At 41.7% G+C, this 267,549-nt stretch overlaps 19 protein-coding genes across 28 annotated transcripts; 14 read left to right on the top strand and 5 right to left on the bottom strand.

Moving 5' to 3' along the window:
• Nucleotides 1–775: 775 nt before the first annotated feature.
• On the top strand, nucleotides 776–16,570 carry capn3a (calpain 3a, (p94)). Of its 3 annotated transcripts, XM_041953433.1 has the most exons (22): nucleotides 776–1,636; nucleotides 2,015–2,084; nucleotides 2,959–3,077; nucleotides 3,318–3,451; nucleotides 4,268–4,436; nucleotides 4,534–4,617; nucleotides 4,805–4,899; nucleotides 5,343–5,420; nucleotides 5,585–5,745; nucleotides 6,258–6,427; nucleotides 6,588–6,599; nucleotides 6,822–7,030; nucleotides 9,191–9,227; nucleotides 9,895–9,972; nucleotides 10,138–10,195; nucleotides 11,458–11,531; nucleotides 11,859–11,927; nucleotides 12,083–12,161; nucleotides 13,245–13,361; nucleotides 14,271–14,329; nucleotides 15,568–15,614; nucleotides 16,145–16,570. In XM_041953433.1, the coding sequence occupies exons 1-21, from the start codon at nucleotides 1,385–1,387 to the stop codon at nucleotides 15,592–15,594; spliced, it is 2,151 nt and encodes a 716-aa protein (XP_041809367.1). In that variant the 5' UTR covers nucleotides 776–1,384; the 3' UTR covers nucleotides 15,595–15,614; nucleotides 16,145–16,570. The 3 variants fall into 3 exon arrangements, with proteins under 3 accessions (XP_041809367.1, XP_041809366.1, XP_041809368.1); XM_041953432.1 differs by having other exon boundaries at nucleotides 778–1,636; nucleotides 15,568–16,570; XM_041953434.1 differs by having other exon boundaries at nucleotides 785–1,636; nucleotides 11,458–11,522; nucleotides 15,568–16,570.
• A 151-nt stretch (nucleotides 16,571–16,721) lies between these two features.
• On the bottom strand, nucleotides 16,722–34,381 carry znf106a (zinc finger protein 106a). The gene is made up of 22 exons (XM_041953921.1): nucleotides 34,298–34,381; nucleotides 31,747–31,829; nucleotides 31,439–31,500; nucleotides 29,640–29,834; nucleotides 26,703–28,634; nucleotides 26,137–26,605; nucleotides 25,815–25,884; nucleotides 25,447–25,601; nucleotides 24,585–24,645; nucleotides 24,083–24,391; nucleotides 22,496–23,321; nucleotides 22,104–22,153; nucleotides 21,312–21,457; nucleotides 21,072–21,206; nucleotides 20,727–20,843; nucleotides 20,003–20,194; nucleotides 19,726–19,788; nucleotides 19,456–19,575; nucleotides 19,204–19,275; nucleotides 18,939–19,010; nucleotides 18,415–18,561; nucleotides 16,722–18,326 (listed from the first exon to the last, which is right to left on the bottom strand). The coding sequence occupies exons 2-22, from the start codon at nucleotides 31,798–31,800 to the stop codon at nucleotides 18,270–18,272; spliced, it is 5,304 nt and encodes a 1,767-aa protein (XP_041809855.1). The 5' UTR covers nucleotides 31,801–31,829; nucleotides 34,298–34,381; the 3' UTR covers nucleotides 16,722–18,269.
• Nucleotides 34,382–34,706: 325 nt separating this feature from the next.
• On the bottom strand, nucleotides 34,707–41,604 carry pacc1 (proton activated chloride channel 1). 2 transcript variants are annotated; one of them, XM_041953268.1, is made up of 8 exons: nucleotides 41,389–41,604; nucleotides 38,511–38,616; nucleotides 38,013–38,222; nucleotides 36,996–37,150; nucleotides 36,616–36,758; nucleotides 35,943–36,084; nucleotides 35,748–35,855; nucleotides 34,707–35,673 (listed from the first exon to the last, which is right to left on the bottom strand). In XM_041953268.1, exons 1-8 carry the CDS (start codon nucleotides 41,413–41,415, stop codon nucleotides 35,506–35,508), a joined length of 1,059 nt encoding a protein of 352 aa, XP_041809202.1. In that variant the 5' UTR covers nucleotides 41,416–41,604; the 3' UTR covers nucleotides 34,707–35,505. The 2 variants fall into 2 exon arrangements, with proteins under 2 accessions (XP_041809202.1, XP_041809201.1); XM_041953267.1 differs by lacking the exon at nucleotides 41,389–41,604 and adding an exon at nucleotides 40,143–40,415.
• On the top strand, nucleotides 41,488–44,434 carry nenf (neudesin neurotrophic factor). Its single transcript, XM_041953269.1, has 4 exons — nucleotides 41,488–41,664; nucleotides 41,813–41,873; nucleotides 42,103–42,206; nucleotides 42,661–44,434. Exons 1-4 carry the CDS (start codon nucleotides 41,524–41,526, stop codon nucleotides 42,835–42,837), a joined length of 483 nt encoding a protein of 160 aa, XP_041809203.1. The 5' UTR covers nucleotides 41,488–41,523; the 3' UTR covers nucleotides 42,838–44,434.
• ezra (ezrin a) lies at nucleotides 44,335–56,946 on the top strand. The gene is made up of 13 exons (XM_041953266.1): nucleotides 44,335–44,471; nucleotides 46,245–46,328; nucleotides 47,378–47,473; nucleotides 48,404–48,678; nucleotides 50,460–50,543; nucleotides 51,445–51,591; nucleotides 51,974–52,070; nucleotides 52,527–52,690; nucleotides 52,802–52,932; nucleotides 54,001–54,161; nucleotides 54,714–54,806; nucleotides 55,526–55,798; nucleotides 56,193–56,946. Exons 1-13 carry the CDS (start codon nucleotides 44,460–44,462, stop codon nucleotides 56,355–56,357), a joined length of 1,782 nt encoding a protein of 593 aa, XP_041809200.1. The 5' UTR covers nucleotides 44,335–44,459; the 3' UTR covers nucleotides 56,358–56,946.
• Nucleotides 56,947–58,817: 1,871 nt separating this feature from the next.
• On the top strand, nucleotides 58,818–61,954 carry kcnk3b (potassium channel, subfamily K, member 3b). Its single transcript, XM_041954315.1, has 2 exons — nucleotides 58,818–59,100; nucleotides 60,904–61,954. The coding sequence occupies exons 1-2, from the start codon at nucleotides 58,818–58,820 to the stop codon at nucleotides 61,794–61,796; spliced, it is 1,176 nt and encodes a 391-aa protein (XP_041810249.1). The 3' UTR covers nucleotides 61,797–61,954.
• A 7,042-nt stretch (nucleotides 61,955–68,996) lies between these two features.
• marc1 (mitochondrial amidoxime reducing component 1) lies at nucleotides 68,997–75,239 on the top strand. Its single transcript, XM_041954142.1, has 7 exons — nucleotides 68,997–69,272; nucleotides 71,304–71,474; nucleotides 72,213–72,375; nucleotides 72,667–72,807; nucleotides 73,075–73,136; nucleotides 73,273–73,344; nucleotides 74,543–75,239. Exons 1-7 carry the CDS (start codon nucleotides 69,022–69,024, stop codon nucleotides 74,667–74,669), a joined length of 987 nt encoding a protein of 328 aa, XP_041810076.1. The 5' UTR covers nucleotides 68,997–69,021; the 3' UTR covers nucleotides 74,670–75,239.
• A 3,255-nt stretch (nucleotides 75,240–78,494) lies between these two features.
• Nucleotides 78,495–87,043, bottom strand: hhipl2 (HHIP-like 2). Its single transcript, XM_041954200.1, has 9 exons — nucleotides 86,370–87,043; nucleotides 84,971–85,623; nucleotides 83,518–83,661; nucleotides 82,649–82,980; nucleotides 82,382–82,508; nucleotides 81,056–81,201; nucleotides 80,899–80,980; nucleotides 80,203–80,285; nucleotides 78,495–79,585 (listed from the first exon to the last, which is right to left on the bottom strand). Exons 1-9 carry the CDS (start codon nucleotides 86,727–86,729, stop codon nucleotides 79,020–79,022), a joined length of 2,493 nt encoding a protein of 830 aa, XP_041810134.1. The 5' UTR covers nucleotides 86,730–87,043; the 3' UTR covers nucleotides 78,495–79,019.
• A 2,067-nt stretch (nucleotides 87,044–89,110) lies between these two features.
• wdr32 (WD repeat domain 32) lies at nucleotides 89,111–95,638 on the top strand. Its single transcript, XM_041954595.1, has 7 exons — nucleotides 89,111–89,780; nucleotides 90,900–91,013; nucleotides 91,224–91,421; nucleotides 92,180–92,382; nucleotides 93,142–93,222; nucleotides 93,330–93,475; nucleotides 94,111–95,638. Exons 1-7 carry the CDS (start codon nucleotides 89,314–89,316, stop codon nucleotides 94,480–94,482), a joined length of 1,581 nt encoding a protein of 526 aa, XP_041810529.1. The 5' UTR covers nucleotides 89,111–89,313; the 3' UTR covers nucleotides 94,483–95,638.
• A 3,126-nt stretch (nucleotides 95,639–98,764) lies between these two features.
• LOC121618122 (probable carboxypeptidase X1) lies at nucleotides 98,765–111,161 on the bottom strand. Its single transcript, XM_041953417.1, is given in 14 exon segments — nucleotides 98,765–99,974; nucleotides 101,451–101,553; nucleotides 101,662–101,801; nucleotides 102,994–103,288; nucleotides 104,415–104,594; nucleotides 104,876–105,072; nucleotides 105,898–106,021; nucleotides 106,176–106,264; nucleotides 106,422–106,572; nucleotides 107,564–107,648; nucleotides 107,794–107,933; nucleotides 109,192–109,301; nucleotides 110,770–111,118; nucleotides 111,120–111,161. Coding segments are annotated over 14 exon segments (2,352 nt in total). The 3' UTR covers nucleotides 98,765–99,627.
• Nucleotides 111,162–115,555: 4,394 nt separating this feature from the next.
• On the top strand, nucleotides 115,556–127,113 carry zmp:0000000662 (RING finger protein 145). The gene is given in 12 exon segments (XM_041954622.1): nucleotides 115,556–115,818; nucleotides 116,038–116,258; nucleotides 117,453–117,561; nucleotides 118,538–118,629; nucleotides 120,219–120,460; nucleotides 121,062–121,237; nucleotides 121,359–121,499; nucleotides 122,593–122,775; nucleotides 122,930–123,077; nucleotides 123,857–124,213; nucleotides 125,572–126,427; nucleotides 126,430–127,113. Coding segments are annotated over 11 exon segments (2,517 nt in total). The 5' UTR covers nucleotides 115,556–115,818; nucleotides 116,038–116,089; the 3' UTR covers nucleotides 126,474–127,113.
• Nucleotides 127,114–128,403: 1,290 nt separating this feature from the next.
• LOC121618967 (ubiquitin-conjugating enzyme E2 D2-like) lies at nucleotides 128,404–135,351 on the top strand. The gene is made up of 7 exons (XM_041954623.1): nucleotides 128,404–128,846; nucleotides 129,939–130,002; nucleotides 130,675–130,706; nucleotides 130,900–130,977; nucleotides 131,439–131,544; nucleotides 132,028–132,121; nucleotides 134,205–135,351. Exons 1-7 carry the CDS (start codon nucleotides 128,823–128,825, stop codon nucleotides 134,248–134,250), a joined length of 444 nt encoding a protein of 147 aa, XP_041810557.1. The 5' UTR covers nucleotides 128,404–128,822; the 3' UTR covers nucleotides 134,251–135,351.
• An 876-nt stretch (nucleotides 135,352–136,227) lies between these two features.
• Nucleotides 136,228–147,288, top strand: LOC121618211 (beta-mannosidase-like). The gene is made up of 17 exons (XM_041953571.1): nucleotides 136,228–136,496; nucleotides 137,216–137,310; nucleotides 137,393–137,498; nucleotides 137,596–137,769; nucleotides 138,110–138,233; nucleotides 138,412–138,581; nucleotides 138,759–138,869; nucleotides 139,635–139,786; nucleotides 140,030–140,147; nucleotides 140,523–140,609; nucleotides 140,709–140,876; nucleotides 140,970–141,188; nucleotides 141,550–141,714; nucleotides 143,142–143,286; nucleotides 143,452–143,594; nucleotides 144,140–144,397; nucleotides 145,512–147,288. Exons 1-17 carry the CDS (start codon nucleotides 136,311–136,313, stop codon nucleotides 145,734–145,736), a joined length of 2,646 nt encoding a protein of 881 aa, XP_041809505.1. The 5' UTR covers nucleotides 136,228–136,310; the 3' UTR covers nucleotides 145,737–147,288.
• A 1,036-nt stretch (nucleotides 147,289–148,324) lies between these two features.
• manba (mannosidase, beta A, lysosomal) lies at nucleotides 148,325–161,849 on the top strand. Of its 2 annotated transcripts, none has more exons than XM_041953543.1 (17): nucleotides 148,325–148,550; nucleotides 149,404–149,498; nucleotides 149,581–149,686; nucleotides 149,784–149,957; nucleotides 150,917–151,040; nucleotides 151,300–151,469; nucleotides 151,655–151,765; nucleotides 153,696–153,847; nucleotides 154,091–154,208; nucleotides 155,565–155,651; nucleotides 155,751–155,918; nucleotides 156,012–156,230; nucleotides 156,541–156,705; nucleotides 157,935–158,079; nucleotides 158,245–158,387; nucleotides 159,171–159,428; nucleotides 160,369–161,849. In XM_041953543.1, exons 1-17 carry the CDS (start codon nucleotides 148,350–148,352, stop codon nucleotides 160,591–160,593), a joined length of 2,661 nt encoding a protein of 886 aa, XP_041809477.1. In that variant the 5' UTR covers nucleotides 148,325–148,349; the 3' UTR covers nucleotides 160,594–161,849. The 2 variants fall into 2 exon arrangements, with proteins under 2 accessions (XP_041809477.1, XP_041809478.1); XM_041953544.1 differs by lacking the exon at nucleotides 160,369–161,849 and adding an exon at nucleotides 160,158–160,354.
• An 820-nt stretch (nucleotides 161,850–162,669) lies between these two features.
• slc39a8 (solute carrier family 39 member 8) lies at nucleotides 162,670–172,791 on the top strand. Its single transcript, XM_041954124.1, has 8 exons — nucleotides 162,670–163,219; nucleotides 163,824–163,986; nucleotides 166,863–167,032; nucleotides 167,129–167,251; nucleotides 168,452–168,619; nucleotides 170,399–170,606; nucleotides 171,364–171,548; nucleotides 172,380–172,791. The coding sequence occupies exons 1-8, from the start codon at nucleotides 162,995–162,997 to the stop codon at nucleotides 172,527–172,529; spliced, it is 1,392 nt and encodes a 463-aa protein (XP_041810058.1). The 5' UTR covers nucleotides 162,670–162,994; the 3' UTR covers nucleotides 172,530–172,791.
• A 1,262-nt stretch (nucleotides 172,792–174,053) lies between these two features.
• nat8 (N-acetyltransferase 8) lies at nucleotides 174,054–177,449 on the top strand. 2 transcript variants are annotated; one of them, XM_041954231.1, is made up of 2 exons: nucleotides 174,054–174,174; nucleotides 175,437–177,449. In XM_041954231.1, the coding sequence occupies exon 2, from the start codon at nucleotides 175,446–175,448 to the stop codon at nucleotides 176,118–176,120; it is 675 nt and encodes a 224-aa protein (XP_041810165.1). In that variant the 5' UTR covers nucleotides 174,054–174,174; nucleotides 175,437–175,445; the 3' UTR covers nucleotides 176,121–177,449. The 2 variants fall into 2 exon arrangements, with proteins under 2 accessions (XP_041810165.1, XP_041810164.1); XM_041954230.1 differs by having other exon boundaries at nucleotides 174,068–174,174; nucleotides 175,434–177,449.
• A 550-nt stretch (nucleotides 177,450–177,999) lies between these two features.
• dctn1b (dynactin 1b) lies at nucleotides 178,000–217,269 on the top strand. Of its 3 annotated transcripts, none has more exons than XM_041953126.1 (27): nucleotides 178,000–178,045; nucleotides 185,475–185,726; nucleotides 187,095–187,173; nucleotides 189,648–189,679; nucleotides 201,861–202,037; nucleotides 204,443–204,640; nucleotides 205,547–205,751; nucleotides 206,191–206,269; nucleotides 206,373–206,532; nucleotides 206,770–206,874; nucleotides 207,460–207,651; nucleotides 207,760–207,876; nucleotides 208,157–208,309; nucleotides 208,408–208,568; nucleotides 208,938–209,106; nucleotides 209,415–209,483; nucleotides 209,730–209,942; nucleotides 210,083–210,244; nucleotides 210,603–210,734; nucleotides 210,832–210,960; nucleotides 211,596–211,738; nucleotides 211,824–211,990; nucleotides 213,313–213,440; nucleotides 213,766–213,952; nucleotides 214,113–214,186; nucleotides 214,386–214,475; nucleotides 215,118–217,269. In XM_041953126.1, exons 2-27 carry the CDS (start codon nucleotides 185,499–185,501, stop codon nucleotides 215,253–215,255), a joined length of 3,687 nt encoding a protein of 1,228 aa, XP_041809060.1. In that variant the 5' UTR covers nucleotides 178,000–178,045; nucleotides 185,475–185,498; the 3' UTR covers nucleotides 215,256–217,269. The 3 variants fall into 3 exon arrangements, with proteins under 3 accessions (XP_041809060.1, XP_041809059.1, XP_041809061.1); XM_041953125.1 differs by lacking the exon at nucleotides 178,000–178,045 and adding an exon at nucleotides 181,719–182,094; XM_041953127.1 differs by lacking the exons at nucleotides 178,000–178,045; nucleotides 185,475–185,726; nucleotides 187,095–187,173; nucleotides 189,648–189,679 and adding an exon at nucleotides 200,521–200,787.
• Nucleotides 217,270–217,330: 61 nt separating this feature from the next.
• alms1 (ALMS1 centrosome and basal body associated protein) lies at nucleotides 217,331–233,757 on the bottom strand. Of its 2 annotated transcripts, none has more exons than XM_041953123.1 (18): nucleotides 233,666–233,757; nucleotides 231,934–232,114; nucleotides 231,431–231,551; nucleotides 229,459–231,328; nucleotides 229,055–229,214; nucleotides 227,649–228,830; nucleotides 227,233–227,348; nucleotides 225,771–226,881; nucleotides 225,262–225,384; nucleotides 222,996–223,151; nucleotides 221,615–222,543; nucleotides 221,133–221,250; nucleotides 219,879–220,088; nucleotides 219,485–219,747; nucleotides 218,713–218,878; nucleotides 218,447–218,504; nucleotides 217,785–217,884; nucleotides 217,331–217,663 (listed from the first exon to the last, which is right to left on the bottom strand). In XM_041953123.1, the coding sequence occupies exons 1-18, from the start codon at nucleotides 233,678–233,680 to the stop codon at nucleotides 217,619–217,621; spliced, it is 6,924 nt and encodes a 2,307-aa protein (XP_041809057.1). In that variant the 5' UTR covers nucleotides 233,681–233,757; the 3' UTR covers nucleotides 217,331–217,618. The 2 variants fall into 2 exon arrangements, with proteins under 2 accessions (XP_041809057.1, XP_041809058.1); XM_041953124.1 differs by having other exon boundaries at nucleotides 221,615–222,525.
• Nucleotides 233,758–235,083: 1,326 nt separating this feature from the next.
• si:dkey-33c12.4 (uncharacterized protein LOC560112 homolog) lies at nucleotides 235,084–249,371 on the top strand. Of its 2 annotated transcripts, none has more exons than XM_041954383.1 (18): nucleotides 235,084–235,210; nucleotides 235,502–235,554; nucleotides 236,449–236,524; nucleotides 237,614–237,762; nucleotides 238,034–238,114; nucleotides 238,329–238,385; nucleotides 238,522–238,722; nucleotides 239,190–239,390; nucleotides 239,566–239,620; nucleotides 239,723–239,813; nucleotides 239,908–240,049; nucleotides 240,207–240,311; nucleotides 240,608–240,707; nucleotides 240,813–241,008; nucleotides 241,956–242,030; nucleotides 242,508–242,610; nucleotides 243,936–244,042; nucleotides 244,136–249,371. In XM_041954383.1, exons 1-18 carry the CDS (start codon nucleotides 235,183–235,185, stop codon nucleotides 244,269–244,271), a joined length of 1,956 nt encoding a protein of 651 aa, XP_041810317.1. In that variant the 5' UTR covers nucleotides 235,084–235,182; the 3' UTR covers nucleotides 244,272–249,371. The 2 variants fall into 2 exon arrangements, with proteins under 2 accessions (XP_041810317.1, XP_041810316.1); XM_041954382.1 differs by having other exon boundaries at nucleotides 240,608–240,716.
• Nucleotides 249,372–267,549: the final 18,178 nt, after the last annotated feature.

The following is a 267,549-nucleotide window of genomic DNA, read 5'->3' as shown; positions in this document are numbered from 1 at the left end:
ATCAATCGATTAATGGAGTGAAAATCAGCAGATTAATCCATGATGAAAATATCACCTTACCTCCACAACAGTAACATCTTGCTTTTACATTATGTTATACTTACTTATTTTTGCAGTGTGGTATAAGTACCTCTGCTTCAGTAAATGATCTGAATACTTCCTCCATCGCTGGTAACAAAGCATGTATTCATTGTGCTGTGTTGGTGCGATGTGTCACCTGACCTCCTCCTAACCCAGATGTTTGCTTTATGACGCAGGGGCTCTTAGAAAAGAGAGCGTTAGATGTTTAGCTTTGTAGCCGTCTGTGGCTGAATGTTTGATTCAGAATCGGCTTTATTGGTCTAACATGTGCGGACATACAAGGAACTTGACTCCGGTTTAATCATCGCACTGAATGTACATGCATAGAAAAAAAGACACAGAGGACAAAAAGACAAAAAAATAAAAAATACTGAACTATAAATTGAGTTGTGCAAAAATAAAGATTAGTTATAGCTACAGACTGCTTTATAGGAGGAAGAAAGAGGAAGACAACAGACAAAGAAGAAGTTTATAACCCCCCAAGAAAAATCCAGAGAAAAAGTGGCTTTTATAGACAGATTTTTGCAGGAGGCTGTTCCAGAGGACTCGACATGAGTGATGAAAGTGATCAAACCTCTGTGCAAATATTCTGTATTTTTTATGGTTTTTCTCCCAGGATGTCATTCACACCTGAAAGGAAAACCCACCTCATGTCAGACTGAACGCTCTGATTCGTTTACCGCTCTTTAAGACACGTTGATCCGCCGTGGACTCGCACAGTTTACACTGGCGCTCCGCTGGTGATCACCTATGCTGCGATTGAATTTGTACTTTTCGGACCAGAGCTAAAAATGGATGATACTCCTCTCGATAGCATTAGCCTGCTCTCGTTATGCTGAGACTGCTCAATGCTGAGCTCCATTGAGAATAGGTTTAAAGGGGTTGAATGCCTTCTGCTGAGGCAGGGCATCTACCGACCACTCTTTACATGCCCTCTGGCGCGGCCCGCTGGCCTTTGTGTCACCCAACAATGATGGCAGTGGAGCACCACAGCCAGGGAGAGATCATTGTTCAGTTCAGCCAATGGGAGCGCAACAAATAGACGTTTATGTGATGTGTGAGTTTCTGTGCATATGTGTGTGTGTGTGTATGTGCATGGTAATGCAAAGGTGAATGCATGTGGAGTCTTTCACACCAAGCTTTTGCATCTGCTCTGTGACGAAGGGGAGGGGGACGTCACACAAAGAGAGAGCCAATCAGACATTAGCTGTTTGGATTTATGCCAGGGTTTTTAGGCTTGTAAGACTTTGGTACAAGTGGCAAAAGCCAGTTTTTAAAAAAAAAAAAAGCCAGCTGAGACGAGATGCCCTATACACCGTCTGGCTTTTTCTGTGACCGGTTGATCCGGGAACGAGAGAGGAGAGACGGGGAAGGGTCTCTGAACAAGCCCCTCCGCTTCAACGGCCAGGACTTCAACCTCCTGAGACAGGAGTGCCTTCAGAGGAAGAGCCTGTTTGAGGATGACTCTTTCCCGGCCACTGTGGAGTCTTTGGGCTTCAAGGAGCTCGGACACAAGTCCAACAAGGTCAAGAACATCGTCTGGAAGAGGCCCAAGGTAGGAGGGGGTTTAGGCCGGGTTGGCACACGGAGAGGCACGTTGATGGCAAAGTTAAATAAAGAGGGGATGGATGACACATGTGGGAGGTGGGACGTTATTTTTCATACGCAGCAACATCAAACCTGCTCGGAAAACTAGCTGCAGCTGTGGGATTTTACCTGGAGATGCTGATGGGATCAAAATACTCGGTCCACGGATGACTATTGGCTCTAATGGATTCTTTAACACTTAACTGTAATTTTAATTTCAAGTTTGTCCTAGAGAGCTTTATAGTCTGTGCAGCGGACGACACCCTCAATCCTCAGATCAAAAATCAGATGTGACTCCGATTATTGCTCCTTTTCACTCTAAACTCTTGTTTATTGTTGTCTGCAGGAAATCTGTGAGAACCCTCAGTTCATTGTTGGAGGAGCCAGTAGGACAGACATCTGCCAGGGAGATCTCGGTAAATTTCGCCTCTTTTATCACTTCCGGCACAGCTGACACTGACAATTTCTACGTTTTGTGACAAAAAAGCTTCATTGGGAGGGATTTAAGTTGGATTTTCTTGCACCAAACTACAATGAAACAGTTGAGAAGGAAAGCTTCAATGATGTTTGCCTCTACAATTAACTAAAACCAGTCCCAGCTTAACGCTAATGAGTTGAAATAATAAGAGAAATCCACCTTAAACACTCTAATTGTTTCTGGGTATTGTTGAAACTCACTGACTGAAGCATAAATGCACAAGGCATGTTGGGTAAAAAGTGGTTACACGCATGCAGTGTGCAGGGCTGTGTAAGGCTGTACATACTGTACTGTATGGAGCCGCTCTCAGTGTATTCATAATTCAGTCCCATACTGCATTTAGGCAGGTTGGGGGGTAACAGGGTAGCAAATATCCCATCGATCCCCCACACACGGCCTCTCTGCCTGCAGCGGCCTCCCCATATTGTGCTTATTCTTTTGGAAGGGAATCCAACCAGCAGCACTTCTCATTGTTGTTCAGTTCAGACTGCAAATAAAGGGGACCACAGGGACAAAGGTCCTGGCAGACACTGTTAACCATTCCCTGTTGAAAAACTTACATTGTTTCCGGCGCAGGCAGCTGTCGCACACACCTGGACAATCAGAAAACACACACGTCAGCACTCGGCGGCGGTCTTTTCCTCCAGCAAAACAAAAATATGTTCAGCAGAGAAGTTCCTGTCGGTCTTTGCTGTTGTTGAGAGTGAAAACACAATGGCAGATGATGTGTGACTGAACATCTGCTCTGCTGCAGTGAAAGACATTCAGACTGCGTTCAGGTGAATTAAATGAGCTGATTTTCTCTGTTTGAGGCGACTGCTGGTTGCTGGCCGCCATCGCCTGTCTCACCTTGAATGAGAAGCTTCTGTACCGGGTTGTTCCCCAGGAGCAAAGCTTCTCAGAGGGATACGGCGGCATCTTCCACTTCCAGGTCAGAAACATCTCATTTCTCCGTGTATTCACACAGAGCTTCCATCCTAATATTCAGTCCTTCCTTTAGCATTTTATCCTCTTTAAAATCAAGTTTACTGAAGCAAACAAACCATCAGTAGATGTGCAACATTAAGTTCACCAGAGAGATGATCCAAGTTCTTTGATTCACGTGTTTAAAGTTTGTAGGAGTTGATATACTCGATCCTCAGTACTGTTTCTGCCTCCTTCTGGCCTTCAGTTCTGGCGCTATGGCGACTGGGTCGATGTCGTCATTGACGACCGTATCCCGACCTTCAACAACCAGCTGGTCTTCACGAAGTCCGCTGAGAGGAACGAGTTCTGGAGCGCCCTGCTGGAGAAGGCCTATGCCAAGTGAGTAGTGGGCTGTTTTATCCTGCAGGGGAGGATGCAGCAGCTTTTGTGGTGGACTCGTCTCTGAGCGTTCAGCTTCAGCTGGAAAACTGGGCTCAGCTCCCTCACAGAGCACTTTTTTGTTTTATTGGATTGTTTTATTGTGATTTCCCAATGTTTGTGTATCTACATAAAGTATATTGGCAGTTTTTACACTTTCCAAATATTATTTGCACAGTTTGTGAGTTGCAGTTTTGTGTCATCAGTCTTTGTCATGTAATACGTCCTTCTTGAGATACAAACACACCGCTGCTCAGGTTAGTGCTAAATAAGAGAAAGAAGATTAAAGATAACTTTATTTAACTTAATCACTTTGATTAAAAAGCAAAGCTAAGATAATAACACTGACTTATAATTAATAATAATAATAATAATTTGGCAACACTGTGCATTCATATTTGCAACATATTCACCATTAACTAGCTGCTTATTAGCATGCATATTAGCATGTTGCACAATACAAAGCACTTATTAATGCCTTATTCTGCATGACCACTTTCTTCAACTACTAGGCCATTAACTAAGTCTAACCTCCTAATTGCTGCTTATTGATTGCAAGTAAGGAAGTTGTTGTGCATGAACTACAATCTCTAATCTTAAGCCTTGATAGCCCCCCAGAATAAAGCATTAATAAGTAATTTATAATGACTAATACAGAGCCAATATGCTACTGAGGTAATGCTAATTAGAAGCTAGTTAATGGTGAATATGTGTATCTTAATATAAAGTATTATCTTGAATGGATGTGTCTCAATTAATTACTTGAACTCTCTCCAGGCTGCACGGCTCCTACGAGGCCCTGAAGGGTGGAAACACCACCGAGGCCATGGAGGATTTCACCGGGGGAGTCACTGAGTTCTACGAGATGAAGGAAGCTCCCAAAGAGCTCTATAAGATCATGAAGAAGGCTCTGGAGAGAGGCTCCCTCATGGGCTGCTCCATCGACGTGAGTCTATAGACATGTTTCTACAGCTGTGGTGCAGAGGCTGAGGATGATGAGGTTGTTTGTAAATGGGTGCAACATGTGTCCCGTGTATCTGCAGTCGCTGGTTCCTGCTCGCTTTGAGACTCGCACCGTGACGGGACTCGTGAAGGGTCACGCCTACTCCGTGACGGCAGTGGAGGAGGTAAAGCTGCTCCCTGACAACACAACAGTATTGAGTGTGATGTACGCAGCAAACGGCAAAACACTGTGACGATGCCAGAGTTAGTTTGGGGCCACGAATGTTCAAAGTTCAATTGTCCAAAACAGCAGATTCAGTCAAAGTTAAATGAGAGAATCTCCACTGTTCTCGGCTTTCATGTTTTCTACAGTGCAGACCGTCTCAGCACAAGGAAGCTAAGGTCCGTCTGGTGCGTCTCAGGAACCCGTGGGGTCAAGTGGAATGGAACGGTCCCTGGAGTGACAAGTGAGGAGTTTTTAGTCATCTTTACTCGTAATAAAGTCTTTTGTTTTTCTTGCTTTTCTATAGGGCTGCACCAAATACTTCAAACCTCATTCATACCTTTTGAAAACCTTTTCTTTTTGCATGTGTTCATTCTGTTTAAATCCAGTTTTCTACACAGTTGCAGCTAATTATTAAGATGCACTTTTATTATTAATGTCAAAATATTTGGATTAGATTTTGAATTAGATTCCAGTGGTGGCTGTGTATGATTGTGTGTTATTTAATCTGATGAATCATCAATAGAAGCTTTGAATGTAAATGACGTTTGGTACAGCCCTGCCTTTCTGTCACAGATGAGGTAGAGTTTGATAAAGGTACGGTTGTGACGTCTCAATGTTTATTCTTTGTGTTTATTACAATATTAACCTCAGTTCTTTGGCTGTTTTTCACCTCCTGTCGAACAGCTCTAAGGAGTGGGCCACGCTCTCTAAGGCTGAAAAGGAGAAGTTGCAGCACCAGAGTGCCGAAGATGGAGAGTTCTGGTATTTTTACAGTTTTATTTGAGCAGTGGAAAGTGGTCTGAAGTGACAGGACCTCGTGTTTAAACACTGAGGAACTGAAAGAGCTGTAAGCTGACTGGAAGTGTGCTCTGATGCTACATGCAGTGATACGAGCCAGGTGTCCGATCTCTCCTGTGCCCATCTAGGATGTCGTTCGAGGACTTCAAGAAGAACTACACCAAGATTGAGATCTGTAACCTCACCCCGGACGCCCTGGAGGACGACAAGATTCACAAGTGGACGGTTTCTGTGAACGAGGGTCGCTGGGTGAGGGGCTGCTCTGCCGGGGGCTGCAGGAACTACCCAGGTACCTCCGTCTCCAGGAGAACACAGAGTTCACTCCTTTCTTCAAAGGTTTAAACAAACAGACGAGCTTCATCACTCAGGGTGGTCTCAGCTTCCTGCTTTTTCGTCTGATCTGATGTATTTTTAGAAGGAATTTGCCTTGATATTGTAGTGCATAACTATAAACATAGTAAAAGAAAAGAAAAGCTTGATACTGTAAAAGTCAGGAATCATAAATATATAACACAAATCTACGGTAAAGAATGAGAAAATCTATTAAAAACACATGAAATATATCTGTTTTTATCAGAGTTTATATACTCTTTCTTCAAAAGAAGTCTGAAAATTCCTTTTAGCAGTTGCAGAAATCCGCTCTTTTCTGTCCATGAAAAATGACCAGACTAACACTGAAAGAGCCTGAATGTCTCTTTTTTAAACAGGCATGTTGTTTTGGATCACTGCTCTTTATGTCATCATGCATTGAGGATGATTTTTTTTAAAAACGTGTGAAAATCCTTGCTTGCTGCCTTGCAGACACTTTCTGGACCAACCCTCAGTACCGCCTGCGTCTGCTGGAGGAGGACGACGATCCCGAGGACAACGAGGTGGGCTGCACCTTCGTCGTGGCTCTGATGCAGAAGAACAGGCGGAAAGAGCGCAAGATGGGAGCCAACCTCTTCACCATCGGATTCGCCATCTACGAGGTTTCTTCCTCTTACTACTTTGACCTGCAGCGCCAAATTATGATGAGATAAATCATCTGTTTTTTAAACTGACATCTGTTCTAGTTCTGATGCACATATATATAATCACATGTTTCTGTCACTGTAGTACTTCACTGATATTGCCTCTGTCTCTCTACAGGTGCCAAAGGAGGTAAGGATGGATGCAACTCTCACAGTGGAGCAGCAGTTTGCAAGTTAATTACACTTTGTTTGGTTTCTAATATTTATCATCAACCCAGATACACATTAGCTTCTTGGACTGGACTAACCTTGTGTTTTTTATGTATATGAGTAGAAACTGTTTCCATTCAACATTTCCCACCCTCACCACTGTGCTGCCCCCCCCCCCCCCCCCCCCCCCCCCCTCTTCCAGATGCACGGGAACAAGCAGCACATGCAGAAGGACTTCTTCCTGTTCAGCTCCTCCAAGGCTCGTTGCAAGTCCTACATCAACCTGCGCGAGGTGACCCAGCGCTTCCGCCTGAGCCCCGGGGAGTACGTCATCGTTCCCTCCACGTACGAGCCGCACCAGGAGGGAGAGTTCATCCTGCGAGTGTTCTCTGAGAAGAGGAACACCTCAGAGTGAGTGGGTGAGGGTGGTCAGGGTGGTCAGGGTGGCCAGCAGGGGGCGAGCTGGGTAAGAGGAGGGTACGGGCACGTAGGTTTCCCCCTGTTAGAATAACACAGACAGAGTTAGATGGGTTTGTTAGTAGATGCTTATTTCATTCTGTGTTCTATGTGTCTTAGTAGGGCTGGGTATTAAAACACAACATGTATCAGAACCATGTTGGTTCTTAATATTTAGGCATGAGAGGATATTGAGAGGTTTAAAAATGCTTAAAATTTTGGTTTCACATTAAGATCAAGAGTAGAGCTGCAACAATAAATCAAGCAGTTGACAACTATTAAATTAATTGGCACCAATTTGATAATTAATTCATCTGAGTCATTTTTAAAGAAAAAATAGTCAAAATTATCTGATTCCAGCCTCTTAAGTGGAAATATTTTCAGTTTTTTTCACTCCTCTGTGACAGTAAACTGAATATCTAAGACATCTGAGGACGTCATCTTGAGCTTTGGCAAACACTGATTGACGTTTTTCACCACTTTCTGACATTTTATGGGCCAAACAGCTAATTAATTAATTAAGAAAATAATCAACCAATTAATCAACAGTGAAAATAATGGTTAGTTGCAGCCTTAATCAAGACGTTTAATGCATTTTTCCTCAGGACATAAATTGAAGATGATTATGTTGCAACATGATTTTTGACATTATTGATTAATCTGTCAGTTATTTTCTCAGATAATCCATTAGCTGTTATTTTCAGACAATATCATGATTTCCCAGTCGAAGGTGACGTCTTCAGACGTCTCATTTTGTCCAACCAACTGTTCAGAACGTAAAGATATTTGTTTTTCTGTCATGTTAGACCAAAAAAAGCAGCAGATCCCCACATCTGACATGGTGGGACCTAGTTCGGCATTTTTGCACCAAAATATTTGCCAATTCAATTTCTGCAGATCAACAAATTGGTTAATTGACTTGTTGTTCCAGTTTGTTTTCTTACATGAGCAAAAATACTTTCAGATCCAAACTGGCTCTTAGAGGAATCAAACTGAAACTGGTTTGAGCCGCACTGTTTTGATTCCTGTTTGGATCAGAACTGATTTAATTCTGTTCCTGATGAGGAGACGTTAGATGAGATTTGAAAAGAAACGTTCACCAGAGTACGAAAAAAAAAGTTTTTTGGACTTTTGTTCTGGATAGAAAAAAAAAGAAGGAAAACACAAGTCTCAGATGTAATTATGTAAAATATGAAATGTATATTTTGTCTGGCACTTTAATTATGTTACTGGACCCTAAAACAAACTTCAGATAAGGCCACTGTAGTTCCAACAATACCCAGCCCTACCTGTCAATATCTCAGCAGCAGGATCTATTTAGCTTAGAAAAAAACTAGTTTACTGGTGATTAGTGGGGGGTTTGTGTGCTTGTTAATGAGGGTGGGGTTGGGTGCTTGGTGGGTGGGACACGAACCACCAAGAACAAACCATTTTAACGGCGATTTGATTTGTAGAACTGGAAGAAATCGGCCCCAGTTCGAAGCTGTTATGGAATCTTTTTTAGGACAAGCGACTTCAGATTTGGGCACGCACCGGTAAACTTTCAAAATATTCAGTACTGCACGCTCAAGCCTCGACAAACATCCACCCCGTCCTCCGCCTGCTGCCCTGGAGGACCAGACGGCGTGCAGAGCCCCGCCTGCACCCTGATGGACCGGCACCTGTGGGATGGATGTGCACAGCAAACAGCTCACTGTGATGGGCTTTCATTTACCAGCATGGCTTAAAATGCAGCATGGGTCATTTGACAACAATATAATATCATACCTTTTAGCTTTAGCCTAAAACAAGAAGGGAGTGGGCTGTCACATAGAACTGTCAAACGCCTTCTGCAACCAAGACTGCCCAAAAAATCAAGAAAACAAACAGACAGGTGGTACTAAACTAACACATTTTATTCACAGCTTCATTAAGAGTTTTCGGGCTCATTTTGACCTTTTAGTTCGACGTGAGTATGGGACCTTTAGAAATGGTGTCATGAATGAATCAGAGATTTCAGACTTATTGAACAGTCTCACATCTGACGAGAAAGAGACGATCGGATGTTGTAAGTGCTCAGGCTTGTGGTCCAGATGAGATGTTGTTGTCACCAACTGTTTGTTCGTCTTCACCCAGGGAGATAGAGAACAGGATCGAGGCCGATCACCCAGTGGTAAGTGCTCCCAGAGGGGCCGACGTCCTGCTCTGCTTTTCCTCTTTTCCTTGAAGTGATTGAAGAGTCGCAGCGTGACACAACTCTGCTCTTCAGCTGCTTTAGCTCTCTGTTTTGCAGCAAGCGTGCAGCGTTCTGAGTTCATTAAAACATACACGAAAGCTGTTCCTTCAGGATGTTCACCATGCATCAGTAATCCTAATAATGCTGCATGATGTGCACAACACTTTATATTAAGGTACACATGTTCACTGTTAAATAGCTGCTTATTAGCATGCGTATTGGCTCTTTATTGATCATTATAAAGCTGTTATTAATGCCTTATTGTGGTGTTTAGGGTCATTAAGGGTCGCAGTTAGATCATTAAGATCATGATTCATGTACAACAGCTACTATCAATAAACAGTAATTTGGAGGTTAGTAAAATAAACTTTTATTTTATGCACTAGAAGTTGCAGAATAAGTCATTAATAAGTGTTTTATAATGACTGTATGAGCCTGTATGCATGCTAATAAGCAGCTAGTTAATGGTGAACATGTGAACCTTCCTAATGCATGAAGGTGGAAAAATGGGAGTTTTTTTCACATGTTTGATCTTCACATGTTTTTCCTTTCACATCTTCTCCCACGTAATCTCTTTCTGCTCTGTGGCTCCATGACGCTGCAGCCGGCGCCGGCCTCAGCGGGGGAAGAGAGCGAGGAGGACCAGCAGTTCAGGACTATTTTTCAGGAGATAGCCGGCGATGTGAGTACAGGGAGGAGGCTGAGTCGCAGATAGGAACGTAACCGTTGTGGCCCTGCTGCACTCGTTTGCCTTTTGTTTTAAATGTGTCTGAGAGAAAGTCACATTTTAATGGCTGTCTCGTCTCTTCTTCTACTGTCTCCTTCTCCGCTCTGGTCGCTCTCACAGGACATGGAAATCACAGCCAACGAACTGAAGAACGTTCTCAACAGAGTGATCACCAAACGTGAGTCCGTTATTTTAACTGTGCTGCAGTTTGTGTGCATCAGAAACCAGAGCAGAGCAGTTCATTCCTGCATTTATATCACATCATAGACCATGAAACAAAATTTAAAGCTCGAGACTGAGCGGCAGCCTAAACGTCCCCAACAAAAAGAAAATGACACAAAAAGGCTTTTGAGCAAACTGCTATCATCAGTGCTCCATAACATTAACAACAAACTGGTTATAAAGTCTGTCAGGATTAGCAACACAAAGAACTAAATGCAGGCTTCAACTGTTGGAGATGGAGGTCAACTAAATGCACTGAACCAATCCAGAGGCAGCAATCCCTTGGCAACAGACCAATCACAGGGCACCACTTGTTTCTCCTCACCTTCACACACTCACACCTGCTGCATGTGTCCATACTGCCGTACTATAAAAGATTTAGTCCCAACACGTATCATGTCAAATTACGGTCAATATATGATACCACATGTTTAAAACGATAGTTTTGATTGTACCAAAGCTATTTAAAAAAAAAAAAAAGCGATAAAAAACTGATCTACAATCAGATTTTCAACCTGAGGCTTCACAGATGAAACAACAGGGAGGAAGATCAGCTGGTCCTCAACTGTTTCTGTTAACATGGTGACTTTTTTTTAGTGCTGGTACAGACAGTGGTATCGAAAGAGGTTCTCGAGTATAGTTTCTTTACACTAGTCTTGTATCTTTTGCAGCATTGTGTCAAAGGCAGCATGCTAAAAATACCAGACGTCCTGCATCCGCTCACATTTTGCAGTGTGCAAGCCAGCATGCCTTTCTGACAATCCACCTATTTTTTCTTTTTATTTAAAACTTGGTGCTGCAGACTGCGATGGACGTATGAGCAGGAGGGTCAGGGTTCAGGCCACTACATTAAGACATAGTAGTGTGTCCCAGTTGTGTGCATGCTGTATGCAACAGTCAGTGCTTTGTAAGGGCAGCTGCAGCATTTACCAAACATGAAAAGAAAAAGATTTGGAACGCGGCCACACACTCTCAGCAGAGGTGGAGGAGAGGCAGCTTTCATATCACAAACCTGGACAAATGTAAGAAAATAAAACAGAGCAGTGATTTTCAGAGTCGCCTCGCTGATATTAGAGGTGATATTAGCTGCTGAGTTTGAGGAGACAGAGATTTTATTCCCAAACATTTCACAGGCTGCAAAGTGACTTTTGAAAGAATCTGTCCAATCAGCTCTCTACAGATGTAATACAGTCTTTCTGCCGTGTGTCCCCCCTGCAGATAAGGACCTGAACACAGAGGGCTTCAGCCTGGAGAGCTGCAGGAGCATGATTGCTCTGATGGACGTATCCTTTGTATCGAGTGCATCGGGCTGGCTGTGTTGTCTGTAGGAGGCACAACCTGCCGAGACCCGTGGCAGGGTCTGTGACGGACGCTCACGGGGCCAAGGCCTTGTTCCACCACGCGAACACGCCCGATGGTTCGGGATCAGACGTCTCGATTCGAGCGCGATTGGAGAACGCACTAAATTATGACGCAAAAGCAAACCTGCAGTCACTCTGTGGGAAAGCCGATGTTGAAATGTGACGCTGGAGGGATGCTTTGAACTGAAATGTCAGTCGTTTTCTGACTGGATTAACATGTTACAGGATTCTGTTCTGGTCTTAACTGCTTGTGTTCAGATGGACGGGACAGGTAGACTCAACCTTCAGGAGTTCAGACATCTGTGGAATAAGATCAAACAGTGGCAGGTGGGAATGCAGCGCTCTCATTTTAAATAACAGCTGTTTTCTTTTACACTTTGCAGCGTTTCCCTCCTTCATTCACTCGCAGCTGAGCTTCGTCTGTAAAGATGAACTCAGCCAGCAGGGCGATGTGCATCAAACTCACACGTGCTCTCTTTCAGGGAATCTTTAAGCACTATAACGCCGACCAGTCCGGCAGCATCAACAGTTACGAGATGAGGAACGCTGTCAATGATGCAGGTAGGAACTTTATGTTCATCCACATCAGAAAAACACTAAACATTTGCAGATATTTGGGTTTTTTTTCTGTGCAGGTTTTGAGATCTCTGTCTCTTAGATTTCTTGTGTTCTAATACAACAGAGGTGAATGGAGTTAGGGCTGCAACTGATGGTTAGTTTTATTGTTTTCTCAATTAATTGATTAGTTATTTGGTCTATAAAATGTCCATCAGTGTGTCCCAAAGCTCAAGAAAACGTCCTCAAATGTCTTGTTTTATCCACAACCCAAAAATATTCAGTTCACTGCCACAGAGGAGTGAAGAAACTGGAAAATATTCACATTTAAGAAGCTGGAATCACAGAATTTTGACAGTTTTTTTCTTAAAAAAAAGACCCAAAGTGATGAATCGATTATCAAAATGCTAAAATACTAATCACTCATTCAGCTCTAAATAGAATTCAGCTTGTCCTCAAAGCTTTAATACATGTGAAATATGTAGTTCAAAGCATTTACTGAGCATGTTCAGCAGCTGTTAGTACATGTACACACATAGAAAGAAATGCATGTTTTACATGGTTTGTTGACATTTTTATTGTTGTTTATAATGCTTAAATGTTGTTTTGTAGAGTTTATACCGTTTTAATTCAGGTTGCTGGTCCAAATGAATAACAAGCAGCTTTGAGAGATTGAATTTAAAGTGTTTCAGAGGCAGAAATCTGAAATCCTGAGCAGATAAAAGCAGATAAAAGTCTGAAGAGCCAGATCTCTGCAGTGAACTGATGCTTTATGGACGTTGTTTACAATATTCATATACTGAACAGTTGAAAAGTAGACTGGTACAGATTTTACAGATGTGATTAAAGCTGCTAAAACATGAGTTTGTAATTTGGACCATTTACGTTTTAACGAGCCAACATGTTTTTGTTTTTTTTTCTGATGAACCTCTGAAGGCTCGTTTATTTATTAGCTGTTACACAAATGAACTCATGCCTGAACCAGATTTTCTGGGTCATGATGTGAACGTGCTGTTTGAACTTACAGCCTGAACTCACCCTCTAAATCTTCTTGTCACTGTACAGTCATGTGTCTTGTGTCCCGCTCAGGCTTCCGTCTCAACAACCAGCTGTACGACATCATCACCATGCGCTACGCCAACGAGAACATGAACATCGACTTCGACAGCTTCATCAGCTGCCTGGTTCGGCTCGAAGCCATGTTCAGTAAGTCAGTGCCTCGCCGCCGCCGCTGCTGCCACTGTGTTAAAATACAGATAACACACTCTTTCCAGCCCTGCATCAGAGTTTTACTGTCACAAACTTCAGATTTTTCTACTGTTTTATCCATGAAGTATGCATTAGAGTTCAGTTTAAAGTGGTTTGGCAAGATTTTATACAAAAACACTCTGATCAGCTTTATTCACAAAGGGGGGCTGACACATCCCAGCTAACCTTCTGCAGTCAGTCTGTTTGCTCACATGAGGAGATTCTGGTGTCACAAAGACAGGAAAAAACAACCCTAAAAGGCCAAAACCCGAATGGGTCAGCAGGAAGTTGAGAAAGGAGCCTGTATTTTCTATTTTTGAACAGTTTCTTCGACAGCAGCTGCCATCAGAGGAAAATAAGATCACCTGAGTCTAGTCTAAGTGTTGGGATGAGTCCCCCGACCATCCTGAAGTTAATTCTAAACCAGGTTGTTAATCATGACTGTGTTGCCCCTGAACAGTACAATCCTGATTCCAAAAAAGTTGGGCATGATACCATCAACCTGTTTACCTGTGGAATGTTCCAAACAGGTGTTGTTGGAGCGCTCCACATCTTTCCTTTTTCCTTTTCCAGTCTTTTGTTGCATCTGTCCCAACTTGTTTGAAACGTGTCGCTGCATCAGATTCAGAATAAGCAGATATTTACAAAAATCAATGAAGTTGATGAGGTCAAACATTAAATATATTGTGTTTGTGCTGTTTTCAGTTGAGTTCATGTCAAAAAGGATTCACAAATGATCACATTCTGTTTCATTTGTTTCACACAGCGACCCAGCCGTTTAGGAATCAGGCTTGTAGTATTGTATTGTATGTATTGTAAGTGTGTTGTGTTGAATCAGAGATGCAGTGTGATGGTTCTTCTCTCCAGGGGCGTTCCAGGCCTTTGATCAGGATGGAGACGGTACAATCAGACTCAGTGTCCTGGAGGTAAGAGCTACGACGGCATGCTCGCTGTGATGATGTTCTTCCACTTGACAGACAGACAGACAGACCTCATCCCTGTAGAGCATCTAAATGAAGCATCAGGCTGCAGCTAAAGAAAGTTATTCTAAATAGCATGTGACTCAGTAAGCAGGTGGCTTTAATGTGACGCCACCATATCAAGTAAAAGTCCTGCATTTAAAACCTTACTTAAGTAGAAGTATGCATTATAAACAAAATTTACTTACAGTATGAAAAGTAAAAGTACTCATTCTGCAGTGTTTTTCTATTATACCTGATGTTTGTGGGTTCATGTCACTGCTGCATTAATGTGTCCATTTTACTGCTGTAGATGTTTCAGGTTGAACTACTTTACATACTGTTGGCTGGTTTGATCTACAGCGATGCATCATATTCTATGAGATCATCGTATGTTTGCAGCGTGGCTGTCCTGTGAGAACCTCGTATCTCCAAAAAGCTTCAGGAGCTCAGAAAAACAGCCTGTTTTCAGCTTTGTGACGATGCATTTTCCAGTTTTTAAAGAGTTTATTAAGCTGAAGAAGGAGAATTTTCTCAACTTCTAAAGGAAAATTTACAGTTTATCAGAAAAATCTAAAAAAAAAAAAAAAAAAAATCACCAAATTCGGAGACACGTGGTTTTCACTGGACAGGAAGAGAATATAAAATTATAGTCTGAAAATGAACAAGTAAAGTTTACAGTTGCATAAAATGGAAATACTCAAAGTACAAGTACCTTGAATTTGTACTTAAGTACAGCACTTTGACTGCAGGACGTTTTGAATGTTATTTAGATCGACTGAACCAAAAAACAACTCAAATAGTTGAAGATGGCCTTCACACCTACAGCGTGTAATGTGATGACTGGGGCCGGAGAAAAATCAACTTTCAATAACACAGATTTCATTTTTCTGACTTTTCTCTCATGTTTCCTGTTTTGTTTGTAATGCCGGGAAGTTTTACTTCTTCAGACATCTCATGCAACTCACAACAGGCACAAATGTGCACATCTGTAAAAATGAGAGCGGCTGATCGTCTTTTACTGGAATGTATAAATGATGTCACACTGAGGAAGACGAGCATAACATAAATTATCTTTAATGCTGAGTTAAAAAATGAATTGAATTCTTACTCTAATTTGAATCTTGAACATGATCTCCATGCACATTCAGTAAAACTGGCCCCCATGAAAACTCACTGATTCTTGTCCTCGTCTCCCTCTGCAGTGGCTCCAGTTGACCATGTACGCCTAGAAAGGCCCATCTTCTCCCAGGTGAGCTCCACTCCACACGAGGACCAGACCTGCCAGCCTTTACCTCAATATTCAGTGTGCCCGATCGATCGTCGTTAGCTCTCATCCACCTCACCTCCAACAACTCTGCTCTTTCTCCACCGGCGTGTCCGACATGCTTCTTCACTTCCTCTTCCTAGTTCCCTCTATTTAGCTCTCAGGACTTCTGAATTCCTTCTCTGCTCTCGTCCTTCCATCATCATTGAAATATCAGTCTCCTTTCAGCCATTAGCCTCTTTTTTTTTTTTTTTTTTAAAGAAACCCTTACGTAAAACACCTGTACGGTACTTTTCTCAGGCATCAAACACACATAACCTCTTTTTTCTGTCACAATACCTCACAGAGCTCCTTCTACCACCCCTTATGTTATCTTCTGTTATCACACTGAGCAGCAAGGGCGTTCTTCCTGTGTTCATCCCAGTGAACTGGGCTCTCTGGTGGACAGCCAATAAACTTGTGAATCACTCCTGCACCTGTTATATTTCTGATAATACAACCAACACTTTCTACAGGACTCCCAGGCCTCCCGAGCAAATATCACTCTGCCTCCACCCTGTTTTTAATCACTTATTTCTGTGAATAAAACTCTCCCGCTGGAATTTTTGTGGGCCTCAAGAATCAGTCACGTCACCCCGCCAGCGACCGTGCTGCTCCAGTCTGATGGATAGCGCTCCCTGGTGGACAAACTCAGGCTTCTTTTGTTCATCTCAGCTCTGCCAGTCTTTCAGCCCTTCATGTGGATGGATGAGATTCAAGAACAAAACCGTGGAGCTGACGAGTTTTTACTTCAACATCGACGTTCAAGGTTCGAATATGGCTTTGAAGGAATATGGCTGATGGGTTGGACTGCAGCTTTTTTGTGGGTTTTTCCTATTAAGGCTTTGGTCAAATGAGTGTACTGCATTTTTAACCATTTTAACCAAATAAATAAATGTGTAGTTCTTGGTTTGACTGCGTTACCAGTAGATTTGATGTGAAATTGTGCTATTTTTTACCTTAAAATGTGCTTGGCTGCTCTGACACACAGTATTCATCTAAAATCAGCGTGTAAATGAAACAAGACCACATAGAAGACACAAAAAATAGTTAACATTGCAACTTTTTAATTATTATTAACAATGTTTAGATTGCACTTTCTTATAAAATATGTCTTCACAACTTTGATAACAACTGAAAAACTTGAAGAAACTCAGGAATGCCAGGTAAGAGGTGAACTGCACGCTTCCTTCAATCATAAGTAACAAACAGATGAGGCGAGTTTGGAAGACGGCGGCTGTGAGAACGTCAGATTAACTCTGCTGAGGACAAATCCTCGAAAGAGGACACAACCAAGAGAGCTGTAACCACACTAAAGTATGTAAAAGAGCACGGGCTGGGCTTCCGCACTGGTTAAAATTGGTTGAATACGCCTTTTAAAAAAGTGGCTCTGTGTTACCAACTTGCCTGTTTTCAGCGGTGAAGTATGGCATGGGAGATGAATCCTAATTCTTCCCTTCTAACGCTTCCATCGGACACCTCCTCAAACATCCTTCACCTCCACAGTTCATTAGAAAACTATCTTCACTGTGGGAAAATGCAGCTCCGGAGCCTTCAGCTCGGTGCTCCCAAATATAAAATAAACTACAAAAATCTCCAAGCAGGAGACGTTTGTGTTATAAAAACAGTACGTCACACTCACTCACGGAAAACAGGGTTCTTCAAACAGGGTTAAACCCCTCTGTTCACATTTAGGAAGAATGAACCCACACAGATAAACACCGCCACCATGTCTTGGTTCTGTTATCACTGCAAATGTAAATTCTCAAATGGCAACTTCAGGCCAAGTCACACAACACTGCACCAAAGTCCCTCAACGCCTTCATATCACTGAGCAACAAAAAAATAAAGGAATCCTAAACTGCAAACAAAACAAAAGGAGACTGTTGAGAAAAATAAAATAAAATCTGGAAATAAAAACCAAACCAAAAACAAAATAAACTGTCACTTCAATGAAAATCCTTCAAAACAAAACAAACACGACTGGGAGACTACACCATGAGTTTGTAAAGACTTAGAGTCACTCATTACTGTCATGAAGTTACTCTGAGTGAATAATAAACCACAGAAAAGAAAAGAAAAGGTTGCTCAACATGACACATCACAACTGCACAACAACAATAAAAACATCTCTTAGCCCATGCCATATCGTAGCCAACCAGTCCGGAAGATGATCATCGCTTTCTGATGCAGTTTGAACCGTAAAGCTGAACAAATCCCTCCGACACTGGCAACACTGAAGTTTCTTCAATAAACAAAAGTCAAACGATTCTTTGTCTTAGTTTGGTCAGTGAAAAGAGGAGCTGCAGTGGTCAGACAGACAGAGAGAGAGAGAGGAAGGCGTGTTCTGTAGGACGTAAAAAAACAACAGCACAACCAACCCTCCCTTTGTGATTGTATTATGGTTGGATTCCAACACTGAACGTAAAGGATGGAGTCGTCAGACGCCACTCATCAGGCTCGGCGGGAGCGCTGCTCAGTTAAGTGGGTCCTGTGATCATCCCCCCCAATATGGGAGGTTAACAGGGGGAGGGAGGGGGGGTAAAGATAGCAGGAAAGGGAAGAGGGCTCGGGGAGAAACATCGTTCCCACCGCCAGCCCTTAAAGCTCCAGTTCAATCTCCTCCTGAGCATGTTTCTGCATGTGGACCAGCATCCCCTGCAAGACAGATAACTTCAAATCAAGCTCTGCAACCTAAATGCATACTGAAAAGACACTAACATGGTGCTGAAAAAGATTTGTAGACCTGCTTGGAGCTGTTGCGGGCACAGAAAAACTCGTCACAGTCTTTCCAGCGGCACTTGAGCGTCTGGGAGTTGGCACTGTGGTGGTCGCTGATCAGGTGCTGCCGTAGATGCTCCGTCATCCCGAACACCAGCGAACAGCCGTGCCACTGTCAACACAACACGCCTTAAACCCCTGATAAAAAGGAAGCCGTGCGGGCTGCAGATGTACGTGCAGTCAAATTTTACTGTCACGTCACTGCTCACTGCAAGTCCAACAGCGTCTCTCCTGCTCTGACGCCTCTCTAATTTCACCACACAGTTAAAAAAAAAACGAGAGGGAACATATTTCCTGAGGAGGTCAGTCCCTCGGTCTCTCTCACAACGCCTGGACATCGGACACTTTTTGTTCTGAAGTCTCTCAGAATGCCAAAATCAATTCTAAAAGAGGCAGATGTCTCCTGAATTTTCTGAGCAGGCGACTCTTACATCGTTTGAATAAACTCTGCATTCACCTCCCAGCTCTGCTCCCCATCCCTCATCTTACCCAGCAGCGGTAGTTCTGCATCAGGTTCAGCTTGACGGCCTGCACGCTGCCATCGTAACAGCCTGTGTAGATCTGCAACAGAAAAAAAAACAGGTTATGATCTGATCTTATATCTGCAACGAAGGGTTAGGGTAACATTATAGGAAAACATGAGCTGGTTTTATCTAAACATGTTTTAATGTGCAAAAATGAGTGTCTTTAATATATTTCCTTGTTTAATCTCACAGTTTTCTTAGCATGCAGCCCTGGAATTAGCAGGACTCACCATGTTCTTGTGGACAGCCATACACATCACCATGTCCGTGTGTCCACCGTAGACCTGCACCTGGTCATGCGACTGTGGAGAGAATAACACGCTGAAATCCTTTCAGAGTTTCTTGTGTGAGGTCGTGAAAATATGCTTTTTTTCTTCATGTACAAGATTTCAACACAAAACTTCCGTCACACCCACATTTAAACAAGCAAACTGGCTGAAAGTCTAATATCATACAAAGACGGATGCTTTAAGGATGCAGACCTGCAGGTCGTAGACGCGGACCAGTTTGTCCAGACAAGCGGTCACCATCACCTTCCCCAGGACGGCCACTACAGTAACAGCATGGCTGTGGCCCTTATAGACCTGCACCAGCTCTCCTGTCTGAAGCGGCACAGTGTTGACAAAATAAAGTGTGACGTACATTCATGATTCATGATTCAACTGCACCGAGCAAATGGATTCTTTTAAGAACATGTCAAATAGGAACATTAAATGCTTATTGTGTATAAAGAGGTAAGCAGGAGGACTCACATGGATGTTGTGTGCGTAGACACATTGATCACTGGATCCGCTAAATACCAGATCATTGACCACCTGAGAGAGACAATGAGGAATTTAAATCTAAACAGTGCATACCCTCCATCACTACAAAGCACCAAAGCACTATGCAAAATATCAGCTTTCGTAAATTCCCCTGCTTGCTCCTTTGCATTTCTGTGCAATCCAACACTTCTTATACCTGAAGTGAAATTTCCCCCCACAGGCAGGAAGTCTCACTGTCAGAGCTCAGGTGTCAGACCCCACCTACCTTCATGCAGAGGACAGTTTTGGTGTGTCCCTCCAGTGTGCGCAGCAGCAGTCCGTTCTTGGCGTCTCTCACGCTGATGGTGCTGTCGTAGGAGCCGACCAGCAGGATCCTCCGGGCTCCCTCCTGTGACGAGGCCAGACAGCTCACGGCCCGCGGCCCGTGGCACTCCAACACAACCATCTGCTTGTTTGTCTGGACAAAGAATTGCAAAACAGAAATGAAATCCTCTGGATAGAGGCGACACTTTTTTCTCCCCAAAACTATCCAACACAGCTAAATGCACTTTATGACATGATGCATTTAGAATCACAAAAACAGCTTTTTACCCCACTTTTGCAAAACATGCATTAAATATTAACTTGGAGCTCATGACTTAACTTCAGTAACACGCTCTTAGCACATATTTCCCAAACTGTTTTCATTATCGATTAATCTGCAGATTCTTTTCCTAATAAATTGAACTCTTGGTCTTAAAAATGACAGGCCAAACGCAACGATATTCAGTATGCAATCACATAAGACAACGCAAAGCAGCTAACTGCAGATAAATATCTCATAAATAGTCCAAGTTCATATAAAAACCCAGGAAAGGTGTTGGCAGGTATACATTTCCAGATGAAAATCATCACAACCACCATGAAAGCCAAGAATAACTGCCTTAAATGGACAGTAATAACAGCATTACTGCAGAGGTTGTGACTTTGTGGTAAACTGCATCTCTCACCTTGAGGTTAAAGGTCACCACTGTGCCGTTTGCCAGACCAGCGTACAAAAACTTCCAGCGACTGTGGAGGCAGAGGACTCGGTCTGACAGGGAGAACTGCTGCTCCAGCTCTCGTGTCTGCGGACATGAAAAGAACGAGGCCTGACATTAATTTCATTTATACTTAATATATTAAGAACATTGGACTCAGGTGCTTCATAAATGTGGCTGCACAGTCCGTGGTCAATAAAAATCAATCAAGACAAACGTGAGAAACAACAGAGGACACGTTTTAAAAAACAATGACGAAATTATTCACTGAGTGTTGCTAATCTGATTGACCGGTTGAAGGACAGGTGTTTTTACCTTGAGACTGTAGCAGCGGATGGTTTGGTCACTGGATCCAGAGTAAAGGCGATGATGCAGGGAGGGAGCCGCAGACACCAACAGGCAGTTCACTTTAGAGCTGTGACCCTCAAACACACCAACACATTTGCGGCTCTGCAGCAACAACAAAGTAGCAGCAGGAGTTAAACGCAGTTTTGGGTTCAACAAAACCTCTGACGCCCTGACAAACAGCAGCAGAGATTCTTCATCGACACTCACCACCAGGTCGAAGGCTTTGACGGTCCGGTCTCCTGAGCACGTGTACAGCAGCCCGTTGTGGATCTGCATGGCGTTCACTGCCTCCTGGTGGCCCTCGAACACACCCTCGGTGGGCAAATCATCCTCACCGTGGTCCGATGACGCATCTGTGAAAAGACGAAATTCCTAAAAATGAGCACGCAGACAAAGGGCATTTTATGCTTAAAATGCCACAGTTGAGTTTAAAAAGCTTAAATGACTGTGACGGGTGCAGAAGTTTCTAATTCTCTAAACTCCCTCCAGGTTGTATCTGTTTTAAAGGAATGCATTTTGCCTCAACTTGCTTGTTAAAAAACTTGTGTGTGTCATTTTGGTGATACACCTTCACTTTACAAACATGTTGACTGATAGATGTTCCCCCTCCCGCCACCCACAATAACGTTTTTCTCCAGATGGTAGTCGGGGGGTAAACCCGCGATCAGTATGCCTCAGGTTAAATATACATTGTCCATGCATCACTGCACTCATCGTGCTGTACAGCGACAACAGATCTATGAATATCCTGCCCATACAAAGTAGTTTGGGTACTCCAGGGTCTATTTTAACCTGCTCAAGTACAACGTTTCTAATTCTGGCAGCTCAGATCGAGGTATGATTGGTTATGTATTCAATACTAGCACAGGGGTCCAATTTCTCTGGATTGATTTAGTGCAGTCATCAAACAACTTAAGATGGCATTTAAAATCTGCCATAATGAGCGTAACCCCTCCCCCTCGCCTTACTGCATGTGTATTCCCCCGGGGTTGAACGTACCTGATGAGGCCTTGGTTATCTTGGGCAATGTGATGGTAGTCTGAGCGTCACTGTGGGAAGAAAAGGTGGAAAGGTTGAGTGATTTGATTTTTGGCTGCTGAGGTTTCATGTTAGACTCCACGCAAAGATCATAACCACTCTTTAATCCTGGCACAAGACAAATAAAAGCACTGAGGTTCTGCAGAATGTTCTCCAACCTCTCTAAAATCCAGTTCTTGTATCTTAGAATTTTGTAAAAGTATTATACATCATATGTTTTCTTAGGTTTATTATCATATAATTAGGTTTATTATCATATGAGTGAGTTTGAGTTGTGATTGTTTTGTCTTTTCCGAAGGTCAAGAATAAGCGGTCATGGTCGGCGAAAAATGGACGTGTGGGTCAAGTCTCACCTCTCAGAGGATTTACACACATCCATGTCGCTGGTGGAGGTGACCTCGTTGCAGGCCAGGCTGTGTGGCTCAGGTCTGGAGGAGTCTGGGATGTGTGCTGGAGAGGAAGCTGGAACCAGGGCATCCATGTGGGGCTGCTGGCAGGCTGCGGTGACCTCCATGCTTTCTTCTGAATCTAAGTTCAATGTAAGTTCAGCGGGCGCCACCTGGGGAAGCTCCACCACGTGTTTTGGGGACTTGTGGTCTGCGTTCTCATGTTTGATGGTCGCAAACAGCTGCCCGGAGGCCTCCTCGCCCTCCTTCAGGTTCATGTCAGCGTCTCTATCCTCTGACGGCTGAGTGGAGGTACTGACCTGAGAGCTTCCGCTGGGTCTCCTGCGTGGTCGGAGCCACCTCGGCCTCATGGCCTCTCCATCAATCTCAGTGTCACTGCTCTCAGGCTGCTCTGTCCCCAGGGCCTTCTTCAGCACCTTCCTCTTCTTCAGCTTCCTTATACGCTTCCCGTTCCTCAGTTCAGATGGAGAGGCAGGCACATTAAGGACTGAGGGGACTGAGGGGGGCTCAAAGGACTGTATGGCTGAACAGTCAACAACAGTCCCCACCTCAGAGCCCCGTCTGCAGGCTGACAGAATGGAAGCTTTGGAGTCAGCTGAAGGAGTGAGAGCGTTCCTTGTTGCCTGTATGGCCTTTTCCGTCGTCTCAACCAGTCCTGACAGGCTCTCTTTGCAGTCTGCAGGCTTGCAAAAGTTCTCCCAGTTATGTTCTGTGTTGGTTTGGTACAGCTCAGGCTTTCTTTCAGGTGATGGCTGAAAATTTGAGGCAGGAGCTGCAAGAGTTTCAGATGCACATGGATCAGTACACTGCAAATTTTACTGACATGAACACTGACCAGAAATTGAGACATTAATGGAGCATTTCCTCCTCCATTTATCTGAATGTAAAAATCTCTTAACTAGTATATCTACAGAGATAGATTAAAAATGTCTGAACATTTCCTGTGATTGAGGACCAGGCGGTTTTGGCAAGTGTGTTATGATATGTATGTTTAAAGATTAAAGCTTCATGGGGTTATGGTTGTCTTGTCATATTTTCTTAACAAAGCACACCTTTGAGCTCTAATGTGCTGAATGCAATTCACTCCTAATAAAAAAAAATTGCAAAGCTGATTTTTTGTTTTGTTTTCGAGTCTGTATAGCAAACATTACATCCATTTTTGCTAGATACCAGTCTTCTGTAGTAGTTTTTTAAATGGTGCATCGCTACATTGCTTGGCATATAACTGCCACCAACTGTTCATTGGTGGTATTGAATGAAAACTTTGTATTTTGACTTTCTTTATCTTCTGCATATCTAATTCAGCTCATGTCATCATATCGACACGTAAAATGGCAAGAAACAGTGATAACACCAAGATCAGTGATCAATGAGGACACAATGTCAAATAAACTATTAAGATGAATGAACAAATACATAAACATGTAAAAAAAAAAAAAAAAAAAAAAACTTTGGTGGTACTGCTAACTATTTCACTGAACTTGTCTGCCACTGTGAACACTGATACTGCAGCTGTGCACTGAGTGATGTTACCTGGTGGAGAGGCGGGAGCGACAAGCAGCTCTGGAGTGGTGCTGTGAGCAAAGTGGGTTATATTGTCCACTGAGTCCAGCTCTGAGCTGACATGGACAGGAGACTGAGGCTCCTGCTTGATAACTACAGGCCTGAAGGGAAGGCTGGGAGAGGGAGGGGAGGCACGCTCGGCACGAGGACTCGGACTGGGGGCAGCTGCAGTATCCGTCACACAGGAAAAAGTAATGGAGGACAGTAGGTGATGCTCAGCTTCTACTGAATCCATCTTTTCTTCTTTTAGTTTGACCTGAGGTGCTTCCTCCCTGCTGCCTGGAGCAAAAAAAAAGTTGCACAACATAAATTACAACTACATTAATGCTCTGTCAATTACAATGACAGTAACTAGTGTTATGGTAAAATAGTTCTGTTTCACATTAAACTCAGATGTAGTCACTGGCAGTAAAACTTTAATGCATTTCATGAAACATAATTTCACATTTTTCATACTCAGACATGTTCATACCTTGCATCCCTTTTAGTAAATCGATGCGCTTGTTTCTCAGTGTGTTCATCTCTCCAGTCATCTGAGTAACACAAAAGCAGGAGTCATCAGAAAGTGCCTATTTCTGCTTGTAAGTGTGTAATATCAGGGTGATTACTGACTAAGGAACGTGACGTGAAACTTTGCTCTAAAAGCAAGTAAAACAGGCTGCCTAAAAGCTGTGACTAAATATGCATAAACACATTTATCACTAGCATACTTCCATCCAGCCTCACCCACACATACTAATAGAAGGCTACATATGGGACAGTCTTCACCACCTCAACAACAGAAATAATCAAGTGGCTGGCAAGGCAACAAATACTCAATACACTGCAAAAAGCAAAATTAGTAAGATGGACTATCTTTAAATCAAGCCAATATGTGCTTGTTTCTGTCTGATATTATAACTTCTTACTGAGATACTTGTTTCTGAGTAACTTGATGCTTTAAACCAGAGTTTCCAGATATATAAAGCTGTATATATACATTTTTTGTAGCCAGACAAATGTAGTTGTTTTGATTCTGGTTGCACAACTATAAAGATAACCGCGGGATCTTTGAGGCTTTTACTTGCTTATAAAAATCTTGGTAAGTGGCATTTTCCTCTTCTGTTGGGAGATAATTTTGCTTATTCTAAGTAATAATTGATTCATTTTCTGTTGTTTTTTCTTGTTTTTGCAGGATAAGCTCAGCAAACCCTGAGTATGTACTTCAAATGCACTGGCCCCAAGACTGCACAACTCTCCAGGAGAGAATCAGCCACACAGAAGGGGAACTCAAACACTCTCTCTTACGCTCAGAAACTGAGACATAAGTGTGTATAAACACAACCCTTTATTACCTGCTGCTTAACCACCATGAGACGCTGCACCTCCATGTAAGCGGCCTCCAGTGCAGCCCGGGCCTGGATCAGGCTGGTGTCCACAGTCTGCAGGGAGCGGCTCAGCTCTTCTTCCCGCAGAGAAACAGCCAGCAGCTGGTCGATTTGTAAGCGCTCTGCACAGAGCCCAAAAGATAATTATGAACCATCAGCGGCCTGGCTTCATGTCGTGTTTTCTAATCTTAAAATGAATTTAGCCTGACTGCACTAAGGCCTAAATGATGACTGAAGCTGTCAAATCATTTCATCACTATGATTAAATTGGATTAGCTGATACAAGACAAAATCATATACATTTCATTCATTCACGCAACAGAATAGATACTAACCTTTTTTGGATTTGACCTTCCTTCTTTTGCTATTGTGCTCCACGCAAGAAGTCTCTGCACTTGGAATATCCTACAACAGAGAAAGAAAAGAGTCACATTCTGCTCATCTGTATTAAAGTACACACAAATAAATGCGATTGGTCATACAATCAACACTGACTCATGTGATGTCACTTTTGTGATTTTCCAAAGCTCCCTCTTGTGGTACAAAAGGCTTTATAGAACTTTTTGCACATATGCAGTAGTATCCCTCAGGATCTGTAAACAGACTTTAGTGTGTAAAATCGGTGGCGATCGCCTTAACCCTGCTTCTGTTACTTACCCCAGCTGCTCTTCGCCTCTTTCCTGTTCCCAGGGCATCGTACTCCGTCCCTGAACTGCTGTCCCCGAGCACTGAATCAGACCTCTGGAGGGCCTTCACTGTCGCTGACGTTAGTTTCTCTGGCTGCTGCTGTGCTTTAGCCTCAAACTGACCAAGCAACTGTTCCACTTCTTGCTGCCGCTGATTGTCTTTGTTCCCTTGAGTGAAGATAGGACTGGGAGAAACAGAAGATCCCTGCTGCTCAGAGCTGAGGCCTTCTCTCTGTCCCGTCTCCTTGGACATCAGGGACGTGAACAGGGAGTGAGTGGAGGCGGGGGCGAGGCTGCTCTCCGATAAGGAGCGTTTTCGGGAGGCGCCCGAGGCAGAGACATCCATCAACGAGTCCCATTGGAAACCCTCTAGCAAGGGGATGTCATCCTCCTCCTGACTCTGGTCCTCCTGGTCTAATGGCACCATCTCTATCCCAAACCTGGAGGACAGTAGACAGACAAGACAAAACGTGAGCTTGAAGCATCTGAAATAAAAAATAACACACTAAAACTCTGAATGCAAGACCAAAATTTCACCTTGGCATGCCCTTTCCTTTGTCTTGCTTCTTCCTGACCTCTTGATACACCTGTTCCCAGTTCACATTGCGTCGAGACCCGGAGGAGCTGATGAGCTGCCGTACAGTTGGTTTGAGGCCTGAGTCCTTTTCGGTGTCACTCCTCCGTGACTCGCTCAGGTTTCTCACCCGTCTGGCAATGTTCAGGTTGGGCTCGTGGCTACCTGTTTTACTCTTAGAGCTGATGTGTTTGGTCAGGTCGCGTTTTAAGACAGGAGGCAGGTCGAGTTTGGACAGACTTGATGTGTTTGACCCTGAGACAGACTGTGCTTCACCACTTCTGGAGGTGTCACTCTCAGAGCTCTGTCCTGCTTCGACAGCCTGCATGGCTTCAGCTGGGGCCACTGGGCATGGTTCCTTCTCGTCTTTCTTTGGGGTCTCTTCCTCTTCCCTGCTTGAGGCTGCAGGCTCTGAGGTCTCCATGGTAGAGGTGCTAACTTGCAACGACTGGAGAGAGTGGCTACTGTCTGAACATTGAAATGCTGGCGTTTCTGACCCGACTGAGTCAGGTAAATCAGGTAAATTTGGTTTAGCCGCATTCTGCCTACAGCTATTTTCTTTGTTTACCCCAATCTGACTCTGTACATGATCCCTCTGCTGCTCCTCCACAATGTGCAGTGCCATTTCCATCCTGTTGTTTCTAGAGACATCCAAAGAGGCCCTCTTTTCTAACACAATCTGTCTGGCTTTCTTGAATGTTTCGGGGAGCTGCTGTTCTTTCCTTGATTGAAGGGGCCCTACAGGTTGAGCCTGGAGACTGAATCCACTCTGCTTAGTGGTTGATTTTGCTTGTGCTTGACTGGAGGCCTTGCTGAGTTGAGCTCTACTGTTGAGATCAAATTTTGAGGACATCTTCCAATCTTTATGTTGCAATGGCTTATTTGGCTTCTGATTAGAAGAACCAGATTCAGAGTTCAGGTGTTCATCTCTCTGAGCTCCGCTGCTTCTACTGCTGCTGCTACTTCGATCTCTAGGTTTGGTTTTGGGGTTCATTTTATGCCTCCCTTTTTCTTCCACACTTTGTCCACTGGACGTCAACGGCCCTGTTTTCTGTTCAGGTCGGGACTGCCTCTTAACGGCACTGGTTTCCGGTGCCTTATCTTGCTTCTGGGGTTTGGGGACTTTGGGGTACTTTTCTGATGAGTTTGTGTTGGTATCCTTGTTGGGTAAAGATTCAACACCCTTTGTGACAGGATATGGTGACCAACGACAGGCTTTGTCCAGCTTTGGATTGCTACCAAAGGTCTTAGAGCTCTTACTACCAATGTGTTCACGTTCTGCTGATTGTCCCTCCCCATTCTGATGCCCATCACCCTGCTGCCCTCCCTGATCATTGCCTGTATTTTGGAACTGGTTGAGAGCCTGGGCAAAAAAACTGGGTGAAGGCGGATACGTAAAAGGAGGGCCCACAAGGCTCAGGGGCCGGCCTCTTCGTGGGTTCTGTGAAAAATTGTTTCTGCCATAGAACCCACTACTACTGCCTCCATCGCTGAGCCAAGGCAGCCGACTTCGCTGATTGCCAGAAAAAGAACCCTGATCCCACTGCTTATTGCCCCAACCTTCCTGACTATGCAAGCTTTCACCAGTAAACTCTCTCCATTTCTCAAAGTTGGGAGGCTCCTGAGCATGCCAGGTGGCGCTCTTCCCCTGTTTACTGTGATGCCAGGGTCGTGGCTCCCCTGCTCTGGCATTATATCGGCTGCTATTATATCGGCTGCTCTTATACCAAGAACTTTGCTGACTGGATCCACTGAACCCCTGTGAAGGCTGCTGCCAGGCACAATCCAACCGGTAACGCTCCTTAGCTTCCTTTAACCTCTGCTGAAACGCCTCCTGTCTCCTTCGATCGTCTTCTTCTTTTGCCAGCTTTGCAGCAGCAGCCTCCTTCTCTTTTCTACAAACAAGATGTATATATATGTTAATGTGAAAAAAAACTGTTGATGCATGTTTCAGTTTCCTTGGCTGCAATGAGAAACTGCATAAAAATCATTATTTCAAATACACTGGGATATGTTCTGCAAGACTTAAAAAAGTCTTCCTGGCAATCTTATCTCTTGGTGCACTGTTCTCAGGTGTCAAGGACTGGTTTACAGTGTGACCTACAACAATGACCTGCAAAGGGAGAGGATCTGACATGTGACAAGCTGAATGCAAGCCTGACACTTTCACATCTTTACAATCCCAACCCCACACTGCATATCACAGGAAACTCTGCAAAATGTATTCCAGAATTGTGAGGGTGACAGCGCTGAAGTGAAGGTTTTTGGTTGTGTTTTACTATTTCTAGAGGGCACTTAACCTGAGGAAGCATGTAGCTGAACTTTGTGAGTGCAGTCATGCTTTTTTTTTAGGCTGCCGTCCTGACATACGACTCCAGCCACAGCTCAACTTGAAGCAGCAGCTAAAACAGGCCTGTGAGCACCACTGAGCAAAATGTGACTATACATGGCACATGTACACACAAACGAGTGTTTGTGAGCTATCACGTACCGTCACATTTGTGATTAAATTCTAACATTATAGACATAGACTAGTGTTGAATAGTTAATCAAAAAAAATACTGAAATATTGTCCATTAAGATGAGTTTTATAAACTGCAATATTTCTTATAAGCCCTGTTCAAGTGATTAAATGTCATGCTGTCAAACATAAAAAATCCATCAAAATCATCACGTCATTCCACATATATACACACAAACAATTTAATAAACAATTTATATATATTATATTATACGCCCTGGGAACCAGTAAATAACCATTAGACAACATTTTAGTATTTTTTTGTAAGTACTACTACAACTGTTTTTCATTTTAAAGCAACACTTCTCTGACAATTGTTCTCTCAGCTCAGAAGCTAACAACATAAAAAAAAATGTGTTCAATAGCATGACTGTCTTACCTGATCTGCTCTTTTCTCTTCTCAATCAGATCCACCAAAACCTGATCGAAGTAGTCCTCCTCATGGCCGTTCCCAGAATGCTTTTGTTCTGCAGCCTCCACATTCTGTTTGTGCGTGGGACTGGAGATGTGGCTGGCATAATCGGTCAGGCTCACCACCGTTACCTTGCAGACTCTGCACTCGTGTCCGCAGTCCCTGGGGAGGGAAGGCGAGAGCGGGCTTTCAATCGTTCCTTCAGGCATTGTTCTGATCTAGTCTGGTATGGTTTTCTTGCCTGCAGAGCCTGCGACAACGTACTCTGGCTCTACTTTCTGTTACTTTAAAGTCAAAAAGTCAGGAAAGGAGAATACTCAACAATCCTTAGAAAATAACCAAATTCTCTATCCGTCACAGATCAGGAGGTAGCTAACTTATAATTTTCTCTTGTTCAAAAAAAAAAGTTAAAATCTTTATCTTCCTGATCCTGGTTTTTCTTTCTTCAGCAGGCCATAGGTGACAGAGTGAGGGCAGGTGGAGCAGCCAGGCTGGACTCAGACAGCATGCTAATCTAGCTGTTTATGTCCAGCCACCACAACCAGCCATGCAGCACAGCGCTGGGATGCGTGGAGCGGAGAGAGGCACGACGCCCACAGCCTAGTGCGCTTTCATGATGGTGTCCGCTGTGCTCTGAGACTCTACAGAAGGCAATGTCTGTATTTGACCTCACACTTCTCTCTGAGAGCCAGGACCCAGCCCCCCTGCAGGCCAGCATGTGTTATTAGAACAGGCCCGAAAGTCCTGCTGACCAATCCCAAGCAAAGCCTTTGTAACAGGAGCCTTGTGCAGCTGCTCACAGCCTCCGCTTCAAAACCTCTCCCAAGTATGTCATCTTGTGATTCTGATAGCGGCAGTGACTTGGCTGGCTCCTTCTCAATTTCTTTTTCAACATCTATGTCATGGCATGCTGCCATTTTCTGACCTCTCGTGCAGCTGGCAGACGCTTTATCGATGAGATAGGGTTACTTTTTCTATTTGACACATTATTTCTCAGCTGCAGTGGGAAATGAATTGATAATGATGAATTTGTCTGCAATTTGTAAGTCAGTTTGGACCTCACATAGAACTGCATCAAGCTGTATGTAAACTTAAGATTTAGCCATCACATTTCTGGACCGGCAGTTCCAAATGACCATGAACCCTTATGACACACTTCAATTTTTTGTTTGGATCAGTTTTTACAGATTTACTGTACATTATGATTAATAAGATGCCATTTTTGCACATCAGTGTTTACATAAAATCCCATTATTTAGCAACCCAGGCCTTTATCAATATTTGCTCCACTCCAGATTCCTGCCTCTCAGCGACAGGCCGCATACTTCTAGTAATCTACATGGGAGTCACAAGATTGCCAGTTGTCTTCTATCGGTCATGCCTGTTGTTCCGGAGAGATTGTGGCTAAATATATATGGCACAGTTGAGACAGCTGCCCATATATCCACTTGCCCGATTACAGTGATGAGCACGTGCCTGTGTGCACACGTGCCTCATGACCCAAATAGATCTAGACAAAAATCTTGAATCAAAGTCAAAGTTTTTGTATTATCGTTACTAGTTGCTTTAAAAATTGTGCATTGAATAAAATGCAATTATAATCCAAACTATGATACTAAATAGTTTGTTACATGTTGTGACCATGATTACTAATCAGGAACATGTATGCATGATTGTTTTTGCAAAAATCAATGTAAAATTTAGAGGTATGATATATAATTACATGCTATCTGTTCATGTTGTTTATTTTTGGAGAGACAACTCACCGGCCTTTGAGCTTCTCCAACTCACGGTGGTGCAGCATACTTCTCATGTGCTCATCCATCTCCTGCAGATACACATTGAAAAGAAAGGTTTTCTTTTAGGCATCCAAAAGCCTCTCAATTTCCTGCATGTTATTTGTGTAGTTTAGGTTGTCAATAACACTTTACTGATCCTCATGAGTGGGAATTTACATGACCCAGCATTACAGAACACAGGTGATTGAAACAGATATGACACTATTACTACTACAGTAATAAATACTACAGTATTAACACATTCATTGCATAAATCATTTTTGAGGGTAAACTACCTGCTTGGAGATGTAGACTGTTTCACAGAGGATGCACTTTCTGTTTCTCGCCATCTTGAACACAAGTGGGAATCAGCCCATTACTGTCGAAAGAGAAAATTAAATAAAGAAAAAGGCCTCATCAACTACAAAGTATAAAGGACAATACAAAATTATGTAAAACCATCCAGAATTATAAATATATGTGGTGAGTGTGAAGTTCAACCTCACTTGGATATTGTGACTTTTACCAATATTTCTGTGCAGGGCCTGCATGCATGTTTGCAGCTGAGCTCTCAGAAACAACTCAGACTCATCAAACTAATACAGAAAAGGCAGTTCAAGGCTCATGTTCTCTAAACAAGGACAGTTAGCTATTCAACAACATGCCTTGGTACCACAGTCCAAATGCCAGCACAGAGTTCAACCTGGTCACTGGGCTAATTCCAGTCTGCTGATTGAGCAGCTCTGTAGCCAGGAGGTAGCAGAGCCATGGAAGCATCAGGGCTAAGTCTGGACTTGTTTAATATTCACAAACAGAGTGGGAAGCTAACGCTGTTCACTAGTCAAAGCTACGTCTGTGGCTATTTGGTTTTTCTACACTAACATCACCTTCTCCAGATGCAACGGACCACGTGGAGACCCCATTCTGTTGTAAAAATTTGCTGGTTTATACATTAATTAAAAGCTCAGAGAGGTATGAAAACACTGTCTTCTTCAGAATAGCTTTGGTGAAGTCTAAAACAAAAAGGAAACATCCCTCCTATCTCTACTGAAGTTTTTGGAACTGAACTGTAAAATCAAAAGTAAGAAAAAGGAGATCCCAATACGTAGATCCAGTAAAGTATTGATTCAGGTGCAGGATGAAGTAAAGATATCGGCATGCTGGAAGTAACTCCGGTATTTGATTTATCTATCTGTGCAACTTTTTGGTCTCATATCTGCAACAATCTAATTGGCAGTGAGACAACATAACAGAATTTCAGTGCTTTTTCTAACTCAAATCTAGCAAAAGACAAACGTGAACACAAAATAGAAAAACTGGCACTCAACATCCAAGAAGGCTGTCCTGGGGATATTGATTGGCAAAGAACAAGAAAGGAAGTGCAACACTTGGCTCCTTAGTGAAGAATTAACTCTCAAATGCTATTACAAGATTGACATTTTGGCTAGGTTGATAAGATAAGACTTTATTAATCGCCAGCCGGGGAAATTCAGGTATTACAGGCAGAAGGTAATAGCAGTTGGGAAAAAAGCAACAGAAATAGAGAAATTCAAAACAAAGACTATATATACATTTCATACAAAGGACAAGATAAAAGAAATTAGGCCTTTGTTAGTGGAAAAAACACAAGATGGAAGCTAACCTGCCCAAAACATTGCACCTCAGACTTAAACTTCAAAAGAAAAACTATATGTGTCACTTTATTCTTATCATTTAAACCAGAGCCTTGTTTCCATCTGTCTAAGGCACAACTTTCTTCTTTACCATACTAATCAATCAAACAACAAGTCTAATAATGATAAGGTCCTGAGATCCAATCCTCCTCAGTATATTCTGTTTACGACATTATAACATGCCTCCTCACAATCACCATTTCTCTTCACTCCCAAAGCACCAGAGGGCAGCTATTTATAATATTTGTATGATCCGTGGGTCATATTCCTTCTCAGTCACCGACTCTTTTAAGAGGAAGCATGCATGACAGTGCAAGATACCAAATTAATCTCTAAACACTGATATTAGTTTTTGATGGAATCACGATAAACAAAAAACTTAGTAAACAGCGGAGAGAGGAACATGTTTGAGGTTAGTATAGGGTTAATTTAGAAAGCGTACAGAGCTTTCCTCTGCAAGCATCATGCAGAAACTTAACAGGACAGTTGTCTTCCACGTTTAATGGATTTGAGAAATGACAAAATGTAATTTAAGGCTCTACGCTAACTGGCATTCAACGGTGCAGAATCAGCAAGAGACAATGCAACCACATCTGCACAAAGCTGTTAAACAACATTGGCTTGTACCGTTAGCTTGCTAATGTTCGCAGTTCAGTTGTTGCACGAGTTTATCAACACAAGTTGCATTACACATGAACAGTTTGGATGACAATTATATCTGACGTTATAACGCAAGCAACCGAAGTCAGCTGATACAACTCTTAGTTTACAGCTGAATTACACTTAAAAACTGCATTACGACTAACTTGATCAGCTAGCAAAGGGTTAGGTCCTTGTTTGTTGTTAGCCTAGCTGTAGCTAGCTGCTCAATTATATTTGTCATGTCTACACTCCTGTCTCCACCATAGTTTGATCGAAAGCAAACAAGAAGATCAGCAGACACACGAACTATGAGTCCGGATAGAATGAACTGAACTGTTAAGTGTTAAGTTAAGTAACGTACGTGGCTAGAAGGTTAGCAAGCTAGCAATAGCATGCTACATTAGCCAGAGAAACCGTTAACGTTGCACTACTTGTGTAGTTCAATGATTACCTAATTATAAAAGCATTAGGTAGTAGAGGTAAAACATCGTGATTTTTATGTTATAAATACTAAGACGTAAGTTTTGGCTACCTTTACAACATCCAAGTGTGTGTGGGACTTTCCATTTTCATATCCAGCGCTGTGGCTAACAACATCCTCCTCCGTGCCCCCAAGCTCAACTACAGCCAAGGATGCGTTCAAGAACACAGCTATTCAGGAAAACTGCACACTGAGTTCAGTGTGAGCTAAATGTTTGATCTAACTGTTCACTTTTAGTTATTCAGTTTTATCCGTTTTTACAAATAACGCAGGACAATAGACGATTTTACTTTTGTAGCAGTGTTATGAAGATAAATCCTACTTTTACACCCTTGAAAAGAAGAGGTCAACATTTTACAGTGCATTAGTCTAATAATAAAACTGATGGGTGTATTCACCTGCCTGTATGTTTAGTTAAAAAAAGGCTAAAAATTGCAAAAATTGCCCACAACCTGTAAAATTCAGGCATAAAAATATATTTTTATTTACCAAAATCATAGGATGTGGGTTACAATATTGACCAACAGCACGATAAGGACACAAATTCAAGTAAGTTTGAACAACATTGAAAACACTGATGCATTTTTACATTATGTTAAAATCAAATAAAAACAACAGTAGTAAAACAGCCAGGACAGATTTAGCCTAAACACTATTAAAATAAACAGCAGATCCCTCTGATAGAGGAAAGGTAGTTCTTGGTAATCCCTTAAGAGTTCATATAATTTCAATGCTTTGTGACATGAATATAAAATGTTCTTGAAAAAAGCAGGACAAAAATGTAAAATAGTATTTTCCCTTTAGAATAACATAATACACACAAGAACTCATCTGAAATCCAGCAAAATTTTGACCAAAGTTCACATTCTCTCAGTTTTACACATGAAACTGCCAGAAGTTTAAACATCCTTTAAAAAGCTCTCAAACCATACCAAATGTTAGAAGTGTCTCAGCAACATTTTCTTTTGTGTGTACAAAAACGGCCTTTCCAGGAATGTTTAAGAAAATATTTCTGAGATATTTCTTCTTTTTAAATGCAACGACTGCTAAAAATTCACTGAATCCTTATCAAACTGATCATTTTTAGGAAATGACTAATCTGGCAGTAATATTAGCAGTTAGAACATATGTCTGCAATGTTATGGATAAACATCCCTTACTATTGATTATCCATGCCAGTGATCACAAAAGTAGCTACCTTAAAAAACAAAAGCGTGTAAAAATAAATCAATCACTTATTGTCAGACTGTGCCATCACTTCAGTTCTCGGTTATTTGGTTCAGTTCTTTTGCTTTATTCCTCAGATGCCTCTTGCGCATCCTGATGATCCACTGAATGCTGAGTTTGGCAAAATTAGCGGCCTTGAAGAGAGCCATGAAGACGCCACAGAGAATGGCCACAGAGCTCCAGGGATTTGCAGTCACAATCTGTTTGGAAGGAGGCAAAGATGTGTTACAGACTGACAGATTCTAACGAGGATAAAATGCCTAGGGGAACTTACCAGTCTGATTTCTTGCAGAAAAGGATCCCGCCATTCAAAGACAGCAAAGAAGAGCTGATTGCTTCTCTCAGATTCAGGCCTTTTGTCATTGAATTTCACCACAGCGGACTACAAGATCCAACAGAAATGATGAAATTAATGCTTTTAAGATGAATCATGTATGCAAGTATGAGTACACTGGTTGGATATAAATACCTCTTGCCGAAACTCGACAGCTTCATTGCTTTTACCCGACGTCCTCACTAAAGACATCTTGACCCAGGTTCTGAATCCTCCAGAGAAGGTCCACATGGAGTAATTCCTCTCGCAGTCACTCATAAACTCAGACATATTTGCACTAGAGAGTCAGAAAACAGAAGTGATCACTGAGATTGAAAAGCAAATGCACATGTTACTATCAGACTGGGTTAAAGAAGCAGCACAGTAATAATGGCATTTCAGATAAGTTGCCAGTGACATGACAGGTTACTTAAGTGATATTTAAATGAAGTAAGGTACAAGCTTCAAGGTTCATTTATCATTCTACAACACAGAGTTGTAAATATAAAATAAACTTATTTATGGTGGAGCGAGGAGGATGAACTGAGGAGTCTGACAGCCTGAGGAAAGAAGCTGCTCTGTAGTCTGCTGGTACAGCAGCAGATACTTCTGTATCGCTCGTCAGACAGCAGCTGGGTGAACAGGCTGCGGCTGAGGTCGTTTGGGCTTTGATACTGTAGATGGCTACCAATGATGTTCTGGCCGGTTTTGACAACCTCTCAGCCTCTTACCAGAAACTCTAAACGCAAATCTGCAAACTCTCTATGAGCCACTTCAGCTATCACACCAGTGAGACATCACAGGACCAATACTTGCTGTTTGCAGTTACCTGTCAGTCAGGTCACTAAACCTGGCAAAAAGCATGTAGGTGATAGCGCTGAAGTCCTCTTCTGTTTCGTTATGGCTGAACTGCATGAAGATCAGCTCTTTGTTTCTAACATCAGATGGGCCGCGGACCACCAGAGCTCTTTTCTGTCGTGACGAAGTTGAGAGTTAGTACAGTCTTTTTTTGAAACAAAAAGTGGTCACTTTGACGAGAATGTGATCTCTATCAGGACAAACAACTAGTCAGATTTAGTTTTGTATCAGAGCAATTCATTATACAAAATCAAAAAATGCCCAGGTTTACCGTTACACACAGTACACGTTTTGCATATTTAAGAGCTGTAATTCATGTCTGTGAAATCTCTGAATGTTCTTGTGGCTGACCTCTGTTTCATTGGCAAATGGCCCAAAGTACGTCACTTCTTTAATCACACAGTCTCCTTTCTGAGGCTTGCCTGGGTCCACCAAAGGTGGGATGTAGTCATGGTAGTGATGTCTACAGCTCAACAGCCGAGCTTTGCCAGGGTACAGAGCGATACCTGCACAAAGAAAACAAAGAACTCAATTAATAATTAATCATTATGTACTGAAACTTAAATGGGGCTAGAATACACACATGCATATTACATAGCTCTGTTAGAGTTCATATCACTAAAAACTTTAATGAATCCTGTTGTGGGTAAAGGCAAAGAACAACTACAGACATATTAATACAAACTGCAAAACATGCACTGTTTGTCATAAGAGAGTTAAGGATTGTCAAATAAAAATAACTCAAAAATGCCCAAGTTTCTTACAGAAAGTCTGCAGTAACTTACAGAAGCTCACTCTCAATAACGATGCCCAGTTTATAAAGAGCATTCAGATGATAGACCACACCCTCTGGTGGCCGCACATGAAGTAAGGTTTCCACTTGTACTATTCAATCTTCACACTATTCAACAAACTGTGACGTGGTTTACAGTGATCGAATCAATTTATTACACTTCTGATTAATTTTACACATAGAAAGCTTTAGCCTGGTATCTAGCCAGCTGGCTTTCACTTGATTTAAGGCACATTTGATTTGCAGGCAGCATGACCAGCTGTAACTTTCAGCTCAAAGATGTACGCTAATACAATATAATAAGCATCACGCTGTTTCACTACAGTATTTTTCTCCACTGAAGAAGCAGCAAATTTACCAAAGCAGTCTAATGCTGATGTGCATGTGATGTGTGTGCTCTTGAGTGTTTCCATTTTCTGCTAGCTCATACACCAAATAATCCAAATGTTGTACTCTTTACGCCACAACGTGACATGTGTGATTACGACTGCATGATGAGGCTTTAAATGTAAAACATGTGATAAAATAACAGCGCCCTGGTCCGGTTACCAGATTTATGTGCTATTTATACAAACCGGGGGGTGAAAACGAGTCAACCTCTTTGTATGTGACAGACATCACAGGGTGGTTGAGCTTATCCAGAAACTCAGAGATGGTCTGGTAGGCCAGGAACACAGCCACCGCGGTCAGCAGCAGGTAGATGAAGATGAGCACCACCGTGAAGACATTCTTCAGGCAGGCTTTGCTGACTCTCATCGATGGACTGCTTGCCCTGATGTCATCCTCTGAATGAAAGGAGAGGGAAAACATGCAGGGAGGTCAGTCTCACTCTCAAAGCTCATATTATTGCTTGTACGGCTTATATGGCATCTTAATCAACATGTAATAATCATGTACAGGCAGTATGGTTATGTCATGTTCAGCAATTGGACCGTCATAGGACACTAAAACCGTGAGGTTAGCAGCTCATTAAAGCAGAGCGACCAAATTTAAAATGTATAAACTCATGAGACCCTGACATTAAGATAAGAGTGTCTGCCATGTTGGCACAGAGGCCTTCCACCGGTTACCACCTTGTGAGACGCTGTTGTTCGGCTCCTTGGGGTCCAGGTGTTCAGTGACATCGTCAAAATAGTCTGGAGAGTGTGCGTCACCTTCATCATCGTCATCATCATTGAACTGTGAGGTTAAGGAAAGGGCGTTAGAAACGGATAAAGAGTAGTGGAGAAAAGTATGCAATTAGGAAGAACTCTTAGAATGCTGACAAAGAAGTAATTCCTTAACGTTCTTGTGGGAAAAGTAATTTAGTGGAATAAAAGTAGAAAATGTCTTAAAAACACTACTCTGGATCACATGAAATACATTTATGACTATTATACGTATTTATTATGAGAGTGGTCAAATTAATTCATCATTTTTTGGCTGTGATGAAGTTTAGAATATTGTAAAATAACATTATGACAGGTATCATAGGGCTGCAACTCTCTATTATTTTAATTGACCAGTTGTTTGGTCTTAAAATGACAGAAAATGGTAAAAAAAAAAAAAAAAAAAAGGCAGATCAGTGTTCTCAAAGCCCAAGACGATGTCCTCAAATGTCTTGTTTTGTCCTCAATGCAAAGATATTCAGTTTACTGTCAAACAGGAGTGAAGAAACCAGAAAATATTCACATTTAGGAAGCTGCAATCAGAGAATTTGGACTTTTGTTGTAAATAATTACTCAAACTTAATAATTGATTAATTAAAAATAGTTGCCAATTAATTTGATATATGAGAACCAATCAATTAATCATTGCAGCTCTTGTTGACGTTACGATATAATGTATCTCCAGGCTAAATGATGGATAAATAAAAGTAAATACAGTAGAATTCACTTTTTTACTTCTGATTTTTTAAGTTGACTGACTTCTCAAATAAGATGACTAGTGATGACAGTAAGTAAAACAGTCAGTATTCAAAGAGACCTACACTGACTGTTAGTATTACCAGTTTGTTTTAACTGAACGATTGATTCTTCAAGCATTCAAAAATACTACCTACTTAATCTTCCATATCATTAGATTACTGTTTATATTACTTGCAGGTCAGATTTCTCTGAAATTGCATACACATAACTCTACAAATACAGTCAATATTTATGTTACATATTAAAAACAAACATTACTCAGAATTCAGTACAACAGAATTCACCACTTGTACCGTACATCATAACAGCAATAAAAAAAGAAAACTGGGGGTTATAGGGCATCAATTACAGTTTTAACATTCATGCATTGTATTATTTATATTTATAAGTTATAGTCCTCCAAAATGACAGCACAACTAAGTTTTGTAGACTTTCTGTATTTTCAGACTTAACATTATTTAGTTTAGTATAGTTTATTTATATACAGTCCATGGTTGTGACATTGTAATGATTATTTTAGATCAGACATCATGTTTCAAAAGAACAGGGTGCAACTTCAGTTTGATCCCAGGAAGCCTCAGAGACACACAAGTCAGCTAGTTTTCATGTCACCGGAAGCTGCTTCTAACAGCAGCCGTCAGCTGTACAGTCACATGACGGCAGGGAGCTGTTTACGGACCCCCCGTGTCGTCAGGAAGTTATAGTCACTGAAGTGTTACCTTCAGATTATTGAAACAAACACCAACGATAACACACACGGACTGAGCGCACGGAGGCATGAAGGAAGTTGTTGCCTACCTCTTGGTATGACCGGGAGTTTTCCTTCCTGAGCATTCCTCTCGCTTCTTCCAATAACTAAAACTACCTCTGCTCTTCAGTGGGGGGCCGTTGGGCTATTTGTTCCGAGTCTGAGAACTATTTTTAATAAGTAACAGGTGCATTTTTAATGAAGCACAATTCCCCCTGGCCCGCGCGTAGGATCCAGTTTTCCGCTGCAAGGAGACTCACCATACACTCACTGGGGGTTGGCTACGACGCTAAAAGCCCATCCCATGATAACGAGGCTCCTACAGCCCGTTCCAATACTAAATCTTGTGTCCTTAAATCTGTTTCCTTGTTTCCTTGTTTCCTTCCTAATTCCTTAGCCAGTGCTGCCTTAAGGTGCTGCTCGTAAAAGTCTACGCTCAAAACTCAAAGGTCACAAACAGAGCGAAACGGTGACTTGGACACTCTCGGGTTTCTCCATACGCATTTCAGTAACCACGGACGCTAGCTACATGCTACATAAAAGTTTTTACTTTAGTCTAGCCATTACATTGACACACATTTTCACAAATCTAGGTCTTTAAGGTAGGATAGCATAAAATAAGAAATCCACTTGTTACAGCCACAGAATAAAAAGGAGAGGCAGAGAACAAGTGGAATAAATAAAGACAATAAAAAATAAATAAAGACAATAAAAAACATACAAAATAAAGTAAACAATAGACAAAAAGATACAAAGTAAAATCAACTATAGAGGGCTCTGTACATTATATACAAAGCCTGTAAGAATTAATTTATTTTTTAGCATTGCACATATAATTTTTTCTTGATATTTCTTTAAACTTTTACATTCTTTCAAAGTTTTTACAGATCTTATTCGCGTTGCTCTATTGTCTGTTTATGTCTCTTGATTTATACACAACCTGTTTAGTTTTCTCTTCCTTCTTTCCTTTCTTTCCTGTGACATGTTACAGCTGACTTAAAGACCCAGAGGTAATTTTTGCAAGTTAGTTTTTACATTTAAAAACAGCAAATGGAGGTGCAAATAAGAACAATAAGAACAGCAAAGGTGCAAATAAGAACAATAAGAACAATAAAGGTGCAAATGAGAATAAGAACAATAAATTACAACTGTGCAAAATTACAACATCATTCCTCCACCACTGCGTAAATTAATTCACTTTCATGTATCTGTTTTGTTTTGTTTTTCCAGTTTTTTCTGCTTTAAGCGTGATTAATTGTCTGTTGATTGTCATTCATTTTTGCTGCGCATACATACAGTGGCTATCGGACGATCGGCCGGCATCTCTAAAATTTCCTACGACCTTAAACGCAGCTCGAACTCCATGCAGCAGCTTCAGGGAAGTGGGTGACACGGTTTCCGCATCAAACTCGTCCAAACAACACTCCTACCATGGCAACAGCGTGTTTTTGTGTCCTGTTTGTTGTCCTCTCTACGACTTTAGCGGAAGACGTTAAATTAAAGTTCAAACCATCCACCAAACCTGTTCGACTGTTTACTGAAGAGGAACTGAAGAGATACGACGGCAGCCAGGTAAGTAAACTTTATTTGTATCTCATAATCCAGCGTGTGTCTCTGTGTCTGTGTGCGCCTCCGTGCGTGTGCATTCATGCACGCCATATGTGACAATGATTTCACCTCTCTCTCTCTTTTACCCGTTGTTTTGCCCTCCCTGTCTTAGGAGGGACAGCCTATTTACATGGCAATAAAAGGAGTGGTGTTTGATGTCACCAAGGGAAAAGGTAAATAAAGCCTACCTCTCAAACCGTGGATAATGATTTACAAAATGATCAATTCTAACAAAATTGTGAAATTAAAGCTAAATTGACCCATTAATGCTCCCCTAGACAGCTTCCTGTACCTGTCCAGAGCAGTAGACTGAAAATCTAACCCTAGACCAGACGTTTATCCGCTCAGAATGAACTGATCCTGCACTGTTTTAAACTGATAACTTTATTTTACCCATTGCAGAGTTTTATGGAAAAGATGCACCATATAACGCCCTGGTTGGTAAGGACTCCACTCGGGCCGTGGCTAAGATGTCCCTGGACCCAGCAGACCTGATATCAGACACTGTAAGTTTAGACTGAGTTTAACACCCACAGCAAATGTGTTTCCCTGGTAACTCTTAAGCCACCCAATTCTCTGTGTTTCCCAATCGTTGAGAACGTATTTTGTCATGGATGGTTAACTCCCATGGGCGGGGAGCACTGGCATCTGGTTTCGGAGTGTCTCCTACAAAACATGTATTGCATTGTTAAGCTGAATAATTCTGCATGTGGGAATCACTGGGACTGGACATGTCAAAGCAAGTTCTTGGAACACTTTTATGACTGAGTGTCATAAACACTATTAGCATTATCAAGATAATTCCATTTTCTTCCACTTCCCTAACCTATTAACAGTAGATATTTCACACCCGATTCAGTGTGTAAGTGTGAGTTTACCACAAAGGTCTTTGTAATCTGTACAATTTATGACAGGTGCCAATAAAAAAATATACATCGTTTTCCATTTTTCAATGCACAGACGGGCCTCACTGAAGAGCAGCTGGACTCTCTGGACAGCGTATTTGAAGGCACGTACAAAGCGAAGTATCCCATCGTGGGCTACACAGCGTCACGCATCCTCACCGAGGATGGAAGTCCCAACGAAGACTTCAAACCAGAGGACCAGCCCCATTTTCAAATCAAAGATGAGTTTTAATCTCATTTGACCTTTTTGTAAAATGTGAAGAAGTCTCGTTATGTAGGAGTTATTTTTGTTAGCTAGCTGTTTGAATATTTTCTTTTTACTTATACATTTACGTATAGAAGAGTTGAACAAAATGATGGAGACACTTTATATTCATATTAACTTGAGCAAAAGGTTTACGTGATCCTTTATTGTCTGTGAGAGCTTTAAGAAACCATTTCTGTACTCGCTGTGGTTTTTTAAAATACAGAGTAAAATGATCATCCAGACACGCTAATGCTACACTAACTTTCATGTCTCCTACAGTTTTACTTTGGCAAAAAGGTCCTAAAATGACATCTACACCTTCTCCCTCATTGAAAAGTGAAATATTTTTCATTTCAGAAGTTTAACTACTGGCCACAAAATGTCAACTACCTCACTGAAAAGTCCATTGTTAGCGTATGTTTTAGTGTATGTGTGCTGTGTGTGTTTTGAGTGTCCCCATCACACTTGTGTAAGTTGCATAATGGGCCACAATTGGCTCCAGAATTAACGAACATAGAGACACATTCTTTGACTTGTTTCACAGAAAGACACATAAAAGTCAAATTAAACACGTCTACCAGTTCAGAAAGGGCCAGTGAGCTGACAGACATCGACCAAACAGCAGCATTCTCATTACCTTGAATTAGGATTTAGTAGGGATGCCACTAGCGATAATTAGATAATTGAAAGTGATGAATCGCTTCATCAATTAGTTTATAAAATGTCAGAAAAAAGTGAAAAATGGCACACACAGTTTCCCTAATGTCTTCAAATGTCTCACTTTGTCCAAAACCCCCAAATATAAAGTTTAAAGTGGAGAAATTTGAGAAGCTACAGCCGAAATGTTTGGATTTGTTGCTTGATTAATGACCTGTTGTCATCAAAAATTGTTCCAAATTAACTTTCTGACTATTCCATTAGCTGTTTCAACTCTAGACTTTGGTAAAAAAAAAAAAAAAAAAAAAAAACGTTGCCACTAAATGCACTGATCACTAAAATGTTTATTTAATTTAAAAAAATGTTGAATCTGCAGCTGTGAATGTTTACATGATCAGAATCAGTCTTTTTGTTTTCTGTTAGATTTTGTTTTTGTACAATTATCATTAAAGTCAGTAAATATGAAACTCGTCAGAGTGCGTTTCACTTGATTTTTAAGAGCAAAAACACCCGTGATGTTATCTTAATACAACCTCTTTATGACAGCCTGTGACTCGCTGGTGTCGCCTTCAAATAGGTAATAGAAATAGTACGTCTGGGCCTATATACCCTCGCAAGCTCTGATCAAAGGTCGCAGCAGTCCGGGTGCTGAGACAGGTGACCATCTTTGGGTGGAGTTGATCGTCTTGTCCTGCGCGTCCCTGCCGGGTGGTCGCAGTGGAGCTGAGTCTCGCAGCCTGTGTGGCAGCAACCAAGTCGAACCTCCCACGTCACTGCGAGTGATCTGCAGCCGAGTTCAAAGGACACAAGCCCTGCCCTTGAGTCTGCCAGCGAGAGCGGAGCTGCGTTCTTTATCAGGTGGAGGTTCTGCTGGGAGTCGGCCACTGCAGCCTCGGTCAGCCTGGGAAACACTTTCTTCTGCTGGAGCTCGCCCACCAACCTGAGCCAAGATGCCCAAAACGGTAAGGCTCACATTTCGTTGACAGCATGGTTAAATGTGTCACTGAAATGTCTCTTCCTGGTCTCAGTTTGAAAAGGGGGACTTTGGGTTTATATATTAATCAATAAGGGTCGTTGAAATATTTATTCCTGAATACTTACAGAGAAAGACCACTGAGAATAACACAAATTTAGGAGTAAATCGGGTGTATTTAGATTGCTTTCCACACTTCTTTTTTTCTGTGTTCAAGCTTGTGAGTTATTTCCTCTCCTTCTTGGCATTTACTCATTAACCAAATGTAGAGTTTGACCCATGCTGCTCACATTCCTGGCAGAAAAAAAGCTACTAAAATGATACTTCATGGCCAGAACTGGGCCATATGTCGTCTGTGTGGCCGTATACTTGATAATAATCATGGTAACTGCTTCTGGTGATACTGGGGTGATTTATAAATGGAAATGTGATACGAGTGACTTTCACTAACAGCTCGTGACTGTGTGGTTTAACAGCTTTATTCTTTGTTTGTGTAAGACAGGCAGCAATAATCAACTGTCCATCCAAAACAAAAGGAAGTCTTTTGCATTTAAAAGTCCTAAATGCCCTCAGTTAGAGTTACTTAAGTGTTCAGCATCAATCTGTAGGACAACTGATAAGAAAGGCCGGCGTGTGCATTACGTCTCCAGCTCTGTGCTCGTATTGACACTCCAAGGAGAAAGCTTCTCTGCAGAGGTCATGCTGACGTCTGTCTCCATTTGACTGACCTTAAACTAGCTTGAAATCAAACACATTTATGAGTCATGGCAGCAGGCTTAGCTCATTTTGTCTTGGAAAATGCAGATTTATGAATTCTGGCTTAAATTTGCACAGTTAAACAGGAGAGCAGAGTTTTGCGGATATCAAAAAAAAAACAAAAAACACACATATAAACAAATCACAAAACCCTCCAGTTCAATCCAGCAACCTGCTGATTGACTGTAACAGATTTCTGCTTCCATGATGGCGATCACCACAGTCAGAAGGTCAGGCCGTGGTAGCTAACAGTGAGGAATGCATCAGCAGGACATTAGGCAGATGTTATCTTGCACATGTGATCATGGAAGAGGCGAAACAGTTGAGAAACATGTTTCATAAAGAGATGTTCCAGTTTTGTTGCCCAGGTTTCAGTAGGTTTATCTTTATGACACCCTGGGTGTGCTCCAGTGTAACTTCATAAAACGATTGTGTAACTTCCCCAAGTGCAGCCTGGCCTGCAGGCTCGGGTCAAGCAGTTTCCGTATGTCTGTCGTGCTTTTTTGAAAATGTTGAAAATGGCCCTTTTTTCCCCGGGAAGTTAACTCTAGAAACACTTGGAAGTCGGATTTATTTAATTGCTCTTGTTAAAAACGAGGTCAGTCTTAGCAACGATGGTAAGGAAAAGCCAACTTGGCAAGCAGTGAGTATTTTGATATTTTAATCTGCGTTATGTGCAACCTTGTGGTACCTCGCAAGGGTAGTCCAAAGTCTAATGAGATAGTGAGCAATTATGGTTTATGAACAATCCGCTTCACAGCCCCGCTTCATTTTACCATGAAAAAAGTTGTTTCATAATGTAACCACAAGAGCAAATGTGCTCAAATGAAGAAGCATTATTTCTGCAGAATTAAAGATGCTTATTTAAAAATGCAGAAGTAAGAGAAATACTGAATTGATCAAGTCAGATTTATATCAGGGAAAACAACTAAGTGCACAGACTGACTGAGTTTTTATGTGTCCATTTAGAAAATCATGTGTCTACATGGCTTTTTTTTTGCTGCAGGTCAACGTTCGCATCACCACCATGGATGCAGAGCTGGAGTTTTCCTTCCAGCCCAACACCACAGGGAAGCAGCTCTTTGACCAGGTCTGTATGCTCCAGTGTGAAAAGCTACTGGTCTATGGGCTCAGAGGCGTCTGAGATGGGAGTTCAGCCTCATGAACACGCAGTGCAGCTGCACCTGATAAAGTTCTCTTCATGTCCAACTGTACTCTTTACTGTCAAAGTATCTGAGTGTAGTCAGTCAGTCAGGAGACCCGGCCTGATGCTGCGTTCAGTGGTTGAAGAAGTATTCAGGTCCTTCACTTCAGTAAACATAGCAATACAACAGTGTAAAAATAGTTCATTATAAGGAAACACCCTGCATTCAAAATATTAGATTTATTAGCAACATATACTTAAAATAAAAGTACTTCAAATGAGTTATGCAGACGAATGGCGCCTGTATTTGCTGGAGTATACTGTTATTTTATTGTTGCAATAATATGGAAGTAACATCTTTATGTTGGAAGCAATTTTAAACACATAATAAACCTTTGGGTCGTTTAATCTATAACACAGTGTCTTTTATAAGGCAACAATATGATTGAATGTAAAATCTTTATCAGCAAAGACAATAGATTTAATGTTTGAGGTAATATCTGCTTATTCTGAATCTGATGCAGCAACATGTTTCAAACCAGTTGGGACAGGAGCAACAAAAGACTGGGAAAGATGTGGAATGCTCCTAAAACACCTGTTTAGAACATTCCACAGGTAAACAGGTTGATTGGTAACAGGTGATAGTATCACGATTGGTTATGATTGGGTAGAAGAAGTCAATGAGGCGGCCTTCTCTGAGAAAGGTTTACATATTAATCCACTCAAAAGTACTGAAAGGTGACATCACCGCCCAGCAGTGTGACGTCCTGAGCTCACTGTATACAGTACAATTACCTAAACCTTTGTACTTGACAGGAAGGCAGCGCCGCGATAACGGGGTCCTGAGGCTTTAAATGAGATTGACCAGCTCAGCTACTGTTCTACTTGTTCAGAGTGATGGCCTCATAAGAATTTGCATCATCCTGCTTTCTGATTTGAAATGAGGTGGAGGTCCTCTGCTATCATGTCTCTGTTCCTCTCTCTCTGCCTCTCAGGTTGCCAGGACCATCGGACTGCGTGAGACGTGGTACTTTGGGCTGCAGTTTGTGGACGCCAAAGGATTCCTCACATGGTTGAACGCTGACAAGAAGGTAAATCTACTGAGAGTGATGTTACCTGGCAGGATGTTGTGTTCTGTTTCTCTACTCTGCTTTACACTAATTTATACTATGCTACTCACCTAATGTCACTGTATGGACTCTATTTACTCCACTCTGTTCTACTCTGCTGCTTTATGGTACTCTCCTGCAGTGGTTCCTAACCTATGTTGTCTGACCTCCACAGCTGCATGAACGTGGATACTGTTAAAAAAAACATTTTCATACAGACAGAGACTTGTTCATGTTCAGGCTCGGTTTCTTTTTTCAGTAGGTTTGGTCAAGTTAGCATTTAAATTAGTGCAGCTTGGAGCTGGAATTTCAGCCACGTTTTTTTATGACTTCCAGCTATCTGTTTCAAACGTCCCTCAAACGCAGCACGTGACGTTCAGGTGTTACAGCTGGCTCAGGCTGGTGGGATGTGCTTCCTTTGCGATCAGCTTGTTGTAGCCGGTAGTTTATTGTTTATTTTGAAAATAAACACACTAACAATCAGCCTTGCACCAATTTGTAATCCCATTTGTGTGTTTCTGTTCACGCTAACCACAAATATGTGAATATATGTACATATACTGTATATTTTAGTTACTCCACAGTCGTTCTCTGCACCTCCTGGCAACTCCTGCTTGTACTCATAGTGGGGAAGATCTTCTATCTTAATGTATACTGGCGGCTGACTCTATTCTATCAAATCTTCCCTATTTAACTTGACTCGTCTTTCCTGCTTGCCTCCACTAACTGTACCATGTTCTCTATTATACTCTTTTGTAATGCATTCTGCTCTAAGTTATCATACTTGCTTTTCTTCTATAATCCGTCGTACTGCAAGAGAATATAGTCACTTTTTTTCTTCTCTATTCATAGGAGTATTTACTCTGTCTTCCATATCTTGCCGTGCTCTTTCATCATATGTGCTCTGCTCAGGTGATGGTCCAGGATGTGAAGAAGGAGACTCCCCTGAAGTTCAAGCTGAGGGTCAAGTTCTACCCCGAGGACGTGGCCGAGGAGCTGGTCCAGGACGTCACCCGGAGGCTCTTCTTCCTGCAGGTGAAAGAGGACATTCTGGGAGAGGAGGTGTACTGCCCTCCAGAGTCCGCTGTGCTGCTGGCCTCTTACGCCATCCAGGCCAAGTATGGAGAGTACAACAAGTCAGTGAATCGTCCGGGTTACCTGTCCTCCGAGCGCCTGCTGCCCAAGAGGTGAGCGTGAAGTGGTTGGTTGAGCTCTGTTGTGGCTGGTGGTCCTTCTCTGTTGTTTTACTTTCTGCACTGGCTGGAGATCAGATATCAGAAAACATTTCACTCCACTTCAGTCCCTGCAGCAGCTATGTATGCAGCAGCATGCCGCTGCCGTCAACAAATATACACACTACGGCTGCAACTAACGGTTAGAATCACTGCTGATCATTTTCATGATTAATCCATTCATTTTTTAGTGTATACACAGAAAAATGCTCATCACAATTTCCCAGAGCCCAAAGTGATGTCTTTAAATTAATTATTTTGTTTTAACAGCAGACAAAAACCCAATAACTCTTCATTTGCTGACATAAATGACAAAGAAAAGCAGCAAATCCTCACATTTAAAATGCAAATGTTTGACATTTTATCTTGAAATTAACTGAAACTATTAACTGGTTATCAAAATCCTTGATTAATTTCAGTTGACTAATTGATGAATTGACTACTCCTTGCAGATATAATACGCAGAGAAGAAAAAACTCTGTTCATCACACACACAGCTGACACAACAATCAAAGGCTATATGCTTAAATACTATGTGTGATTGGTAGTAAATATATAAATAAATTAATATAAATATCCAAGAAACACACAAAGTAATAAAACCTTACAATAGGTGAGATATAACATGGATCATAGAGGAGGTAAAGAAAATGATTAAGAATAGCTTAACTGTTGTTCGGTCTTATGTTAGAAAAAGTGTTTGTATGTTTAAGGCAAACAGAACATGTTTGATATGTTTACTGCCTCTGTGGAGTGTTTGGACTAAAGATGATGAAGAGGAGGAATGAATGCTCCTCTGTGTAAACCCTGCAGAGTGTTAGTGAATGTATGAGCTCTCCACACAAAAAAATTAATGATTAAAATATTATTTGATTTAGCACCAGTGCATGAAAAGAATGTCTTAAGTGGTTAAACGTCCTTTGCTTTGATCTCTGTGTTTCTTTGTGGGGGCGTAAGGCAAAGAATAATTAATATAATGTAAAAAAAAAAAAAAAAAAAGAAGAAGAAGCATTGAACTGGACTTACAAACAGTGCTGCAGCTTCCTTTTCTTCTCAGCAACTTCTTAAAATTAACCAAAAACATGGATGAGCTGATTAGTGGCTTGAAAAGAGCTGTCATCTGGTAACTGCTGCAGTAGCTCCCAACCTTTCTGGGTTGTAACGCCTTAATAAATAAAGCAATGTCTGCAGGTGACCCATCACCACTCTCATGTTCCTGTGTTTTATCATCAGGTCAACCAAAGAATGACTTCTTACCATGTTTTATTTTAGAAAATCATTTTTAAAGGCCTACATTTATACAGTAATCTACATAAAACTAAATATAACCAAGTCAATATAACTTGGGGTGGTGTAAACGCTTTTTTTTCCAGCTTTCCATTGCTGTTAATCATCTTATGACTGACAGAGTCTGTGGAATCGCTGAACTAGAGAATATTCAGAATTGCAAGCACAATGCCAGAACTGCGAAAGTGGCATTTAGCCAGGCACAAAATCCTTTTACTGATCTCTCTCTGAGGCCTGCGTGTATCAAGAAAAGTTACTGGAAAATAAAGAAATCTGAATCCTGCTATACTGGAAACCATGTTTTATTTCTACTCATAACAGCCACCAAAAGATAGGACAGGACCGGAGAGACACGACGATGCAGCATGTGTTTGATTTAGCTCTGTAGGTATACACAGACTGTTTACATTTTCACCAGTGGGCTGCTGATAACTCGTCTCTCCTCGCAGAGTGCTGGAACAACACAAGCTGTCCAAGGATCAGTGGGAAGAGAGAATCCAGGTCTGGCACGAGGAGCACAGATCGATGATGAAGTAAGTGATAAATACTCTGATGTAAATCTCCTCCACCTCCATCATGTATTGGTCTTCATTTTAAAGCGACTTTTTAAAGAGGAAATAGCACAGCCTTCCAGTGAAAGGTCTGGTATGACCAGCAGCTGTGTTAGCTAACTTTAGACACGGTAAATATTGCTGTGTAACTAACATTACACTATGGTCTAGTTTAGTTACAACACACAAATCAATGTCATTATCCTGTAGTTACCACTTGTGGCCACGTGGGTCGCTGTTTCACAAAAGCTCAATCATCTCACATTAAAGCGCCTCCTCCTGCAGGTTTGTGCTTTGGGTCAAGGATGTATATCATTTTGCAGAAACCATAATTTATGTAATTAATTTTTTTCTTCTGTTGTTTATTGAAGAAGAACAATACGCAGTACATTTATTGCACCAGATCTAGCTAAGTGGAGGCAGTGCAGGTCGACGTAGTAATAGATTAGTGAATTAACACATTGCAAGTTGAACTTCAGTATCAAATCTACTTACTGAATGTGAATTTTTGTGAATCCTATGAGGAATCTATTAAGTTCAGACATTTGTAGATATCAAACGGTTAATATTTAACTATTTAACTATAATTCAATGCAGAGTCATACAGAGAACTGCACATCTAAATTTCCCAGACGCATTAAGGATTTACTGTTTAACTAAATGGCTACACACAATGCATGTGTTGTAAATTACACATTACAAGTTAAAAAAAAGATGGGAAGTCAACCCCGCTAATGGTCTGATAAAGTTTAAACCTCGTTCCTGTGGCCACACACAGCCTGGTATAGTTTGAATTCTCCTTTATGTCTCACCTATTACGTTCATTATCTGTGTATCTGTGGGAATTCCTCCACGTTTCCATCTGTCTGTTCGACCTGACCAGGGAAGAGGCCATGATTGAGTACCTGAAGATCGCTCAGGACCTGGAAATGTACGGCGTCAACTACTTTGAGATCAAGAACAAGAAGGGCACAGACCTGTGGCTGGGAGTCGACGCTCTGGGACTGAACATCTACGAGAAGCAGGACAGGCAAGTCAAAGAAGCAGTGGCTTCATTCACTGGTTATGCAGGACAACACATACTCAGTAATGTCTCTTCTTATGTCATACGTGTAGCGTGTGCTGATTTGACGACATTCTGCTATAGCGGTGAGGGCATCACAAGAGTCATCGACCTCGGCTGCCAGTCAGTTTTAAATAACGTGTTTGACCGCGTGGCTGTTGTTTTGAAGAGGCCATTGACCTAATTCTCGCTATTCTACCACAACATGAACATACTGGACAAGGTGTCACCGACCTGTTGCTCTGACGCCACATGTGTCAGCATTTTCAGTGAAAAAGTGGTTTTCCACATGTGAATATTCATTTAAAAAAAAAAACACTTTAAACATGCTGTGTTCTCCGTCCTCCAGGCTGACGCCAAAGATTGGATTCCCCTGGAGTGAAATTAGAAACATTTCTTTCAATGAGAAGAAATTCATCATCAAGCCCATAGATAAGAAAGCTAATGTAAGTGTCTTACAAACCTCAGTAGCATCTCAAGTGTATGTATGTGTGTAAAGATAACTACATGGGAATGCAGCATTAATGTGTTACAGGTTTCTAGAAGAAAAATGTGAGTAAAGTTGTGCAAATTTTATTGAAAATGTCGATATTCAAGCAACATTTTGAATTAAACTGTACTTTTTTAAGGGTGACGAGTATTTAACATCTGTGCAGAGACAACAGATAAAAACTGCATAATGTGGTGGTGCTAATAAAATAATAACTTTTGCAAATGCCTACAAAGTTATTTCAAATAGCCTTTTTCTTCCATAATCATATCATTCGGAAAAAAAGAAATTAAACCTTGAGAAAGCTGAAATGTGGAAGAAATTTTGGTGGTTCGAGGTTTAGAGACCAGCTCTGGATGTAGCCCAAGCAGCTCAAAGTGTCCCTGACATGTGTTTTTTTTTTCTTTCCAAGGATTTCATATTCTACGCCCCACGACTGCGAGTCAACAAACGCATCCTGCAGCTGTGCATGGGTAACCACGAGCTGTACATGCGCCGCCGCAAGCCCGACACCATCGAGGTTCAGCAGATGAAGGCTCAGGCCAAAGAGGAGAGGCTGCAGAAGAAGATCGAGAGGTGCGCGAAGGGTTGTCAAGTTGTGCGTCACGTGTGTTTCTGTAACGGCTTCAGGCGGACAAAGCTTTAGGATCTGAAAAATCGTCAGCCTTTTGTTTGTGTGTTCTGCAGGGACCAGCTGGAGAGTGAGAAGAGGAGGAGGGAGGCCATAGAGAAGGAGAAGGAGAACATGGAGAGAGAAAAACAGGAGCTGATGATGAAGCTCTACCAGTATGAGGAGACAACCAAGAAAGCAGAGAGAGGTGAGACGCTTCGCTCACTTCTCACTTCTTTATTTTAGATTTCAAACTTTAACAGGTAACGTGGCTTTACTGCCCCCTGCTGTTTATTTTCTTGACAGAAAAAGTGAAAATGATGAGAAGCTCCTGCTGCTCACTCAGGTTTTACATTAATCACATCATCACTTATGTACATATACAAATACATATGTTTGTATTTGCAAAGACTCAAGCTCAGCATCACAGCACTTTAACTTTGCAATGGTCAGAAATGAACTGTCAAGTCTTTTGAACGTTCCCTAAATACGCATCAAGAGGCCTTCGAACACTTTCTTGTTTTGGACTTGCTCTCATATGCTTTAAATGAATCACAGTGTGAGATTTCTGCCGCTCAATGAAAACAAAAGTGGTAGTTTGATGACTTAGTGCAGTAGTGAGGGATCATGGGAGTTGTTGTCCTCATTGTTAAACAACCATCATTACCGATGAAAATCTATCTGCTGTGATCCAAGCAGAAATGTTCATGGGTGAGGTTTTATTCACATTTGCTGACTTCGTTCTTGCCTCTCTCATCATCCTCTGGTGTTTCCTGTGTCGCCTTTGGAGGCGACCGAATGAAACGCACCATCACCTTGAGTAAAATTAGGGATTTCTCTTGGTTTGAACATTGTTGGAAACATTTAGAATAATGTTAAGGACACAACTCAACAAAAGATATAACATAGGTTTAGTCATTTTTAGACATTTTAATGCTGAAATGTTACATATTGCATGTTTAAGTCTGTGTTTTGCTTTTTTTTGCTTTTTTTTTGCTTTTTTCTTGTGAAATACTTTATATTTTAACTCTCTAGGACTTTAAAAATCTTTCAAATTAAAAAAAAAAAAAAACATCACAACACAACAACTCAGAACAAATTTTAAGGGTCCATAAGGCAAAAAGCTCAGGCACCACTGCTTTAAGTAATGCAAATGTATTGTTTTACAGGTTTATAATTGCCCAAACAAGCACCAGAATGCAGCTAAAAAATCAGAGTAGTTAATTTTTCATCCTGTGCAATACATGAAAGATTTCTCACTGACTTCGTCCTGCAGAGCTTCAGGAGCAGCTGGACAGGGCCATGAGGCTGGAGGAGGAGAGGAGGAGGGTGGAGCAGGAGGCGGCCCGGCTGGAGGCTGAGAGGATGGAGGCCATAATAGCCAAGGAGGAGTTGGCCAGGCAGGCTGAGGACCAGATAAAGAGCCAGGAGCAGCTGGTGAGTACACGGTGCAAGAAGCGCTCAAATCCTTCACGTGAGAAAGTCGTGACAGAGAAACATTCATTATGCATAAAGCTCCTACATTCACGATAAACACATATTAACTGTTTTAATTGCAGTTTGAGCTAACACATCCTTGTTTGGGGGATTTCCCTGCTTTCCTGGGATTACGTTTCACTTAAAGCTTGAGAAAATTCTCCAAGACTCTTTCTCACTTTAAAACTCTTAAGAAAATGAAAACTGTTCTTTGTTCTGTTGAGCTAAAACAAGGCTGTTTTTATGATGTTTTATGAGCTTATCAGAGGATGAATGTGAAGTCTGAATTTAAAGTAAGTCAGTAGTGATTTTCCAGTAAATGCCCTGGAATTTAAACGTACCACATTTATTCATTCACTTCACATTTACATTAAATAAATGTTGAGTGGTCCTACAGTGCTCCAGTCCATCCATTCATAAAACGACGCCGTGTCCTGATAATCGAGGTCACCGAGGTAAACAGGTGTCTATTCTTGGGCCTTCTGACGACACGCTTTGCGCCCCCTCCCGCAGGCTACGGAGTTGGCCGAGTACAGCACCAAGATCGCTCTGCTGGAGGAGGCCAAGCGAGTCAAGGAGGAAGAGGCTGAGTCATGGCACAACAAGGTGGGTTTCCAACTCACGATCAAAGGCTCCTTCAGGTCACATGGATCACCTGGAAAAGGTCACCAATCCCTGTGCCTCTCTCTGTGATCACGAGACATTTTTTTATATCACCTGTACAATCTGCAGTATATTTATTTTGTGTGTTTATGTCAGTGCAAAGAGACAGTTGCTTTATATTTTATTCACAGGCTTTCTGGGCTGTTTTAAAGACCAAAGCAAATTGGGCAACGCTTTATTTTAAGTCTCTTTATTTAGCATTTATAAGCAGTATGTACACACTTATCAAATGCTTTATTAGACACTATAATGTAGTTGGATTTAACTGTGGACATGTGTTTCCAAATGTACAAGTACTGAGCAAAGGTCAACAGATATCTCCAGGAGCTTTGTATTTATTGTGACATCTTATCATCTAACTAATTAATGCATGAATACTGACCAAGCCATGAATAAAGGGTTGAGACTCGTCACGTTCAAAGTTTCTGTCGGGGAAGTCCTTTAAATTGCCTGTACGGAAGAAAAATAAATATCCACATAAATCAACCACACCACATTGCATCAAATCAGCCCACCGAATGACCTTGAAATCCATCATAAGATATGTCTATCTATGTATTTCTTGGTCCCTTTTGGTTTGGCACAACAGATGAAAATTTGCTTGGATCAATGAGCGTCGACCCCGTCAGGAAACTAAACAAAACCTCTCCTCCCCGTCCCAGGTTAAAGAAGTGGAGGAGAATCTGATGAGGACACAGGAGGAGCTGCACATTATGACAAGCTCTACCAATTCAGCTCCTGCTGCCGCTCCCGCCTCCCCCCCAGCCTCCTCCTCCTCCTCCTCCTCCTCGGACAGCGAGAGTGACCACGAGCACAGCGAAGAGAACAGCACCTACAGCGCCGAGCTGCAGACGCAGGACATCAACGACCACCGCCAGGAGGAGGAGCGACTCACGGAGGCCGAGAAGAACGAGCGCCTGCAGAAACAGCTGATGGTGAGTTCAGGGTCCCTGGATACAGTCCAGTCGGTGTACGATTGTGCACCGGCTTTAAGTTTCCACATTACACTTGCATAAGCAGCGTCCCGGACCATGATTGGCTTCCAACTTTATCTTATGGGTGCACGTTAAATTGAGGTTTAAGGTGAGCACAGACAGACTTTCCCCCTTCAGAATGAGGAAACAGTCAAACTCTGCAGGGAATGCATTGTAGCCACCAGACAGGCTGTGTTCTGCTGAAGCGAGCCCTTTTTTCTTCTCGAGTTATAAGATCAAGCTTAATTTCTGGAAATACCAACGTAAGAATGTCTGTTTCTTCTTTTAAAGTGGACGCAGTGTAAACACCTGTGTGTCCTTGTGGTTCAGTAACTGGAGTTTCTTCCCTCCACAGGCCCTGAGCTCTGAGCTGGCAGAAGCCCGAGACGACAACAAGAAGACCCACAACGATCTGCTCCACGCCGAGAACGTCCGGGCCGGCCGCGACAAGTACAAGACCCTGCGTCAGATCCGTCAGGGCAACACCAAGCAAAGGGTCGATGAGTTCGAGGCCTTGTAGAAACCTCAGAGACCTGAAGATCGCTCCCAAATACCTCATGAAGGCCGTGTTGAGCCATGTTTTTCACTTAAGTGTGATGTAATCGCAGCCGCACCTGATTTTAAAGACCCAGGAAAGAAAGGAGCTGATCTGTGTAAGAGTACCTCCATGAGTTTTATTCTATTGGTTTAACTTTGGCTTTAAAGCACTATTTGGTTTGTTTTTTTTTTTCTTTGTAGCACTCAAACATCTCCAATGTGCTGTTCAGTCCCATTAAAACTCTGAAACGTAGCGGAAAGCTAGTGTGTTCCTGATGTACTGCATGAACAAAGCTGGTCTGTGTGGTGTACTGTAGAAATTTCATATAAACGATCAAAACAGTTCCTGCAATTTGGCTTTGCAGTGTTGTCATTATACCAGACCGAAGTGACTGAATTTAGATTTATTTAATGAATGTCTCATATTGGAATCACTGCCTTGTAGAACTGCAACTGACGATTATTTTTGTTTATTGATTAATGTATTCATCATTTTTTTCAACAAATTGTTTAATCGTCTATAAAATGTGTAAAAAATGCCCAGTGTTGTCCAACCTACAGTATAAAACCCAAACATATTAAATTTATAAAGAGACAAACAGCAAATCCTCACATTTTTTGGGGCGTTTTTGCTAGAAAGAAAATCCTAATTGTTACCGATTAATTGTCTGTTGATCAACTAATCGATTCATCCATGAAGTTTCAGCTGTACTGCTTTGCGCACCAGTTTTCACGCATGTCCAGATAACAATGCACTCAATTTATTAACTGCTTTTGTTTTTTTTTGCTTATGATCTCACATCATTTGAAAATGAACGGTTTTTGTGATTTTGCTTGACAAATCTTCACTTCAGAGACACAAGAAGAATGTTCTTAGGTATTTCTGATGGGAGTTGATTTTGATTTTACCACACAGGAACATTTTGGACCCTGGTGTGATTTAAATTACCTTCTGCTTTGAGTGTTGCCATCCTGACCGAAAAGGATATTACCATCCTGTTTATGTCATAATTTCAGATCAAATCTAGATAATCTGATTTACTCATAAAGGACCAGTGTGTTGGACTTAGTGGCATCTAGTGGTGAGGTTGCAGATTGCAACCAATTAAACCCCCCCTCCCCTCACCCTCCCACTCCAAGGACGGCCTTGAGACGACGCTGGCCTTCAGGTAACGTACAAACATGCAAGGTGCTCTCTAGAGTCAGTGTTTGGTCTGGGCTACTGTGGAAACATGGCGGTGCAACATGGAGGACTCAGTGGAAGAAGGACAGGTAACAGGTAAACAGATAACAAAAACAATTCTTATGAAAATATAATTATTAACATTATAGTATGTTCCATTTAGTGTTAAAAAAATGGCCAAAATTGAAGTTAAAGATCTTGAGATATCCCAAGTTGTAGTCTCAATAAAGCCTACATTTCCCATAATGCACATCAAAAGACCTGAAATGCCTTGTAAATGCCCTCCAGCTCTACTTAGTAACACATACTTTCTCAGGTTCTGGATTGGGTCTGAAACCCAAGATAACAGATAATAACAATAATAAGAATAACCCTGATGACATCATGGTGATGTCATTTTTTCGACCCCTGGACATTATAGTTAGAAGTTTTTTCACAGGCTGAGGATCAGCTTTTGTTATGCGTAAACTGTGGAGTGATCCTTTAAAGCAGCATGAACAGACCTGCAGCCTGCAGGCAGGTGAGCAAATAAAGACAGCGATAACTGTGTGATATGAAACTTTATCACTGTCCTCCTCGGCGCCATAAAAAAACAAACACCGCCATTGATTTTTCTTTTTTTTTTAATCACACTGAAATCATTTCTTTTTTTGTGTGTGTGGCTGAAGTTGAAGAATCCTGCAGCCTGCGCACCAGGAAAAGGATGTGACTTTTAAATATTTACTCACGGTAAAGGATGGTTATCGTCAGGTTGCTAGACAACTTGTGAAGTCAGTGGAGGCAGCCTGTTTAAATAGCCGCTGCGCAAATATTTTATCTGTGAATGAACACATGAATCATTCAGCGACTATTTGACAACGTTGCGGACTGCTCGTTGTTGGGCGAACCGCCTCTGCTGAGGAGTGAGTCGGAGAAAAGACAAACTGTTTATTTTGGCCTCCGGGAATGAAAGCTGCGTGCGTGCGCGTATGTGCGTAAAACCTGCGGATAGGTGAGCGCTCGATTTGAGCCACTACTGACAGAAGCCGCCTCTGCCGGTCTGTGGGATTGCCCTGTGTTTCTTTTCTGCAGAATCTAAATATAAGTCGGTGACAAATAGTCCAAATACAGTAGCAACCCAACTGTGATGTGGGGGTGGTGCTGAGAGAACAGCTCCGGCTCCAAAGTCCCCCTCTGTTGGATCCGGAGTCCGTCAGGAGAAGGTCGCAGAGAGTCTCAGCTCCCACCTGCACTTGATGCATTTTTTTCCACTTTATTACCATGAAGAGACAAAACGCCAGGACTCTCGCCCTCATCATAAGCATCCTCACCTACCTGGTGGTCGGAGCGGCCGTGTTCGAGACCCTGGAGTCGAAACAGGAGAAAAGTCACAAGAGGAAGCTCGACGCCAGAAAGTACGAACTCATGCGCAAATACAACTTGACCAAAGAGAACTTCGAGGAGCTGGAGCACGTCGTGCTGCAGCTCAAACCTCACAAATCCGGGGTCCAGTGGAAATTTGCTGGGTCCTTTTACTTCGCCATCACTGTGATTACGACAATAGGTGAGCAGCTGCTTCTTTAACGCCTTAAAAGACGTGGGCGCGTTGGAGATGTGTCATTAAGTGTGACAGCGCAGGGCCGTAGCCGGGATCTAAGAAATACTGAGTGATGAGCCCCCCTCGACCCAGTCTGTGCCTCCTCACCTTTGAGCCACAGCATCAGATTTTCTTAAAAATGAACACCTGGTGCGTCTTTAGGTTCTTTTCTGAAGGTGTTTCCATCATTGCGCCACTGCATCACTGCAGGATGATGATGTTTAACCCATCTCTCAAGCTGTGCCACAGTTTCCTAATTCAAACAGAGAGCCACCGTCGCCTTTTGGCTTCATTTGTGTAACCTGAAGCCAAACTGAAAGAATTTTACTGTAGTTCTCGCATGAACTCAGGATTTAAATGAGGAGTCTGATTAAAATCCTCCTTAGAAAATGCAGAATTCCTTCTTTGTTGGCACGTCTCCCACGCTTTCTGATTTCTTCCCTCTCTGTATATATTGTAGATATTGCAAAAAGGTTTTTACTTTTACAATCACCTACTGTATGTTTGTCCAAATTTATGTTACTCTTACATTTTTTGTATGTTTTCAAACAAAAGAACTGACTGATGTTTGAGGTTTTTCTTGTGCTGCCCCAGAAGTGCAAGGAAAGATTTCAGGCTTCCTGAACGGAGAACAGAGTCGCAACTTGAGAAAAAGGTTAAAAATCTTTTTCCTCTCGCAGTTAATTGAATCTTTTTTTAATCCAGAAGGTTAGAAGAGTCTGTGTGGAGTGTTTCAAAGATCAAGAGGAATTTATTTTTTGGAAAATCTGATGCTTAGCTCTGAGATTGGAGTGGTAAGAACAGGAGAGGCACAAACGTGGGCTACATTTGGGCTCTTTTATTCCACATTTGTGACATTTTTCCTGTAAATCCTGTTTCAAAGATCTGACAACAATGAGCTGCTCATCCAGGCTTTTTATTTTATTGTTTTGGACATATCTTAGTCATTTGTATGGTTTTAGACAGCTTGGGTTGTTTAAAGTGAAGATTTAGGCTGCTTCTTTGAAATCTTACACGATTGTCACAGAAATTTTATTCATGATCAGATCATATTTTCTCTGTTTAATTCAGATTTTGTGGCATATTTTGTGTTTTATGTCTTATGTTGATTTTATTTAATTTATTGTTTCTGCTGCCTTTCTTTGCTACGACAGCACCGAAAAAAGGTAAAAAAGGTTTGAAGATATTTGAAGAATAATAAAAGAATATAATAACAATATAGATAATTACTCCTAATTCCTTAATTTATTTTTCTTTCATTGGCTTTAAACGGTCAAAAATCAGAAAGCTGAGTCAGAAAATCTCAGAATTGTCCTTAAAAACAACACCAGGTGTAATTTGTGTGTTCTTGTAAAAGGAAACACCTTCAGTCCCTAAAACGAGCACATTTCTGAACCAACAAGGACATGTTTGCGGCTCTGGCTCTGTCATTACAATCAGGCCGCTGAATTTAGGTGAAGAAAGTGATGCCTGTCTCATTTATTTCCAGTGTTTACAACATCTCAGCTCACAACGGCGTGGGAGTTATAAATAAATAGGTGTTAATTCACAACATTGAAGGCAGGCTGAATAGTGTGATCGGATTTCCCATTAATGGGATTTAAAGGGAGTGTGTGTCCGTTTTCTCTGTATTCAAATCAAACAACAATTTTAAAGAAATATTTTAATTTGATTTATTGTGAAACTGCCTCACCAGACGACAGCTTAGGCAACACAAAATGTCACGTGCACAGTGTCTGGGGTGTAAAACTGTGACGTCTTCTCCTTCAGGTTACGGCCATGCGGCGCCCAGCACCGACTCAGGGAAAGTGTTCTGCATGTTCTACGCCCTCCTGGGGATCCCGCTCACCCTGGTCATGTTCCAGAGCCTGGGTGAGCGGATCAACACGTTCGTCAGGTACCTGCTGCACCAAGCCAAGAAGTGCCTGGGAATGCGTCAGACCGAGGTCTCCATGGCAAACATGGTGACGGTGGGCTTCTTCTCCTGCATGAGCACCCTGTGCGTGGGGGCCGTGGCGTTCTCCCACTGCGAGGGATGGAGCTTCCTCCACGCCTTTTACTACTGCTTTATCACGCTCACCACTATCGGGTTTGGAGACTACGTGGCTCTGCAGAGGGACAACGCGCTGCAGAATGACCCTCGGTACGTGGCCTTCTGCTTTGTGTACATCCTGATGGGCCTGACGGTGATCGGAGCGTTCCTGAACCTGGTGGTGCTTCGCTTCCTGACCATGAACACAGAGGACGAGCGGAGGGACGCCAAGCAGCGGGCCTTGATGACTGTCAACAAGCCCAGAGGAGAGGTGACTCGTCTGTTACCTGTCTCAGCCTCAACCTCCTCCACGCCCGTAGCAGAGGACGCCACAAAGGCTAAAGATTTAAAAGGTGTCTACACTGAGGTGCTGCATTTCCAGACTATATGCTCCTGCTTGTGGTACAGGAGCAAGGAGAAGCTGCAGGGCTCCATACCCACCATGATCCCTCAGGAGCTGACGTTCTCCGATGCCTACTTGCAGCAGAACAGTGACTGTCCTCACTACGCGGAGCCTTTATCGACAGGCTGCGTTTGCAGTCCACGTCAGTGCTCGAGCATAAGCTCCATAACAACGGGCCTACACATTCTCTCTCCGTTCAGGGTGTTTAAGAGACGCAGCTCCGTCTAGCCTTTCAATACAGCAGATTTCAGTAAAGCGCAATGCGTCTATACTGCCAAGTGGACAACAGATACTTGGCAGTCCTCACAGCAAAGACATGACTGCAAGTAGATGTTTGTGGTGCTATAATCCCAGTAAACCAACAGTAGGACACGCAAAAGGGGAAAGCACATACAGTACTGTAAACAGCAAAGTCTTACTCAAACACGTATTTGAGAAAGCACAACGTGTAATGTTTTGAATTGAAGTCTTATTCAGGGGCGTCTTTTGTGCTTTGAAAAATCATATAGGAAGTCATCTGGGTCACATGAGCGTGCTGCAGCACATGAAGGTGAGAGCGCGGCAGCAGAACAGGTGCTGCAGGAGGAGGTTCAGGTTCAGTCAGCTGATAAGATGACAATAACTACAGCTCTGCAGTAAATCCCATATAATGATAACGTCAGAGATGCGGATTCAACTCAGAGGTTATTTCTTAAAGCTGTCGTTTGTGGTGTTGTTTGTCAGTTTTCCTGTGTTTGGCACATCTATCCAATCATACTGTTTGCACCAGTTCACTTTCCTTCCTCGCATAAGTATATTATGTTGCCTTATGTTGCCCTAAAAACGTATCCAAACACATCGTGATTGTCAGAACTTTACAGAGCGAACACACGCTGGTAACTCAGTGTGACTCATTCCCTGTGTGGCTGCCTCTGTTATTGTGATTCTTAGTGCTCTCTGCCCAAAATGCTGGTGCATCAGTCACAAACACTGCAAAATTACGTAACGTCACAAGTGGAGAAGTTCAAAAAAATCACGATGACATATCCCGAACACAGCAAAGCGGCGTTGGGAAAGAAGTCGAGTAACCACAAGGAGATACTCACCAGCACTGGATGTTTAACAACACCACAAAGGGCTGCTTTAAGAGTGACTGTCAGGCTAAATCCACTGCTCTGACATCCTCAACATAAAACTGATAAGCTTTACCAACCCGGCAGTTACTGCAGGGTTCAGGTAGTGTAAGGTGCTTCTGTTACTTTGTCCACCCCTGTAGCTGATGGTCAGTTCATGAGTCAGTATTTGGCTGTGCTGGCTCCAGAAGTCAGTCCAGAGCAGGTGCTGGTCTGCTTCATGGTGGTGATTCAAAAGTGATGCTTGTATCAGGAACCAGAGTAGATAAACAGCATCCAGAGAGGCGAGGTACAGTTGTTGCATTATTAAAGGAATAATTCAGCATTTTTTGCTTTATATGGAAAATGTGCTTTGATTGAGATCACTGTCATGGCCGTGTGTTAAGAGCTGGAGCTTGGAAGTGATAAGCTTGTCATTTTTACACCCTGACTTTGTTTAAAAGTAAATATGTAACTTGTTAGAGAGTTACCTGGTGCCAGCCAGCAGCTGTTTAGCTTAGCTTAGCATAAATACTAGACATAGAGGGAAACACCTAACCTGGCTCTGTGTAAAGGTAAAAAAAAACTGCATACCAGCACCAATTAGCACGACAGAGGCAGTCTAGCTTTTTCCTCGTCTCCCCAGTCTTAATGCTATGCTAAGCTAATTGACTGCTGCCTCCGGGGCCATATTTAGCAGACAGAGAGTGTGAGAGAGTGTCTGTATGCTAAATATTAAGCATATTTCCAAACTTGTCAAACTATTCTTTTAATCCACAGTATAAAATCGTAATTGGGTGTAAAATGTCAGTTTGTGGCTTTTCAGGGCATTTTGTGTCATAGAAGCCAGAATCGGATCAAAGCGAGGTTGCCAAGCAGCCAGCAGAGACGTTGCACAGAAGTGCTGGGTGGATGGATAAACTGTTGTTTGTCATGAGATAGTTCTAGCAAGAAACTCCCAAAACCACATTTTTAGATTTCTGTTTGTGTGCTGATTTAAGATAAGACGTGTTCATGCAGGAGCTTCAGAGCACTGGTTCCCAACCTGGGGGTCCTGACCCCCGCTACGGGGCAGCCAAGGCTGGGTCGTGAGGCCTTAAAAATATACTTAAGGTCTAGATCTCAGAATTTCATTCATTTCAGCAAAGAAATATAAAAGAAATCTCACAGGATAAGATCGCAGTGAAGACCTGAGCACAAGCTGCATACACAGATTATTCACTCTCTGCTAAACAGCCTCGTCCTGCATTGGAAAAGTCCACAGTTAAAACAACCAAAGAGCTAACAGAACAATGGCCAAGCATCAGGGAGAAGAAAACACTGAATCTGTCCAAAAAAAGTATGTACGATTGTTAGAAATGAAAGAAAATGTATAATGTAGACAGAAAATTGTGTCCAAAGTGCTAAAAGTATCAGGAAAGCTCATCTCTGATGCAAGATTAAGGAAATAATTGCTCAAAATGAATCCAAATTGCTTGTTTTACACAAACTTCCTGCAGTTATTGCATTCATTGTTTGGGTTAATTGTGCAGTTTATCAGTTGTTCTGTACTGTTACTGTTATACATTGAATATAATACAAAGATATCCATAGAATAAGAACGATGGAAAAGGGTTGGGAAGCAGTGCTTTAGAGGAGCTGGGAGGCAGATTTCTGAATAATCCCTCTGACTGTTAACCCTCCACATTAAAAAAAAAAAATACAGATTAGACCCTTAAACATGGATCCTGGCTCATCTATCAAATGTTTGGGGTGTGAGTCTACTATATTTCTCTCCACCCTGCTCCTCTGACCTGAAGGACAATGAGGCGTCACACATGCCTGACTAACAAACACATCAGCTGTTCAGATATGAAACGTGCAGAGCTGTCCAAGTCACATCTGGACCGAACTGGAGATTCACACTATTTTTAGGAGCAGTTCGGAGTGACAGATGGGAGGACGTTCTCTCCGTTTGGACAATGGATAATAAACTGGTTGTCAATCACAGATAATTATGCCACAAAAGACCACGTCTCTCTGATTGATGGACAAGGGCGGGAAAAAAATCCACCCTCAGATACTCGTCCTTGTATTTCTGGGCCTATTTTGGTGTTTAGTGGTGTATTTTTTTCAGTATGCGACGTGATTTGACATCACGTTAGGTTTATTTCTGGCAGCTGCAAATGAGTTTCACACTAGGAGATCGAGTGAATTACGAGTATGTCAACATTTTGTACACTGCTCGAGTGAACCTGAGGAAACATGGCTTCATAGATTCACATATTGATGTTCTGAAGGTGGATTTTTTCCCTTTTGACTTTCTATCATTTGTTGTTTTCAGGTGACAGGTGACACACAAATGATATAAAAACAAGTGCCAAAAATGACTCAAACACTTTTGATCCAGCTCTGCTGTGTATTCAGACCTGGATCTCATCTGTGCTAGAGACATGGACCTGTTGTGACTGTACTGTACCTTAATGAAAGTACTATTTGCACATGACAATGAAAGAAAAACGGTGATTCTGATGCTTTCTGCTTTTGGCCTGCTTTTAACAATAAGTGACCCAGAAACAACAGCCTACTATATATATTTCATGCAAGTACTGTATTAGTTTTAAGGTTTTAGGACTACATGCACGAGCATAAACAGGTTTCTCTGTTTTGCTTGGAATATAAAATGTTTTTATAGGTGACCCGGGGCAAACTAGTACCTGAACACACGAGGAGTACATGAAATAATTTGCATTTTTTTTATCTTAACTTGCCAAGGGATGTGTGCACAGTTAAGCTTTGTCTGGCAAGACAAATCACGCACATCACATGTAATTCAAAACAATGTTGTGCTATTTTGCCCGAGTTTAGAAGAGAACATCCACAGAAACCATTAAAAAGATGGATAATTCATCCAAAAGGTGCGACTGTTTTTTAATTTTACTGTTGTTTTACTGGACGTTCACCAGATAAAATGATTTATAATGTATAACATTGAAGTCTGTGCACAATATAAGTACTGTATAAGATGTAGTCATGTGATGTTGCCATGTCCATGCTGTGTATCAACATGTGCTGCGTGAGAAAAGCCTGCTGAAGAACGTATAGAAATGGCCGTTTGGTCCAGATGGTTTCCCCCTGTGAATTCTGACTGAAGTCCAGTTCCGGACAACCTACAGCAGGTTAGTCACGAGCGGAAAGTATGGCGGTGTCTCGTTATGTCATCGTTTGTGGCAGTATGCATTTTTGTTATATTCAGCTCATCATCATGTGGTACAGCAAGCAGGGGGTGGCCAAAATAACAAAAACACTTCGCATTTCAGCAGCAAACACTGCTTTGGAAAAGGTGTTAATGTGCTTTTAATGAGGTCAACAGAATAATTTTAGACTTTTGTCGAGACTGCCAGAGGTGTTGATTCAGACTTATTTATGGGTCTATAATATTCAAATAGTTTCTTAAAGATTTTCAGTAAGTGTCTTGGACAGAACAGTGCCATTCGGTTCTAATTATAGAGGAAAATGGAAACTGATACACTTCCACTACATTAATTCCAACTATTTTTATTAGAACCTTTTATTTAGTGCAAATACAAACATGCATAAATGTCGACAGGCAAACATGCAATTCAGCATACATGAAGAATAAAAGTTGACAATATTACATGAATAATACAGATTTTCATGAGTTCAAATCGAGGTTTTCTTACAAGAAAGCAGCTATTTTCTCCATTGATTAGAGCATCACGTTGAAGGTTCTTTCCAGGAAACACCAGACACTGGTTGCTTGAATTACTGCAACCTCAGAAGCAAATACTAAAAAAATGATTAAATGACTCACTGGAAAAAGTCCTAATAATCATAATAATGTGTGCCAAACACAGGAGCACTGAATCAGCAAACAACAGCGGGCACAAGAAACCACGGAGCTGAATCAACACCATCCAAACTGAACATTATTCATCTTTGACACACTGGTATTTACTGCAGGGATACTGTAATGCTCTGTAGTTGTTTCTGATATTTTGTCCATATGACACGTTTTTCCTTCTGATTTTTACACCGGCTATATCTGGCTTTGTTTTCCTTTTAAGTTTAATCTCTGTTGTGAGTTATACAAGGTTTGGACATCACACATGCACTTGTCTGTATGTTTCTATATTGCTATGATAACTTCACTAACTAGTTGTTAAAGGCCAGTTAGTCTCTCAGATGCTCAGTCGAAAAAGGAATAAAACACTGTGCTGTATATACAAGTGATGCTCTATATCAGGCTTTCCCAACCAGTCTGGCTCACTTGTGACCCTTCATCACTGGTTGCATGTACAGGCTGTGCTGAGGTTGACTAGGCTGGGACTCACTGCTCAGTACGACTCTATATGAAAGTAGTGTTGCAATGATCTGCATCAATAAAGTGAATGATGCCCAAGATCAGAAAAAAAAGATAAAAAATCTAGTCCTATGAAACGTGTAAATGCATAAAAACACAAATCAAACTGTTGTATGCTCATAGTGCATAATTATAACATCAAGGCTGCTGAGAATAGAGCAATTAGGACTTTATCTCGCTATCAAAATTTGCTTGCCACTGCAACATCAAACCAGCTTGTAAGGCCTGGCCCTGTGCCGGTGACTCTGCCTTCAGCCATTAGACGCGCACAGAACAGCAACAGAAGGAGTATCCATTCGACAAATCCCTGTATTGACCCCCTGTGGCTGGAGCATCTGCTGTTTTCTACTTTGGCCATAGACCTGAGTATCTATGTCAAAGACAAAAATAGTTCCACTGAGAAGGTCAACTGTGGCATTACGTCACTTGGTTTCTTCTCTGTTTTTAGACAGATTTTGGGCAAGGTAAAAAAATGAAGCTGTCTGTCACATATTTATGCCAATTTGGAGTGTTAAAGTGCACTTGAATCCCATTTGTTATGTGTATGCTACAGGGGTCTTTAATTTTTATATTTTCCACCACTGTGTTTAATTAATTCAACTTAATTAAGCATAGCTAATTACCTGTATGACTGTTTTAGTCACCAAGGCGATACCATCATTTATCACATAGATGTTAAAGTTTGACAGTTTGACATTTTGAGAAATACGTGCAACTTTCTTGCTGAGAGTAAGGTGAGAAGCACGATACAACCCTCACATCCTTCCAGTAAGTATAAAGCTACAGCTAGCAGCGAGTTAGCTTAGCCTAGCACATACACTGGGAACAGGGGTAAACAGCTAGCCTGGCTCTGTTCGAAGGTGATATCTGCTTACCAGCACCTCTAAGGAGCACATCAGTACGGAAAATTGAATTATAAATACCTCAACTCACTGTTTTTCTGCACTATTTCTTGGCCAGCTTGAGGCCCCTCCCATTTCCAGCCTTAATGCTAAGCTAAGCTAACAGGTTGTTGGCTGTTTTGATAATATGTAACTCTCGTTCTTGTGACGATTAAACACACTTGCTTTGGAAAAAGATTGAAGTAATGTCTCAAAATGTAATATAGCTAACCTGAGTGGATAGCTTCAGCTTTCAAAAACGACCAAAAATGCTCGCAGCTCTGTTAGCCTGCACTACATACAATGGTGCTTTGAGCTAAATGCTAGCATCAACATGCCAATGGCTGTAATATTTGCTTTCTTTTGCATCTTAGTTTAGCGTCAAAGCTAACATTGACTATTCTTTGAGTGGTTTGCAAAAGTTATCCTTTTTTTTTAAACCTTTGATAATCGTTTGGTGTCCCATCAGGGTCTCCGTAGCAACACGCTATGCACACAATAATAGTAACTCTTGAATGAAAAGTTGGAAACTCAAAGCCTGCTTGGTCTGGCCCTGGGTTACTGGGCCATGAATGGATTCAGGTCTATCAATCACAGCGATGGGGGCCTTTGAGGAGGGTCTGTCTGTCTGGGGGGCTCAGAACAGGGCAAGTAGAAGCCAGTGTAAAAAGTATATTAGAGTGTGGGGGGAAGTAATTTTTTTGCAATTTCAGAGCAATTAGACGTGACACTTTAAAGAAAATGACATAGAGTAAGAGTTTATCCAGGTGGAGGCAGTAATGCTACGTTCCGGACGTAAAAGAAGAAGAAAACAACAGTTTGTTTGGCCAGTTTGGTGTGTTCACGTGGATCCTGTTTTTCAAACTTTCGTAGCCTGAGTTTAGTCCTCTTAAAGTAAATCTCTAGTATGGACCCAGAACTTTTGTTTTATGTTCATGTAAATTGTTTCTTTCACTTTTGGGTGATGAATTAGATGGTCACATAGTCCTACTGGCAGGCTATCAAGCCGACGCCCGGAGTGGTGTATCCGTTGATCGAGCGTCAGTGAACGTCACACGCGGAGGCTCCTGTCTCTTTAACTGAATGTCAACGTCCAACTAAGTGTGTCAGTCTCCAAAATGGACCTGAGAGAGTTGGCTGTGAACGCGCTGGCCCAGAATAAGAGAGCCGCTCTTCTGATCGGCGGAGCTGGCGTGGCTCTTCTGGGATTTGGTCTCGGATATAAATACCTGCGAAAGCCAGAAAAAGTTGTTCGTGTAGGCGTAGTGTCGCAGCTCCTCATTCACCCTCTGAAGTCTGGCAAAGCGGTGTCTGTGGCTCTCGCCGAGTGCCAGAAATTCGGGCTGAAGTTCGGAGAGCTGCAGGATCGGTGAGTGCTGAGCACAAAACACTGAAGTTAGTCCGGGTCAGAGTGATGTTTCTCACCTGTCAGGTGTGCACTGACCTGTTCAGCCAAGAACAGCCTGCCACACAAGCACGTACCTGCACGTACTGACTCATTATCGCGCAGTAGTGGAAAGTTTCCTCAACTATTTTCCTCAACTATCTTGAGGCACTTCTACCTGTTTTTTCATCGTGTGCTACTTTAAACTTTTGCTGCACTACATTTCAAGGGGAAAATAGCATTAAAGGTCCACAACACTTATTTGACAGTTACTTTGATTTTGCAAATAAAGCAGATATAAAATATGACGCATTATGACAGACTGAAGGCCCTCTGGCTGGGTGGACCTATAAGGTCTAATCAGGCAAAATAGATGAATATATCTGTTGGTGTGGAGAGTCTTTAAATGACCCAGCAGCTTAGAAAGGGTCAAAATCATCTTCACCCACTACATTAAAATGCGCCTTACATTTAAACTTATAATAATCCACTAATGTAGGCTAACATATTTAATATGGAGCCCCAGAAGTCACAAAAAGTGTTTTATTTTCTTGTGCAACGAAAAACTGAGCACAAGGTTGTAAAAGTTATTGTGTGATTTGGGAGGGTCCATAATTTAAAGGTCGTTCGGAGGATATAGCGGCATCTAGTGGCGAGGTTGCAGATTGCAAGTGACTGAATGCCCCTCCCCTCCCCTCTCCCTTTCCGGCCATACAGGAGAGCCTACGGTGGCTGTGAAAACTAATGCAAAAAGTGCTCTCTAGAGTCGAGGTCCTGCTCCCTCTGTAGAAATAAAAAGCTCATTCTAAGATCATGAAAACACATTTTGTAATAGGTGATTTATTTCACACTGATGAAAACATAACTATGAATATTCTATTACATTTCTGCCAACGGATCCACCTAAATCATACACATTGGACTTTCTTCGAGAGGGGCCTTTTTGATATCACAATATCTGTCAAAATATGACTTTTTTTTGTTTTTGCTTACCCTTCAGCCCCAGTTTTGCACCATTTAAACTCACTATCCCATAAATCCGTCATATTAAATATAAGCAATGACTCAGTATCTCATCATTTTAACTTACCATGAGTGTTTTTGTTTGTGTTATAGTTTGTACATCCCTGCTATGGAATAAGCAGACCCAGCTGTAACTGCAGCTACACACCATCTGTTGGGTTGAGAGCCATTTTGCTTCTTTCCAAGTGTACTACTTTAATTCACTGGACACAAATAAAAACAACTTACAGCTGCCTTTGCTTAGATTACACTCACTGAGTGACTGTTTAATTTCCTTCACTGTGTCTCAATATTAAGCTCATTAATTAACTTTTGTGGAGGTTTTCATGAGGACTTGAAGCGGGTCTACAACCTTGCAGGCTTCCAGAAGGAAAAGAAAAACGCTAAAAGAAAATATCCACCCCAGCAACAGCTTGTTCACCCTGCTGCCGTCTGGCAAGCGATACAGAAGTATCTGCTGCGTACCAGCAGACCACAGAGCAGCGTCTTTCCTCAGGCTGTGAGACTCCTCGATGCATCTGCCGCACTCCACCATAACATATACTGTTTTTCAAACATAAGGAGACTTCAGCTTGCATTTCTTTGTGCAGCCCTGTGTTGTAGAGTTATAGAGAGACAAATCAACCTTGAACCTTGGAATTGCCTTTCCTCCATTCAATTGTCCAAACACAAGCAAGTGAGGTCAAATACAAGAAAAAAATGGCGAACTTTATGAAAATCTCTACATTTCTATATATTTGTTTTTGTCTTTTTTTTTTATATAGAAATGTGTTTCATATATGATCAATTTCTAACCCAAAAATGTGATGTAAATCTGGTATGTATGGATGAGTCTGCAGGACAGCTGTATCCATGGCAACATGTGATGTCGTCACCCCTGGGTTTTTAATCATTTTCCTGTAATTTAACTTTGTGCCTTGGCATTGGGATTAAACCCGGGATGCCAAATGGCGCAGATGAGGGAAATCCACAGTGTGTTTGTTTTGATTGCAGACACTGGCTGGTGGTCACAGAGGACGGTCACATGGTGACGGGCAGACAGGAGCCTCGTCTGGTGTTGGTGTCTCTGACCTGCGAGGGAGGTCATGTTTGTCTGAACGGCCCAAACATGGAGCAGCTTCGATTCCCCATCAAAGAGTCCAACAACCGCATCATCAACTGCAGGTTTCACAGCGCAGTTTATTTTGGCACCACAGTCTCTGCATCTGCTTATTTTACCTGATTTTGATTTTTTGATTTTTGAATTTTTTGCCTTTAATGATGGTGTGATTTAATTATTCATCAGTAACGTCTGCAGTGTAATTAAAGAGTCTGTTTTAAAGTTATGTCCATGACTGGAAGCTCATTAGCCATCTTTTTAAATATCAAGAAGACAGCGACAGTTAAAGGTTGCTAAGATAAGAATTATGTTCATCATTGATTAGTCTGTAGATTATTTTCTCAGTTAATCGATTAATTGCTTCGTCAGAAGGCAGGAAACAGTTGCTCCATATATATATTTTCCCACAGTTGAAGGTGACATCTTCAAATGTCTTGTTTTGTCCAACTAAATATTCACTTTACAGTCATATAAAACAGAGAAAAGTAGCAGATCCTCACATCTGAGACACTGGAACCAGTAAATTTGTGTTATTTTTGCTTGAAAGATAACTTAAACTATTAATGAATGATTAAATTAGTCTGTAATTAATTTTGCAGCTGTTATCTAAGTACTTTGTATCCCATAATTCCCTAAAGAGGGCCAAAATAGACATTGTAGATTTTGTCCAAGCACTTGTTTCAAATGGTAAATATGTAATTTTAGAACAAGTTTACACTGTTACTGTGTCTTTTGTATTGTTCACATTTGTTCCAGCTCTGTTTTCACACTCCTTCCTGCCTCTTGTTGTTTTTATGCTGCAGAGTGTTCGGAGATGACATTCAGGGGCGGGACTGCGGCGAGGAAGCGTCTTGCTGGCTCACTCGTTATCTGGGGGAAGAGAAAACCTTTCGCTTGGTGCACTTTGAACCCCACATGAAGGCGAGGAGGCCGGTGGAGAGCCAGCCAATTTTCCCGCAGTATGAGGTAAGCAGGACTGTGTGCTGGAGGCTCATTCGTTCCCAGATTTTAAGGCTCTTAACTGCATGCCTCTGCTTCAGACAAATGTTCTTTATGTCAGCTTGAATTCCCTCTTATTTGAAATACCTAAATGTTGCATTTAAAACCCGGTGAGAAAAAAAGCAATAAAGCCAAACCGGAGTTGACTTATTTAGCTGTTCTCTGTCTCAAAGTGTTACCAGAAATGACCTGTTACATAGAGGACAACAGGATTTAAAATTTCTGACTGTTTGTGATGTTAATCCGTGCGTCCTGCAGGTGGCCTACCCGGATTGCGGACCTGTGATGCTGCTGTCCGAGTCCTCCATCAAGGATCTCAGCAGCAAGCTGGAGAAGGACGTCACGGTGGAGCGTTTCCGCCCAAACATCGTCATAAGTGACTGCGAAGCGTTCGAGGAGGTGCGTTGTTTAGCTTTTTCCAACGAGAAACACATCTGCAAATATTGCTCTGCCTCTGCCACGATGATGTGAAGGTCGGATCAGAAGCACGAAAAGCGTTAAAAGCAACAGACCCTCTACAGTGCAGCCCATGAGGTTTTGTTTTCTTTCTCCCTGTTCGCAAAGATTTGCTCCCTTACTTCTGACTCATACGTTGCCCTTTTCAGCGTGAGCAGCGTGGACTAATTTTATCTCCAACCCAAAAAACCAACTGCTTTGTTTTTTCAGGATTCATGGGAGGAGATCCAGATTGGCAGCGTGAGACTGCAGCGTGTAATGTCATGTGGACGGTAACACAGTTGATGCTTCACACGGCTTTTAATCAGAGACAGAATCACTTTTTTTATCAGCAACAGTGAATCCAAAGCTATAAATTCAGTGCGGTGCTGATTTTGGATGAACGCCTCTAACTTTTGTTGTTTCCAGATGCATTTTCACCACAGTTGACCCTGAAACAGGTGTAATATCCAGAAAAGAGCCCCTGGAAACACTGAAAAGGTAAAGTTTTAACTCAATATTATTTAAGGAAGGTTCTCATTTTGCGTTTTGGTGGTAATTTTAGTGAAAAGTCATAAATCAGAAGCTACCATCTGTTCATATACAGGAAGTGAAGGCTGTTTCTATTTAAAAGTCATTAGGCTCATGATGGACAGTTTTTAAAAAAGGATTACAACTGATGCAGCAGAAGCTTTTTATTCTGCTCGTTGTTCTTCCTTCTCAAAACCCGCTGCACACATTACCCACAATGCAACTCGACCACCAACAGTCCAGCTGGAGATTCAAGTGTGTTATGCCTTCAGCGGCTAATGGAGCCGCTAGCTCACTAGCAGGGATGAGGAGTGGGCTCCAGAGATCTGGTCTGCTCACGTCTTTCTCCCCCAGATGTTTCATTCTCTTTTTGTGCTGCTTCCTCTGGAGCCACTGAAGGCTTTATAGCGTGATACAACATTTTCACATGTTGTAGCCCTCAATATAGTAATCATGACTTAGGGTGTCCATAAATTAGTTAATATGTAGCTTATCTTTCTTTTTACACTACACCACAGCACAAACCCAGTGATGTTCATTACTGATAAGACACAAAAAACTTTATTGATCCCGGATAAAGAACAAATAGACAATAAAAATAAACTATATACATCAGATACTAAAGAATGTAAAGATAATATTGCCTTGTGAAGGATGGCTCAGTTCCTCAATGGAAAATTTTGAATACAAAATAATATAACAGTAAGACAAAAAATAGAAGCAACTAAACAATATAGTTTCACAGATGTAATGGATATTAGCAAATGTTAATAGAAATAATGGAGTAACAAAAGTAATGTGTGTGTTGTCAGATGGAACTTGTGACAAAGCTGCCTGTGTTATTTTAACAACATATCAGCATCAGCAGCATCCCACGTCATCCTAAAAAAAGAACAATAATTACTTCATGCATATTAATGTTGGACAGATAAAACCCTCTCCACTTCAAAGCGAAAAACTAAAGCTCCTTTTGTGACAATTAGTCAGATTCAAGCCCTTATTTGGCTTTCTAATGTCAGTAAAATTAGTTTTTTGGGTTATTTTTGATGTATGTAGACTGGTAATCGTACTTTTTGGTGGAGTTTTTCTAATTTATCAGTCACGTTGTTCCTGTCTGATTTCACACTTCAACGCCTTTGAACTCTTTCTGATGGTATTTCTTTCACAGTTATCGTATGTGCAAACCGTCCGAGAAGCACATCTACAAGTCGTCGCCGTTGTTTGGACAGCTGCACACCGTGAAGAAGACGGGCATCCTGCAGGTCGGCGACGTGGTGTACAAGATCAGCCGTTGATTGAGTCCTTCTCTGAAAACGTGCTGACAAATATTTGGTGATTTTTTTTGAAAGGAGGAAGGAGCCTTAATCAATCTGCTAGTCCACGCTAAAGAAAGCACTTAAAGACTTGTAGTACACATAAATAATGAAGAACACTAAGATTGTAAAAAGCACTAACATGTAATGAACAATGTCACCATTTTTTTAAATGTTGCTGTGATTCACTGAGAGACCAATCTACTGAGATTACATGCAGTTCACAATATAACGATAATCAACAGTTTTTATGGTTGATTGGCTTGTGGTGCCATTGGGCTGCATCTACGTCACATGAGCTGCTGCGTAACACTAAAGGTGCCTGAATTAAACACATTTCTGAGAGCTGCTCGTTGAGTTCACTGGTGATTAAATCCTGAAAGTAAATGCTGCTCTTGAACTAATCTGGGGAGGGTATCACAACAACTGATTATAATCTTCAAGGCAAAAATGGCTAAAAAAAACAACATTTAAGATTTTTTTTCAAATTCTAAACGTGTCACAACATCAATGCAAAGTATTTTTTGGAAATAAATGATTAACATAAAAAAAGAACAGCTGACTGTCTTGTGTTTTAAATGTTTTGAATGTTTGAAGCTGACACTCAGGGTGAACATTTCCCAGCCTCCCTCTGTCATGTTTTGGCACTTTTATTTTGTGAAACCTGCAGCGTTTTGCCAGCAGAGGGTCAGATCAGGACAAACATGCTTAACCATCTGATGGAAACACAGATCAAACCTGTGAGCTGTCAGTAGTTTAGACCAGTGAGTCAGACAAGCATCCTGACCTGTTAGATTTTGGTCTTTTTAGCCTGAAATTTAGTGATCAGTTTTAGCCCCGGAGCTCCTGCTGAGACCCAGTTTTAGTGACATGCACTGGCCAGTAGGGAGCAATATGCCTTTACTGAACCACCACAGCAGCATAAAGAGGGCAGGAGGAGTTTCTGGATATTTTTATATGAATTAACTCTGCTACACAAGTAAAGATTTCAGTTCTTTTGAGCTTTTTAACTAGTTGTTTTAAATAACCAGTAGATTTGTATTTGCAGCAGGGATGGTTGCTTGAATTGATATTAAGGTCTGTATGAGTGGATTAAGAAGAAAAATCACTTACAGAAGCATCATCATCAAAAACTGCAAAGAAAAGCATGCATGCACGCTGCCCATGTTCCTTTAATTCACCCAAAATCTTTGTACACCACAAGAGCTGCTAAAAAACATCACTCATGACATTTTCCAGTGATTTCCAGAATGAACATGATTGATTTTTTCCCCCAAACGTGGTTTCAGTTAATAATTCTAATCAAGTTTTTCTTTTATATTATTCCATTTCATTAATGTTCCTCTTCAGAGTTGTCTTGTGGAGCACATTTTCAGGCCAATTTGGACCAAAACCCCTTATATATTTACTATTTTTTACTCCTAAATGAAAGTAGACTCAAGCAGAGGTTTGGTTTTCACGGTCAGTCACAGATCATCATTTCCTCACTGAGAGTAAGTTGTGGAGTGGTGCTACATTTCCCACAGAGCTGACAAAGGTCTTCATCAGCGCTGGTGTTAAAGCAGGAGCGCTGCAGCTTCATTCTTCAGTAAATCAGTTTTTATCTGAGAGGATCGACCACGTTCTGTATCTACAGAGGAATTGGCTGTATATCTCTTCTAATGTCGTCAGTGGTCATGATGAATATGTCTTTTATTATAAAGCAATACTAAGAGTCCACAGGCGTGCTCGCGGCTCTGTGAGGCTGTACTTACTGTGGGCAGAGTGGTGTTTGGAGCTACATCAGCAGGCTAATATGCTGATGTTCAGCAAGTATAATGTTTACCATGTGCACCATCTTTAATGTCTTAGCATGCTAACATTTGCTGATCAGCACTAAACAGCTGAGTCTAATGGGAAGGTCATTAGATTTGCAGGTGTTTGGTCATAAATGAAAGCACTCTATGCATATCTGTACCAAACATCGTGCCAGTCAATTTAGACTCATCCTCTGGCCACCATGAATGAGTGCACACATTTTCATGTCAGTCCAGCTCACAATTGTTGTGATATTTTAGTTTGAATCTGACCAGAACAACAGTCGTTTCCATCCCTGCCAGCAGGCTCATCAAAAAATCTGAGAAAGAGCAAAATCAACAAAGCAACAGTTTCTTCTGGTGTTCTGAAGGCTTGCTTCTGTTACCATAATGATACTGTATATAATACACAGAACATACATCCCATGTGCTGAACAGCACACATGAAGGATATTGTAGAATAGTAATTTCATTCATTAAGGCAGGCAGCTGGATGTTCTGGTTGGAGTTTGATCGCTGACATCCTGTAAGGAGGCAGTTTCCCAGGTGACTAAATATTATACTTAAATGATACTTTTTGAAGGAGCAAAAAGTAAAAGTATACTTGTACGACTTTCCTATACTTAAATTATATTTCTAATTTTGGGGGTTTATGGAGCTCATTCAAAATCAGTCACTTATTTCAGTTTTTTGGCAGCTTGTTGTTCATCAACTTCATTGCAAGGAATTCAACAAAAACACTGAAACCAGCAAACATCCCCTTAAAAAGGAGGGAAAACCATCATGCTGCGTCCCTCCTCACGCAACAGCAAAGTTGGCTTGTTAGCTGAAAAGTGCCCCGGTTCTCACGCTTCAAAGGGACGCCCCTCCAGAAAAACAGCCACAGGTGATGACAAACAGAGCTAATAGGAGCTGTTGCACAGCTGGATGAGAGCCATTTTTACACATCTGTTTGGCTCCTTCACCGTCACAAAATGACACCTCTGCTGGAGGAAGCATTAGCTTTTTGGGCGTAGAGTCGAGGGTCCAGGAAGCCGAGCTGTGTTTTCTAAATTGGTGACGTTTTAGCACAAATGCACAGTAACGCAGGTCTGTAATTTGTAGGGGTCCTGGGTTCAAAGACCTTCAACATGCTCAACACTATATAGAAGACACGTGGGAGACCTGCATTAAAACTGAGTGCAACCCTTTATATTTTCAGACCTACAAATTTGGACCCACCATCACTTTAAATGACTCTCGTGCTTCTTTTTCCAATCAGTATAATTTACATTTAGTTGTGCATTTGCAGAGGTGGTTTGGGACATTTAAGTGGTGAAGTGCTATAGATGTGTGGAGTTACGAGCACTCGGGGCCCTGTAATATTGCAGGGCTCCTGAAGTTGCCACACTAGCTTTATAGTATAGATAAGCAAATAAAAAATGTTTCATACCTCTTTGGTCTTAAAATTTGACTGTGAAGGAGAGCTGATGATAGCATGAGAGGATTTGTCAGGGGAGTGGATGACATGTTTATGTCATGTCAGATTGTATATGTGTTATGTCATCGTATGCGTTATGAAAGCAGGCAAAGTTGACTGGAGGGTGTATATCCCGACCTTGGACAACCATTCTTAGCCAAGGCTGCATTAACACCTACAGAACATCAACCCGGCCTTTTCCCATGAATCGTAAAATGCAGAATGTGGGTCTCAGTACTGGCAGCAGAGGAAATTGTGAGATTCATGTAACTGCACGCTGCAGTCAGAACAGCTTTACATTTACAGCAGTCATTATGCAAGCCACACTCACAGTGGTTTCAGCTCTGATCGGTGGTGTGGAGTTTAATGACAGAGAGCTTCTGAGACACAAACAGACACTTGTATGTTTATTTTTAACACTTGCATGTGTTGTAAAATTAGAGCAATTAAACAACAGCGGGCTTTGGTATACTTAGAAGGCTTTTTTTTTCTTTTTTATGCTTGCTGCTTATTTCTACTTCAAGCCTATTTGATATGTTTAAATACAGACAGGGTGGCGAGTAAGTTGGACCGATGGGTTTACAACAGTCAGGAATAAAATGTAAAGGAAACAGTGTCATTACATGCATAATAAATGTGCTTTGTACTTTAAAGGAATAGACCAACATTTTAGGAAATGTGCTTATTCACGTCTCGCTGAACGTTAAATGAGAAGATTGACGCCAGTCTGCGCAATAAATATGAAGCCATCACCTTGAACTAGTTAGCTTAGCTTAGCATAAAAATTGGATACAGAGGAGGCAGCTTGCATGTCTGCCCTGGAGGATGAATCCCTCTTGTGTTGCCCATTTCCTGTCTTTGTGCTAAGCTAACCTGCTAGCTGGCTCCTGTCGAGAGAGGCGTCAGTCTTCTCACTTAACGTTTTGGCAGGAAAGCAAATAATCACATTTACCGAAATGTCAAACTATTCCTTTAAAACGTGACAATCAACACTGATTGTTTCACGAACAGAAACAGACAAAATAATGACTCGGACATGAAGGAAATAACGTTTCAAAGTGCTTCAGCATGTTTCGTTCACTTGCCTTTTACCTGGAGTTTGTTTTGCATCGTTCTGTTAGTTTTCACGTTCAGGTTTGCTTTAGTTGTGTTTGTGAAGGCATGAAATGCTTTCAGCTTGATGCTGTTTTGTCTGGTCTGCTTCTGTGCACTTTTCCTTTGGGGAGTCTTCCTCGTGTGGACTGTGCTATCTGTCAGGCTGCTGGGTGTTTGTAGAGTGTTGCTCTTTAAATCAGCGGTGGCAGTGTGATTGGTCTTTGGCTTTACTTTGTCGCTGACGGGCTTTACCACAGCGGCCTTTTTGGATTGTCCCCTGGATTTCTGCCTCAGTGCATTCTTCTTCATTTGTGCGTTAGCTGCCTGCTTGTTCAGCACTTTCTTTTTCCTCCATGGCTTCAGCTTATTTTTCTTCTTCGCCTTCTTATCGAGCGATTTCCATTTCTGCTTCGCAGGAGGGCTTGTTGTCACGCTGGCTGCCGCCCTCGTAGGTTTGACCAGGCTGCTCGTGGCCGGTGGTTTGGTGGTGAGTTTGAATTTTCTTGGTGGTGGTCTTGTAGGTTTTTCATTCGTGTCCAGCACGGTCACTGAAATGACACAGACGGCAGTAAGTACATATATTCACAGTTTTACTTGAACTGTGCAGCCACATATGTTTCACTTTATGAGGCTGGACTGAATATTTGGCTCAGACAACAGGCCTAAATGTTTGAAATGCTTCCCCCTTTTGTCTTTTTTAAGTATGTTTGATGTAAAATTGGAGACTGCTTTTTATAGTTTTATATATGACCTCAATGCGATTATACAATTTGGAAGTATATAGACATAAAATGGGGAGGGAAAAAAAACAGGTTCTGTTCAGGACAAGCATACGTACTTAAGCGTATACAGTGAATGCAGGCGATTTGTGTGCTCGCTAAAACAGACATTACATTAATCAGTTTTAATTGACCTGATAATATGTCGTGTATATGTTGTTTATATTTGTGCACCTTGACTGAACCAAAACTATTTTTTACTCCAAAACATGTAAAACATGATGGACATATTTCAGTTTAAGGTTCAATTTAAGAGGCTTCGCTTTGTCAGACAATTTCAGAATGGTTTCCTCCACAAGTCTGCAATGCACACACCATAAAAATGAGACATAAACTTCTAAGAAGAAGAAGTAATAAAAATGTAAAGGTAAACTCAGATGACTTACATTCCCTGGGCACAAAGGGAAGCTTTTTCCCCCTCACTTTCACAGGCAGCGGCTTGTTCTTACATTTCCCTGGCGGTGCTCTCCTGTAAAAGTTAAAATTGAGTTTTAATTGGGTAATATGTTATTAAACATGTTAAAAAAAAGGTCTTCTCCTTAAAACAACTCTACTTTCATGAGAGTTTTTGATCAGGCTCTGTCTCATGTAGGGCTCTTTCACATGCCTTGAAAATCCTTGAAAGTATCATTGAGAGAACAAACCAAAAGGCCTTTGAATGCACTGACGGCCTGGAAAGTATTGATTTATTTCAATCCTAGCACCAGCAGTGCAAAATGATCCATATTTCTTGATTTCAGAAAACTAGTCTATATAAGCAGTGCACATACGGTTAAACAGCTCAGCAGCCTGTTATTTAGCTGCCAGATGAAGACTGCTTCTGTGGCTTTGGCTGTCTTTTTGGCTGCAGATTTATTCTAATATTCTTCAGTTCCTTGTATGGTTTAGAAAAGAGACAATGATTAATTAAAAGATTCACTGGTCTTTGCCTTAAATATTAATCAGGATGAATGCACTTAAATTGCTTGGCTCACGTTGCTGCAATGAGTGAAATCAGAGGCCACAGAAAATTAAATTCTACTTATGATCAGCTGTGTGATTATAAAAGTGTTGTTGAATGTAAGCTGTGTCTGGTACTGCACCTGGAAGGGTCCATGAATTTGAAAACAGTTCCAAAAGGAGACATGGCACTGGGGTACGCAGTGGCCAAAAAATACAGTTCCCCTTAAAAAAAAAGCACAAACAGCTCGTGAGCACTGATGCACAGCTGAACGCTGGGAGAGACTGAATGAATGTTACCTGCTTCGTCTTCAGCGAACGAGATGATGAACTTGTGGTGATGATTAATGAGTCCGGGAAAAGAGCAAGTCTTTGTGTCGCCCATACACACTCTCCTCTCTCTCCAGCTTCCTGTTGATTTGTCTTCCTCTAACGCCATGATCTGACTGCAGGATTGACAGGAATCACATATATTATGTACGATGTAGGCCGATATGGCAAACGGGAAATCACCACTAAGACAAAGACTAAGAAACCAATACTTTTACTATTTAGTCATCTGGAATCCATTTCTGCCTTTTGAATTAAGTATATAGCTCTTTCCATCACTTCAAATATTAAAGGAATAGTTCAGCACTTTGGGAAATGAAGCTACAGCCAGCAGCCAGTTAGCTGAGCTTAGCACAAAGACCAAAAACAAGAAAACAGCCACATCGCATTTGTTCTTTATTCAGACAAAAACAGACAAGTTGTCATTTCTCAGCTAATAAATAGTCGAGCACATAACTCTGAATTTTTGGTTTTTGTACGGATTAAATAAACAAGATACGTCACATCTGTTTCATTTGTTAGCTTTAACTTTCTTAACTTTTGAATACAAGCAGGTTAGCCGTTCCTCTATTTTAACTCTATATGCTAAGCTAAGCAGTTAGCAGGTGGTTAACTTGCTGGCTCCAACTATTTAGCATACAACCATGAGAATGGTATTGATCTTCTCATCTAACTCTTTATAAGACAATTTCCCAAAAACCTGATCTATTCCTTTAAATGAAGTACAGCCGCTGATTGGTGACTCAGTTTTAACCGACCAGCGGAATCACATCAGTGGAGTTTATCAGGTCAAGTGAATGGAAAGTACAACAATTTGGTACATATACAATATATGTCATTATTTTCTCTGATAGTCTAACGGAGCTTAGCTTGAATCCTAAGTCATTCTCAAGTCCTCAGTTTCAAGTCGAGGCCTGAGTCTAAGAACAAAACACTGCCTCACACCTTGAGTCAAAAAGTTTTAAACAAAGTTAATAATTCACAACAAATATCAGTCCGAACAGAATATTTACAGTGTGGTTCAATATTAGTTGATGGCTGTAGATGCTAGAACCCAAGTCAAATTTTAAGTAAATTATTGTATTTCTTGAGTGATGTGACCTGAATTAACCTAAAAACTGTTATTGGTTTTTCAATAAATTAAAAAAAAAAAAAAAGCAAACAGCTGAGCCAACAAGCCCAGAAAACAAGTCTGTTTTATCTTCATTCCTGAACAGCTGATAGAAAATCGAGGTTTTTTTTTTTTTAACCCAACAGTTGGAGAAATGTATTTGGCTCAGATCAATACAATCTTACCCACTCATAAAGTCTCCAAAAATGTACAGGCCATTCAGATTGGGTGATTCACATCCTCTGTACACATATCCCCCTGTCACAGACTTCCCAACATGATGGCTGTATGCAAATATAGGCAGGATGTCATCTGTGGCGACAGAGAAGGATGCACTGAATTTAGCTCAAACAACGTTATGGCGGAAAAAAACAGGTGGTGAAAGTACCAGTGAGACAGAAAATAGCTCCCGATTTTTAATCAAAAGTTTCACACCAACAGAAAATACCCACCCAAGGAGGAGTTGTGGCACAGTTTCATATCGTAGCACTCAAAGCCCTCTTTGGCTCTCCAGCCGTAGTTTCCTCCCTTCACGATGATGTCAATTTCCTCGTAGCGGTTTTGACCCACGTCTCCACAGAATATCCTGCCCCTGCCGTGGCGGCTGACCAGGTCTCCGCGGTCCACAGAGCACCGCCACATGTTTCTGACCCCGTACGCGTACACCTCTGGCCGAGTGTCTGGGTCGCTGCCGAATGGGTTATCAGGGGGGATCCTGTACTGCTTCCCAGTGGAGTCACTTCCATCTACATCAATGCGGAGGACTTTTCCCAACAGAGCGCTCCTGGATGGCAATCAATAGAAATTAGCAACAGATGAGAGGCCTTCTAATGTAGTGATGCCCAACCAGAGGTACCCCAGGGGGTTGTGTGGAAAGACTGAGGAGTGGCTCAACTGGGGTAACAGAAGAAACTAAAATGATTCAAAATCAGCATATTGAGTCAGCTGTAACACCAGAGGAATGCATGAACACTAACAAACAAGCAGGGAGGTCAAGCTAAAAGTAATGAAAAGTGGTTGAAATAAACAGATAAATGTAATTAAGCAGTAAGCTAAAATAATGGAAATGGATAAGGCTAATGGAAATTATTGGAATTGATAGCTCCAATTGAAAAATAGGGAAAAGCAATTGATAAATGGTTGAAATAGTTAGCTAGAGGCAGGCTAATGGAAAAATGGCTGAAATAGTTCACCAAGTAATCTGTAAATTGTTTGAATTAGTTAGCTGAAAGTGGTGAATAAATGGTTGACTTGCTGGCTGACAGTTGGAATTGTTAGCTTAAGTAATGGATAAACAAAAAAGAAACCTGAAGCACCTTACTTGTTTTGTGCGTTGCCGTACTTCCCGAATGGATCGCCAGCTTTCCCACCATCTCCAGTGAAGATGTACAAATATCCGTCAAGGCCGAACAGCAGCTGGCCCCCGTTGTGGTTTGCGGCTGGCTCCTCGATCTCTAAAATGACCCTGAAAGTTAGAAGGATGCAGTTCAGTATCAGGTCTTGATTCATCAGGCCTTTACCTCTCCAACACAGATGCTTTGGTGTGTGTCACTCATATGTGGACATTAATTGTCAGACAGAAAGAAGTGATAATAGAGCAGACTTCACCCAAAATACAGAAGAACTGATTTTCTCATCCATCTAGCCAGGTGTTGAGATTTCTGTTACTGCACCAAAACAATGGAGGTTAATGGTTGAGGGAAATTAGATTATTAGCTGGCTGGAGAGATAGATGTTCAGATTGTGTGATCACCTATCTCTTGGCAAAGCAAATAAGCTTATTTCATACAAGTATATAAATATAATTACAAGCAGCTGCTTAACACCTGGTTTGTTTAAGGTGAACGACAATCCATCCATCCATTATCTATACACCGCTGAATCCTTTGCAGGGTCATGGGGGGGCTGGAGCCTATCCCAGCCGAGAGACGGCTGGGATAGGCCGTCTCTCGGCTGGGATAGGCACCCTGGGCAGGTTGCCAGCCTACCACAGCTGCACAGGGAGAACATGCAAACTCCACACAGAAAGCCAAATACTCTTTAGGCTCCTCTGTCGAAGTTCTTTTTTTTATCATGATTGAGGATTATTTATGATTTGATTTGGAGTTTTTTTTTTTTTTTCCAATATTTCTCTAGTAATTTCCAGTTCTTTGGCTATATTCTATAGTCTTTTGTATAAAACATGCATATACATAGTCAACTTCTTATTTTGTATTTTGTTTTTTTTATTTTGCACTGCCTTTGCTATTTGCTATTTTTATCGATGCTGCCTGTAACGCCTAATTTCCCCAGCTGGGGATTAATAAAGTTGATCTTATCTTATTGTATCTTATTTGGAGGGGCCACTATAACTATTATGATTATGGATTATACCAAATGAAACATTTTGGGGGTGCTGTACCCTATATTGGAAATTAATAAACTACAAGAAATAAATATAGTTATACCACATTTTGGGATCTTTGAGGGCTCTAACAAAGTCAGGGACTGTGTTTTAAGTTTATGATGTCTCATGGTTTCTTTTTGTATTTATACTTTATATATATGCCTTTTTTGTTGGTTGATTTTAACTGATGCACATTGCAAACTTGAGTTTTTGTTTGATGTTCTGTTGTTTGTTTGTTATGCAAGCTTTGATGCAATTACAGCCCGGGGGTGTATGGCAATATGGCTTATGTCTTTAAGGGTAATTGCAACATGGGTGCAGACCTATACATCACCAGACTAACTTTGATGCTATAAAAACAGCATATGGAAACTACCGCTCTACATACCTCTCTGAGTAAGGATCAGCCATGTTCATATCGTGGGCAGACACCTTCATCTCACTGATTCTGACTTTCTCCAGCTTACTGTTGATCTGGATAGAGTAGTAGATGAAGAAGCGTCCGTTGACCCGGTACTTGGGGTGGAAGGCCATGCCCAGGAAGCCCCTCTCATCCCCCAGCCAGGGGGTGGTCATCACCTCCCCGCTCATGTCCAGGAAGGGCTGCTCCAGCCGGCTGCCATCACGCAGGTAAACCCACACGAAGCCCAACTGCTCTGCAATGAACATGCGATGTGTGTCATCGCCGCTGTGCAGCATCAGCACTGGGTTCCTGAGATTGTTGGCCACCTCTGTCAGGCACAGCTGGAGACACCCTCTTGGGTCCTCTGCCACCCGTCCCAGGTTGCTGTTGAGGTCAGAGCTCTTCAAAACATTGGGGTAACAGTAGTCCTGGTCAGACAGGTCAACAACGCTGCAGAAAGTGGACACATCCCGCTCAGAGGTGTCCCGCAGCAGCTGGTTCTCAGTTAAATATTTAACCACATGGCGGCATTTACCATGAAACTCAGAGCAGTAGCCAAAGCAAAGGCCAGGTAGCTCTCGGATAGGTGTGTACGGGTCTTCTGCATCGTAGAGGTGGGCAGCATATGGAGAGCACTCCTGGATGGGACAAACACAAGACACTACAGAGTACTTATTATCACAGAGACATGTTAGAGTACTGGTAAGGCTGACCAGATCAAAGCTGAAGGGACAAGACATATTCTGGTTTTCAAAAAGGGCACTGAAGCACTGCCCCCCTCCCCAGTGCATGCCACTGTTTTGGGAATATGGAAATACTTCATAGTAATATTCATCTAATATCAAGGAGTTGAGTCTCAGACCTCCCACACCTTAACACTGGTTGCAAGTGTTAAATATGAATTTATTCCTCATTTAATATCATTATGAACACTGTGACACTATTTTTATACTATAACACTATAAACTGGATTCAAACCCTCGTTAGAGTTAGACTGATTAAGGTAGATTTAGTGAAATGCTAATTTTAAAGAAGAAAATCACAGGTCTTTAAAAAACATCACCTCCTCTAAATTAAGTTCTCCTCAGCTGTTAAATTAAATTTGCATTACATTAGATGGGAGTACTGTTATAACAAGTTAAATCAAACCTCCATGTTGCCTAAACTTTGATCTCTTTAGGTTTAACATAAGTTTATTGGATGCTTTAATTAGATAAAACTTAACTCAGTCAAAAGTTAATGGAGTTGTAGACTATGATGATACAAATAGAAAGTTTAGACTGTGCTTTTGGAGGATAAATTACAAACAGTCCCAAAAGATTTTATACCCGTTCATTACCATCAAAGCGCACAACCCAACCTTCAGAGAAGAAAACACCTTTACCTGGCACATGATTTCCTTCAACATGTCCACACACAGCTCATGACCCGCCACTTCCAGCTGCTCGATTATGTCCCAGTATCTCTCCGCGATCATGTTGTCTGTTTTCTGGTCGCAGCAGCCAAAATGCTCATACTGCGTGCAGAACTCCAGGTGCCAGCGGGGTTTGAAAGGTGGCTCGAAGTCCAGACACTGAGGATGAGCTGATGCAGGCTGGACCGGGACGAGCAGCATCACTGACATGACCAGGATAAGCTCAGGAAGGCTCGGGGTCTTTTGGGGTGAGCTCGGACCTGCCGCCGCGCGTAAAACCGCGCAACCGGCTCCGCTTGGATGGAGCGCAGCATCCCGCCTGCTTGTCATTTTTGCCGTCTGCCCCCGAAAGAGTCCAGCTGTTTGCTCTCCTTTATGTATGAGTCAGAGTGTGAGTGCGCGCGCGTGCACGTGAAAGCGCGTGTTACACTTGAGCAAGCGTGCGTCCCAGCAGTCAGCCCCTGCCTCATTTGCCCTCCGTGTCTCCCCACCTGCTCCAGCAGGTAAAAACGCACCTTGTCTCCAGCATTGTCTCCCATCAGGCTAGTCCCTGACACTTAAAACAACACAGATTCATAATGGCGGTCAGGTTAATTGGATTTATACTTTATTGTCTGCACTGTGGGTTTCTGCACCGCAGCAAGTTGGCCGAGGAAAAGGCGCAATTAACTGCTCAAGCACGCGCGCGCACACAGAACAGCGCACAGTCCCGAGGCATGCAAACATCAACAGGCTACCACAACACAAACTGTAATTTTGTCTCACATTCATGTAAAGCGCCTCCGGGCAGCGTGCTGTTTGTGCAGCGACTTGGCAGCAGCTGCGCTTCATCCTACTGTCCCGGCATGTCAGCGCCCATCCGAGCGCGCAGTCAGGGTGGCTGTCATCACTTTCTACTGGTGCCAACCGGCGCTGAACGAGGCACTCATCAGACCACTGTGCTCACACAGCGAGCCACACGGAATCAAGACCAACAGCAGCCTGACAACAAAGCGCTGTGATGCTGGGATTTTAATGGGGGTGATGGTCCTTAGGGTTATGTAAATGAACCGATATTTGGCCTAAATAAGAATAGTGTGATAGAGGATTTATTAAGGTTGCTTTAAGTTAACTGCAATTTGGATAACAATACTGCTTCAATTTGAAAAACAAAACAAAGCATTACATAACACCCAACAGGCCTCCCCAGAATGAATTGTCTGTCAGAGGGGGAAAACCACCCTTCACCTGGCACATTTAATCTCATCTATTGATCCATTTAATCAGCAGATAAGGTCTTAACACTATAACACACTCATTAAATATACATTTGAGAAGTGACATGTTTTTCTCTGAAGGCATTGCTGGATGATTAACTGGGAAACTGGCCTCGTAAATCCAGGGGCCGCTCAAGCACCGTCTTATTTTTGCCCTCAGGGCCCCTTTGCAGGTTAATGCCTCAAGGTTTATAATGTGAGGAAGTGGTGAGCATTTCAGCAGAGATTAAGAAACCGTGGACAGCAGTAAAGCACCATCACAACCATAATTTTAAAATAATAGTGTTTAAAATAATTGTTTGAAATTGTCCTTGGAATTATAGAAAGTTTGTAATTCAACTCAAAACACGTATAATAAGTAGAAACTGAAGAATTCTGGTTTTCCGAAAGTAATATTTGACGCTTTACCTTTATCAGATGACCAATGTGAACCTTTGTGATGGCTGCACCTGCAACCACACAGGTGATTTAAATGTCTGCAACCTTCCTGCACTCACACACACACATCCCTTTGTTTTCTATGTTTACTCTCTCTGTCATATGGATTGATAATACAACGCCTGCTGTTGTGGGATGGTGTCAACTGACATTGAAATAACACCAATGGAATATCTTACATACAGATTTAAAAAAGTGTTGACAGTAATGCGACTGTTTCTTTATATATAAACATATATGAATATAGATGCTCGCAAACATCATGTGCTGTCTGACTCAGTGGAAGTTAGCTGTTCTTGTGTCCGCTGTGTGTCACAGATATTGTTGGAGTCGACTGTTTGGGGGAGGGGTGGGTTTACTTTGGATTATTATTTTTGCAAATTTTCTTGAAACTGTGAATTTTTCCTTGGTCAATATTTTGCATTTACTGCATGTTTTGTAAATTGTTTATATAATTTTTAGGTTGATAAAAACCTTTTGGAAAATCCTCCTGTGACTCCTCTTGGATACCAACACAAACAAACATTAAGACCTTACTTCCGTGCATAGAGACCAATGCATTACATTATATTAATTTGTTTGATAGGCTGCTTACCTCCATCACGTATGTAACACAGTAAATAACGTGCAGTATTCATCCAGCAGATGGCAGCAACCAACCTACGAACGCACCTCAGAATGGACAAGGAAGCGGAACTTCGTCATTACTTTTTATTTTACATTTGTTTTGGTGAGGAGAAAAGTGTCAAGCTAATTGTAGTAAAAACATTAAACTTCCGCTCGGACCCTTCATCTTAAAATATTTATCGATTAAAATGGATTCGTTTCTACTTGATTGAATTCCTAAAACGCCCACAAGTAAATTGAAGGGTAATTAGAATTTAAAAAGAAATAATTCCAACGTGTTTTGTCTCTACTTAATACGCACACGTAGTTTATTTTTAAACAAACAGATTTGTGCTTTTATTTTGAAACCTAAATCTATACTCTACCGGTCGCATTTTAGCTAACCGTGTTCGGTTTGACGCGCGGCGATAAGGCGCTGCCAAGTCTGACAACAAAACATAATTTGCCTAACGTAACCTATGCAGCTAAAATCCACTGCCATGACATCTTAAAGGGGTGGAAGAAGACACGGTTTCATGCTCGGTAGGTGACCGGAGTCGGTCAACTTTTCGCCGTTGAGCCGAGACGCCTGTGTGGACACTGGAGAAGCGACAATGAGCTCGGAGCGCCAGAGCGACAGCGAGGACGCCGACGAGTCGCAGGACAGGCCCAACAGCGGCAGCGTCTCCGACAAAGACGAAGACCCTGACATCGACGACTCGGATGTGGAAGATGACATCGCTCGGGTGGGCTCGCCTTCGCCGCCGGGGAGCGGCGGGGACCGAGCGGAGCGTAGCGCGAGGTCTGCGGCGTCGGAGGAGCTAGAGCCCGGCTGCCAGCCGGCCGCCGCGCCGCAGACGGGGAGAGGCGGGGACTCCAGCACCGATAGCCGCAGGGGGAACAGCCTGTTTTCATGGCTGCAGAGCAGGACAATAAGACGAGGGGTGTTTGTGGACCCAGCTCGGGATAACTTCAGGACGATGACCAGTTTGTACTGTTCTATGAATCCAGCTGTGGAGTCTGTTAACCTGAGCACTCAGACCCATGGAGCAGTGTTCAACCTAGAGTACTCCCCGGACGGGTAAGGGAACATTTTAGGCCTTCTACCGGGAGTTCCCACTTGCCTGGAAAATATTTGAAACGGTGCAATGAAAGGGTTTGAAAATATTGGTTAAATGGCCTGGAAAGTGCTTGAATTGCATCATTAGTTTCACCCTCACATGCTTCATCTGTCTGCACACCTTGCCGTCCATGGATCACTTCACATGCCCACTGGTTGATAGTGATGTTGAAACAGCTGTCAGCATGATATCCCGACCCGTAAAGATTCATTAATAAACTGACAATCTGACAGCCAAAACATCAGCACTCATCACGCCTACAGAGCACACGCAGGCTTTAAGCCTCTGTGACCAGACAGCAGATAAAGCAAGTAAATCCTGCAGCCAAACCCGGTCAAGCTGTGTCCAGTCGGGTCAAATGTGTTCATGGGCTCATGTGACAGCAGGACAACACACAAGTCTATAATGCAGACGATGAATACATCCTGAATCTGCTCATCTTTAAACCTCTATGAGAAAACAGAACTAATTTTATGGTTTTAATAATTGGAATCAAATTATTACAGCTGTTGGTGCAGGGTCAGTCCCTCACCATGCTTTTGCATCCCTGGCAGGGATGTAGTGAACGCAAATATGAGAAATCAGATATTTTCTTAAATTAATGAAAGAACCAGAAACTGTCCAGTAAAAAGTGTCCAGAAACTGAAAGAGAAGTTGAATTGAACGTCAGGTTTTGCTTCTTGCTTTGCCCAGTCCTGACATTAAAGGCTTTCATTGAAGAAGGCCGTTCAGTATTCTTATATTTGCCTTGAAAAACATATTGATCTTATGGATTGATAATACACTGCCTGCTGTTGTTGGATGGCATTAACTGACATTTGAGATAATATCAATGGAATATCTAACATACAGATTTAAAAAAGTGTTGACAGTAATGCAACTGTTTCTTTATATATAAATATATATGAATATAGATGCTCGCAAATATCATGTGCTGTCTGACTCAGTGGAAGTTAGCTGTTCTTGTGTCTGCTGTGTGTCGCAGGTATAGTTGGAGTCGTCTGTGTTTGTTTTCCTGTGTTGAAAACCATTTTGTTAAAACAAAACAACCCTCGGATTTGTGTGTCTGCTCTGCTCAGGTCTGTGCTGACTGTGGCTTGTGAGCAGACTGAGGTCCTGCTGTTTGATCCCATCTCATCCAGACACATCAAAACCCTGACAGAGGCCCACGAGGACTGTGTCAACAACATAAGGTGCGTTTCGCTTGTGTTAAATCCTCCAGGGAGGGTTCGCAAAGTGCAGCATCCGACGGGCCGAGAGAGTAGAAGCTCAGAGCAGTGAAATGTAAAAAGATTTGGATGCCAACACAAGCTCTTAAATATCTTTTTGGTCAAAGTACGTCAGTGTGTCAACTCATGTCTGCAGAGGACATTAAACGAAAATGTTCCCCTGACTGTCTGCAGGTTCCTGGACAATCGTTTGTTCGCCACCTGCTCTGACGACACCACGATCGCGTTATGGGATCTGCGGAAGCTGAATTCAAAGGTTTGCTCGCTGCACGGCCACGCCAGCTGGGTGAAGAACATCGAGTACGACACCAACACCCGTCTCCTCGTCACGTCTGGCTTTGATGGCAACGTCATTACGTGGGACACTAACAGGTGTGTGTGTGTGTGTGTTTGTGAGCGTCAAAGTTTCTTCTGTGTGATTTTTAAAGTAAATATGAAAGCATTATACATTTGTTCGGATAAATGCTTTTAAATGGTTGCATATGTGTGCTGCCTTTATGATGTCATAAGACAACATTCATTATATGGTTCTCCACATCCAGCTCAAAACCCAAATATATTCACTTAAAATGATTTAAATCTGCGAAAAGCTACAAATCTTCTAATGTGAGAGACTGGGACCAGCGAACATTTGTCATTTCTCTCTTAATAAATGACATGAATGATTAATCAACTATCACAAGTGCTCTCAGTTAATTCAACCAACTGGTCACTCAACTGCTTTTTCCAACACTAATACCAGTCAAGAGGGAAAATGCATTTTTGGTCTCTTATATGTGTCATTGGTCTGGAAAATGTTCTTTTTTAGTGTTTACGTCACGCTGTACCAGCTGCACATGAAACTCCGACCAATCCATCACTCACTTTTAACCAGTCCCCCTTCCGTCACATAAAAACCACAACTTTACAACTTTGAAGATGGGTAAATGGGGTTTTTGGCTGTAATTCAACCCTAAAAGTCTTTTTTTTTCTCTGAAGAACAACCCAGAGTTCCTGTAACTGGATTGTTTGTCTTGATGCTTCCCCACCTTGAGGAAACCCTTTTCAACCAGAATTACATTGAATTGTTTAAGAGAACGTCGTCAACCTGCCTGTAAAGCCTCCTGTAACTACCCCCCCCCCCCTTGCAGATTTACAGAAGACGGCTGCCCGCACAAAAAGTTCTTCCACACCCGCTACTTAATGAGGATGCGTCTGACGCCCGACTGTTCCAAGATGCTCATCTCCACTTCCTCAGGGTATCTGCTCATCCTCCACGACCTGGACCTCACGCAGTCCCTCGAGGTGGGCAGCTACCGCATGCTGCGAGCTCGACGGACCCCCCTCAGCTCAGGTCAGATCAAAAAAATCAATCCAGCCATATCTCAGGAAATGATTTCACCCAGTTCCTGATTTTTTGTGGTTTCTTTCTGTTTATTTTTTTTAAAGCTTTAGACAACTAAAGCAGTTGGTTGATTCCTAAATGAGTTTTAGTGGTAGTTCAGGAAACAATGCAAAATATTTCAGTAGTGATTCAGAAATGCAAAGAGTTACATGTTTATCTCAATTTGATGTCATTTCAAATTCATGCCATGTTCACACTACAGGATTGTAGCCCTGGTTTTCCACTCACAGTTTTTGGGGATCGCCCACAAAGCACACCAAGTCAGAGACAAATTGTTATTCGCTTAGTGCTTAAAAACACTCGATCGTTGCCTATGTGCAAACTGTTCAAATCCGCAATCCAAGAGCTGGCTGACGGCTTGCAGATGCCTGAAAATGATCAATCTGGCTAAACATCACTTTGGATGAAAAGTCTTGTGCATGGTGTTGTGTCATTTCCTGTGTCGCGTACTATGTGTGTTTTTTTGATAAGTTTGGAGCCCAGACAGACTCGTTGGATATTCCTCCGGGTGAAAGATCGAGTAGCGTGTAACCCTGATCTGACAACATTGAGAGTCATGTAGTGTGACTGAGGCATGAGTCAGGTCACTCTTTGGGCCCTGGGAACATACGATGGCCGTTTGTCATTTTGCTGACTGAATGTTGACTAAGTGATTTGAACACTGTTGTTTCCAGATTAAAGAAAATGACTTTTGTTGTGGTTCTGTAGATGGAGGCACATCAGCGTCCAGGTCGGCCGGAACTCCTCGCCAGGGAAATGACTCCAGCAAGATCCACCCTCACAGAGAAGGTCAGAGGCGGTCACGGTGTAAAGCTGACTAACAGTCAGCTGAGGTTCTCTTCTACGACAGAAATAAAGACAGACTTTTACAGTTATCATAAACTCTGTCCTGGCAGGTCTTTCTCCCCGGAACAGCCTGGAGGTTTTGACTCCAGAGATCCCCGGAGAGAGAGACAGAGGGAACTGCATCACCTCCCTGCAGCTGCACCCTAAAGGCTGGGCCACGCTCATCCGATGTTCCAGCAACATGGACGACCAGGAGGTGAGAAGCACGTAGCTGCACATACACCTGTTACCTCCAAACTGTTTCTAAGACATGCATTTTAAGCTTGTAGCTTGCTTCTCTGGGACATCTGTTGATTTCCAGTTGAATTTCAGTGACGAGAAGTTTACCTACAAAAGCTCCTGACAGCTTCTCCTCTGATCCCTCCTGTGCTTTTGATCTTGCCCTTGATGTATGGTGGCCTGTAGCAGACATAAACAAAAAAAATCCCATTTCCAGGTTTTTCAGGAAGTTTGCTATAAGGGTAGCTGCATGCACTGTGATTATAAGGCAGCTGTCACAAACACAAATCATGCCAAATGATTGTCTTGAATATAGCGCTTGCAAGCGTAGAGGACAAAGGGCTTAAAGGGCTAAAATACAATGATGGAATAAAAAATAGAAATGTAATATTAAAGCAAAGCAGTGACAGTAAAACATCTCAAGTTCATGCCTGAATAGTCTTTAAAATCAGATTTCCACAGAGCATATTAGTGTCAGGCGTGATCCCTGTCCATCACACCAGCTAGATCTTCACTGGAAAAGTCCTGGAAAATGACGAGTAGCAACCCTGTTTCAGACCTCAGTGTGTGATCTAATCCTGCGTCTCCTCCGTCCGTCCTGTCTCTCCTCAGTGGACATGTGTGTATGAGTTCCAGGAGGGAGCCCCCACCCGCCCGCTGGTCTCCCCCCGCTGCTCCCTCCGCCTCACCCACTACATCGAGGAGGCCAACGTCGGCAGGGGCTACATCAAAGAGTTGTGTTTCAGCCCGGACGGACGCCTCATCTGCTCCCCGTATGGCTACGGCGTGCGCCTGCTGGCCTTCGACGAGAGCTGCGGTGAGCTGGCCGACTGCCTGCCCGTCCAGACCAGCTGCCTCAGGGAGATCCGCTCCATCTACTCGCACAGTGACGTGGTGCTCACCACCAAGTTCTCCCCGACACACTGCCAGCTGGCCTCGGGCTGCCTCAGTGGACGCGTCGCCCTTTACCAGCCTAAGTTTTAGCGACGTGTGCGGTGCGCTGCAGACCTGGGTAGGGAAGTGCTGCTCAGGGTTCCTGCACAGATCCAGAGATTTTTGCAGATTTGAAACTCTTGTCAGCTAATATATGCAGATTTTTGTCGTGCAAAGACTGTGTCTACACAGCGACATGGCATTCTTTGTGTCCTTTGGTGTAAATTATGTGAAAACCATCAGAGGAAATTAAATCAATAACTCTGAATCTGTAGGAACCCTGAATAACATTTCCTAGCATTTGTTTTAAAGTGCTGAAGTGGAGCAGATGGGTGGGATTTACCGTATTAGATATTTGAAATAATGTGACGTATGGGACCCTCTGCCGGACAATCTGTATGGAAAACTCCACCCACCTGGCACCTAAAAAGGATCCAGCAAACCTTAAAAAATATTAAAGTACTTCTAGACCCAGGTCTGCAGCTGTGAAGCAGACTGAGTTTGTTTGGGTGGGAACGGCCCGCTGACGCCCGCTGACCTGGAAGAAAATATTAAAGGAGAAGACCGGGCTGCAGAAGTGGATGAAAACTTTCAGCCTCTCGAACCTTCAAGGAAAAAAAAAACACTTTGAGGCAACAAAACAAAAAAAAGGCCTCGCTGGGCTTTTCAAACCACACTCCCACCCACACTGAGGAGGGGGGCGGTCCAAGAAGTCCAAACCTTGAATCAAGAGATCAACGGCGGCGGCCAATCTGTGGCTCTTTTTCATACTAAAGATTAATTTTGGCCTCTATAGCAGTAGAAAACTTATTTCGAGACTTGGCACATCCGGATGTTGCCGTTTCGGGACAGAAACACTAAGGATGCAACCGGACAGACGGATGTTAGACCATCGATTCTAACGAGACAAACCTGAAACAGGCGCTTGTGTCTGTCGTCTGCGCTGTCATCACGGCGTCCTCCGCTGCGGAGCGCGTCGCTCTCAGCTGCTCCGCTCTGCTCATGCCTTCTCCACAGGTGCTGCTTCTCTGCTCATACAATCTGAACTTTGACCCCCGACGTCAAGGACCTCATCGTCAACGCCTTTCCAGTTTACCTGCGCGTTACTTTTTGTTTTCCCATCTCCGCCCCGTCTCCACCTTCATGGTCTTCAGCGGTTTAGGTTTTTAGCGGTTTTATTGGTGTATTAAAGTCGGCACTGCTTGTTCACGCTGTTTGATTCCTTTGATTCTTCCGTCACTGTTTGCCACCGTCGAGGCTGCTTCAGGACTAGTTTTATTGGATTCACTTCTCATTTCCGATCACAGTTTGTGTGTTTTTATCTGAAGCCTGTGAATGGAAACTTCACGCTGTCCTGACAATAGAAAAAGCCAGCGACTCAGCTTTCAAAGTCTCCCACACTGACATTTCCCAGACCCACTTTCTTCTCAAACCACTACTGCAACATTTTCATATCTTGCAAAGGAAATAATCCAATTGCATATTTCTTCCCTAAAAGATAAGGTTGGCATTATTCTGTATTTTTTGCACAGAGCATGGTAATCCATCTCTCAGTACTTGGCACTTACACTCAGGCCAAGCCCCCTGATTCCTGCTGCAGACTTAAAAACAGCCTTTTTAAAACAAGCTCAGTCATTTCCTGACGCAGCTGGCCACTGTAGTTAGTAGCAAAGTTACTCAAACTGGAGTTAATTGTGAAGCTGCAGAGTAATACACAGTTGGTATTTACAGCAGCAGGATCGTGTACATGGGGTTGATACAAATAACCTGCGGTGCCCATGTTCATAACGAAGGAGCCAGTTCAACTCACTGATGTGTTTTTAATTGTTTTTTTTGACATCAATGAGCTCAGTGTTCCAGAGGAATAAGATATCTGGGTATTTAGCCACACAGACAACAGAAGTTAGTAGAGTTTGTTTTATTATGAATATAGAATATAGCCGGCCTCATCCTTTAATCAGCTTGTTGACTTTTTGGGTGACAGTTTTTGTCAGAAGCAGTTGCCTCAGCATCGTTTCTTGAACCTTTATTGGATGAAATTGTTGCCAAGATACATTTGACTTGTTTTTCGACCTTGTACCTCATTTTGTTGGTTTTTGAACAGAGTGTTGATCCACATCAGTATTTGATTCCCCCCCCACATCACATTAGTTCACAGTTTCTCATTTTTTGCAGTGTTGTCATAAAGGTGACCAATCAGGTTTTTTCCTGTCGAAGGAGCGAGTGGATCGCTTTGACTGTTAGTATCGGCGATGCTTTCGTGTTTTCAACCACTGTAGTATAGCTGCTGTAAGAGCCAAGCCCAGGCGTGGACGTTACACCGCTGTGTAAGATGGTTACAGTTCATTCTGACCGACTGCAGATTAGATAATACGTAAACAATAGACATTAGCGTATACTACTATGCATACTAGCCTTTATGAAGATTCTCCTTTCTTATTTATACGAGGGTGATACTCTGTGTGGAGCTGTCAGATGCCAAAACATGCTTCGCTTGCACAAGGCAGTGCTTCTCCTCTGTGGTGAATTGTGAGCTGAGAACTTAACGCCAACAGTCGCTATTATGGAGTAAAATATTCTTTACATGTGAGGAAAGCTTAAATTTTAAAAGAAATGAATGACATTTTTGGAAATAAGGTTATTCTCTTTCTTTCTGGAGGTTAGATGAGCTACAGCTAATGTTAGCAGCCTGCTAGCTTAGCACGGCACAAAGCTGGAAACGGGAAAGAGCTTTCGCATCCGTATATCTAGTTTGTTTAATCCATAAAAAATGTGTGTAAAACTGAAAATCTGCTTTACTTTCTGGAGTTTCAGCTTTTTGCCTGGCAACCAAACAACTAAGAATTAGTCCAGGACATTACGTTAACCCCTGTGAAAGAGCAACTACACGTTTTTACACTTTCAGATTAATTAAATGAGGTGTAATGTGTTAATTAGTGATATTTGTGGGTGCTGGTAGGCAGATTTTGTTGCAGATAGACCAATGCCAGGCTTGCTGTTTCCCCACTCTTTCCACTTTGTGCTAAGCTAAGCTAACTGGCTTTATATGACTAATGTGAGTGGTATCTTCTCATCAAACCCAGAGCTGTAAAGTGTATTAAGCGCATTTCCCAAAATGTATGAAAACAAAAAAATTACGAGATTGAGAAATTCCTTTAAATTTGAGGAGAAAAGATGAAGTCGTCTGCACACAGATGTGATTTCATAATTCCCAGCTCACAACACGGTCCTGTATGAACTGAGGAAGGACGCTTTCAACACTTTGTACCTCAGTTTACTGCTCAAAATGTGCGTATTTCACAAGTGGCGTCCATTTCACTTTCAGTTCAGTCAATTCTGGGACTTTTTCTCCATCTGGAATAACTCATTTCTCAAGTCACAGACATTAAAAAGCACTCCAATTAACTGTTAAATTTCTAGTTGTGCTAATTGACTGAGCTGAAGGTTAAAGGAGCAGCCATGCTGTATATTCAATGCTGCTTTTATTTCACTTATATTCACAAGCTCTTCGGAGAGAAGTGTCTTATCTGCCATTTTCACTTCAGGTATAGCAACTAAAAAACCGGGTTCATTTTTATGAATTTCTTCTTTTTGTTGTTTCTGGTCAGTCCTGTTCTGGGTTTTAACCTGTATTCTGTTGTGGATTCATTGAATGTTCTCAGTAGTTCTGGTGTTACCTGTGCACTGTCACCTCAACTGATCACAGCTGGAGGAGGGGTGGACGAGACGGAAAACATGTCGAATTGCTCGCACTGTTGTTTCCTGTTAAAATGATACTAAAATGGTACTTATTATCACTGAAATAAAAAGGTTAGCTTCTTTTGCACTGCTGACTGTTTGGTGTTTGAGTCTAGTATTTATATTCTGCAGTATTTTGTTTTTATTCCAGTATTAAAACTCCACGCATGCAGGATCAACCAGTCAAGGTCACTGGCAACAAAGCCTGAAAAACAAGGTGTCTGGACCAGGCGGCGATGATGTAAGATGGTGATCGCCTAATCTAGCGCCACCAGCAGGTCAACATTTTCACATATCCAGTGAAATATCTGCCAAAGGGATTAAAATTGTGTCCCAACATTCAGGGTTTATAGACAATGAATCTCACAGACTTTGATTTCCTGAGCGTCCCTCTTGCAGCGCCACCATGAGGTTAAATTTATACTTGCTTGAAAATTTTAAAATCTTTTAAATGTCAGATACTTTGGTTTGTGACCAAAGAGCTGGAAAACATGACACTCCATCGGCTTCAGCTGTACTTTTACTATTAAGCGCTAATTAGCAAATGCTAGCATGCTAAGCTAAGATGGTAACTGTAGCAAACATTGTACCTGCTTAACATTAGCACCTGCCTAAGTACGGGCTCACAAAGCCAATAGACTTTGTCTTGTTTATTCTTCTTTCCTATTTTTTCAATCATGATCCCTCATTGTTATTTTGTGACCCCTTGAGGGGTCTCAACCCCCCAGGTTGGAACCACTGAACACAGCAGGCTGTTGTTCTACTTTTCTTCACCTTTGTTCAGATTTAGACGTTACCATATAGATAATACAAATAGGTAATATTTATTTGTGATTTTATGGTCCTTTTGGACTTTTGTCAAACAAAAACACACAGCGTTAGAAAAAAACATGTCACATATCAGACCAGCTGACTGTTAAATTCTCAACCCAGTCATCTTACGGGTAAGCAACAAACACTACAGCATCATCAGCTATAATGCAGAATGAAACAGTTGTCCAAAACTAAAATCTAGTCAAGTGATTGCCTGTTCGTACGTGTGGAGATGTTGGTTATCCTTCAAAAAGTCCCACATTTGTGTAACTTCTCAGAGGTGACTCAGTCTGTTTTTTGTATAAAAATCCTGCTTTCTAAGTATCCTGTCAACTTCTGTAAGAGCTTGTGTGACTGTCGTGGTTTAATCTGCTTTAAAGGGTCAGTTCACCCAAATACTTCATGGTTGATTATTTTTATTTTATATTTTAAAGCCACTTTGGTTGACTTACAAATTTTGATATCACTGCAACCACGTAAAAAACACTTTTATAAATTGGATGAACTGACCCTTTAATAGCATCCTCCCAGTAATTACTTAAAGAACATGTCGCTGTTCCCAAAGGTCAGTTTCTTCCGTTTGAACTGAACTCCTTCAGCCTCATCCGGCTCATGTCTGACGCTTCTTCAGCTCCTCGCCTCCTCTCACGCTCTCCGGGCTCCGGAGGACCGAGCTCTCCTCGCCTGCAGCAGCTGCTCCTGCTGCCCCCGCTGACTCTCCCTGCGCCGGTTGATGGCCTTGGTGCTGGCGCGAAGCTTTCGGAGCCTCAGGGCACGAAGACGCAGCTGAAGGTCCTGGGGGATCTTGCCTCCGTTGGCCCGGATCTCCTTCAGCCTCTGGATGGGCGTCTTGGTCAGGGTGAAGTCGCAAATGGTGGGACGTGGCTCCATCCCAACGTGGCACCGACGCATGGACGGGAAGTAGCCCTCGGCCCAAACCACCACCTTGTACTCGCCCGGGTTCAGCAGGCGCCAGTAGTCCCCGTCAGCAGCTGAGGAAATAAGGAGACAAAAACAAAAATGGATTTTGTAGTCTCTCAGGCCAATATTTAAACACTATGTTCCTAAAATTAATGTTTCTACAAAGCTTTAGTGGTTCATGAACCTGAAGAGTGTCAACCACTGTTTCGTTATACAGTAAAATGCAAGTTAATGACTTCCAACATTTCCCAGAATGCCTGCAGAGAAGCCTCCAGACAGCGATGGTGATGTTGGATTCATGCAGGTGGAGACTGAGCGTGATAACTGCAGCACAGAGCTTTTTTAGTCTGTGATACCTTAAAATCAAGCAGCTGACCCAATATTACCCTTTAACTTACACTTAAAGCTCTTATTTTGTATTTTGCTTTTGTCTAGAAATTTTTAACCTGGCCAACAATGTTAATTGTCAATTTTATTATTAATTTGATCCATTTTTAAAACTCTTTTTGTCTCTTTTTTAGATGTTTTTAATGCTCCTATTTCTTGCATCTGTCTGTTTTGTTTTGTTTTGTGACGCATTATTATCATTATGTCTATTACAGCCTCTGACCTTAATGTGGACATGATCCAGGTTGGGAACCAGTGACCTTGAATAATAAGAAAGCTTGCATTAACCCTCTGGAGAATATATGAATCATGACTTTTATTTTCTGACTTTTATATTATGATTTCTGAAGACACCTCGAACACACAGTTGGAGCTGATCACAGTATTTATGATGGTTGAGACTTTAGTTAGTAATTTTAATGATGGCTGAATTCCATTTAGCTGCTTCAGTTTCAGGGTCCTGGTTTTGTGCATTCAGCCTCACTGTGAGACAGTCAGGACTTAGTGGGACACTTGAACACAACGCTGCCATTGTTAATGTTTAGGGCTGCTGGACTGATGACTATTTTTTAGGTGTTTGATTGATGTCCAAAAAATGGTGAAAAATGTCCAACATGACGCCCTCAAACGTCTTGTTTTGTCCACAACCCAAAGATATTCGGTTTAACCAGAAAACACAAAATATTCACATTCAAGAAGCTGGAATCAGAGAATTTAGACTTTTTCTCTCAAACCGTTTAATTGTTTATCAAAATAGTGGACAACTAATTGTTTAATCACTTAATTGTTGCAGCTGTACTAATTTTATTAGAAAAATGTCTACTAATGTGACTGACTGGTGTGCTCTCCTGAACATGGAGGCATAATGAGGCTCTCTGATTCTTTGTTTTTACTTTGCTATTGTCCTCGCTGTCAGTTTAAACTGTTAAAATGTGTGGTGGGATGAGATCTCCGTCCCTGGAGTGACATGTCTCACTGTTGATCCTCATGATCTTTGTGACTCTCTCAGCTTCATTCATCAGAGAAGAAACCAAAGCTGCAAAAATATCTAATAAAAGCAGAGGCATTGCTTATATCTCCTTATAATTACGCATGTTCTGCATTAACACTGTGCGCATTAGAAAGGCGAGCTAACATTTGATTAAAATCCAGTGGCTGACCTGATCGGATGTCGTGGTCGTGGTCCTCCACCTTGATTACAGCGTCTGGTATTCCTTGTTTGGTCAGCTTGTCTCTGACTACCCCCTTGATGCCTCTGTGAACCTGAGTTAAGAGGAAGTGCTGCACCGTGAGGCCCCGGAGAGGCAGAAACGCAAAAGCAATAGATGCATTTGGAGCAGCTGATGACTTATGTGGTGCAAACGGACTGACCTGCTCCATGTAAACCAGCAGAGACTCCTTGTTGTTCTCCCACTCGATGGGAAGCTCGCTGGCATGAGGGAACTTATCACAGGACAACTCCACCGTCACCTCGAAGCAGTTGGTGTGCATGTAGCTGAAGTCATTCATGCCTGCAGGAAACACATGTGGTCAGGAATAAAAACAGCTGTTCCAGGAGATGGGCATTTAAATTCAGCAGTTTAATTCACATATTCACGTTTCTTTTCTAGGTGAGTTTGGGTCACAAGAACATTGCAGGGAAAGATGTAAGAGATCAAATTTGATTAAAATACAAAGTGTAACATTCACAGACCAGATGCCTTTGCTGTAAAAGTTCAACTCAGAGTGAATTCTGTTAAAACTGAAGCTTTGTTAGACGAAAAAATACTCTAGGGTGAAAAAAATTCATAAACTATAGACCTTTTAACAGCCGTCAGTGTTTCAAATAAAGATTATGGTGAAAATTAAAACAATAAACCAAATAATTCATCATATTTAAGAGGCTTTTTTTTTACCCAGGTGAAAAGAATATTACACTTAAATTCTTCTTTTTGAGGAAGTACACATGCTATTTTTATATCCTTCAAGTATACTTCTGTGTACTCAAGTAGTCCTTAAATTCCACTTGAGTGTACTTGAGTGTAGTTGAAGTATAAGTAGTCACTAAATTGGCTCAACTTTTCACAAACTTTAAAGTGAACCAGTGAAAATCAGGAATCATGAACATTTAAAACACACTCGCGGTACAATCGTATTATATCACTAATGAGTTGGAAATATCCTTAAATATACTTCAAATTAAAGCACACTTTAATTAAGCTGCTAACAGTGTATTACAAAGGAATTGAAAATAAGTATACTGTTCATAAGGACACGTTATTACTATTAAAAGTATTTGTAATTTAGAATACTTTTTATAAGTACTTTGAAATACCACTTAAAGTGTTGCAGAATTTGTATGTTCATCTTTAATATATTTAAGTAGAACTTAACGATTCTATTTACACTTTTTAAAAGCATGTGTCAAACATACTTTAAATGAAGCACAAAAAGTAAAAGTACTTGTAATTACTTTTCTATACTTGAATTATATTTCAAGACACTAAAATAAACTATTTTTTCACCTGGGGATGCTTGCAAAGACAAACTAAAGCGTTAAATTAGAGATTTAAGAGGCCCTTGTTTGAAATTAAATGGTGGATATTCTGAGAGGATGTTTTCTTCAGTTGTTATCATCTGTGAAAACATCCTGTCCAGTAACACGACTCAGCATTTCTGCACTAAACCTCCACAGATGGCCTTCATCTGCACAAGGCGACTCACTGCCGGGGACGGTGTGCCAGGCCCCGCCGTTGATGATGTTGTTGTGCGGCTGGAAGTCCTCGTAGTGGCAGATGCGCCGGTCCGGGTTGGCCATCACCAGGTTTGTGGAGGCGTAGACGGTGGCCAGCCAGCGGAAGAAAGCGTTGTCGGCCGTGGGGGTGTCTTCCTGCGGGGCCCAGTCACGGGTGCAGTCGAAGGGATACGTGACCACCAGTTCCCCCCCGTGGAGGTTCGCGCTGAGCACGAAGGGGATGTCCTGCATCCAGCTGATGACGGCGCGCGTCTCCGGTGCGACCTGGGAGGGACGGATGAACCGGGTTAGTCTGCCTTTGTTATGTCACTTTCCACACACAGATTTATGGGAAAGATTGTCATAATTAAACATGACAAAATGACAAAAAAAAAATGTTTTACTTAAAGTTAGAAGTTTAGTTTCATTGTTTATTTACTTGTACAGATGCATTAAATGATAAAAAGGACTGTGCAGGTGAGATAAAGAAAAAGGCTAAATTTTAATATCGCTGATTAATAATTGCAAAACATCTGAGTTTCATTCAGTATTTGACCTTTAACTTGAGCACTATGTGGACTTCATCCATCTAAAAGCTGAAAATGTCATTTGTAGATGGAAAAGACCTTCCAGTGACAAGTCAATCAGCAGAAACTAATATAAAAATCCTATTTTCAAAGTGAGTATTTGTTTTATATTTGTTGATTTTTTTGCTGTGTGTCAGGAGGTTTCAACATGTGTTGGCCTTTCACATGTGAACTGTTACCAAACACTGAGTGACAATGTTCAGGCTTCCAGGAAAACCACAGTTCTCTTGGCTCTGAAATTACTTCCTGATCTGAGGCTTGCATGCCACTACTGTGGAAACATTATTTTCCTCTTTTCAAACTGACACACACACACACACACACACACACACACTGCCCTCAAAGACTGCCTTTCAGTGTGACCTACATTTATGCATTAATAACCTACTTTAGGAACTGTCACGTCACCCTTTTTTAAGTGTCAGAGTCCTGTTGGTAAAACTTTTTCTCTGAAATGTATACAGTATATTTATTGATTGCCAATATTTGCTACATCAGGGTATTACTCTTTTGTCTGATACTTAAGTCTGTTTTCAAAGTGCCTTTTATTGTTTTTATACAGGAAAAATATGATTCTTGTTTATTGACTGAAATGTATTGCTGTCTGCCACAGAGTCATTGGCAATAACACCACCAGATGGCGCCAAAGTGACTCTAACTATATTCCTAAACTTACTCAACAGTTTCTGTTTTTGATTGTTGCAGTGGTGGAATGTAACTAAGTACATTTACCAAAGTACTTTTTACTCCACTACTTAAGTTAAGGATCTGAACACTTTTTCCAACAATGCATTGCTGTTTACCAGAGAGCTTCATGTCCTTACCATGGCGTCCTCTTTCGTGTAGTACTCTGGGATGGGGATGTAGTGGTTGGAGACCTTAGACTTATCTGCTGCGGTCTCCTGGGCGTCCCACATGATGTTGTTCAGGTCTGGAAAGTTGTGATTCAGGTCGATACCTTCATAGCTGTATCGTCCGTCAGCCCAGCCGGCCAGTTCTGATCCCTGCAGCAGATTAGTCAGCCAGAAACAGAGCTAGTATCTACAATGGATACATTCATATAAATGCATACTACATAACACAAAAGCTAGAATCACACCAGAGACACTGCCATTATAATAACCATTAGGACACCAGGAGACCTCCATTACTTTACTGGATGAGACTGATCCCACACCTCCCTTTTCAATTGGATGTACTTAAGTTAAAGATGTAAAGAACAGTGTGCAGAAATCCTCTGTGAACACATCAAGCTACAAGAAACATGCCCACACACTTCACCCACCTTCTTATAAGCTTCCTCATATCCATCAGGGTTCATGGAGGGCAGGAGGTGGATTCGCGTCTCCGTCACCAGCCGAACGATGCGTTGGTTGCCCTTCTTGTATTCTCTACACAAGTACTGCATGAGGTTGAGGACCAGCTCTCGGCCAAGAGCCTCGTTCCCGTGCATGCCCGCCACATAGCGAAACTCGGGCTCACCTGCCAAGAGGAACATTTAGAGAGTCGCTTTACTTGCCAAGCAATAAACGAAGAGGGATTTGTCTGAATCAACATCAACTTATAGTTACAGGAAGGGCTAAAAGTGAAGTAGGTCAAAGTTAAAGCCCGGAGTCACATCAGGAACATATTCAGTCTCTCCGATAAAACTTCCAACCCATTCGTGTTAAGCAACACTGTGAAGCTGACTCACTTTGCCAAAAATGATACACAAGTTGGCCAGACCTGATGGCAGACATTCCTCATACTAAAACTCCAAAGACCCAAAACATGCACCAAATACATCAGAAAGTCTTAGAAGTCAAAAATCAGAATATGTACAATGTCTGGCCCTCGTTTTCTTTGGTTTGGCATGTGTTCACCTCACATGTAAATCAGCTGTCGACACTGTACATAACCTACATTCCCACTATTCCCCCTTGAGTGTGAAGCAATTTCGAAATGCGTTTCTGCCATTTGTCTGAGAAGAAGGAAAGAAAAGCTGCACTTTATTTAAAAGCTCTGGCAGACGCAGAGTGGCTGCAACATGCTGCATCCGAACATCGCAGAGAAATCCGTCTTGTTTGGTGGGGGGAGTGCCGTGTCCAATTTCAAGCCGCTATCAGTTTGTTTACAGAAGAGAGGCCGTCTCTACAAGACGCCCCGGCCTCCCTGCGTGGTGCCGCTGCAGAGAAGAGCCTGTATAAACACTGGAGGATGTTGAACTGGGCCCCCGGGCAGCTAAAGTCAGGGTAACACGAGAAACAGGATGAAGTCCGGTCCAGAAACTCAACTCAACCCACAGAAGAAGAGCAGAAACGCTCTTACCTAGTTCGTGTTTGCTGGGGTTATCCGAGATCACCATCACATACAGTTTAAGGCCCATGTAGCTCTTCCCGATGGTGTAGACGTGGGTGATGTCCGGGCACTCCTCGGTCACAGACTTCATGAGCTTCGGGGTTAAGACGACAAGTTGGACTCAGAGCCTTTTAAAGGGTTAAATCTGAGCACTGAGTAAATGTGCAAACTGTTAAGAGTGTGAGTAAAACCCTGCCATTAACTGTAGTGGAACCGAAGTTAGTCATCAAGCATGTGTGGCCTCCAACCTTTCTCATCTCTTTGTAGTCGTGGTGTCTGAAGTCCAGAGCATCCTTTGATCCTGGTTCTCGCTCCGAGGAGTAGATGTCAGTCGGATCTACAAGGAAAGAGCTCATTAACTTCCTGTTGTTGACCAACAGACTCAAGGAGCATCCAGACCAGCATCCTGACTCTGCTGGACTCTTGTTCTCAAAGCGAAACTGATCAAATAAAAATCATTACTACAATCAGCCACATGCTGAGTCTCTTCCTACCGTCAACGCGACAGCCGAGTATCTCCGCCCTGAGGCAGATGGTGCCGTTGAAGTACCAGGTCTGAGGGTTGATGCGGATGAAACGGGCGGCGGTGGGAACAGGGAGGAGTGCGAGCACCGGGGTCTCTGGATTCTGGTTTCCTTCAAAGATCTGAAAAATTCAATGGGAGATCAATGAGGTTCGAACATTTTAGGAAAAGCGCGTTGAAACATTAACTTATCTTATTTTAATAGAGAATAAGAATTTTCAGCTGCACTTTCACTCAAAAATCATTGAATTTGAGTGAATTGAATGAATTTTAATTTGTCCAGTGCTTCGGTTTTATGGTCAAATTCCTGCAAAGCTAATGTCATTCCCATCAGCCTCAGCTGTACTTTGTGTTTAGGGCTAATGAGCAAATGCTAGCATGCTAACAAGCTGAACTAAGAGGGTAAACATTATACCTGCTACACAATAGCTTGCTAGCATTGTCATTGAAAGCATGTTAGCATGTCGATGTTCGCATTTGGGTCAAAGCACCACTGTGCCAATGTACAGCCTCACAGGGTTGCTAGCTTTTCTGAAGACTCTTGCTGATCTGGACTCACACCAAAATACACAAAATGGGAGAGAATCATGGGAAATGTTTGCCAGATGTTTTTCGCTCAAGTGCAGTTGCTCATAATAAAAGAAAGGACTGTCCTGGATCTGAAGCAGAGACTAATCGTTTAAACCACGTCTGACTGAAATCTGTTGAATAGTCTTTGATAGAAGAGACAACGGCAAACAAGCAGGACTGAAACTTGATCCCCGGCAGAGGCAAAAACCTTCAAATCAAAAACAGCACAAAGAATCCTCAGTTTTGCCTTCAGCTCTTGAAGGTGCATTTCAGCCAGAATACACACTTTGGTTTTGTCATTTTAGAGGCAACAGACATACAGGAAAACCTTAGTAATTAACGTTTAACTGTTATTATGCCGACCACAAATTCCACTTTCTTGCAATATTTTGTTTTCTCTTCTTCTGTATGTTTTTTGTTCGCAGTACATATTTCACTTTGGCACAAACGCTTCAAAATCTGTTTTCCATCTGCGTGAGGTCCACCACTCACGGTCGGTGCATTCCTCATATCAGAGAACACAGAACAAAAGGTGGCTCTTACTGCTTCTTCTGTCCCGTTCATGCAGGTTTCCCAGCTCACAGAGTCATTGCTCAGCTGCACTTTGTAGGTGTGGACCCAGTCCCAACTGCGATGAAGAGCAGGAAGGACAAGAAGTCAGTTTTCCGGTCTGTATAAACATGCTATCATCCCGTCAACAAAGGAGTGTGGAAGCGGCCGTTTAGCTTTTAGCAGCAGTTTCAGGTTTCATTTGAACCCGGATACTACCTGACCTCCAGATGGAGTTTCGGCCCTGCAGGATGACTCCGGTGAACAGGGTGAGGTGGATGGCGTCCACCTCGAGCCACTGGTCCCGGTTCTTGTACTCGGCGCACCAGGCTCCATCGTGCAGGTCCCCGTCCTCGATGCCTGACTGGAAACACATGTTACACAGAAGTTTTTTTGTTCAACTGCAGAATCCATTAAAGCGACTCCAGACACTCGTGGCTCGGCCTCAGCGTGCAGCATTGCATAAGATTTTGGTGTTGACCTGATTGTAATATAATTGCTTTCAGACTGCAGAGCATGACGGGGGCGGCTGGGATGTTGAAGAGCACTGCTGGCTCTATATTTTACAGTACTCAACAGGAACAGTTTCTACTGCAAATCCAGCCAGTGCAGTGCTAATTTTACATGCCAATAAAAGCAGACGAGGAGAGAGTGTGTGATCAGTTTTCTTTTATAGCTCAATAGTTCAATAAATATGCAGAAGAAATGATGGACATTATGTCATTTTTATCACAACTTAGAGCTGAAACATTTCATATATTGATCGATTAGTTGTTTGATTCCACCACGCTGAATTATCTCAATAACTATTGGATGGATAACTAGAGGATGAATATTAATAACTTTTGTGCTCCTCTGACATCCTCTCTAGCGCCATCATCAGGTCAAATTTCTTCATTTTCTTTTGTTTATGATCAAATTCCCACAAAACTATTTCCTTTCGCATCGACTCGGCTCTACTTTGTGTTAAGCGCTAATCATCTAATGTTAGCATACTAAATATCAGAATGTTAATATTGGCTGTACTATTGAAGATTTGATTCTTGTCTTACATTGAATATCTTTGCAGTGGTGGAAGAAGTACTCGGATATTTTAGTATCCATACTACAGTGCAAAAACAGTCCTGCATTCAAATTCTTACTTATGTGCAAATGTATTAGCATCAAAATATACTTAAAGTACCAAAAGTAAAAGTACTCATTATGTAAAATGACTAATTTCACACAAAATTATATTAAATCACAGCATTTAAATTAGTGATGGATTAATCTATAAGCATCACTGATGCTGCAGCTGACAGGAGCTCATTTTTTGTATTTTACATTGATAATCAAAATCTGTGAAGTAACTGGTAACTAATATTGTCAAATAAATGTAGTGGAGTAAAACGTACAATATTGGTGTCCCAAATGTAGTGGAGTAGAAGTATGAAGTAGCATAAAATGGAAATACTCAAGTAAAGTACAAATACCTCAAATTTTACAGTACTTGAGTAAATGTACCACTGGGAACGTGTTACTGGCCTTTTAGACCAAACAATTAAACAATGAATCGACTCATTATTCATTAGAAGCTGCTCACTGGACTTGATGTTTTAAGTTTGATCCAGATCTAGACCAACCTGGATATTCAGCCTGCCCCGGTGAGGACCCAGACCGGCTCGCTGGTAGGAAGACGCTTGGATCTGGCTGTCATCGACCCGCAGGGACTCCAGGCCGAGGGGTGGACAGTCTGGAAGGGAAAAGGAACCAAGAGATAAAATCTCCTTTGGGTTTGTGTCTGTGCTTGTCTGCAGACGCTGGGACGACTGCTGAGGGGTTAAAAACTCTCTCTCTGGTTTCTCTGAGTAAGCAAACACACAGCTGATGTAATAAGAGGTCCCGGCAGTTATGTGGAATATCTCTAAACATCCCGGGTCGGTTCAGGGAAGTTTGGAGGCCCTCTCCAGAGGAAACTGCAGAGACGTGAATCCAAGGAGGGTTTCAGTGTAATCTGAGACCAAGCTGAGGGCCCAGAGAGTGAAGCCAAACATCCAGCAGAGCAGGGAGACGGGAGTCACAGCTGCAGGGTATTTTATGACTTTGGGAACAGGCCATAAGAATCCCATTAATCACAAACACGACTAGTACTGGCAGAGCAAAGCAGCTTTGTTTGTCCTCTTTGGGGCAAAAGACGTTTTTCACTTCAACATCTTCAAAATGAAAGTAAAAGGAGGAAAATAAAGACAGTCTCAGTAGGTCTACATCAGAGCTTCTTCAGAGCCGTTATCAATCAATTAATCAATTAGTCAATCTACAAACAAAAATTTACCAGTTCCAGTTTTTCAAATGTGAATAATTGCTGGTTTTCTTAGAGATAACTTTTTAACTTAGCTTAGCTTTAGCTTTTAGCTTTTTATTAGTTGATCCTCTACACAGCTGAAACAAATAGGTGATTAATCAATTAGCTGATCGACAGAGAATTGATCTACAACAGTGTTGATAATCCTAACTCAGCAGTTCCAGGTTTTGAAATGTGAATATTTGCTGGATTTCTTAGTCGTCTGTGACTGCAAATTAAACATCTTTTGGTTTTTGGTTGTTTTCTGTCATATTATAGGCCAAACAATTAACTGATTAACAATTGATCACAAAAGTAATTGTGTGTGAGGAAACTCTGGATTACCCAGCATCACTGGAGTAACAGAGTGAGATAAACTAAAATTTCTAATTTTTATTTTTTAACATGTATGTAATAAATTCAGTTACTAGTTACAGACTCATTATTAATACTAAATATGATCCATGAATAAATGATGATTATAGATTAAGATACACAGCTGTATATATAAAGTAGTTAAAGTATCTCCACCATTGCCAGCTGCAACATAAAAGCATGCATTAACATATCAATGATTACAATCCAATGCTCTGAAATGGGCCATTCTGCACAAAGAGTACTTTTACTGTTGGTACTTTAAGTATACTTTCAAGACAACACTTTTACTTAAGTAAAAATTCAATGCAGTGTATTTCTACACTGTGGTTACTTTTACTAAAGTAAAAAGTGAGAAGCCAGGAGCTCACTGGGTCCCTGAAGGCATAATTGATTAATTGCACTTGACTGCTTCCTTAATTAACGTTAATAACTGGGTTAAATCAGCTTGAAGTCTCTCTGGATTCTCACAGCTCAGTGTAAAAAAGCTTTTTTTTTGTCTTACCCAGTTCTGTCTTCTTATCTTCTGTCTTGCTGCCATGTGATCCTTCCTCTTTGCTGCTGTCTCTGCTGATGGATTTGGTGTCCAGCTGCTCGCCTCTGCCGGTGGTGGATGCTCGTGTCTCGGCTGTGGTTGGAGCCGGTCGGTGTGTGCTCTGATCCTGCGGCTCCACAGTGACGGACTCGGCTGTGGTCGTGTTGCTGGATGCAGAGAAACTGTGAACGGACGCATCGTCCATCAGCGCCGCGTCTGAAAACGCTCGCAGAAAAATCACTGCAGTCAACACGCACAGAGACTTCTCCATCTTCCTCTTTGTTTGCTGCTGCAGAGTGAGGGGAAAAAAAAATCCCCGGCCGGTTTAAGTGGCTCTGACAGAGCCAGACCTCCATCCACATCCCTCCTCCTCCTCCTCAATCCCACCTCCCCTCACCCTCCCTCCCAAAATTCCAGCCACATTCCCGCAAAAAAACATGTGATTCAAAAAACATAATGTGGGTTATGTGTGCATCAGTGACCCATATATTAATATAAAGCTGTGGAAAACACCTAGTAGATTTACTCAAGTACTGCACTTCAGTACATTTATTTCCACTTTCTGTGGCTTCATGTTTCTACCCTCCTGTTGACTTTCGTTAGAGGTTATTTTGCATCTTCAGATAAATAACAAAAAAAAAATCTAATCAACAAACATGCATGATGTAATCTTATACATTAAGATAAAACTTCAAAAAGCCAGTGTATAAAGTAGTTAAAACTAGTCAGCTGCAGCAATAAGTCACATACAGATTAATACATCATAATACAAAAATATAATCTATATATTATTCTTCTACATGATGAATATTTTTACTTTAGGTATTTGATGCTAATTCTTTTTTAGTGTTTTTACTTATGGAAAATTTTGAATCCAGCACTTTTACTTCTACCCTGTGGTAGTTCTACTTTTACGAGTGCAAGATCTGAGTACTTGTAAAGTCAAATTAAGTTATTTATTAAGCACATTTCAAAACAACACAATGTGACCAAAGTGTAAATGAAGCATAAAGACTCATATATATGCTGTGCTTACATCTAATATACCGGTATGACATACTGGTGATTTGCTAATGATCTATGATAATGATGATGGTTTTAATGGGTGTTAGCAGAACAAAGGTCCAGTCAGTTCCTTGCACAGATTACAAATCCTGATGACTTTGCTCATCTCCTGACTCTTCATCTAGCGCCACCATGAGGCTGACATTTGTTGTTTTGAGTCAGATATGTCAACACCTGATGGATGGATTGCCATGATGTTGAATTGTAGGGGGTTTTTTTCTGCTATTTGACTTTTTCAGGATGTTTTTCAGGAAGTTATGAGTCAGTCAAAGAAAAAAAAACAGATCAACTCAGCTGATAACATCGTACAGAACCATAAAAAACAATGATGGTACTGGTGGCGATGCATCTTAAGATGTCATAATGCATAGATTAAAGCACACTACTGCATATAATACAGAGACTACAGAGTAATCTTTATAATAAGTGACACCTTCGCCTCTGTACAATATAAGCAGGTCTCTCTCTGCAACATTTTACATACTTAATGAAAAAAGAGATCAAACAACCATCACGTCTGAGCTCCACGAGTCCTTTTAAACTGACATAAAAAGTCTTTCCTAACAGCTGGAGATTAAAAACGTGTTTACTACATAAAGACAAATGTTATCTGGCAGGTGCATCCTGTGAGTGATGCTCTTGCAAACTGTCACAGTGTGTCAGAAAATCTGCCATTATAAGATGCTTCATACCAATGATGATATCCAGCACGCAGGATACCGGTGGGAGAGAGTGAAGACTGCAGGCGGCCAGTTTCCCCACATAGACCATAGTGTTAGTGACCCCACAGCGCTGCCTTTGACACAGTGTCAAGTGTCATTCTAATGGCTTGTAGCATTAAGTTTTATCTCCAAAGTGTATTCTCATGTTTAGTTCGTCTTCTCATCTTCTGTTTCATCTTTCCTGTTGATTTCAGGGTCTGGTGGCTTCACATGTTTGGCCCGTGAAGCTGGCAGGAATCACAGGAGACATGCATCAGCACATACAATGTATTTGTCCTGGCCTGTATGGAAAGCCATTTATTCCATATCCTTGATATCAGATGTCAATTTCTTCCACTAATTCAGTCTTTGTCAGCACTAGTTGGACATTTTGTTGTACTAGTTGAACAAAAAACTCACTCTTTTCCAGCAACTAGTGGCACTTTTGTTCGCCTAGCTCCAACAGAAGCCTTACTAGTGACACTAAGCTAAAAAAACTTGCTTGAGCTTAATGCCAGTGACTTTTTAATACCCAGCTTCCTGCACAGCCCACTTTTCGCAATTTCAGTTCACTCCCAAGCTGCAAATCTTCTCTCTGCACTCAGTGTTTGGACATGATCTTTTACTTTTCATGATTCACATCATCCTCCGCCTCCCTCTGCTGCACTGACTCATGGGAAACTTTACGGGTAATTCAGGCTGCACTCAGGCTTTCCCGAATCCTGACCTGAGACAATATTAACTGCTGCAACTGCATCACAACCTTCTTGTCCTGCATCTTTAGTGCTTGTCTTTAGAGCTGAATGTCTGTTGGACTGGGTAGACAAGCTGAGATTTATCACAGCTCAACGCAAAAACACAGGTTATTTTAAATGGGACAAACACTTACAAAATAATAAATAACATGACACATAATTCCCTGTTTGTCAACTTCCATCCAAACCACATGTTTTTAGATCGTCAGCAAACTGTCACATCTGTGTTGCATTTAAGTCTTACTGTCAGGAACTTTACTCACTTGGCTGTCAACATCTGGTGACACTAATACGGTTGCAATGCAAGACGACATTAAGAAGAACAAGGAGTCACTGTCTGAGCTGTATGTGGCTTCTTCCCAGATGTTCTGCATGCATGCATACATAAATAGTCTATATGGTGATGCTGTCTTTGTTTGTGTTTCCAGGTTTGGTCAAGCTCTCTGAGGGCATTTTAATAATCTTCTCTTCAGCACTGAACCTCCTGTACAACTCAACAAGTCATCAACTGCCATGAAATCCTTTGGAAATATTTAAGCTGCTGCTCCAGGCCAGTTTCATGTCAGTAATCATGCCTTTCAAAATAAAAGAGACAAAGAACAGTATTTTAATTTCCATCCAGTGTAGGTACATCATGACAGGATGACATAAAACTTTCATAAAGATCCACACATATGCTCTTATTTGTTTATTTGTTAATGTCAGAGGTTATAGCACTTGTATGTGTAAGTGTTTGGCAAATAAATGATCTGTAAAAACTACGTCAGGGTCTTTGGGAGCAAAATGTTTTTTTCCACAGGAGTTTTATTCTTAAGAACATCAGTGTTTGATCAAATATATGAGACGTGTTACTGTAAGAAGTGGCTGAAGTTTAAGTCTTTGTGAACTCAAATGTAAACTGTGTGACATGAGAAACGTCTTCCTTTCTATGTGCAGATAAAAAAAGAGAGAGGCGACTGCTCACCCACACAATCAGGAAATGTTCTTTCTTTGTATTAGTCATCTCTGTTCCTGAGAAGATGCAGAAGCAACAGTGCACGTGCACTTTGTAGCTGAAGGTCATGATCCAAAAGAGCAAGTCATGAGAGAAAATGTGATCTCTACTGCTTTTTTTAATGTAACTTTATAGCTGATTCGGTTGGATTGATAGGATGAAATTCTATTAGCGAGAGCTTGCGTGGAGACAACAGTGGTGCGGTGCTTTGGCGACTGAGAGAAAACACACAAATGCTGATGATGAACAGATGGATGATGGTAGGAAAAATGAATGCACACACAGATACAGATATTCCACATGTCAAACATGTCTTAATCTGTCTGAAATTTCAAAGATGCTACAAGATGATGGACGCATGAACTTGGATTTTCTGTGTAATGTCTTTCATCACAGCATGGTGCAGAGTGTGATGCTTTATGAGGTTCAAGTATAGCATCCTGTCCTGCTGATTGAACTGACGTTTAAGTATACAGCATTTCCTACCATCTTCTTTTGCGAGAAAAGAAGAAAAAAAAGTCCAATGTTTGAAATTAAGAAACTGACCCAGAAACATAGTATTTTGACATTATAATAACACATCCATTGTACAACTACATTAGATCAGAAGTTCTCACCTTTTTTTTGCTAGTGACCCAATCATAAATAGTGACCTTAGTGTGGCCATCGGAAGTTTAATTTAAGAGCAACTTCTTCTTCAAATCCTTCAGATTTGGCTTCCTTTGAAGTTTTTTTTAGCAACCCAAAGAGGTGAATGAACCCAGTATTTCTAAAAAAAAAAAAAAAAGGAGAGAAAAATCTTATAAATATTAAATCAGTTTTGTATAACAGAAATATGGATCTTCCCTTCTTATACTAAAGGTTAAAAAAAGATCTTGGTGTGCATCACATTTATCTTGGGATCCCAACCACTTTAAAAGAATAATAAGCTATATGCATATTCTTATCTATTATTTCTGACTGGGAAACATCTGTTATGTTCTTTTTACTTTTTACTTTACTTTTACTGATTTTTGTATTTCATTTCTAGTTTTAAATCAGTTTGATGTTGTAAAAAATGTTGACTAAGAGAATCTAAGCAGCACCATACTGCTAAAAAGTTCAGTAGAAAAATTCATGTTACTATCATTAGTACCAGTAGGAGTAGTAGTAGTAGTTGTATACTAAAACATTACTTTTATTTTGAAATCAAGAATACCTGAACCTGATTGGTGCATTCCCATATGACGTGTACACGGGAAATGGCCACGCAAGCGAACGGAATCATAACATTGCATTAAAAGTCTTTTTGCTTATCTCCATATCGTTGAATTTCAGCTCTTTAACATCACTTTTTCGATGACGGCTATTACAAACTACCTTTGACAAGCGGAAGCTAGGGAAAAACTAAAATATCTGCCGTGAAGTGCTATGAAATCATGTTGCTGGTCGCTGTGAAAGCTAACAACCAGCAGCAACTAGCTAGCAAATGGCTGTTCGGCTGTGATGTCTGTCACCGTGCAAAGTAAGTGAACGGCTGGCACTTTATACACACTAGCCACTTCAAAGCCACTATGACTTGTCACTATGATATCTTAACTCATAATCTAACTTCTACACGTCTCTGGCGTTAATTAACGGCTAGAATTTGACGCTAATGCCGGAATTCACAGCTAAATGACGGCCTGGTTGCTCTTGGGGGACTCCTGTTTAGCCTCATTTGAGTTTTTGTGTGCTCTTTTAGATGACAAGAAGACGAGCAAAACAGTGGAGCGGTTAGCTAACAGCATGTGAAGATGCCTCGTCTGGAAGAGCTGGCCAACGTTGCCCTCAGGGTGCCAAGCATACTGGTGCTGGACCTGCTGTACAAATGTGACATTGAAGGTTTAACGGATCACCTCAAGGCCAAAAATGAAGACATGCTCTTCAAATACAAATATGTCATCTGGAACATGTACTACCTTGGTGAGTGTGCATGTGAGAAAATACTGACTTTAGAGGGAAAAAAAGCACAGTTTTGACACATTCACTCCAAATCCAGGTACAGGTGTTTCATGTTGAGCACTCAGTCTGATTTGATGATGCTAACGTCGCAATAAGGCTTTTATTTCTGTCCCACTACTGTTTTCATTCAGTTGATCAAAATATTAGGAGCATTACATGATGTGTTTGGTCCCCCTCCTTCATAAAGCTTTTTTTTCTCATATGATCAGAATCAGAATCAGTTTTATTGACCATGTTTGTGTGCACATACATGGACTTTTACTCCGGTTTTAAGTTGCTGTCAGTGTACAATTTTCAGGAAGATAGAAATAGACATACAGAAAAAACACGGACAACAAAGCTGAAGAAAAATGAGGTAAAACTAAACTAATAAATACAAATAAGTAGGTTAGAAAGAAGTGTGTGTGTATAACAACAATAATAATAACAATGATAAACTTTATTTGTACAGCACCTTTCATACAGGAATTGCAGCTCAAAGTGCTTTACAACAAAGAAATCACATGCACCAATGAGTGCGTCACGGAAAATAGACATAGAATGGGCATAAAAACAAGGATAAAGTATTTCTATGAGCTAATGACACGTAGAATAAGCCAAAACTCCGAATGTATGGTTGAATTAAAACTGAGTTTAGTACTGATATTTGTGTTATGTGCCTGTGTGTCCAGCTCAGGTGTGATGTCTTTTGTTAAGGGGATATTATGTTAGTATTGGTGACCAAGATGGGCTTTGTCAGTCAACTGTAAATTAAATGAGATGGAAAATTACATTCCAGGACAAAGTTTTGCAGTAGGACTAAAAATCTTTCTTTTGGAGGAGGCTTAATTACTAAACAGTTGACAGTTCATCAAAAAATAATTTGCAGATTAATTGAAAATGAAGTTCAGTTGAAGCCCTGCAGCAATGACTTAAAAAAAACAGTTGAACACAGTGTAGTTGTGTAATTCTAATCTTTTGGCAGCCTGATAAGTAAAGTCAACATTGGCAGAATTATTATAGACATTCAAAATGACAAAGTACAGCAGATTTGATGACAGAAGCAGGAGGTGAATCCTTCTCCTGTGTCGCTCTGGTGTGCATCTTTTGTACTTTTCAGTGAGTATCTACGATCGTCACTCTTGGCTCTATCAAACACTTCCGTTTGCTTTCCAGGTCATCTGATAAATGTGGTGGTGTTGGTTCTGCCACTGAGGCACATCGTGACGCTCTACCTCCATATCCTCGCTGCCCTTCTCCTGTACATGGGGCATCAGATTTCTAAGTGAGAAACCATCCTACTACTGCTGCTACTAGACGTCTGAGATTCACAGTGATCAGTTTTCTCTCTTGACAAAGCTTGGCTGCAGTCAGAGTGCCACTCCCTCTGAGTATCCAGTGTCCTTCAGCCTGATGCTTCATTTTGGAGACAAGAGTACTTTATCATGTGTTGAGGCCACTGTTGTTTACTGCTCACTTGCCTGTTAATTTGCCTTGTAACATGAGAACAACCAGTGGTGTCTTTTAAAGGGCTTCAGGCTTGTTACTAAGACCAAACTAGGGTTGGGCAATTGGATGAAAAAACTGGCTATCAGCTATTGGCTGAGTGCAATTTTTGCTAATTAAATGGCTTGCATGTGAATATCGAGTGAAAGCCGCCGCTCAGTGACAGACTCTTGTTCAGAGAGCTAACCCAGAACCGCAAAGAGGCAAAACAGTGTGTGGAGCCAGAGTAATTTCACTTCCAATCCGATCAGTTAAGGGTTTATTTTGACCAAACCACAGCCGGTGAAGACATAACAGGAAGGTTTTTGTGAATGGTGTTTTGTTTCTGACGAGTTTTGATGGGTTTCACGATGAGTTAACAAGGCAGGTAAACTCGTCTTTGTCCGGTTAAAGAGAGAAACTTGAATTCAGAGGGTGTATGCTTGTATTTTTCTGTTTAATAGGGGAATATTTGCCTTTCTTTACATTTTCTGAGCTTATTTTGTTTAATTGGCAGTTGCCAGTTATTGGCCTGATGGTGCCAACTGGAAAATTCTAACATGTCACCCGACCCTAGACTATTTATTTAATTATTTCATCATATATATTTCAGAATAAATCCAGGTAATAACTCCAAAAAACAATCTAACACCCTCAAAATGAAAACAGCTCAGGCAGTGATGTGTTGCTATGTGTTCTTTTCAAGCTGTGTGTCTGCTAACAACAAACCACGTCCACTGAAACCTGTTTTTTTTTTTTTTCTCGCCATTTTACAGGGACTATGTTCGTGAGGAGCTGCAGTATGGTTATGAAGGAGCGGTGTACCTGGACTCTCTGGCCTTCAATAGATTTGTCTCTGCGATGACCAGTGAGTCCCAAAATTAAACGTGCATGTTCAAGACATTGATGCTCATTTAAGTTCACATTCATAGACTGTGTTTTTCTAAAAAAAAGCCTACAAAGGTTTTCATAGGGATTCTCAATAAATGTGCTGTGATTTTGAAAATGTCCAGCCCCACAGTTATCTTAAAACAAGTACATTTAACTAGATGCAGAGAAATTCTGACTTCAACATAGCAGTTTTGTTCTTGTCAGTGTCGATCAAAAGCTTTTAATTCTGGAAATTTACTCAGAACCAGTAATATAATTTCAGTAACGAGTTTATCTTTTTAAGATAGCTAAGGTAAACAAGCTTGAAACAAGTGAAATGCTTAAACATAAAAGCTGCCTGTTAAGAAAGACAAAGAAACAAGCAGATGTTGCCTTGATTTAAGATATTTCATCTTAGGTTTCACTTTTTGCAGTGTAATGGTTGGAAAATCATCATAATCAATCCTCTTATTCCACAGTATATGACAGTGAGAGATATTACGTATCAGCTTGTTCCATTCTTGAAAACTGAATGGCTCCATGTTTTTATGGCTGCAGCCTTCCATCAAATGCACACAAACATTTCCCCGAACATGTTTTTCATCTTTGGATACTTACGCTTCTCTAGAAGTCTCAAATTGTGATCTGTGGGTTTGAACGATGTTTGGCTGAACGGCAGGCTGACTGGCCCACCAGTGGGCTGATTTTTGTGCACAAATACAGGCTGTCAATAGCATGAAGAGCACTTAACAGGCTTGGCTTGGCAGCTACTCTGGATTGCAACTTGTTTCAAGCTTGGCGCTCTTCCTCAGGCAGCATCATTGTTGCCAGATGGAGATTTTTTTTATGTAACTGTGCAGTTAAAATAGTTTTGGGCAGGTTGTGATCATTTGGGTTACTTTGTGGGACATTTGGCAGTTTCCACCTACATAAACTTCGGCTATAGTGGAATAAATCGACCTCTCCTCTCATCTGAGAAGTATAGTTGGAGCTGAGAGTGCACTGAGTTCTGCTGCCTCAGCTGGACGGGAAATGACTGATTACTGATGACCATCAAACCAAATGTCATTTCAGCTTATTATGACTAAATTGAAACTCATTTCCTGTCCCAGTCTTTTATTCTGTCATAGCTCTTTGACAACAGACTTGCAAAAGCTTAATCTGTTCATATTAAAGTTTTATAGTTCAACATTATCTTAAAGAGCTGTATTATTTTATGACTTCTATTATAAATATTTCAGGATTGTAACCATGGTATTATTAAGTATACTGATAAAACAGTGGACCGGAGGCGACCGAACAGATTATTTTTCCTCTTGCTCATGGGTTCTCGGCTCTGATTGGGCAAAATTTTGTCAGTCCAATGTGGCAACTCTCCTGCTTGAGAAGGAGCAGGATGCCTCTACCTAGTATGTTTGCATATTATTTATGTTACAGCTGAAGTGAAAAAATGATATTATTATCCGTAATATTATCCGTATTATCCGTGTAGTTATTATATCATGAATACGATCTACAGTCATGATAGACAGTATCTAGTGATTGAGTAGCCTGGGATTTACAGTTGTAATGTTATTTTCTGTTCAGGTCAGATTATTCTCAGCACACTGTGTGCCTTCCTGATGAGAACCAGAAAGGTGTGGCTGTTCTCTGCTCACATGCTCCCCCTGCTGGCCAGACTCTGCGCCGTTCCTCATGCCACTCTGTTAACCGTCAACACTTTGTCCATGGGACTGACCGGAGCAGGAATCACCATGTTCCTCCTCTCGCACCTCTTTCTGCCATATCGCCTCGCAAGGGCTGCCTATTCAGAGCTGCTGCAGCTGGAGGTACTCTTATTCTGAAATCCTGCTTCTATAAAAACATCTTCACAGTGCATCGTGCTTGTCTGAAGGGGTTGATGCTTATGTCCTAAACATTTGACAAGAACTGAGGATTTTCTTTCTTTTCAGTTAATAAAGTTATTAAAATATTTTAACTCTTTCAGTGCAGAATTGTTCATTAATTTGTCTATTTTATCAGTATCCTTCTTTACAAACCTTCCCCTTCATTTCACTACAGTTGTGGAAATATAGTTATATTCTGTTATAAGTAAATAATTATCAATTTAAGTGCAGCTATCAGATGTTTTGGCTTTTCAAGTGTAAATAAATCAAGGTTACTTTTCATACAGGTTAGTTTTTACAGTTTTTATGATTTTTAGATTTATTTTGTTTTCACATTTTTGGAAGATTTCTGTGTTTTAGCACGTATGATTTTTATTTACTTGTAATGAATCATGACCCACAATTTCTCTGTCACAGGCTGTAAAAATATACTGTGTGCTCACACACCTTTTACTTTTGTTTATCTGTTATGTATTTGTGTGTGTGTGTGTGTGTGTGTGTGTTTTTACACTCCTCATCACGCCCCTGCTTTCCTGTCCCTCAGGTGATCGAGCTGTACAGACTTCTGGCTGTGGGAATCTCTCTGTGGAACCAGTTTGCCGTCCCAGTCCTCTTCACTGTCTTCTGGTTTGTTCTGTTCGTCGTACAGCTGTGCTCAGACACCATGTCTGGCAACGCCTCGGCAGGCCATCAGGGAATCATGTTCTTCCTGCTCGCAAGGTGTGATGCGATAATGTGGATTACATATTATTCCTCTGTGTGTGTTTGTACCTGATGTTATACACGTCATGTGTTGTTTATAATTTGGTGTTTTCTTTGCTTCATTTATTGAATCCTACAGTGTCTCTGAATGTTGTGCCACGCCGTACTCTCTTCTGGGTCTGACGTTCGTGGTGTCCTATCTCGCTCTTGGGCTGCTCAACCTATGCAAGTTCTACCTGGGAGGTTATGCAGCCGTTCAGAATGAGAACGTCATGCACAGGTGAGATGTTGTGTCCAGTTTTGTAGTACCAACTGTTATACAACCCCATTTGGTCCACATTCCACATTTTGTCCTGCAGTAGCAAATATTTTGGCCACCTGGGCCATATTTTCCCATTAGGATCCCTACAGAGATGGACCTTTTAGTTAAAGAATAAGTTTGTCAACCAGAAATCGTTATGTCGCTCCGCTCAAACCCACCAGACTCCACTGACAGAAACAGTAATTTTACCTTTAAGATCACTGTAAAACACACCTCATTCAAACTCAACAGTAGCTAAATATAACTCACTAAAACCGTCTTTGTTAGTCTTTCCACTATTCTGCCAATTACCAACTGTGGTTTGGTCCAAGTGGCAACCATCAGGGCTGAAAAATCAAGCCATTGTGGAAGTGCCAAAACCCTGCAGTCCCTCAAACGGCCACTTGAGGCTGGCTCCAAAAGTGAGTCGATCCCCATAGACCCCCATATTGACATTTATTCAGAAATAAACATGTTTACAGTCTGGAACAAAAAAACGGTTTTGGTCCCTATAGCTAATTTCCCTGTTCATGACAACTGTATGAGGGTGAATTTTAATACAACTTACTCATCGAAATTATATTGAGGCTTAAAGTTATGCATAATTATGGACATGGCCGCTTTGACATCTAGCCTCTAGGTTACAGCAGCCAGGATTCATTTGGCCTCAGCTCACCTCAGCCTCAGCTCCACCCACACTCCACCTCTTTGCCCATTTTTGGATTAGCCGGGAGATTAGCCTCTGTGTGACGCCGCGGAGATCACGCGGAGATCACGTCACATAAACCCTAAATTCAACAGGTTAGGTGTGAAAATATTCTGGTTTTCCCTCGCTGCTTCACTGATGCCAGACCTCCCTCTTGCTCCTTTCCCAATATCCTCACATCCAACTGTTTTCTTTAACATGGACGTAAAAGAAAGCAAAACAATGTAACAAAAAGTAATAATCATTGACTCATATGAAGGAAGCTTTGTTTGCAGTTGTGTATTGTAAAGTAATATTATAAGATTACTACATGTCTGAAGTGCTGTGTCATATCTAAGACTTCACCTTTACTCTCCTTGTCCTCAGAGGTGTGACCGAGGGCGTCACTCTGCTGCTGCTCGCTCTTCAGACGGGCCTGTTAGATATGCAGGCACTGCAGCGCACCTTCCTCCTCAGCATCATCCTCTTCATCGTGGTGACTTCGACCCTGCAGTCAATGATAGAAATAACAGATCCAGTTATTCTGGCACTCGGTGCGTCTCGCAACAGGTAACGGCAGCAACAGTGAATTTCCTTTCTTCGGGAGAGATGCAAGTGAATCTTGCTGAGTTAAAAGCTAAAATGCTGAAGGATGAAAAGCTTTCAAAGGTTCTCTGAGGATTTTGCATTGTTCCCTTCATTGCTCTTTCTTCTGTGCTTCTAGGAGTGTGTGGAAACACTTCCGTGGCCTCAGCATGTGTCTGCTTCTGCTGGTTTTCCCAGTGTTTATGGCTTATAAAATCTCCCAGTTCTTCCACATGGACTTCTGGCTCCTTATACTGGTGTCGAGCTGCATGTTGACTTCCCTTCAGGTGGGAAATGTTGAAGAATGGAAGAAAGTTACTTTATGTAGCACAAGTAATAAGACTCCATTAACTGAATAAAATGATGTTAATTAAATGTGGCTTCTATTACAGCTAAATTAAGTAAAATAACTAATACACTGGCAAGTGACAACGTTAGTTTGGTTTTGACATCAATTTCACATCATTGACATTTTTATTAATTGCCGTAGTTGTATTTATTTTATTCTCACAAAAGGTCCCACTTGTCAGACATATCCTATCACCTGTTCTTTCAGTCTGCTCACTCAGTGACAGCAGCTTGAATGAGGGTAGTTTGATTGACACTTAAAATACTTGATGAGTGTTCATTTGAATTTCTTTCAGAAAGATTCAGTATTTTTATTTCTTTCAATTTATGCTTTCCATACTCTTCACCTTTTATTTGGACCTGTGCAACTGAGGCAATAACAATGGTTCTAATGCTTATACAGTTATGTTTTTTCTAATTTGTCACTAATGTGCAGTCATGGTACTGTAAAGCCTTTTTGAATTAAGCTGCTCCCTCAAACCTCTGTGTACAGAATTAGGAAATTCTTGACTTTGGCGCCCCACAGTGGCCATATTAAAAAAAGCAGTGTGGCAAAGGCAATGAACCTCCCCGAAACAAAAATGTATGCTGTTAGAATAATATGAAAGATGTTATAATCCCATAAAAAGAATCAACATATAGAGGCTGCAATGTGAAATAAAAAAGAAAACAAAGTTGTTTCATAATATTCTAAATGAAAATGTGTACTTCTGTCCAGGTTACGGGCACTATGCTGATCTACTCCCTCTTCATGGTGGAGCTGTTTCGCAGTGACCCGATCGAGAGCCTGGACGAAGTGATCTACTGGGTGAATGCCGTCAGCAGGGTGCTGGAGTTTGTGGTGGCGCTCTGCGTGGTGGCGTACGGCACCTGGGAGTCGCTGTTCGGGGAGTGGAGCTGGATGGGCGCCTCTGTCATTATCATCCACTCGTACTTCAACGTTTGGCTCCGAGCTCAGTCTGGCTGGAGGAGCTTCCTGCTCAGGCAGGAAGCAGCTAAGAAGATCAACTCCCTCCCCAGAGCCACGGCCCAACAGCTGCAGCAGCACAACGACGTCTGTTCCATCTGCTTCCAGGTGAGTCACACTGTGACCGTGTCGTGAGCAGGTCAGCAGAGTGCTTGTGGGGTATAGTTAAGGCTGGGGACAAACAAACGGGACATACTGTAAAATCCAAAGTCCCCTCAGGCAGGACAGGACAGGACAGGCAGTACACGTGTACTGAGGTTTTGAGGTTTAGTAGTTAACATATTTGCTCTTGGCTTATCTTCACACCAGCTGTAGGATCATAACTATATTATACTGTACATGTAAACCCAGACAGCATGAGTTGTCTAGGTTTCCCTCACTTTTACTTGTTATATGAAGTACAAAGTTAATCTGTCTTCTGTCTGAATATAATCTTTATACAATGGCTTTTACTTTTTCTTTTAATATTATTTTTGAGGTTTTTTTCTGCCTTTGTTTTTGAAAGAACAGCTATTAGAGAGACAGGAAAGAGAGGGGAAGACATGCAGCCCCGTAATGACTTTTTCTTACCAAACTTCTAACCTTTTTTATTCCAGTGTTGACATCTCATACAGCCCTGATCCCAAAAAAAGTTGGGACGCTGTGTAAAACATATTCTTTTTGACATATGCTCAACTGAAAACAGTACAAATACAATATATTTAATGTTTGACCTCGTTAGCTTCATAGGTTATTCTAAATATATGCTTATTCTGAATTTGATGCTGTTGTGGAATGCTCCAAAAACACCTGTAACATGTAAACCAACATTAACAGAGAGTTAAACGTTTTGTGCATTGCCCAGCTCTACATAAAGATGGCAAACTGGGAACATGTGACACACGCTATTGTGTCTAGTATATAGTACTTCACATTGTGTGTGTCGTTACAGCATGTTGTTCCTGTTTTTCCAGTTTAGCCCCACCCCTTTTTGCACAGTTGATGCACGATTCTTTGCCCCTCATTCATGGTTTTTGTTAAAACCGGTTAATATAGTTTTTTTCCCCCCCTGTCCTTGACAATGATGCCTATGTTGTTGTCACTGAAACAGCTCCAGAAAATCTTGATAACACAACAGGGAGCAGTTGCAGAGAACATGTTAGCCCTGCTATTTGCTGGTTTAACAAAGACAATATTAGACTTTATTGAGCCTAACAGCGAAAACCAAAACAATAATTACATTAATGTATACAAGATGTACATTACAATATCTCACACTATATAAGTGAATTGTGCAAATATTTGCGCAAAAGAAATTCAGTAGGGCAACTCTGGCAGCCATTTATATACTGTGTACTATGATAATAAAGTACATGATGTTGCAGTTGTTATATGTGTTATAGTATTATAAAGATGTTGCTACTTCTCATACTACTACAGGAGGCCACATGCTGCCACAGTCAAGTCAAATATGTCTCTCCTCACAGGAAATGAGCTCTGCTGTGATCACATACTGTGGACATTTCTTCCATGGCAACTGTCTTCGCAAGTGGCTGTATGTGCAGGAGACCTGCCCCATGTGCCACCAAACCATCCGACCCACCCCGCCAGGTCAGAGCCAGGCTTCAGGCGACACTCCGGCAGCTCCAACTCAGAGAGATCCAGCCGCACGAGAGGGAGATCAGAACCAGGACAACGGTACACCGGAAGAGACACAGAGCGAAGCTGCAACTCCTGATCCCACCGAGCAGCAGGAGGAGACAGAAAGCTTTGGGGATGGAGACTGTAGGACGGAAGATAAAGACCAACCAGCTGAACCTCAGGGGGACGCTGCCCAAGGTCTTCGTTTCAGCTCCAGTGGAGACTTTGTTGGATTTGTCAGCCCAGTGTCAAGCTGCTCTTCAGGGGGCATTTCTAATTCCCATGTGCTGCTGAGTAAAACTCCTCCTAACATGAACAACCAAGGTGAGGGAAGTGGGAGGGTCTCACCACTGCCATTGACTCCTAATGCTGTGAATGAGAACACGGTGGAGGGCCAATCTGACTCTAATGGAGCAGAATTTGAAGTTACTTTATGTCCCAGAGTGCCACAAAGCAGCGATGGTGATCATGACAGCTGTGAAGGGACACCTAAATCATGGAACAGCCTTGAGTCACCTGAATCAAACAATGCTGACAGCAGTCCTGAGGCATCTGGTATAAACCTTGTTGATAGCCAAACATTTGTCAGATCAAGTCATGAAAACTCAGAACTCTTAGACTGCATTGACGTTCCTCAAACTCGTAAAGACAACGGCACCTATTCAGATTTGGACCTGGACAGGCTCAGAGAGGCTGAAACTGTCCCACTGATGCCACCCTCTCTTGCACAAGCACAGACAAACAGTGACTGACTGCCCTGCATCAGTGCCTTGATGAGGTGTAAAGTGTGATCCTCCATACTGGGGAATTAAGCACATTTGCCCTCTCTGTGAACCAATAGAAAAAAAAAATGTATCTTTAACCAGACAGTGTACTGAATGTGCTTCAGTTGAGCAAATAAAATGGATTGGATATAGAGACTAAATTGTGTTGGGTTGTAGTGACACTTACTGTACAACTGTAAAGACATTATAAAAAAATGTGGAATTCATAGAAATTATGTGTAACTATAAAACGTCAATAAATCTTGAGTCAATATTTACCAAATTCTAGCAGGTTACAAGTAAAGATGTTTACTTAAAGACATTTGATTTACTCTCATTTCATTCTTTCCAGCGTCCTGGTAGCACTCTTGTTTAGCATTTTTGTGAAAGCAACGTGGCAAAAGGAAAAGCTTCAGCAGTTGTCTTTGTTATTCATGAATCAGCCTTTTGTACTGCAAATGTTGTCTGTCTCCCAGTATTAAATTACTGCTGTGAACATGTACTTTTTTTTTTTTTTTTTTACTGTAGTTTCTTTATTAATTAATAAACCCCTGGCAGGTGCACAGTGAGGCTGGCATTGTGTGCCAGATTTAAGTAGTCTGAACAGACCATTACTTCTGTCGCCTCAAACTAAGAGTCCAGATGAAATTTCTGTCTTATATGTTGATTCGGAGATAATAAAGTATTCTGCGTCACTGCATAATGTCACAGTCTTCTACAGTAAAATCTAATCATTGCACATGCAGTGAATAGTTCTTCATTTGTGTTTGTTATAAATGATGAAGGCCATTTTCTCAGAACAGCTTTTTGCAAAACTTAATTGTTGATGAGCCAAACTTTTTCCTAATCTCCTCCTTAACAAACAGCCAGTCAGTCAATGCCCATTAACTCCCAGTCCTCTCCCTCTCTGTGCATTGTGTGAAGTATTCCTACGCTGAGATGTTACATGGCTCATTACATACAACACATTTAGGAACGTAAGCACAAGATCGGCTGAAATCATGATCTTAAACTAGAGAGAGCTACTCCCACTTCCCAAAAAGTAAATGTGCTCACTTAAGCTGAAAACTGCAGGTGTTAAACAGTTAAAATTAGAGTTCATTGTATGCAAATTTTGCCTTGGAGTTTAAGCTGAAGCACTGAAAGAAGTGTAAAAGCCATAAGGGCCCCAAGATGAGGTAATAAAGCAGGACTCTGCTTATCGCATCAGCTGATACTTTGCTTTGATAATGCGCATTCTCATATTCCCAACAAATTTACAATTGATAAAATGGATTACAGTGGCAACTAACAACTGCTTTTTCATTATGCATTAATTGCATAATTGCAAACAAATGTTATCCACAAGTGAAAGGAACCCGTCACGTTTCCTGGAGCTGGCCAACAGCTCCAAACCAAAACATGTAAGAGAAAATGCAGAAAAATTAGTTGTCAGCTAATTGGCCATATCTTTAAGCAAGCAGGCGACAGCAGGACTCAAGAGCTGGATCATTTAGAATAATTATTCTATTAATTACACCTGTGATTTTCCTGCTGTTACATGATAAAATGTCTGCTGTGAAAAAGGCCCATTACCATAAATCTGCTGCCACACAGTGTGAGGTTCTGGAGCCATGGTGCTTTGTTTCCTCAGTCATTAAACGATTTCTTAAACGTTTTAAATGGGAATACTATTTTAGATCCCTGCCATAACAAAGTCAATAGAAGTTTGTGAATAACATTTTCGTTCATACCTGACAAAGAAAGCACCCCAATTTAATTTAGCTCCCTTTCAAATAAATGCTGACATGTCCTGGCTGGTCTGACACGCATGTTGTTGTTTTTTTTCAGCAGGCTTGTAACCAATCTGCCATCACATCCGCCCCGTCACTCAGCAGCTAACGGGACCGCCCTCTCACCAGAAAGCTTCAAATACATGTAGACGGCCGCTGGTTTGCTAACGGAGATCGACCGAAACCAAAAGAAGCAGAGCTTTGTCGTCCGGGTTATTTCACCTGGCATACGCACTTATTCAGCCTCGACCGGGGATACAAATAGCCCAACGGAAGACGTTCAAACTACGGGGAAAGTGAGGGTTTTCGAAAAGCAGTCTGACGTCTGTCGTTCGCCGAAAATAAGCTGGATAAGATCGCCAGCTAGCTTTGTTACCAACTCCGCGCATACGTAGTTTTAGCTCGCTAGCCAGCTAACTACGCTAGCTCGAGAAGAAAGGCCGTCGAGTTGACCCAGCGACAGTCATTTGGGAGATAGCGACTCATCCTGGCATATCACGGTTGCCCCTCACTGCTTGGATCGGAACACCTTGAAATAAAAGAGAAGAACATCGAGAGAGGATGGCTCTGAAAAGGATCAACAAGGTAAGATAGCGTCGATAAAGGCAGCTAGCTGCTAGCCTCCCACAGTAACGGCGCTGTTCTTGGTAGCGTATGAAACATGGCGGTGAAACATGTTCGGGGAAGTGTTAAGTTTGTGTCACTTCGTGTGTACATTGATTTCTTGCGCTCGGGATTGAGTGAATTGACGATAGTTTTTACTGTTGGCACCGGCTAGCACACACGGCCACGGCTCAACACCATTCGGCGAGCTAGCTAACGTTAACATTAGCGGTTTCGGTTACAGGTTTAGTGCGTTCGAAGTGGATTGACTGTAAAATAAGAGGCCGCATGAATTGCCCATCGCTGTGTACCTCATAGCAATACACATATGTTTAAACGCTGCCTGGTTTTGGTACTAGACCTTTATTGTAGCCTCACATTATTGGTGCGTGTCTTGATAACTAGCGAGTAGTTTAATTTATAAAAGCGGCGATACTCTGTTACCAGAACCCATGACTCATATCACTCACTGAGTCTGGGCTAGCAGTCAGAGCCGTGTTCATGATACACTTCCTTGGTATGTGAAAGTATTTTTTCAGTGCCAGCACACACATCACAGGGTGTGTTCTGGCACTTAAATGGAGGAAGTTGACAGCAGTAGAGAAACACCTATGAAGCGTTCACACCGCGACTTCATTTCCTCACTCTGCTGTAGACTAGAATCTTCTTCCAAGGGAATCCATAAACTTCACTTGTGAAATGGTGTGTCTGCAGGCCCGGGTGGGGCATCGGCCTCCACCTCGCTCGCAAGTCACTGTGGACCTAAAAATAACAGGCAGTAACGTTAGTATATGTGCTTCTCGAAAACAAGGTGGCCCGCGGCCCCTTAGCTTGAACAAACTTGAGCTTGGAGGAGAGCGGTGGGAGATAACAACGCCGGCACTGAGGCCGTTGTGAAATAAATGTAGCACACAACTTCTCATGTAGCATCTCCCCTCCCCAGTCCCCATGCTGGCATTTAAACCCAGGTTGTTAAGTGCTACTCAGTCTGGCACATTGATTTCAGATGGTGTCTCCTCGCTGAAGATTACTGTAGTCTAATTGGTTATTGTTGTAAACCTCTTTTCTTTATAGGAGCTTAACGACCTGGCTCGTGACCCTCCTGCACAATGCTCAGCCGGCCCAGTGGGTGATGATAGTAAGTGTCTTAGGGTTGGTCAAAGTTTTTTTTTTTTTCTTTAGGCTTGCAACTAACAACTGTTTTCTTTATCAATGAATCTGCCAGTTACTCTTTTTTGCTATTAATGGCTTTGTCTGTAAAATTCCAAACAATAGTGAAAAACGCCCCTCGTCATTTCCCACTAAACAGTGTGACATCTTTAGAGGTCTTGTTTTGTCTGACCAACATCCCACAACCCAGAGATTTTCTGTTTATGCTCATGTATGTGAAAAATATTAAAAAATGAGCAAATTTGTTTAATTTGTCTTTAAAAGGTGGAGGAAATGACAATTAAATACCAAATTAAAACTGAATAAGCTACATTGTGAAGATTAATCAAACAGACTTTTCAGAAAAAGTATGCTGTTTGCTGTTTAGATTTTAAAAGCACAGGTGGTTGTAGGTCTAGTGCTGAGAACTGGTTATACTGGTCATGAATACCTCCACCCTAAAATAGAGTGATGGACAGTGAAGTTAAACTTGAAACATGACCACCATAGCTACAACATAGTATTGCTTATGAGAATGATTTTAGAAAGGAAAGTTTTGTGTCTTGGAGGCACCAGAGACAAATTAGGAGCCTAGTCCCTGTCAAAATGCTTACCTGTGACCTTTCCCCATTTCTCAACGTTTACTTTCTCTTCTCTGCAGTGTTTCACTGGCAAGCCACAATCATGGGACCTGTAAGTAGATACTTTATGACATAATTGTTGCTGTCTTTGTATTTTAAAGCAGCATGATGTTGAAATTTGGCCTGGCTGCTTTAAATGTATTCATGAGATAAAGGTTGAAATTTGACTTGATAATGAGAAGCTGTGGCCAGGAGGTTTTAGATCATTCTTCTCTGAAATATGTAAATTCCATTCTTGCTTTCAGAGCGACAGTCCATATCAGGGAGGAGTTTTCTTCTTGACAATTCATTTTCCAACAGACTACCCCTTCAAACCACCCAAGGTAAGCTCAATCACACCTGAAACAAGATTTTTCTTTCATTGATAATTAAGGATATATGGTCATCAACAATATTCAGTACAGTATATGCAACAGACACAAATCTCCTTTCCAACAATAAAATATTGGCTTGTATATTCAGTGTAAGTGACTGGGGTCAACCGTTTTGTTTGTGTAAACACTCACATTCTCATGTTATACATGGTGCTCTTGTGAAAGTTCTAGAGAAACAACAAAGACACATTTCTCGTAACTGAAGCCGAGCACAGCAGTTTGGCATCGTGAACACGTTTTATCTGTTGACAGCCCTCATGAAGTAATACCAGTCATTCCAGAAGTAGATAGTCATGAGCATCGAACGTCACTGTCCCATGTTAAGAAATTTAAATTACATAACAATGAGTTGGTGTGTGACACAGCCTTATCACAATATCCTCACCCTGATGTTCTTTTTTTCTTCTCAGGTTGCATTTACAACAAGAATTTACCACCCAAATATTAACAGTAACGGCAGTATCTGTCTGGATATTCTCAGATCACAGTGGTCTCCTGCACTTACTATTTCTAAAGGTATGAGGACACCAGGAGGTCTTGACAATAAACTTGTTGATCACTAGTTGATGACAGCTGAAATGAGCACCCACAAACTGCCACAAACTGCCAAATACTGATAAAATTCTTGATGACCAAGTCAAGAAGGATACTGTGTGGTATGAACATGAAAGTCCTGAAGATTGAATCTTATGTTACAGCAATTTAATTGTCAAAGTAAATGAACACAGTACCCATCTGTATGATGCTGAAAATAATATCACTTGATTAACACACATTTCTCTTTTCATTGTGATCTATTGTCACATTTCTTACTTAGATTCACATTATGTACAGCTTTGGGTGATGTTTTGCACAGATTATAAAATAAATTGAGCACATAGTTTTTCCCGGAATAAGATTAGAGTAACCATGTAGGTTAAAATGTGAAAAACAAACGTTGGAAACTATTTTTGTTTGCTCCTGTAGCAAAATGGTTTGAAGTCTGTCTGTGTCTTGCAGTTCTTCTCTCCATTTGCTCACTCCTATGTGACCCAAACCCTGATGACCCACTAGTGCCAGAGATCGCACGAATCTACAAAACAGATAGTCAGAGGTATGTATATGTGTGATAAACTCTTCTCCACACATGTGAAGTGAATCTTTCATAGTATATTTTGCATGGTACAATATCCTTCCTAGGCCCTCACCCAACTTTCAAAGGCGTGGTCAATTTTCACCTGTACAAGTATCACCTGGTATATAACTTAGTTTCACTCTGTCAGGTACAATAAGCTAGCTCAGGAGTGGACTACGAAGTATGCCATGCTTTAGGGTAAGGCCAGGAGGCACTGCTGCATCTTGGCTAGTGATATCGGACTGGTTGGTTGTAATGTTCTGGTCTCACTGGCATAACCAGAGGCTTGGATCTCTGTTATGAAGTATGACTGCAGTGTGGGATTTGACTGTGATTATACTAATCTCTGGCTGTCTTGTTACATTGAGAGTACCGTATTGGCCATACTCTGCTTAAATCTTGGCTTCAGCTTGCACTTTGATATCCTGCACAAGGCGTCTGTTGCTGAAAATAAGCAAGTTAATGAAATATTTGTGCCCTGCCCACTGTTTTGATGGCCTCTTGACAACTGTGGCTCACTGCTGATACAGGTCAAAGAAATGGAGTTCCAGTGGTAGTAATCACATGTGCTGCCAAAGCTTAGTCTTCTATTGCATGAAAACTGCTATCCAAATAACTAAGCTTTCACAGGCACTGAAGTGTAAAACAAACAGGGGTTGTTTAAGGTCTTTTCGCACCCGGTAAACTTCAATGCATACCATAATATATTTTTTTTTCAGTATGATTGTACAAGCAACATGTAGAGACTTGACATGATCCACCATAGTTAAACTGGCTTGCCTTGATTTTTCACTGTTATTGTTACATGGTAAAGGAGTTGTCAGCAGGGACAGTGATGAAGAATTTTGTTGGTGGTGCACTCGAAGACACGCCAACATTTAGCTGCCAAGACGTACTGCATTCATGAGCTATGTTGTCTGAAACCGAAGCCTTGCAGACCAGCAGTTAGGATCATACAAGTTGGGTTCCTTGTTTGAAATGGTTGATGTTTGAACAGATTGTGAATGTTCAGATGTCAACACTCGAAACTTAGTGTTTTCAACAGTCTGTGCTGGCAGCTCCGTCACCATGCAGCGAAACGACGATTTAAAAATGCAACAAATCACTTACTGTGACTGATTATTGTCTCCAATGAGCTCAAGTCTTTTGCCAGCTAATTTCAATGGTATACTGAAATGAAGGCACCCATGGCTTCCTAAAAAGAAATCATTCTAAACATGTATGGTTTCAAAAAAAAAAAAACCCAGAAGGATGCACTCTTTGTTATTCTGCATTAATTTAAGGAGAAATTGGTGCATGGAAGCAGGTAGATCTTTATATTGTTTCAGGGTCACAGGACTAGACTACATGGAGCAGGGAACAAAAGCAAAATTACCTTTTACCTTTACCCAAACCTTCAATCGGGAGCTTTAGCTACATTCCAGTGCGGTTGTTTTCATTATCATTTAATCTGCAGACCATTTTCTCGATTAATTGTCTGGTCTATAAAATAGCAGCAAACAGTGAGAAACAGCCATAATATTTCCCCACAGGCCCTGTTGAAGTCATCTAATGTATTTTGTCCACCCAACTGTCTTTGGTTTTAGTAATGTCTCATATAATCTGGGTATGAGCATATCTTTTTCTTACTGTAACAGTTGTACAACAGCAGACCAACCCAAAGTCAAATCACAGCAAGGGTAACAAGTTTAGAGGCAGCATTTTTTGTGCATGTAAATATAGCCACTAACTCCAGCATGAAAAGTTTTGTTCTTGTTAAAAATGTAATGTCTGTGCTGGCAGGTGAAGACATGTTAAAGAAATCCATCACTGTTTCAAATGAAGAAGGTTAGCTGGTACAAAGTGTCCAGTATCTTTGTCCATATACTGACACACGTTGTTATGATGTTAACTCGGCTTGTAATGTGCTGTAGTGCATGTACTTAAATGGATCCTGAGCGTGCAGCTATTTGTAATTATCCAGAGTTTTTAATGCCAGAGATGTGCGCTGTTAATCAGTGGTGTGTCGGCTTGAGACTTCCCAAAGTGAACTTGTTCTTTTTTTTTTTCTCTCTCTTTGCAGATACACCAGAACAGCAAAAGAATGGACAAGTAAATACGCAATGTGATGGCATCAGTTGGAAAGCTGGTGGAAAATGTCGTCGCTGGTTCAAACAAAAAATTCCGGGATTCTGTTTTTCTTTTTCACTTTTTTTTCTTTTCTTTTTTTCTCCTCTTTTTGTATTTTTTTTTTTTTTGTTAATCAGAGCATTATACCCCATTTCTTTTTCCACCTGCGCGCTCATAAGAAGATAGTGTTTTCTCTCTAGGACACGTGCCAGTTTCTGTGAAGTTTCTACTCCCGTTTTGTATGGAGGTAAAAATAAAAAAAGAAAAGAAAAAAAATCACCATGGTTCTTAACACTCGGCTTGAGCATGCACCAGTAAGAGCTTTTCAACCCAAAATTGATGATGTTAGTCATTTACTCTGCACACACTTAGTAGAATCTGATGCGACTGGTCTCCTGACACTGAACATTACATCGACCCCATGATGATCCTGCTGGTTAACTGGCTGGACTCTGTGGGCTTGATGTTTACTGGATCTCCCAGAGCACTTGTAGAGAAGCCTGTCTTTTGCCATGCTCATAAATTCAGAATTTTAAAGTTTCAAATTGGCAAAATTATACCTTTTCATTTCAAAGTGGAAAACATCTGAAATGGGGAAATGCCAACCCTCAAAAATATTTAGGAAAACTGGTTGGTGGCTCCTGATCTGCCTCTTGGACTGGTGTGACGTCAGTATGTTCTTCTGCTCATTAATATAGGAATCTATTACCTGAGGAAAGAAGTGTATCTTATTCCACTATCAAAGTGTGTGTACAGAGAAGCACAGCAGTATATATCAATGTTAAGGAAACAAAATATAAGAACTTCAATGTTGTATTTTATGCATGTTAATAAAGTTAGGCTATTATATCTGATATGTTTCTGCAAATTAAATGGATTGTAAGGCTGGAAGTTGGAAAATTTTTGGTTCCCCTCAAAGGCTTTCTATTTCTTTTTGTTATTTAGAAGCCAGTAGATGAGCTATTAGTTTTATGCCCACTCAAACACTGTCTTCTTGTAGCCCTAAAATATTGATGCAAAGCTAATGGTTGATAATCAACTTGTGGCTCTGTTTCTTTTTATGTTTCCCTTCAATAAAGTTACTTAGACCATAAAGTGAATCAGAGTGGTGCTTTTGTGGTTCATTTGAAGTGAATATGTGAACATTTCTTGAATACAAAAGTTCTTTTGAGTGTCTTTGAAGTCATAGTTAAAATTCATTTTTAGTCTTACATAGAGTTTATATGCTTGTGTTATCCTTTAATTAAACCTCTTGGCCTGTCAAACAAAGGAGAATTTCCATCAGCTCTCTAGAGGTAAAGTCTGGTTTGAATAGTTTTTGTTGCTCGGAAGGAAACTGACAAGATTTCAGCAAAATTATATTTGCAGCTTTTCTGTTCAAATATTGCCCCACTGTGATACATTTATGAATGATGTGAATATGAATGAAAGAATGGACCATACAGTTGAATGAAAAGAGACATGTCATCAGTTGAAGTGATGTAAATACAACAGTTTCTAAAACACTAAATGTGTGCCATTTGGTGTTGTACAACCATGGGCACACACAGTTTGGTGTTGGACAACATGCTAAATACTGATTTACTTTCCTAAAACTGCCATGAAAATTAAACCTAACAAACTTGACTAAAAGAAAACATCACAATTAGAATATTTTTATACACTATTGGCAAGTTGAAAGTTATTTTTTATTATCACGGTTTGGGACATGTAAAGGACTGGGAACATTGATTTTTAAGCAGTATAAAGAATCTCACCTGCTTAATTATTCACGAAACATATTGATTTGTTTATTGCTCTTATGACCCTTTTACCTTCTCATACCCCATTCATCTTATTTTTCTCCACAAATAAGGCAAAAATACAAGGTCACTGTGAACTCTGAGTTCAGGTAAATCTGAACAGATCAAACAATGTCGAACCTTTCCCTCATAAAGTAGCTCTGATCAGCTGACTGTCAGGCGGGGCGCCCGTTCAGTAAACACAACAAACCCAGAAAGTGCGTTTGTTTTTTAGGAGTTCCCCCGTCGCTTACCATAGCTACAGTAAACCAGAAAGTATGAGTGGAAACATTTGTGTTTGTGTTTTTGGTGTTGTGTTGTGTTTGTTTTCGGGAGTTTCATCCGGGTTTTCTGTGAGTCTGAACGGTAAATGGAGTCTGTCAAACTCCAACGGTTCACTGTCGCTGCCTGCGGAGGTTCCTGGATGCGTTCATTCAGCTCTACAGCAGCTGGGATACATCCAGGTAAGCAAATCAGTCAATTTATACCAGGGTAGAACTGCACTCTTATGTTTTCTATTCCCTTTATTATACTTGATTTTCTAAGTAGTCATTTCTTTAAGCAGGAAGTACTCTTAGTCAGTAAAGTAAATATTACCCACAATGTAACAATCTCTCATAAGCTGTTTAATGAGTACTTATGTTACTTTAAGTTGCCCTTAATACCACTTTTATTAAAGTTAAATATTGACTAAATAGCAGTGGTTCTTTGTTTGAATAGTTTTGGTCAGTAATAATATCTGTCATTACAGGTGTTTTTGGCAGCTATTAATTGTCCTCTTGCCTGTGAAATAATAATGTTTTGGACGCACGAAAATAAACTTCCCATTAAAATACATTAGTTTGAAATCCGTTCTGCGTAGCACGAAAAAAGTGAGGATATCGTGTCGGCACGCACGAAACAATAGATTAATTAACGTGACAGTTTCACGACTTTCTGTGAGACTGGGTTGTTTGATATGTGAAACTCAATCAGGTAGAGAAGGAAAAAACCCACGTGATTGATCCCACTGGCTTGAAATGTTCACACTGTATGACGTACATGACAACATCGATCCTAGACTTTTTGCAATGAAGTTTACCGTTTTTACAGCCCTTTGTTGGCATGAAAATGTCAGCACATGCAGCAGGTGTCAGTCACAACTGTGAAAAAAATGAATCAATTTGTTTTTCTTTTCTTTCAGGACCCGTATTTCAGGTTCAACGATGTGTCTTATCAGTGGATTGCCTTTGACAACTGGACATACACAACCACATTTACTGGGTCTGCCCACCTGAGGTCAGTGTCATGATTCCTGTTATTTTGAAAGTATTTTCTTTGCACTGTTCCTGACTCAGGTGTGTGTTTTCTGTATTAACAGGGCCGCACAGAAAGTTCTTCTAGTCTTTGACGGTGTTGACACTGTAGCATCGATTTCGCTCAATGGAATCACTGTCGGGAAGACAGACAACATGTTTCGTAGATACGTACGTTCACTGGAAAATAAGCAGTTCACGATGCACCGTTCATATTGTCTTTACCTGAGTGCCTCACATGTTTGCTTTCTTTGTTTTTGGAGTGTAGGACTTCCCAGTGAGAGACTTGCTGAAGGACGACAATAATGTGCTGAAAGTCAGCTTGTTGTCTCCAGTTCTCTATGCATCCGAGCAGAGAAGAGCTCATTCTGCCTACAGAGTTCCTCCTGAATGTCCTCCAGATGTCCAGAAGGGGGAATGTCATGTCAATTTCATCAGAAAAGTATGTTGGTTTCATCAGATAAGAAGTTTGTCTCACCACAGTTTAAATCTGCTGTGGAAAACTGAAAGTAAAACAGTCCACCTTCATGTCTGCATCACTGTGGTGATATTATATACATTCATGCATCTTTACAGCGCCTCCACACACTGGATTCTGTCATAGCACTGAGATTTATTACAAATTTCAAAGCCTCATCATTGACCTTTTGTGCTCCGGTTGGCTTGTCTGCTTTGTCCACCTGTAAACTTCGCCTTTGGCATATTCTTATTTATAAGGCTAACGTTTGAACAGAATTGATATCGCTGTGCATCTCAGATTCAGCCTCTCTGTTTTGGTGAAGGAGCAGAGGTCGTTCAGTTGGGACTGGGGGCCTTCTTTCCCCACGATGGGACTGTGGAAAGGAGTTCGGCTCGAGGCGTTTGATGTCCTGCAGCTCATCCAGGTTTCCTCTGTTCCTTTACATGGTAGGGTCCAGCTCATCTTCATCACCAACTCTTCCTGGTTAGAAATACAAAAAATAAGGAGCTGCAAAACAGAAACTCTTATTACTCCCTCATTGATATGAATGGGGTGGACAAAATAAGAGAAACACCTGTCAGTATCTTTCTATCAACAGTCTGTATAATCTGTGTCTCTGTCTAGATTTTAATGTCTCTCAGTGGAGGGTCCAGGTTGAGATTCTTGTCGATGCAGTCCAGACAACAAATGGCCAGATCACTCTCTCCATACCTGAGCTGGACTCAGAGCAGACCTTCCAGACACAGTTTCTCCCGGGAAAGACCAAGAACAGCTTCACCTTACACATCTGCACGGTACTCGATACAGCCAGGTCAAACTGTCGGGTGTAAAAAACAGACGGGAAAGGAGTTGCCAGAGAAGTAGTGTTGTAGTTTTTGGTTACCTTTATCTTCAGAAATGTATGTCGTGCCTGAAAAAATCAGTTCCGACCACTGATGGAGAAGTTTTGAGACATTTTCTTCTCCTTTCAGACAGCTCAGGTGAAGCTGTGGTGGCCCAACGGACACGGTGACCAGCCCTTTTACCAACTCACTGTCAGAGGCTTTCAGGATGGGTTTTTAGTCCTGAATACAGAATCTAAGGTGAGAGTTCACTGCCCATCAGCACTTAACATTCTCCTCGTATTTTACTCCCAACATATCTCCACCGCTTCACTCTGAAAATACGACTGATAGTATGGTAAAATATTAGATTATTCTCACATTACCTATAAAGTAATGATTAATTATTGGTTTTACAGCACAAATGGACGTGCAGGTTTTTGATGTAAAAACTGATTTGTAGATGTTTTACAAATGTAAATCACAAGGTGGAGCTGCAACGGTGAAACAGAGACGAGTGTCTTTAAAATTCTGGCGGTGTTTTGTACACTCCTCTGCCAACAGGATTTATTTGTAAATCTCATGGTTGAACATAACCAGAAACACAAAAGGTAAAAAGGAAATGAGGATAAAAACTCCACTTTTGGTCTGAGATGATTTCCAGACCAGCTCAGTAAAAGTACAAGTCGTACAGTAAATTTACAGGTATGAACTGCAGTTTCAAGTATATTTAATATAAACAAACAGCACAGCATATACTTTGTCCATGTGAAGCCAATAAAACATCAAATTAAAGTTAATCCAATTGAGTCTCAAGGATTGAATTATTTTTATTACGGTGGCAAATCATCTGCTAACTCTTTACTCCGATTAGTTTTGATAAACTGAAGTGAGGTTCTCCATTTAGGAAATCAAACAAGTGAGTCTCTGAGCTCTTTATTGAAATGATCTGTAATCACTGCGGGCCGTCACATGTGCCACAGAGATGAAACTGAACTGAAAGATGAATGAAAATGTCTCCTGCAGGTATATTTCCGCACAGTAGAACTTGTCCAGGAGCCAGTTGTTGGGTCTCCAGGCTTGAGCTTTTATTTCCGCATCAATGGGAAACCAATTTTCCTCAAAGGCTCCAACTGGATCCCAGCCCACTCCTTCCAGGACCAGGTCACCCCTGCTGTGTGAGTCTGGATTGAAAAGCTGCTTTTTTCAAATTGGTGCTGCCTGATGGCCAAATACGGATCACTAATATTCAAAGAGAATCTGTTTCTCCTCTTTTTCTCCTCTCTGTGTCTTTCTACAGATTTCTTTCTGAATCACAGGACAGGCAGCATGCAAAGATCTGACCTTGTTTCAACTCCTGAGTTTGTTTCAGGTGTGAATCCATGAATGCTGAAGCTGCCTGCTCTCTGCTCGTCCTGCAGGTTAAGGAACTTGTTGCAGTCGGCTGTGGACACCAACATGAATGCTCTCAGGATCTGGGGAGGAGGAGTTTATGAGCAGGATCTTTTCTACAGCATCTGCGATGAGATGGGAATCATGGTAAGTGCTGCCATCCTCTAGTGATGTTGAAACTGTGTCTGAAGGAGAAGTGTTGCCTGAACACGAGAGTATCCTCCGTCAGATCACATTTACGTGCCGTGTTCGAGCTGCATATGGAGGCTGTCCTGCAGAAGATCCCTCTGATCCTTTTAACAAAATTAAAAGACACATTTGTAAAAACACTTCTTTTGCACAGTAACTATTTATTGTAACTTTTTCTATTTTGTATTTTTTGATAAATGACATACTTTGGCTGTGAGATTTAATTTTGAGATTTTTCTGCCTATGACTATACTCCTGTATTACTGTGTAACACCTCTGTGACTCATGAACACATTGTAGAACAGATGGATGCTCAACGATTTGTGTCTTTAGGTTTGGCAGGACTTCATGTTTGCCTGTGCTCTGTATCCCACTGAGGACGACTTCATACAGACAGTAAGAGAAGAGGTCATCCAACAGGTGAGCAGTGTGTTTATTTAATTTTACTCTATTATGAAATGAAGAAAAGCACGACTTCGGATTCAGTATGTTCAATCAAAACACATTTTTACTCATCAGGTTCAGCGGCTCAAGTCTCATCCTTCCATAATAATCTGGAGCGGGAACAATGAAAACGAAGCTGCTCTGGCGACAGACAGGTTCAGCATCCCGGCGTCCCAGAGGCCCGTGTACTTGAAAGACTACGTGACGCTGTACGTGAATAACATCAGGACGATAGTTCAACAGGTGAGAGTCACAGATTTACATTTGAAAGGGTTACAGATTATATCATTATGCAGTTTTCTGATTTAAGAAGCGACTGTCTAATATCTCCTTCAGGAGGACCAGAGTCGCCCGTTCCTCGTCTCCAGTCCGACAAACGGGCCTGAATCGGAGCAGGAAGGATGGGTGGCAGCGAACCCCTACGACCCTCTTTATGGGGACACGCATTTCTTCAACTACACCCTGGACTGCTGGGATTGGCGGACTGTCCCCAGAACTCGTTTCGTCTCTGAATATGGCTTCCAGTCCTGGCCGTCCTTCTCCACTCTGCAGCCGGTTTGTGATTTGTATTCAGAATCTGAGATATCCTCTAATTATTCACTAGAGAGATCGTTCTATTTTTTTGGAGGGTGGAGATGCAGTGATTGATCAGCCGGTTAACAAGGTGTGTTGTTATATAGATCTGTTGCATGTATTCTTTTTTTGAAAGTAAAACATGTCAGATAAAGTGGAATATTGTTCATTTTATGATTTTATTTGTACAGAAAAAGCTTTGTCCAGTAGCCTGGAGCGCTTTATTCTCCAGGTAAAACAGTGAAGGTGGCAGACTAGCTTTAGAGGAAGGTCACACCTGCAGAGCCCGTAGTTTCTTTGTCATTTTCAGTGGTGTAAAGCTTCTGTCTGTGTGATGTTTCAGATTTCCATAAAAGAAGACTGGAGCTTCAGCAGTAATTTCACTTCCCACCGTCAGCACCATGAGAACGGGAACCAGCAGATGTTACTGCAGGCTGCTTTACACCTCAACCTGCCAAACTCCACAGATCCCATGAAGAGGTTCACGGACACTCTCTATATCACTCAGGTAGGTCGCACAGACCTTCACCTCATGTCTCATTCTTTTAGCTAACGTTCGTGCACAGGTACAGTAGCTCCAGATGGTACAGTATGTACGGTGTGAAGTGAAGAATATGGACTTCGGCACCCACAAATTACGTAACATAAAAACTGTACATTTTTGTTTACTGATCTGAGACCACGGAGGAAACGGTGAGGTCAGTTCTCTCCATACAGCACGAGGTTCGGCTGCTTTAAAGCTTTCCCCGTCCTCCATCTTCACCATCAAACACTCACAACTCGGCTCCAAATGTGGCTGTTCAAAAGTTTTCTCCGTGTGCTCCAGCAGGCCCTTTTCATTAGGGACATTTTGCCATGTCACAGTGGGAAAAGCAGAAGTGTGAATACTAAAGCTATGTGATGGCTGAATTCCATTTAGCTGCTTCACTTACAGAGTCCTCGTATTGCAGGCTCGCTGTCATGTTTTACTGGGACTGTATGGAAAGTGGTGGGGACATACAAGTATACAGATTTTTTCATCAGAAAATGTAGGATTTCTTCATTATCAGAGGAGGGTTGAATAAAGGGAGCTTCTTCGACAGCCTTTATGACGGTCGTAAAGGCTGTCACCATCTGGTGTCTTCATTTTTATGTAGATGACCTCCTTCACTCCTCTTTCAGACCATTGGTCTTCCCTCTCTAAATTATGTTGTTGTATGTATGTTGTCTGTTACCTTTCAGGTAGTTAAACAATGAGAAATGATCAGGACAGTCACAGCATTTTCACTTACAAACAAATAGATTCATAATATAATCACCCCACAGTACACACCCTGTCACCTGAGTGTACTCGCTTCTAGTGTAATGTTTAACTATTTTTGTTTATGCAGAGCTAACCATAGCAAGACTGTTGCACTTCCTGGTCTGTAGTGAGTTAGCCAACTCAGGACAGTTGAGCATGTTTGATCTGATATTGGTACCATAACCTTAAGTCAAGCCTGCAGATGTAAGAATTTAATCCTGAAAATGTAGATTATCTTTGTCTTACTTTAGGTTTTAAGTCTCTACAGAGAAATAGGACCTAAGCAACAAATAATTTGGCTTTAATGTGAATCTAAAAGAGGTTATTTAACCAAGCTTTGGGACATTTTCTTCTGGGTTAGGATGAAACATATGTTTCAACAAAAAAGCTGAATAACAATCATGACTTTATTCAGTGTTTTAGGCTATTTTTGTCTTTATTATGTTGACTTTGGTGCAGGCGCTGCACTTTTCCCCATAATCATGGCCTCAACAACAATATACTGCTATCTCAGTAAAGTAGGTTTTCAAGGTTTCAAGGTCAATGCAGACTTAATAATCTAACACTATGAAAATGGTCCACTGAGTAAAACCCTGCCTGTAAACCATCAGATCTTTTAATGCAGTGTACCTGATATTATATTGCACGTCCAGGTCATGCAGGCTCAGTGTATGAAGACTCAGACTGAGTTTTACCGGCGGAGTCAGAGCGAGATCATTGAGGGCAAAGGTCATACTATGGGTGCTCTCTACTGGCAGCTCAACGACATTTGGCAGGCGCCATCCTGGTCCTCGATCGGTGAGTGATGCCTAAACAGCACAGAGACGCCTGCTTCATCATTTCTTTGTTGAACTGGTTTGTGTTTCTGATTCCTGCATTCAGACTTATAATTACTTGGGATTAGCGGTCGTTGATGCTAAATAATCAGGTATCATTTCCTTCTGTGTGTGTGTGTGCGTGCAGAGTTTGGGGGCAAATGGAAAATGCTGCATTATTTTGCACAGAACTTCTTTGCCGCCGTCCTGCCGGTCGGCTTTGAGGACAACGGCACACTGTTGATCTACGCCGTCTCCGATCTGAGTCACGACCTGAAGCTCAGGGCTGTGGTATGTTTTCAGTAGTAAGCTTTATCTTTACGTTGAGTTTATTTTACAGACGCTTCTGTGCAAACGGTTTACAATAAGTGCAAAATAAGACGGAGAATAAAACCCACTTGCTAATAACAGTAAAAGTAAGATAGAATAAGGATGAAAATAAAGACAATGCATACAACCAAAGAGTAGAATAATAAAATATAGGTAAAAATAGATGACATAGAGTGCATCAATTTAGTTTATTTATGCTGCTGCAATGCAAAAAAAGATGCATGACTTTTTAAACTGTAGTTATTGCCAGGTTTGATTCAGTTTCTGAGTGTGGATGTTGAACTTTAATGTCACTAAAAAAAGTCAATTTGTTTTTTGACTGAATTGAACATAACAATGTAAACACTTCTGAAATGGTTTGTAGATCATTTGAACTGTAAATTTAAACCAATGTCAACCACAGATCATCTCATATTCTCACCTCCACCATCAGTAATGTGCAACACTACCTGGTGGATTTGATATTGATCTGACACATCAGCAGAAACTGTTCTTTTGTCAATCAGGTGACCGTGTACTCCTGGACTGACCTGGATCCGGTGTGCACGCTGATGTCAGATCGGCTCCTGGTCCCCGGAGGCAGCGCTGCGGTCATTTATAAACAGCCAGTCACCGCCCTGCTGGCAGGGTGTGGACGCTGCACCCGCCTCACCTGCCTGCTCACCTTTCACCTGGAGGACAGCAGCGGCCAGCGGGGTCCCACCAACCACCACTTCCTCTGCTCACCCAAAGACGCTGAGGGACTCCAGAGAGCCAACATCACAGTAAGACCCCCGATAACCAGGACTGCTTTGTTTATTCATGTACAGAGTTTAAGTAATGCACAGGAGCAGCGATGGAATAGTCCATTAACTCCGCCTCTGAAGATGAGGCAGAAAATGACTCATGATGGAAGCAAATCCAGAAACATCACTAAATTTAAAGGACAAAAAAAAATATACAAACAGTTCAATTAATTACTTAACTACTGTGTCCTTAATCCCGCTGTATATATGTATGTTATTTATACTGCTTATTATACTGCATTATTCAGCTCTTCTTCTTCTTCTTATTATTATTATTATTATACATTACTTTTATTATTAATATTATATTATTAGTATTAACAGTAATAGTACTCTATTATTCTTGTTACTTGATGTAAAATGTTGCACAACATATATTTCTGTATAGACAGTTGCTATTTATTATAGCATAGTACAGTTTAAATATTTACATTCATATTGTTTGTTTGTGATTGATTTATATTGCTGTATAGTACCTATTTTTACACATTTCTTGCATATTTTTACATTCTCTAAGATATTTCTTATGTCCTTTTTCTGTTCAATCTATTCTATTTTAATCTTGCTCTATTATGGGAGCAAGTGTAACTGAGGAGCCTTACACTGATTCTGTCATTAAGCAAACAGCATAACACAAATGAGTTTCCAGGTCAGCTGACAGAGACACTTCTCACAGTCATTTATGAAAGATGAACATTATTGAAGTCAGAGAAATGTATAAAGGAAGGGAAAGGGATCTGTGTTCATGGCTATGCTGATCTCAGTAATGTGATTTCTGAGTTACACCTTCATTCTGACACATTAAGCATAAGTGACCCCTATGATGAATGTCAACAGGAGACAAGTCAAACAGGATTTCAAATGTTGATCGGACTGTATTTGTGGCATTTGTGCCTTTATTTTGGCAGTAACATTAAGGAAATGTGAGCATTAAGGAGAGAGTGAGTGAGGGAGGGAAGACCAGCAGCTATCAACTCCTCCAGACACACATTGTGGATGAGACTCTGGTGCTTTAAGATGTTGCCGCTGATTGCATCACGCTCACTTGTGTGTGTGTGTGTGTGTGCGTGTATATGTGCGTGTTTCCCTGCAGGCTGAGGTGCAGGAGGATGAGGCGGGGTACTCCGTCACCCTCCACTCTGCCTCTGTGGCTCCTTTCGTCTGGCTCGATGTGGGGAACATCCCCGGACGCTTCAGCTCCAACGGCTTCCTGATGGTTTCTAGAAACAGGACGGTCGGTTTTACCTCGTGGCGTCCCACCAGCATCGCAGAACTCTCCAGATCTCTCGCCATCACATCTTTAAGGGACGTATACTGACCTGAGACCAGCCGGGCCAGGTGACATGATGATGATGATAAATTTTATTCTTTTCAGTATGATTAGAAAATCAACATGTAAAGAATTGACATGATCCACCATAGTTAAACTGGCTTGCCTTGATTTTTCACTGTTATTGTTGCATGGTAAAGGAGTTGTCAGCAGGGACAGTGATGAAGAATTTTGTTGGTGGTGCACTCGAAGACACGCCAACATTTAGCTGCCAAGACGTACTGCATTCATGAGCTATGATGTCTGAAACCGAAGCCTTGCAGACCAGCAGTTAGGATCATACAAGTTGGGTTCCTTGTTTGAAATGGTTGATGTTTGAACAGATTGTGAATGTTCAGATGTCAACACTCGAAACTTAGTGTTTTCAACAGTCTGTGCTGGCAGCTCCATCACCATGCAGCGAAACGACGATTTAAAAATGCAACAAATCACTTACTGTGAGTGATTTTTGCCTCCAATGAGCTCAAGTCTTTTGCCAGCTAATTTCAATGGTATACTGAAATGAAGGCACCCATGGCTTCCTAAAAAGAAATCAATCTAAACATGTATGGTTTCAACAATGTACTTTGTTATTCTGCATTAATTTAAGGAGAAATTGGTGCATGGAAGCAGGTAGATCTTTATATTGTTTCAGGGTCACAGGACTAGACTACATGGAGCAGGGAACAAGAACAAAATTACCTTTTACCTTTACCCAAACCTTCAATCTGGAGCTTTAGCTAGTTTCCAATGCCTTAAAATAATTATTGAGACTGCAATCATACTCACCACATCTAACGGTTGTTTTCATTATCATTTAATCTCCAGACCATTTTCTCGATTAATTGTCTGGTCTATAAAATAGCAGCAAACAGTGAGAAATCAGAGCATTATACCCCATTTTTCTACCTGCGCGTGTTTTCTCTCTAGGACACGTGCCAGTTTCTGTGAAGTTTCTACTCCCGTTTTGTATGGAGGTAAAAAGAAAAAAAGAAAAGAAAAAAAATCACCATGGTTCTTAACACTCGGCTTGAGCATGCACCAGTAAGAGCTTTTCAACCCAAAATTGATGATGTTAGTCATTTACTCTGCACACACTTAGTAGAATCTGATGCGACTGGTCTCCCGACACTGAACATTACATCGACCCCATGATGATCCTGCTGGTTAACTGGGTGGACTATGTGGGCTTGATGTTTACTGACTTTTGTGCCTTTGTGTCCTGTGGGACGGGTTGTAACCGAATATAATTTCGTTGCACTTGTGTAATGACAATAAAGGCTTCCTGATTCCTGATCTCCCAGAGCACTTGTAGAGATACCTGTCTTTTGCCATGCTCATAAATTCAGAATATTAAAGTTTCAAATTAGCAAAATTATACCTTTTCATTTCAAAGTGGAAAACATCTGAAATGGGGAAATGCCAACCCTCAAAAAGATTTAGAAAACTGGCTGGTGGCTCCTGATCTGCCTCTTGGACTGGTGTGACGTCAGTATGTTCTTCTGATCATTAATTAATTAATTAAAAAATATATATTGTATCTGATATGTTTCTGCAAATTAAATGGATTGTCAGGCTGGAAGTTGGAACATGTTTGGTTCCCCTCAAAGGCTTTCTATTTCTTTTTTATCCTTTGATAAACCTCTTGGCCTGTCAAACAAAGGAGAATCTCCATCAGCTCTCTTATTCAGTAAATCCTCAAATGTTTTAGGGACATTTTTGTACATGTTGAAGGTTTAATTCCTCAGAGGTAAAGGCTGTTTTCAATAGTTTTTGTGCTCTGAAGGAAACTGACAAGATTTTAACACAATAATATTTTCAGTTTTTCTGTGAAAAAGTGCCTCACTGTGATACATTTATTTATGAATGAAATAATGGACCAAACATACATTTGGATAAAAAGAGACAGGTCATCAGTTGAAGTAATGTAAATAGACCAGTTTTTAAAACATCTCTTTTGTAATGGCACACACATTTTGGTGTTGTACAACATGCTAAATACTGATTTACTTTCTGCCATGAAAATCCTATATATTATTTTACTTTCCCCAAGTAAAACCTAAGAAACTTACTATAATTATCACTACCATTTCTTGTCATAATTTAACCCTTTAAATAAAGGTTTTCCAGTAATTTTTATTTTAAAAAAATCACAATTAAAACATTTTCAGTACACTATAGGCAAGTCGAAAGTTTAGTTTTTTTTAATTATCACGATTTTAGACATGTAAAGGACTAGGAACATTGATTTTTATGCAGTATTTAAGAATCTCACCTGTTAAATTATTCACGAAACATATCCTTATTGATTTTTTTATTGCTCTTATGACCCTTCTCATACCCCATTCATCTTATTTTTCTCTACAAGTAAAGCAAAAATACAAGCTCACTGAACTCCACCGTTCAGGTAAATCAGAACAAATCAAACAATGTCGAACCATTTCGCGCCAAGACCTGTCCCTCGTGAAGCAGCTCTGATCAGCTGACTGTCACGAGGGGGTCACGTGACAAACAAGGAAGAGCCCGTTCAGTTAACACAACAAACCTAGAAAGTACGTTTTTTTTTTTTTTTAGTTTTTTTGTTTTCCCGTCGCTTACCATGCCTACAGTAAACCAGAAACTATGACTCTGAGTGGAAACATTTGTGTTTGTGTTTTTGGTGTTTTGTTGTGTTTGTTTTCGGGAGTTTTACCCGGGTTTTCTTCTGTAACTGTGCGTCTGAACGGTAAATGGAGTCTGTCAAACTCCAACGGTTCACTGTCGCTGCCTGCGGAGGTTCCTGGATGCGTTCATTCAGCTCTACAGCAGCTGGGATACATCCAGGTAAGCAAATCAATCAATTTATACCAGGGTAGAACTGCACTCTTATGTTTTCTATTCCCTTTATTATACTTGATTTTCTAAGTAGTCATTTCTTTAAGCAGGAAGTACTCTTAGTCAGTAAACTAAATATTAACCCACAATGTAAAAATCTTTCATAAGCTGTCCAATGAGTTCTTATGTTACTTTAAGTTGCCCTTAATACCACTTTTATTAAAGATAAATATTGACTAAATAGCAGTGGTTCTTTGTTTGAATAGTTTTGGTCAGTAATAATATCTGTCATTACAGGTGTTTTTGGCAGCTATTAATTGTCTTCTTGCCTGTGAAACAATAATGTTTGGTATGTGAAAGTTAATCAGGTAGAGAAGGAAATTTAATTTTTATTTTTTATTTTATTCACTTTATTGATCCCAAACTGGGAATTATTTTCTGCATTTCATCCATCACTGTACTTGAAACACACACATGCACATGCAACATGCAGTGAACACACAGGAGCAGGAGCAGTGCCGCATCAGGCGCCCGGGGAGCATATAGAGGGGGTTAAGTGCGTTGCTCAAGGGCACATCAGCCGGCTAATGGGGGGGAGGGGATACTCCACCACACCCAAGTTTCTTTGCCAGTCCGGTGGGGGGAATCGAACCAGCGACCCTCCGGTCACAAGCCGCTTCTCCAACCTCTGGCTTGAAATGTTCACACTGTATGACGTACATGACAACATCGATCCTAGACTTTTTGCAATGAAGTTTACCGTTTTTACAGCCCTTTGTTGGCATGAAAATGTCAGCACATGCAGCAGGTGTCAGTCACAACTGTGAAATAAATTAATAAATTTGTTTTTCTTTTCTTTCAGGACCCGTATTTCAGGTTCAACGATGTGTCTTATCGGTGGATTGCCTTTGACAACTGGACATACACAACCACATTTACTGGGTCTGCCCACCTGAGGTCAGTGTCATGATTCCTGTTATTTTGAAAGTATTTTCTTTGCACTGTTCCTGACTCAGGTGTGTGTTTTCTGTATTAACAGGGCCGCACAGAAGGTTCTTCTAGTCTTTGACGGTGTTGACACTGTAGCATCGATTTCGCTCAATGGAATCACTGTCGGGAAGACAGACAACATGTTTCGTAGATACGTACGTTCACTGGAAAATAAGCAGTTCACGATGCACCGTTCATATTGTCTTTACCTGAGTGCCTCACATGTTTGCTTTCTTTGTTTTTGGAGTGTAGGACTTCCCAGTGAGAGACTTGCTGAAGGACGACAATAATGTGCTGCAAGTCAGCTTGTTGTCTCCAGTTCTCTATGCGTCCGAGCAGAGAAGAGCTCATTCTGCCTACAGAGTTCCTCCTGAATGTCCTCCAGATGTCCAGAAGGGGGAATGTCATGTCAATTTCATCAGAAAAGTATGTTGGTTTCATCAGATAAGAAGTTTGTCCCACCACAGTTTAAATCTGCTGTGAAAAACTGAAAGTAAAACAGTCCACCTTCATGTCTGCATCACTGTGGTGATATTATATACATTCATGCATCTTTACAACGCCTCCACACACTGGATTCTGTCATAGCACTGAGATTTATTACAAATTTCAAAGCCTCATCATTGACATTTTATGCTCCGGTTGGCTTGTCTGCTTTGTCCACCTGTAAACTTCGCCTTTGGCATATTCTTATTTATAAGGTTTGGTCTGCTTCCATCTCCAACATATTTGAAATCGTTGTCTTTGCTCCCAGGACTTAGTCCCACTAACTGTCCTTAAGGGCCGTACTGAGAGCGTTTAAGTGTGCCGCTCCTTCTGCTTTAAATCGGTTTCAAAGTGACCTGAATCTTCAGGATCTGGTCTCACTGGACTCATTTAATGTGATTCTAAAGGACTTGGAAACAGGGACGTCTGGCTGTAGATGTTTTGTTGATGATGTTTTTTTTATATATTTTATTAAATTGGTTGCTGGTTAAATAAAAACAGCTGTAAAGGCTGAAGAGGATGATTTTGATTTTTAAAAACCCAGATAATCTGATTTTAAATGTGACTTTGAGGTGAATTATTAGACAAAGAAGTTTCTGTGCAGCCAAGGAATCATCACACCAAGTCAAACTTGATAAATATATGTAAATAAAAATGCTATTTACATTTGATTTAAAGTTTTAAAGTCTTGTAGTGAAATGTTTGCTGTTTTTTTTAATTTCTAGACCTCCACATTTTCAGAGTTTTTTCATGCAATTCTGCCTTTAGTGTGCACTTTCTTCCTCATTTACTGATGTTTACATTTCAATAAATGAACTAAATATGCAGAATAAAGCTAACATTTGAACAGAATTGATATCGCTGTGCGTCTCAGATTGAGCCTCTGTGTTTTGGTGAAGGAGCAGAGGTCGTTCAGTTGGGACTGGGGGCCTTCTTTCCCCACGATGGGACTGTGGAGGGGAGTTCGGCTCGAGGCGTTTGATGTCCTGCAGCTCATCCAGGTTTCCTCTGTTCCTTTACATGGTAGGGTCCAGCTCATCTTCATCACCAAGCTCCTTCTGGTTAGAAATACAAAAAATAAGGAGCTGCACAACAGAAACTCTTATTAAACTCATTGATATGAATGGGGTGGACAAAATAATAGACACCTGCCAGTATAATGCGATACAATTTATCAGTGGACGTGGTTTTTGATTGTCCTGTGTCTCAGACCATTCACCATAGTGATTAAATGTGTTCTGTCTTTTGATTAACAGTCTGTATAATCTGTGTTTCTGTCTAGATTTTAATGTCTCTCAGTGGAGGGTCCAGGTTGAGATTCTTGTCGATGCAGTCCAGACAACAAATGGCCAGATCACTCTCTCCATACCTGAGCTGGACTCAGAGCAGACCTTCCAGACACAGTTTCTCCCGGGAAAGACCAAGAACAGCTTCACCTTACACATCTGCACGGTACTCGATACAGCCAGGTCAAACTGTCGGGTGTAAAAAACAGACGGGAAAGGAGTTGCCAGAGAAGTAGTCTTGTAGTTTTTGGTTACCTTTATCTTCAGAAATGTATGTTGTGCCTGATATCTCAAAAAAATCAGTTCCGACCACTGATGGAGAAGTTTTGAGACATTTTCTTCTCCTTTCAGACAGCTCAGGTGAAGCTGTGGTGGCCCAACGGACACGGTGACCAGCCCTTTTACCAACTCACTGTCAGAGGCTTTCAGGATGGGTTTTTAGTCCTGAATACAGAATCTAAGGTGAGAGTTCACTGCCTTCACTTTCAACACGTGTGTCAACACATTCTCCTCATATTTTACTTAGGCATTGTTTTACAAATGTAAATCACAAGGTTGAGCTGCAACGGTGAAACAGAGAGGAGTGTCTTTAAAATTCTGGCGTCGTTTTGTACACTCCTCTGCCAACAGGATTTATTTGTTTGGTAAATCTCAAGGTTGAACATAACCAGAAACACAAAAGGTGAAAAGGAAATGAGGATAAAAACTCCAGTTTTGGTCTGAGATGATTTCCAGACCAGCTCAGTAAAAGTACAAGACGTACAGTAAATTTACAGGTATGAACTGCAGTTTCAGGTGTATTTAATATAAACAAACATCACAGCATACAGTCTGTCTATGTCCATCCATCCATCCATCCATTTTCTTCCGCTTATCCGGGGCCGGGTCACGGGGCAGCAGTCTAAGCAGGGATGCCCAGACTTCAGAGATCTCTTTCTTTCGGTCATGACCCAAAGTTCATGACCATAGGTGAGGGTAGGAACGTAGATTGACTGGTAAATCGAGAGCTTTGCCTTTCAGCTCAGCTCCTTCTTCACCTCGACGGACCAGTACAACGACCGCATTACTGCTGCCACCGCACCGATCCGCCTGTCAATCTCACGCTCCATCCTTCCCTCACTTGTGAACAAGACCCCAAGATACTTGAACTCCTCCACTTGAGACAGGAGCTGTCCTCCAACCCAGAGGGGGCAAGCCACCCTTTTCCAGTCGAGAACCATGGCCTCGGACTTGGAGGTGCTGATTCTCATCCCAGCTGCTGGGACCAACATGCTGGAGGTCCTGGTTCGAAGAAACCAACAGGACAACATCATCTGCAAAGAGCAGAGATGAGATCCTGTGGTCCCCAAACCAGACTCCCTCCGGCCCTTGGCTGTGCCTAGAAATTCCTCAGCCCCTGCAATCTCTACGGAAGGCGTGCAAGTTGAAAACCCCTCTGACAGAGGGTTCCGCCAGACGTTCCCAACAGACCCTCACTACCCGTTTTGGCCTGCCAAGTCTGTCCATCTCTCTCCTCCACCAGTGGATCCAACTCACCACCAGGTGGTGATCAGTTGACAGCTCAGCCCTTCTCTTCACCCGAGTGTCCAAGACATTCGGCCGAAGGTCAGATGACACGACCACGAAGTCGATCATTTACCTCCGGCCTAGAGTGTCCTGGTGCCACGTGCACTGATGGACACTCTTATGCTTGAATATGGTGTTCGTTATGGACAAACTGTGACTAGCACAGAAGTCCAGTAACAGAACGCCGCTCGGGTTCAGATCAGGGAGGCCGTTCCTTCCCCAACCCCAGGTCTGGCTCCAGGGTGGGGCCCCGGTAACGCCAGTCCAGGCGACGTAATGGTCCTTGTTTTCTTTTCTTTCATAGGGGCTGTGGAACCGCTCTTAGTCTGACCCATCACCTAGGACCTGTTTGCGTTGGGAGACCCTACCAGGGGCAATAAGCCCCAGACAACATAGCTCCTAGGATCATTTGAGTACTCAAACCCCTCCACCACAATAAGGTGGGGGGTCAAGGTTTCCACTTGTTCAGTTATTCTAAAAGTTAAAAGAGGAGCAAGTGGAACGGAAGTCCAGATACTGTGCACCTATCCGCCATAAGACACAGCAGTTTGGTGTAAGCGCTGTCTATGTGAAGCCAATAAAACATCAAATTAAAGATAATCTGATTGAGTCTTAAGGATTGAATTATTTTTATTACGGTGGCAAATCATCTGCTAACTCTTAACTCTGATTAGTTTTGATAAACTGAAGTGAGGTTCTCCATTTAGGAAATCAAACAAGTGAGTCTCTGAGCTCTTTATTGAAATGATCTGTAATCACTGAGGGAGGTGACATGTTCCGCAGAGATGAAACTGAACTGAAAGATGAATGAAAATGTCTCCTGCAGGTATATTTCCGTACAGTAGAACTTGTCCAGGAGCCAGTTGTTGGGTCTCCAGGCTTGAGCTTTTATTTCTGCATCAATGGGAAACCAATTTTCCTCAAAGGCTCCAACTGGATCCCAGCCCACTCCTTCCAGGACCAGGTCACCCCTGCTGTGTGAGTCTGGATTGAAAAGCTGCTTTTTTCAAATTGGTGCTGCCTGGTGGCCGAACACTGAACACCAATATTCTAAGAGAATCTGTTTCTCCTCTTTTTCTCCTCTCTGTGTCTTTCTACGGATTTCTTTCTGAATCACAGGACAGGCAGCACGCAAAGATCTGACCTTATTTCAACTCCTGAGTTTGTTTCAGGTATGAATCCATGAATGCTGAAGCTGCCTGCTCTCTGCTCATCCTGCAGGTTAAGGAACTTGTTGCAGTCGGCTGTGGACGCCAACATGAACGCTCTCAGGGTCTGGGGAGGAGGAGTGTATGAGCAGGATCTTTTCTACAGCATCTGCGATGAGATGGGAATAATGGTAAGTGCTGTCATCCTCTAGTGATGTCGAAACTGTGTCTGAAGGAGAAGTGTTGCCTGAACACGAGAGTATCCTCCATCAGATCATATTTACGTGCCATGTTAGAGCTGCGTATGGAGGCTGTCCTGCAGAAGATCCATTCGATCCTTTTAACTTCCTTTTAAAAGGAAGTTTTTCCTCGCCACCGTCACCAAGTGCTTCCTCATGAGGGAACTGTTGGGTCTCTACAGATAAAGAGTTTGGTCTGTATCTGCTCTATATGAAAAGTTTCCTGAGACAGCTTTGAAAGAGATTATGTTACATCAAATTCATTGATATTTACAGATTTTTTTCATTAATTTAAACACAAGATACTTGTGCTCAAAAAGAGGATTCATTCTCAGTGAAGAACCTTGGAGCCCTAATCTGTCTCTATACCTGCCAAAGAGCAGTGATTCCTAACACGTCTCTGGGGGGGTCATCAGGTGGATACCTCCCTTCAGCGGTGTTTAGCCTACTTAGTCCCACAACACCTCCAGGAGGCTAGGCGGTGAACTCCGGCGTCCCCCCCCCCCCCCCCCCCCAGTGCCAGTTCACACTGCCCTACACAATCCAAACAGCACCGCCACATTCAACTGACCCAGGCCTGTTTAGGAGATACCCCAGGTAGTGACCAGTACCGATGCTACCATTTAACTAATGCTAATGCTAAATGCTAACCACTAACTGCTAAGAAGAACAGAAGAAGACGGTACAGCTAGATTCACCTTTTATTATTACTTTCTTATGTTTCTTATTATTTCTAACATGGGGGTTGCAATACAAATTTCATTGACATGCTATGCTCAGTGATAATAAAGACGATCTTGAATCTTCACCTGTAATGTTAACTGTATTGAATTGGACACTCTTCCTGATCACAGAATGTGTTAAAATCATAAAGCGCAGAATTTTGGGCAGAAATCAAACGGAATCTGGAAGAATTTACAACAGATTTCATAGAGCTCAAGGACTTCTGATTGATTTGCTGATGATAAAATGTGCAAAAACACATCTTTTGCATGACAGATAACATAGCTAACGCAAAGTAACACTGGACATCTGAAAATTTGTGGAACCATATTGTGTTCTGGTCTTTTGTGTTCCTGTTCATACTGATTCAGTTTGTCTAATGTTCAGTTAGTTTTCAGCATGCAGCAGATTTTATGTATGAACATGCAGGTTTGTTAAGGCAGAGATTAACAGAACTGAAGGAATATGTGACCATTTCAGGAACGATGACTATACTCCTGTATGACTGTGTAACACCACTGTGACTGTTCAATGACTGTGAACACATTGTAGAACAGATGGATGCTCAAAGATTTGTGTCTTTAGGTTTGGCAGGACTTCATGTTTGCCTGTGCTCTGTATCCCACTGAGGACGACTTCATACAGACAGTAAGAGAAGAGGTCATCCAACAGGTGAGCATTGTGTTTATTTGATTTTACTCTATTATGAAATGAAGAAAAGCACGACTTCGGATTCAGTATGTTCAATCAAAACACATTTTTACTCATCAGGTTCAGCGGCTCAAGTCTCATCCTTCCATAATAATCTGGAGCGGGAACAATGAAAACGAAGCTGCTCTGGCGACAGATTGGTTCAGCATCCCGGCGTCCCAGAGGCCCGTGTACCTGAAAGACTACGTGACGCTGTACGTAAACAACATCAGGACGATAGTTCAACAGGTGAGAGTCACAGATTTACATTTGAAAGGGTTACAGATTATATCATTATGCAGTTTTCTGATTTAAGAAGCGACTGTCTAATATCTCCTTCAGGAGGACCAGAGTCGCCCGTTCCTCGTCTCCAGTCCGACAAACGGGGCTGAATCGGAGCAGGAAGGATGGGTGGCAGCGAACCCCTACGACCCTCTTTATGGGGACACGCATTTCTACAGCTACACCCTGGACTGCTGGGATTGGCGGACTTTCCCCAGGACACGTTTCGCGTCTGAATATGGCTTCCAGTCCTGGCCGTCCTTCTCCACTCTGCAGCCGGTTTGTGATTTGTATTCAGAATCTGAGATATCCTCTAATTATTCACTAGAGAGATCGTTCTATTTATTTGGAGGGTGGAGATGCAGTGATTGATCAGCTGGTTAACAAGGTGTGTTGTTATATAGATCTGTTGCATGTATTCTCTTTTTGAAAGTAAAACATGTCAGATAAAGTGGAATGTAGTTCATTTTTTGATTTTATTTGTACAGAAAAAGCTTTGTCCAGTAGCCTGGAGCGCTTTATTCTCCAGGTAAAACAGTGAAGGTGGCAGACAGACAGTGGTGTAAAGCTTCTGTCTGTGATGTTTCAGGTTTCCATAAAAGAAGACTGGAGCTTCAGCAGTAATTTCACTTCCCACCGTCAGCACCATGAGAACGGGAACCAGCAGATGTTACTGCAGGCTGCTTTACACCTCAACCTGCCAAACTCCACAGATCCCATGAAGAGGTTCACGGACACTCTCTATATCACTCAGGTAGGTCGCACAGACCTTCACCTCATGTCTCATTCTTTTAGCTAACGTTCGTGCACAGGTACAGTAGCACCAGACGTTACAGTATGTACGGTGTGAAGTGAAGAAAATGGACCCACAGATTACGTAACGTAAAAACTGTACATTTCTGTTTACTGATCTGAGACCACGGAGGAAACGGTGAGGCTGTCGCATGAGGCCAACTGTGAAAGTTGTTCATTCTGCTGGGAAGGGATGAAAGGACGGCATCGTAGATGAGGGATAAGTGATGACCTCCTCCTCTGTTGAGGAATGGTGTCTCCATTTTTATGTAGATGACCTCCTTCACTCCTCTTTCAGACCATTGGTCTTCCCTCTCTAAATTATGTGCGTTGTATGTATAGTTTGTCTGTTACCTTTCAGGTGCAGGTAAGCAGTGAGTAATGATCAGGACAGTCGCAGCGTTTTCACTTTCAAACAAATAGATTTATAATATAATCACCCCACAGTACACACCCTGTCACGTTACCTGCTAATGTTAGCTGAGTGTACTCGCTTCTAATGTAATAAATATTTCCGTTTATGCAGAGCTAACCATAGCAAGACTGTTGCACTTCCTGGTCTGTAGTGAGTTAGCCAGCTCAGGACAGCTGAGCATGTTTGATCTGATATTGGTACCATAACCTTAAGTTATGGCTTCTATCTTCTACTTTCAAGCTTGCAGATGTGAGAATTTAATACTGAAAATATAGCTTTAGGCTTTCAGTCTCCACAGAGAAATATGACCTAAGCAACACCCGCATATAATTTGGCTTCAATGTAAATCTCAAAGAGGTTATTTAACCAAGCTTTGGAACATTTTCTCCTGGGTTGGGATGAAACATATGTTTTAACTAAAAAGCTGAATAACAATCATGACTATATTCAGTGTTTCAGGCTATTTTTGTTATTTTGCTATTTTTGTTTATTACATGCAGTCTGTGCTGCACTTTTCCTCGCAATCATGGCCTCAACAACAGTATACTGCTATCTCAGTAAAGTAGGTTACAGTCAGTACACAAGGTATGACCCTCTGTCAGCATTCAGTGAGAGATCACTTTCTCACTTTTTTCTCTTCTGTTTTATTCTTGTTTTGTTTTTCAATGCAGACTTAATAATTTAACAGTATGAAAATGGTCCACTGAGTAAAACCCTGCCTGTAAACCATCAGATCTTTTAAACGCGGTCTACCTGATATTATATTGCACGTCCAGGTCATGCAGGCTCAGTGTATGAAGACTCAGACTGAGTTTTACCGGCGGAGTCAGAGCGAGATCATTGAGGGCAAAGGTCACACTATGGGTGCTCTCTACTGGCAGCTCAACGACATTTGGCAGGCGCCATCCTGGTCCTCGATCGGTGAGTGATGCCTAAACAGCACAGAGACGCCTGCTTCATCATTTCTTTGTTGCACTGGTTTGTGTTTCTGACTCCTGCATTCAGACTTATAATTACTTGGGATTAGCGGTCGTTGATGCTAAATAATCAGGTATCATTTCCTTCTGTGTGCGTGTGTGCGTGCAGAGTTTGGGGGCAAATGGAAAATGCTGCATTATTTTGCACAGAACTTCTTTGCCGCCGTCCTGCCGGTCGGCTTTGAGGACAACGGCACACTGTTGATCTACGCCGTCTCCGATCTGAGTCACGACCTGAAGCTCAGGGCTGTGGTATGTTTTCAGTAGTAAGCTTTATCTTTACGTTGAGTTTATTTTACAGACGCTTCTGTGCAAACGGTTTACAATAAATGCATCCAGACTACTAAAGAACAACAGCTGGATGTCAGGAAAAAAAGCGAAAGTACCCCCTCTCCCAAACAACCAGCTGAAAGTGTGTTCAGTGAGACAGTGCAAGTGCTTACAGTTTCTACGTAATGCTGTGCAGATAATAATAATAATAACCTTTCATGCATGAATTGTAGCACAGAGTGCTTTACAACAAAGAAATCACAGACGGAATAGACATAAAAACAGATAAAAATGAATGTAAAATAAGACGGAGAATAAAACCCACTTGCTAATAACAGTAAAAGTAAGATAGAATAAGGATGAAAATAAAGACAATGCATACAACCACATAGTAGAATAATAAAATATAGGTAAAAATAGATTACATGGAGGGCATCAATTTAGTTTATTTATGCTGCTGCAATGCAAAAAAAGATGCAAGACTTTTTAAACTGTAGTTATTGCCAGGTTTGATTCAGTTTCTTTAAGTGCGGATGTTTCACTTTAATGTCGCTTAAAAAAGTCAATTTCTTCATCGACTGAATTAAACATAACAATGTAAACACTTCTGAAATGGTTTGTAGATCATTTGAACTGTAAATTTAAACCAATGTCAACCACAGATCATCTCATATTCTCACCTCCACCATCAGTAATGTGCAACACTACCTGGTGGATTTGATATTGATCTGACACATCAGCAGAAACTGTTCTTTTGTCAATCAGGTGACCGTGTACTCCTGGACTGACCTGGATCCGGTGTGCACGCTGACGTCAGACCTGCTCCTGGTCCCCGGAGGCAGCGCTGCGGTCATTTACAAACAGCCAGTCACCGCCCTGCTGGCAGGGTGTGGACGCTGCACCCGCCTCACCTGCCTGCTCACCTTTCACCTGGAGGACAGCAGCGGCCAGCGGGGTCCCACCAACCACCACTTCCTCTGCTCCCCCAAAGACGCTGAGGGACTCCAGAGAGCCAACATCACAGTAAGACCCCCCGATAACCAGGACTGCTTTGTTTATTCATGCACAGAGTTTAAGTAACGCACAGGAGCAGCGATGGAATAGTCCATTAACCTGTAGTGTGCGGGGGGGCCGACACACTGACGACGATAAGAGAAGCGTTGAGTGGCAGTAAATTACAGCAGAGTCTGTATGTATGAGTTAGAAAAGCAGCACAGTTCCATATGTTTTATTTCTAAACATCATAATAAATCTGTAGCTCTTAGTGTCTTTATAGTTGGGGCTTAGAGGTGTTTTTTGTTTCCTGATGGTGAATCCCCCCTCTGAAAATGAGGCAATAAAATGACTCATGATGGAAGCAAATCCAGAAACATCACTAAATTTAAAGGACACAAAAAAATTAGACTAACAGTTCAATTAATTACTTGCCTGTACTTGTACTGCTGTGTATTTAAATACTATGGTGTATATGTATATTATTTATACTGCTAGTTTTCCTGCATTATTCAACTCTTCTTCTTATTATTATTATTATACATTAGTTTTATTATTATTATTATATTATTAGTATTAACAGTAGTAGTATTCTATTATTCTTGTTTTTTTATGTAAAATGTTGCACAACATATATTTCTGTATGGACAGTTCCTATTTATTATAGCATAGTACAGTTTAAATACTTACATTTTTCATATTGTTTGTTATTTGTGATTGATTTATATTTTTGTGGCATTTGTGCCTTTATTTTGACAGTAACAATAAGGAAATGTGTGGAGAGAGTGAGGAAGGGAGGGAAGACCAGCAGCTATCAAGGCCTCCAGACACACATTGTGGATGAGACTCTGGTGCTTTGAAGTGTTACTTGCTGCTGATTGTGTGTGTGTGTGTGTGTGTGTGTGTGTGTGTGTGTGTGTGTGTGTGTGTGTGTGTGTGTGTGTGTGTGTGTGTGTGTGTGTGTGTGCAGGCTAAGGTGCAGGAGGATGAGGCGGGGTACTCCGTCACCCTCCACTCTGCCTCTGTGGCTCCTTTCGTCTGGCTCGATGTGGGGAACATCCCCGGACGCTTCAGCTCCAACGGCTTCCTGATGGTTTCTAGAAACAGGACGGTAGGTTTTACCGCGTGGCGTCCCACCAGCATCGCAGAACTCTCCAGATCCCTCGCCATCACATCTTTAAGGGACGTATACTGACCTGAGACCAGCCGGGCCAGGTGACATGACGAGGCGTACCAAAGTGCAGAGTGATAGGCAGCCAGAGTGTGACTGTCCTGTATGTGAACTGGCATGGGCTCTGTTTTTGTTGTCAACATCTTTTTAAACAGATACTCTGGCTGAGGTTTGATCCTTGTGTCAGAAAGGTATTTTTGGAGTTGTTGCTTTTGCTCACCAGTTTTTGTTTAAACTTGTTTTCTTGCGAACAGTCAGAGCAGAAAACATGAGGTGGGTTAACAGCTCTTGCCAAAAGGGTGAACCACTGTATTCAGTCACAGCCTGTGGGACACAATGGGCCTTCATTAACACAAAAACCATCAAAGGAATGAAATGATCAATAGAACTTTGATGAAGGTGTATAAGATGAACTGGCCTCCGGCGGCCTGGTCCCAGACCTCTACATCTCCTTCTCCGGCTTCAGCTATTACAATAGATTGATAATTAATTATCTAATTAAGTGAAACAAAATGACAGCATTGTCTCATTTGACAGTGACTTTGATTAAAAGCTCAAGCTCACTCCGTGCACTGATCAGTAGTTTTCTGTTGCTAAGAGCAACATGTGATCTGAGCCGGGTTTGATCTCACAGACGATCGTGTGCCGTGAAAACTAAAAGCTGTTTTCCTTTTTCGTGTTTTGCCTCTTTTTGCACATCTCCGAGGTCATGAACAGAACAAAGACTGAACGTTGACATCGTGGATGTGTTGTGTACATTACACGTCATGTGTTTTGTATTTGTACTTATTTTAGATCAATTTGTACTTTCTTTTTTGACATTAAAGTATTTTATTTTGTGTTAACAAATTTGATTCAATGAGAAATAAGCATGAAAAGATTGATATTTTTAGAAGAGTAAGACTTTATTGATCCCTCAAGGGGAAATTATATGTTACAGCTGCACAAGAGACAGACCAGATAAAGAAAAAGAATAATAATACAACACTGTGTACACTGTTAGTACATGATTAAAGTAAGACTGCACTGATTTGATGAATTCTTCTCAGTCTGTGGAAACAGTTGTATAATAATTTCTGTGGTACTCATGTTAAAGTATGTAAGTATAATCAGGAAAAAGTACTTAGAGTGTTTGAAGTATAAGTACTCAATGCAGAAAAATGTCCCCTTTGACTGTTATACTGTCATATGTTGTATCATTAGAGGCTCCAGCCCCCCCGTGACCCTGCAGAGGATTAAGCGGTGTATAGATAATGATGGATGGATGGATATCATTAGATTATTATTACTCATGCATTTAATGTCAAAGTAGATTTTTACTGTTTTAGCTGGATGAGGTGGAGCTCATTTTTAACTCTTTTGTGTAGGACTGCAACTAATGATTATTTTCTCCATCAATCAATTGATTGTTTGGTTTGTAAAATTGCTGAAAATAGTGAGAAACGTTGTCACAATTAGAGCCCAAATTGAAACCTTCACAAGGTTTGTTTTGTCCAACCAACAGTCCAAACCTCAACATTGTGACCAATAAATAACAATTTTATAATAATTTTAAGGAAAAGCAACAAATCTTCACATTTGAGAAGTTGGAACCATGAAATAGATCAGTTTCCTAATTGATTAATCGTTTAATCTGTGCTCATATTAACTGTTGGGTCGTTTGAGTAAATCAGAAACAGATTTTATAATCTCTTCATTGTTTCCTGTGTAAAAATCTTTTACGTAAAGCAACAGGTAGGATCAAATGAACACATCCTTCATACCGTGCTGCGTTTTGCAGCCTTTGCCCTGCGATGATCACCTGCTGCCACCAGGCGGCGACAGAAACGTTTAAACAACCTCACATGGGCTCGTGTTTATGATTTTTTTGTTTTTTTATACCTCCAGCTGTTTCACAATTGATCAGACGGAGCCGCCGCTGTAAACCGCCTCACGTCACGTTACACATCCGGAATGTTTTTACCACTTAACACCGTTACCCTCTGCACACACACACACGAGGAGGAGTGTGTTTGTGTTTGTGTGTGTGTGTGCGCGCGTGTGTATGTGAGCACGTTGCATACCAAGTGAGAAAGTCAGCCACAAAAGAAAGCATTGAAACGTTGCGTGCACGCGGTCGATCACCTCCATTTTTTCCCTACATGCCTCTGCCTACTGATCTTTGAACCTGGTCCACCTTATAGTCCCGACCCATCACTCAGAACCGCATCAGAAGGGTCTGCAGCTCCAGAAGAAACTTAATTAGACCGCGCGACGTGAAGGACGAGGACGAACCCGCTTTGTGCTCGGACTGTGCCATGGATCAGATTCCGGACTGCATGCAGACTGCTCGGACATCATGACTTCTCTGTGTTGACTGAACTGTTTTCAGAGGAGCACAAACAGCAGATTCATTTACTGAAGGGAAAAACTTTTAAGACCAAACATGTTGAACTTAAGATGTTTCATCGCGTGCGTTTTGCTTCTTATTTCCAAGTCCCAGAGTATACGCGTGATCGGCGCAGAGCGACAAACATTTCTGGACAATATTTTGCGCTATTATGGTGAGAATAAGTCCATCTCCACGGAGGATCTGGATGATTTTCTGCTGTTGATATCAGCCAGAAGACCCGAGTCAATAACAGACAACAATCCGCTGGCAAACCAGGAGGTGAGCACTGAACCGGAATGGAATGGGTTTATAATTGATTTCTTACAGTGTGTAACATGTAGTCATGCACAGTTTCTAAGGCTTACTTGTTAAAAAATAGATTGGACAACTTTTTAAACAACTTTTTTAGTTGTTGCACACTTTGTTGAAAATGTCTAGTAATTAATATAATAAAAAAATTCAGTCTAATATTTAATCTCATACTAATAACTTGTTCTTTGCAGGCATTTACAGTTAAATAATTGGGCTTATTTTTGACCAAATACGTGATTATGTATATTTAATGTATTTTTTCTCATTATTTTCATGTTTCCATATTGAATTATGTGTTTAAGTCTTCCAACGCTTTTTTTTTTACCTTTGCTGTACTCATTTCTATTTTACAGTTTCATTTATCATGAAATTAGCATAATAAATCCCATGAATGAATCCTGTTATATCCCCTGCCAACAACAACAACAATAAAACTTTATAGCACATTTCACACAAAATGCTGAAAAACTGATGGTAGATTAGGCAGATTCAAGAAATAGGAACATTAAGGAGGGATGTTAGAGACAAAAGAGAGTAAAAAGATATCTAATAGGGTCTTTCTGCCCCTCAGTGTCTCTCAGCAGGCCAGATTCTGTCCCAGTTTGGTCTCAGTAATGTCAGCCAGCTGTCTGTGAAACATCTGGAGGAGATCTGCCCCGCCGTGTTGACCCAGGTGCTGCTGCCCTCCTGCCCCTACACCGTCCCCGAGCCTCTGTCCTCTCTCGACTACACTGGTGAGTTGCTTCATCCCAGCATAACGCTGGTTTATTTGCTGAGACCCCCGCAAGTCAAATAATTCGCAGTTCATGGCGGTTTGTTGCCTTGAATCGAGTCTGGCGAAACAAGAGGATGCATGTTTTTAGATGATTATTATTAATCTGTTATTGCAAAGATTGCTGCATAAAGTCAATAAGATAGCAAATCTGCTACTCTCCAGGTTTTGTTAAGTTGCCACTTTTTTTATCCAACAAATCCTGATACTTCTTGCGATTAAGAATAACTTTCATCACAGACAAATGTGGACACAGAAAATCAAATCAGGAAATAAGACTATGGAAAAAGAGGAAGTGAATCCCGCTTAAGTTGGCAAAATAATCTCATTTTGTAGCTGCACTGGAGCTTTAAAGCAATCTGCCTCGTTGCTCACTTGCAATGGAGTTTATTTCAGAGTTTTTGTGCATTTTGAGGACAAAATTTAAAATGACTTTGCCAACTGCTGAACTTTCAAGCTCCACTTTTAAACCAACACGAACAAGAAGTCCTCAACATGCTCAGAAAGATGTAAAACTGAGCATTTACAACTCCTGAACAAGATCATGTGATATGATTACTACTACTACTTCAGTCTCTGTTTTCACCACCAGAAAGCAAAACGCAAACATGAAAAAAGCAGACGCTCAGACATTTGTCTTGTGTCAATCTGAATATGTGGAAAATTTAAAGAGATTTAAAGCACGGACACAATATGATGCAACAGGACGTCATCACTCTCTAACAAACCCTGATCCCTTATGTTCTTGCACATATTGATAAAACTGAGATTTCCACAACAGGATGTATTGTGCCATCAGATTTTTTTATAGTCCCTGCTAATCTGCCTGGACAGATTATCTGTTGTCGCTCGCTGTGATTGAACGGCTGTAAATGACAATGTCAGGAAGTGAAAGTGTACGGGTGTCCTGGTCCCTCTCCCTGCTTGAATCTGGACCTTAGTCTCAGGTTGTCACCTTCTATCTCCCACTCTGACTTATCTTTTTCCACTCATGACCGTCATATAAATTCATCTCCTGTGGAGGAATCATAAATTTCCACAACATCCTGGATGACTCACAGAGCCGCTGACCTCTCAGATCCACCGACAGACGCTCCTCCTCGCTGCTGTTGACAGAGTTACAACCAACTGTGACTGTTGTTCACTCGGCTCGTGATGCACGCTGTTCCTTCTCCGGCCTCGTGCACACAATTTCTCCTCTGCAAATAAATAGTGTCGTGTTTTTTGTTGAGTTAAACGTCTGTTTGGGAACTCTGTCACAGCCCTGATCCCAAAGAAGCCGGGACGCTAAAACAAATAAAACAGAATGTGACCAGTTACTGATCCTTTCTGATAGATATTAACAGCACAAAGACAATATATTTAATGTTTTCCTCATCATTTTCATTGATTTTTTGTAAATATCTGGTTATTCTTGATTTGATGCAGCAACACATGCTCCAGAAACACCTGTTTGGATCATTCCACAGGTAAACAGGTTGATTGGTAACAGGTGATAGTATCATGATTGGTTATTAAAGGAGCATCCTGGAAAGGCTCAGTGGTTCACAAGCGAGGATGGAGCGAGCTTAGCCACTTTGTGAACACATGATTGTATGAAGGACATAAACACATGGGCTCAGGAACACGTCAGAAATCCTGTTTTTATGTACACATCGTCCCAGCTTATTTGGACTCAGGGTTGTATATGATAATGAATATAGCAAAATGTATGTTTTCAAGTTCCACATCTTCCAGCAGAAATGTCTGGCACCATGATGGAGGTGCCTTCTTAAACCTTAACGTAGCGTTAGGTGGCTCTATGTACAGTTTGTGATGAAGGAGAAACATTAGCTCCGATATGTTTCCTCTGTCACACAGGAAATGATCTCGTCGGCGGCTCCAATCATTAAGTTGTGGTGTGAGAAAAGCTCAGTGTTTGCTAACTCACTAGCTAGGAGGCTAATTTAACACTCCATGCATCGTTCATGCAAACACACGCTAGCTCAAGTGCTAATATTTACTTTGACTATCACTTAATACGTTTAGCATAAAGGGCTGGTTTGACTCCAATATCAGTATGGAGCCAACAGTAATTTTGCTCATATACCAGTCTTATTTTAATTAAAAAATATTTCCCCATAGCTCAGAGCTATGTGTTTAACAGCAAGAGGACGTTCGCGGGTTGCTAACGATGCTGAGGAGCAAGCAGTTTCTCCACACTTCAATTAAATTTTGCTGTGAACATCCAAATAATGAAACTCAGCACGTCTTTTCAGCTGTTTCACAATGATCAGGTCGTTCTCCACGTTCAGAAACACAGTCTTTCGCTTTCAATCGCGGTTGTCTGAGAGCTGGATTGAAAGGGGCTTTGTGGCCCTGAATAACGCCTTACAGGCAGCAGTTACTCTTGTCTCTCGCTTGTCCCGCTCCTCTTTGTTTAAGCTTGGGTTGAGTCCATGGTTGGGTTTAGTGTCTGCTAAAACTGGCAAAGGAGGCTGGATTGGAAACGTAGCTTGAGAGGAGGTCCTGCCTCATAGACTCAACTCAGGGCAAAAAAACAAGCCAGAACTCAAATATGGCCACTGATAGATGGTCCTGAATGAGTTGAAATCCTGTCCAGTAATTAGAGTTTTTGCCCACTTCATGTCTTAGAGTTCAAGCAGCAGCAGCAAGTTTGTTTCTAATGAATGGGAGAATTGGTAGCAGCGATTGGTTAGTGGTTAGGCGATGTCACTTCCCAAAAGGGATGCAGACGCAGCACAGATAGCAACAAGCCTAAAGCATTAAAGATGTCCACAACACAAACTTTAGCACCATCATGTTCACTGTGTGGAACTGTTTGTTCTGCCCTGGCAGTGTGGGGTTATGGATTTCTGGCGGTCACTGTGATCAACTTGGCGTCGCTGCTCGGCCTCCTGCTGATCCCCTTCACTAAGAAGTCTTACTTCCCCAAAGTGCTGACCTATTTCATCGGCCTGGCCATCGGGACACTCTTCTCCAACGCTGTCCTGCAGCTCATACCAGAGGTTTGTAAGAGGTGGACTCTTCTTGATTCTTGTTTTTAAGATGTTTTAGTGCATTATAAACTAACATGCCTCTAATGTTCTCCTGCTCATCCACAGGCCCTGGGTTTTGATCCTAAATCGGATAACTATGTGGAGAATGCAGTTGGAATATTTGGAGGGTTTTACCTCCTGTTCTTCATGGAGAAGATACTGAAAATGTTCCTCGGGGTTGACCATGAGGTGAGGTAACAGTGCAGTCAGCAAGTTTATTAGGTGCAAAGCACTTTTCTTTTACTGCAGAGTAATAATAATTTATTCCAGTTTTATAACTGCCGGTAAATACCACTGATTTATTGGCTTATTGGGCTGCTAACTATTCACATTACGGAAGTCATGTAGATTATTTCTATTTTAATCATTTTGCACAAGGGTCAGGGACACAGCGTTCACTGATTGTGACCTTCCATGACTTTACAGTACAGTGTACACAGTATGATAGCACAGAACCCCAATATTATTACCCAGCAGAGATTAAAGAAGAGATTAAAATCAGTGCACAAAACATGATTGTAAAGGCAGTTAAACAATTTCATAAAAGCTGAAAAAGTCAGTGAAAACGTTCGAATGAAGCTACACAGAATGAGTTAAAACCGCTGTCATGCCTGCATGGTATATATGAAGATGATGTTTCTGCACTGTTGGTTTTGAATGGATTTAACTAATTAAACATAACATGTTAATTTGTGAGCTTTACAGGCACTTGCAGTTACATTTTGCCACCTTTGGGCATTTCCCAAAATGTTGCTGCGCCACCATATTGATCAGATTTTTGGTTTCTTTCATTCTGTTAAAGGTAGATTTATGAGCTTATTCAGAATGCTACTTTTAGCCATGCACCGTCCCCAGAGGATGAACCCTACTGACTTTAATGCTCCTGAACTTTCCTTTAGCGCCACCATGAGGTTGACATTTGGGGTTTTGAGTGAAAATCACAGTTACTGTCCTTAAACACATTCATGTCCCCCTGAGGATGAATGGTAATAACTTCTCTTTTCTCACCATCAGGTCAAAGTTTTCATTTGTGCGATACTGTGGTTTAAATTCCTGCTGAACTAATTTCCCATCATCCTCAGCTTTGCTTTGTGTTTGGCATAATAAGCGAATGGTAGCATGCTAACATGCTAAAGGAGGACATCAGCGCCGTCATTTTGAGCAGCATGTTAGCATTTAGCTCAAAGCACCACTGTTCCTCAGCGCAGCCTCACAGAGCTGCTACAAAACTCTGTTTTATTCCACATTCATTCACCAACACACGCTGCTGCACAGAAACACCAGTTTATACCGGTTCAGGTTCCATTCGCTCGCTCTCCTGCAGGTTGGGATTGATGATCCACATCCACCCTCCTGCTTATCTGACCCCTGTATCTCTGTCGTCCTCAGCACGGCCACAGCCACTTCACTCCCGCAGAGCCTCTGGAAAACTCCCTTCACAACGGGGACATCGTGGAGAAACAGGATGCCATCATTTTGACCAACGTCAACACCATCGCCACAGACAAGAGCAGCCCGACTCCAGAACCTCCACACGGAAGGACATCACCTTCTCAGGTACCAGTGCCCAGTCGCGTCATCTGTAACAGTAATTACATACAAAGGCTGGACTCAGCAGGCACTCTTCATATTAACATACACAGCAATCAGCACTGGACTCAATCCTCTCTTATCTAATGAGCAGCTGAATCTGGAGCTTGTAAAAACAGTAGGTTTCCCCTAAAATCTTATCTTAAGTAATCATGTGGTTGAGACTTGCTGTCCCCCACTGTTCGTTATCACAAACACACCTGACCGGAATTCATCGTGGATGATAAATCAGTGATTGCATTTTAAACATCTTATCAGTCGTAGGGTCGGTATGTGTCATGCACAGAGCGAAATTCTGCAAACCTAAACAGTATTTCAAACAACACCCAAAGAGGATGACGCGACCAGAAAGTGGCTGTATTTTAATGTGGGCTGGACACACTTCTTGTTGTTCTATAAGCTCAGATGAGCAGTTTTTGCTTGAGTCATTTACTGAGCTGTTATCAGTGACGCCGGGCATTTAGAGCTGCTGTTAATATTTAACAGTGAAATCTCTTGTGTACTACGGATTATTGTGGCTTTTGAAGGGATCAAAAATTCTAAACAAACAGACATGCCACTGTCACAGAGGGATCAAGCAGAGAAAACCAAGCTGAAGGCCTCAGATCCTTCCCCTCCTGTTCGGCTAAATGCTGGAATTGTCTGACTTGAGCACAAAGACCCCTTGTTCGGCCGTGGCTAATAAAAGGGGCGTTTTGTCACTGCAGAGTATCTTCAACCAGGGCCCAAATGCTCTGTTCATGCCCTCCTGCTCTCAGGTTTCCCACTAAAAACACTCGTGAGTGAGTATCTGTGACATTATTGTAGTCTTTATTTTAGCCATGCGAGGGATGGACCGTCGGTCATCACGTGGGCGCAGTTATTGGAGGAATTGATGTGAGATTTTATACAGACATTCACGGTCTCCAGAAGATCAATCCCTTAACCTACCTCGAGCACCACCATGAGGTGGCCCTCAGGATGAGTTGTAGTACCTTTGATGTTTATGCAAATGTAGCAGCATCATCAGGGCTAAATTTCAATTTGTCCATTGTTTTGGTTTATGACTAAATATCTGCAAAAATATGACATTCCCATCATGCTCCAGACCAAGAAATCAGCAATTACACTTACAAGGTTTCAGAGCATTTAGAAAGTTGATTCTTCAGATGGAAAATGGCTCAGTGAGCATCTCAGCCTCACTTTGTGTTCAGTGATAATTGTCTAATGCTAGCATGCTAATATGCTAAAATAAGATGGTGACAATGGTCAACAATAAACCTGCCAAACATCAGTATCTGATTCAGTTTTATTTATTTATATATATATTAATCTACAGAGACCCAACAATTCCCCCATGAGCAAGCACTTATAGCATGCTGATGTTAGCATTTATCTGAAAGCAGTGATTTCCCTCAGCTCAGCCTCAGGGATCCTACCGTGGCTGTAAGTTGATTTTTGATTACAGCAGCAGGTTTTAAAAGAAGTGTTTGCCGTGATGTGCAGCGATACACGTGCAAAACATCATTTTAGATAATTTAAATTATAAACATTTCTGGTTTGTTTTGCCAGAAGCAAGATCTTCAACTTTGTCCTTTATTTTGTGCATGATTTGAACTTTGGTTTTTTAAACATAGAGGCATCATTGTGCGTTATCTCTTTGGGCCGTTAAATCCACATACGTCTTTGTTGACATATGACTCCTCTTTGCTGTGATCAAACAGCAGCGTCACTCGCGTGCCTTTAACCTGTCCTGTCACTCTTCAGGACGTCCAGGCGTCTGGTGTGATGTGCCACTGGCTGCGTGGGCGACGCATCTCCAGCATCAAGACAGTGGCGTGGATGATAACTCTGAGCGATGCGCTGCACAACTTCATCGACGGGCTAGCTATCGGCGCCTCGTTCACTGTGTCGGTACTGACGGGGTTCAGCACGTCCACTGCCATTATCTGCGAGGAGTTTCCCCATGAGCTGGGTGAGTCACTCTTTTATCCTGTTGGACTGGACTTTAAAGGGTTATTAAAAGGAGGTTTTACCTTTTCACTCAAACTGAAAGCACCCCCTGGAATCTGTGATCTTTGTCGACCTCTGCTGACACACTGCAGAACTGCACCAAAGCGTTTCTCCATTACATTTCATCATGCAGCTGTTTCTGTTCTTCTGGTCGCAGAAAGAATAAGCTTTGTACTGTTCTTTATGTACAACCATATTTTTATGGTAGGCATCTTAAACCCTCAGCTAGCAGGAGTGGTGGAAGAAGTACTCAGATCCTTTACTTAAGTAAAAGTACTAATACCACACTGTGAAAATCCTTCACCATAAGTAAAAGTAGTGTCTAAAATAAAATTAGTCATTCTGCAAAAGTCAGTGTTTTGTTATTATATCTGATGTTTTTGGATTAATATTACTGCTGTATTCATGTGTATGTTGCATTTTACTTTAATAATTCTGAAACTACTTTATATACTGTTGGCTAGTTTACTTTAATTATTTTTTGGTTTGGGGTAGAAGTCTTAATAATTGCACTTTTAGTCTCAAACCTCAAAGTTTGATAAACTTATATCATGTAAATATTTCGGTTACTCCACGTTTAACTAACTACTTGACTTGCTGGCTGCTTTGATACAGAAATATGTGTCTTTGTTTCAAGTGAAGTCTTGACCCACGTTACTCTTCAAATAATGTTGAAACTGACCGTTTAAGTTCAACCTTGTGTTTCGTTCTCTCTGCAGGGGACTTTGTTATCCTGCTCAGTGCTGGAATGAGCGTCCCGCAAGCCATTTTCTTCAACCTGCTGTCCGCAGTGTCGTGTTACGTTGGTCTTGTGCTTGGTATCCTGGTCGGGAGCAACTTTGCCCCCAATGCAATCTTTGCGATCGCAGGAGGAATGTTCCTGTACATCGCGCTGGCGGACATGGTGAGTTGGATTACACGAGCTGAGGATACTCTTCATTCTTCTCATTTTTGCAAACTCAGTGTACTCTACCTGCCCAGCACCTAACAGTAGAAATATTAGCAGAAAACTTGTACTCAACATTAATCTTGAGGCCAGAAACACTTGAAATGAATGCTGGAGTTGCTCTGTGCCTGTTAGTTGTTTAAATAGGCAGCTGTTTGCTACCATATCAACCTTTCAGAGCACCTAAATGTCACCGTTGTGTTTACAGCTTGTTATGCTGCCCCCAAGTGGCCAAAAAAAAGAATGTTGAAGTAACCTTTTCTTACTAAGAAAGCCTCAAAATATGAGCCATGCAAATAAATAAATAAATAAATAAGCCTAATTTTATGAGGAGGAAATTGTGTTTGTTCCTTGCAACCCTCAGATTTATCTCATGTGCGCAGAGAGGAATGACTTACAGCAGACCATGGCTAAGCAGGGGATCATTGTTAGTAGGATCAATAAATTGATGGTTTTGGTCTTTTCTTGGGATTTGTTGACAATAAGAAAATATCTTTTGTGACCAGGCTGCAGATGTTTGACCTGCATTAGGCCAACATGTAATTTTGACCAACCACAAACTGCCGGTTTTTATCAGCATCAGCAGTCAGATGAGGAGAATGTCGACTTCTGCTCCTGTAGTTTCGTTGCATGGGAACAATATCGTAATTGTAGCCACACAAGCCAATTGATTAATACTTCTTGTTTGTTTGCTATACTTCCCGTTATGTTGACTGCTGAACAATGAGGCCTGTGTGTGTTAAACAATTGTGCACGAGACACATATCTGATTGTCATTCTTTGTCTCAGTTTCCAGAGATGGACAGTATAGCACGGGAACAGAAGCGGACTTCCGAAAAGATCATCTTCTTCCTGATCCAGAACACTGGGCTGCTGACTGGGTTCACCATCATACTGCTGATCACCTTGTTTGCGGGGCAGATCAACCTGGGCGGGTGATGGAGGAGCGCAACCTGGAGGGAAATATTAATAAATCAGCTGCTTCCATTTCTGCTCACAGCAGGAAAGTGAATGTAAATGAATGTTTTGTACAAACAAAACCAAATGTTTAAAGGAAAATAATGCTATTTAGGATGTTTTGACTATCAATTTAGTGAAACATTTACTCCATATAAAAAGGGAAAATCTTTGCAATCATTTAATGTATGAACTGTAGTGTAATTTGTTTTACGGAGACAATAAATTATTTTTTCAGTCTTCATATATTGTGAAATATCTTCCGTTTACTGCACCTCATTGATGCTGTAGTGTAAACTAACGTAAGCTGTGTTTTGGGTTTGCCTTTTATGGCAGCAGTGTTTGACCTCAGAGTTTTGGGACCTCTTTGACCATCACTGCTTCTTCCGTTTTCAGTTTTTTTTTCTTTCAGATTTTTTTGTGTTACTTGTTGAAGATAGTTTGTATTTTGATTTTTGGACCATTAAGATGTTAATGAAAATTTCAAAATGACATGCACTTCAATGAGCTTTGTAGCCATGTTCAGACTACATGAACCTGGTAGTATTTGCTTTCACATCAGAGGTTGCCAAACATCTATTTTATCATTGTTGGAGTTTTTCCCGTCAGGGTTTTTTAAATGTTGAAAGCATCTGTCAGTGGCTGTATGATTAGTGTAATAAGCAACATGGGATACCACAAACACCACAGACAAATTAAAGAAACTTTTTAACAATGCAAATGAACCAATTATGTGCAATATAACTGAGAAATGCCTTTTCAGTAATGTACTTGAACCTTTGACCTGTGTTCCTCAACTTAATTCTGTGTATCCTGTTCTCTTCATATGCAAACCACTTTTTAAACTTGATTTTGTAAATACTTTGCAGAAACAGCTGATCAATTACAGATGTTCTTAATACCTAAATAGAAATGTCCAAAAATACAAAATATGTTGTGGCTTTAAGATTTGTATGTAATGCAGTTTTCATAACATGCATAGTATTGTATGGGTATCTTATTTTTTAAAATGATAAATTGCCAACTGGGGGTCCAGAACACCCACAGGGGGTCACAGGATCAACCAGATGAGTTGTAGGATGAAAAACGAGATTAAAAAAAAATCCTCAGGCTTATTTAAACAAATGGCTAAATACGTTTTAATGCCAACAGCAATATATAAACTGGCAATCTATTTAGAATATCTATTAATATCTCTTTCTTGCAACAATTATGCAGACCGATGTTAAGTAAGTGGCAGCTTAACCACATTAAACAGCAAGTTGGAAAGCTGCGTTTATCACAACGTGCAGCTCGTAATTACCTAAATCCATAATAACATCATAAGCAGCCCAGTGGGAAAAACACTTCACATCAATTGTCATTCAGGTTCGAATATATTAGGGATGTTTGAAAGTGAAAGTTACAGGAGTTTCAACAATCTTAGAGCAAAATCGATGGAGTTCAGTTAACAAATATCGCGCGCTGGAATGGCTGGGCGGATATTTTTCCCATCCTATTGAAATCCGTGAATGCAGCATATCTGATACGGGAAGTGTACACAACTGAGATGAGACGATTTTGACTCCTCCAACTTTTCTGCTCTCAGCAAACCCACATTCTGCGCTGAAGCATCACAATAAAACACGTAAGTCACGTTTATTCTGCCCGTTTATTCCTTCAGAGGAGAATCGAAACAGATCCAAGCGAGCAAATCCTCGGCAGATTTGCGAGGCTAGCACTGATGCTAGCTGCTGTTAGCTAATCAGTCTTAGAACATAGTCTGAAAAGACGTATGTTGCGTATTCTCTTATTATTCATTTTAGTTCGTGTGAAATGATTACGGAGTTAAATCTGAGTGCTATTGCTAACGTTAAATAATCCTGGCTGTTTATTTACAAGCGTTATAAGCGACCCTCAGGTGGCGTTTGTGGGTCATTGTGATTGCACGTAAAAATGTGTTATTCAGACTTCAACCTGCAGCGGTGAACGTTCATGTTTTGTTTACTGTAAATTTGATTCTCCAACGACTTTTCCAGAGTGTCTCTTTGCCGGCCGACAATACAGAACTGCTCGTAATCTTTATAGTTCATTGAGATTTACTGTTAAGTATATAAAGTGGTGGAAAATGACCAAACACAGTGGAAAAGATTCCTACGTTCCCCTACGTCCTTAAAGTCACACAGTATGTCAAAGAAAATAAGTTAATGAACAGTTTTACTGTTACAGTAAAATAATGTCTTCTTCTGAAAATTGGGCCCCTTTCACACCCTTTGAATATTACTTAATGTGTTTATTATCTATTTATCTACTTACTCAACTTACTATGGGGTACTTTACAGCAATAAGAACATAACTGCAATGATTCATTGATTATGTACCACCTATTAAATTGCTTGTCACTTGATCAGTTTTGAGTAGTTTTTTAAAGATTTGTAAGAGCCAGGCTGTTACTGGATTTGTTCAGGCTTAATTCAGGCTTGTGTGTTTTGGTGAGTTTCTGTATGAGTGAATTTCTCCATTGTTAGATCAATAAAGTCTGATCTAATCTAATCTAATCTAATATTTGCCGCAACAGATTAAAACTGGGGTTAAAATTACTAATAACTACAAACTAATAATCACAATGAAACAAACTTGCAGAATGCAATAGATGGGCTGACTTTTTACACAACGACATGGGTTTTCTAACACAAATGGAGGGCATGCCAGCAAATGGTCATTATTTTTACTTGAAAATCCACTATAATGATCTTATACACTATGTGTTACAGTTTAGAGATACTGTACAGGAGCAGGCTTCAGCACACTAAAAAGACACAAGACACAAAGCAAAAGGACCAAATAATGAATATGTGATTGCAAACTGGTTTATTTAGTCATTTGCAGTACTTTGTCACCTCTCAGCAGAGCTGAGCCATGGCCAACATTCAGATCCGGAAGTATCGGGATGACGACGCTGAGGCAGTGAAGGAGATCTTCACCCTGGGGATGAGCGAGCACGTGCCTTCGTCCTTCATGCACATTCTGAAACAGCCGCTGACCCAAATGGTGCTCATGGTCATGTTCTGCGCTCTCATGGCCAGCTCCAAGTCCTTCCTGCTACCCATCCTGGCCGCCACCCTCTTCCTGGCTGGGACCCGGCAGTTTGTCGTCTACGTGTTCAACAGATATCTCGAAACCTCCTACAGGAAAGACCTCAACAGAATCAGGGAGTTCTACTTGCAGCAGAAGGACTCCTGCTTTTGGGTGGCTGAAAGTGACGGTCGGGTGGTCGGCTCGGTGGCTTGCCTCCCCGCTGTGGGAGAGCCTGGGTGCCTGGAGCTGAAACGCCTGTCTGTACGCCGCAGTCACCGTAGGATGGGCATCGCTAAGGCTTTGTGCCAGACAGTAGCTGATTTCACTCGTGAGAGAGGTTTTCCAGCAGTTGTCTTGTACACCTTTGTGGTGCAGACAGATGCTCAGAAGCTGTATGAGCACATTGGCTACGAGAAGATAAGAGAGATTGCCCTTTCTGAGCTTGTGGCCAAAATCCTGAACTTTACTCTGCTTGAGTACAGGCTCTATGTACAGAGAGACGGAAAAAAGGACTGAGTGGTCCTAAACTGAAACACACAGAGACCGTGTAACATTTTAGGGCACAGTACCGTCCAGTCACTCAGGTTCTATACTTGTGTCTACCCAGCATGCATTGCAGCTACGGCAACCAAATACTCAGGTGACGGGAACTGTGGCAGGTTAGGCATGTTCTCTGTTCTCAAACACACATATTGATCATTTATTATTGTTTTTTTTACCGTTGACAGAAATATCTGCTGTACTCATGATGTTTAAGGGTTTGTGTTGATTCAGCTTCCTGAGGGTCTTTTGATTATTTAATTTTGTAAAGGATTTCACAACACTGAGAATAAACCGACGGATCCGAACATGCTTCTAAAATTTGGCGCCAGTTTTTTTTTGGTTGTACCATTAAGGATTCAGTGATCAGATACCCCGGATTAGTGTCGGTCCTGAGAATGATCTCGGTCAGTGGATCAGGTATTGGCCGTGACACGAGCGATCCACATTAAATGCTATGTTTTCTTTTCTTGTTGTTGTTTTTTTTTAGTCAATGTCTTTGTAAAATTCAGTGTTTCTGTTATCGTTTAGATTGTTAATTCATGACAGGCTGCCAGTTCAGTTTTTAGTGCCACATTAATCCTTTATAGCCTCATGAATTTTGAGGAAAAGAGAGCAGTCGTATTGGATTAGCGCTCTGTATTTGCATCAGTAGATAACGGGAGAACAAGTTGGATTGGTGCATCCCTAGTACAGGTTTTTGCCATGTGCTCGCTTTACCCGAAGCATGTTATGAGATTATGCTGCACTGGAAATTAGGTGGCTGTGAATGTGTGAACGCTAAGCTGCTATGAATATCTACTTTAAAAGCATACGTGTTGTTTTGCATTCTTTTCATATCAGCCAAAAACATGACCTAAGGGGAGCGAATCCTCTGCTGCTCTTAACTGTGAGTGTTTGCATTAGTTACATATGGGCTTGGGTATTTAACAGACATGCATGTGTGATTTGTACTTTGCTCATACTAGGACCAGGTTTGTAATGTGATGGGGAAACTATTTTCCAGTTGTTTTTTCTGATCATCTGAATAATGTACTGTAAACTGACACTGAGCCCACCAGCTTTGGGTTTCTTCCTTAACCACAAATATGCTGCTGGAGGCCTAAAAGAGGATCCTGTGGGGAAGTGAGTCAGATATTAATGGTTTGGGTTTTACTGAGGTTCTGCTCTGGGGTTTGTTTTTTTTTCTGTGTTCCAGACCGATGCTCGCAAGCTGCAAGGTTTGTCATGTTGTTTTTATCAGTACAGATCTGATGAATATCTCATATCAAATGTGTGATCAGGGTACAGGACTTAAAAATAAAAAAAAAACATATTACAAAATATGAACAATTGCTTTTCGGTTCCACTGTTGATTTTGTTTTCCTGTTTATTCTCTAATATTTTTTATTTGTTTTACTTTTTCTTGGGAACATGTTTTTTTTTCTTTGTTGAGGTGAATATTTAAATTTACACATTTTCCTTGGCAATTCTTTCCTGCTGCCTTCCTCAACACACACGCATATAAAATAATACATAAACATTATTTACACAAAAGTGCTTTACATGGCAAAATAAAAAATAGTTGCTCAGGAAAGGAAGATATTTCACATTTTCTCAAAAGAACATTCTTTAATATACTAAATTCTCCTCCAGTGAAAATATATTTCTCACATTGTCTATCTGTGTTAAAACCCTGTGAGCTGTTACCTGCTTTCCAGTAAACGCAGTAACATACTTTACATCTGTATAGTGTGACCTAATGTTAATATCAGCGGGCTCCTCGGTTTCTGTGAGGCGGGCTGGGTCAGGCAGCAGCTCGGACACCACAGGGCGGATGTGTCCGGTCAGACTTCCATGGATGGATGTAGCCTGTCAGGGACGAAGCTGAGCGGTTAGCCGGATATTTTGGACACAAACAGGTAAGATTTAGCACATATATGTCACCTGAGCAGCGGTAGGTAAATTTAAAATACGCTAGCACGTCTGTATAGGAATATATTCATATGTGTGTTGTTAAGATTAACTCGGTAAGAGGTTTTTATTGAGAAAGCCAACCGAAGCTAACAGCTAGTTTTGCTAGCAGCTGGTCAGGGAGTGTCCCACTGACAGCTGACAGCGCCAAATATCAGCGTAGAAAGTGACGGTTTAATCAGTCACAGCCGATAAAAATGCAGCTTTTTTCACATTTAAACGGTCGAGACCACCAGAAATATCTGATTCGCTTTGGTTGGGGATTGTGGAGGCGGTGTGGATACCCAGCCCTAATGAGATGAATGGGTTTTTCTCCTGGTTTAAATCAATTAATCTCACATCCACATTGTTTTTCCCAATTTCTCATCCAATTTGCTAAATCTGTCGGGAGAAAATGTCAAGGGAGGCTGCAGCCACACCCATGCTGTGGTTTATCATGATTCCCACCAGACAAAACATTAGTGCTATTTCTCTCTTTTTTAAATTAATGGCTCATTTTGTTCGGTAAATGACTGAAATAACATTATTCGGGTCAGTGAGGCAGTAGGATGTTTTGTTTCTCACTAAATGGCAACAAGCCACAAAATTCAGACAGATTCAGCTCTTACCTGTCACATTAGCCATATAGACGTTTTTATGTATTTTCTGTAGGGATTTTGTTTTTTTTATTGATCAGGCATATAATTGGACACTTTCATGCTAATTTGACACACATGGAGAGAAGTGCTGGAATGAACAGGCGCTGTTTTCTATGGATGACCTGTTTTTCCTGCATGGTGCTGAGACCAGGCTGAATATCATTAGCATGCATGTAGTGGAGAGGAAGCCCAACATATAATTAGCCAGTGTTAATCCTCTGTTGTTAGCAGAGCTGTTTTCATTGTTAACTCATCTACTGATTACTTTTGCCATTAATTATTCAGAAAAAGAATACGTTAAAAAGTTGCACAAAATGTCTATCACAATTTCTTAAAGCTCCAAGTAATATCCTCAATTTGCTTGTTTGTCTGACAAACAATTTACTAGCCAAATATATTTAATTTACAATAATGTAAAACTCTGGACCAGCGAACATGTAGTGACTGAAAGACAATTTCTTGAATATTAAAATTGTTGCAGAATCATATTAAGTTGTTTTGTATTTTGTATTGCTAAATCAGTGCATATAAAGGAAAATATAGGATATTATATTTAATATCTAATAATTATGTGCTTCTTGTCCTGTCCTAGATGTTAAAACTAAAACAATTAGTCAGTTACACAATGGACAGAAAATTAATCAGTTGAGATAATTGGTTAATTGTTTAAGTTATTAAGTAAAAAATGCCAAAAATGATCTGGTTCCATTTTCAAATGTCAAATATTTGCTGTATTTTGCAAAATGATTTTTGACTTATGATGATGATCTATGGAATTGAACAAAAAAGTAATTTGAATGTGTCAGTTTGGGCTGTGGGAACTTTTTCACTGTTTCCTGGCATTTATAGATGAAACAGTTTATCAGTTAATCAAGAAAAATATGTTAATAATCCTTACTTGCATCCTACATACACTATAAGTTGTAATTCATAGAGAAAAAAATAAGTAATTACATTTTATGATCTTTATTTAAATGGAACCACTACCTTACAATCATGGAGGCAACAACACATTTACAGTAAGACACACTGAAAGTCGCTTTGATGATCAGTTCTGGTGACATCTTCAGTGACATTGGCTGAAGTGTCCTCATAATAAATGACTAGAGCAACTAGAGTCATTAGAAAGGATTTGATCCCTTGTTTCATATCTTTATACGCTGAATATTTTGGTTTAAGTCATATTGAGGAACCGATCTAAAGACATCACCTTAGGGTCTGGAAGCTAACATTGAGGCTTTATCCTCATTTCTTATATACAACAAACAAATCTCTAACCATTGACTTCATTAAAAGAAAAAAAATGTGATTAAACACATTAATCTCTCATATTTTATAACTGTTAATGCAGCCTTCAATGTGTTTTTTGTGGCGTACCTAAGAACTCGTTACCTTGGTGACATAAAGATGACACCTTGATGACTCCTGACACAGCAGTTTGCATTTCAGCTCATGATTCAACCATCATTGTAGGCACAAACTCTAACTCCTACTTTTGACGTCTCCTTTTAATCATTGCCAGTTTCAAGGACATAGACATGCTCGTTACCTTGTTTAGAGGCGTCGATTGGCCCCTCCTGATCCAGCAGACCGGCTGAGGTGCAGTCTGGTCATAATGTACCTCCTAACATCCTCGTGTGTCACCTCTGTTCCTGCATCCTTCCTGTGCACCAGTCTGAAAAGGCTCACAGTGGTGTTAGACAGAGCTGGTGACGCCTCTTTCTCTGCCATTGACGTCCTCATTTTCTGTAAGGAGGCAGTTCATCTTCTTTAGATTTTTGGCCGTGTGCTGGTTGTCTCCTCATTATTTCTGCGGTGAGAGATAAGGACTCCTCCTCTCCCCTTCCTCCCACCGAACCCCACACCCCTCTGTTTGGTTCTGCCTTTGTCATTTGCATAAAAGCGTTCAAAGAGACTGCAGAGGTTTATTTTGTGTCCCTTAACATCCCAAACTGTGTATAACACTCCCATGTCTCAAATTTTAGGATATTTATTGGACTTTATATGCAATTTTAGGAATTTTATTCAGGCTGTGAAGCCAAAAACGTATTTACTGCTTCAATCACTATGTCCTTGTTGTGTGTAGGGCTAATTTTGAGCCCACAGACTTTTCATTTTTAAGTGTTATTAGTGCTGCATTATTTGGTAGGAAGTTATTTTGTTCTGATGCTGAAATGCATACTCTCACAACATCTCTCATCAGCCTCTAAGCTGAACGCTTTTCACGCAGAAACCCTGCAGCGTTTGCTTCCATTGCAAAAAGATGACAACACAGAAATAGAGAGGACTGAGAGCTAAAAATGCCCCAGCCATGCAGTTAGCTGATAAAAGCTGATAAAGGAGAGCTAATCCTTGCTCTGTGATGGGCCACAGCATCAGGCGGGGCCCTAATGCAATCTGCTGGCTTTTGCTTACAGTGTGCTGCATTACAGAGCATCACCTGGGCCTTTTGTGTTCAACCACAATGAAACAACATCAGATTGAGTTGAAAATGCTTACTGCCTGTGTTTTTGCATTTCCGTCCTCCCAGTGTTCACGCTTGTACTGTAGCAGAAGAAAGAAACTGAATTTGACAGTAATCTGACATAGACTGCAGTGCAAGGAGAGGAGCGCTTTAGGATACGTCTGAGCTGTTTTAGAATATTTCTTAGCTGTAGTGATGCCCTTAAGGGAGTAGTTTTTTTGGCTAATTGATTATTTATAACTGTGTGTACCACAGGACTTTGTACTTCTATGGTTTGTTTTATCAGGACTTAAACTGCTCTTTGATCTGCCACAAAGCAGTCCCGAAGTAGTCCCAAACAACTCCAAACCTCTGCATCATGCAAAATCAGGAAGACATGCATGGGAACAATGACTCTCAGGTTTATTTTGAGAGGCGTATTTGCAGGCTTTAGGACCCAGCACCTTAGTCTGGGCCTAAAGCACCCTCCCTCCTGCAGAAGCCAGCACAGACTAGCGCAGCGCAGTGCTGCCGCTCAGCTGATGCACTCACAGCGGACCAAGCCTGGCTGTTTTCTCCTCTTCTTCCCTCTGCTGTTTTCCTCTGGTCCTTTCATCGCCCCTCAGAAACTTTCTGAGAGAGCCAAAAGCTCCCTCCGGCAGCAGCAGAGAGGAGGGTCGGGGAGTTCTGAGAGCTGAGACTGTGCTGTGAGGATCAGGAGAGAGATGGTGTGATTCTTTAAAGAGAAAGAGAGAGGAAGCATCACCGAACCCCCCCCCCCACCCCTCTCCTAGAACCCCTTCTGTCTGCCTGACGCTCACCCCAATAACACGCTCCTTCAGACAAGACAGGCGGTTTGGGGGCGGCTCGGCGACCAGGAAACATGTCACAGACTAGGAGGAACACGTACACCCGGGTGAGTGCGTACAAGGTGTTTATACATCCCAGCGAGGTGAATGAATGGGCCAGACTGTGGTGTTTAAGTTAGTCCCGATCGGTGCGCCATTGTTCCTGTTACGTCTGTCTGATTTGTTTCGCTCTGTCATCTGCTCCATGTCGATTTCTGTTCTGAATAGAAGGGTTTCTAATCCATTTCAGCGCTGCATTCCTCTGTCTGAATTGTCGCCTCTTTGTTCGGCTCAGATGCCCCTCCGGGTTCAGCGTTGCCGCTGTGATGTTAAGGTTCAGACCTCTGTGAGGACTTTGTGGACCTGTAAAGTAGGAGATGATACATGACAGGCAGGTAATATGTTCATAAAGCTTTTTTGTTATCAGCAGACAGCTGGACACACAATCCACGAGCCCCTGAAGACTTCCTGTTTGTCATCCGTCTCTGAGTCAAGCAGCCGCTCTGTCACCGGGAGGGATGACATCAGTGCTCGCTCTTAGATTTTAGCTACATTCAGTACCTCTCAGCTACTCCTTTTATTTCCTTCAGATCACAGACCTTCCTCATCAGAATAGTCCTTACATTGCATGCTTTGTAATTTATCCTGCGTAGCACGGTGACAGTCTGTTAAAACCATGTGCGCCAGACCATTTCAGGAGCTTACTTCTTTAAGAAAACAAAGCAATGCCATCTTCAAGTTTCACCAGCGCCTTTGACGGAGGGTTGTGAGCTTTACGGTGCAGCAAATGAGGCTTTATCACTGTTTTTATTGTATTTGTTTTGCATTATATTCAGTGTGAGCTCGCGTGCGTTTTAAGAGTAGAGTGGCACTAAATAATTCAGCACGTCCTCCTCGGGTCCTCTTCGCTTCCAGCACATGGCAAACAGGTCGAAGCGATGACTGAACAACGCTGAACGCCTCAGTACGAAGTGGCAGCTGGAGCCAGGCAGCCCATTCAAAACTCTTTTGTTTTCATTATTTTATGACTCTCAAGAAGGCGTGAATTATAAACCTCGCTGAATGACTGACTGCAGACTGTTGAAGGGTGCATTGGGCTGTTTGCTCTCCCTGCAGAGCTGTAAACCCAAGGATTCCTGCTTCTGTTGTGAATCTGAGGTGATTTGATGGCTTTAGAAAGATGTTTCCTGCACACGACGAGTTAAAATGTCTCTCTCCATGTTGGTCATGAATTATAAGCTAGGTTAATTAGACTTTAAGCAATCATGGGAATTCAGGGTTGGCATTGCTGCTGCTGCTTTGAATATCTCAGTGGTGATCATCATCTGCAACTGCTAAATGATGTCTGGTTTTATATGGAAGCAGTAAGAAAGTGGAGATGAAGAGTTCATACTTTTGCCAGCAAAATGTTTGGATATATTGGAAGATGTTTTATGAGGGAAAGAAACTGATTGCAGGTCTGAGTTACGTCTCAGCAAAGAACCAATTAGTTTCCATAAATACTAAGCTGAGAATAGAAAGAAGTGACATTTCCCCCCGAGGAGCACACCTCCCTGCATTGTGGCTGAGAATATGTTTCTTTATGTACAGTCTGTTGACCAGTAAGTCCATTGTTCAGCAGCTGTGGTTGAGACATATAAACCTTTCAAAATGCCTCTTAAGAAGTGACACCACCTTTGGGCTTATGTTAAACAGAACACTCTTTATATTACCACATTCCAACCTACACTTTGCTTAGATTTAATGCTCCCTGGTTGTGCAATATGGATGGCTGACTGCTCAGGCCTGGAGGTAGCTTTTCTGTTTAATCAGACATATTTTGGTGTTTTGTTTTTTTTTTTACCTCCTCTGTTTTCCAATTTGGAAAGGACAATCCCCTCGTGTTGCTTTCAGTGTCCCCTCTGACTCCACTGTTGACCTGGGAAGGGAGTAGACGGTAGCAGGTCGATGAGGACAAACATGTGATCCCTCACAGTGTAAACGGGAAGTAATTAAGTTTTTTTTTTGTATGTTTTCAACATCTGAAGAATTGAATTTTGACAATATGGCTTATTGCAGACGTATTAGTGTATGGCAGCTGATAAGTGACACAAAGATGCCCCATAGAAATGTGAAAGATGTGTTTTCCGTTAGAAACAGTGTCACCATAACAAAGTTTGTCCACCAGAGAGGGATGACGAGTCTATTTTTTAACCGTAAAATGTTCACAATCCTTTAAAAAACAAATTCAGTGGGTCTTTATTAAAAGTGTTTGTTTTTATTGTGTGTTTATGTAAAAAACCCAACAACTTTTGGCTGATGTTGTTATCATATTTTTAAAAACTTGACTAAAATGCAAGGAACTTGTTATTAATATGAACAAAATTAGCTATTGAACCTTTTGTTGATATTTCTTGAGTTGATAAAAGGTATTTTTGCATGTTGGATGGAGGTGAAGATGGAGATGGATGGAGAGTTGCTTGGATCATACAAAAAGTGTCTGCCCGGATCAGGATATAATGCTTTTATGTTGCTGCTGTCTGTCTGTTGTGGTTCGCTGCCCTGCGGAGGTTTCTGTGCTGTTAAGTTAAACAGCAGCACATACAGAGTGTGTGTTTACAGTAAGCTCAAGGAGAGCATGTTCCCTCGCAGTGTAATACTGTCTGCTTCTCTCTGTGCTGTTCTGCTGAGTCACCATCAGTTCTAGGACATCACACTGTAAATTGGGTTATGCAGGATTATTTGATTACAAAATATGGCGGCTCGAGTAAATGTGCCCCCCGTTGAAGCGTTTTTACCGAGCGATTTGTTCTCCACACGCATCAGAACTGCTTCGTGAAATCTCAGCTGATTGTTGCCGTGGAATTATCACAAGAATTTGGCTCCTCGGCTAGAAAGCGAGAGCAGGGCTGTCAGGCATGCACTGACATTTAGAGAGCGCAGGACTGGTCCTGAACAGCTCAGTGGGTCAAAATGATGCTAAAACTACTCTTTGTTAGCCTGTGTGTGCAGACATGGTCCTGCTAATGGTCCCTTTTAATGCAGACTGATCACCTTCAGTATGTGGTGTTTGCACTGCAGTCCTGCACCGTAGCCTTCTTTCTGACAGAGTCCTGCACTAAAGCAGTGATTGAACCTGTAGCCAGCTCATGAAAGCTTTCCTTTTGCTCTAAGCTCATGTCTTTATGTATCATTACAGAGTGGTTACTGTAAAGTTGTCATAATCATGACATGAAGGTGACAATTACCCTTTTAAGTCGCGCAAGTCTTGGGTGATCAGATTGGAATAAACACACTTTAACAGGAACTGGACACCAAAAATGGTTTCTAGGTTTTAAGCATTTAGAGGAGCTATAATCCACATGGCTCTATCACTAAAACTGTATCAATAAAATATATTGTAGTGTGGAGTGTATGCCACTTCAAAGGGTTTAAAGGCTCTCTATGTGTGTTTTCCTGTCCCGTCCAGACCACCAGCAGCGGCAGCAGCAGGATGAGCTCGGACGGGGGCGGGCGGCCCGTCAAAGTGGGCTCCCTGGTGGAGGTGATCGGGAAGGGCCAGCGCGGCACGGTGGCCTACATCGGCAACACCCTCTTTGCCTCCGGAAAATGGGTGGGAGTCATCCTGGACGAGGCCAAGGGCAAGAACGACGGCACCGTGCAGGGCAAGCGCTACTTCACCTGCGAGGAGAATCATGGGATATTTGTGAGACAGTCACAGGTAACTGCAGAGCTGCTCAGTGAGTACAGATAGACTTTGCTACATGCTTGATGTCCAGTGAGAGAAACCTAAAGCAGAGGAGTGCCTCCACCCTCTGGTACTCTACCAGTACGCCCCCCATCTATCTATTGTTTCCTCTGCTGTGAGACGTTGGAGATTTAGTTTTTCTTTCTCTTTGACGCAGTGTGTTTGTGTGGGGGCTGATATTTTCCTCTGTTGTCTGTGTGGTGCCAACCTTTTTCCACTGCTTCAGGCTGCATGCTTGGTTGTTTTCAGAAGAAAAACAGCTTTATTAGTTTCTCCCAGAAAAATACCGCAAAGTGTCCCCGCGTGTTACAGATCATAGATTAGCTGGATTGGCCTGGAGGGGACAGTCACATCCATCTTAAGGGAAAGAAATAAAAAAATTCATGCCCATTGAATGAACTCCTAATACTTTCTCATCATGATGGGTTTTAATTGCTTGAAATAGCAGATATGTTAGCGTAAAGCTCTCCACATGTTAAACAGTAAACAAACACTCACTTTAAATACTGTGTCGTCATAGTGCTACAAAAAAAATGACTACATGACTGAGAGGACATGTCACGGAGAGGGACAAGAGAGCATTTTTCATTACAGGTGCGACACAGGATGTTACCTGGACAGCGGTCCGTGCATGAGAATATTCCCAGCTACTAATAAAGTTCCTGTGGAAAAAGTAGTCAAACCTCTCAGTAAACTGGGAAGCTACGATGCAGATATATGCGGAACAGAATATTAATTTTATGTTAAGTTGTGCTACTTTTTATTTTAGTAACTTATTTAAACTCCAGATCCACTCAGGTTTGTGTAGAACTCTTCATCGGTATTTTTTCCACTCTGAGGAAAGGCAGACTGTCTGTTCACGGCTTGTACAACAGACCATTTGATAAATAACTTGAGCTGTACCAAAGAGAAAACTTGTGAATATGACAGGTTGTCTTCTATCACTTGACACTTAAGAATGTGTCTGTTCGGGTGGTTCTTGCATGAGGCTGCCCAGAGACTAATTCTTCATCGTGTCGGTGCTACCTGTGACCCAGCTGTACAGGTACAGGTAGACACACGGGTCAGCGTCAGTATTGATCAGGTGTTGCATTACTAATCCTCTTCATTAACCCTCCCCTTGGCTTGAAAGACTGTCTGACCCAGACTCTACCTGCACTGCAGTTATTAAGGTTGCTATGGAGATGGAAAAATTAAGGCTCACTTGGGGTGTGCTATATTTGAATGAACATCAATAAACAAGCCATATTTGCTCTGCTGATGAATACGGTTGTCGACGGTACAAGCCTGTGATGCTTTGGGAGACATGACTAAATGTCTTCCTGTTTCTGTGTCTCTTAGATCCAGCTGGTTGATGATGGTGCAGACACGACGTCTCCAGAGACACCTGAGCCCGGCGCCGGCAAGGTTCCTAAACGAGGCAAGGACACACGCACGCATTCACTTTTTAGTATTCTGTCGGTGTTTTGCTAGTAAAATAAAATGGGAACGAAGTGCAGTCGTGACCTTTTTGAGAGGGAAGATGTCTCGGGAACGTGCATGCTCAGAACATTAAACATGAGGAAGTATTAGAAAAGCAAAGAACTGGAAAGTTCTGCATTATGAGAGCAGGCAGGTAAACAGATCACCTTTGTGTGACATTAATACAAACAGTATGAGCTGCAGGACGGTCAGGCCACAGGTTTTATCACCACAGTTGTGAAAGGGTTTATGCTCTTGAATCCAGTCTTTTCCAGGTGTCAGGAGCATTTACCCAAAATAAACTGTCCCATCTGGTAGCTGGTGATGTAAAACACTTCCTGCATCTTACCTCCTCTCCCCTGGTTGGCTGACTAATAGCCTATTCGTGTCTTTAGAATCACATAGTCTGCAATTTGTGCCGACGATGGTCCTTTTTTTTCCATCTGAAGAGGTCAGAGACATGACTTATCACCTCTGCAGCTGTGTCTGCAGCTGTGTATCAGTGCATAAGTGCCCTTAAGCAAGGCAGCCTGCTCACCCACTTTAAGTTTCTGCTGAGGGCCTGAAATATAAATGTGTCTCATTACTGGGACATCGTCTGGTTTCATGTAGGTCATGAGTCAAGCAGATTATGGCTCCAGCACTGCCATGGTTGTGGGTTTGAATCCCTCCATGTGCACTCCTGGTCCGGGAAAGCTCTTGGGGCCAAAGCAAGCGTCTTTCTGCTCACATCACAGTAAACTGGAGTTGTTTGGTGTGAGAGTTTATTGTGGAGCTCAAAGTGTTCAAGCTGTTTGGGGTAATTCACTTCAAACAAAGGGCTGCAGGACGTAGACAAAGTCACAGTGATGATGAGAAATGAATTTAATACCAGCTGACAGAACAATCTCACCACAAGTGTCGTTAATGGCTGCTGAAGAATATTGTGTGATACAATCAGAAGCTCCAGAACAGCTACTAGCTGAATGATCACTCTCATAAAACCCTCTATTAGATTTACCATCAATTTAGAAGTTCATAAACGGTCACACTGAATCATTGTCCACCCTCTACTTTCAGCATGAGAAAACTAATTGCCTACACTTTCCACATGTGGTCACCGTTATGTTTTATCCTCTAGAGGATGGAGCTGCACTCTGTTTCCATGGTTACGCCTCACTGCTGCTACATACAATTGGTGGGGGGCATTGTGTTCACTTTGGTATTGTCTACTTCCTGGTGCAGAGAGAGGGAGTTAAAGTGATGACACACTTTGCTGGGCAAGGTTGATGTTTCAGGACCAGGCAAACAAAAATGAGACTCTGCTGACTCAGATGTGTTGCCTGGCAATGGGATGCTTCCTCAGATGAAAGCAGCAACACAGAGGAAATGCTGCCCTGCACCAAAATTAAGATGGAAGAGTGATTCGAAACTGAAATAGAGTTGAATGTTTGCACCAAAGGAGATACAGCTGATGCTCGTCTCCAGAGCAGCCCGGGATGTGATAATAATAATCCCCTTTCAAACGTGGGATATGCTGCTGACTTCATCCGTCAGTTTAAGTGCTGTTATTCAGACATGGCTCACGTTTATGTTAATGTTCCTTACAGATGAATTCAGACATGACAGGTCATTCATGGAAAGCGCCACAGTGCACCCAGTGAGCGAGAGAGAGCAGAGGGATGGAGATAAGATATTATAACAGCAGTGGTTTTCTCTTTCCTAATTTTTTAACTTAACAGTAGTCGGCATTAATGAACTGAAAATACAGAGAGGCAGTGCTGGTCTGAGAGTATTTGTTAAATAACCTCTTCTGCTCCTGTTGCAGCGCCAGGAGAAATATAGTTTTTATCGACTGATCTGATCTGCTTTATATAGGCTCTTTCACAATGTCCCATAGTTTATTGAACAGATTATCTTTGTGCACAAGAGATGAAGAATAGGACGCTACATACATCACAGTGATCTTAGAGAATGGAACAAGACGTGGATTTCTCTCTCTGCATGTTTAACCTTGTGCTGCTGCAGTTTGGACATGAACCTGACAACATTTATTTCAGACTTGTGACATGTTGAAAGTGATGCAGGAAGATTGTTGACATAAAAGTGGCATAGAAGTGGTTTATTCAGGTATGAGAACAACATGTTAAATCGCCATCAGATTAATGTAAAAGGCTGCATGTCTGAAAGGGGCTGTAAACACTGAAATCGCCAAAATAAAAGCAGAATTGTTTTTTCTCCACTCTCATATGAAGGTAGAAAGTGCACACAGAACTAATTTAAGACACAGCGGACTGTGTCTCCAACAGTCCTGTATCAGTGTCGACTCTAATCTGTTTTCACCAGGATCTCTGTGGGACTTTATACCTCCTAAAAGGCGGTAAACATACGATACGATAGTATGAGTATTGCTTCGCCGCTCACTTTCTTTGTTTGTCTTTTTTATCTCTTCAGAGATCCTGGAGACGCCCAAGTCCACTAAACTGGTGAGTCCAATAACGGTGACTGTGACGCAAAGTTTCCCTGCAGGAAATCAGCAGCAGATGCAGTATGGCAGCACTCACCTGAACTTTTCCACACAAAACAAACTGATGCATGCAAACTCACATACCTGCACACACACACATACACACACACACACACACACACACACACACACACACACTCCATCTTATCTAAAACCCTGTATGTTCCTGTTGACTGCTGCCACGCCTGCTCTGCTGTTTCAGCCTGATTCAGCAGGCAGACTTCATCCTTTTCTGACTGCCTTTGTCAAAAAAATCTTCCCTTTTCACAGGTTTTGTTAGTAGTAGCTGTGTGGGATGATGCTTGGTAGCTGTTCAACGAGTATACGGACATTTATGTGTGGTATTTTTATGATTAATTGCAAAAATAGCATAATGTAATCCAGTCTAAAAGAGAGTTACTGGAAATCTCTCAGTGCATTAAATGTACAGTAGTTTTTTTGTCTGTGACACACTGACAAAATGCACCTTAGAGGAGAAGTAATATACATATACGTCAATATTCTGCTTTCTCTCCTTTATAATTACATTTGTCTTCCTCCATAATGAAATACAGATTTCAGATTTATGGAAGCAGTTTGTAAAGACAGATTTTAAATATTCTTAAAAAATCTGAAATTGTGTGTTTACCAAGTTTAACAGATGTTATTAAGTTAAATCAGATCTTGAATCCAGAGCTGGTTCTGTTTTCCTGTTTGACCAGCAGAGGGCGATGTTTACCTATAAATACGTTACCTGCCTGTTGAGATACATCATGTTACAAAACAGATAGAAGAGCCCCCCTGAGATCAGTTTAACCTTTTAAATTAAAGTAACGTTAGAAGCCTTTATCATTGCTCTGATATATTATTGCCTTATGGATCTGGTTGCATAGCCACAAATTATTTTTTTGTCAAAGATTTCAAATATACTGTTTTATTCCCAAAAATTAGATTTAGCAGTTTTGCAGTTGTGCTCATAGATGCCAGGCTGTGAGCACCCCTGATGTGTAAAAGGAAGTTTGATCCTTGCATTATGAACAAAACACGGTAGCAACATTTAATCGACTCCACTGACATTTCCATATCAGTTTCGGTATATCCAGCAGTGGAACAGGCTGTGTCTCCAGTCAGCCATGATGTCTGGAAAACAGATCACGTGGTTTCACCAAAAGTCTGTAAGAATCACATAAGAGAAGGCGTATATTAAAGTTAGATTTATGGGTATGAATGTAACTTCAGTGATTTTAAGATCAGAGGAAAGCTCAGAGGGAACTTTATGCTGAGTCACAGCGGCCATGGTTTGTCTCTGTGGGTAATAAGATCTGCTCTTCTGAGACCTGAAATACTGGTGACCTAATAATAATAATAATAATAATAATCTCATCACATATGCAAAGGACCAAAGGTAAACCTACATGGTGATTAAACCTACAACAGACAGCAGATATGTTCCAGATACAAACACTGTAATTCATGCACTGTTACCTTTTTATGAACTATTCAGTGTTTCTGACCTCAGAAATCAAAAATGTGGAGTTTTAATAGACTTGAATTCAGATTTCAGACAGATTTCTCTATATTGTAATCCTCAAATGTTTCATCTCGTCAGGTCTTATTGGATTCAGGTTTAAATGTCAGTGCATTAATAATGAGACTAATATTTACTAGATGTTTCGCAGCACCATCAATTAATTTAGTTACCCAGAAGCATCTGATCTGCAGTGTTATCTTCTTTCATTTTCCTTTCATTGTTTCACAGGGTTTAAGTCTTGTTGAGTCTCGTTTTCAAGGAAGAAAAAGATCAGACAAAAGGACAAAGTTGAGTTTAAAAACAGAGATACTGGAATTAGAATATTATTAACTTGCCAGGTTAGTCTGCATTTACGAGGAATTGGACCTGACAGATGCATATGAAAGGTAATATAACAGTTAATTAAGTTAATACCTTCATTAGGTTCTCTCCTCACCGGTGATGAATATATAAGAGCTCCTGGTTCACATTATTATTATATTTCCTTGTGATAAAACTTAAAATAGTCTCTAAAAAAAATCATTTTATTTCGCTGAGCTCTAAATGAGGAAATGTGTGAAACAAACGTGTCATATTATAAACTCTCGCGTCGCTGTGAAGAGAGAGTATTTCCACAGCGCCTCAGTCTGTCTGACACATTTCTAATCAGACTGTTTTATGTGCACTTTGTGTGAAAATGAACGAAATGAAGAAATGTGTGTGAGTGAAAGTGAAAACGTGTGAAAATGTGTATTTGATGGACGCCTTCGATCCACCAGCGAAGAGCACCGTCTCACTGCGGCCCCCGCCACCTCCAGCATGCCTCTGACAAACTCTTGACCTTTAACCTCCACCCTTCCTCCTCTCCTTCCTCACTTCCTTCCCTTCTTTCCTTCGACCACGCAGCGAGGAGTGAAGCCCAAAAAGGTGCTGCATGTTTCTCTAACCTCGGTACAGTGGTGATGTTATGATGATGATTGTGGTAACCGTGGTAACCGTGGCTCTGAATGGCCTCGCTGCTGCATGGCAACAAGGCCTCATCCCTCATTTACCCGTGATTCCTCTCATGTCACCGCACCGCCATCTTTAGTCCTGTCACCGAACCGCTCTGTGTCTGTGTGAGTGAACGGAAGCCAGTGAGAGGAGCGAGAGGTGACGCCCGTGTCCGCCATAGTGTCACGCCCACTTCCTGTCACCTGTCCTCACCGTGCTCTGCGCTCTGGTCTGATTGCATCGGTCGGCTCTGTTGCACATGGTGTGTGTTTCTGTGTTCGTCTGCTTTCTGTGCATTTTAAAGCATGCTGATGTCGCAGGGCAGCCGATTCTCTGTCATACTGACACACGTTTTAAGATCATTGCCGGGGAAATGACCAAATTATTCGCTTATTTTTTAGCTAAATCCCAAAACCTTAAGATAAACTGTTGTCTTAGTGGTTATTTTCATGTAGGAGCGCACACAGATTCCATCCAATAATCAGCTTTTGGGAGAATCTTCCTCTAGATAACATAGACGTAGTGTGTGTGAAGACATGATGGGCTTCTGAGGAGTGGGGGTGTCCAGTGTAGCAGTGGAGAAGGACATGTGTGACACCAGCCGAGCTGCTACGGAGTATTTAAGCAATTAGTCCTTTGACCAAAAATTTTGGTACTCGATTGATCATTAAAGTCACTTATCAAGCAAAAATGTAAAACATTCTGTAATTCCTCTCTCAAAATGTGAGGGTTTGCTGATTTTCTCTGTTGATGTCAATATAAATTAGGACAGTTGGCTTTTTGCTTTAACTTACCATTATAAAATAAATGCTGACAGCACAACTTACCGGCTGTAGAACAATAATCGGTTAGAGTATTAATCAAATCTGCGTTTAGATTGGTTCGCCTTCACTTGCAGCTCTGTCTGCCAGCGGGTACGATCTCCCCCGGGAAATGAAGGCTGACGTGTCTCCATTATAGACTGAATGAGTGAATGAACTCACACTGTGTGTAGCGTTTTCTTCTTCTCCCCCCTCCACTCGCACGCCGACCCCTGCTGCAGTTACTCCTCTGCGTGAAGTGAAACTCAGACTGTTATTACTTCATATAAAATGACACTTTCACTTTAGCCCTTCAGTGAACTCTCTCTTATTTCCAAAGCGCTGTTGGTCGTTTCTTCAGGGACATTTGAAATGAAGCGCAGCGTCTCCTGCGTTGTTGGTTGTTGCTCGGCTCTGATCCATTAGTTGTTAGATCAGCAGCACCAAAAATGAGACCACTTCCAAATACTAAGAGTGCTGAAAATGTTGCTGGTAGTTGAAAATAAGATTTTTAAATATCTTTGGGGTGAATAGGGACATAAAATTGAGTACTTTTTCATGAGTTTTGGTCAAAAGATGTCAAGTTTTCAAGTATCTGTTTTCAACAGATCTGGAAACACAGTCCAGCAGGGTTTCTGGGTCTTTAGTTTTGTCTCTGAGACACTTCTGTTGTGACCAGCAGCTGGAGTTTATTCATTTTGAAGAATCAGACATTTTTGCCCCTCCTTATGAGTCCAGACTAGAGCCAGTGTGAGTTGTGTTTCTTCTTTGTTTGGGTCCTCTTGGCTCACATTAGGTCCAGTCACAACATCTCGTTTCAGCTGAACTTGCATTGAACAACATAGCACAGAAATACAGCGATATAATACGATATAATAGGTTGTGACTGTTGTGCATCTTGGGATCCGTGGCGAGGTCTGTGCTGACGGTCCAGTGCTCTTTAACAATCAAGCTCCGCTGAGTCATACATGCAGCCGTGCCTCTGCTGCTCAAATGTCAGACGATGACGGAGGTGAACTCGGCCGCCTTCCTGCCTGCAGAGAGCAGACCTGCACAGTATGGATTTGCTGTCAGCTCGGTTCTACTTTACCGTGTCCTGTTCTGCATCTCCTCCCCACGCCAGGAGCTCGCTTTAGTCTCAGCCAGGAGGCTTAAATGTTCTCTGTTGCGCTTGCCAGCTCTAACTGAGGGATGTGGGTATTAAATGTCACATAAGAGTTCAGAACCTGCAGGGACTTTATGATGCAGAGAAGACAGAAATGTCATGAATAATACAAAATATTAATGAGCATTCGGTAACACTTTATATTGTGTCTGAAGGGATGGTGTGCTGAATAAGGGACTCTCTTCAAATTTTATCACTTGGACTTGGATGAACTGATTGGATTTTCAAAGTCAAAGGTCACTGTGACCAAATAAAACCCATTTTTGGCCATAACTCCACAATTCATATGCTGATTATGACAAAACTTCAGAGGATAAAATGATGAAGTGATGACATTTTATCAGCTTCACTGTGGCAGCATAATGTTCTGCAGAAACACTTTTCTGGCCGTTATTCAGCACCATAACTCAGAACAGAAGGCAGATTATGACCACATTTGGTCAGACACTGAATTGGTGACACTAATCTTGGGCGTCCACCTTCAAACTGTGGATTGAACATGTGTGTGAAGCATTGACGATTTACAGTTAGAAGCTTCTTTGCAGCCAAATCCATATTTGTTGCTTCTGGTCCACCACGAGCGACCTCGACATATGAAATAGTGCAACCTCTACGATGCCTGAGAGGGGACACCCAGGGTGAAAAATGGCTCCCTGCAGACTTTAACCGCAGGTGACACAGGTGGGTCATCAACATTTTTATCAGCTCAGGTCGTCTCTCGTGTGGATAATGGTGAACGGACAGTTAGAGGACACTGTTTATAGAGATCTGACACTTCAAAAATGGGACAAGCAGACAGAGAGGATGATGGGATTTCTTAAAAGCTGCATCATCTGGTCAAAACCAGGGGGAATAGAGGAAAATAGAAGAGAGACAGGCTACAGAGTTTATTTTGCATTGTGGGCCCCAACATATTGATTTAGCTCTAAATATGATGACACTGTGAGCAAGAAGAAAATTACACACATGCAGGAAACCACTTTCAAATAGTACACTGTGAACTTCCTCAGCCTGGATGTCACCTCTTTGTGAAGTCAGCGGTTCTTGAGGAAGCTTGAATAGTGGCTGTTTTGCACAGGGCAGTGCAGGCTGAGCGTGTTGGGTTCTGCTGTGTTGATGCTTCCTGGGCAGTAATTTTACCCCCCCACTGTCTGCCGGAGGCTGCAGAGCCTCAGAGGCAGCGATCCTCCCTGGGTGTGCCGGGAAAGCAGGAACTTGATACAGCCATCCCGTCATGCTCTCTGCCTGCCTGCCTCACTCCCATCACTTCAGCAGTGGACGTCCTCTCAGAGCAGCACTTAGTCTGCGCGGCGGAGAGAAAGTGAGGAAGATGTTTAATATTTCAGCAGGACAGATTTCCCTCCGCTGCTCTGTAATGGATACGCATAAACAGTTTTTCTTTCTGCTTCAGCAGCCCGGACTCTGCTTCCGTCTTTCTCATGATTAACTTCTCCTATAATCATTTCTTTGATCCTCGCTATCACATAATATTACAAAGAAACAGCCTGTATTTACAACAAACTGAGCCTCATTTTAGTTTCATCAAATTGAAAATGAGCATGAGCAAAAATCTAAACCCATTACTTTCGTTTTTGCTGCCATTTTTCCACAAGTGGAAATAAAAGATATTTTTCTGTGCACACAAAAGGCTCATTTATCGAAGCAGATTTGTCAAGATCGCCTGACGGGTGTGGCGCACCAAGATGCTGATGAAACACGTAAATGTATAAGATGAGACGACACTGTGTAAAACATGGACATAGTCAAGAAGCATAGTAATGTCCATAATTATGCATAACTTAATATATTTTAAACAAAGTGAGTTATATAAAAATTCACCCTCGTACAGTCGTCATGAATTAGCTGTAGAGACCAGAACCGTTTTTTATACCAGGCAGCAAACATTTCTGCTGTAAAGTGGGGCATTTTAATGTGGGGGTCTATGGGGATTGACTCGCTTTTAGGAGCCTGCCTCAAGTGGCCGTTCCAGGAACTGCAGTTTTTGGCACTTGTTGCTTGATTAAACAGCATGAATGAATGAATAAGTTATCTTGCTCTCAAAATTTGTGAGAAATAACCCTTTGTGTGCACATAAATACTCTCAGATCCTTTCTTTAAACTGATGAAGACTGGGAGTGACAGGTGGCGTGTTTATTTTGTTCAGTGCGCTCCTGCCTGCTCTCATGGCCACACTGTGAAAGTATTTCAGGTTTAAAGCTCACAGCTAATCAGAGTATCCCCTCTGAATTAATCTTCTTACATCTCTCTCTCTTCCTGCTGAGCTGCCGGTGCAGGGAAGAAGATTAGTGGAGCTGAGGAAGATATTACGAGAGCTACTCAAATGGCTCTTGGCTGCTAAGGAAGGAATTGACCTATTAAATCACTTTATACACTGAAAACTCATTGTACTATAATCGGCATTACCTCTAAAGCTCAAGACTAACGTTTTGTTTGAGTCTTTTTGATTTTGATCCTGGATCTTTTAGCCCATTTTGCAAGGACTCGTTGTGTTTTCGCTTTTATTAGAACAAGTGACCAGTATAGAACAAATGCGACCAACTGGGATTGGGCCATGTGTATATTTACTGTGAGACAATAATCAGAGATTTTTCTGTATCTTTTACATCCGTGGTAGCCTCGTTCCAGACCTTTTAACTGCTGCCCACATTGCAGATTGCTTTCAGTTATTCTAGTAGTACAAAATAAGAGTAAAACATTGAATTTAAATGGCACTCCAGTGTCATTATCAGGCCAATACAGCGGTACTGATCCCTGAAATATCTCTGGTTGTATCAGGCCATTGTGGGTAATGTTGCATATCCACAAGCTTCATGGCAATTTTGGGTTTAAAGAGGGACTCACTGATTCACGAGGAGGACTGTTCAGCTGTGTTAAGCCCTCTGTGTCTGAGAATATATGTGATAACATGTCGGCCTGGGATTCAAGACCACAACAGTTCTGGCATTGAGGTTGAAAGATGTGGGCTTCAAACAGCCACTGAGGGGCTAACAAAAGATGCCACTGAGTTGCACTGGGACTGGAGTCTGGATATCTCCGTCTCTGCTGCTTCAATTTTGGCAATTTATAAGAAATTGTTCTCTTGTAAGTCCCAACTTTATGGACATGCAGTGTTAACTGCAGTGAATAATGCATGAAAATTAGTGTGAGGGAAGAAATAAGTTCAAATGTTAAGATAATGTTAACACTGGATCAAGAGGGCAGCATTAAAAAAAAATTATAATAATGAATACAAACAAAATTACGTTGAAAACTGTCATTTAGAAGCAAACATCCTGAAAGTGATGACGATTTCCAGTCCCTCTGTGCATTGTGCCAGGAGGAAGAGTCTGCAAATTCACAATATAATAACATAAAAATGTGAAAAGGTATAGCAAACGCAGGTTAAATCTCTTTGATTTGTCATGCAGATCAGGTGTATCCTCCCTCCGATCCTCATTGTTTTTGTCTTATGTTAATGAGCCCATAGGAGGGCTCTGTGAGGGTTGCTAGGAGACAAGAGAGTCTCTCATCAGCGTTGCTGCTCATTTTCCCCTCTCACCTCCGTTTACAGCCCCGCCCTCCTCTCTCTCTCTCATCCTCTGTCTGTGCCCAGTCACTGCTTCACACACACACACACACACACACACAGTCTCACCCACCCCTCCCTGTCTGTCTGTGGTAGAGGTGGTGATGAGTGGGTGAGCATGGGGAGGGAGGGACGAGGCTGCACAGTGATGTAATGCCGGAGCAGGGCATTGGCTGGGCTGACAAATCACAATGAGCGAAGCGAGAAGAGGCGGGGGGGTTGAGACAGACGGGAGGAGGGAGGAGAGGAAGGTTAGGGGAGGCGAGGCGTCTCCTGTGGACAGTAGCAGGTCGGGGGCTCGCGGCTGCAAGATGTCAGAGTCGTAATCGGAGCAGAAAGGGAAGGGAGGCACTGACTGAGGGCTCCGGCAAATGGATTATGAGAGGAGGAGGACATAAAGGAGGACGATAGCAGGAGGACGGGACGGACGGAGGCAGGGAGGGGGAGTCTGGGAAAAAAAACGCTGCGGCCATTTGCACTAGCTCTGCAGCTTCCCGGCCTGTCTGTTCGGCTTCAGCTGTCTGTCTGTCTGTCTGTCCTAAACCTGGTCTCTGTGGATCTTTGCCTGTTTCATCACCTTCCTCTGTGTGTGTGTGCGTGTGTGTGTGTATTTCTTGGTGACTGTGCCTTGTGTGTGTGTGTGTGTGTGTGTGTGTTTGTGTCTTCTTCTCTTGCAAATATGATGAGACAGACTCCTGCACCCCGGAAGGTACAGAACTCCATACGATCGCATCTTTTGGGATGTTGCTGTTGTTTTTGTCACTGTGCATTAGTTTTGTTGGCAGAGCTGCTGTAAAGGTCACGCTTGGAACTTTCAGTCATTCCTCATTTCAGTTTGGTGGGAACTGCCCTTTGTTTTCTCTTGATATTCCCAGCGTGGAAGCAGAAGTGTACCTGCAGCTTGATCATGCTCTTTCTTTTTTTTGACCTTTTTGTCAGTTTATTTGTCCCTCAGTATTGATTTTTGCTAACTCATAGTGCCGTTTTTGCAGAATTACTTAATGCCTTTTCATGTGTATGCATTAGCTTTTTTATTTCACCGTTGTATTTCTCTGTTCAGCCTTTATTTGGCCTCAGCATGCAGAAGTCGTGCCTTCCACAGCTTTTACGAGGTCAATGATTTTTGTCCATCAGGGGAGAATCAAGCGATCTCTCTCTTGGTTGCAGATGTAGCAAACAGGCTGATGTGATTTCAGTACAGCCTGTTCTAGTACCTACAGCACGACACTATGGCTTAAGAGGGCTGTCAGCTCTTATTTGGTACAGCTGTTAGCTCGGGCTAATTTCTGCTGAATGGTCCAGCTCTAATCCAATAAAGAACGATAACTGGCCAAAGCGATGGCTGTGCCAAAGCTGAAACGGTCAGTATGTAAAGGACAGGAGGACGTACAGTAGTGAAAGTTTGAAGACAAGGAGAAGAGGAGGACTTGAGATCAAGGATAGTGTCTGCACAGAGCTGGGTTAAACTGGCTTTTATTTACTAAGAGAACATTTAGATGACATTTTTCCACGCTCACCTCAGTGTCCATTCAGTCGCTGTTATAGCTATCTGGCATTATTGATCTTTAAGTAATGCTTTATTTTACACTTCCTTAAATTCCTCACATTTTGTTGATAATGTCTCTGTTTGCTTCCTGAAAAGAACAATGTGTCATCTGGCACTAATCATAAGCAAACCAGACAAAGTTCAATTGGTTCAATTCCAATGAATAATTGCAATTAACTACTAATCAATCATAATCTGAGTCTTTATTTCAGCATTTAAAAATGTGCGATTTGTCCAGAGGAACGCTTGTAATTCATTTCACATATATGAAGAACAAAGTTTCCAACAGTAAATGAATGATAATAAATATTCAGTTGGGTTTAAACAGAGTTTTTTTTATCAGACTTTTTCCTACAATTAGGACCAAATAACAGTTGTTCTTTCCAGGAAATATTTAGGATATAAAGGGACTAATAGTTTGACTAATATTTCTTAATAATCAAACAAAGTATTGTTATGAATAGTATTTGATTTGAATATCCTCAGTACAAATCTGTGACAGCTGAGAAAATTCCATTATTAATTAATGGATCAATAGAAAATGAATCTGCAGCTTTTCTGATATTTGATTAATTGTTGTCGTGCTGTCGAGCAAAAATGTCCAAAATCTGAAGTTTCCAGCTGCTTAAATGTGAAGCTTTTCTGCTCGTCTCAGTTTCATATCAAATTAATTTTCATATTTCATCAAAATTGAATAAAAACATTTAAAATATTTCTTGCCGCCACTTTTACCTGACGCTGGATTTTATTTCTGATTATTCTGATTTCTGGTTTCAGAAAATAACGTGGAAAAATCAGAGATTATACTGTGGGCTTATTTTCCATCTCTACACTCATGCATGCTGAAGTTAACCACAAATAGAGCTTTTACATTAGAACATATAACAGTATAATATTGATCTTCTCAGTAAAAGTGTGAATGTTTCTCTGCACACTTCACTCATCCAGCCGGCTGTGCAGCACGTCTGAAACATGCGGTGCAGCACGTCTGAAACATGCGATGCAGCAGCACAACCAGCTGTTATCCCGGCGCTGTCTACAGTATGAGCGCAGCGCAGCAGAACGGGGCTCGGATGAACCTCATCTGCTGCGTCCCCCCAGACACAATGCAGTCATTTAGGTCACGGCGGCCGTACCAGTCACAGCGACCGTGTTGTTACTGAGGTTTCTGGTCACGTGGGTGGACGAGATGAGGCCCCGGAGACCAGCTAGGACAAAAGAGAGTAGAGATCTGAAGGGATGTGACATGATAATGGGTTCATTGTGGCGCTTTTTGAGGTTTTTATCATCAGTTTAGGGTCATAACAGCTTCATCCACCCATTTCGTCTGTGATTTCCAATTTGATATGAACTTTGCCTTGAATCACTAACCCTGGCTGTGTGTTTCCTTCCCTTCCCTCCTCTTCTCCTCTGCTGCCCTTTGACCTTTCCCTCTCCTCCTCCGTCTCTCCTCCCTCTGCTCCTCAGACCACGGCCAGAAGGCCCAAGGTGAGCCCAGTCTTCCAACTCTTCAGGGCTTCCCGTTTCTATCAGCTTCATTTATTTCTGTGTGACTGTTGTTTCACTTCACGCAGCAGTTTGTGTGTGTGTGCGTCTGTGTGTGCGCGTGTGTTTGTGTGTGAAAATCATTCTTTCAGATTCGGTTAATATTTTTCTACTTACTACAACAAAGACTCCCACACGACTGTTTGTCTGTATTTAATCCAAATTGGACTTTTCACATTGATATTTAGAGCACAAACATTCAGTATTTCAGCGTTCATGTGTTCAACATCTGTTTTCTTTCTACTGTTGCTTTTTTGTGTTTTTAAAAAATTAGTTTGAAGCAGTTTCAGCACATTAATCGCTTTGTTCGCTTTCTAATTTTGTTCGTTCTGTATTGTTTAATTTTGAGCATTTTTCTGTTGCAGCATTGAATTCGTGTCCTACATCAGATCCATCATGGAGGTCCGTTAAAGAATTGGCAAATATCTGAATATGACAAGAAAATTAGATATACCTACAAATAATGTTTGTCGTGTGTGTGAATATAGGTCAGTTTGGTAAGTGAACAGTTTAATAGTGACAATTTAAATTTGTAAATGTGTGAAAACAGTTGAAGAAACTAGCATGTAATGCTACTTTGTATAAAGGTTAGGCATGTGTGTGTTTACATGGACATCAGTATTCTGGTTATGTGCGGCGCATGCAAACGTCTGGATCCTGGTTTCTGGCCATTTTTCTGTTTGCAAATGCATCAACTTGAGTTACTGGACCAGTAAAACATATCATTCCAGCCCAATTCAGACAAGCAGGAACTAAACGTTCTAATCATGTCGCCAGAGATAAAAACAATGAGGTTTCATATGTTCAGTGTTAACATCATTTCCTGAGTAAGGACAAAACCAGGATGCTATGTGCATATAAACATACTCAGGGAGGGACCTCCATTATGGCCGCCAGCACATCATCAGACAGCCATTTATACTCAGTGGGATCTTTTCATTGTCTTTCATTGCCAGATGTCTTATTGGACTATAGAAACACTCGTTTCTCATCATTTCTTCCCTTGGTTTCTCCAGCAGCCCAGCCGACCTGGAGGCGCTGGTGGGAAGGGGGCTGCGTCCGGCTCGGCCTCGGCCTCGGCCGGAGAGATGAGCAGCAGCGAGCCCAGCACGCCGGCCCAGACCCCTCTGGCCGCTCCGGTCATCCCTACCCTCCACTCCCCTGGAAACCCTCCGGCCCCCATCCCCAGCAAGGTCAGTGTCAGCTTGAAACAGCATGCTGTGGTTCACGCTGTAGCTGACAGTGTCATAACAGAGATCATGTTTCACAATCGGTGTGAACAGGGAAAAGCTGCCTGCCAGTGAATTAGAAACATGCATCCATCAGATACCAGGAAAATACTGGAAGCCTCCACTGAGCCTTTATTGGTTTTACATACAGGAAACGGCTGACTAATGCCAACTACGAGGATAAATTTTGCTCTATAAAAACCAATAACTACATGTCAGCAATCAGGAATAAGATTGATGGATGGCAGACATCTTTGAACTTGCTGGCACATCGTGTGCTGTGTTATAAAACCACAGTGCACACCATGCCAACAAGATCAAAGACGTCTTAGGACTGAGCGTATAAGCTGTAGCAGCAGAAGTGTGGGAGTTAAATCAGATGTGACATTTTCTTTTCTATAGCTCCCATAAATATACAAGTTCTTTAACACAGCTGTCAGTTTGTGTTGATGCCATTCAAAAAAAGAAATCTGAAATGAGCCAGAGGCCTCAACTGGTCTATAACAACAGATCAGGCAACATAAAAACACAACATAAATTCCAGTCTAATAAAAGGGAAAAACACAAGATATTTGGCCATAATTTATAATGTTGTGCCAATCTTTTGTACATTAATTTTCTAAACGCATTATCCTCTTGATGGTCACAGGTGGCTGGAGTTTGTCCCAGCATGCCCTGAACATGAGGCAAATCCTGCACAGATCACAAGTCGACTAACAGACTATTAATTATAATTATTTCTAATTTCAAATCAAACTGCACCAAGGTAACTTGTAACGAGTGGTGAATACATGTCCTGTCCACACATCAGGTTCAGCTGGGTGTGGCCTCAAGTACAAGACTACACTCAAGGTTCAAGAAGATCTAAACCTTTCAGTCTGCAGAGGGTTAGTTAGTTAGAGGTTATTCATTTTGTGTGGAGCTCCTTCTTAATCAAATAATTGGTAAACTGGCAAAAAGCACCCGAGCTGAAAGTAATCTTAATGTGATCCTATATGTCCTTAAAGTCCCTTATATTATGAATGCATTTAACCAAATGTTAAAAGGACTAAAATCATCTGGAGAATCAGAGTTATACAGTGAGGTGTCATCTGCATAGGTGTAAAAAGTATTTGTAGCATGGCTGAATGCTAAAACACACCAGTGAAAGAGATGTGGGCCCAGGATTGAGCTCTGAGGGACACCACACTCAACACTCTACTAAACTAGTATTTAAATGAATTTATCTTAACTGTGTACATTTTTGGATGTTATATGATCAGTGTTTAACAGTCTCCTACCTGTGCAGCGATAATTTGAGATTTTTTGGTCGTGATGACCAGACTAGACTAGAGTAGCAAAGCCATTAACTGGAGTTAAAAAGGAAGTGTCTGCACTTCAGATGATGGCTTTTAGTGTGCTGCATCTCAGAAATGAGACTATGCAGCAATAGCTGAGGTGATTAACTCTGCAGCACAATTAACATGATTTCGACTCGGTCCAAGTCCAAATGTTAGTCGATTTGAACCACTTTGAAGTGTCTTTGAACTCTTTGTTAATCTTGAACTGGGGACAGGTTGAATTTCATTTGAGCTGCTTTACAAACTAACATGTCTGTCTGTATCGTCAGGAATTATCACTTACGTCAGCTGCCATCTGGTGTTTAATTTTAAGGCAGATGTGATCAGTCTGATTCATATTTTCTCCCCTCAGGAGGGCGTCACTATGGAGACACAGGTGCAGTCGTGTGCTGTGATGTGATGTTTTTGCACCTGATACTGAAGTGTTGTTTTTCCTCACTAACATTTTAACAAGACGTTGAAAGTGTGACTCTAGTCTTTAATTGGTGTGCGAGGTGGCTCAGTCTCTGTTCACAGGCAGCATATTGCAGGATTGGATTAAGGGTGTGTGATTATGTGTGTGTGCAGATACACACTGTACTGTGTAAACACATACTGTGTGTATTCCTGACCATGCATGCATGTGTGTGTGTGTGTTGACGCTGACTTTCTCCTCTCCACAGGTGGAGTCACTGCATGGCAAGTGAAATTAAAGCTTCCTAAAAAGATAAACGTGCTGTCACTCAGAGTGAAAGCTTTATACCTGATCCATTGCTTTTACTGCACTGAGAAAAAATCTAAAGGAATCATGAAAGTGATCCGTTTAAAAAAAGCATTAAAGAATCTGATGTAAGAGCAGGAGTGAAACCTCCTTGTGTGTCTCACAGTGTTTGTAAATGTGTGATTATATCAGCATCCTTCACCCGTAACGTGTTGAAACTAATTAAATCTCTCCTGTCCTCATCACCAACCCTCCATTTTCAAATATCATCCTTTCTTTACCCTGCATCCTCCTGACTCCTCCTTCTCCTCCACACGTCCTCTATCCAGGAGGAGGAGGCGCTGCGCGGCCAGGTGAAGGACCTGGAGGAGAAGCTGGAGACGCTGAAGATGAAGCGTACGGAGGACAAGGCCAAGCTGAAGGAGCTGGAGAAGCACAAGATCCAGCTGGAGCAGCTGCAGGAGTGGAAGACCAAGATGCAGGAGCAGCAGGCCGAGCTGCAGAAACAGCTCAAAGAGGCCAAGAGGGTACGGAGCAACACATGAATGAGTGGGTGGAGGATTGGATAAGCGCTGTTATCAGTGCATGTCATGGGGAGGTTAAGTGCAGTTTAATGTAAAAACTGAACAGTCACAAATAAGATTAATGGCTATGGGTAGAGAAGAATGTGTTTAATATGATGTAAAGGTAACGTCACCTCTCCAAACTGCTGAAAATAGTTTTTAAATGCAGGTGCTGATAGTTTGTGTCGGAGCATCTGATACCTGATGCTGTTCGGTGCTTTGAAGCTTCAGTTTCTTACAACGAAAAATTTAATTCTACCTGAATACAAACTTTTCTGTTGTTTGCAGTTTTTCTCTTTGCTTTTCCTGCTAATTTGAAGTGGGCGTAGCTCAGTTGGAACAAATTTGGATGATTGAGTTGCTTGTTTATGTTGCCATGGTAATCAAATCTGATCAAACCACACCCACACGGTCCTGATGACTTTTAAAAAAAAAAAAATTTAACTTTAAGGATGGGATTTTTTCCCCAAACTTTAACTTTAATTCTTGTTAATTTAGACACAATTATCTAATATTATAGACAAATACTTCAGACTTAAGTTTTCAGAAGCTTTAAGTGTAAAATTTGAAAAATGAAATGTTTTTTGGGCACAAATTAAAATGTACAGCAGGGTAACCTCTCTTAACTCCATACTTGTCTTTAAATTTGACCACTTTTATATAAGCAAATGACAAGTAATCGTGTTTTTCATCCAAGAACAGTGCACATCAGGGTGGAGGAGACAGTATTTCAACTAACTCACACTAATGAGACTGGCGAACCACACCCATTTAGCAGCAGCAAGAAACACAAACATAGTTCTACCTTTAAATGAAGAATGTAGACTGTATTAAGACTCTGTACTTACCTGAGTTTTCCTCTGTGTGTAGGAGGCAAAGGAAGCCCTGGAGGCGAAGGAGCGCTACATGGAGGAGATGTCGGACACAGCGGATGCGATCGAGATGGCCACGCTGGATAAGGAGATGGCCGAGGAGAGGGCCGAGTCTCTGCAGCTGGAGGTCGACTCCCTCAAGGAGAAAGTGGATGAGCTCACCATGGACCTGGAGATCCTCAAGCACGAGATTGAGGAGAAAGGTACGGCCCAGACGCAGAGATGAAAGGCTGTTAAAGACGGTGAAATGCTTAAAATGCTCCAGACAGAAGGGAGCGAAATGAATAATGGAGTTTCAGTCTGAGCTGGACTGTTCAGTTACTATCAGGAGCACAAATGTGATGATTAGACTGTTGAAATGGCGTAGAGCCGGTCAGCAGTGACCTTCATCGACGCTTCTTACCTTCTCCTTACAACTGCAGCAGGTGGAGCTAACAGCGATCAGAGCCAACTCAAAGGAACAGCCATTTGTTAAATTAAAACTGGCCGTCGTCTCGTTTGGCTTTAACATGCGGCAACATCAGTTCTCTTCAAGTGACATGAATTAAGAGCTGAAGTTTTTTTCAACCCTGCAGAAATAAGGAAGTGTGTTTCACCCGCTGGATCCTGCAGAGCTCAGTTGTGTTTCGGGGTTTCTCACAGGTTCGGACGGTGCTGCATCCAGTTATCACGTGAAACAGCTGGAAGAGCAGAACGGCAGGCTGAAGGAAGCTCTGGTCAGGTAGGTCTTCCTCACCCTGCAGGAACAGTCGTTTTGCTGCATTCTAGCTGACAACAAATAGAGATGAGGAAGATGTTTATGATGTGTTTTCCCTGTGCGTCAGGATGCGCGACCTGTCGGCATCAGAGAAGCAGGAGCATGTGAAGTTGCAGAAGCAGATGGAGAAGAAGAACGTGGAGCTGGACGCTCTGAGGAGCCAGAAAGAAAAGCTGCAGGAAGAGATGACGGTGGCTGAGAAGACCATCGACGAGCTGAAAGAACAGGTCAGTGTTTCAGTGATCTTCACACTGGCTGCTGCTGCAGGTGTACGGTGACATCACTAAGCCTTCAGGCCTCCAGAAGCTCCAAAATCAAGAGTTTTATTTGGAGATTCTCAAGGAAACTTGTTGTTATGTGAACTTTTAAAGCAGATACTGGCGAGGTGGTTGATGATGCATGATTCAGATGCCCTAAGAGACAAATGATGCTTGGATTTCTGATGACGACATGCTTTGTTTCAGGTGGATGCAGCTTTGGGGGCAGAGGAGATGGTGGAGATGCTGACAGAGAGGAACCTGGACCTGGAGGAGAAAGTCAGGGAGCTGAGAGAGACGGTCACCGACCTGGTGAGCTGGAAGCAAATATGCAGACACGGATCGCGCGAGATCAACACAAAGTTGATCCAGTTGGTCCATTTAAAGAATAACGAGTCGAGCGTTTCCTGCTCACCTCTGAGTGTATTTATAGGACCAAGGTCAGAGAAAATTAAAGTGCTTCATTCTGCTGACTCATTTCATTATAGTTCTGGGCTTCGTCATTAATATGCATGTGCTGCCCTCTGGTGTTTACAATCACTGCGGTCATTGTTGAGTTACTGTTATCCTGTCACCTCGATCGACAGACAAACGACCCTGTAGAAGAAACCTGGCTGCGCTGCGTCTCCGGCAAAAATAATCACTTGCACAGTTTGTGCAGACATTGTTTGATGGCATTATTAATATAAAGCTCATTGAGTTTGCACGTACAACTTATCCCTATTGCTCAAAGAGAGTATCGTCAATGCATCACTTCAGTCTCTAAACGCTCTTACTCCCACTGGATTTGAAAGAACAGTGACGCCATTTCCAAACTGGTTGATTAATGAACGGGGGGAAATTTCAGTCGTAGTCGTACAAGGATTCAGGTTCTGAATCTGTTTGTCTTCCCATTAGGAAGCTATAAATGAGATGAATGACGAGCTGCAGGAGAACGCCAGAGAGACGGAGCTGGAGCTGAGGGAGATGTTGGATCTGGGAGCGGCGAGAGTCCGAGAGTCGGAGAAACGAGTCGAGGCTGCGCAGGAGACTGTGGCGGATTACCAGCAGACCATCAAGAAGTACCGCGAGCTCACCGCTCACCTGCAGGTGCACACAGGTTTCCAATTGTAGCACAGTTAGCATGTAGCACGCTGTTTGATCATACATGTCTGTGTCTCATGATCAGCCGTGATTCTTCCTTCATGTTTGCTGCAGGAGGTGAACAGAGAGCTGACGAGCCAGCAGGAAGCCTCAGCGGAGCTGCAGCAGCAGCCGCCAGCAGAGATGTTTGATTTCAAGATTAAGTTTGCAGAGACGAAGGCCTACGCCAAGGTCAGAAACAATACGAGCTCTTTGAATACTGAGGAGTTCTCAGGAGTGTGATGACTTTAAATATGATTCAGTATCAGCCTCAATGTCCTTTCTTCACCTCTCTCATGATTTTGGTTTAGAAGTTGCAAACTAAAACTTCAGAAGTTTCAAGTTAGATTTTAGCTCCGGGTCTGTATATTATGTAAACTGTTATATCTGTAAGATGAGTTTAAAACTGTCAGATGTTTGCTACAGATTAGCTCTATATCAGTTTATATTGTGTGTGTGTGTGTGTGTTCAGGCCATTGAGATGGAGCTGAGGAAGATGGAGGTGGGTCAGGCCAACAGACACGTTTCCCTTCTGACCTCCTTCATGCCGGAGTCCTTCCTTCGTCACGGCGGAGACCACGACTGCATCCTGGTGCTGCTGCTCATCCCCAGACTCATCTGCAAGGTAAACAGTCCCCCTTTTTAACCACGTTTCCTCCAACGGATGAAGCGGGAGGCCGACAGGAATGTGACGTCAGACCGTCCGTTTGTGTGCGCCTGCAGGCCGAGCTGATCAGCAAACAGGCCCAGGAGAAGTTCGACCTGAATGAGAACTGTGTGGAGCGAGCGGGGCTGAAGGGCGCCGTCGGGGAGCAGCTGAGCTTCGCCGGCGGTTTGGTCTACTCGCTCAGTCTGCTGCAGGCCACACTGCATAAATACGAACAGTACGTTTCACCCTAAAATCAAGAATGTACAGCAGGAGAGATGGCGAGATAATCATTGCTGATGTTGCATTTTATCTAAATCTGTAAACTTATTGTTCCCTTCGATCGACTATATTGCTCATTATTACCACACAACCCAGTAGAAACAAGGATTTTGTGCATGAAATGAACTAAATGTAGATAAAAATAGGTTTTCAAGATGTTACTGTGCTATGAAGGAATACGTTCAAATGTATGCAGGTATCCACATTATGTGACACCTGCATTATTTTACTAGATATAGTTTATATATCTTAGAAATGATCTCCCTCATGTCGTCTTTATAAAGGTATACACACTCAAACACTCCTCTCTGTGTGTGTGTGTCAGGGCTCTGGCTCAGTGTGGTGTGGAGGTCTATAAAAAGATCGGCTCTCTGTACCCGGAGATGAGCGTCCATGAACGCTCTCTGGATTTCCTCATCGACCTGCTGCACAAAGACCAGCTGGACGAGACGGTCAACGTGGAGCCGCTCACCAAGGCCATTAAATACTATCAGGTACACACACGTACACGCACAAATGTGCCAAAATATGCTGCACTAACCAATGGCAGGAGAGAAGAAGACTGTCAGATAGAAACATGAATGTGAACAGTTCAGACACAGTGAGTTTTATTAAGGAACTGAATGTAAACATAACTTTTGTTTGTTTACAAGAAAACAGTCTGTCTCGTTTGCTTTAAAGAGATGAAATAAGTACATTATACAGTGTCAGTGTTGACAACCTGTAATTCAACCTGTATCAAACACAGGAACTATATACATAAACCATTAATACTGCACATGAACATATGCTTCTTTCTCAGCACCTGTACAGCATCCACCTGGCAGACCAGAACGAGGACTGCACCATGCAGCTGGCTGATCACATCAGAGTGAGTACCAACATCACAACAGGCTGAGGAATCTGTCCGATACAACAAAGTACTCCACTTCATCCATCAACGTGAAGGATTAAGTCGTGATCTTTTGTTGTTAATTTGTCCTTCCTGGTTTCATACATTTCCAGGACCAGGATACATTTCCAGGAACTTGGACGTTGCTTGTTTGTGTTGTGGACATTATGGCTGTGTATCTTGCTGCTTCACCAGTTGAACATCACCTGTTGTGTCCTCGTGCAGTTTACCCAGAGTGCCTTGGACTGCATGGCGGTGGAGGTCGGTCGCCTGCGGGCGTTCCTGCACGCGGGTCAGGAGAAGGCCGACCTCGCCGTGCTGCTGAAGGACCTGGAGACGTCCTGCAGCGACATCCGACAGTTCTGCAAGAAGATTCGCCGCAGGATGCCGGGAACCGACGCGCCGGGCATCCCGGCGGCGCTCAACTTTGGACAGCAGGTAACCATGACAATGCTGATTTGGATTTCTTTGGTTCAAGTCAAAGCTTTTATTTTCGCAGAGGTGAAGATAACTTAGAAGTAGAGTCTCCACATCTGTCTTCGCCTGGTCATTTAGTCATGTCGACTTTTGGCCCGCAGGTGTCAGACACCCTCTCAGACTGCAGGAAACACCTGACCTGGGTGGTGGCGGTGCTGCAGGAAGTGGCAGCAGCTGGAGCTCAGATGATGTCGCCTCTTGGTGAACAGGAGGGGCTGTCAGCCGTTAAACTGGAGGATGTGGCGTTCAAGGCAGGAGAGCAGGTATACACAGTCATATTCCAGTTTATCTGGGTTGGAAGATAGAAAAAAATAAGATAGCTCTGACCAACAAAAGCTAATCCAAAACTAAAGAGATGATGAATTTTCTGCGTAACAGAAGATTTACTATCGTGAAGGAAACTGCTGAAGCTCTGATGTGTAGAAAAGTAAAATGTTGCTAAAGATGGAGGAACAAACCAAGAACAGGGAGGTGAAACAGTCATCGTGCATAACAAATGAGTGCCAGTGACTGTTTATGTAGCAACTAAAATGAAATCATGACACTGAAAAGAACTTGAGACAGTAACAGATCCACAGTGACGTGAATCATCTGACATCTCTGGTTATTGATCATTTTCAGATTTATGGATCCCAGGGCGCCAACCCCTATGAGTGTCTGCGGCAGTCCTGTGGTATCGTCATAGCAACCATGAACAAGATGGCCACCGCCATGCAGGAGGGAGAATATGACTCAGAGAAGCCTCAAAACAAGGTAGTTCGACGTCTCACCTTGACGTGGTTTCTGTTCCGCTGCAGGTTGTGTTAAAGACGTTTTTCTGTTTTGACGCTCTACTGTCGTCACCTCTCAGAACCCTCCACCTGTGGACGTGCGAGCGGCGGCCCTCCGAGCTGAAATCACCGATGCCGAAGGTCTCGGCATGAAGCTGGAGGACAGGGAGACGGTCATCAAGGAGCTGAAGAAGTCTCTCAAGATCAAGGTAGGTCGACACACCTGTCCGCTGAAACATGCAGCAACGAATGAAAACACGCTGAACAAAGAACTGCTGACTCATGTTGCCATGTCAGGTCTGACAGGTGAGATTTACCTGCATGAGCACAAGTCAAATACTGGCAGAGAGACAATAAAAAGAAAACACCAAAACCCAGTTCGACACACTTTCACAGCTACACTCACTTTACTCTGTCTGATGGTGGCAAATTCTGATTTTGCTGACTTTATGACTTTTACACCACAGTTCAGCATTTTTTTGAGACATGAAGTACTGTTTGACCCTGAATCACCATGTACATAAAATTAAGACGATTAGTCGACCAGCTGATCAACAAAAAAAAAACAAACAAACTGCAACTGTTTTAAAGGTTTATTAATTGTTTAAGTTATTTTTAAAAAGCAAAGGTGTTGTTCTGTGATTCCAGGCTTCATGTATAAACACTTGTTACTATCTTTGAGCTTCAGATTTCTACAGATAAAACCAAACAAGACCCCCCAGAAACCCCCCCTGGGCTCCAGGAAGCCACAGCAGGCAGTTACCTTTAAATGGATCAATGAAGGAAATGATCGGTAGACGACTCGACAATGACAGAGGTTCATCGTATGACTGTGTGTTTTCAGGGAGAGGAGCTGAGCGAGGCGAACGTCCGTCTCAGTCTGCTGGAGAAGAAGCTGGACAGTTCGTCCAAAGACGCAGACGAGCGCGTGGAGAAGATTCAGACCCGGCTGGACGAGGCTCAGACGCTGCTGAAGAAGAAAGAGAAGTAAGAGCGACCGTAGACTCAGACGTTAAAGTCGTGTTCTGTCACAGACGTCTACAGCTGCGCCGTGTCGTCCTCCTCTCCGCAGGGAGTTCGAGGAGACGATGGACGCCCTGCAGGCTGACATCGACCAGCTGGAGTCAGAGAAGGCGGAGCTGAAGCAGCGGATCAACAGCCAATCAAAGATGACCATCGACGGGCTGAGAGGGACCGGACCGTCGGGAATCGCTTCCATCGTCACGGGAATGGCGGGAGGTGAGTGGCAGGAAAACACCACGGTACATTTACCATCAACAGGCTAAAGAAGCCACAGTACTACACATACTAATAATGATTTAATCAGGCTAAACACCGGCCATGTCGAGTATTTTCATTTTTTATTCATATTTCTCATCATTTTAACTCCAACTGCTGTGTTCAGTCCCTCCTTTGAGCCTAACAACCGAAAAACCTCTTTGTCTTCACTCTTCTCTCTTTAATCTCTCGTTTACCTTCTGCAGAGGAACAAAAAGGTATCTGCCTGCTTGTATCGACTGCATGCAAAAAAAGGGAAATGAAAGGATTTAACTGTGCATGGTTTGACTGCAGTTAAATACAGCGTGCATGTTTAATTCAGGGTCTCTGCAGGTCTTGAAAAGTCCTTAAGCACTAATTCAGTTTCCTCCAAAATGGCGTTGGAAGGTGTTGAGAAATCTTTAATTTACATAAGTCTTAAATAGTTTCTTTTACTTTTGGCGTTTTGACGTTACAGATTTCTAAAGTAAACTGGGATTCGTTGGGACAGTAGATTGTGCAGCAGGAGGCTGTTTTTAATTCTATTTGTGGAGTCAGCACTGTCAGACCTGAAGCAAACACTGCCACCAGTCTAGTTATAATGAGTTAACCAGGCTATTCACTTTGCTGCTGCTTGTCCAGGACCAGCTTGTGTTAATTTAATTCTAATTATGTATTATATAATTTAGGAATTATATAATAATATATTGCTTGGGAGTACTGATTAAAAACCACTGTAATACAATAGTTTGGTCATGAAACAGGTATTAAATAGTATTCTCTGTGGTATTAAAAAGATCTTATATTTAATGTGGTGAACCCTGCAGGCACCCTGTTATTAAACCATTCAGACTGAAAGGGTTATACTGTGTTTATGAATGTGATATTCAGCTCATAAATCTGCATCTTTGTGCATGGTCTTAATCCATATTTAGCAGCTCTGCTCAGTAAGTCACACAGCAACATAAAGTTATTTTTGTCTGTAACAAAACTCCATGTTTTATAAACTCATATGTTTAGTGTGTTAAATCTTAATCTGCAAAGCAACACCAGCAGTAAGATGAATGTCTTGGAATAAAATGAATATTTTATTATGAAGTCACACTGCACCACTGTACTCAGGTGCAGTGAGATATTCTCAGTTGAAATGGAAAAATAAGGCAGCAAACTGTTTGAAGCGAAGCATCCAAACAGCGTCTGCAGTGTTTACTGAACTCAAACGTTATTTAACACTCACGCATGTATAAGTAAAGGTTCGGGTCCCGTCAGGTGTTCATGACGTGTCCCTGCTGTCTCTCCCGCAGCCAACATGGTGTCCGGTGTCGGTTCAGGTTCGGGCGTCCAGGTGATCGACTCTCCTCTGCTGACTCAGCAGATTGAAGCTCAGAGACTCTGCATCAAACACCTGAAGAACGAGAACAACAGACTGAAGGTACGGATCGTCTGTTTCACAGATCTGACACTTTTCTCTCATCATGGCCCCTCAAAGACACGTGGAAACAGTTATACAGACAGAAGAAACAGATGTAAAGTTGCTTTAAAAAAGCCAATATTAAGATTTTTTTTTAAATATAGAAATCCAGTTTGACTGAGTCCGGTTGGAGGAGCTGATTGAATCTGCAGCTTTTGTTTTCTGTATCGTTAAACATTTACAGTCTTACTCGCTGTTGTCAATTGCAGACGCTGTTAGATCCATTTTGCTGCTGTCGGGTTTATTGGGTGTCTTGGCAGCCGCAGTGACTTGTTTTTCCTCGCAGGCCGAGAAGATGCGCGCTCAGCTCGCCTCTCTGCCTCCTCTTCATGTGACCAAACTTCCCTCCAGAGACAGCGGGCGTCCAGAAGTGGTCTCTAGCGCCCTCTACCGCAAGACCGACCAGCTCCTGGAGACTCTGCTGCAAATGAGTGCCAATGTGAAGGTGGTGGACATCACTGGGAAATCTCCAGGTAGTTGAGGGTGCTCGTGTCTTCAGATTCTACACTTTGTTAGCAGCAGAGAGGGTTTGGGTTTGTTTTGCCCTGGGTTTTGCCTTTCAGGCCACATAGAGGTTGATCTGGACTTCTTACTTCCTGTATGTAGAACATGTCTTGTTTCTTTGCCCTGCAGTGACACCTAGTGCTCAGCTCCTGGAACAGACGGCTAGATTACAGTCCCTGAGCGACACTCTGGGCAGACTGAAGGTAACTACTTTCGACTGCATGCAACAACGCTTTAAAACGCAAGTGAACAAACTAAAAAATGACATAAACTCTCATTAAAACAGTATAAAGACAGCTCACGTTACTGTGCACATGCCTCCGCCCTTCATACACTCACCTCACAGGTTAATTAGTCAAACTTCCTCCCCCACATTTCTTTCTTTCCCGTCCACTCTGTCAGGATGAAGTAGCAGAGCACGTCGTCAACCAGCAGCCTGGAGCTCGAGTCTCGTCTGATTTCGCGACGTTCCCTTCGACCTCGTTTGTTAAGGTAAGAGCGCTGCTGCAGACTCGCTGCCAGTCAAAGCTCATTTATTTCCTCCTCTCTGCGGAGCTGGGATTCATAGAGGGTGGACCAACACTTTCAGTGTCAGTCAGAGTTGTGCGATATTTTGGTGCCTGGATTGATGCTTCACCATCTAATACTCACACTGTCTGACACAATTAGTATCCCTGAAAACTTTACTTTTAACTAAACTTTTTGAATTTATTACTCAAATTATTTTGCTGATATAAAACAGTCAGATTCTTCATGTCTAAAATGTTAATAAAAAATGATTCAGTCAACAATTAAACTATGTTTACTTTATGTTAAGGCTTTAGTACAAAGAAAGTCATGTATTTTGAAGGCCTTTAGCCTAAAACAAGTGCTTCTAAATTATATTTGCATTTAATTTCTTTGAAGATTCACACTTGGTCTCTTTAGGTCTGAACAGAGAGCTGACTATTCTAAATTCATCCAGTCTGAAGCAGCTTTTACAGCACATGGTCCACTAGTGTTTCAATTTGTTTTCCTTTCATTAAGAAAGAACAGTTAGAGTAGGGGAGGCAGGATCGGTCAGGATTTGGATGAGGGGACTCACCACACTCCACTATCTATCAGTAAGTGTACTGAACCCTTTTCTGTGTTTAGGCGAAGGAGGAGAAGCAGGGCGACTCGGTGCTGGTGGGTCGGGTCTTGGTGCCGTGTCCCCGCGGTCAGGAGCAGGTCCACCGCCTCGTCCTGTCGCAGTTTCAGCTGCAGAGAGTTCACAGTCTCCTGCGGACCTAAACTGCGACTCTGCCTGCTGCACCGACACAAAAACACCCCCATCATCAGCTTGGCGGCCTGGTTTCCACTCCAGGGCCAAACAAAGTGAAATTACACTGATTACAACCTGCAGGTGATCATCTTTATCTGCTCTGAAAAGCAGTCAGGGCAGTGGTTTGAGACCAGTCTTACCTCAAGATCACTTTGGATCCAGGACTTATTAGGTCTGTCTGGGTTTGTTTTGACTCTCCCTTGTCTTGGTCTCGCTTACTTTGGGTGAGGACTACAATTAGAGCTTAAATGATTAGTTAATCAGTTCAATCTACAGAAAATTAATTAGAAATAATTGGAAAACTCATTTTCATTCACTGGTTGATGCTCCGCAAATGTGAGGATTTGTTTCTTCAGCAGTAAACAATCTCTGGGCCACTTCAGACTTGAATTATTAAGGGAATATTTTTCACTCTTCATTTCAGATAAATTTTAAGCTAAATTAAAGACCAGAAAAACATCATATTTATTTATTGTAGCACTAAGGAGTGATAGTACCACTATGAGATATCTGTCTCTTCCCTGTCAGAACAAAATGTGGAAACTTTGACCTTAAATCAAAAAATCAGACTTGACTCAACTTGGTTTCCAAAGTGAGCTGAATGAGACTGCTGTGCTCGTGACTACAGCCCTGTCACTTATAGACTGGGTGAGGAGATCATGACTCAGAGGAAGTAGACATCTTTCTGCACTGCTGCATGCTGCCCAGATTCACTGATGTTTTTTTGTTGCGCAGAGTTTTTATCAGACTCCTCTTTGGCCCTCGTGTGGAACCTGCTCTGTGGTTTCTGTTGGGCCACAACACTGGATGTTGCTCCATGTTTCTATGTTACACTACTGGCGCTACTGTTACCGCTGCACAGGATAACGAGGATCATGACTGTGTTGTAAATTTTAATCAGGTGTCACTGTTGTGTGCTCCATTTTTATAACTGTCTAAAGGGAAAGAAGGAGTGTGATTTAGAAATTATACTGAAAAAAAACAATAGTTTTGTCCATTTAAAGGCATTTTACTGTGGTTTGATCAAAGAGACGTTTTGCACATTAGTCCTGAGTGACAGGAGAAACCATAGAGAACAAAATCCTGTTTGACTTGGATGTAACTTCATTGCTGTGAAGACGTTTCACTGGTGGTCAAATAGCAAAATTACATGCAAGCAAACTCCAGGATGTGTTGAGGCTTTTGTTTTTCTCTGTGGTTTTATTAAAGCCTTTTGGACTGCACAGAACCAGAAAAGCTGATTAACCTCAAGGGATTTACTGTGTAAACATCAGATAAAATTCTTTGGCTTTTGCAGATTTTTCATGTTTATTTAAAAACACAGATGATGGTTTAAATTATTTAGTATTTATTAAATTGTAAGCTGTAAGTTGTTAGCGTCTACTTTTACTTTTTATGCTTGGTATAAATGGCACGGCGGTTGTTTTGGTGAAGTTGCTGAATTACGAACATGCAGAAGCGACTGCTTTACCTTTGTTGTGCTGAGATTCCTGTTGCTGTTTCAGAGTTTGTCCGAGCCTTAAACCTGCGGAGAGCCTCGTGGTTAAGAGCGGTCACCTGCCTTATTTTTGATTTGTTCCGACCAAACCTCGTTTAAAGCAAAACTACATCTTTGCCAAAGAATCTTTGTTTCTCTTCACCACGTTTGCCATGGCTGATTTTAAAAGGCTTTTACTTTATTAATCCATGCTAATTATTTTATTTAATGATGTGTTAGGCTATGTTTACACAGTATTGTCATAACTTGAAGTTTTATTTCATGATTAATTTAATTAATGGGCATAGTGCATCTACATTACTGTAGTTAAAGAGGGAAAATGCAGACTTTTCTAATTTATTCATCCTGTTATTTATCTGTTCTGTCAGTGAGCAGCTGATGTACTGAATCTGCAGCTTGTCTAACTTGTCTTACCTTTTCCTCGTGTGGCTTCCTGCTCTTGCACAACCGATAACTGATCAATAAAAGACATTATAGCCAGTGTATCTCTGTCAGCCTTCCTGTCTTCAATCAAAACACGGAATTTAGCAGAAATGCTCAAAAGAATCTGCAGAAATCTGGTTTATTTTTTACTTAAAACACATTTTCAAGTTTAAGCCAATTAAAACACTCATCTGGACTGCAAGTAGGAAAAAGTAAAAATGACTAGAGGTCTACTTTTTACATAATCTTTCAAATATAAACTAAAAAAATTTGGTCAAAGATAAATAAAAGCTATTTTTTATTTAAGTTAGGTAGTTTTGTTCCGTTTTGTTAATAAAATGTAATGTAATGTAAAAATGTTTTCACATTATTGATTTCATCTACAGTAAAAACTTTCACTGGTCTGTTCCATCACTGCCATGTTGTTCTCCTGCCCAGAACGTGACTGGTGATTCTCTGAAAGACAGAAAGCAGCGTGTCAAACATTTTCACCTCTGCTGGTCAAAACGTCCAAAACAGCCACTTTACAAGTAACTTAACATGTCAGATGTATGCTGGAGCTGGTTTTGTGTTGTACCTTGTTGTAGAGTTGAGCGTTCAGCCGGTAAGATCGATACTCTGCTCGTCTTCTTTCCTCCTCCCTCCTCCTCTGCACCTCTGGCAGATTCTCATAGATCCTGGAGAAGAGACGAAACCAGCCGTTTATATTATTGTTATATACTGTAATCGAAACCTTTCTGCAACGTTAGTGTCTAACAAAAGTCCTGCAGCACCAGATTTACTTTCACCTGTACTGCTGATGATGACTTCAGTACTACATCATAGTACCTGAACATTTAATACTTCTGCTGGAGTTGGAAATGTTCAGGACGTTGTTAGTTCCTAAAACATTTATTCTAATGTAATCTGAATAGTGTAGCAAAGACCTGCTTTTAACCATTTATAACAATGATATCAATGTTACAGCCAGTCTGAAGAATAAGAGAGTATTCTTGGTCAAATGGTAATATTTCAGACTCAGCACACCAATCCAGTTTTATTACCTGTTTTGATATTTTTTTTAATGTTTGTGGTAAAAATTGGAAAAAGTATGCAGCAAATGTAGTTTTAAACAAACTTTAAACCACTGTTGCTAAAGTGCTGCCGAGTATTGATACTGTGGCCTTTACTAATCAATGCTACTTATTTGTTTACATTTTGCATTAAAAATGACTTTAAAAACAGAACATGCCAGCTTACTGTTTGGACCTCTGTATCATCTCCTTCCTGGGAACAGCCCTCCTGAGCAGAGCTGTGCCTTAAAAGAAAAAGTCCACTTTTTAAAACAGCAGCTATAAATACTACGAATAACGATCAGTTTCTAAAGCCTGGACTCATCTTCACAATGCATGTGCAGAAACTGATTTAAGGAAAAGTCTGCATACATAAAACATGAAGCTGTCGACAGAACGTCAGCAGCACCTCAGCTGAGGAGTACCCCCCCTCTGCTGTTTCCTGATGAGTACCTGCAGGCTTCGGCAGCCTCCCCGGTCCTCCAGGCCGGCCGAAGAGTTCACCTCTCTCTCTGCTGAAGACTTCCTGTAGCTTTCTCTCCTCCGCCTGCTGAGCCAGGCGCTTCACCCTCTGCCTGGACTGAGAGATGAACTCCGGCCGATGCATCTCCAGAGCCTCCTGCAGGATTGAAGAGGAGCGTCAACGGAGAGATTTTATAAAGGGAACATCCACATTTGTTTTTGGAACATGTTATGATGTGACATTCGAATCTTAGATTAGAGCAAACACCCAGCATTTTATCTTAAAGGTCCTGAAAAAAAATTATCTCAATCAGCAACATTATTAGTGCTGCTACTAACGATTCCTTTCACTGTTGACTAAGCTGCCAATCGCTGTCTTGATTAATTGAAGGTGTTCTATAAAGTGTCAGAAAAATTCAAATTCAAATTACTGTCATAGAGGAGAAAAGAAACCAGAAAATATTCACATTTAAGGAGCTGGAATCACAGGAATTTTACTTTTTTTTCCCCTTTAAAAATGACTCAAACCAAAATATTTGACAGTAAATTTAAAAGTCAAAACTAATCTATCGATTAATCATTGAATCATTGCGGCTCTAGACATTGAGACACATCTTCTGCAGAGTTATAACACTTTTGGCTGTTTCACACAAGAGATTTCTGTGTTCTTTCAAGAGTCTCTCAATCTTAATTCTACAAATAATCAACTGTCCTCAGCAGCAGCCTGCAAAGTGATGTTTTCTAAAGACAAATACAAACCAACCTGCAGAGAGATGCGTTCCAGACCAGCGGGCATCACTTTGGTTCTTGGATCTAAATCGGGTTCAGCACGATGTGTAAAACTGGGCCGTTTGTTTCCGCCCTCGTGAACTTGTTTCTGTCTGAGCGGCTCTCTCCAGGGATTGATTCTGCTGTACGGTTCAAACCAGGAGGTGCTCGGCCTCCACGTCGACTCCTCCTCCTCTGGCCGGTTCTCCTTCCTCGCCTCTGACCTCAGGTCGTCAGCGGAGATGAACCATGAAACACCTGGAGAGGACCAGGCAGGTTCAAACCAGCCAAAGAAAGGATTAATTTCACTGTCAAACCAATTTCCAGTACACCTGCACAAATATAACAAAACCTGCGAGCACAGACACCTCATCTGGAGCCTGACATACCTTCAGGGTAGGTCTTTGATGGGCTTCTCTTGCTCTCTCTCTGTTTGTGTATCCTCTGAGATTGGGGGTTCCTCCTCCCTCCTCTTCCCCTCTCTAAGATGGATGAGGAAGATGAGATCCTGGAAGTTCTGGCTTCATCAGGTGAAGGGAATGTAGTTCCAACATCTCTGGTGTGGCGTCGAGTCCCATTACTGACAAGCTCCAGATCCCCTGAGGAAAAAGAAATAACAGTGTGAAAATTTCTTTTTGAAAGAATTAGTTTCATTACAACTATCACACAGAATCAATCATTCACAGAACTGTGTTTACTGACAACAGTTTTCTGAAGTGTTCCTGAGTCCAGGTATTAATCTCCTTCATACAATCATGTGTTCACAAAGTGTTGAACCTCGCTCCATCCTCGCTGTGAACCACTGAGCCTTTCCAGGATGATTCAGACCCAATCGTGATACTATCACCTGTTACCAATCAACCTGTTTACCTGTGGAATGTTCCAATGTGCTTTTTCCCCTATAAGTAAACAAATAAACAACTTTGCAAAAACGAACAATTAACTCTTGAACTGCAATAAACTGCAGCTTTTTGAAAATAAAAAGTCAGTTTCTGATCTGTTCATGAGGAATATGGTGGAATAAATTTCGACAAATGTGAAAAATATAGAACACAAACTTCATAAAATAAATACATTATTAACCCAAATATAAGATGATGTTGTTGGAAATCACAACACAACATGTGTTCACAACAGCAGAAATTCTTTTTGAATGAAGAGAGGACCAGCTTCTACAGAGAACTGCATTATGTTGTAGTTTATTGTGTCTTTTAGAATTAGTTGGCCCTAAAACAACAAATCATCTGCCAAAAACTAAAAGCTATACATGTGGTGTTTGGTATCATAGAAGTTTCACTTTTACAAGAGAAAGCACGTCAAGGATGACGACTCTGTTAGCATCCCTGAGATATTTTCAGCCTGGATTTGCCTGAAAGTGTTTTGTATCTTCAAATGCTCTTTTTCCAAAAATCGCTCACTTATATTTGGGCCAAAACAATAATAATATGTGACATTTTCACACAGATGTATTTTCTGTTTTGCGACTATCTATTGTTGCCTGAGCAAATGACAGTAACTCAGTGACTCATCGTGTTGACACTTAAGAAAATACAGTGGTCTTTCTTTGTAAACATTTTCCAACACCAAAAGCACAAATAACCAAAATTTAGGACATGGAACAAATAACTTCAGCAAATACCGACCTGCCTGGATGCCTTTGCTGACCATTCTAACAGCCTTCTTGGCTGCCAGAGTCCTGCAGGGGCCGTGGTGTGACGGGAAGGTGTAGGTGCTGGTTGAGGATGAAGAATCAGCAGCAACCTGACGACCAATGCAATGACACCAGAAGATAAGAGCTGCTCAATGCCTGTAACTATAAGTTTCTATATTTATGTGTCACTTCGTGCCGTGCATTTTTCTCACATGTCACATGTCAAAACAGGAAAAGCATGGGTGTAAATATATTACTCATGGCTGAATTCCATTTAGCTGCTTCAGTTTCAGTTTTTAATAGAACAGAGCCATGCGTAAACTTTTCCTTTCTTAAATAGTGCCGATGCCTGGACAGAGAGAGATGCACTGAAACATCTTGTTGCTGTATTTTAAATTAAAGGATTTCAAAGCTTGATCATCCCTCTACATGTGTAATTAAATAAACTTCAGAATAATGTGCAGATGTTCTTACTGTGGATTCATCAGTGCCGGTGGTCTCTGACAGTGCGATGAAGTGAGGTGGCTCTTTCCTTCTTCCTCTCCTCTGTTCCCTCCCATCTTTCTGCTTGTTGATGGTGTTGTACAGTTTACTGAGGCCGGAGCCGGTTTTCAGGTGCTGGACTCTGTGGGCGCCGAAAGCTCGGATCAGCCGCGCCGTGTCCACAGTGGAAATGGAGCCAGACACGGTGGACACGGTCTCTGACTCGTCTCGGTCTGCTGGACAGAGGTGTGGACTCAGGGAGGAGTCGTGAGAGAAGCTGGAGGTGAAGGAGTCCTCGTCAGCAGGTTGAGAAGTTTCCTCTACCTGAAGCCTCTGCGTCCAGGCCTGGCGAGGGATTGGATGTTCACTGGCCTCAGTACCGACGCTCCTCTTCATCTCTCCAATATGTGTTTCCTTCCCTGCGGCATCTTCTCCTCTCCTTCCTTCTGGGTCACAATATGCCTCTGATGTGTTTGTGCCTCTTGTACTATGAATAAGACGGGAAAGGCGCTCGAGCCGCTCCAGCAGCGACGCCTCTCTGTCACTGGTCGGTCGGGACTCCTCCAGGCTCCGCTGATCGCAGAACCTCCGCCACAGTTGGTCCAGAGTGCTGCTCCTCCGCTGGGCAGCGGGGTGAGAGAGGTCCCCCCTGTACTGGTCCCGCTCCCCTCCTGCCTGCGGGACACAGCTTCGGTCCAGGTGATGGCTCGTCTTGTCGTAGTCCATTTCCAAATGCACTGGGCTGGGCTCTGGATGATCATAACTGAGGAACTGCACTGGGCTGGTCCCCTGGTCTCTCGTGGAGGCTTCATGGTTGCTCGATAAAGGCACTCTGGTAAAGGCAACTGACACCTGAGAAGACGGCTTTGGAGTCCGAGTCACAGATGTTTGTGAGGATCTATCTGCTGATACAGAGACACCTACGATGAGAGAGAGATAACAGGTCTAAAGATGTAATTTGGATTAGACTTCTTATACACAACATATTTATCATTCATTGCCCACTTAGCAGTTTAATACTACTCGTTTAGTATTTTTCCAAAAGAGTAAAACATAATAAATAAAAATTAGATTAAAAAGCACTGGAGAGCTTTTAGAAATACTCTCATTCACTGTATTTCTTATCTCGTCCCAAAAGAGTTGTATTTTTCTACATTTCCAAACACAGTGTAACCCTTTCATCTCAGTACATTTACTGAGTACATTTGGAGTGTTTCTGTTAGATTGGTTTAATTCAGCCAGATTGACATATGTTCAAATTAACCAATGACAGGTTTTATGTAGCAGTTGACAGATGGTGCTTGTTTCCGAACATCTGATGTGACAGCAGAAGAAATTCAGGAAGTACGCAGACTGATGGTGTTCAGCTCACCTCTGCGTCCAGGCTCGTTCATTTTGAAGGGGGCTGTCTTCAACCTCTTGCTGTAGATTCCCTCTGTGTGTCTGATGGTGACTCCGCGGTCCAACCCTGGGTCTCGGTGGCCGAGGACGTCACTGTTGAAGCGTGGGGGCACAGCGTCGTCTGAGCCTGGTCAGAATTCAAAAGTGGCTTGTTACCTCATGACGAGTGCGACTCAGAGAAAGTGAAACCACTGCTGGATAACTGAACAACATCCTTGATTTTCAGCCTGTAATGAACAGAAGATGTTCAAAGATGTGGAGTCTACGGTCCTCTCTCGGTCTCTGCTGGGGCCCCTCCTCTGCCTTTGTCTCACCCTGCCCCCGAACATGAATAATGAATGCACTGCCTGGTGTATGTTACAATAGACCAGCTGCTACTCATACACTCATATGGGCACAGGGGAAATGAGAGCAGAGCCTCCTCATTTGTCGCACATTCATCCAAAATTCAATTCTCTGGATGTGATAAATTCATTCATTTTAATTTAACTTTTTGATTATTTGCGATGTTTAAGTTCAGTAAGTTGCAAGACAGAAAAGCTCTTCAGTATTTACAAAGAGCCATTTTACACAAATTTTTGAAAGGAAAACAGAGATGCACAATTCAAACAGCGTTAACCCTTTCACTTGTTTTTGGTTTCAAGTGATGTTTCAAGTGATGTAGGCAGAAATTTCACCTCAGGGCTCAATCAGACAGAGAACTTTTTGCAGAATGCAAAACACCAGGTGCACCACACTGCCTTTTATGTTGAAATCATTTAAAGGCAGCTTGTCACCATTTTTTTTATTGTTACTAAGCAGCCAATGATTCCCTTAACCTTAGCCTAACTGTGATTTTGCTGTGAAGTAAACTCACAGATCTGTACCTTTTATTTTAACTAGCTAATAGGCGACTTTCTAGTTAGTGGATGGTTAGACGGCTACCTGATGAATAAACATCTGCCTAATAAATGGCGCGGCAGAGAGCACTTGCTCTGGCTTCTGATTAAAAGTCAAACAGTAGACTGGACACAGGAAAACAGATCTGTTTGGACCAGAAGCTCCAACAAACAGAAGTGCATACTATGGAGTTCCAGTTAACTACTACTAAAGTTTAAATAAATGAAAACAACTAACTAACTAACACCCTAATTTGCCTCCAGGTCTGCTGTTTTCTGTTCAATCATGATAACTAGTTTGTAAAATCAAAGCTCAGCAACAGCCAGCACTAGTTTGTCCTCCATAATTCCTGCAAGCTGTGTCGGCACCATCGCAGAAGGCCCGCCTCTCAATGCATTCGATTGGACAATGAGAAATAACGCAAATGACATAGATGCTTTTCTGCTATGAGTTGAAGTTTTTTCCAATGTCAGGCATCTGCTCTGACAGTCAACGACAGGTGCTCTGGATGCATCAGCAGCACACAAAACACTTTCTGCCAACAGAAAACAACTGAAAAAGACACAAAAAAACGCATCCTGTATGATTGGCCTATTATTCTATTGTTGTTACAAGTTATTCCAGATGACTACATCAGGTAAATTCCGGCAATGTAAAAAATATAAAAAGACATTTTAAAGGTTTGGAAGAGATTTCAGGGAACCTCCAACACCTGAATCAATGGCTGCGCTCCCTTCAGCTGTGCTGGCACGCTGCTTGTTGGGAAGCCCATATAACTAAATACAGGTAGCATATGAGGTGGCAGGCATGACAATGAATCTCTATCAATTGAAGTTGGACTTCATATGAGACACTGCAGTACCTTTCCCATGTGGACTCCATGTGAAATATCAGTTTATTAATCTATATTGTGGTTGATCCATGCCTTTTCTTATTGATACATATTTTTGTTCTCGTTTTTCCTCAATGCACCTCAACTACAAATAGGAGAAATATATTAGTCACTCCCTGTCAGTTAGTGTCAGTCCAGCCCCACACTCTACTCATACATCAGCCTACATGAGGCTCATGTTTTGCCTGGAAGACCCACACATTTTAAACTTTTGTCATCATCTATCCTTTGAAAACATCAGATTTCCACACAGAGAAGTCACAAGCATGCGTCCAGATCAAAGTTAAAGGCCTGCCTTGTTGCTGCACTTGTATTGCTTTGTGCCATAAAACAAAAAAAGCTGTGATTAAACTGACAAAATGCAAGCTGACTCTTGACTTGATGACTCGAATCATAGACTTTTAGGGAAAAGCCTTCAAATTGTAATGAAGCAGAAATTGTGTAGTGGCTCCAGTGTTGAATGTACCTGTGTGGGTGCTTTCCATAGTGGTGTCAGACAGGTCAGTAGAGGAGAAGTCAGCTTCTGTTTGAGGGATGTAGAAGAGCTCCTCACTGCCATGGGGTTTATATGGCAAAAGTACAGGCATTGCTGTAAGAGGAAGGGTGAGAAGGAACACAGATAATTTAGAATAAAACCATGTTGACATTCATTACTTATTATCTAATTTTGCCAAGAATGCACCATCAGCTCTTGTTGTTTTTAAACGGCTGGCCAGCAGCCACACTTCCACACCCTCGACTTGGTTAGTGTTTAAAACAACTAATATCACCAACTCATGGAAGCAGAACACAAACAAACTTACAGTGTGTTCTCATCATTTGCCCTCATTTATAGTGTGATATCAGTAAAGTGAAGATTTGGCTTTCTTATCTAGTTAAAGTGTAGTTAAAGTTATAAAACACTCCTGTTACAAAGGCAAAAATAAAATGAGAAGTCTATCAGATACTAACAGGTACATTTCATAACAAGCCTACCTGGTGATTCACTGGTTAAGGGTCTTGGCAACACCATAACTCTGTGAGATGGAGTAAAAGATTGTAGGGATGTGGAGGTCAACCTTCCCTGAGGCACAGCAGGTTTGAACAGGGTGGAGGTGTCAGCTCTTTCAGGTCCCCGTTGTCTTATTGGCTCTCTGCTGTCGCACCACTCTGGCGGACTGGACAACCCGACACCTTCGTCCGGACTGCTGGCAGCAGAAGACGAGTGTCTGAGGGGGACAAATTCTTTACGTGGCAGCCCTGTAACAGCATCAGCATGACTGGATTGGGCAGCAGTGGCCAAGTGGTGATCGGTGGCTTTGGGGGACAGAGTGAGATGGACATGTGAGACGTGACCCGTCTTGGCTGGAGATTCAGGGGTGGATGAACTTGTGGCCTGTTCAGCTTCAGGACCAACACCAGAAACAGAGCTGTCTTGGCCAGACAACTCGCCATCTCGCCCAAAAGATGGTGTGTTGTCGTCTTTAGCATTCACCTCCTCTCTATCTAGATCCCGTGAGGTCAGAGGAGGTTCTTCACACTGGCCTCCAACAGTGTCCTGCCTCTTCTGATCGCCCGGTGCTGAGTGAGGAGTCAGGTTTTGGTTTCTGGTGTACAGACTACTGTTCGGCTCAAACACAGATTGCAGGTCTTGGGTTGTCTTATCTTCTTCATCCATGGTAGTGGGAAGCTGCCTGTTACCTTTAGGGTGTTCGACTGCTACTGTGGAGAGCTCATTCAGGTGGAGAAGCTGTGGTGCTGGACTGAGAGGAGGAGCAGGCGACGTGGAGGGAGAGGGGGAGGTGGAGCGCCTGCGAGTGGCGATAGTGATAGATGTGAGGGCCCGTGGGTTTCTCCTAGGGAGAGTTACCCCTTCTCTGGCAGCAATCTCACGTATCTGAGCCTCTAGATCTGAGACCTGAGGAAGGTTTTGAAGCTGCACACCGGAGTCAGAGCAATCTGAGCTGAGGCTCTGCAGAGGCCGGGATGACTGGTTGTTAGGATCAATGAGAGCAGTGAATGGATCTGCTTGCTGAGCTGGATCCTGCCCCCTCAGGACTCTAACACCAGACCCTGCACTGCTCTCTGTATCTGTGCTCCCCTGACTCTGAAAGAAAAGCAAACAAGGTCTGTGCCAAACTGTGAAACCAGGCAAGGTCTTTATATTACCCTGTGAATTAATTCACTGCAAAGACTCAAAGAAAACCCTTTTGTATGGCAAAATTGCACTGAAAAAATAACTGAAGAGTTTAAATTACATTTCTTTTCCAAAAGTCAAACATGCATTTGTTGACACACCATGCCTGCAGTTACCTCTAACGTGAAACCTGTACTGTCCACAGATTGGAGGCAGGACATTAGAATGACAACAAAACATTATTTCAAAATGCAGCAACGTCTGCCTCTTTAATGATGACTGTGAAGTGTACCACTAAAGAGCTCTTCATTGGTGGTTTACCTTTATAGGGTTTTTTAACAACAGCTCTCTCTTGATCTCTTCAATCCGCTCTCTGTCTTCTCTGTCCAACTCCAGAGGCTCACACTGTCGTCCTGATAGCTTCATCTTAATCCACTCTGCAGCACAGAAACAGTTAAGCAAATGCAGATGATTTGTGCGAGTTAGTTTCTTTGACAGTATGTCAATGTACATAGCCAACAGGTGAGTTGGAACAGGGTTCTTCTAATCCGCTGAAGAAAAGGAGGCCAAAGCAGCACATGCTTGACTGGGTTGTGTGTGAGGAATGAGACAGACTCACACAAAAAAAACTATGCATGAGGAAGGACCACACTCATTATGCTGCAGGATTTGTTTGAAAAGTTTGATTTTATCAGTCACGGTTAGTGTGTACAATTTGAACATGTGAATCCTCTTACCTCTGGCTTTGTTCTCCTCTTGGTCAGTGACGCTGGGTGTACTGGACACCATGGTGGCTGGGGATTCACTCTGCAGTAACTTGGCCACTCTGACTGCCAGCGAGCTCTCACTGCTCCCATCACTCATCAGTCCCTGATCTGTGTCCTCGAGGATGGGTGATGAGGACCTACTCTGCACAGGACCTTCCAGAGTCATCTGTTTTTCCTCCTCTATGGCACTTGCCTTGTCTGTAGGAGTAGAGGTGAGCTGTTGTGTACCCAAAGATGGTGATGGCTTGACAACTGATGGCTGTGGTGGGACTTTGGTATCAGGGGGAGCAGCACTGCAGCCCTCAGGCTCTGCCCGCCGGGCTGACTGGGAGAGGACAAGGGACAATCCCATACCTCTACTAACAGCACTATCTTGTTGCCTTCTGTATGCACCTGTGGTTGGTCCAGTGACAAGAGGATGTGTGGATGGATAATTAGGTTGCCTTGATGAAGTCATACTCTCTCGACCAACAGAGCTTTCTCTAAGTTTCTCTGAGGTCAGCATGGAGTCGGACGAGGACCTGGCCCACAGCTGTGAGGATCGAGTTCTGGGATCTGCTGTCGCGGAGGAGGAGGAGAATGAGGAGTCCTGGAGTCTGTTGGTTTCCTTCCTCAGTGAAAGGAATATGTCCTCATTAGAGAGCAGACGAGGCGCCGCAGAGGAGGGTGAGGAAGCCACAGAAGACCCAGCAGATACCACATTGTCCGCCTGGGCGAGCAACTTGCGAATCTCCAACAAAGCCTTGGAGCTAACAAAAGAAGCTTCTGCACTTCGTTCCATACTGTGGCTCGTTTGCAAGGGCGAATGCAAGTCTCTATCCCCGCCTTTATCCTCGGTAGCCAACGAGACATCAGAATCAAATCTGTCTCCTTGCTGGATAGTATTCTGGCTGCTGGTTAAGCTGCTGTCCCTCTGCTGATGCAGGGTGGTCTGCAGTGTGGAGGGATAAGAGTCTTCATCACGCTGGGACACAGGTGACAGTCTGTGTTCACTCTGGATAACTTCTCTATTTGATGAAGGAGAAGGCCGCATGGTCCGCTCTGGAATAGATGCAGCTGGACCAAGACTGTCCAGGCTGAAGGGTATGGATATACTGGAGTCCACTGACAGAATGCTGGATCTGGAGAACTCTCCTTTATGGGGACTGCCACCTGAAAATTTAAATATCATTATATCACCCTATATTCTTATTCAAAGAGGAAACTTGGCTTTAAGCTTGCTGTAAAATGTGCCTTTTGTACCTTCTAGACACAGTGTATGATGAACTACAGGCACTGAAACTCAGATACTACAGATAAATGAATATATACATGAAAATTCTGCTCTTCAAGTGTTTGTTAAATTTTCTATTTAGAGCATCATTTTTAAAAGGTACCTTCAGAGGGCTGGGTGCTCTTGGTTGGGGTTCCAACAGATCCTTTAATTGTACAGAGGTCAGTGGGAGAGAATTCAGGTTCTCTGATTGGCCCTCTGGGTGCAAATGGAGTTAAGATTGTTGAGGGAGACTGGTCAATACCCAGGTTATGAAGATACAACTGCAAGAAAAACAGATACAGAACATATCAGAATTAGGGATGCAGGTCTACACGTAAATTGTTTTTTCAACTACAGCATGCATAAAATTAATAAAATAAAAAAATTAACTGCTTATGATAACTTATATCTGCTAAAACTGACTCTGCAATAACAATAATACATTTCCCAGTCCTAAACATATCTTAAATATTTGAAAGAATTCCTATGCTTGTATATATATCTGATTTTCAGGTTTTCAAATACCGGAATTCGTTCTTCAATGTTGAGCTGCCCTCTGGGCAGAGGTGGTGGTGTTGACAGTTTTGAAGTCCAGTACGGGGCATAGTTATCTACTTCTAGGCTGACAACAGAGGAAGCTCCAATGGAAGTTCCTAATTTGATTCCACTGTTGTAACTATCTTGGGAACTTGAAAGTGTCACATCTTGATCGAGTGACACGTCACTGAACTGGCCGAGGCCCAGGGGAGGCAAAGGTTGAGATGTGGCACTTGGCTGATGATGAACACTGTCCTGAGTCTTCTCTTTTTCTGCACGTCCCTCTGTCTGCTGATCCTTCTTGATCGACATAACAACCGTGCTAAGAGAAGAATGGGACTGTGACCTGCCGAAGGGTGAGGCAGAGGGTCTTGTTGCAGACCCAGTGTTATCTTTGTCACTGGGAGAACTGCCCACAGCCTCCCCTCTTCTTAAAGAAGAGCCAGAGGGAGCCATGAAGGAGCTCTGTGTGACATTCTGATGGGCACCACTTGAAACAGTGGGCTGGTTTAAACTCCTAGCTTGCTGACTCAGGACACGGTTCAGAGTGTCAGATATTGCATCATAAGCTTTCTTTTTAGGAGAGATGCCAGAAAATCCTTGCAGTGCCAAGCTATCAAATAGAGATGTCTTGCCTGACGTCTGGTTTGCCCTCCAAGCATCTACTTTCTGCATATAGTTGAGACTTGGGAGAGACTGGACTTTTGCAGAGGTAGCTTCCTCTTGGCACTGATTTGATGTGTCTGGGTGATGGACATCTGCCACGGGAACAGCGGTCTCTGGAGAGATCTCTGAGTTTGACTCAAATGACTTCTCTTTGTTGGATTCTATAGCAGAAAGTTGACCCAATTTAGCCTTGACACTGGATTTTGGCGGGGTCTTAAAAACACCTGGAGTGGATTGAGACTGTGGAAGGAAACCCAGGTAAGATCCATCAATCCCTGTCTGGTTCCCTGAGGACCAGAGGTCTTGCTCACTGTGACCCTGTTCAACACCCACTGAAAACGGACCCATCCATGGCACGCCACCCAGATTTGCTGTGGTGACACTTGGCTTGCTTTTACATGTCTCTGTAGACTGGCCAGGTGGTGTAGGACTTCGCTGTTTGTTTTTAGACTCAGCTTCATAGGTGCTGCACCTCTGTGCCTCAGACAACAGCTCTCTGTGTAACGCTTCACTACTGTCATCAGGTTGAGTGCTGCGGAGCCCCATGGTGATGTTACAGACCTCAGATGATACCATTTGTGACTGGTCAGGGTATACATTTCTGTCAGGAGGTTTTGTCTGCTGCTGGGGAAGAGAAGCCTCACCTGGAGGACCTTCTCTTCTAACTGTGCTTTGGTCAATGTCCGATTTGCAAATTTGACTGCTTTTAGGCTCTTTAGAAAAAGATGCAACAATCTTTACAGAGGTCTCAGAGGCAGAGGAAACAGCACTACTACTGCTGCTTGGCATGCCAATATCTTTCTGAAGAAGCTCCAGAAGATGCTGGGCAGGAATCTCCTTACGCAGAAAGAATGTCTCATCTTCAGCAGCCTCTCCCACTGGCTTGCCTGCAGGGTCAGTTAAAGTCTCTGAGTTATTCTGTCTACTAACTGTAACATCTCTGGATGGTAATCCCTGTCTGTCAGTGGTGGCAATCAATGGGGGGTGAACGGTTTCCTCTTGTCTGACTTCATCCGCTAGTGACAAACTGTGTTGGGACAGAGAGCAGCAGCTGTTTGATCCTTCTTCAGACAGGATGGTTGCCTGAGCCAAAGGGTGCTGTGACAGTGAACCACGCTGAGAAGCCTGAGTAGTGCGATCCTGGGGTGGAAAGTGAAACCTCTCTGATGCCATGGAAATGTCTGGGTAAGCCCTTCAAAAGGTTAATAAAGAAAATGAAAAACATTCAAGTGACATTTTGTAGAAAACTATGTCCACACAATTAATAACTGACTTTTGATTGATTTTATTTTACCTTAAAGGGGCAAATTCATTGTCACTTTGTTGGAATAAAGAATATTCAGTGAACATATGTTCCACTCCAGAGTTTACAGGCAACAAGGGAAGGGATGGAGACAGGTTACTATCCTGAAATTCTGTAGATACAGAAAATGCTGAATGTTATTCACAGGCAGTATAAACAGGTTTAGAGCTCACAAATTATAGATCCTTGAAACTTTATGTATGAAAACTCACTGCCTTCATCCTTCCATTATCATTGGATCCAATGTGATGAATTATCAACTAGACAACTTGAAATGTGATTTTCCACACATATCTTGAAATATATTCTTTATAAATTTTATCTAGTATATATTTATATTTTAAATACATATGCATATATAAGTATAGTTTATATATTTAGTCAAATCCACAGATTTCCAGTAACACATTTGTCCTGAATCACCTAGTCTTATTCAACATTATGACAAAAAAACAGAAGAATGTGAAACTCACTGTTTTACTCAATGTACGTACCTGGTTGTGATGAGTGCCCCCACAGCTGTTGAATCACCCAGCCATCTGTATCCTGCCTGGGCCTTCTCTGGTCCTGAAAAGCACAGCTATGACTTTGAGCTTCCAGTTGGTTTATGGATGTTTGTCCAGCAGACTGAATCACATCTTCATCTGCTGGCAACTGAGGAGATGTCGCTGCCCTCTGTGAACCAAACAACAACACAGTGTTACTGTCCCCTTGTGGCATTTAACCCTGCTGTGTGATCTAAAGCATGAGAACACTGAACCATTTATGTAGAGGTTTAAAACAACTGCTGGTCATACGTCTGTCGCATCTGAAGTTGGTAGTTGAAAGGAGCCTACTGCACAAACTGAAGAAACTGAATCAGCTCCTTGTAATAAGGAAGTCATTCCTGCCAGCTGCCATCACTTTGTATAATGAGCATCCACTGTGTTGGGACAGGGGGCTCTATCATTAAAGCACATTTATTCATAGTCATATCTCAATGTCCTCTGTATCTATTATGCAACCACACAACTCTAAATTATTTTATAATGTACCCATTCCTGTCTTTTCATGTAACGTTAAATCCAATAATATCCGAGGCCAATCATGCTCCCAGCAGCATATACAATTATCTACTGAACTCACACTACTAAGGTACAGTATATTACCCATATCTTTGTACAACATATATTATGCAGTCGAGTTAAAGGTTAGTCTATATTCACTGCTTTTCTTTTATTCTATATTTCTTCTATAGTTCTTACCTACTTCATTTGTTGTTGTGGTTTATGTGACATGGCTGTTGTAACAACTGCAGTTAGCCTTTGGGATTAATTGTGTACACTATGTTTCATATCTTTTCAATCTACGTATGGTTTTGTCATCCTGATTATCCATAATGTAACTGTACTATATTTGTTTAATCTGTGCACACATCATCTGCTGCATGTCTGTCTGTCCTGCAAGAGGGACCCATGTTCTGTTGTTCTTACTGTGGGGTTACATCCATTTTTTTTCCCTCTTTAAAGGCCTTTTTTGGGGGAATTTTTCCTTTATCCGAAACGAGGGTATAAGGATAGACGGTGTCTTGTGCAGTACAGAATTACTGTACAGGATTTGCGATATTGGTTTATATAATTAAAATTGACTTGAGTATCTATCTAGGCATTTCTGTGGCTAATCGCAATTCCTTAGATGTGACAAGCAAAATAATGTCAATATATCACGGGAAACGGCTTTAACTTCGAAGTAACTGAATAAAAAATAAGAAAAACACGAATGTACAGCAGAGCATAAAATTAGCAGTATTTGATTTTAAGTACATTATATCATGTATCACATGTCAATGGGTTGACTAGCACAGCAAAAAGCTAGCTAAGAGCAACAGGTTACTGATAGCATGGCGAGAGACGCATGACTACGTTGAATATAACGTAAACCCGCATCCAAACTGCTAACGTTAACTTGCAACTGATTAGCCGCCAATGATTCATGCTGCCATTATTACTGATGGTGCAAACGCAACATTTTGTCTGACAATAGCATCGCGTTTAAGAGGAACAAGGTTACTTTAGCCATTTGTTTGACAGCTAACAACCTAGCAACGCGATTAGCAGTTAGCTAGCTATTGACAACAGTCAACGTTGGGTAAAGTTTAGCCACATTTCCCCGGGTGATAGTTAAGTGAAATCGTGCCGAAGAACGACACCAATGTGATGCATAAAATGATTTTCACACCATAATTACCTCTGGAGGTTCCATGTTGATGTTGTCAGTCCGCCACAATGACCGCGCTTCCGGAAGCTTGTATCCAAGGTGTGTACAGCGTTGCTAGGAAATGTACCGGAAAAAACCCGGAAACTCGCGCGGGAGAGCAGAGGGCTCGAGAGCGTTTTGATTTGAACTGACGAGTGCCGAAGATCGTATATTAATGAGATGCATCACTCGCGTGCGTAAAAAAGACTAAAATTATCTCCGTTCAAAAACAGTGGCCCTTCAAGTTTCTGTTGTCAGTGCAAACGTTCACCTCATATCGCAATATGTTTTAATTTGTGATTGTTTTCAAATGTTTATTTCCACTATTTTGGCAGATGGAGTGTAGAAAATTTTCGATCCGTAATTCTCATCGTGCCTCAGAAATGAAACAGTGTGAAAGTGAAACTTGCTGCATTTCTCAGAAAGCCAACTGCTCAAGATTTAATGAATATTTCAGCAGCAAATAAGACAGAGAGCCGGAGTTCTTCCTATTGTTTTCAGATTTTCAAGAACAGCCAGTAAAAACACATTTGGTTCAATGGCAATCTATTTATCTGCAAAAGCATAAATTAGTAAAATACAAATGTGGAAGTCAATAATTTGTATAATACACAGATATAGCAAAAACTAAGGGGCGAACGGGGTAGTCTTAAGTCAAGTAGAAGTTGCATATAGTGGTCCCCCTGCTCCTGTCCCCACTGCAGGATGGCCCAGTTAGCTTTCATCCATGTCAGGAGTTATCCATCAGGTCTGGAAATTTGCACATGTAGTCAGATTGCAAAGAGTAGTAACAATAAAGATCTTAACAACTATCTGCAGATTTCTAAACTGTCATTTCTGTCAAGTCCTTGTGCTTTAGCGGTACATGTTCCACAAAATTATTTGCATTTTATCAAATTACCATAAACCAACTCACATAAAGTGAATATGTGGTCCCTGAGGCAGTTGTCTGTTTCACCCTGTTGGTGATCCAGCAATGGGTTTATTCAATGAGTTTTAAATTAAATGCAACTGATAAATATAGAAATTGTATTTTTGTATGCCTGTATACTGGTGTTATGCTGTCACATGATTTAAGTATTTGATGTAATAAACATGTGGCAATTTACATTACTTATGTCAGTTTTCACCTATTTCAAACGTAATATTACTAAACGTGGCTAAAAGGTATAAACCGTGATAGCGCAAACATAAAGTTGACGGGGACTTTTTGCCCTCATTCACTGCTTCAGGTAGCGTGCTGCATTCAAAGCCCGCCTACTTCACCAGGATTGCCATGCGCGACAACAAATCAGAGCCCTATACCGTAACAAAAATCAGTCATCCCATGTGATTGGTGGAACTCCTTGGAGGCGGGTGACAGCCTGAGAGGCCAAAGTCAGGGCGATAAAGATCCAAATCAACGCGGAAACACACTCATAGCTGGACTGTTGTGAAATTTGCCTACAAGACAAACATAACGTTTAACATATCTGCGGGACACCAGTTCAAAGAAATAAGTTAACATCATGCCAAGAAAGAAGGACATTTTCAAAGGTATGTTGTCGTGATTTTCATTTTGTAAGTTGATAACGTTAGCTTAGTCCCTGAGTTTCATTTACTGAAAACTTGACCTATTTCGTGAAATGTGTAGCTGGCGATACTTAGCTTACTAGCCAGCTACCTAGCTAACGTTGTGGCGTATTGTGAGCGCCGACACAGTAACGTCATTAATGTAATTGTACCACCTTAGCCACTGATTTTGACTAAGGCCTTGTAACGTTTAAGTCACATCTTTAATAATTAAATGTCTGATGTATTTTAACGTTACCCATTTCCCCCTCTCAGGTGGCGCTCCTGTTGATAGAATTCGAGAAAACTCGAGAATTGTGCACACACATGTGAGTATGATTCACTGGATAATTTATCTTGTTATTACTGCTGTGACTAACAGGTCTGTCTGGTTTTAAGTGCCCTGCTCGTGACGAGCCACCTGTTCTATCGTTACCTCGAGCTCCAGCCCCGACTCAGTAAAACGTAAATAAAAACATAATGCAATCAAACGAACTGCGTTTACCGACAACAGTTTTCTGAAGTGTTCCTGAGTCCATGTAGTGATCTCCTTTATACAATCACCTGTTCACAAAGTGGTGAACCTCGCTTGTGAGTGACTGAGCCTTTCCAGGACGCCCCTTTCATACCCAATCATGATACTATCACCTGTTACCAATCAACCTGTTTACCTGTGGAATGTTCTAAACAGGTGTTTTTGGAGCGTTCCACATCTTTCCCAGTCTTTAGTTGCTCCTGTTTCAACTTGTTTGAAACGTGTTGCTGCATCAGATTCAGAATAAGCAGATATTTACAAAAATCAATGAAGTTGATGAAGTTGTCAAACATCAAATATATTGTCTTTGTGCTGTTTTTAGTGGAGCATATGTCAGAAAAGATTTGCAGTTGATCACATTCTGTTTTATGTAAGTTTATACAGTGTCCAAACTTTTTAGAAATCAAGGTTGTATATGACTTGACATAGTTGTCAGGTAGGTAGCTATGGCAGCCTATTTTCTCAACAGTCTGATTAAAGTTCAAAATGTCCTTTTTATACAACCTTTAAGAAGGAGATCACTATGTTTATGGTATGTTACATCTTACAAAAAAGACAAAACTTTGGGCACATCTAGGCTCAACGTTACGACAGCTATATTAACTGTCAGCCCTTATGGTAACTGCTGCAGGTAGCAGCCAAAAAAAATATCATCACACACAATCAGCTGATCTGTCCTCCTTCTCAGGAATCTATGATGGATTACGTAAATGGACGTCACCCTGTGAACTCCTTCCTGGATGTCTTAACCGCTGGCTTTTTTGGTAAGTTGTTTTCTGAAGTGGCTGTTGCATGGTATTTCAAAATGATGGTGGAGAAGAGAAGTGGAGATAAAATGCCCAGTATTATTGGATTTAAAACCAGTGAACCAAAACAGACTGGTTTGCTCTGACTCATTTACATAGCACAAGTACATAACATTTGTTTATTTTATTTCTTAGAGATGTCAGGTGTTGGACAGGCTGCGCAACAAACACAACACAAATTTACTGCCCTCTTACTAAGTTTCTGAATCATCCAGTGAAACCCCATGTCTGTGAATGCATTTGTTGTTAAAGCTGCAGCAATATGGAGATAGCATGTTCCTAGTGGACCCGTAGCTGCTTCGTGCCCCTCAACCCCAGCAGGTTACCCAGCAAGTACACAAGTCTTCTGATGTGTCTTTGTAGAAGTCTGCTGGACTTCTACAAAGGCCAAAATCAGCTTAGTTTTGTGATCTCTATTGCAGTGCAACACTTCCACCAAATAGCATATTACAGGTCTATGAGAATGCAACAGTTTAGGTAACAGAAGATGCTTATGATGTTTAATGATTAGGCCCCTACAGTTTTTTAGTGCAATGCACATATACATCACTGTTGTAAAATATGGGCAGCTGTACACATGGATTTGTTACAATTAAATTACTTAGCAAAAACATGCAAGTATACAACTTTGCTAACACAGCCAAACATCAAGCACATACTCCAAAACAAGACATAACTTAGCACATAAACATAATATAGTAATCCAGCTAACAGCAAGATGGCCAGCTCAGCGTCTGTCTTGCAGTCTTTTATTTCGCGACAGTCTCGACAACGGCTAAAACCCAGTCAGAGATTCCAAAGCTATTGCTTTAAAAAGCTATAAAGCTCAAGCTTAATGGCCACGTTCTGCTACTGCACATACAACTAGCTGTATTGTATATTTACCTGTTCCTCCCTAATGTTGGAGAGATGTTTCAGCACCATTAAGGTCTAACTTTTTGAAAATCTCTCAGGGAGATGGTGATGAAACGGTTATTTATCCTGTGTACTAGCACTAGAGTAAACGAATAGCTGCTTTTTGTGTTTGTCTGTATCTCCTACGTTTAGATTTTTTATGGACTGCTGATGGAAACCTGGATAATGATATCCTATATTCTGATGATGATGACGACGACGACGATGATGACTTCTATCCACACAATGTTTCTCACAGGCCATTAGAACCACACCCACGAATAAGACAACTCACCGATGAGGTATTAATTCTGTTTCACTTTTCTGAAAGTGAAACCTTATGTTCGCTTCATTATTTATGCCTGGTTTGTCACATGATGTAAATGTCTGACTGACTCATGTACTGTATAGAGAATATATTTAAGATTTAGGGACTTTTAACAACAGCATATTTTTCCTCTAAACAGAAATGTTACTTTTAGAAGATTAACTAATGTTTTATTCTCAGACGGTGTGTTTTTAATTTCTTTAATTTCTTGAACATTGGCTCAACTTGTTTTTTTTTTCTTTCAGGAAGCAGAAAAACATACAAAGGAATTGATTGATGAGGAACGGCGTAAGGAGAAAACAGAGAGGAACAAGCGTAAGAAATTGGTCAGTATTGGCATAATTATTTGGATTTAGCAACATTTTGAATGTTGGTGTTACGTCTTTCTTTGGTAGAGAAGTAACACACACCAAGGATTGTTGTGAGGTGCTGATCACTGGAAATTCCCAAAAATATGCATTCCAACCAAAGTTTGCAACGGTGCTTTTTTCTTTCACATTGACTCACAAAACATTTCTTTTTTTTTTTTTTCTGTCACAGCGCAAAAAAGAGAAGAAACGATTGGAAAAGGAGAATGCAGTGAAAGACCTTTTACCTGTAAGTCTTGTTTTGCTCATATTGCTGTGAATTGCAATGAATACACACAAGTGTTGTAATCTGGAAATAAAATCCAAAGAGCAAGGGCTTTTTGAAGCCACGCTAATTACTTAATCTAATTTTGATGTTATTTTAGGAGGAAGAACAAGGGAATTTAGACTCCTCAGAAAATCAGGACAAAACTCCCGTTATTGAAAGTAATGCAGAAGCAAGTGAATCTCCTGAATCTGGTAAATCAAAAAAAGCAACTGAGGCGGTTGGATGTGAGGAGAGCAGTGATAATAATAAAGAAGAAAATCTTTTGAAGATGGATAAGAAAGAAGATGAGGAGCAAAAGGTTTGTGGAGATTTTCACATTTGTGTGTCACTCACTGTGTGTTTTGTTTGAATTTTCTTGTGAGCTACTATTTTACTACTTTTAGACTATTGCAGACAAAATGTCTCACAGGTAATGTGATTACAGGTAATATGGATGATGACCAAATAAAAAATTCAACTTTTCGACTTGCGAGTTAGCAGAAGTGCTGAGATCTGCCACAGCATGTCAGCTCTGCCCTCACTGACTCACTTTATGACACTGGGAGTTTTTTGTATTGTTCGTTGTTCCTGTGTACAACGGATGAATTTAAACATCTGTTGAAGTCTGACTATTGGTTTGATCTAAGCCACAGTCCAGATCTGCCTTTGTGAAACCGGCCCTAGATTTTAAACTTTGGTCCAGCTGTGTCTGTTATAATGTTTGCTGTGTACGGTCACTGTAACCGGACAAAACACCACTATCTTGTTTTTCATTATCCTCATCAGAATTCAGAGGTAAATAATTCAAATTATGTTTCAACGGCTAACTCGGCGCCTGAGGAGACGTGTAACCAGAGGCCTTCGGGAGAAAAGAAAAAGAAAAAATCAAAATTACTGGAAGGTCGGGAGTCCAAGGAGGAAGACCTGAAAGTCGAGGAGAAACCTGAAATTCAAAAGAAGGAAGAGAAACATGAACCCATTAAAGAGGTGGGAACCATACTTGGTTGAAATTCAGAAACCTGCTTGATTGCAGATATTTTACCACACCTGAGTCACACCAAACAACAACTAAATCTTAAAATTTAGGTTGGAGGAAAATTAAGTGTTTCCTGCAGGGCTCGCCATGTTTCACAGACTTGTGTGTTACTTGTAATTTCAACAGACAACAGTGGATCCCATGGTAGAAGAGTTTGCAAGAAGAAGCAGAGAGCTTGCTGGTAAGTTATACTTCCACTCGATTTTTTTGTCATTGAGACTTTGATAAAATGATGATGTGAAGGTACTGAAGCGGGCACAACTGTCCTTGGTCTTCCTTCCAGGTATTGGAAATCGTTTGGCTGCCTCTGGACAGTATGAGATGGCTGTGAAATACTTTACTGACGCCATTAAATACAACCCAAAGGAATTTAAGTAAGAACATGGACTTAAATTTACTTCAGCCTTCATTAAAGCGCTCATAAGCCACTGTTAATGACCTTGAATTATGTTTACTACTGTTTTTCAGGTTATTTGGAAATCGGTCCCTCTGTTACGAAAGAATGCAGCAGTATGAAAACGCTCTCAGGGATGCTGACCTTGCACTCTGCATGGAGCCAAACTGGATAAAAGGTTTATTTAGAAAAGGAAAAGCTCTCTGTGGGCTCAAGGTAAATCACAGCTCCTGTATCCAGTTAACCCTGCTTACACTGTGCACCTTTTTTGTGTGTGTGCTTTCTTTTCATGAATTGCATCTCTTCATTACTTTATTAATGTGTTTTAAATCCTTACTAATTGCCCTTGATTCCTCCTTCACTTCCTTTCCAGAGATACTACGACGCCTCGCTGATCTACAAGGAGGTGTTGCAGCTGGAAAGTTCGAGCATTGAAGCCACACAAGAGCTGAAACGAGCGCAGACGTTGCACCTTATGGTAGGAGAAGCTTATGCACAGCAATCCACAAGGCAAAAAAAGCCCGATTGTTAGAAATAGACGGACTGTCACAGTGACAGGGAATAATGGGAAATAGTTGTTTCCTCTGACCAGGTTATATTTCATTCAGCGGTTTCAGTTCATGTTTTGGATTGGACTCACGGTTTTCCTTTGAGTTTCCTCCTGCTAGTTTTAGTCTTAAATGCTAATAAAGTGTACATGTCATTTGTGACTTTAATTATCTGCATGCTGGTATCATGTCAGTTTAGGAGGTTGTTTTTGGACTTCCTTTTTAGGAAATGGGATTCAACTGGACGCAGAGCTCTGAGGCCTTGAAAACACACGCCACTTTAGAGGAAGCTGTTGAAGCTCTGTTTGGCGGTGACAGTAATCCAGGTCCTGAATGTAAATGTCTCAAAATGTTCCTCAAAGTTGGAAAGATGACCTTTCACTTCAGAGATGTCCTGGTGTTTGAGCTCTCTGTTTGTTGGCTCTCTTCAGATGCTGCTGTCAGTAGAGACAATACAGAGCAACCAGTGGTGGAGGAAGATGACGACGACGACGATGACGAGGGAGAATGGACTGTCCTACAAACAAGCCGCCCCAGAACGCAGCAGATCAGAGAGTCCAATGCTTTGGGCCAGAGCAGATCGAAATCTCAGTCACCGACCCCTCACTCAAGAAATTCTGTGAAACCGTGAGTTGAGCTTTGTAGTAATAGATTTTTAGCAGACTGGAATGACAACAGACCAAAGGCTGTGTTGGATTTAGGGGCCTTAACTTTAATGTAAGAGCACCACTTACAGTATTTAGGCCACCAATGCTGGCTGCAATAACTGACTTAAATAAGGGGGTGATTATCCAAGAAGAGTTTTTTTTAAGCATAAACCAGTGCATTGAATGGTGCTCAAGGTGGAAGGGAACACGGTGCCCCTCCAACCGAACCAAATAACTTTAGTCTTAGCAGCATTTAATGAAAGACTGAGGTTAATAAAAGTCTGCTGTAATTCAAGAAAACTATCCTTAAGTGATTTCATCACTGCATTGGGAGATGGACCAGTGTCTGAGAAGATTGTATCATCAGCATATAAATGAGTATGGGAATTATTAACAAGATAAGGTATATCATTAATTAATATGGGGAAGAGAGTGGGACCAAGTGTTGAGTGCCTAAAGACACATGACAAAGACAGATGGAGATTTTAGCCACTATTAGAGAGGTAGTTCAAAAACCAAGCTAACGAATGACTGGAGACCCAAATACTATCTAATCTATTTTAAAAGTATTTTAAATTGCTGTGATTATATTCTGTTGAGTTTTTCCTGCATGCATCCGTCTGCAGAGCTCAGTTATTTTGTGTCTCACATTGAGGAAATGTGGAAATATGCACACATTCATTAGTTCATCAATTTACTACTGTATATTTGTATCTTTTAAAGTAATAATCAGTCTTGAACAGAGTGGTGCATGATGCAATACTACATCATTACTGTGCATTTACAAACTGAATTCAAGGTGACTATCCTCCACACTATTGAGTAAAGGTGGCTGTCTGTGCAAGAACAGAGTTCACAGATTAAAGTGAATTGACCCCAAGTGCAACATTTTAAATAGTTGTTTTATCTCTTCTGTTTTCGATAAAGGAAGCGCTTCCCCATTTGGGTTGGATCCTTGGCCCCTTCCATCACCTACGCAACACTTCACGAGCTCTTCAGCAGGTGAAGTACCTCAGCCCGATCTCCTCCACGTCTCTGTCAGAATCAGATATTGTTCGAGTTTAGTTTCAGAGTAGGTACGTAGGAAGGTAGGAACGCTTCAGCAAGAAGAATACAAAGAATTAAAAGGGCAGATTTAAGTATGTAGAATATAATAAAGTGGTGAAAACAAAGGCAAAGAGTCACATTTTAAGATATTTAACAAATGCAGCTCGAGTTTCTGGTGTTTGATTTGGATTAAATATTAAAAAAAAAACAATATGCACACACTGACATATTGATGCTATGTTTGTTTATGGAATTTGACCACCAGAAGGTTCACGAGTATGGACTCTGAGCTTGTTATGTATTTATTGCTGCTGAATTCATTAGTTGATTTGACCTTATTGACTCCGGGCTGCAAAGCAAATTGCCCTGCAGGGATTTTTAAGATTTCTGCTCATGTTTATGCTGTCCGCCTTTTCTCCCTCTCTCTCTCAGAGCCGGGACGGTCAACGGCATCAAGATGCTGCTGGAACACCAGTGTGCCTTTGTGAACTACACCAGGAAGGAAGACTGTGAAAGAGCCATCCAGTGTATTAATGTATGTATCTGTTTACTTCAGAGGATATTTACATATTATCTGTTTAGGCATTTGTCGATGTGTCGATCTTGAGCCACGTACATCTTTATCTTTAAGTTTGTGACATGTTAAGTACTGTGATATTTCTTGTCAACATTAATCTGAGAGTGTGATGACAGAGTTGAAAAGGCATGTTGTCAATCCACAGTCAGCAGGAAGTAGTTATTACATCTAACATTGACCAAAATCCAAAAACGTGACGCTGTAAAACATAAATAAAACAAAATGTGATAATTTGCAAATCCTGTTTCACATCGACTCAACTGAAAACAGTACAAAAACAATGTATTTAACATTTTATGTCATTAGCTTCATTGTCTTTTATAAATGTCTACTTATTCTGAATTTGATGCCAGCCAACATGTTTCAAACAAGTTGAGACAGGAGCAACAAAAGACTGGGAAAGTTGTGGAATGCGGCAAAAACACCAAGGATTTATATTGCGTATAAAAACAAAGTTAAAAAGGAAGTCAGAAAATATGTTCAGTTGTTTGTCTTCACAACTTGGCAGGTTTTAAGTAGAGCAGGAAGTTAGAGACTGGGGGAAAACTGATTTTGATCATGTGTTATTGAAGCAGTGACTGACTGCAGCTCTTTTCACTCTGTAAAGTTATTCATGCTTTAAAGTCTGTCTGCTTCCCTAAAACTGCAGGATTGTTTTTCCCATCACACAAATCAAATCTGACATGAATCTTATCAGTTGTTCCTCCGTGAAGCTTCTTCTCTTTTCTTTTCCGAGCTGTGTGGCTCTCCAGTACAGCTCTGTTAACCGTCACTTAAAGCATTTATTTTTCAGCGCTTTTGTGCACTGCTGCATAAAATGGTGCAATATTAATAACTGTCAAGCCATGCTGCATTAAACTAAAGCTGAAACAATTGATTAGGTGAATTAACCTGCAACTATTATGAGAATTGATTACATTTTTAAGCAAAAAATACACTGGCTGCAGCTTCATTGTGTTTTTTTCAGTCCTATACTAAATTGAATATTTTAAACTTTTAGTTGGAACATATTTAAAGACGTCACCTTGTGTTCTGGGAAACTGATGGATATTTTTTTTTTCTCATTTTCGAAACCAAATGTTTAATCTGTTATAAGAGAAAAACAACCTTAAACAATCGACAAGCAGATGTTCAGAAGCTGTTAGTCTGATTGTCCAGATCTGGCCAGAGTTTTACTTCACAGAATGTCAGTTATTGTACTCGGTGAGCAAAATGAGTTATTTTAACTGCTGTTTGTGTTGACATGTTTGTCAGATGTTGCATGTCTCCTCTTTCCTCCTCAGGGAATGGTGGTGGAGGGGTCTCCACTGTCAGTGCGATATCCCAGTAAAATCTACTCTGGACTCGGTATGTCCAAATCAGCTGCCACTGACCCCTATTCACAACCCGGGTAAGAACATGCTCTCCTTCTCCCTCGTATTGATAAAAGCACTGTTTCACTTACGAGTTTAGATTTTACTTGTTGTTTTTCCTTTTGTTGTAGCCCATACAAGAAGGAGTGCTTTTTCTGGAGGACCACGGGCTGCACGAGGTCGGACTGCACCTACAAACATGTCCCAGAGCACAAGAACATCGACAGGGACAAATTCACCAGTAGACTGGGAAATCATCACATGTAGGAAATCAGAAATGGCGAGCATGCATCATTTCCTTTGACATTTGACACAGTGGTGGTGCCAAAACCGGCTGCTTTTAGTCACAATTTTTGATTATGGTTCTCGTGTTTGGCAGCAAAAAAAGAATAATTGTGTTTGGGTTTGCCACTCTTTTGCATTTTTTTTGGAAAAACCATGATGGCCCACTGTTGTTGTGCAAATGCAAAGGACAAATCTAACTATGTTACTGCTGTATTATAGTAATAATTAATGTGCATCAAGCTTTGGCCATTCATTTGCAATATGATTTGTCAGGGATTACTTGTGTTTATCTAATCTGTTTAAAGATTGTGTTAAAACACTTGATTTTCACTTTTGTTGCACTGTTTTAAATTGTTTTAAAACAGATTTTTCTGTTGATTTTCAGTCACCAGTAGGTGGCACCATTACATCTATCCCTTAACTTTGGGGCTACAAACTGTTCTGCTTTCTTTTTAAAGGCTGTGATTTAAGAGTAGTTATGCTAACGGCACATTTATTGTGCTATGTTTGATTGTGTCTTTTTAAATGTGCAGGGGAACTAATGGTTCAGTTCAGTAGTCATGAACATTATGTACACATTTTGTAATGGCATGTCTGTTGGAGAATCTGTTGAAGTGTAGTGATGTTTGGACACAAACAATACAATAAGTGCCTTTTAGTAGCACTGTGGCTGCAGTTTATCATGGATCAGCCCAGAGGGAATTAAAGCCTCAACTGTGAGAGTGTTTATGTTGTGCCATACACATTAATATACATACAGGACAAGACCAAAGACTTGGTGTAGGTGGAGCAGCATAGATACACATGAGTCACTAGTATACACACTATGCAGTCACCTTCATGATAAGCTGCATAAGGCTAAAGCACAATTTGTGAGCGGGATTATTCAAGCCTCAGCATGTAACTCAGTGTAATTTGGGATATCACCATGCAGGCAGTCAGGGGAGCTGTGACTTTAGGATGAGAGGCCCAGTGGTTCTTCGCTGTCCCACCACGAAAGCATCCCTAGATTAATCCCAGTAGCAGCTGTGTATCCTGTTGCAGTGTCCTTGAGTGAGAAGCCCTCTGCAGTCGTCTTAGCCTGAGCCTGAGTTAGAGCAGAGTGCCAGTTAAACACCTGACGAGTAACCATTGTCCCAGAGATTTTATCTGAAGCGAGGTTCTTCTAAGCCTAAAATACCTCCCTTCAATCCCCCTGACTGTGTCCCCTCACCGTTAATGTGGGTGGGATTTGTGTAGATCCCTCTCCGCGAAAGCCCAGCAGGTTTGTTATTTGACTTGAGCAGTTCAAGGTCACTTTTGTGACTCCTGTTATGCAATGTGTGAGGTGTGAATTACAAAACCTTCCCAAAGAGCTCAATAATTGCCTAAAAATGAGCGCTGGAAAAAAGTTGAGGCATTTAGCTGTGGAAAGTGCTTAGTCTTGACCTAACAGAAAGAGAAGCTGTACTTGTTGGCATTAATTGGCTGATTGTGGCATACCTCACAAAGCCCTTTTGATCTGCGTGAGATTTGAGAGCATGAAAGGCCTGTAATAGTAATAACATGAACTCTGGCTGAACCCATAGGCAGCACTGAGCCATACAGTTGATACATTACCAACTCGCAAAATGGGTCTATATTTAATCTTATTGGTCTGCTTGGCTGTGCCCTGCTAAAAACCTGTTCAAATGCAGATAAAGACTGATAAGAGGTTAGGGTTCACAAACCGGCTGAAATCAACATCCCGCCACTCTGGCCCGGATGAAGCCAATCCCTCGCTTAACTAAAGCAAACAGCAGGAAGATTAAGTGCATCTTGTTAAAAGGCTGCTTGGTTTGTAGAGCTTTTAACAGACTTCGCACTCCACCTCTCCCTCCCAACAGGAGGAAAAGGGAACAAGAAAACACGGTAACAGAAATTAACCAGCAGACATGACATGTTGCTCTCCCACGCTTTGCTTTTTGATATATGGCTATGCAGCAAAAATCCTCCCCACTCCCCCTCAAGAGGAGTTTTGAGTTGGAGTAATTGAATGCATTTCTTTTAGCGCAGGGATACATAATCTAATTTTTATTCTAATTCTGTGGTTTCCCTCCGCTGCTAAATCAACTATTGATGTGGCATGAGGGGGTAGCTGACTCACGCTGTATATCAACAGTCTGATTTGTTTCTCAGGAAGCCAAAATAAATGCTCCACAGCAGCTCTGCAGCTGCTCAGCTTACAGGCCTCTGCTCGAACTTCATAACCTTCCCAGCAGGGCCGCTGCTGTTTGCTTGCCTTTATTTAAAGGAATGACACTTCAAACACAGCAGTGTGTGTGTTTTGGAGCGACGCACCATCTTTTTTTTTTTCTGTATTTCCAACAAATTCTCGCAGGAACATTGTCTTTGCAGTTTAAAGGCCCCGAACACCGATTTTCTCAATCAGCTTCTCGCTATGAGTGATGTGGTCCTACATGAACACACAATTTTCTGCCAAACTTGGAACATTTTTGCATATTTAAGAGGAGAAATTTCTGCCTAGATGTTTTTTCTGTGCTCTTCTCGCTTCTCTGGTTTAAAGTGGGCAGAGTATTTCTGTGCAACAGTCAAGATTTAACAATATTAACAACAATAAGCTGACCCGCGTTGTACAGTTGTTACCTACTGATGCTGTTATTGAAATGTGATGACAACACATTAACAACGTCCTGAAGAAGATGATTCGCTGGGTTTTTGAAATCGAAACTTTATTTAATAAAGAATATTTAACATTATAGAAAAATACTCCAGATGAAACAAAGTTTTCAGAGGCTTTAAGTCTTGTTTTATTTACATCTTGATATCTCCACACCATACTAATCTTTAAAGCGAAGAGAGAAGATCAACATTATCAATCCCCAGCTGGAGAAATGAAAAGACAGTTTTGCCCTTTCTTCCCCAGTAATTTAAAAGGTGACCCATTGTATTTTCTATCGTGAAATGTAGATGTATAATTTTGAACTGAACTGTTGTGTCTGCACATTGTAAGGAGCGTGATGACTGAGATCTACAAAATGTCATAATGGTCGACTCACACAATGGGGAGGCATCTGGTTCACTGCAGCCTCTTCTCAACCGTTGCTGGATTTCTTTGTTGCACTGTGAAATGAATACAGTAATTGTCACAATGAGAAATTGACCTTCTCTTTAATCGAGACAAAGGCCCCCTTAACAAGTTAAAATAGCGCAAACCCAATTAGGGAATTGATTGCTTGCTTTCATTTTCCTCATTTGCATCAGGGTCATATAGGGAAGATAAATTAATGTCTAGTCTTTTGTCTACACTGTCATTCCTGGTTATGGGGTATCTGTTGGTTAAGACGTGAGCGGGAGAAAAGTCTTCCACCCTTTAACTCATCTCTGATAATCTGCTGTTAAACGCCGACAAGTTAGAACGACCTACAGAAGATTAAAAAGTCCTCTTTCATACTGCTGTACAAAGAGAAGTTTTTATGTTCATGGCATTGTTTGATGTATCATTCAAAGGGCAATCGGTGTTTATGCGTTGGCAAATAAAGACATACATAATGCCCATATTAAAAGGCTTATTAGAGGTTTTGTTTGGGATTATCATGGTTATTGGTGTATGTGCATTTCAATATGATTAAAAAACCCCACTTGCAGAGACTTCGGCCTTGACCACATGAATACGATTTTGCAAAACAAACATTTTCTCTGCTTTGTGGCCTCTCGTTCACACACAAACAGCATTTTAGGTCACTTAAATGGAGAATTTTTTTCAGACACACCTTCTGACCCGCGCGCACACAATGAAACGGTGCGTTCAGGAAACAATGACATTATCGCTTCATACATGCCCATTGTTGCTTTGTGTAATGAGCGCACAATGGCGGCCTAGTGGTTAGTTTACGTTTGGTAAGCACTGCAAGGCTGTGGGCCAGAGAGGTGTTAATAATTAGCTATTGTTGTATGTATTTCTAAGTTACTACCACCAAAGGAAAATAAACTAATTCTCAGTTGTTGTTGTTTGGTATTTGATGTTTTATTGAGACTGTGTTGCTACCTGCAGGGCTGGTGTGGTTGAGTGTTTGGTGTGTATATTTGTATACATGTGGTCGAGGCCTTAAAAGATTTATTTTTGTCGCTGTCAACAAGTCCCATGAAAATGCCAAAAACACATTGCATTAGTCCGTCTCAGCACTTTTCTACCCTTCCTGTAGCACTGAGCCCCAAGCCCACTGCTTCCTACAAAATATGTAAATCTTATACTTTAATTTAGAGAAGGCTCAGTAATTTCCTGAAACAGCTGGGCACTGTAGTTTCCAGCAAATGCTTGTAATGCAAGGGACTATTTTCAGCTGTGGATTAATACACATTTGGTGCACGTTACAGCTGTAAAATGGTGAATGTTAGACTGAGTCAGAATTAACAGTGCCCACACTAGCCCACTTCTCATCTCCAAGTGAGGCTACATTAGCTGCTACTAGCATGACGCACCAGAATTGACCAAGCTGTCGGTGGTGGAGTTGCATTGTGGGTAATGAAAGTGGAAGGTTTTGAAGAATTTGTGGAATAAAAAAACAACTCTCTGTTTCTGCCACATAAATTTTGACGCTTTTTATTAAAACTGTTCATCGTGAAGCTGCCAGTGTTATAGGAGTGCAAAGCTAAATCAGTTTCGTGCTCTAATAAAATGTCACCCAGTTTGACTGTGTGCTTAAATTGTTTAGTAGTTTTGGACAATTGCAAAGCTCGATGTCACAGAGGAATAAGATACATCATCCACTGGATACTTGTTAGGAGGATCGATTCGTTGTTTTTGGTCTTTTCATGGGATTTGGGATTTGTTGACAAAAAGAAAAATATCACCAGAATTCACCAGTAAAACCTTTTTTTTTTCTGTCATTGCCTTAGAAGAAGACTAAAATACCACAATGCTCAACGCTTTAAACAATATGATGATTACAATAGTTGTAATTCATGTTTAACATGTAAAACACTGGTTTGGTCCTTGTGACATCCATGCTTTCAATGTTTCTGCACATACAGTATGTTCAGTAAAACTGTCTGACTGCATCCACATCCTGTTGTTTTTTTTACATTTAAATAAATTATTGAAGTGTGCTTCTGTGTGTATATCTGCATGTTTATGTTCACACGCACAGACTGCAGAGTGACGGGGAGGATAATGGCATTGACTCCCTTTGTTATCTTCCCTGATAAATGGCAGTTTAAAGGTTGAACCCCACATCTCTTTCATCTCCGTCAGACGTGCACAGACACATATTCTGAGTGTTGTCACTTTCTTTTGGTCTTTGTCTGTGTGATCGATTGAAAAATGGCCTGTACGGGAGCACAGTGTCATTAACGTGATTAGAGGCTTGTAAACAAAAAAGACCTCTGGGTTTTCAAGGCACCACTGCGCACACCGTGACGTTGAGGCTGGGCACGTCTCAACTCGTGTTTCCTTCAAGTATTTACGTGACTTAATGGGGCAAGAAATATGTGGCCTGTGTGCGTTGAAATCATTAAAACCTCCCGTCAGGTTGTATTTCATCTTCCTATCGACCTACATATCTGGAGGTAACATGTTCAAGGGCATGAAGGATGTCGTGGCCTGTAAATCCTCTCATTGTTGCCTCAAGGAGTTTGACTTCCAATAATTGATGCCCACTTCCATATATCACCTTCATTCCTGCAGAACCCTTAATGCTAAACCTCACGTGGGCCTCTCTCACACATTGTCCAGTGGCTGTCTTCCATTGTGTGTCACTCATTTTTCAAAAACCATAGATTAACCTCTACAACACCATACAAAATAATGTCACCATTAATCTGCGGGTTATTCCTTGGACAGTGATTTATAACAGGAGACACTCGTAATAAAACTTTGCCCTCAAGGTTTTACCAAACTGCGTGCTTCCTGTACGAATGAAACCTGCTTCCTTTAATACAGATAATGCTGAGTGGCATGTCGGCTCAGTTTGAGTCTCTTATTAAAAGAACTGGTGGTTATGAATGGGCAAGGAAATATAATTCACTGCCATCAATCTTCTCAGATTTATTTTCATTACTTAACCAGTTTGCACCACGCCAAGCTTTATTGTTTAAATGCCTTGTGTATGAGTGAGACATGGCAAACAAGCTGGTTTACTGTGTAATGTTTACCAGCCATTTAAGAAGCACTCAGAAGGCTGTTTATCTCTCTTCTGGTTATTGAGGTTGTGTAGCAACCAGGATGTCTGGGACGATTTAAGACTTCCTCCTGCTCGCCTGCTTGCTTTCCCTGTTTGAAAATGCTGCAGAGGATCCATCTATTCCTCTAGTTGTAATGAACCTCCCTGGGGGCCCGGGCGCACCATGTGAAGATGCCTTAGTACCAGAGCGATTCATTACCTCGGAAATGTGAGCTTTTGTTCCGTTTTCAGCAGAGCCCCATTAATCTTGGGCTGCCTCCTGGCATGCAGGCCAGGTACTGCTTTGGTAATTACAGTTAATCATCATTCAGACGTGCACATGGACTGCAGCCTCCTCAGTGGTTTCCATACAGGGGCAAATCTACGCCTTTACACTGTTGTTTACCCCCCTCCAACTGTAACTCTGTGTCCCAGTTGCACCATAAAGAAGCCTTATTTCTTTCTTTTTTTCTTTTGTGTCCTGGTAACCGAACCACAAGAGTTTTGGTAATTGTGTCCAGTAAGGTTTGGCTCCAGTTGTGCTGCAGCCTCCCCTGCACAAACAAGTAAACATCCCAGCTCCGCCTCCCCGGCCCCCGCTAAACATGTACACTATCCAGCTGTCAGTGGTGCACAGTTACTGGAGCCTACTGTTCACCTGCCGTTTATGATTGTGATTAATGGACAGATTACAAGATGGATGATTTTCAGGAGCAACAAGCAGAAAGAGACCATCTGTATGTTCTCGCAGCAGAGGAACACATGGAGGTGGATAACTTCATCACCCGGGGTGCTGCCACTGAAAACACGGAGAGATATCACAGCTGAAAAGTTTTCATCTAGAGATAAAACAATAAATACATCATTCCTTCAGCAACTATTTTGATATCTGATGAGATGTTTAAGTAATTTTTAGACTTTCTTGCAGCACTGGACCACTTTGGCCCAGTCTCAAATATCTCAACAATTATTGCCATGGACTTTTGTACAGACACGCGTTGCTGTCCTGAGCATGCAAGCATGCAGATCAGAATCAGAACAGGCTTTATGTGTGCACATACAAGAAATTTGATTGATTTTTCTTATGTACGTGCAGAGTTAAAAAGATAAAAAGCTCAATGAGGACAAAAAGACAACCCCCACCCCTCCCAAGAGACTGAACAATAAGTTGTTGTAAGTTAGCCAGAAGTAAAGCTGTACCAATGTAGCCTCACAGAGCTGATAGCATAGCTGTAGACCCTGCATCCTGTTTAGGCAAAATTCCAAGAAATGCAATGGTTCAAGCTTCTCAAATGAGAATACTTGCTTAACTTAGTCTTAATATCTTTATATCTAAATGTCTTTGGGTTTTCAACTGCTCGACAGACAAAACAAGCAATTTAAAGGCATCAATTGGAAAATTGTAACAGACATTTTTCACTTTTTTCTGAAAGTTCATAGACTAAATGATTCTAACGAATGTAAACAACTGTTAATTGCACCTATTTTTATATTCAAATTCCCGTAAAGCAGTGGAGAACAATACAAGCTTGGCTGCTGGTAGATTTAGTAGAAAGTGTATTAATAACCCATGCTGCATTATTATATAATTCTATGGGAAAGAGGATTTCCATTCTGGGAAAAATAAAGCATTACTTTTATCATTTGTCGTTTATTATTCAATATTGCTAAAATATTGAGTAAAACTGTTACGATTTGCAAAAGAAGGACAAGTTATTTATCAATGTGTGTGTTGTCATTTTATTTTTGGTGGACCATTTTCCAAAATCTACCTGATCTACCTCTGCTTCTGTCAGTGATAACCTAATGTACCTGATGTTGAAGCATTCATCTGTACGTTAGAAAGATACTGATAATATAGTCAGAACAAGAGAAACAGGGAGAAACCCATGATAGAAGAGACAAAGACCAATTTGTGCACCCACAGTGGAAGGAAATGTACCAGAAAGTGTGTTAAGGGTCACAGCTCTCATTCTGACAGTTGAATGTTGATGCAGAATGGTGGTTTAAAACAGAAGTCTTTGCATTTAGATTGTAAATGATAGTTGTTTACTGGTATGTTTATTTCTTTAGGTGAGATTTTTCCTGTGTTCCTTTTTCTGCCTGATATGAGTCATCTTGCAAGAGAAGGTGTCACTTTTTAGAAATGTTTTTACAACAAAACCCTTCAGCTGCGTAGTTCCCCCAAAGAACACCCAGTCAGTCATCCATTCAACAGATTAAAAAAACACAAGCATCTTGGGAAACGGTGAAGACTCTTGATCAGCTCGCTGTTGCACATTCCTCTAAAGAGCAGCCACAGGCTCTCTGGGTATTGATTAACATTTTAGATATGAGCAAAGAAGAGAAACACTGAGTGCTGCTCTATTAGCAAAATGTGCCCTTAGAGGTTTGTTGTGTGTAATTTGGATGAAGATAAACTCAGTGTTTAAAGGCTGCAGCAGCAAATCAGGTTTTAGTCTGGTTGACCTCCTTTAAGCAGAACAAGAGCAAACTCAAACAAGACCATGCTGTTGTTTGCTTTAAGTGATAAAAAACAAAAACCAGAGATGGTAATGATGGCAAAGTATGCTGAAGACGTTTGGGTCCCATCTGTCAGAAATGAGAAATGCGTGAGGGCCTGCTATCTGATGTCAGAGGAGGGAGGAGAGCTTTTCTTGGGTTTGTTTCACACCTGTTGGGTTGTGTACTGTGCACAAAGGAGGAAGAAGCTGGAAGATGTCCTGACAGTGTCGTCACCAGACTCACTCATGCATGCGCAGAAAAAAAAAAAAAACATCATCTCTTTTTCCCCCTGAGAAATTCCTGGGAGCCAGGAACCAATCATTGTGCTCAACATTCACACATCTTTCCTGTCTGGGTGCAAAAACTGTGAAAATTGTTGTTGTGCTCCCAATTTACTCCATTAGCAAAAATAATGTTTGGAGCCAAAACTGCCTTTTCATAAATACGTATTGAATACGTATAACCTGTACCTGACAAATAACTAATCTGGACTCAAAATGTAGCATTTAACAAATGTTATAAAAATAGAAATCTTCGAAGGAGAATTCAACAGTTTCATGAGTCTTTGCAGGACATAAACTATTAAAAAATCCCATGAAAACAGCAAAACCGACCACACACCGATCCTGAGATTTAGCCTTTAAACTGCCATTTATCAGATAAGACAACAAAGGGAGTCAGTGCCATTATCCTCCCCGTCACCCTGCAGTCTCATGCACATAGACACATGAAAACCTGCACATATGAATGATTCATTCAAATGAAGACAGAAACACATGAATGTGCATTATGGATGCAGCCAGACAGTGTTGCTGAACATACTTCATCTGCAGAAAAATATAAAATATGGGTGTAATAAGGCAGAAGTGTTTTGGCATTTAAAATTGCATTAACTACTGTAATTTTTATATTAATGCTGACTTTTATATGCAGTGTTTTAGATTTTTTGAATGCATTTCCATTCCTTACAGGCAACCACGGGAAGAAAAATAGTTTAAAAGATAAGAGTCAAGCAAACACATGACCAGATCAAAACCAGCAATGTATTGATCCTGCTAACAAGTACTGTCTGTGTGTCCAAAGCCTGATGCATCTTCCTCCCCTGTGCCATAGAGCTCCAATGAGCCACAGTGTAGCACAGGCTAACATGTTCCTTCAATACCACCAATGCACACACTGCATTTTATTTTGATTAAATTTCACACACATCGTCCTGATGCTGTAAATACTCAGTAGAGCAATAAATGTGTATTAATGAAAATAGTCCCCAACAAATGCAGCATTTACTTCTATTTGCATAGCGTTTGCTAAAATGTACAGTGGCCATCTGCTGGGAAATTATTTTACCTTTAAAAAAGAAAAAATGAAAGTACTACATATAATATTATCCAGATTATGATTATGTAATGCAGAAACAAGCTCCAGATTCTTCCACTGACTTCAGGCTTCAACAGGAGGAACAAGTTCAGGAGTATATCTTTCTGAACGAGGCCTCACCGATTGTTTGCTTTTACCTTTGTGTCCTCCTCACTGCTGCCACCTTAAACCGCAAGACACCTGTCCCTTTGTGTGACACTTTCACACACACATGCGCACACACACCCATTGAAAACCTCTGGGGGTTTCTGCCCAGTCATTTGGCACATTTTTGATGTTGAATCAAAAAAGACAAAATGAGAGAGCGGGGAGGGAGTGGGGAGGGCTAGGGAGCAATCTAGGCTTTCCACTCCAGTGAAAGGCACTCTTTGTTGAGCACTCCTCTGCAACCCCCCCACACTCAACCCTCCCTCCATATCCACCCTTCATCCCCCTCCCTCCCCTCCCCTCCAGAGCCCGGGTGGATTTTTCATTAAATGCTATCAGAAATGTGACTGGTCCTATTCATGGGCAGATGGAGGGCTGGCTGTGCGGCTGGAGACCAATACCTTCACTGGAGAATGACAGGAATCTGGACTGTAGGTAAAGGTCCGGGCGGGTGGACCAGGCAGACTTTAGAGGACCTGACAGAGAGAGAAAAATTTGCTTTCTTTGTGTGTAATAACCCCCTTTGCCAAATGTGAATATGTCTGATATATTCCTTTGGACCAGCGTGCTCTCGCCCTGATTTTCTCAGGTTAGACCTCCTTTGTTTGCAGAGAAAAGAAAAACACCCTCACATTTGTTATGTTCAATGGCAGCTCTGTGTTTTCTCTCTCTGCTCTGAGGCTCCTCCAAGTAAGACCTCCTTGTCCTCATTTTTTAAAAAGCTACTTAAAGAGTTAAGAGCACTCTGCCTAAACAAAACAACATATTGTGCCACTGTTCCCTCAGACAAACAAGGTGACCAGATCCATCCGCTGTTCATTTCTCACGAAAGGAAAGAGATGAACCTCTCATATTGTTAGAGAGCGGTCGATTATGTCACGGGACAATGGAAGGCAGCGGGTTGGAAGAAAACACAAACAATGATTTCCGCAACAGCAATTTAATCCTCTGGCGTTAAAACCTGACACAAAGTGGACAAAGGCGAGGAGGCTGGCACGAATAAACCCCCCGAATCTGAAGATTAAGCAAAAAAAAAAAAAAAAAAAAAGAGGATCCTTTGTGTAAAAAAGCCCTTTATCTGCTTTTGAAGTCTGTGAGACCTGCCAGCCGTCCTCAGCCTCTCTTTGTAACCGGCCCCCATGTCCCACAGCAAACCACCACCTCACTTTCATCTGCCCGTCATCTTAGGGGGCAATTAATGCCATTCAGGTCTGCCCGCTATACAGAGAGAGAGAGGGAGAAAGATGGTGGGAAGGCTCATCTACTTGTTGAAACAGGGACTTGACAACAGTTTAGTGTAGCCTAATTTGGTGCATATAAGGCAAGTGCCATTTCTTATCTGATAAAATTCAGCGCCGCTCTCCTCTCCCTATCATTATTTATATTTGATTGGGCTTCTGTTTACAGACAGGCAGCGTGGAAACCAGCCAGGCTGTTGCTTAATGAATATTTCACTGCCTCCACACAATAAGCCTCCCATGACAGCCTTGCGAGAGACGTCCCGCTCCGCTCTGCAATTCTGCCGTGCGACGTGCAATAAGTCCGCCTCATACTTGATAAAGCTGCATATGAGGAGAAGCCCCGGGTTTTATCGTTGACCTTTTCGCTCTCTGCTGTAGTTCCTTTACTCTGGGGACTCCCACTGTTTCTGCTTTGCTGTTTTAATACGGCGGCCCCAGCCCCGAAGTCCGCGAGAGGCAGGGGAAATAAAGCCTCCATTTGCATTACGTAATTTCATGCATTATTCAGCGCTTCAGAGAATCATTTCACCTAGACAACTCCTCAGAGGGCAGTGAGGAGATAACTGTTAGTGACAGGACTGGCTCATGAAATGCAGAGTGACTTAACCACCCAATCTGCAGATATTATCCCGGCCTGAATTGGAAATAGACAGTGGCACACTCACACAGACGCGCTCTAACAGAAGTACACACTCGCTGATATTTTCACTTTTTCTTTTTTATCACCGAGGGAGAACAAGCGATATCAGATGCACATTTTTACGGTATATCTGTTTTATGGTGCTGCTGCTATTTCAAAGGGATTTCAAAGACCATGGAAAACTACAGCATGGATGAATAGTGCTGTATGGGTAGGAGTTGATCTGTCTTTTTCTACCTCACACACAAAACCACAAAAGAGGCAAAGATTTTGAATTCAGATACTTTTAGATAATGATGTTCTATTTCTGCCTGTGCTTGCTTTTCTCTGTGCGGCTCCTTCGCAGCCTGTTATGTTGTAGTCATGTCGAAAGGGGGAATATGTAAAGATTTTATTGTCATAATCTGTCTTTTTTAATGGGCCGCATTAGTTTGGAGGCAGAACTCGCAGCAGCAGCAGCGAGTCCATCACGAGGCAAAGAGAGTGCAGACAGGCCAATTAGGGCAATCAGACAGCCACTGTAGCACATAAGCTGCATAGCAGGGCTGCTCACAGCAACTGGACATTGTTTCTTTATTGTCCAAGGCTCACAACAGAAAAGAGTCTGAAAGAGCCCACAGCTCCAATGGTGGTGCAGTTGTTATCGCAGCCAGCAAACACTGCAACACAAGACCACAGAGAAATAAAGCTTTCTCCTTCTAATCATAGACAATGGAGTGTATTTCATTAAGCCAGATAATGGTGTGTGCATTTCATTACCATAGATAACTAGGAATATTTAGATGAGGGATGAGGTGCTCATAAAGCGCCAGTTGGTAGCCATGGTAACCTGGATCTTGGCAAACAAAAGAGTCAGGGAGAAATGTTTGCTAGGGGATGGAGAGAAAAGGGGGAAACAGAGGGAAGAGGGAAGGAGGTAGACTGAGAGGAACCGCAGAGCTAAAGACGGTCCCAGGCCAAAGCAACCAGGCCGAACGCCTCCATGTTGTTTTTCTTCCTGCGTCCAGAAAGAGACTCAGGTGACCACCGTGATCCTCCTTTGTTCTCAAAAGTTAAATAAGCTTCCCTCCGTAGGATACCCAGGATAATCACATGCTAATGTAGCCGCGGGCCAAATAATAAACTTAATCACCCAAATGTGGAAATCAGTGTGCAGTAAGAAAACCTATCCATCCATCTTGCTCCGCTCCTGTGAATATTACAACCCCCACGTGCCCTCCTCATGCTGCCAGTCAAACCTGACTTTATGTTTGGTGAATTTCAAATGAAGATGCTTCCTGACAATAAGAAGGGCCTCCAAGCCTAAATCACCCCTAAGCATGACCTTGACCTTGGGAGATGGTTCTCATTCATCCTGTTTCTCAGCTGTCAGGTTGAGGACAAAAACCTGGACGGGTTATATTACTGTGGGTGACACTAAGGCAATGGAAATCCATTTCTTTTTGGCAGCAGGCAACATTAAGCCCTGCTCCTCAGATATGAGTATCATTATAAATGTAGAAACATTATTTTTGGCTGGAAAATTAAGGGCTGAGAGTGAATGACAACTCAATACAGCTGATTTGGCATTTGCAAAATATAGCAGTGATGGCGGCTGCCCACAATTTTCATTATAAATTGGCCAGTCAAGTCTGTGTACACTGTAATTACAAGTCACAACTGTGTGATTTAACAGATTAAAAATATATTTCACACTGTCCTGTCGTTTTATCTAAATTTATCTACAATTTTCTTTAGGTTACAGCTGAAAAGACAGAAAAAATAAATGTCCTCATTTTGTTTTCTTTGGCAGTTTTTTTTGCACATTTGTCCTCTTATGCATCATGAGCTGTACTTACTTACTTGTGGGCTTTAGCATGTTATCATGGCAACATTTCATAATGCTAACATGCTGATGCTAAGCAGGTATTCTGTTTAAAATGAGCCCCATCTTAGTTTATTCTGTTAGTATGCTAACAAGAGGAAAAGTCACAGGGTCACCAAAGTTAGTCGGATTCATCCTCAAGTGACCATGAATGTCTGTGCAATATTGCAAGGCAATCCATCTAATAGTTGCTGAGAATTTCCGTCTAGATCACACCAGCCAACCACAACACTGCCATCCATAGGGACATGCTGCTAAATTCTAAGGCTGATCATGGCATCACCAAAAGGCTTTTGCTCTGTTTACTTTACCATTTTCAGTTGTTGTGTTTAATCCCTGACTCCTAGAAGTGACATTTATATAAAATTAGTTAGCAACAGAAAATACATTTTGAATGCCAACCAAATCACATTTGTAACATGAGTGCAGTGTATTTAATGTACTTGGCAAGTCACAAAAATGTTGATAAAGTCATTCCTGTACTTTGTATACCTGCCATCCACCCGAACACCTCCCTGTTACTCCAGCACAGTACAGAAACGTTTCATTCACCGAAACAAACTTTGACTCTGAATGTAATCCCGGCAGCGATTACATTTGTCAGCACAAAGTAATTATGAAGGCAAATTAGTTATATACAAACATAATTCCTAGGAGACAGGGTTGTGTATTTCATTCACTTATTGTAATAATTTTTATGCAACACTAGCTCTCTCTTTTCTTGTGTTTACATTCTGAAAACCAGATGACAGCAGCAGATGACACAGAAAACAGAAAATAACTACACACGACCTTCACAGGGAGTTCAACCATTAGGTGAAAGCAGATAGGACTCCATATGGACAACCTCATTCTTGTTACCCCGACACTCCACTTTAACAGGAATGTAGCACTGCTGTCAGACCTTTGATCTAAAAAAATTCAGCTTTTTAAACTTTTATTTATCCTGGGAACTGTTTTACAGAGCATATGGAGTATGTTTTCACTAACACGCCGCCTCACATTCAGCACCACTCATCCATATTTGGAAATCTCAGATTCTCCGACTGCTGCTGCAATATGAGAAGCTCCAGGAGCAAATTCTTTTTTTGATCTTTGTTCATTAACATTTTAGGATCTTATACAAACAAGAGTTGACATTCTTATTATTATTTATTTTTAAATTGATGTACAGCAAGAAAGTGAAATTAAGGTTATAGGGTTATATTCATGTATGAGTTTCCAAATAAATAATTTTGATATTTATGAATATTAAATATCGGCAAGTGGTGGTCCACAGCTAACAAGATAGTTGTTAACTAACAGGTTCTGCACTCAAATATACTTTGGGGAAACAGTGCACACACCCCAAAACAACATTAAACACGGACCATCGTAAGTCGCAGTACAAAAACATCTCAGTGCTGGTCTTCAAAGACCGCGCTGGAAAATGAGCTGTATTTCATCTGTGCTGGTTCACATCCAGCATTCCCCCATCATGAGTAACCTGAGAAGGCGCCACTTTCCTGCCAGGAGAAGTCATTTTTTGTTGTCGAAATATGGGAAACCCACATGGAATCTGATTTTGCTGATTTGAACACCAATGAAAACATCTGACAAGCCACACAGGTGAAAACACAAGCACACACACAAACAGGGCAAATCCAGACTGCGACAGTCAGGCATAATAATGTGGATTCCCCTGATGATGTGTGTGTGTGTGGAACCAGACTCCAGCCTTGGCCCACAGTAATAAGATCAGCCTGTTTGGGCCTGACAGGCTGAGCCTCTCTCAGGGTGGCCCATCTGGCCAGCGCCCAGGCCACGGCGCCAGCCACCGGCTCCACTGTGCGGGGACCCATCTGTGGTCCTGTGTGGTATCAACCATTACACTGCCAGGCCTGTGCCGATCTGCACATGGGTCCACTGGTCTGTGTGTGTGTGTTCTGCAGATGGGATAGTGGGTCAGCTAATAGCAGCAAATCACTCTTAGTGATTGTTTTAACCCGCCTGAGGTGTACAGATGGGCAGGATTTCCAGCAGCAAGATGTTTCAGTCAGACAGTGTCAGGTAAGTGGTCAGGTGCAGGAGAGCGCAACTGGCAACATTTTGTAAAATTGTTAGAATTCACTCAGATCTCTTGGACTGTAAATCAAACTAAGCTGGTTCAATTTGTAACCTAAAAAATGTGAGTTAGATGGAATAATTAGGCCAAAGTTATTTTATGAGTTGTTGGAATGTGAAAACTTACTAAGTTAAGTTCACTGAACTTGAGTTGAAAAGTTAAATACACCTGAGATATTACATTGCAAAGCTCGTCCTCAGCAGAAAAACAGCCATACAGGTCATCTGTGCAAGTAGGCTATTACGACCAATATTAACGCATTAATTAATGGCAACGTACTTATTTTAACCCAAACCATGATCTTTTCTTAAACCTAACCGAGCACCTTTGCTGCCCAAACCCAAGAAAACTGCAACCATTTCATTATGTCAACCACATGACGAGGAAGGTCCGATACAACAAAGGTAGGGTTTAACCTAAACTTAAGCAAACTGCGACTGTTTCTAATATTATCTACATGATGACCAAGGTCCGATGGATGTGTCGTACGCCTGTTGCTGGTACTGTCAAACAGTCATATGTGTTGTTTTAGGACTCATTGGTAATTGCCCTGTTTGTCTTTTAGATATGAATATATGTTGACATTGCATCAATAACTACGACCACAACAAACATCAAAGACAAAGACTGTTTCTTTAAAAACTTCATGTGATGAGTTGAGTGAGCTCTAAACTGGATAACTCACCACTTCAAGTCAAAAGACCTTTAAGATCTGAAGTGGCCTGGAAATAAAAAGTAGGAATTTTAAGTTGAATTAATTTGTTAATAAAACTCATCTTTTTACATTCAGTTAATGAGAAAAGATCAATTTCCACTAAAATTAGTAACTCAGTCCAGCTGAAATCACATGTAGTCATCCCTTTTTTCCAGTCAAAAATAATGTCAACATACTTCTTTAATGTATTGTTAACAGTTTGTAATTTATAAAAGGAAGGAAAAAGGTCTTCGGGGACATATCAGAAATGCTTCTTTTCATCTTAGCTGGGTGGAGGGGTGTGTTGGTGTTTGATTGACAGCAGCTGGCAGGCTGAGTGTGCTGTTACACCGTTGGGAATGAGAGACAAAGTAAACGAACTTGAGCTGTAGCTGCAGTACATATCATGGGCAGACAGCATGTTGTTAGAGGAACGGAGAAGGACGGACCACACCTGCATTTAAACAGACTAAAGTGACATTTGCAGGTATGTTTACATGCTGTTTAACATGCAGCTAATTAGCTATCTGGCCAACAAACTGATGTTAGCAGAGCACTTTTCCCCACGGAGAATGTTAGTTTGCACCTGTGAGACGTTGCTGCTTATCATTTTAATACAATACAGACATGATTGGAAACTTGCTCAAGTGGACCCAATTAATAAACAGTAATAATAAATCCAAAACTATCTCTGGGCCTCCCCTAGTCTTACACGTACATGGATATTTTGAACAGTGAAAAAAAAGCCCTTGCAGACAAGCACTGTTTCAAAAATATATATATGATTACTTTTAAAAGCTATTACTGCTAGGCTACCTGCAACTAAAGGTCCAACTGGGTCTCGTCCCACACCAGCCATGTTGGCGGCAGGGTCTGTGTCGTGGGAGTGTTGGATTATGTAGCCGTGACCTCTGAAGCACATTCTGATTCCTCTGTTCCTCAATAAAAGTGGAGGAGAAACTGTACATTTATGTGTAAACATATAAAAAGTCCTGTTAGCGAGGTTAGCACAGCACTATTTTCGCCTCATTTATTTTATTTTGGCCTGTACAAAATCTACTCATGTAAACAAAAGAGATAACGGCGCACAGTCTGTCTACACATCAACACTGCAAACAGAGTGTCTGAATATCTTCACCCTGGAAGGATTTTTTTTAAAAAGTTTTCCTTTTCAGTGACCTAAAAATGCATTCATGTGTGAACAAAACGCCAAACCATATAGAAAAAACTACTCTGTATTTGTGGACTAGGCCCAAGACACTCTTACTCTCACAACTGTATCAGATCAGAGCATTGGATTTTGAGGTGAATATATTATACAGCACATATACAGACTGAGAATGGGATTACCATCAACCATGTGAGCAATGTCCCCTTCAATATGTTGTATCTTGCCTCCAGTGTACAGTTTCCTCGTAATTCAGTTTCAGGAAACTGAATGCGAGACGAGAGAATACAGACATGTCAGCAGCTGCATAGCTGAAAGATCACAAGAGATAGCCGAGCATGAACTAATATGAGACATGACACATCTGCCTCTGAGATCTAATGGTCTGTGAGGTAGAAGTGCATAGAGTTGACTAATATTAGCAGTAGAGAACAAACGGGACTGTACTGCAAACGGGAGAGCAAACAAAGTTAATATTAACAGTGGAGACCTTCGGATTAGTCAAAGGTAGGTTTGTAAGATAGGATTCAGGTTCTTAGGTAGGATGAAATCATTGAACAGCATATTTCAGCTTAAACTGTGGCTCTAGAGATGGCAGTGTTGGTCCGCCAGTGTGCTGGTCCATCACATTGGTCCAGACTGAAATATCTCAACAACATATTCGATTGTTGTCAAATTTTGTACAGACATCTGTAACAGCCAGAGGATGGACCCGAGTGACTCGGGTGATGCCTAATTTTTGCTCCGGCACCACAAGCAGGTGAAAATTTTCACTTTTCTCTTGAAAAATATTGGTGATCCTTCAGGCTTTCAGGTAGCCAATATTTGTCCAAATGCTACAGACATCATCCTCAGGTGTACTTTAGCCCCAGGTGCACTTCATGTTTAGTGCTATTCCCACGCTCAAATGAAAAAGTAAGATGGTGAACATGGTACACATTACCAGCTAAACATCAGCACATTAGCATTGTCACTGTAAGCATGTGGATATTATCATTCGCTTGTTTTTCTGTGGATTAGTGGATATAATTCTACCACCATCAGTAAGCTAATTAGCTAACTCCTTTCAACATTTATGAATGATTGATAACTGTAGCTGGCATTGATTTCTCATATTTCTGAGCAGTTTCTTCCTTTGCTAGAGATTTGTTGGTTAGCCACAGTTTTTTGGCTCGGCCTGTTGAGGTTTTGGTCTGTCATTAAAACTATTTCTCTGCAGATCAGCCCCGAAACTGAGGAATGTTTCACTTATCATTCAGTCTGTAGACTAACTAACGTACAGCACTAAGACAATGGGACCTCGCAGGGGGACAATGTAAGAGCACTTGGACTGTTACTACGAAACCTTTTACCTTCCTTCTACACATTCACCACTTTATAGCGCCATGTTACAACCCATTAAACTCCTTACTACTGCATATATTTTAGACATGGGTGGCCATAGTGGCAATTAAAGCCCTGGTAGTGCTAGTGTTAGCATTATGCATCAACCATAAAGTAGATGCACATATCAGCATTGTCTTAGTAAAGGTTGTTTCCACCGGGCAAAAACACTGCAAGTGGACTTCAAACGCCTCACGGTCCACTCGCCTGGCTGCACAGTTTAAAAGCTCGACATGGTGTGTGGGACAATGGCGACTCTCGCAAGCATTGTGGTAATCAGGGCCAATGGAATTTTCCCTGCATCATTAAAAAGGGATTGGTCTGTTCACTGTGTTCATGGGAAGTGCCGTTAGTTAACCCAACAAAGGTGCTCTGGCTGTGGACCCCCAGAGATGAAGGGCATCACAGGGGCTCAGTGAATCCACCTCTAATCCCCTCAGCCCCATTGTACCGATACACTCTAAAACCTTTGACCACTTCCCGCTCTAATCTTTGCAGATTTGGGTGAGTTAAACAAGTTCCTGATCCGTGGGCCCACAACTTCCCTCCTCCTCCTCCTCCTCCTCCTCTGCTCTCCTTGCTGTGGTTCAGTTCAGCTACAGCAGCTCAACTCAGCAGAGTTTCAGTCCCTTATTTAACAGTAATAAATAAATGTTTTTATAAAGACCTTTGTGAAACAGCGGTACAAAGAAAGCAGTCACATATTGAAAATGGAGCAGAAAAAGATGTGAGGATTAAATGATTAGTCAAGTGAGAGAAAATCAATCAGCAGCTATTTTGTTAATCTATCAATGATTCAAGTCATTTTCAAGCAGAAAAGCCAAAATGTGAATATTTGCTGCTCTCCTTTATCTGATGTGATGGTAAACTGAATATCTTTGGGCTTTGGACTATCTGACGACATCACACTGGGATTTAGGAAAATGTGACTGATATTGTTAATTTTCTCTATTTCATGACATTTTACAGACCACACAATTAATCGAAAAAATAATTGTCAGATTAATTCATAATTTGGTTTTACAGATCATGAGTTTGGATGAACACCAAAACGTCCTGTTGATCTCTCCCTCTTTTCAATAGTCCAGTGATTCTGATAAATCTCTTCAACAATTTACAACCTGAATGTCTTAGGAAACTAATCTACATGATAATTTGGTAAATCAATGAGAAAAGAAACTGTTACAGAGGATGTCAGGGAGCTCCTGTGTTTAGGGGTTATGAATATGCAATCACTGTTCTTCTGAATGTTTGTTTGAAAACTGGTCTGGTGACTTAAATATTGAATGAAACAAGAGTGCGCCTTTTTTTTTTTTTTAAGATGAAAGCGAATACTGAAAACTGCCTAATGCATGTTCCCAGAGCGGAAGGTGAAGTCATGAGAATACTTCCTTTGTCCAGCCAACCCAAAGATATCCAATTTATAATGACAAAAAAACAGGGCAAAACAGCAAATCCTCACACTGGAGAAGCCGGAACCAGAGAACGTTTGGCATTTTTTCTTAAGAAATGATTGAAATTGACAATCGATATAGTTTTAAATGGTGTCTAACACTGAAATTAAAGTGCCCATTTAGGTTTGCTTGGCTCTCGAGCTCTGTGGACACTGATCCACATCCCTTTCAGTCCCACCACTTCCACCATGTCAAGGGGATATTGTGTAAATGTGTGTGTGTGAATACATGAATGCCTTGCTGCTGGGAGGAGGAGGTTTTTGGGTAAGTAATAGAAGGCCGCATCTAGAGAGCTGGTGGTTGTGACAAAGCACTTGACAGACCGAAAGACACCCCCTAATTTCAGGTTGACCTTGGCTTGTTTAGCATTCCCCATTGCTGCTGGTGACAGTGACACGTGTCTGGGGTCGGGTTGACTCTAGGAGCTGGGGTCTGGGGGGGCGGCAGAAGGTGTGTGAGTGTGTGTGTGCAGATGGACGGACCGTTAGGGATGCAGTCCTATATTCCCAAGAGAGAAGGCAGAGGTCAGGGATCAAAGCTCCAACTGACTCCCCTCCCAGCTCTGTGTCTGGGGACGCACAGAGACCCAGAATGAAGTGCTCCTCCAGCCCGCCGCATTATGCAGTTTGTGCAATTAATGCAGCTACAGGGATGGCAGGGGTGTAGCTGTTTGTGACTGTGACTGTTTGCATGGAAGGGAGTGTTGTGTGTGTCTCTTGTGCCAGGCTGTTGTAGCTTGCACAATGTAGCGGTGCAGCTGGCACGTGCCCCACCACACACACACACACACACACACACACACACACACACACCAGAGTCTAGAGAGGTCTTTTAATTAAGGGATTTGTTAATTTTCTATTCAACTTGACAGTGATGAATGGGGGAGCAGTGCCTGCCCATCTCAGCCTTGGCTGTTCGGCAGACACAGTCGCCTAGGAGGCCTCTGGGTGCGATCATCACGCTCTGAAACCGTATTCACACATGAAGATTTTTAACTCTTTATAAGCCAGAGTCGCTGCATTAACTGGAGCTGGAAAAAACCCTACAAGAAGTGGCTCACACCCTCTACCAGCCTGTGTGTAGCCCAGATAGCACTGAGAAGTAAACAGAGTTAAACAATGGCCACACATTGTGTGAACAAAGTGATATTTGCTGCTGCTACAACGGAAATAACAGTTACCAGTTTAAACTTATCATGCACTCTAGTGTTTTTAAATGCCTGAAATGTACATTAAACCTTTTATTGCTTCTTGTATCGACTCTAAGGGTGAAAAAGCATAAAATTCTTCGAAGATTATAATTTTATTTTTTTTTACTTGACGCAAAAATTCAATAACAAAGAGTGCGTATTAGTTTGTATGCATTAATTGCAGCACATTCAGTATTATGCTGACAGTTCTAATAAGACCGAGGAGAACTGAGGACATTACTCATATTATTACACTAGTTTCCAGTTAATTGGGGAATATATTTTAAAGATAAGGCTGGTATTATTCTATATTTTCTCATTTTCAGCAAATTCCATGAAAAAACCTACAGCAACAATGCATTAGTCTGTCTCGCAGTACTTCCTGACTTCTCTGTTCTGCCTGTAGCATTAATCACCAGCCCAGAGCTTTCTAGTGAAGAGGTAAATCTTGAATTTAGCTCACACATACAGATAGATATGACTCAAACAGGAGTAAACTGTGAAGTAATACCAATTTGGTGGGTGGGCATTTACATCAGTGTTTGTCAGATTGAGTCAAAAATAAACTGCGGCGCCCATGTTCACCACGGAGAAACATGACGCTGTGCGACAGCGTGGCTCATTGATGTGCTTTTAATAGTTTTTAGGCAGCAGTGTGCTATGGCATACAGGGATAAGATACACTAGGTTTTGATACACAACACCTGTTAGAAGCATCAATTCAATGTAGGTTTTGGTGTTTTCATGGGATTTGTCAACAAAATGAAAAACACAGAACACATTAGCCTCGTCCTTTAGGGCTCCTGCTTGATTCATATCTATTAATGTCGTGGGGGGCAAAGTACATTTCTGATAAGCTTTAAGTACACACTCAGGTGCCAGTTTGTTAGGTACACCTCGCTAAGACTAATTCAGTCTGGTACAACTGTCCTGCAGCAAATCCAACCTTCATGAAGGTTATAATGTTACGTTTCTGTTAAAACTGTTGAATTGTGTTGTATGATGTCAGCAGGTGTTTCTAATATTTTGTCCATCACATTTATATCAATGAGGGTACACAAAAGAATAGAAACACCTCACTGTGTAATGTATTAAAATTCACCCGCAGTACAAAATACAGCCTAAAAAATGACCATAAAGTGGAATCAATACAGTTTCCATAAAAATTTTAAAATAAAACCGTTATGAGAGTAGGATTTCTTGCAGGAATAGACTGCAATAGTGTTAGCCAGGTGTACCTAATAAACTGGCAACTGAATGTATAAACCTAGGAAAGATGAAGCTGTGTTGAGATAATCCTGCACACCGATGGAACCAACTTCCTGATTATCTTAAATGTGTCCCTACTTTGATT

Source organism: Chelmon rostratus, chromosome 15 (genome assembly GCF_017976325.1).
Source record: "Chelmon rostratus isolate fCheRos1 chromosome 15, fCheRos1.pri, whole genome shotgun sequence".
NCBI lineage: Eukaryota > Metazoa > Chordata > Actinopteri > Chaetodontiformes > Chaetodontidae > Chelmon > Chelmon rostratus.
This window is presented reverse-complemented; position numbering and strand designations above follow the sequence as displayed.

Coding starts and splice junctions, on each gene's coding strand:
- capn3a (XM_041953433.1), top strand. CDS start 1,385: ATGCCCTATACACCGTCTGGCTTTTTCTGTGACCGGTTGATCCGGGAA. Junction 3,078..3,317: donor GCGGCATCTTCCACTTCCAG/GTCAGAAACATC, acceptor TCTGGCCTTCAG/TTCTGGCGCTATGGCGACTG. Junction 4,900..5,342: donor AACGGTCCCTGGAGTGACAA/GTGAGGAGTTTT, acceptor CCTGTCGAACAG/CTCTAAGGAGTGGGCCACGC.
- ezra (XM_041953266.1), top strand. Junction 52,691..52,801: donor CTGCAGAAGAAGATCGAGAG/GTGCGCGAAGGG, acceptor TGTGTTCTGCAG/GGACCAGCTGGAGAGTGAGA. Junction 54,162..54,713: donor TAAAGAGCCAGGAGCAGCTG/GTGAGTACACGG, acceptor CCCCTCCCGCAG/GCTACGGAGTTGGCCGAGTA.
- LOC121618211 (XM_041953571.1), top strand. CDS start 136,311: ATGAGTGGAAACATTTGTGTTTGTGTTTTTGGTGTTGTGTTGTGTTTG. Junction 137,770..138,109: donor ATGTCAATTTCATCAGAAAA/GTATGTTGGTTT, acceptor GTTTTGGTGAAG/GAGCAGAGGTCGTTCAGTTG. Junction 140,877..140,969: donor TCAGGACGATAGTTCAACAG/GTGAGAGTCACA, acceptor TATCTCCTTCAG/GAGGACCAGAGTCGCCCGTT.
- hhipl2 (XM_041954200.1), bottom strand. CDS start 86,729: ATGACAAGCAGGCGGGATGCTGCGCTCCATCCAAGCGGAGCCGGTTGC. Junction 80,286..80,898: donor AAATTCATGGACCCTTCCAG/GTGCAGTACCAG, acceptor TAACTTTTACAG/GAGAGCACCGCCAGGGAAAT. Junction 79,586..80,202: donor TCCCTTTGTGCCCAGGGAAT/GTAAGTCATCTG, acceptor GTGTCATTTCAG/TGACCGTGCTGGACACGAAT.
- dctn1b (XM_041953125.1), top strand. CDS start 182,062: ATGTCACAGACTAGGAGGAACACGTACACCCGG. Junction 206,533..206,769: donor TCGACGAGCTGAAAGAACAG/GTCAGTGTTTCA, acceptor GCTTTGTTTCAG/GTGGATGCAGCTTTGGGGGC. Junction 209,107..209,414: donor AGGCCATTAAATACTATCAG/GTACACACACGT, acceptor CTTCTTTCTCAG/CACCTGTACAGCATCCACCT.
- slc39a8 (XM_041954124.1), top strand. CDS start 162,995: ATGTTGAACTTAAGATGTTTCATCGCGTGCGTTTTGCTTCTTATTTCC. Junction 170,607..171,363: donor GGAGTTTCCCCATGAGCTGG/GTGAGTCACTCT, acceptor TTCTCTCTGCAG/GGGACTTTGTTATCCTGCTC. Junction 171,549..172,379: donor ACATCGCGCTGGCGGACATG/GTGAGTTGGATT, acceptor TCTTTGTCTCAG/TTTCCAGAGATGGACAGTAT.
- alms1 (XM_041953123.1), bottom strand. Junction 226,882..227,232: donor TGTTAAAAAACCCTATAAAG/GTAAACCACCAA, acceptor CTTTTCTTTCAG/AGTCAGGGGAGCACAGATAC. Junction 222,544..222,995: donor GAACGAGCCTGGACGCAGAG/GTGAGCTGAACA, acceptor CTCTCATCGTAG/GTGTCTCTGTATCAGCAGAT.
- pacc1 (XM_041953267.1), bottom strand. CDS start 40,178: ATGCTCAGGAAGGAAAACTCCCGGTCATACCAAGAG. Junction 38,617..40,142: donor ACTCCCGGTCATACCAAGAG/GTAGGCAACAAC, acceptor TTAACCTCACAG/TTCAATGATGATGACGATGA. Junction 35,674..35,747: donor TTCTGCAAGAAATCAGACTG/GTAAGTTCCCCT, acceptor CCTTCCAAACAG/ATTGTGACTGCAAATCCCTG.
- wdr32 (XM_041954595.1), top strand. CDS start 89,314: ATGAGCTCGGAGCGCCAGAGCGACAGCGAGGACGCCGACGAGTCGCAG. Junction 91,422..92,179: donor ATTACGTGGGACACTAACAG/GTGTGTGTGTGT, acceptor CCCCCCTTGCAG/ATTTACAGAAGACGGCTGCC. Junction 93,476..94,110: donor GCAACATGGACGACCAGGAG/GTGAGAAGCACG, acceptor GTCTCTCCTCAG/TGGACATGTGTGTATGAGTT.
- kcnk3b (XM_041954315.1), top strand. CDS start 58,818: ATGAAGAGACAAAACGCCAGGACTCTCGCCCTCATCATAAGCATCCTC. Junction 59,101..60,903: donor CACTGTGATTACGACAATAG/GTGAGCAGCTGC, acceptor CTTCTCCTTCAG/GTTACGGCCATGCGGCGCCC.
- nat8 (XM_041954231.1), top strand. CDS start 175,446: ATGGCCAACATTCAGATCCGGAAGTATCGGGATGACGACGCTGAGGCA.
- manba (XM_041953543.1), top strand. CDS start 148,350: ATGACTCTGAGTGGAAACATTTGTGTTTGTGTTTTTGGTGTTTTGTTG. Junction 149,499..149,580: donor ACTGGGTCTGCCCACCTGAG/GTCAGTGTCATG, acceptor CTGTATTAACAG/GGCCGCACAGAAGGTTCTTC. Junction 151,470..151,654: donor TCACCTTACACATCTGCACG/GTACTCGATACA, acceptor TTCTCCTTTCAG/ACAGCTCAGGTGAAGCTGTG.
- marc1 (XM_041954142.1), top strand. CDS start 69,022: ATGGACCTGAGAGAGTTGGCTGTGAACGCGCTGGCCCAGAATAAGAGA. Junction 71,475..72,212: donor AACCGCATCATCAACTGCAG/GTTTCACAGCGC, acceptor TTTATGCTGCAG/AGTGTTCGGAGATGACATTC. Junction 73,345..74,542: donor CCCCTGGAAACACTGAAAAG/GTAAAGTTTTAA, acceptor TTTCTTTCACAG/TTATCGTATGTGCAAACCGT.
- nenf (XM_041953269.1), top strand. CDS start 41,524: ATGGCAACAGCGTGTTTTTGTGTCCTGTTTGTTGTCCTCTCTACGACT. Junction 41,874..42,102: donor TGATGTCACCAAGGGAAAAG/GTAAATAAAGCC, acceptor TACCCATTGCAG/AGTTTTATGGAAAAGATGCA. Junction 42,207..42,660: donor CAGACCTGATATCAGACACT/GTAAGTTTAGAC, acceptor TTCAATGCACAG/ACGGGCCTCACTGAAGAGCA.
- si:dkey-33c12.4 (XM_041954382.1), top strand. CDS start 235,183: ATGCCAAGAAAGAAGGACATTTTCAAAG. Junction 239,391..239,565: donor AACATGAACCCATTAAAGAG/GTGGGAACCATA, acceptor TAATTTCAACAG/ACAACAGTGGATCCCATGGT. Junction 242,611..243,935: donor GAGCCATCCAGTGTATTAAT/GTATGTATCTGT, acceptor TTTCCTCCTCAG/GGAATGGTGGTGGAGGGGTC.
- LOC121618967 (XM_041954623.1), top strand. CDS start 128,823: ATGGCTCTGAAAAGGATCAACAAG. Junction 130,707..130,899: donor AAGCCACAATCATGGGACCT/GTAAGTAGATAC, acceptor TCTTGCTTTCAG/AGCGACAGTCCATATCAGGG. Junction 131,545..132,027: donor TGCACTTACTATTTCTAAAG/GTATGAGGACAC, acceptor TGTGTCTTGCAG/TTCTTCTCTCCATTTGCTCA.
- znf106a (XM_041953921.1), bottom strand. CDS start 31,800: ATGGCGAGAAACAGAAAGTGCATCCTCTGTGAAACAGTCTACATCTCC. Junction 28,635..29,639: donor AAGAGAAAAGAGCAGATCAG/GTAAGACAGTCA, acceptor TCTTGTTTGTAG/AAAAGAGAAGGAGGCTGCTG. Junction 22,154..22,495: donor GTGTGTAAATCCTCTGAGAG/GTGAGACTTGAC, acceptor TTCTTCCCACAG/TGACGCTCAGACTACCATCA.